Source organism: Phyllostomus hastatus, unplaced genomic scaffold, assembly GCF_019186645.2.
Source record: "Phyllostomus hastatus isolate PE091 unplaced genomic scaffold, TTU_PhHast_1.1 phas_contig_38, whole genome shotgun sequence".
NCBI classification, from domain to species: Eukaryota; Metazoa; Chordata; class Mammalia; order Chiroptera; family Phyllostomidae; genus Phyllostomus; species Phyllostomus hastatus.
Window position 1 is genome coordinate 26,592,984 of NW_025333869.1, and position 285,888 is coordinate 26,878,871.

A 285,888-nucleotide genomic window follows, 5' to 3' on the forward strand; every position below is an offset into this window, starting at 1 on the left:
GTGCCACACCACATTCTTTATCATATTCGTAAAATTTTAAAACATCAATAAACAAACTAGGTGTTCTTATTCTTCTTTTTTATTTTAAGTTCACTGCAGTTCCTTTGCTAATCTTTTGGATGCATGAGGCATTTTCCTGGGAAACCTACAAGGCTGATGATACTCTGTGTGGTTAATCTTACTTAACCCAACCCCAGTCGTTCGAAAACAGCAGATGTTCTTGGTGTATTTTTCACTTTCCTGCCGGCTCTGTGAGCAATTAGGTTCAGAGTGCGCTGTGCCTTTTTCAGGTCCTCGGATTTCTGGTGTTTTCTTTGTGTTGATTTTCCTGCCTCGGTGCACGGTGTTGCTGAGTTAGAGGCTTCTGGAGGTCTTCGTTTGGCTGGCTCTGGTTTTGGTACTGCTAATTAAGACATTAGGTTTTTGTCAGATGAAATTTAGAGGCACTTGATATTTCTGCTTGGAATACTGAAAACACAGGAGTCTTTTACAGAATTTATAAATGCAATACCTCAGCCTCCTTGTTTAAAAAATAATCACAAGAGTTTTTGGACAATGTCAAAGCCTCCTAAAGGCACTTCCAGGGGAGCTGGTTGCCAGCTCCGGCTTTGGAATAACTGTTCCTCATCCTCTAGCTCTCAGCTAAATATTATTATTAATTAGAACAACAGACTCATAAAATGGGATTTTAGGTGTCTTTTATTCAGTTCTGTACATAAAATTTTAATTATATTTTATTGATTATGCTATTACAGTTGTCCTGATTCTCCCCCTTTGCTCCCCTCTCCAGCCAGCAGCCCCCACTCCCTCAGGCAATCCCCCCAACCATTGTTCATGTCCACGGATCAAGCATATAAGTTCTTTGGCTTCTCCTTTTCCTATACTGTACTTTACATCCCCATGGCCATTCTGTAACTACCTATTTGTACTTCTTAATCCCCTCACCTCTTCACCCATCCCCCCACACACCCCCTTCCATCTGGCACCATCAGAACATTCTCCGTATACCTGATTCTGTCTCCGTTCTTCTCGTTTGCTTTGTTTGTTTTTCAGATTCAACTGTTGACAGGTATGTATTTATTCTCATTTTACTGTTCATAGTTTTGATCTTCTTTTTCTTAAATAAATCCCTTTAACATTTCATATAATAATGGTTTGGTGATGATGAACTCCTTTTGTTTTTTCTTGTTTGGGAAGCTCTTTATCTGCCCTTCCATTCTAAACCATAGCTTTGCTGCCAATCTTGGCTATAGGTCCTTGCTTTCCATGACTTTGAATATTTCTTGCCAGTGTCTCCTAGCCTGCAAAATTTCTTTTGAGAAATAAGCTGACAGTCTTATGGGAACTCTCCTGTAGGTAACTAACTTATTTTCTCTTGCTGCTTTTAAGATTCTCTCTTTATCTTTAAACTTTATCATTTTAATTACGACGTGTCTTAGAGTGGGCTTCTTTGTGTCCATCTAATTTGGGACTTTCTGATATTCCTGGACTTGCATGTCTATTTCCTTCACCAGATTAGGGAAGTTTGGTAAAGGAAGTTCACTGAGGCAAGCTGCTTGTCTGATAGGATTTAGAAAGTTGTGAAGCATGAGCCAAGACCAGCCTATCATATGGGAAAGCAGCTTGGGTGGGCCTGTAGATTGTGTGGGGCAGAGTCACTGGGGATCTCTAAGGCGGGTCCAACAGTGTTAGCCAGGTTGATGGAGTTACAGATATGGCACCAGCTTGCTGCCTCAATCTGAACGGATGTGGTTTCTTTAATTCCATAGTTGTCAGACTTCCATTCAACTTGATTTTTGATGGTTCTAGATGATGGTTGTTATGTATTTTAGCTGTAATTTTGATGTGGTTGTGCAAATAAGTGAGCCATGTCTACCTATGCTGCCATCTTGACCAGAAGTCTTGTCAGAAAATTTTTTGAATGCCTGCTTCTGCTTGTTAGCACATATCACAGAACGATTTAGATAATAATGGGCAGGACTAATGAAAACAAATCAAAGAATCAAAGATAGTGACATGGGTTCAAAGGTATGAAATTTTGTTCCCAAGGACCATATATATAATATGTAGATAAACTATTTACATTTTAAGCATTAGTTTTTTAAAATCCTTTCCTCGTTATAAAAGTAAATAATATTCATGGTAGGCATTTGGGAAAAAAAAAAAACAGAAAAGTAGACCTCATTCTTAATCTCAACACCAATAAAATAACATTCATTAATACTCTATTTCATATCACTCCTGTCTTTTTTGAAATTATTTCTGCATAGTTCACAGAAAGTTTGGACCTAGGGGGTATTGTGCTAAGTGAAATAATCAGACAAAGAATGACAAATTTTATATTACTTCCCTTATATGTGGAATCTAAACCCCTCAAACAAACAAACAAACAAAACAAAAAGACACATAGATAGAGAAAGCAAGCCGATGGTCACCAAAGGGGAGGGGAGCAGGGGAATGGACATGAAAATGTCCCCTTTATATTGTTTTTAAAACCTTTATGTTATAAAGTGAAGCATATATAGAAATCACACAAATGTATGGCTTCCTGTCCATCACAAGGTGAACACCCAGTATCCGAAGAAAGAAATAGAACTTGGCCAGCAGCACCAGGGGCCCTTCTGTCGGTCCTGTTGCCGTCTCACTTCCTTCACCTCCCATAGCTCACCCCTAGCCGTCCGTCATCATAATGTTTTGTCACTTACAACTTCTACATATAAGCCCCAGAATACATTGTTATTATTTTTGCATTAAACTATAATAACCTTTAAAACATTTTTAAAATAAGAAAAACTCTTTTGTATTTACCCAGGTAGTTACAATTTCTGGTGTTCCTCATTCTGTATAGATTCAGATTTCCATCTGTTATAATTTTCCTTCTGCTCACAGAACTTCCTTTAATGGTTCCTGAAGTTCAGGTCTGCAGTTAATAAATTCTGTCAGTTTTTCAAAATGTTGAAAAATATTCTCCTGCATATAAAATTACAGGATGGCTGTTGCTCTTGTTTAGTACTTAAAAAAATCGCTCCCATGTTCCTGGCTTGCACTGTTTCTATCCAGAAGTCAGCAGGGAAGAGGAGAAGTCAGTCTCTCCCCTTTTCTTATCTGCATTCTTCTAGCTGCATATAAGATTTTATCTACAGCATTTGCTTTAAGCAATTTGATTATGGTATGCCTTGGTAGAGTATTTTTTGTTGTTGTTGTTGCTCACTTAACTTCTTACATCTACGGTTTAATGATTTTGACACAACTTGGAAAAATTTCAGCCATTAGTTTTTCAATTATGTTTTGGCCCCCTCCTTCTTTTTCCTCCCCTCTGGGGACTCCAATTGCACATTTGTAGGATGCTGGAAGTAACCCACTGCCCACTGATGCTCTGTTTTTTTTTCTCCTTTTATTCAGTTTTTTTCCTCTGTGTATTTCATTTTGGACAATTTCTATTGCAGTGTCTTCAAGGTCATTCATCTTTTCTTCTGCAACATCTAATATGTTGTTCTTCCTGCCCAGTATGCTTTTAAAATCTCAGATGTTGCAGTTTTCATCTCTGGAAGTTCCTTTGGGTCTTTAAAAATATATCTTTCATATTTCTACATGCTCAATCTTTTCTCAACTTTATTGGATATATAGACTGTAATTATAATTGTTTTATGTCCTTATTGGCTAATTCTATTCATATTATTGCTGCATTTCCTTATTATGGATCATATTTTTTTCTGTTTTTTTTTTTTTCATGCCTGGTAAATTTTTTATTGGCTCCAGAGAGTGTGGGTGCTGGATGCTTTGCATTCCTACAAATATTCTTGAGCTCATTTCTGGAGTTCAGTATACTTGAAAAGAGTTGGGTTATTTTGAGAATTGCTCCAAAGGTCTGTCAGGTGGGATCAGAGCAGCTTTTGTTCTAGGGCTGATTTTTGCCTCACTACTTGATGCCTCATGAGTTACAAGCCTTTCCACTCTGGTTGGTGAAACCACAGACTTCTCCTGGTTCAGTGTGAACTCCAGAAATTGTTCACCTTACTCCTGTTGAGTGATTCATTCCCCAGATTTTGATAGTTTCCTTATACCCATGTGTCATCAGTACTCAAGGAATGCCCTCTGTGGATCTTTGGAGCTCTCTCCGCGTGCTCCTCTCCTCTTCTGTGCTTTGCCCTGTGGGTTCTAGCCACACGGCCTCCTTAAACTCCTACTTTTGTCTCCTCAACTCAGGAAGACTGATGGTTCCTCCTCTTTGTGTTTTGGCCTGGATATGCTCTCTAGGCTAGAGTGAGCTAGGACAACTTTAGAATTCACCTCATTAGTTTCCCTTCTCTCAGGGACCACTATTCTGTGTATTCAGATGGCAATGTCTAATACCAGGTGTTTTAAAACATATGTTGTCTTGCATTTTAGTTATTTCATGAAGGAGGGTAAGTCTGCTCTCTGTTATTCCAGCACAGTCAGAAGCAGCAATCCCTGCCCCTACTTCCATAGTGATCCCATAGTGATCGCTTCCTGATGTTACTTTGTAGTTTTATCACCCAAATGTATATCTCTAGAAACCATAGGTTGGTCTTGTCCATTAAAAAGTTAGTATACATCTTTCAAGTCTATTTAATATACAGAGTCCTTCTCCATGCCTATATTTTCATTTCACTTTATCTGTGGAAGAACTGGACTATTTGACTTGTGGTTTCTCACGCTGTAGGATTTGCTGGTGAATATTTGTGGTACAGTTCAACACATTGCTCTAGTGTTTTGTGTTTTCTGCAGTTGGGTGGCAGATCTGGAGGTCTGATTAGACTTGGGTTCAGTATCTTGGGCCAGATCACAGTGGTACTGTGCTCTTTCACCAGGAGGCACGTAATGTCTGGTTGTCTCTCTTTTTTGTGATGTTAGCATTAATGCTTAATGCCAAAATGTATCAATTGACTGAGGATTGTAAAATGGTGATATTCTAATTCTTTAATTTCTTTTTCATTTGTTAGATGGAGTACCTTTGTGGAGAGACACATTACCTCATTACTATTTGATTACCCATGATACAGTTTATATGGGAAGGCAGAATAAATGATTCATTTAAGATAATGAATTGGTTTCATATCATTCTCTCAGGATGACCCATTAGTTTTTTTTAAAAATCAGTTTTAATATTTTAACTCATAGATTGATGGATTTTAATCAATTGCAATTATTATCCTTTTTGAAGCTCAAATTGTCCCATTTTTGGCTTGGGGGAACCTTTTCAAGTTGGCTCTGAGTCCTTATTAACACCTTAGTAGCTTGTTAACTTCCTCTTTATCTAGTGTGATAAGAGGTTCCAGGCTCATTTTGTACAAATCCTGCCCCAAACCAGAAACAGCAACTTCCCCAAAAAGCCCTAATATTTTTTGTGTGTAAAATGGTATTTCAAGCAATCTGGGTGCTAAGGATGATCATTCCTATCAGGCTGTCATTGTTTTCAGGATTCTTTATGAACAGAGTTAAGATTTTATATGTGTGTTATGTGTTTTATTTTAGAAGATAAAATAGCTCATGAGTTCATATTGATGCTTCTAATTCATAACCAGAGTTATAAAATTCAATCTCTTCTATATGGCATCTGTATCTCCTCTCTTCTTGATACAGCAAGAATCTTGATTCTCAAGGACACGAGAGATGATGGAATTAGAATAACTCATAATTACTCATTTACTTTACCCCTCCTTCACACAAAACACCCTCAGAATAATAACTATAATATTACTACTGCCAATGTTTTCACTAAGAGCAGTGAAATGGTTTTTTGCATATTATCTCTCCATTCTGCCCTCATTAAAAGGTAATTAACTGTATCTACCTTGTTTGAACTTCACAATAAGCCATTGCATACTATAAATCTCTTCCTTTTAGGCCTCATTTAGTGTAATTTCTATATATAACTACATGTTCATTACTTATCACCAGTCCTTATGTTAAATATTTCTTTAGCCATTTCGTTTGACTGGAGCTCACTCATTGGTATATTTCTCAGGGAGGGCTTATGGGACCAAAATTCTCTATGTGTTTGTATGTTGATAAGATTTTTGCCCTTCATACTTAAATGTCACTTTTAGCGCTTATAAAATCCTTGGCTCATATTTTCTGTCTCTGAGTGTCTTAACAAATTCTCCATTTGCTTCTGGAGAAATATTAGTGCAGAAATATCTTATAATAATATTGTTCTTTCTCTTATAAGTCATCTACTGGTTTAACTTGAAGGTCAAATATTTTTTTCTTTTTTCTTTAAAGCTTGGTGAGTTCATTAGAATACTTTGTGATATGGGTCAAGCTGGATTGATAATCTTAGGTACATGGTGTGTTCTTCTAAAATATAGTTTCAAAACTTATTTTATTTCAAAAGTGCATTTTTGAATTACAGTTTTTGACACTCTGCTTTCCTGTTTTAGGGTTCCTCTTTGGAGATCCCTATTACTCATATATTGAAACGTTTTTTTTACCTATATTCAGTATTAATTACTTTTTTCCTCTAGTTTTTATCACTTTTGAAATTTATTTTTTCTTAATAAACCTTATTTTTCATTTATTATTTTTTTAATCCTCACCCGAAGATACGTTTATTGATGAGAGAGAGAGAAACATCAACGTGAGAGAGAAACATCCATCAGTTGCCTCTTGTATGTGCCCCAACCTGGGATCAAATCTGCAACCTGGGTATGTGCCTTGGTAAGGAATTGAAACTGCAGCCTTCTGGTGCCTGGGATGATGCCCCAACCAACTGAGCTACGAGGCTGGGGCAGTAAACCTTATATTTTTAGAATACTTTAAAGGTCACAGCAAAACTGGGTAGGAAGTACAGAGTGCTCTCGCATCTCTCGCCACCCTCCCACCCCCGTCTCCCAAAACACACACATCATCCCTCTGGCACTATCAGCGTTCAGTACTGGAATGGTGCATCTGTTTCAATTGATGAAACTACCTTGATATGTTGTTTTCCAAAGTCTGTAGTTTACACTGGGATTTACTCTTGGAGTTGTGCATTCTGTGGGTTTTGACAAATGTATAATGACATGTATCCACTGTTTAGTATCATGCAGAATAAAAATATTAATATATTTGGATTAATAGCTACCATATTTATTACTATTGTCTATTTGTTGTCTTTGCTCTTTCTTCCTATTTTTCTCTTTTTTGCCTTTTGTGGTTTTATTTTGTATTTTTTAATAAATTTTATTGATTATGCTATTACAGTTGTCCCATTTCCCCCCTTCATTCCCCTCCACTCTGCACACCCTCTCCCACCCACATTACCCCCCTTTAGTTCATGTCCATGTGTCATAAGTTCTTTAGTTTCTACATTTCCCATACTATTCTTGCCTTCCCCCTGTCTATTTTCTACCTACCATCTATGCTACTTATTCTCTGTACCTTTTCCCCCTCTCTCCTCCCACTCCCCTGTTGCTAACCTTCCATGTGATCTCCATTTCTGTGGTTCTGTTCCTGTTCTAGTTGTTTGCTTAGTTTCTTTTTGTTTTTGTTTTAGGTGTGGTTGTTAATAATTGTGGGTTTGCTGTTGTTTTACTATACATTTTTTATCTTCTTCTTCTTAGATAAGTCCCTTTAACATTCATAAAATAAGGACTTGGTGACGATGAACTCCTTTAGTTTGACCTTATCTGAAAAGCACTTTATCTGCCCTTCCATTCTAAGTGAAAGCTTTGCTGGATAGAGTAATCTAAGATGTAGGTCTTTGCCTTTCATGACTTGGAATACTTCTTTCCAGCCCTTTTTTGCCTGTAAGGTCTCTTTTGAGAAATCAGCTGACAGTCTGATGGGAACTCCTTTGTAGGTTACTGTCTCCTTGTCTCTTGCTGCTTCTAGGATTCTCTCCTTCATTTTTTTTAAAAAAATTTAGATTTCATTTATTTATTTTTAGAGAGGGAAGGGAGGGAGAAACAGAGAGAGAGATAAACATCGATGTGCGGTTGCTTGGGCCATGGCCTGCAAACCAGGCATGTGCCCTGACTGGGAATCGAACCTGCGATGCTTTGGTTCATAGCCCGCTTTCCTTCATTTTTACCTTGGGTAATGTAATGATGATGTGCCTTGGTTCCTTCTTGGGTCCAACTTCTTTGGGACTCTCTGAGCTTCCTGGACTTCCTGAAAGTCTATTTGCTTTGCCAGATTGGGGAAGCTCTCTTTCATTATTTATTCAAATAAGTTTTCAATTTGTTGCTCTTCCACTTCTCCTTCTGGTACCCCTATAATTCAGATGTTGGATCGTTTAAAGATGTCCTGGAGGTTCCTAAGCCTCTCTTCATTTTTTTTAATTCTTATGTCTTCATTCTTTTCTGGTTGTTTATTTTTTTCTTCCTTCTGGTCCACTCCATTGATGTGAGACCCAGCTTTCATTCCATCACTATTGGTTCCCTGTGCATTTTTCTTCATTTCGCTTATTGTAGCCTTCATTTGTTCACCTAATTTGTGACCAAAATCAACCAATTCTGTGAGCATCCTGATCACCAGTGCTTTGAACTGTGCATCTGATAGGTTGGCTATCTCTTGGTTGCTTAAAAAAACTGGTTGTGGGGCCTTCAATTCTGTTTGAGCCATCTTTTTTTCTTTTTTCTTTTTTGGTCTGGTTGCACCTGTTGTGTATGAGGGGCAGAGCCTTAGGTGTTCACCAGGGTGGAGCACTGCAGTCACTGGGTTGTGACATTGTTGTGGGGGCGGGGTCCGAGAGGGAACAATGGCGCTTGCTCGGCTCTCTGTGGGACCTCAGTCCCTTCCACTGCTTCCCTTGAGCAAACTGGGCCTCTCTGGTGCCAGTTCCCGTGTGGGTGGGCTTGTGCACACTGTGGGACCCTCCAAGGAACTCTCCTGTGAGGCTGGGAGTATCTCCCTGAGCCTCAAGCCCCACAGGTATCCTCAATCTGTGCCCCAAGGCTCTGTTTCCCAGCGCTGTGATCCTGGGTTGTGTGTCGTGCCTTGCTTCACAATCGCCGCCTTGCTGGCTCTGACATTTGCCACCCATCGGCCAGGGTCTGCCAGCTGCTGCTTGCATTCAGGGTCCACCCGCTGTGGTCCTGCATGCCCCATATGCCTCACGAACCTGCTCCCAATGCTCTTGGCTCTCTGTGCCATGACCCCCACTCGGCTGCCCAACTCCGCCCCTCTTACCGGTCTGGATGAACGCGTCTATTTTCTTGGTTGTCCGACTTCCATTCAGATCAACTTTCTGTCAGTTTTGGTTGTTATTCTATTTCTAAATTATTGTCATCTCTACCTTGGTTGTGCGAGGAGGCACAGTGTGTCTACTTATGCCTCTATCTTGGCCGGAAGTCCCTTTTGTGGTTTTAATTGAACATATTTTATATGATTTCATTTTTTCTCCTTTCTTAGCACTCTAATTATACTTAAAAAAACATTTTTAGTGGTTGCTCTGGACTTTGCAATATTCATTTAAAACTAATGCAAGTCCACTTTAAAATGGGGCTATACAGCTTCATGGATAGTGCAAAACCTTCTAACGACAATATAATTTTAATTCCTCCCTCCCATCTCTTATATCATTGCTGTCATTCATTTTACTTATATATAAGCAAATTTAAGCAGTTATGTGTGATTATATAATTAAATACATTGTGCTTTTATTATTTTGAACAAACTGTTAGCTGGTATGTCAAGAATAAGAAGAACAGAAGTTTTTATTTTAGTTTCACTTATTTGTTCTCTGATGTGCTTCCTTTCCGTTTGCAGATTTGAGTTCCTGACGTACATCCTATTCCTTCTCTCTGAAGAACGTTTACAAATTCTGGCAAGGCAGGTCTACTCTCAACAAATTTCCTCTTTTTTTTTGTCTGAGCAAGTATTTCTCCTTCACTTTTGAAAGATAATTTTTCAGGGCACAGACATCTAGGCTGGCATTTGTGTTTTAACACTTTAAATATTTCACTTCACTCTCAATTTGCCTATGCATAGTCTCTGAGAAGTCAGATGTAATTCTTATCTTTGCTCCTGTATAAGTTAAGGTGTTTTACCCCTCTGACTTTTTCAAGATTTTTTCTTTTCTGGGACTTTCTGAAATTTGGATATGACAGGCTTAGGTATGGTTATTCATTTATTTATTTCCACACTCCCCCTGCTTAGTGTTCTGTGTGCGTTCTGAGTCTGTGGTTGGAGTGTTGGGTAGAAGGAACTGCGGCAAACAGGCCTTCAGTAACGTGGTGGAGGGTGTCCGGGGAAGGGAAGTGTTCTAAAGTCCACGACTGTCTCAGTCCCTCAGTGTGCTGGTGAGCCTTTGTCCCTGGGCTGCAACCTGGACTGTGAACTTCACCAGGGCAGTGACCGTGCCCACCCCCGCCCTTCCCCCTCTGCCTGTGGGAAGTGTGAGGGCATTTTTCTCTGCTACTCACGCTGAGGACCTTCCAGGGCTCCTGGAGATAAAACTCACAAAAGTGTGAGGCTCACCCTGGGAGCGGGTCCCCCTGGAGTTAGTAACTCTCAGATGTGTCCCCATGGAGCCCCCAACAGCTCATCAGTCACAGTCCAGGTTTTCCAGTCCGTTAGGATTCTCTGTATCTGTCTGTCCGTGTCTTCACTCTTGGGGCTCCTTTCTTCCTTTTAGTCTTTCAGAGTCTCATTTAAAAGGTCTTTCCCCTTTCTGGGCTTTTCTTTATTCTACATTCTTGGCTCTGTAAGTGCTAACTACTTTGGTAGCTCTTCAACACTGTCAGATAAACGAAAAAGTATTTAGACTCGCTTTTGTAGCTGTTTTCAGTAGAACAAAACAAGCTAGCCTATCATTTTTAGAATAGAACCCACTTACATCACTGGGTTTTAACTTTGCTAAGTATTTAAATAATTTTTCTAGGATTTCTATTTGCTTATTTGAAAAAATAGTCTGATCTATTTCATACTGTCTTGTTCCTTCGATATAGTTTCTGCACTTAAAATATTTCTAAACATTTTAAGATTTTTTTATTGTCTTTCAGTGTTCTATTGTCTTTGGTTCTTAGGATATTATTTTTCCTCAATGGAGCTGGTGCCTCATGCGTTCTATAATTTTTTATTGTGAACTATTTTCACCAGGCCATTACATCATTACAGTTGGCGTTCTTATGTGGTTTGTAGAAATTTTTTAACAGAGAAGTTTGCATTTGCCTCTGGTAATACTTGAGGGTTTTCACTATTTCCAGCCAATTTCACTGTTAATTTTGGGTTTGTAGGTAGAGGGGGCATGGGAATTGCTACTAATAGTAACAGAGTTTCTTTGAGGGTCCAAAAAACGTTCTGAATGAGATGGTTGTGATGCTTGCGCAATTTTATGAATAAACTGAAAACCACTGAGGGGTACACTTTAAAGTGGTGTGAATTTTATTTTTTGTGAGCTATACAGTACCCACCCCCCCAAAAAAAGTCCTAGTTTATATGCGACTCAGATAACATAAATTCAGACTGCACATCTCCACAAAGGCGCAGGCGGACAACGGATTTCTTTGCTGCATTCCAGGGCCTGTGGATGGTGTTTTTCAGCTCTTATTTTAAAGACAAAGCAATTCAGGGGGTTTTTATTTTAGTTATTGCCTTATACAAGCCTTAGACCTTTGTTCTTGCCTTTAATGGGCATTAAAAGCCCAACCCCAAACTCTTATGTCTTAAGTCTAATACCACTTTATGCCACCATAATCTTTCTTCCTTCTTACCATCCCAGATTGAATTTTCTTTTTATTTTTGGCTCTGGGCATTCCCCCTCCCCCTGCTCTAGAGATGTTGCTCTGAGTTAGCTAATTATTTTAAAAAGTTGGTTAATATAGCATACCATTATTATAGTACATGAATTTATTTAACACTTTTTTTTGCCATTACATGTTACAGTGCAAGGAACTTGTTTGCATGTATGTTCTCATGGGCTGACTCTTCCTTTGCTTGCAAGGTAGAGCCACATATGGGGGCTGTTGTGCCAACTGTATGTGCGTTTGAGTGTCCATAGCTACTGCCAGACAACTTTTCAAAACTGTTGTGGAATTCCCCACTGCTGCCAGCACATGTGAGACAGCACTGGCCAGTATCTCAGAAGTGGTAGCAGCCTTCTCTCAGCCTGGCACTAGGAGGAGGGCTGAAGCACCTTGCCTTGAATCAGCTTCCATTGAGTTTACCCGAGGTGGAGGACAGAGAGAGGACCCCTCAAGAGGGGCATACTGGACACTTATAATCGGGCAGGTGGTGATGTGGACACCGGCCCACAGTGTCCGCTGCCCTGTGGATGAGACACGAGACAAATTCACATGGACTACCGAGTCCTGTGGGAAAAAGGGATGGCATGGCCACTCTCTCAAGGGGAGAATACCCCAACCCTTGCCTTGACAAGCCTTTATTGGGTTCAATTTGCACAGGAATATAGGGTGTATATGTAAAGCTCATCAATCATTGTCAGGCAGAAATGATTAAACAATAGATAACATTCAAAGAACTCAGAAGGCTTATTCTGAGTCAGGGTTAGATAGTTAAAGGGCCATAAAACTTTGGGGAAATAAACTCATTTCATGCTTGGACCCTTCTCATTTAAATTGAGGGTATTAGCAAAGTAGGTTTCATAGGATTTTATGCATTCTTTCTCAGGCCTGATTGCCCACCAGGGGAACTGCCCTTTCCAGCACAGGGCTGCACCCACCTCCTGCATTGTTTCAGGCTTAAGTAGGGTAGGGGAAGTAAGGCAGGCAAGAGATTAGGAGACTTCTTGCAGACAGAATGAGGACTCAGGCTATGTCAAAGCCGAGGGGCTAGGGTCCATCACCCCCTTTCTCCATAGCCCCCAATTCCTTCCTTGAGGGCCCCCTCATGATTGTGCCTGTCTTAGGTCATCCCTCCTTTGAGGAATCTTACCCATCATTGGCTAACCAGTCATGCACTGGAGGCCAGGTGGGGTGAAGTAAAGTGGGCAGAGGTGGTGCTCCTGCCAGGGAGATAAGCTTTGTCTCCTTAGTAGCTTCTCGTTCCACGTTCTTTTTACGCAGCCTTAGCCATAGGGGATTACAGCTTCTGAAATCAGGCAGGGTGGTTCCCAACAAGGTCATTGTTTGAATAATTAATTTTGAAAAAGAGAAAGAGAAGATGAAGTTTGTGAAGTAGGTCCTAGCAGTTATAGAAGGTATAATTCATCTTCTATATCATATGCTTTTAAGTCACACACCTGCTCCAATAAACCCATAAAGATCACCCCCAGGCCCCCATTGAGGGGGATCTACCATCTGTTCAGTTGTACTGGAATTGCTGGAGCTTCTCTTCAGTTTTGTGTAGTCTTCCTCTTTGGGTCCACCTTACAATTTTCGTCCCCAAAGAGATTGACTTTGGCAAGTGGTCTCTCTGGTTGAAGCTTAAGGCTTTGCCTCTCAAGGATGCTGGTTTTAGTCTTCTTTCCCAGCTTTTGATTGTTTTGGGATGTGACTTTTGCATACACTCACTTGGTCACTCCTAAATTCCACATCTGGCCCACCTGTGATGGATTGGAGCTGGAAAAGCAGAGCCCTCTAGTCACTGAGACTTCCGAGTGTTTCTTTTGCTGTTGTGAGAGATACATGGGAGTTAATGAGAAAGGTGAGTTATAAAGATGAGTGTCATTTTGAGAATGTTCATATTTAAAACTAACACTGATATTTTTGAATACATGGTAAGGAAATGGAGAGAACTGACTAATGACCAGTAAAGGAATGAGGCTGTGAGTTTTAAGCACAGAGGATTTATTAAGAAAAAAAGTTATATTGGGCAGCATTTTGTGGCTTATTTTGATAGTGTTTAAATTAGAGGAGATGCAGTAGATGTAATATGCATAAGTGTTAGCAACACATTTCAGTGTTTGAAAATTTTACTAGTAAAATTTAAGATGCCTTGGAATTAGAAACAGTCACATGGTTTGCAATCTGTTTGAAAGACTGTAAATTACAAATGATATTGTTTAGCAATTGGCTGAGAACTTTAATGAGGTTGTAAAGTGAAAATTATTGCTGAATCTATAATGTTTAAGAAAGAATGTCTAAGAATTTCAGGAGTTTCTGAGCAGGATATTTGTGGAAGAAGAAATAATTTCACTTCTGTCCTCTTGGAAATCTTGAAGCGCTGGGTGAGCTAACCCTTCAGAAAGGGGGCAGAGGTGGACAGCACTTTCTGGAAACAAGCCCTTTATTCGGCTGTGGCCGTCAGCGTGGCCCAAGACCTGCCCCCAGGAGTTCACTCTGTGGTGGTTGGTGGTCCTATTCTAAGGTGTTGTAAGGGCTTAGAATTTTTTTTTTTTGTAAATTGTGGTTATTTGTATTCCAAAGCCTTATGGTTTATTTGACATAAATTATTATATTCATTTTCTTGAATAACTTTTGGGATCCTTTGCCTATTGTACTGATGTTATTTTCAGTGATAACCTCCCCCTCTCCCCACTCAATTTTGTTACTCAGGAAGAAACTACACTCAGTTTTTTAATTTCCCCAGACGTGTTAATGTTTGATTGACTTTCTCTGTAATGCAGTTATCTGGTTAATCTAGGCATGTTATAGAAGAAGTTCATGAAGCTTTTTTAGATCTCTTCTTGTTCTGCTTGGGCTGCTACAGCAAAATATCTTGGACTGGGACCCTTAAATAGCAGATGTTTATTTCTCACAGTTCTGAGGGTTGGAAGTCCAAGGTCAAGGTGCTGGCAAATTTGGTTTCTGGTGAGGGCCCTCTTCCTGGCTTATAGTCAGCTGCCTTCTTGCTTTCTGCTCATATGGTGGAGAGAGAGCTGTGATTTCTCTTCTTCCTTCGCAGATGCTCCAGTCACCAGGGGCCCCACCCTCAGGAACTCACTTAAACCTAATTTCCTCCCAAGGCCTCATCTCCAGTTACCATCCTGCTCGGACATAAAGCCTTAACATACAAATTTTGAGAGCACACAGACATTCAGTCCATAACAGACCTCATGACTCTAAATTTGATTCTAATGGATAACACTTATTTACACATATTATCTCTATATTTTTATCTATATCTATATTTACATCTGTCTGTAGAATATATAAATATATAGCTATATATAATGGATATCACATGTAGAGGATATGAAAAATACTTTGAAGTTGTAAAAAGGGCAGTGTCTGGAACCAGACAAATTCACCAGTGAAGTCATCTGGTTCCGGGCTTTTCCTTTGGGGAAATTTTTAAATTACTAATTTAATCTGTTTAATTGTTATAGTTATATCCAGATTTTTTAAAACATATATAAATCTAGTTTTGACTGTTTATTTATTTATTTTTAGAGAGGGGAAGGGAAGGAGAAAGAGAGGGAGAGAAACATCAATGTGTGTTTGCCTCTCATGTGGCCCCACTGGGGACCTAGCTTGCAACCCAGGAATGTGCCCTGACTGGGAATCGAACCTGCGACACTTCAGTTCACAGCCCATGCTCAATCCACTGAGCTACGCCAGCCAGGCTTATATCCAGATTTTCTATTTCTTCTTCAGTCATTTTTGATGGTTTGTGCCTCTAGGTTTGTCCATTTAATTTAGGTTATCTAAGTTGTTTGCAATGATAACTCATACTATTCCTTTATAATTAAAAAAAAACTTTGTAAGGTCAGTAATAAAGTCCCTCTTTCATTTTGAATTTAGTAATTTGGGTTATCTCTTTTTTTCTACGTCAGTCTAGCTAAATCAGCTTTTTTCTCTTTTAGAGGAACAAACATTTGTTCGTAATGATGTTTCTCTATTGTTTTTTAGTTCTCTATTTTATTAACTGATGATCGAGTCTTTATTGTTTCTTTCCTTGTGCTGTCTTTAGAATTAGTTTGCCTTCCTTTTCTGTTCTCTTCAGACCAAAAATAAGTTCTTAATTTGAGGTTTTTTCCTTTTTTTTTTTTTTTAAGTATAGGAATTTGCAGCTATACGTGTTTCTCCAAGCACTGCTTTAGCTGCATCCTATATATTTTGGAAAATTGTATTTTCATTTTTATTCACACAAAGTATTTTCTAATTTGCTTCTGATTCTTTTTGACCCAGTGGTTATATAGGAGTATGTTGCTTAATTCCCTCACATTTGTCAATTTTCCAAATTGCCTTGTTATTAATTTCTTAATTTAATTGCATTGTAGTCAGAAAACATAGTTTGTATTATATCAATCTTTTAAAATTTAATGATACTTGTTTTCTGGCCTAACATATATAATCTATCCTTAAGAATGTTCCTTGCTCACTTCAGAAGACTGTTCATTCTGCTGTTTCTAGGGGGAATGTTCCATAGATGTCTGTTAGTTCTGGTTTGTTTATACTATGTTCAAGAGTTCTATTTTCTTGCTAACCTATTACTTTAATTTTTTATGCATTATTGAAAGTGGGGTATTGATGTTTCTAACTGTTATTTTGTAAGTCTGTTTTTCATTTCAATTTTTTCAGTTTTCACTTTATGAACTTGGGGATCTATTGTTAGGGGCATACATATTTGTAATTTTTATATGTTTTTGATGGAGTTATCCTCTTATCATTGTAAAATGCCCTTTTCTCTCTAGTAATAATTTTTGTCTTAAAATTTATTTTGTCTGATAGTAACATAGCCATTCTAGTTCTCTTTTGATTACTATTTGGATAGTATAATTTTTTCCCATTCTTTTCTTTTAAACTTGTTTATGTCTTTGAATTAAAAATATGTCTCTTGTAGATAGCATATATTTAGATTACATTTTTTACCTGTGCTAACAATCTCTGTGTTTTGATTGGCAAGTTTAATTTCTTTACATTTAATGTAATTATTAATAAGGTCCTATTTACATCTTCCTTTTTGCACATGTTTCTTTAAATAATTTTTCTGTCCCTCTCTGTCTTCTCTCTCTGAGATTCTGCTATGCACATGTTGACATGCTTGATGATGTTGCACGTGTCCCTGAGGCTTGTTTAGTTCTATTCATTGTTTTTTTCTTTCTTTTCCTGAGTCTGGATAATCTCAATTGACCTGTCTTCACTTTTTTTGACTCTGTCTTCTATATGCTCAAATCTGCTCTTGGATGTCTCTACTAAATTTTTAATTTCAGTTGTATTTTTAATCCCAGAATATCTATTTATTCTGTTTTATAATTTCTATTATTTTTTCATATTTTTAAGATTAAGATACTGTTTCATATTTTCATTTAGTTCTTTAGCTGTGTTTTGCTTTAATTCTTTAAACATATCTAATATGGTGACTTTAACGTCTTTGTCTAATAAGTCCAATGTCAGAGTTTCCACAAGGATGGTTTCTATTGCCCACTTATATTCATGTGTGGGTTTCTTTTCTTCTCTTCTCTTTTCTTTCTCTTTCCTTCTTTCTTTTCTTTCATCTTTTAATTTTTTATTGAAACAGAACATGTTAATATTATATATCATCTTTAGAAATCCGATTCTCCCTCCTCCCTGGAATTTGCTATTGTTGCTCTTCCCTATTGCTATTTTGCTTTTTTAATTAACTTTTATGAATAACTCTGTAAAATCTGTATTCTTTGTCATGTGTGTCCACTGAAGTCTCTGCTCAGTTAGTTTAGACAACTGATGATTGGACAGAAATTTCCTCAAATGGCTAGAACTGATGAGTTCTTCATTCTTTGCCAAATGCCTCTGTGTATGTGTTGGGACATGTCTTTACCACTCAGCCAGGTAGGTGACAACTCTGCCTTATCCCTAACTTGCTGTACAGGGCCTCAAGGTCAGCCAGAGGTGATATCCTAGGGCCTTATCAGCTTTTTCCTGAGCATTTGAACAGCCTTATGCATGTGTGTGGCCTTCTGCATTACCAGGAATATGTTAAAGCTTTTAAGTCTCCTATGGATGTCTCATTTCCCAGTTTTACTCTTTAGAACGTTTTGGTTAGACAGTTGTTTGTTTCAACTGTTATCCACCCAGGTAGCCACTATGTTAAACAACCAGTGCGGAAGGTTTTTCACAAATGCTCCTGTAGAAGAAGCTGTTTATATTGGGATAGTTCTGAGTCAGATCAAATAAAGATGTATCTGTGAATCGGGCATTCCAGGGAATGGCCAGACAGGTCAGGTAATAACCATTCTCTGCAAATGTGGACTCAAATGAGTTGCAATCTGGCCCTGCCTCCCACTCTCTCCAACCCCCTCCCAAATGGTTACTAGGCTGCTGATTTTCGTTATGAGTCTAGGCTGTTCATTTTCAAGGCCACCTCTGAACTGGGGAGGAATGTATGGAAACAGAACAAGCCAAGTGTCATTCAGTTTTCTTTAATTAATGCTGTAAACTTGTAATTAATTTCTAGAGTTCTGAATAAGTTGATTCTGACCATGTTTGCCATTGTTCACCATTGTTCTAATTGCTTTTATAGGGGAGAGGATTTTAGAACTTCTTAGTCCACCATTCTTAACTGATGATACTGTGGATGCCTCTAAATTTTTGGCACACAGCATCTCCTGTGTATGTCCACAGTTAATCAGTAAGTTTATCTTCCTCCTATTCAGAAAGGAATAACCTGAGAATGGTTTTACTTTCTCTTTCCCTAGGTCTCTGCCACTTCCTTTGTTGAGAAAAAAAATGTCAAAATTGGTAATTCTGTTTCTTTGATTGCTATCAATAAGACAACAACAATTATTTACATATCCTTCACCCAGATTTACCAAATTTGCATGTTTTCCCACACTTATTATTTTAGTTTTGTCTTTATTTCTTCTTTTTTAAAAAAGCTATTTGAGAACTGGCTGTAGATACTCATATCCTTTACTTTTAAATTCTTCAGTGTGCATTTTTATTGATTATGCTATTACAGTTGTAATATATTCCTCCCAATTTTTCCCCCTTGCTTCCTACCCAGCACCCACAAACTCCTTCTAGCAATCCCCCCTCCTTTGTTCATGTCCATGGGTCATGCATATAAGTTCTTTGGCAACTCTGTTTCCTATACTTGCTCTTAACAGTCCCCTGCCTATTCTGTAACTACCAATTTGTACCTCTTAATCCCTGCACCTTTTCACCCATTCACCCAGATTCCCCTCCCCGCTGGCCACCATCCCAGTGATCTCCACATCTATGATTCTGCTTCTATTGTTTGCTTAGTTTGTTTTTAGATTCAATTTTTGGTAGATTCAATTTTTGGTAGTTATGCTTGTTTGGTGATATGCTATTTTAATGTTCATATTTTTTAATCTTCTTTTTCTTAATTAAGATCCTTTAACATTTCATGTAATAAGGGTTTGGTGATGATGAGGTCCTTTAGCTTTATCTTGTCTGGGAAGTACTTTATCTGACCTTCCATTCTAAATGATGGCTTTGCTGGATAGAGTAACCTAGGTTGTAGGTCCTTGCTTTTCCTCACTTTGAATACTTCTTACCAGTCCCTTTTAGCCTGCAAATTTTCTTTTGAGAATTCAGCTGACAGTCTTATGGGAACTCCTTTGTAGGTAACTCCCTGCTTATCTCTTGCTGCTTCTAAGATTCTCTCTTTCTCTTTAAACTTTGGCATTTTAATTATGATGTGCCTTGGAGTGGGCCTCTTGGCATCCATCTTGTTTGGAACTCTTGTGCTTCCTGGGCATGTATGTCTATTTCCTTCATCAAATTAGGGAAGTTTACTTTCATTATTTTTTTTCAAATAAGTTTTCATTTTTTTTCTCTTTCTCTTCTCTTTCTGGCATCCCTGTGATTCAAATGTTAGCACATTTGTAGTTGTCCCAGAGGTTCCTTATCCTATCCTTGTTTTATTTGGATTCTTTTTTCTTCTTGCTGTTCTGATTGAATTTTTTTTCTTCCTTGTGTTCCAAATCATTTATCTGATTCTTGGTTTTATTCACTCTTCTACTGATTCCCTGTAAATTTTTCTTTATTTCACTTAGTATAGTCTTCATTTTTGCCTGGGTCTTTTTTATGCTGTTGAAATACCCACTGAGGTCCTTGAGCATCCTTATAACCAGTGTTTTGAACTCTGTATCTGATAGATTGCTTATCTACATTTTGTTTAGTTCTTTTTCTGGAGTTTTATTCTGTTCTTTCATTTGGGCTGTATTTCTTTGTCTCTTCATTTTGGCAGCCTCCCTGTGTTTGTTTCTATGTATTAGGTAGAGCTGCTTTGATTTTGTGTCTTGGTAGCATGGCTTAATATAGTAGGTGTCCTGTAGGGTCCAGTGGCACAGCCTCCCCTATCTTCCAAGCTATATACTTGAGGTGTACCCTCCATGTAGGCTGAGTACTCCCTCCTCTTGTAGGAGAGTCTTGAGCTCTGTTAGCAGATCAATGGGAGGGATTTAGCAAGTCCAGACAGCTGATAGTACTGGCTGTGACCCCTGGCCAGCAGCCACCTCCCTCTATGGCTTGTGGAAGTGGTTGGGTGGTGCTCTGATGAGGTCTGTAACTGTCTGCTGGGCTTGAAGGCTCTGGGGTTTCAAGGGTGGTATAGGCCAAGGTCAGCCTCCACCTGTGTTGTGTCTGGGGTCCTTTGGGGTAGGCTATATAAAGTGAAGTGCAGATGGCCGCTGCTAATGCCAGGCCTGGGGCCACTTAGGGAGAGGTAAAGGGGCTAAGCTCAGCTGTTGCTTGTTTGAGTGGATATAGGAAGGTCTGAGGCCTGGCCTAGCCCAACCCTTCCCTTCACAAGGTAAACATCTGCTACCAGGTTTGGGTGGGCTTGTAAGGGGGATGTGGCTCTTATGTAATCCTCAAGGCAGGCTTACCATGTGAGCCAGGGTGATGGAGATTCAGGTGTGGTGCTGCTGCTGCACTTTGGTTCTGTGTGGGGGAGGGCTCAGAAAAGGTACAACGGCTGGTGTCTGCAGTTCTCTCTGGGAGGAAGCTGTCCTCCAGCTCTCACCCTGATGCCAGACACTTCAGTTACTCCCCATATGTCACTGGTGCCCTTCAAGGTGCTGCCGTGGTGCTGGAGCCCAGAGGAAATGAGTCTGAATAAATCCACATGTGGTGCGAGGCCCTTTAGGAGGAGAGGACTGAGAATCCCGCTGTTTCTTCTGCTGACCCAACCCCCACTGGACTTTACAACCAGAAGTGGTGGGTACTTATCTTCCTGGCACTGGAACCCTAGGCTGGGTGGTCTGGTGTGGAGCTGGGATCACTCGATCCTGAGATAACCCCGTTTTATATCTACCACACATAGGTTTGGGGCCTGCTGGTTCCACATCTCTGTGTCTCCGCCCCTTCGTCCCTCCTGTCTGTCTAGATGAATGTGGTTTCTTTAATTCGTTAGTTGTTGGACTTGCATACAGCTCAATTTCCTGACAGTTTTGAGTGCTATTTGTTCTGTAGTTTAGCTGTAATTTTGCTGTGGTTGTGTGAGGAGGCAAGCTGTATTCACCTGACTAGGTGAATGCTTCCATCCTGACCAGAATTCCTTCAGCATGTATTTTCTAAGGGCAAGAATATTCTTTATATAACCACAATCTTATTACAAAATTAGGAAATTTAACATTGATACAATATTACTATCTAATGCTCAGACCATTTTCAAGTGTTTCCAATTGCCCTATAGGAAAATTTATGGCATTTTTCTTTCTGGACCAAAATTCATTTTATTCTTATATCTCTTTAATCTTTATTCTTCATTAATCTGAATCAGGTCCTCAGTCTTTCTTTGGCTTACATGACATTGATGTTTTTGAAGAGTACAGGCCAGTGTTTTGATTGAATCTCCCTCCATAACATTGTAGTCTTACATCCAGTGTTGCTGGTCAGACTCTGGAGCTAGAGGGACCGAACAGGGTGCATCTAACTCAGCATAACCCAACCTCACTCTCAAAAAGCCAGGGAGACAAACAATCTATTTTTGGAGTAACCAGTACCCAAACTCTTCAAGGTCTGTTCAAACTCAGAATCCTGGGAGATACCACTTAACAGCTCATTTTACTGCTCTTTCAAATGGAACATGAGCTGGGAAAGTGATCTCTGTGCGTTGGTGCTATCTCAGCCAATCTCTGCGCGGTTCTCTGAGAGGCTGTACACTGACTTTTTCTGACCACACTTAGAGCTGTCAACAGCAACTATGGGCATGTCATACAGAGAATATCGGTGGGCACAATGTATCTCCAGTTATCACTGTAGGCCACAATAGTCTCAGAGGAGATTTAGAGTTCAATGACTTCATTTCATGAAAAAGTAGAAGCCCTGGGAGATGAGGAGCTAATGAAGGCCCCAGCACTTGTTAGTGCCACAGCCACATCTTGAATTGATACTCGGGTTTATTATTTCAACTTGAAATGGTCCAGCAATCCTAAGAAAACCACTGTTCAGCAGTGGCAAGAATACAGTGGCCACATTAATTAAATTAATACTGGAAAAGGGGGGAGGGGCATAGTTCATGTCTCCATGACTAAGATCCTGTGAATTTTTCAGCATTAAAAAGGCCAGGTAGGTGATATGCATTAAGTATTATTGAAGGGGGGCTCTATGAGGTCAAAGAAAGAGAGACTGCAATTCATTATTCTAAGAGCATCTTAACTGTCAGCACATTAAATTAAGGGGCCAGTAGCAAAGAGGTCTTTCCCAGTTAACAGTCACAAATGTGAAGGGTCAGGGGTCTTTAATTCAGAGGAAAGACTCTAGCCATATAATTGTAGAGATTTATTGCTCATCTAGCGATGAGTGTTATGAGATCCAGGGTCAACATCCTTCACTACATCTGCTTTTGATAAGCTCTGCAGAGTTAGTTATTTATGCCAAGAGTTCTTCGCCCCCAGCACAGTGGGGGCAGGGTGGGGTGGAGAGGCAGTGAGCAGAGAGAGGGAAGGGCACAGAGCTCCCCGGGGTCACAAGGTTAATACTCAGATACAGGGCTCCATCAGTATCTGCTCAAGGGTTTCCTGATTACACACTTACTAGAATAATGTATGAGTTGAAAATGATGATGGGCTTTAATGTCTGTGTGATAGGTCTGGGAATTAAATAAAGCAGAGCATTGCTTTACGATCATAGAAAATATTCTTGTGTTTTAATGGAAAACTGTACCTCATCTATAGCATATCCTTCTGGGTTGTCAGATTCCGGATCTGTTCATTGTCTCTGAGCAGTTTTACAACAGTTTGTAAGTTGTAGGTAAGTGACAGATATGTAAATTCTGTCCTGTGTGATAGTTATTGCTGACTTTGTTCTATCTGCAATTCTCTAAACATTCCTTTACTCCACATAAATTTTGCTTTCTTGACATTTTCCCTGGACTGGTTAAAACATCTGTCTGGTTCCCTCATCATATGAGTCAAATAAAATATTTAAAATGTGTTCAGTTTTATATCTATATGAGAGTCATGATTTTACCTTTTTCTGACTATTACCTTTTAACACAAAATCCTTCTGCAGCTTGATTGCTTGTGAAAAGGCTGAGCCGCTCTCTGCCCTGCGTTTGTGAGGTTTGGTTCTGCAGATCATCTCTCTGGAGATTTCTCCACTGGAACTTTTACACATCAGTCATTTAAAGCAAAACACAGCTGAAAGCTTTATTTTTTCTTTTTTTGATGCTGTTTTTGGCACTGCTGGGTTTATTAAGTCAAAATCACAGGACTACGAATCTAAAGTACTTACCTGTTTAACCAATTTTGCATCAAGGAGATGATGGAAGTTGGTGGGCGGTGGGAGAGGACAGAGGGAAAGAAAATGTCAGGAATCAGAACACAGGAGCAGTACTTCATATGCTTTGCCCCAGCACTGGCATTTCAGAGCAGGAAGGGCTGGTGGCCACATTTCATGGCAGCCCCAGACCTGAAACCCACACTTCCTGGTGTGTAAGTCTGTCCTTTTCTTCAGAAAAGGAGGAGAGGTAGAAGCCTTAAATTTTAGAAGCCCCCCTGTTGTGAGCACAGGAATGTCCTGTAAAGGAGTCCCTCACATGGGTTTGCATCTTTCCACAATGCCAGGTTTATTAGGGGAGACCTCCTCAATAAGCCAGTAGAGTCACATGCAGGTCACACACACAGAGGAGGGGTTTGTGCGATAGAAATACGCGGAGCAAGCATGGGGCATGAAGTCCCGGTCACTGGTGGGTCTGCAGATGGAGAGGCAGGCATGGGTCTCAAGCCAGACGGCTGCCATGGTGGCATGCGTCTGGGGGGGTGGAAGTGTGGCAGGCCTTTGAGTGTGACCTGTGGAGCAGCCTAGCTCGAGCGCTGGGCAGTCAGAGCTCTGAGTTCTTATAGCTTAGGGCTGGAGGTCCCACTCACATTGGTTCTGATGGAGTCCTTATCCCAGTGTCCAGACCTGTGGTTTGGGGCATTCTGGGCCCCTCTTAAGGATGTTACCATTGTACCCCATGACCTCAGTCTCTTTTTAAAATTAAAAAAAATTTAAATCTTCACACAAAGATGTGTTTTTATTGATTTTAGAGAGGCAGGGGGTGGGTAGCGGGGGAGAGAGAGAGAGAGAGAGAGAGAGAGAGAGAGAGAGAGAGAGAAAGAGAGAGAAACATTGATGTGAGAGAGAAACATCCATCAATTGTCTCCCATTTGTGCCCTGACCGGGTTGGAATCAGCAACCTAGGTCTGTGCCCCAACCAGAAACGTTTTGGTGTATGGGATGACACTCCAACTGACTGAGCTACCTGGCAAGGGCCCATAACCTCAGTCTTGACCTAGCACTTGACATACACATCATGGCTAACAGCGACTCCATACCGATCATCAAAGGTATCCAGAAAGTCGGCTGTGCTCTTGCTCTATACACCCCTCCTCAGACCTCCAAACTGTACAGTGCAATGACTGTGGTTTTTTTAAATCCTCACCTGAGTACATGCTCACTGATCCTAGAGAGAGGGAAAGGGAGGGAGAGAGAAGCATCTGTGTAAGAGAGAAACATCAATCCTTTGCCTCCTGCATGCACCCCAACTGGAGACTCAACCTGCAACATAGGCATGTGCCCCAACTGGGAATCAAACCCATGACCTTTCAGTTTATGGGATGATGCTCCAACCAAACTGAGCCGCACTGGCCAAGGCACAATGACTGCATTTCTGATGCCTTAATCTGAAGACGGAGGCCATAGGTGGCTGAAAGATGAATGCAGCAAGTTCCCTTTCACCTGCCCTCCATATGCAACATCTTAAACAGCAGGAAGAGAGGGAGGGGCCACGGCTCCAAAGAAGGGCCTTGGGTAAAGGGCCCTCCCTTTATCCCTAGCTGTTTTTCTCTTGAGCTGGAGGAAATGTGATGTTGGGTGACGTTGAGTGAATCACAGAAGTTCTCAGCCTCTTCTGTACAAGATGAGAGGGGCACAGATGATTTAGACAAGCCAGGAAGAAGGTCAAGCTATTTGGTCTGTTGAAGTAGGGAGCAATTTGCTATTCATCATGGCTTTCTTTCAAGTTATAAAGCTTCAGTTTGGTCATCCACAAAGGGTACGCCGGCACTCCCCAGCGTGATGGAGTTGTATGCGGGATTCCCTTGCCTCCATGTGGGAGTGTGCCTGGGACCTTCCTTGTGGTTTCTGCCCACTTTAGAAAGTTTTTCAATTCCAGGTCAGTTGATTGTATTTCTGCCTTGATAAAAGTCTTCTTCACAGGATATTAGCCACCAATGAAGAAATGTTGGGGTCTAACCAAGAACAAATTCAATGTTTGAATATTTTGTTAAAAATTCTTGAAACTTAGTTCTTCCCTCAATGTCCTTAAAGCTAATAAAATAACTATGATTATTACCGACAGGAAAAGCTAACTTCACACCCAATTTCTTCAAGCAAAACACAATCTCCCTTATATAAAAATGCCTATCTTCCAACCAAATGACATAATGAAAATTAAGGTGCATTCCATGCTTTCGAGTATAGTTTTTTTACTTTCAAAGTATTTTGCATCTGTTATCTTTTGGATTTCAAAACAACTGTGACAGCTGTTTTCATTTTTAGAGAAGCTCCAAGAGGTTAAGTGACTTCGTCAGTCCCACATCTGCTCGTGAGAAGAAAGAGCCAGAACTAAACCCCACTCTCCTGACCCCTAATCTTTTCCTCTCTCTGTGGCACCATCTTACTTCCATTAGTGAGGAATGAAGGGTCCCTTTAATCATGAAACTCTCTTTCCCTTCTGAAAGATATTAAAGCAAAGGTATATAATTTCTTTAAAAAAAAAACAACACACTCCCCAAACCAAGATGTAGATGATTTGTAATTTATCATTTAGATCAACTTCCATTTTAGAAAAGACAGAAACAAAATATATAATTCATATTTACATTATTTACATCAGAAAGTATTTACACCATAGATATTAAGTACAAAATAGCATCTAAAACTCTAGGACGACGTGGACAGCAAGGGCCATGATTTCAGTGGAGTTTTTTGGTTACTTTCCCCTCACGAGTCAAAGTGCGTTAGGTGAACTGTTGCCTAACCATTTTGCTAATTGAACTAGCTACTCTTTCATCTTTTTAGCTTGATGGTCTCTCCCAAAGAGCCCTTGTTTAGTGTAATTAGTAATTAATCTTTCCACACCACTCTCTGGGGTTCACCTTTGATCCTTAGGATACTTATTCCATCACTGTGGTTCAGGCCCTTGGCCCTTGTGGGTTTCCAGACGGCAGGGCCTTCCACGGAAGGAGCAGCTCTACTCATTTGCTAAAATTCTCCCTACTTGGAACAGCAAAACTACGTTTTGAGGAATGGCTGATTTGTTCAGCTACATCGATACAGAATATTCCCATTGTGAAGAGTATCTAGCACTGCCCACATGTGCCAAGGCCCGGAATGTGCTGCCATTTAGTGCACCAGCAGCAGAGCTGACACTGGGACCTGGGTCTTCTGACCCCCTGGCCAGGCTCTTGCCTGGGTGCCACACTGGGTGGGATGGAGCTGTTCAGAGTTCCAGGGTGCAGCCTACCTAGATGCGTCGGGGTGGGAGGCAAGGAGGTTCAGACAGACGTCGGTGTGGCTACCTGGGGGCTCTGCTCTCTGCTTCAAAAACACCTGTCACTTGAGAAGCCATCTAGTCACAGGTCCTTAGCAAACCCCGACAACCTGGGATGTTTTCCCTGTGGTTCACTTTTAGTTTGGAAGTTATTGAAATGAAATAAGACCCTACTCATCAAGAGAAAAAAGCTGTCTTTGACCTGATATGTTCAGGCATAGGCAAATTGAATCATGGGTAATTAAAATCAAAGTCAGAAATGGGAAGACAGAATAATTCATCAGAGAAACAGGCTTTGTTGAAATAGCACCTGATAATATGAAGAAAAGCATATAAGTAGCATTTAAAAGAACCAATCTTTTAATATTAATATCTTTGTATCAAAGAGCTTGCTCACTACTTAAGCAAAGCACTTTCCTATGTTTACATAAGTTACTAACATACTTCCAAAATATTAAAGGTGAATAGAAAAATAAATTGAGTGCACACAAAATATTCACAATTAAGAATGATGATAGAATAATAGTGATAATGATCACAATAAAAAGAGACAGTACTTAAAACACCAACATTTGTCAAAGGCTCTTTACACATATAAAGTTAGCAACAGTACAACATACGTAAAATGGGTGTGTAAGATTTAAACATTCCTGAAATTATCTGAAGGCTATAAGAAACAAGAGAAACTTCCATCATCAAACTCATCACAGAAATAAAGTGCTGTGCAGTGTATACCAAATGCCCAAAATAACCAGAAAAGAAAGCTTCAATGAAAGTGTAAGGGTAGCAAATGCATAAAATCCAGTTGTTTCAATAAACTGTCCACAAAGATCAGCCTGGAATTGCCACGGAAGTTTGCAAAGTGCACCTGGGGAGAAAGGGAGCGCTGGGGATAAAGGAATCAGGTACCTTGCCCCCAGTATTGTTGTCTTTTTTTTTGGTAAAATGGCAATATTACTGAATCACTGAAATAGGATACGAAATTCTACAATCTGTCTTACGAAGGAAGCTCGGAAACTTCTGGAGTCATTGAAATGCCTTGAAGCCTGTCTTCAGACCATCGGTGGAAGAGGCTGCAGGAGTCTGGTGTAACAGGGTTGTTGGGGGGAAGCCATGGCATGAGGCAGAGGAGTTCTGCCTGGGAGGGGGCCCTTTGGTCAGTACTGAGAGACTGAGGTTGAGGGTGGGACCTTGGGAAGCCCTCAACAGCTCTCGTGACCTTGGTGGTAGAAGCCCAAGAGGCCCCAGGTCTGCAGGGGCCCCTGAAAGGTGTTTTCCTCCCAGGCCCCCAGTCTGGGGTGGGCAGGCTGAGAGGTGTGAGCTCTGCTGGGCAGAGCCACACCCGTTTTGAAGAACCCGATGTGAGTGCTTCAGGACTTGGTGAGGCACACTCGCTGGAGTGGCTACTTCAGAAAAGCAAGCTTCAGCTGGAGACACCAGACTTCCTCCAGGCCCCCTTTCAAAGTGGGGACATCTCAGTCTACGATTAGGTTAATGTTTGAACTGGGGGACAGAAGGCTGCGCCCCAACATGGCACCAGTCAGTTCCTTTGAGCTTGTGTGTCAGATAATAGCATATTTCTTGGCCAGCTGGTATAGTGGAATGCTGCTCTGTTCTGCCTCTACACTTAGGTGGCAAAGGTTTGTGTGATATATGTGTTTATACAGTTCACGCATAATTATATTCTTAGAGACAACGCTTCCTCCTGCATGAACCTGCGGTAATAGATGCCTTTCAGGAGCACATAAAACACAGGTGTTGATTTCCTCTTAAACACAGTTCCCATAAACCCTTCTGGCCATATGACAACGACAGAACCACTCAGATAATTACATTCTTACAACTGCTCATTGCAGAGCACACACATTGAACTCTAGTGGCTGTAGTGGCAGGAACCCTGCTCGCCTTTGCTCATTCATGGGAAATACTGGGCATCTTCCATGGGGGGTCTTGGATGGCCATGGAACTGGCTGGCTTGAATTCTGGCTAAGCTATAAATCAAACCATTGGTTATTTTTTAAATTTTTTTATCTTTATTTGAGAATATATTTATTAACTTGAGAGACAGAGGATGGCGGGGAGAGAGAGAGAGAGCAAGAGAAACATTGATGTGAGAAACATCAACTGGTTGCCTTCCATATGCGCCCCGACTGGGGATGGAACCTGTAGTCTAGGCATGTGCCCTGACCAGGAATTGAACCTGCAACCTTTTGATGTATGGGATGACGTTCCAACAAACTGAGCCACCTGGCCAGGGCCCAAGAGTTGGTTTTTGAGAAAAAGATTAGCTTCTCTATTTTATGCCACAAATATCTGGCACTGGGTTTCTCTGAAGGTCTCATCACATGTTCGGCATCTCATCCCAGATTCCAACAAGCCATGAACAGAATAAAACCAAGAGGATTTCCAAAGCAAAAGGAAAGAACTGCACAGGGAATTTCAGCTCTTCCTTGTTCACTGCGACTTTCTATCCAGATTCAGTGGGGAGGGGGCCTTTATCAACTCAGGCCCGTGCTAGAACATGTCTTTAAATTATATAAAAAATAGGTAACTGTGTGGTTAAAACCAAACCAAACAAACCCCTGATAGGCATAAGGAAAAATGCACCTGACTTACCAAAATCAATAAAAAGGTTATCAAATTCCAGAATCACAAAATATTATACCTAGTCTTACCCTTTCACTTTAAAGATACTCTTGGCTCTATAGCCTCTGCCTCATCTGCGATGCAGCTTTTCACAGGTCTGTGTTAAGAAGTTTGCTGCAACATATTGACCTTAAAACCAGTAGGAAACCCTCTAGTGAGACTTGCTTATGACCTTGAAACCAAAACACAAAGCAAACAAAGCATTTCTTCACCCGTAGGTCTTGACAACCATGTCTTATTAGACTTAGAATAGAAGCTAAAATAAAAGTGTGCAGTTCTCTTCTTACGGGGGACATAATAAGACACATGGCATGTCCAGGTTAAGGATATTTAAGAGGAAGTCACCAGGCGTGTTTGATAGGAACACAAAGCTCTCACATGAGCTGACGAGACTGCAGATCTTTCTCCCCAGGGGGCTCATCTGGGGGTGGCCGCTGTGAGCATGCTCGGTGGCCTGAACTGAGAGACAGGGAGGACAGAGGGGGAGCCACGAGGCCCGAGGGTGAGAAGTGAATGGAGAGAGAATTGAAAAATAAATAAAAAACAGAACAAGGGCAGATGCAAGACAAGGAGGTGAAAAATTCTCAGGGCTCACCAGAAGGAAAAGGGGACTGAGCTAGGACAAGTGAGGGCCAAGAAGACCATCTGAGCTGCTGGGCTGGGGGTCTTCCCTCCAGGGTCAGAGGTCGCTAAGGCAGCAAGAAGGTAGACACCTTTCAAAATCTTCCCATCTGTTCGATACAGTGGTGATGGAAAAGCGAGGCTCCCAGAGGCCAGTGACAGACCTGTAGCCCAGGAAAGGTCCTGTGTTGAAAAATGCCCTCCTTTCGGTAAGTGGCACCAGGGCGGAAGGGGCGTGGAGGAGATGGGATGGGACAGCAACGCAGGTTGCTGGGGACACCTGGGGGGGGGGGGCGGGGCGGGGCGGGGCTAGCACCAGGTTGCCTTCATGGGAGGCACTTTTGACCCAAAGGAGAGCTCAAGGGAAATAACTTTGTAAAAGTCACAGGGGAAATATAACAGTTAGTAAAAAGAAGACACCTTGCATAACATTAAAAGAAAAATGATAGAAAAACTTAAACCATTAGCAAACCATATGCAGGTAAATGTTTTCTTCCATATAAAAGACCCACTGCCGGCAGTATGAATAGGTCCTGACCAAACATAATTACCACAAGGAAAAAAGTAATTAATTAGTGCTTTTGTCACCTAAGGGTTACTCTGGAAAACCTTTTTCCTACCACCTAAACTATATAATCAGATGAACTGTTGGCCTTCCTTAGTCAGTTCTGAAAATTAGGTTCTGACTTAGAAAAATACATGTGAACCTCAACGATCTGCACCGAGGTTTCCTGCGTGACGCAATGAAATAGAACGTTTTCTGCTGAAGCACTAACGTAATGATTGTTAAACTGAAGGTGGAAGACTGACCCCGGAGGACTCCGGCCCACGTGCCCAGGAAGGCGCAGGTGGGCGCACGAGGAAGGCAGGGGGCTGCTGGGGAGAGGGCGGCAGGCCCAGGCTCAAGAGCAGAAAACCTCTCAGGTTGGAGCCAAAGAGGGAAAAGATCCTCGTTCAACCAGGAATATGGGTAACAGAATTTTTAAAGCAAGATTTAAAGAATTGCTGATTTTTCTCTTTTAGGGAAGAGGGGAGAAGCCCCCGTGAATGTTTGTGGAATTTAGTTTTAGAAAGCAGCTTCCCGGGGCAGCCCTCGTGCGTCCGCATGCCCCTCCCCCTGTCAGCCACGGCTCCTACTTCGTTATCCCGCGTCCACAGTGTTGGTCAGCTCGGCCCTCCATGTGGACATGAGGGAGCCTCCTTTGAACCTAATTTTGCCAGAAATTTTAATGAACCGTTTTCAAGTTACTCCAGTCAATTGAGGTTTGACTATGAAATGAAAGTTTTTTGTTTTTGTTTTTTCCGGGACAGTGAACACTAACCCTCACATTGTCCAACCTTTGTACAGCTCTGCGCTGTGCCAGGCATTTCACAGAGATGTTCTCCGTCCCCTGTGGGCCGGCGGACCTGCCCGGGGCGGAGCACGGAGGGGAGGCGCAGAGCGCGGAGGCCCTGCCCCAGGTGGCTCCGCGGGGTGGGGCGGCAGGGGCAGCACAGTCAGCGGTCAGCGCACAGGCCTCCTTCCTGCAGGCCAGAGAGCTTTCCCACTGGCTGTGGGCTTCGCAGGCGCTATTATTTTGGCCAACGTTTGCAATAAAACACTTTGTCTTTGGAATGAGTGGAGTGCAAGAAAAAATGTCCCTTAGGCGCTTTCACTGTGTTTCTCACAGTGAAGCGAGCTGGGGACCGGCAGTGTCCTCTCTTACAAGGTGGCCGTGACGGCTCTGACTTCCCCCATGGTGGCTCTGTCTTCCTCCATGGTTGTTGGTTCAGAGCGGGTGGCTGGCTGGCAGGTAGTGAAAACCATTCGACTGCATACAAATGTCCAGGATCCTGTGCGTCATCAGAAGTCCTCAAACCCATTCACTTGTGTGTCATGTCGGAGAAGGATGCTGTTTATTTCTCACATGCCCTGGGGATGGCAAGGAGAGCTGGGTGGCTGAAGGACTGGGCTGCAAAAGCCCAGTGGTGCCTACCCACTGAACCCCATGTCCTGTCTGGATCATCGTCTGGGTCCATTAGCTATGCCTTTTGTCACATTCAGTTACACACATGTGCCCTTCATCCCAAAGAGGGCTGCGAAGGATTCATGCCATTTGTCTGAAGCCTGGATGAGCCATTCCTACTCAGGTAAAGGAGGTCCTCCTGCTCAGGTGCATAGGCTGCTGTTCTAACTTACAACACACGTCCAAAGAGGCAAAAGAAGTGGAGTTGTCAGTGAGGGCGAGGCTGTGATTGACAAGCTTTCTGAACCAGACTCTATAAATGGGAAAAATAATAAACATGTTCTAATGCATTGTCTGTAACCTACAGGGCTGAGAAAGATGTTACGGATTTGAAGTCAGAGTGTGGGCCCTGGCGATCTAGCCTCTCCTACCTGGAACCGTCTTAGAGAGGAATTCCTCTGAGCTGTCAGTCTGTTCGAGGCCTGGCTTTCCTCTGCACACCCACCACCCTGTGTTTCTGCCTCCTCTGACCCACCTTCCCTTTCGATGCTGGTGCATTCGAGTTCTCATCTTGACAGGGGGTGTTTATCTTTGCCTCCCCCCACATTGTCCACCTGGCCTTGACTTCTCAGGCCCTGGTAAATGGCTGTAGCTCTAAGAAGGTGTTGAGTCACTGCCAGAGCATGACCTGGGGGCTGGGAGTGGTGGGGGTGTTAGGTAATGGTTAATGTGACCTCCCTCCCAGTTTGCCGGGTTGGCCTCTATTGTCAGGGCATAATTATCCACACAGCCCTCTTCACTTGCGAAGTGTCCTGGACCGAACAGGAGAATACAGCTGCCCTGTGGGCAAGCAGGCAGCAGGGTGGTCAGCCCACGGTGACCACAGGAGAGGGAAGGCCGTGGGTGGCTAATTTCCCAGCACTGTCCCTTTAACCATCTTGCTAAAGAAAGTCAGCTTATTCCAGATCCTCCTGAAAATACATAGACTACTGCCTGTCTCCATCCTGGCCAGCTCAGCCCTGGCTCGGGCATCTCAGGGCACCAGGCTGGATGCATGAGGCCCTTGGCTCTGTGGACCAGCCAGGGTCCAGCCTCATCTCCCAGGTGTGGGCTTCTGTCCTCTGTAACGTTGGTGTGTCCTCCTCTCACAGACAAATGTCCTCTGCTTCAGCAGCCTGGTACACATGTCAGCTTATGACACATGAAAACAGCCCAGGAAGCCAGAGGGCTGTTGGTGGCAGCACCAAAGGGGGTTGAAGGAAATCCTCTGGGAAGGAGTTAGGAAAGGTGGCAGACCCCTAGCCACAGCCTCCTAGGGACACTTTCCAAGGTCAGAACGTGATATGCTGGCAGCCCCTTCCGCAGAGGGTTTGCCCAAAGAAATGCAATTCTCCGAAAGGAAAGGGCGTCCCAGAGCCGTGGAAACTGCAGCAGCAGCAGGGGGCCAGCGGCGGGGCGCAGAACCCCTGCAGGGAACTGGAGGAGATGGGCGCATGGGCCTCGCTCTTCCGGCTGGGCTCTGGCTCTCAGAAGGGGCAGAAGGCTGTGCTCTCCTGTGGTCACCCTCTGATCGCCCCCTCAAGCCAGGCCCCCGGGAAAGGTTCGGCCAGCGACCCTCTGTCCAGGGTTAGCTCCATCTTCTCCCTTCTCCAGGACAAGGCACTTTCTCCAGGGCTTCGGGTTGTCTGGTTTCACTTCTTGGCGACTAACCACTGACTCTGGCCCTTGAGGAGGTACAAAGAAGGGGGTGTTTAAGATGGAGCCCCGTGGGTGCCCACTGGGCTGGGCGATCCCACAGACCCAGCTGACCTTGGCCGAAGTCCAGCACCCTCCCAGTTTGGACCTGTCCTCTCTGCCCCTTTTCTTTCAACACAATTCCATTCGTCATCCCCTGATTCAAGACACAAGTGTGGCCCAGAATCCTGCTCGTTGACTGTTCTATCAGGGAAAGGAGGATGAGGCAAGGCAGGGGACCCCCTGAGGGTGACAGCCAGCTCCTCCCTCTTTGTTTTGTAATCCCTCTGGCCAACTGGGCTGTCTCCTCATTCTGGTTTTGCTGGCCGCCAGTGTTCTCACTGAGCACACAGTCCGTGCCCTGCTGGGCATCCCTGTCAGCTCCTGTGCCTTACAGCCCTTCATAGCCCCCTCTCTCCCTTCGCACTGCCTGCACACAGTAGTTGCTCAGTAAGGTAGGCTGATAATTCAGCAGGCCATGGATGTTTATGAGCCTGGACCAGTGGGTTGGGGGAGACTTGAGCTGGGTCCATCGGAGGCCTTAATGAATAAGAAAGCTCTTCCGCTTTAAGAGTTCCCTATCTACCGTGGGAGACCGACTTTCTCACTCTAACGGACTGCGGAGGAAGCAAAGAGCACAGGGTTCCTGGTTGTTCCAAGGAGGGAACTCATCCAACAGAGGAGCCCAGAAAAGTCTTCCTGGGCCGTGGTGTCTAAGCGGGGCCTTGAAAGGAGGGTACAATTTGCAGTAAGAAGGGCATTCCAGGCCAAGGGCCCAGCATGGGCCAAGGTGTGGGGGTGGGAAAGCAGAGGAGGCATGTAGGAGTCAGTGAGTAGACCCTGGCAGCCTGCTCCCCCTTCCCCTGGAGAAGGCCTGGACGGTGCTGAAGCCTGTCCCCAGCTCCGTTCTGCCTCTGCCTATGTCAACAGACCTCTCCAGGGGCAGGGCTTTTCTAGAAACCAGAGGGCCCGTTTGCGTTAAGAATTCTGCCTTAGTGTACACAATCCAGCTTCCTTCCCTGTGCCCCCTGCGCCCCCCTCCACCAGTGCGAGGAGTCTGTCGCTTCAAGGCAGCTCCACACTGGAGAATTCTCCTCGGAGAAATGAGCAGCGGTTCCCCCAGTCCTGCCTGCCTTCCCTGCTCTCCGTCTCCTCCTCCTTCCTGATCCGCACACCAGTGGCTTGTCCTCCTTTTCCTTTTCAGAGGTTTGGAGTCTTATGTGCTTGATGTCTGAGGTTGCCTGAAACGGTGTCCAGGTGCTGGGCAGGGGCTGGGCCAAATGTGTGCAGTGTGAGGTGGTGATGGGAGGGGTGTAGAGAAGCCAAGATGAGGGAGGCTGGGCGAACCGGACCACAGCAGCACAGTGTCCCTGACATTTGTGGGGCTTTGGGGATCTCCCTGCAGGTCAAGCAGTTAGACCTGTACTGCTCAGTCCCCAGTGAATCCAGCAACTAGACACCGATGTGAGAAGCACCCTCTGCCACCACGCCTGCCCCGGGGGAGCTGGCCCGTTACCTCCTCCTGGGTGGCCAGGTCCCCTTGGACGGCTGTTATTCAGAGTTATGAAGCACATGCATGCCACAGTTTTGCAATGCCAACTCCATGCACAACACTGTCACAGCCAGTGGCCCCAGGTGGAGGGGCGTGGAAGGCACCAGCACCCCAGTGCTCCCAGGAGCTGACCAGTCAGTTCACAGAGAACAGTCACCTACAGGGAGGTGATGAGCCCCCTGGGCAGGGCTGGGTGCATCACTCTCCCCTGGGCCGGCAGTTCTCCGCAGGAGGGGCTGCCTTCCTTCCGGAGGGACTGAGTGTCTTCAGCCTCCGTGAGCCTTCTCTGGCCACCAGCCCCTTGTGTGGCCCTTCCCCAATCCTTTCCTCCTGCCGCGCACCTGTGCCTCTCCTCCTGGCATTTGGTCTGGTCTGCTGGCGTGAGTACAGATCCCCAGCTTCTCCACCAACTTCCCGATCATTTGGCCCTCTACTTCTAATCTCCCTGAACCACATTTGATGCAGAGTTGATTAAGGTCCACATGGAGGGGCCCGGGTGGGGGCCCTGGAGTCAGGAGTCCCAGGTGGGCGGGGCGTGGGGGTATGCAGCTTGCACCCGTGACAGGAGGAATTCCTAGTCGAGGATGCTCGAGGCACAGACTACTTGGGGAGACGACGTGCTCGCATAAACGAGGCCAAGCCTCTGTGGACTGTTCCGCACAGGGGAGGGCCGTGTGGGTGCGGACACCAGCCGAGCAGTGTCTGTTTTTCTCTGAGCACCGGACAGTTTACAGTGAGATGTGCCCAGGGCCTTCCCTCCCACCCCACATCTGGGTTCTCCTGCCACCTCCTCTGTACTTATTTTCCTTGACTCTGAATATTCTACTTTTCTTTGCACACATTTCTATTTTATTATTTACATTATTGGAGGGACGTCAGACCCTGGTAGTAGCAGCTTAGGTGTAATAAGCATATGAGTAACAGCAGACTGAAACATAGTAAGGGGGCCCCTGTGGGCCTGAAGTTGTCCAGGGCATCCAGCTAGCACAGAACCCCTGCCTCCAGGACCCTCTAGTGAATATCAGGCTCTATTTTCAGGTCATCAGTGGGTTGCGATGACTCCAACGACAGCCTGAAAGGGAATGAGGCTGTGGGTCCAGAAGAACCAGGTTGCACCTGACTGCTCAGGATCTTGGATGGGGGGAGGAAGCAAAGCGAAGGACGAGGAGGGTGCTGTGGAAGGTGGCCCCGTCAGTCCCCCGGCAGAGCCAGGGCAAGAGCAGGGCTCTCAGAGCAGAGGATGTGGGCGGGGCCTCCATGGGCTCCTTCCTCCATACAAGTGGTAAGAAATTATGTTTTATGACTGCTCTGGCAGAAAGGTGAATCTAACCCTGCATGGATCCATGATCATATATTCATTTTTTCTTCTGATTTAAAAGAAGTGAAATTTAAAATGTTTTCCCAGCCCCTGAAGGAACCGTGGGGCTGGGCCTTGCCCGGTGGAGAGGTCAGCCCTGGACAGGGCACTATTCGGAAAGCGCTGCCTCCCGGCCCTCTCCCCGGTAGGAAAAGCCACTGCTGCCAGTTGGCGGTTTGGGCCGGGGTCCCTCTGCTCCTGTCACGGGGAGAGTGGGCGGATGAGCTCCATCAAAGACCATGGGGGTCAGTGGTAGTTCAAGTGCTCCGCTTTTCAATGGGAAGCCAAGGCTCAGAGGAAGAAGCCGTCTATTTCCAAAATATCTGAGTGGACAGTTTGGAGTAAGCGGACTGCTGGCTCAGTCCCCCCGGGCCCCACAGCATTACCGCGAGAGTTTGAGTGAGACTTCACTCTGCAACGGGGCGGGGCCTCGGGGTGTGAAGCCCGCCGACTTAGCAAGCCGATGGCTGTGTGTGTGGGCGGAGCCTGAGTGTGAGCTGGCCTGGACACTGCTTGCAAAGAGAGGAGGCATAAAGAAAAATTAAAATGGAAGCAAAATGAGGACGGTGTTTAAACCACTGAAGTATGTAATTTGTTATCTTCAAGACCTTTAGAGGCACCAATTTGTGTTGTAAATCATCTAACAATAAATTTGTGTGCTACACCACAGTTACTTCTTTCATCTTTAAAGCAGGTTTCCCAAGACCTCTACTAAGCAGGGCACCATGAAGAGACAGCAGTAAAACTCTGTCTTAAACAATGAAAACAACTTTAGATTGACCCGATCCAGCCCAGATTTGCCACTGTTTTCTGACTGGTCTTTGTTGGGGTGCAGTGGCCGATTAGGCAAACCCTCCAACTGCGAGCTGTAAGTGGGCCTGGCCGAGGACAGCACTGACAGCTGACGTGGTGGCTGAAGCTCAAAGGAAGAATCCCAAAACACCACCAAGAACAAACGTAGTAGCAAGTGGCCCTCTGTAAGTATGGGGGCTGCAGGGGGCGGAGGGGGGGTGTCCAGCACAGCTGAACCCTAAGTGCTCAAATGACACCGTAATGAACCTGAAACATAGCACAGGAGAGATAGCTTAACAGAGTCCCCTCCCGCCTTCTGTTGGACTTCACATTTCAAAACATTGCTCTCTACTTCTGAGAAGCCTGCTTCTGGGACGTCCCGCTTTCACGAGAAATGATGTGTTCAATTTAATGATTAATCAAGATCATGAACGTCTATGTTTCATTTGTTTTTTAATAATGAAAATCCATAAGAGTTTAAAATATTCTTAGACACAGCTGGTTTGGTAAACACCACAGGCCTTCATGTTTTTGAGGATTCACACCGCAAAAGCCAGTACCTTAGTGCTGGCTGGCTCCCTTTGGCACCAGAAGACAATAATTTATTCAATTCAATACTTAATAAGTGTGCACAAATATCATGCAAACATATGACCACAGCAGAAACAGAAAGTGTACTAGAGTCGCAGACTTATACCAAACATCTTGTAAACGAAAGAGGAGAGGTTGGTATTTTCTGTACAAAATATGCAGGTTTTTACTTTTTTAATAATCTGTAAGACGCATCAGACTTCTGGCATTTTCAAAAAGTAAAAACTGTATAAAAATAAATATTCTATGTACAAACACACACACAGGCCAATCCCAAGTTAGAGGCATCACTGCAAAACAAAAACAAACACAAAACAACATAGAGTTAGTGTCAGTGGGTCTCTGGGTGTTTATTTCCCTCGTGTGAAAGGAGGCAGATCTTGTCCTGGGTTGAATGGGAATTCAGGGGGGGCAACTGGGGTGGAAGACCCTGGGAAAGACAGTCTGCACCCTGAGGGTGGGAAACCACTTTCACCTTCCAGTCACTCCCTTCTTGGCCACCAGAGGGCACTCTCTGTCTATGCTGCCTTTGGACACCAGGCAGTTGAATTATTGAGCATCCGACTGAACCAATAGACACATGAGGCTGTCTAGTTGCTTCTCCAAAACCTTGTAGCTCTAGAGAGTGGCTGTTCTTCCCCTGCAAAGTGCTATTACTGAGTTCTATCAGTTGTGGAACTCTATTCCCTAATCATCAGCAGCAATCTTGAAGAAGAAAATCTTGTTCTTAGGGGGTAAGGGGTGTCATTTCACACACCTCTCTGTGGAGCTTTAACTAGGTCTGGGGGAACTCGCCGGAGGACGAGGCATGGCCAGAGGGGCGGATGCTTGGGGAGGCATCTGCCTTGGGTGCTGAGCATTCCTTTCTCTGGAGAGGGGCACTTCAGGTGCCCGGGCGAGTAGCTGCTCTGCAGAGAGCCTGGGGTCCTGGTGGTTTCACTGCTTTCCCCCAGTCCTATGAACTGACGAGGCTCTGGGCCTCTAGTGCAGAGGAGTGCGTTCATCCGTTGTGGGCATGCCTCTGCTGCCAGTGGGGCAGGACCGGCTTAGCTGAGCGCGGACTCTGGTCAGGCTGGGGACCCTGTGCTTTGGGGGCTGTGGCCGAATGGGGTGGTCGTGTGCAAGGGTACAGTCCTTGGGGTCAGAGGGCTTTGACAATGACAAATACCATGGCAAGTGTGAATAAACGGAAATTAGTTGTTGGAAATTCGGGGCTGGAGGTCTCATGTGTGGAAGCAGGACGCTCCAGCAGCGCACATTCGGGGCGGGGGGGGTGTGGGCAGGCCTGTCTCTGTGGGGCGATAGAAGCCATGTGGGTCTATAGTTTAAGGATTTTAGATTTCTTACATCTGAATGAATGTCATCATATGGCTTACATGACCTCGGATGGACACTATGAGAATAACTGGTGATGACTAATTTTAAAACAAGGTCTAAAGCTCCTTGGAGGAAAGGTACTGTATATGTTAACCACACAAAGCCTACAGTGTCATCTGTGTGGCTATGTGAAAATTACATACACTGGGTTTGCTGATGCCTTAAAAAGCATTTTTACATGTTCTGCAAGTGTGTGCCATGTGTGGGATGTTGAATGGGCAACATGCCTTGGGGATCGTGCCTGTTTCGACCCATGTCTTGCTACCTCATCTGCAGAAAGGCCCAGGATGGAAATCGTGCATGCCTGTCACACTGTTGAGAACAGAACCCCAACTGCACCTGTGCCCTGAGGCACAGCACGCCGCTGGGAAGACTGACCTTGTTCCAGCAGCCCTGGACTGGTAAGCCGTCTTCGCCCTGCAGTGAGGGAGGAAAGCACAAGGCTCAGATTCGTCAGGATGACCCACCACGCAGGCAGGACAGGGCGACAAGGGCCACGAACACCGTGGCTTCTCATTAGGATGCGGCCCACCTGCCCTAGTCTGTTTCTTTTCTATTTCTCCCAGGTCAGGGCCTTGGGAGGACGCAGGAAGCAAGCCCATCTGCTTTCCCGTTAGCTTGGGTCACATGAAGTGACAGCACACAGCCTAGAGAGGCTGTCCTAGCCTCAGGGCAGCAGTGAGCCGAGGCCACGTGAGTACTGTGCAGAGGGCCGCCTGGTCTCTGCTCCAGCTGCACTGAGTGCTGTGTACTCATGGGCAAGTCACAGCACACCTGGCCACCTCTGTGTCCTCCTCTGCAAAACCTGGGGAGGGCGTGGATATACAAAACCACTGCTAAGGTGCACCCCAGTTCTCCCATTCTCTAATTTTTTTCTCTTCTTTAGCAGTAGAAGGAGGAGATCGAAGCAGTTCCCATTTGATGATCAATAAGAGGAAGCAGGGGGCACAAAGGGACATGGCCCTGAGGTGCCTTTGGCAATGTGACAGGGGCTTGCTGGGGATTTGGGAAGAAGATGCAGTGGCAGGATGGGAATTAACTCTGTGCCGCTGTCCACTTTGCTGTTGGCACCCACAGAGCCCATGCAGCCTCAGGATGTCCCATGTCCTCGGGACCCTGAGTCTTGCCTCTCTGGCGTGCCCCAGGGGAATTGAGGAGTCTCTGGGAGACAAGGTGGGAGGGGAAGGCTGAACCAGGGCCAAGGTCGGGTTCTCGGCCCACGTCTACTAGAATTGGAGCCCAGATTCTAGAATTCCAGGCTCCAGGGCAGAGGAAGAGATGGACACTGGGTTTCAGGGGGCCAGAGCAAGTAGTCAGCTCCAAGAAGGTGGGATGGGAGCCCTCTGGGGCCCAGAATGTTTCCATGCACCCGTGACAGGCACCTAACCCTCTCACCTGGCATCCGGCAGGTGGCCAGCCCCACAGAGAGGGCTGGAGAAGTCTGGTTATTTTGCACTAAAAATCATGATTAATAGCACCCCCGCCCCCATGCCCACAATCACAAAATGCAGGAGACGGGGAAAACAGCAACGAGAAGTAGAGGGAAGATAAGTGCACTTCCACAGCAAAATTAATGGACCGATGTCACACCAACGTGGGATGTTACTGGAGAATACACTAGTTTGCATTAAGGGTCAAGTATGCATGACCTTCATTGTCCCCCTGGGTGAGGGAGGGTCTGCAGGGAGAGGTGGTGCATTCCAGCTTCATGAAGACCTTATGCCCCCTCCCCAGCCCGCCATGGTGCACCATTTCACATGGGCTCTGGAAGGGAGAGGAGCCTCCGCTGGCCACAGTGGCATTCCCATCGGCACGTGGATGGTGGCAGGGGCGACAGAGGAGGACAGGGCAGGTGAGGATAATGCTGATGTGTGCGAGAGGAGCAGGGAGGCCAGGGCTGCTGCTGGCAGAACTCGAGGGGCTCAGATTGTGGAAGGGATGTGGCAGAGGGGACATGAGGCTCACGATGATTTCACCAAGGCGCACTGGAGGGATGGGGAACCACTCCGCTGGGAAAGGCACCAGTGCGGGCGGCAGGCGGGGGTTTCGGAAGCGGGGGACTGGAGGCACGCTACGCTGCCAGCTTGTTCTCTTCTCCTTTTGTTGTCCATCTGAAAAAGCCCCTGGAAATTCTTCTGAAGGGGCTCTATGGTCATCTTTTGGGGTCAAACAGCATATTTTTTAAAAATAGTGTTTTCTCTTCTGTTCAAAGATCATTCCCGTGTGAACCCAGGGTGGGGATGTGGGGCCTGGAACTCTCATCTAACTGTTGCTTGTATGAACATAGTTCCCTGAACTCCAGACCTCCCGGGGAAATTTAGGACAGGGAGCTTTTGAGCCCATTGCCTTGGAATGAAGTGGCGTCTTCTACTTCCTTTGCGGTAAGTTGAAAGGATCTCTGTGGAGGTCTCGCATGTCCCTGCCTAGACAGGGACTGGGCCAGGTGGGAACAGGCCTGCTGTCCTAGTCTGGGACGTGCTTGGGGGAGGGGTCCTAAGTGTCTCTCACCCTCCCTCCCTGCCTCCCCCGTCTCCTCTCTCCTCTTCCGTAAATGCATTCTCAGCCGAATGCATCCTGCTCTTCCAGACTTCTCAGGAGTGAGCCAGCTAAAGGCGAAAGAAAGGGAGACCCTAGGGAAGCTCTTATAATGTCTTTTGGGACTTAAGCAAAAAGGGCAAACCCTTTAGGGTCTAAAATCTCCAGTTCAGGCAGAATTACCAGGGCAGCAACCCCAGCCCCAGCCTGACAGAACGGCCAGGATGGCCTTCTTCTCTACCTTGGGTCTAGAACTTCTGTGTCCCCTGTGTTTATCAGAGTGCCCATCGGTCCTCCGCCAAATCATGAGATGCCGGAGCAGGCAGGGCTGTGGGGCTGACTAGGGCATCTGATTCACACGTGCCCGGTTCTCAGCCAGTGCTTTCCCAGCTAACTGCGATGTGTGAGGGGAGACAAGTCACAGTTCCTCAGCGCCTGTCCAGCGAATCCCCTTTCCTAGCTTTCTCTGTGGTGGCAGGTTGTCTAGAGGTACTTCTGAAAGGAGGATCAGGTGCAGCCAATGCTGGCCCCAGCTGGGCAGGGACGGCTCGCATTAAGGTGATGTGTTTTCTAAGCAGCTGCAGGAGAAAGCCAAGAAAACATCTGGCCAACTTTGCATGCAAGAGATAAGCGTGGTGGGAGCCCCTGAGGGCCAGCCAAGGCAGGTGACCCTGGCTGTCTGCAGAGGGAAGAGGCAGGAAGTGGAGACTGGATGGGTGGAGCAGGAGGCAGTGGAGGGTGGTCGGAGAGCACTCAGGCACAAGCCGCACACGTGGGGAAGCCCAGACTGGCCATGCAGGCAAGGAAGGGTGATGCCATACCAATGGGCACGGGGCATCCAGTCCGTCCAGCCCTGGTAACCCTGGCTCCCCTTTCTCTCCTTTAAAACCTCGGTGTCCCTGTTCACAAAACCAACCACGATGATTATTTAGGTCAAGGCTGGCCGGCTCCGACCATGGAGCAGAGCGGCCCCGTCCCAGCCCGGTCAGGATGCAGGACCTTTGAGGCATCTAGAGGTGGGGCCCTGCGCAGTTGTGTCCCATCTCCCAAATTCAGCCTTTACCCTTTCTTTGGCCTCTGGGAGAGTTTAGCTTTGAAACATGTACAGCCAGCCCCCTCTCCCTTGACAGCCCCCCTTGGAGTCAACGCAGATGAATTTCCATGTCAGTGCTTCATAATTTTCAGAACCTTCAAACGGACTGAGAAGGCACTTGAGAGGCCCAGAGGATGTGCCACGAAGCATTCCTTATTGGCTCGTCTGGGAAGGCTTCCTGGGGGATGTTTGTTTACTGATTTTGGTCTGCAAATTTTGGCTGGGGGCTAGTGGGCGTTGGAAAACTGTCTATTAAAAGCCTGCTTTCTGGCCTTGTTTTGCCCAGCTGGGGCAGAGGTGGCCCTCGGGGGACCCTGACCCGGGTGTCCTGCATCCTGACTGAGCGAGGGTGCCAACAGCTTGCACTGCTGGCTGCAGAGGTGGCCTCGAAACGAAGAAGGCAAACACACGGCTCACAAACGCTGCCCTGGCTTCCAGAGCCGTCCCGGAGCGAGGAGCCAAGACCTCCAGAATCCCTTTCCTCGGGGTCTCTCCACTTCCACACATCAATTGTTCTGCTTCAAAGGAAAGGGATTTAACCAGAATGACTTGCAGCTGTGGCTTTAAGGCAACACCAGCAGCAGGCGGCACTTCAGCGGCCAAGTGCCCGGAGAGGCTGGGTAGCATCCGAGCAGTCATTCGGTTCTCGTCTCAGTTCGTTTGCCTTCTTTGTTTCCAGCGTGCAAACCTCAAGGGAAAAACCAGAACGAGGCAAGTGGTAAATGAAAACATACCAACGGACAGGGGGCATCTAATCCAGGCGCTCCTTGGTCTCCCTTATCCCCTTTAGGCCCTCTAGAGCCTTTCTTCCCCCTCTCCCCCTGCAAATAATGGTTTAGTCCGAGAAAAAAAACAACATCAAAACTTTAGGATCACTCATGTGTGAAGGTTAGAGACAGAAAAATAGAGCAATTAAAGAGGGGAAAAATAGCTTCTTTCGATTAGGACAGTCTCTCTCCAGCAGGATTTGGGGTCGGCTCTCACTGCCGCCCCCCCAGGAACCCCGGGGGTTGGGCTGAGGTGGGCGGGGCAGGGCAGGGCAGGACAGGGTGCAGCGAGGCCTGGGAGCAGGGAGCTGCAGGGCTCCGAGGCAGGGCAGGTGGAGGGCACCGGTGCCAGTTTTGTTAACACTGAGCCCAGAGTGGGTCTGTGGTAAACGGACTCACTTCCTTTTACTTGAGGGTCCATTTTTGAGAGACTTCCGCTTGACAATTTTTGTTCCAATTGGTTTTCATCCCTTTGATGTTCTAGCAGGTGGCAAGGTGATTTTTGTTTAGAGCTCTAGGGTGTGTGTGTAACAATATGTATGAACATGTGCGCACACACAGTTGTGCATATGATATGTGCAAGAATGTGTGGGTACATGCTTGTGCGTGTGTGTGCACACATACATAAATGTGTGTGCTTGGGTGGGTGTGTATAAGAGAGAGCATGTTTGAGCATATACACATGTGTTCAAGTGCATGTCTGTACATGCGTGTCCAGGGCTCATGTGTGGCCCCAGTTCTCAGCCGGCTCCTTCCATTCCATGTGTCTCTGGTCTGTCTGGTCTGAAGCCACACACAGCTATTCATATATGGACAAGGTGTTTCAAGGAATTCACTTGTTTCTGAAAAGCTAGTCAACTTCATCTTTCTGAATTGAATGAACCCTGTTTTGCATGTGTCAAAGTTGCTGTCCGTGTAAAGACAGGCTGTGGGGAATTCTGTGCAATGAATCTGAGTTTGGATTTTCACAGGCTGGGATGCAGTATGAAGGGGCCAAGTGCACCCCTGGGGAGTCTTCCTGGGGACTCCTGCCCTCCGCTGCTGAAGGCCGATTGCCTGATGCTCCCCTGGCATTACTCCAGGGGCACGAGACCTCGGAGGCAGGCAGTCTGCTGATCACAGCAAAAGCTTAATGCCAAAGCAGTTTCTGCCTACATGAACTTCTCAGCAGCGTGACTTGGGGGAGTTACTTAACCTTTCTGAGCCTCAGTTTCTTCACTTGTAAAATGGGGATAATAACACTTGCCTCAAAACTTCGTTGTGAGGTCTTTGTGTTTATTGAGTGCTTAACATTGGCACATAGTATGTGCTCAGTATCGGATAGCTGCTTCAGACCGATAACAGCAATGTTTACTGTTTCTTTTTAGCTAGCATAAGGGTGCAGGCTGCCGCCAGAGGTATGGCCGTGCCGTGGCTGCTGTGTTCCCGTAGTGGGAGGCCAAGGGTTTGTTCAAGGGAGGCAAAGGGTAAGGGTGTTTTTGATGTTTCCCAGGATCTTTGGAAATTAATCAAATTTCTTAATTCCTGAGGTCCCTGTAATTGCCAATGCATTGTTCTGAGTTTTCTAAAATGCAAATGCCTACTTAGAAAATGATACGGGTTTAAGAGGAAACACACGCATGCCTGTCAGGCCTGGTGCATTGGCTCTGAGATGCTCCCACCGATGAGAGCATTGTGGCGCGGACATTCCTCAAATAGTGGGCCGGCAAAACCACTCGCCGCCTCGCTGTTGGGACGGGAAGCCCCACCAGGGTGGCCTTCCTCAGGAAGGTGGCCCCTCGTCCTCCCTGGGTCAGGCCAGGGTAACAGTGGGCGCAGTTTCCCGAGCTCAGAGGTGGGGAAAACTCCCGCAGACTGCGGCACTCCAGGTCCCAGGTGATCTGCCTGCGGGTGGCAGAGGGTCGGCCTGGTCCTGACTCTCAGGACAGGTAACTTGCATTGTGTGGCATCATATTCTAAGGGCACAGTAAATGGCTTTAAATTGGGTGCCCTCTGAATTGAGTGGCTTTACCTGCACCCTCCCTGCTCCCGGAGAGGCCCTGACGCAGAGAGAATTCTAGCCGGCACAGGGAAAGGGGCAGATAAAGTCAAGCTGCAGAAGTTTCTTTAAACCAAATAAATAAATGCATAAAAATTGGATTTAGAGGAAATAAATTGAAGCTGGGAGAGTGAAAGGGATAGGATGAGGGACATGGCATTGTTATAACATAGTGAACAACATAGGGGGAGAAATAAAGTTTGAAGAGGTAAAGGAAGGAAGAGGCAGGCCCAGGCCAGAAGAGATAGTGGGGGAAGGACTGGTAAGGAGGCAAGGGAACCTGGGGGGCAAGGCACTCATGTGTGTGCACAGGCATGTGCACGCGCACATACTAACACATGCACACACATGCACCCCCCCATGGCACTCCTCCAAGAGTGACATGCACTCAGACCTTTCAGTTGGCTGTGACTTGCGGGCAGCGCCACCTTAACACCAATTTTTTTGATGCCCAGAGTGCCAAATCCACACCCCTGTTTATCACCTGGATAGACTCTTTCATCAAAAGTGGCTCCTGGGCCAAATTCACATGGATAAGAAGTGTCCTTAGTGACAAGGACAGAACGTTCTTTTCGCTGGCTCGTGCGTCCCCTCAGAAAACTGCCTGTTTGGGGCTCCAAGCCTTTCCCCCCATAGCAAGGACGTTCCTCCTTCCGTGAGCAGGAAAGAGGCTACAAGACCGTCCTCTGGTGGGACACAGAGGAGCAGAGTTTTAAGATTGCGCCTTAGGCCACTGGTCAATGTAACTCCAGGCCCGTGGTGCCCCCGCTGGGGCCTCTCTGGCGGGCCCCGGCATGATGTGTGGTGAAGGTTGGGAGCTGCCCTGCAGGCAGCGCCCCCTCCCCCCAGTGGGGAGGGGGTTTCCAGCATCTTCAGCTTCACCATCACAAGCAACAGTGACACCTATAACCAGACTCTCATCTAAGCCCTCCCGGCCTCTCACCTGGACCAAAGTGTCAATATTCTGAGCTTCCAGGCACCAGAAAAAACATGCCCACGGCAAGGTGCTGACTCTTCCTGGACCTTTCTCTGTTTTGGAGGCTTTGTTTCCAAGCCCTCACATCTCCCCACAAAGTCCTAATAGGCCAGTGGTGTGGAGAGGTCTGAAGGAGGAGGTGAGGCATAGAGGAAACCCTTCCAGGACATTCTGGCTTCCTGTGAGTCAAGTCTCTTGGAAGGAGAGAATAAGCTCTTCCTTGGTTCGGAAACCTGCTCTGTGGAATAAGTCAGTTTGCTTCTTGGCCATACTCAAAAGAAGGTCAGTGCAACTTGACTGCTTTTGGGACTTTCCTGAGTGACATACTGGTAATTTATATATGAGGTGGGGGAAAGTGTGTAAAACCTTAGAAGAGGGGAGTGGAGAAGAACTATTTCCCCACTCAGTCCTGGGGCCATACTGGCTCGTTCATTGGCCTTAGTTCCTTCCCATCAGAGCCCCAGCCGCCCACATCCCCTCCATCTGTGACCAGGTCGCCTGCCTGCCCCACCTCCACCTCTAAAGCAACACATGCACCACTTGGGCTGGTTTTGCAGCCCTCAAATGGCTCAGTGCCTCAAGCCAACTGAAAATGTCTTACGAAATTAGTTTACAAAGTATTAACTGAATATAATAAAGAAAACCAGAACACTTTAGAAATAAATTAGAAAGGAGGTTAGTATGCCAACAGGAAGGTGGAATGATCAATTTTTTTAGTGGCCTGAATTCTTTGATGCCACAGGAATGGAAGTGGGCTTCCCAGCCTGCCCGAACAGGCTGGTGCGTTTCTGGAGGTGGGCTTGTTGATTCCAGTGGTTGCTAGACCTGGCCTCCCCATGGGCAGTCTGCTGTGGGCAGTACATGGGGCAGACTGAGGCTTCTGACCAGCTGCCAGAAAGAAGAACTTAGGGCTACAGATGTGCTCAGTAAATGCATCTCACTTAGAAGAGACTAGAATTGGTGCTGGGTGTAAGTGTACACATTCTGGCACTTTCTGCTCATGGACATGGCCATCAGTGTTCCGAGATCAGCTGGGAGATTTGGGTTCTAAAGCCCACCTGCTCTGCCTTTAGCTTGGTGCCAATCCAGTACCCTTCGTCATCATTCTGGGCCTGTTTCTCCCTCTGTTCTTCCACTCCATGTCTTCTGCCTCTAAGACTGCTGGATACATGACCCTCTAGAATGGGGGGGGGGGTGTGTGTGACACTCTGAGAATCACTGTGACTCAGCAGCAGCTGAGACCTTCTAGAAAGAAACCCATAGGCCATGTCTTGGTCAATGGAATGAGATGGCCCCTGCTGGGACCAAGTATGTCATGTGTCACATACATGGTGTGCGTCATACACCATGACGTGGCTGTGGGTGCAGTGGATATTTAATAACCGTGCCCTGGGGGAGATGGTAGAAACCGAGGGGATAGCAAGGGGCCTGGAAGGCACAGTCACCCCAGAGTCCCGCTGACTTCCCAAGAGAAGTGACAGCTGTGGCAGTGCTGGCCGCTTACAGTAGCAGTCTTCTCATTCTCGGACCTGGAACTCATTTTCTCTCGCGCCAGTGGCCTGGGATGCCTGGCAAAACTGAGTTTCAGAGGCTAGGACTAGGTAACGATGGCTTTCAAAGTATCATTTAGAGGCCCATGGTCAGGGCACCATAGACAGAGCCAGGCACATGACTCCCAGCTCTCACTGAATGGCAGTGCTAATCTGACGGCCACCATGGGATTCAGTCTCCCCTCGTCGGGCGGAAAAATACATGTTTCAATTTCAGAATCAGGCCCCAGGCTCCCTGCATGCCACAGATTAAGTCCCTCACTATAAAGCCTTTTAATTTGCAATGATTTATCAGGAAAAACTGTTTGCCGTGTTGGGTCAGGAATCCCCAGTTGGTCATTCCACCGCATCATGAAGACATTAGTAACCAGAGCCGAGTGTGCGGGGGTCAGACTCACCCGGTTTCCTTTGTCCCCGGGTGGTCCGTGCAAACCCTGCAGTAAATCAGAGAAATGGAAACACGTTAATGAGAATACACAGGATGGCTGTACAGCCCTTCCTTCCAGGCCCATAAAGTCCTTCCCCGATGCCTAATTTATCAAAGACAGAGCTAATTATCCCCATTTTACAGAAGAGGAAAAAAGGGGCTCAAGGAACTTAACCCAGGGACAAATCATGAATTATGGGCAAAGCCAAGAATGCAGCTCTGGTGTATTCGCTCTGCAGCCAGCATCCTGCCGTGGCCTCGAGACCACTCAAGCTGAGGGGTGCTGGGTGCTGAGGACACAGTCTGGGCAGAGAGCTTTCCTGGCAGAGGAGGGCTCTGCATGGCTCCTCGGCCAGGCTCTCACTAGAAAAATGGCTGCAAGGCTCCTCGGACCCTCGTTGTGAGGAGTACGCTGCTCTGCACGTCCTCTGCCAGGGGAAGGAGCAGAGGCCAAGGCCGGCGGAGACTGCCAGCTTAGCCAGAGCAAAGCCGCCCGGGCAGCCAAGCACGGAACCAGTGAACAGATATACAGCCTTCAAGTGGATGGCAAACAAAAGCCTGGTTCTCTTAGGCAATGGGGAAACCATCCCTCGGGAAAGCTTCCCCTCTCCTTCTTGCATGATAGTGATTTGGATTTGATTCTGCACGCCCCTCCCCCCGCCCCTTGAGGGCAGGGGCCATCTGTGAGACCCCGCCGCCTCGAACACAGAGGCTTGCGGTGGACGGGGCTCCTGATGCGTTTGCTACATCCCGTCAGATCATCTCCACGGCTGAGGACCAGGTTCCCGACAGGGACAGCTGAGCAGTGCCCAGCAGCATTCTAACTTCCTCGGTCACGGAAATGAGGATTCTTGTCCGGCTCTAGATTTTTGTTGTAGGCTCTGGGTATTTAAAAAAATTCTTAACTTATTGATTTGAGAGAGAGACAGACAGACAGACATCAATTTATTGTTCCACTTATTTATGTGTTCATTGGTTGATTCTTGTATGTGCCCTGGCTGGGGATTGAACCCACAACCGTGGCACATTGGGACGATGCTCTAACCGGCTGAGCCACTGGTCTGGGCTGGGTGTTCGGTTTTGACAGTGTTTCTGGTGGTGGCTAGGGGTGGGTGAAGAGAACTGCTGACCCCATGGAACTTACAGGAAGCCCAGCTGCTCCCGTTGGTCCTGTCACCCCGGGGTCGCCTTTGCTGCCCTGCAACAGGAGAAAGAAGCCCGTGAGCCCTTCTGGACATAGTAACAACCTTCCCTCCACTATGTTCTGTTTTCAACTTGAGACTCCTCTCCAGTTCCCTCCAGCAGCCCTCTAGGAAGCAAGGTCTGAGCGGAGGGTTGGGGCGACTGGTGTGGACCCTGTCCTGGGAGGTGGCTTGGAGGCCCCGCCCCCTCCCCCAGCACAGCCTGCTCCCCAAAGGCCTCTGGGGGAATGGGGGAGTATGCTGGGGGCACTGGCCAGCCAGAGGCAGAAGCAGGAGAGGAGAATGAGGGAGCAAACAGGCGTGAGTGCAGAGGCAGGGGAAAGAAAAAAGGGAGAGAAAGGGCTGTGATTTCTTCTTTGAAGCTCTAGGTGTCGCCCCTCAGAGCAACCGGCTGAGGCTGAGGGACAGCACTTGGCCCGCCTAGGAGGGATGGGTAAGGCTGAGGGACGGGACTGATGTGGGGGGGGCTGACGTGGGCCGCAGGTGGCAGGGGAGGACCTGAGGCTGAGGCGGGTCGCTCAGGCTCCCGGCTCCCCAACACTCACCCTCTCACCCTTTGGTCCCGCGGGGCCTGGAACTCCGATTGGTCCTGGAGTGCCCTGGGGAGGTGAAAGGAAGCAGAGGTGAGGGTCCGGATGCTGCGGGAGCCCTGGGAGCCCCGCCCGAGCCTGGAGAGCAGCAAGGTCCAGTGGCCAGTTTTCAGGGTTGGCGAGGCCAGGCGCGGTCAGGGCGGTCATCGCTGAGCTGTGTCCCTCAGCCGTGACTGGGCGGTTCGGGTTTGGGGGCCTCGGGGAGGGACGGCCTCCCCTGCCTCAGAGCCAGATTGGAGGAGGAAACCCTTTCACTCCACAACCAAGCTTGCCAAGGCTGAAAACGGTAGGGAAATAGTTGCTTAGTTTGCTCCCAGAAGCGCTTGGGAGGGAGTTGGCACCATCCCAGGGGTGGGGGCCAGCACCCCTCTGCCGTCACAGCTCCACATGCAGCGGGAGGGTCTTCATGCCACAGAGACCGATGCAGACGCACACACAGAGGCAGGCGTGGGAGGGTCATCAGCCAACGCCCCCCCCCACCCACCCCCACTGCGGCCAAGGCCTGGCCTTCAGCCTCTGGCCAGACTGGACTGTCTGTCTCCACTCCCAGGCCCAGTGGCACAGGGTGGGTTGGAGAGCGAATCAGCATTGCCTTGACGCCTGCTGGCACTGGCCTGGAAGGGAGGTGTGTCATCAGCCCTCCTCACTCAGGGTGGGGGAGGAGTGGGGTGGGGTAGGAGTTGGGGCAGCCGCAGGTACCGGGGCCGTGTTGCTCACTAGCTATGGTGTAATTAAACATCTTCCCCCAGTTCCCAATTGCAGCTCGGCTAGACGGAGTCTATATTTCAGAGCTTCCTATTGCTCTGCCTCAGTGCTTGTGTTCCTGCTCAGACCCGGTGCATGGCTGGGCCTGTGTAGGGTTCTGGGTGCTGTGAAAGGCAGGGCAGGAACAGGTAGGGAAGTGCTGATTTACTGTACATGGGAGGAAAAGAGCAGAAAGACACTCTCGGCGCTTCCTCTGCAGCTACGAGGGCAGAAGGGAAGTTGTGGGCACATGTGGCAGGAACACGTCACACATGAGAGGGGCCAGATGAGAGCAATGGTCCAGACCAGGACTCCAGAGTCCCTGGCCGGCGTCAGGCCCCGCCTTGCAGGCCCCTCACTCGGTGATACCACATCCGTTTCCTGGCCTCTCTGGGGTCAGTTTTCCCACCTGGGAAATGGGGGTGATAACACGTGTCTGGCCCTCGAGCTGCATTTGACGCCTAATAACTGTTAGTGTTGGTGGGGTGGGATTACTTTTCCCATAAGAATTTTCCTTTAAGACTATGGTATTAGTTTTATGAAAAACTAGATGCCCAGGTCCAAGGGGACAGAACATATGAACCTGCGCTGCTCCCCTCTGTCCTACACGAATAGAGTCTCGGTTTCTCTGACTCCGGCTGCAGATCACCTCCTGGCTCTGGCTGCACAGGTGCGAGGAGGATGGAGATGGAGGGACAGTGGTGGAGCAAAGCCATAATAATGCTCACCAGACAGTGTGCTCTCCACTGATGAGAGCCTGTGACTTCAGCTCACTACACACGTGGTGGGAGAGGCCCCGGTAGGCCTGCTGCTGTGGTGATGACATCTCCCTCTACCCTGAGTGCATGTCCCCGCCCCAAGTGAACCCTGTGAGTTCTCTCTTCTCCCAAGTGTCACCCTAGCCAGCTCATCGGAGCCTTGTCTTCTGGGCAGGGCAAGCGCCTGTGGCCTCAGAAGCGTCCTGCAAGGCAGAGCTGAGCTTCACTGGCAGGAAGGGGCCGGCACACACACAGCTCTGGTTACAGCTGCGTCCGGCCTCCCGGCCTGTGGTGGCCAGTCAGCCCACCACCGTGGGACGGGACAGTCTTCACCTGGGAGCGCCGCTGCCCTGAGGGCTTCATGGGTGTTCTGGGAGGAGGACTGGAAAGTGGAGAGGAGGGACTTTTTTTCTGATACTTCAGTTGTTTATCAAAAAAAAAAAAAAAAAAAAAAAAGGAGCCCAGGCCTGTATGGCTCAGTTGAGAGGCTGCCAGTTCAATTCCCTGTCGGGGCACGTGCCTGGGCTACAGGTTTGGTCCCCAGTCGGAGCACGTATGGCAGGCAACCAGTTGATATTTTTCTCTCACATCGGTGTTTCTCTCCCTCTCTTTCTCCCCCAATTCCCCTTTCTCTAAAAATGGAAAAAAATAAAAAATAGTAAAAAAAAGAAAGCAAGCAAGCCCAGGTGGTTTCTAGTCATGAGTAGGTGAGGTGTGTTTTCTGGAATCCAGAAAAACAAAGAAAGAGGGGACCAAGCACCCATCAGTTAGCTCTGCGTAACCCCCGTGTTGGGATGGATGAGCATGGTGGACAGGAAGGGAAAGGTGTGGCAGTGACGTGCCCACAGGACACCAGGCTGGACCGGCACGTGCGCCCCTAAATTTTGCGTCTGCCCTCACGCTCCATGCCGTCCCCACCCCATTCACACCAGACTGGTGGCTGTGCAGGACTGGGAAGCCCTCTGGGCAGACAGGAGGTGGACAGAGCTCACAGGATGACAACGACACCACGGCATGATGGGCACACACAGACACTGTTTGTTTGGTGGGGGTGTGTCCCGGCCCAGACCCCCAGGGCTGGGCGCCCTGCATGCATTAGGAAGAGTCTGTGCTGCTGGACAGGGACCCCCACTGCACACCCAGTGGTCTGGAAATTCAGGCTACAGGGCCCTGGGTGCGTACCACGAGCAGCGAAACTTAGACGAAGGCCAGCCATCTTTAGTCAAGAGGCCAGAACAAGCACGTCTGAGGCGAGCACCCGGGGTGCCTTTCTGGTGTCAGCAGTGGGTAGGGCATGACTCACTGGGAAGGCGAGGCCAGAGTGGGACAGACGAGAGGGATCACAGGCCGGGGGTGGGGTGGAGTGGGGCAAAGGGTAAGGGGGAAGACACTCACCGGTGGCCCAGGCCTGCCGTCCAAACCTGAAGCTCCCTGGACAAAGGGAACAGTTTGACCGAAAGAAGGGTAAGGGAGGCATGGGAGGGAGAAAAAGGGACCAAGGAGGGAAGAGGTGAGTGAAGCAGCGACTCTGGACAGACATAAACACTGGTCATCAAACAAAACGGGACAGGTGAGCTTGGGAGGACAGGCGGTGGCATTCACATGGAAACCAACAAAACATGGAGGCGCCCAGTGCAGTGTGGCCGGCTGCCCAGCAGGCAGGGTGGCAACCAGTGCGGAAGACGGTTTTAACCCTCCCTTCTTGCCCCTGTGCCCCTCTCCTTACATCCCCTCTCAGAAACCCCTCCCCAAAGGGCAGTAGCATGGCAGGCAAAGGGATATAGAAACGGAATTCGTGGGGGGGTTGGTGCCTGGAACCTGAGCTAGTGCATCCTTCCCAGGACCAGTCTCCCTGGGGAGAGACAAGCCTGCTTAGAGGGTGCAGACCTGGTGAGGGTGCCCTGTTGAGACTAGGCTGTGCTGGGCACCCTGAGAGGCTGGGCACTGAGTTATAGGACCCAGTTTTAAAACCTGGTGGATGCTTCTCCTTCAGCCAGGTGGGAGTTGGCCCTTAAGTGATAGCATTAATGATGGCTGACACTTCTCCAGACCTTCACAGTTTGCAGATCTCAACATGAGCTCAAGCCATTCACCAAAATGGCTTTGGGGGCAGGTGACTGGGACAGAGGTCAAGGCCATGTATGCCTTGGAGTAAACTGGCTAGAAGGTGGGAAGCTGTTAAGATCCACTCCCTATCTGGTGCTATGTGCAGTGGGAGCGGGAGCTTTTCTCCATCCTCGGGCTGTAAAGCGCCCCCGAGACCCACCTTGGAGAAGCAGGCGCTATCTAATGCTTCCAATGTGAGAAGCCAGAGAAATGGGAACAGGACACTCAAACTTGGTAAGGCCTGAGTTCTTGAAAACTGCTTCCAAATGAGCCTCAGAAGTGAGCCTAGGCCTTAGGATTCTAGAGGTGAGGGAGTGCCCCCAGGAAAGAAGGGCAGGAAGCTGCTTCCCCCTGGGGCAGGGGTGTTGGCTGTAGGAGCCTGCAGGGCCTCCCTTCTCAGTGTGAGGACCTCCGTAACTCTGGACGGTCTGGACTCATGGAGATAGCCATGGTTTTCAGTCCCAGCGGCAGCAGCAGAATATTCTGGGTGTCATGTAAAGGAATACAAATGCCTGGTCCCCCCTCAGCCCAATTCAACCAGAGTCTGCCACAGTGAGGCCAGGGTAATGGTAAGTGAGAAAAGCTCCAGGTGACTCCAAGGTGCAGCCAGTGCTGAGAACCACTTCTGCGGGGCAGACAGGAAGGAGGCAGTGGGTGTGCCTGGGAACACGTGCTGCTGGTGTATGGAGCAGAACAGAGAGACGAGGCCCGAACACAGAACTAACTATCCACAAACTCTGCCTATTCATATTAACACTGAGTTCTCTCGAGAGGTCTGGAGCACAGGACGTGAACTGGAGGTTTTCAGGCCCTAGGTGGGCCACTGACATACTTTGTATGGTTGGTAGTGTTGTAAGTAATTTTGATCTACTGTAGGAAAATAGGGATATTTCATATAAAATGCCAGATGTCCAGCTTCCTTTGAAAAATTAGAAGATCCAAAAGCATTGGACCTTCACTTTCTTAAGGCAACATGGTCAGCTGAACTGAGGAGGGGCTGATCTCCTAAGAAGGGACACGTGGTCTCTGGGTGCCGCAGTCCCCACCACTCCCTGTTGTCTCTGAAGCCCATGTTAATGCATTCATGAATATGTTTGCTCTGTCGTTTTCTTAAGCTAGCAAAAGTATTTCTCTGTAACCATATCTCTTTTGAAAGTAGAACATTAAATGTGGACTGGATACTTTGTCTTTCCCCTGGCATTTTCTTTGTTAATATTACTTGCTCAGTCTCTGTGCCATTTACATTTTGACTGAATTCTCCATGTTCACGAGGGTTGTTGGGGCTATGATGGAGGATGAGGAGAGACTCCTGGTTGAGTAAGGAGTACTTAATCATCCCAGGCACAGCTGAAGACATGGGAAAACGCCTGCTAAACTCATCAGTTTTCTGTAGTCTGCCAAGCGAATCAGCTCCTTAAATGTTCCTACTTTTGATGCACTAATGAGGGTGTAGTTATATCTTTCCTCTTGCTTTTTGGTTGCTGTGATTATATTAACCAGACCTTCAAGCTCTGCCAAGCTGGGGTAATTGGGCTTCCCATTGTTCCCCCGCTCTTTACGGCTTCCTAGGGTGGGAACTGGCCTGGTGCCTGGGACAGAGGCAGCCCCAGTGGCTGGAAAGAGCCCCTAGCGAGGCTGTGGCCTCAGTGGAGGCACATCCTCTGGTGGCCACTGACAGAATATGTGGTCTTGAGTGACCCACTTTCTTCTCTGGGCATGTCAGTACAATTACTAGATGGATCACTGAAACCGCTTCCAGCTCTTGGAAAGCAAACCAAAAGGGGTGCCATCCTCACTGGAGCTTGAGGGAGGATGGAGTCCGGAGTGGTGGGATGTGCTCACCTGGACACAGTGAGCAGGCCATCGGCCCGCTGGGGCTTGGGGCTAGAGGGTTTGCCCAGCCCAGGCCCCGCATCTGGAAGGGCCTTCAGAGCAGCCCTTTACTTTGACTGGGGGCCTCCAGCCCTGGGCAGGCTGAGGTCGGAGATCTCAGGGAACCGGGACCCTACTGCCTTAGCCAGAAGGGACCAGAGAATCTGGATTTTTACCAGAGCTTCTCCTGCGGCCAGGGCTTAGGTGCAAAGATCGGGGTGTTCCTGGGGCCCCTCTGGGAAAACAGAGGAGTGATGGAGCAGATTCCATGGTCCCACCGCTACCAAGCTCTTCAAGCGTGGCCCTGGAAGGGGCGAACCTTCACTGCCTCTGAATCAGGCGCACATAGGGCCTGAGGCTGTCCTCAAGCCACCTCTGGCTCTCCAGCTAGGTACTGGTTGGGGTAGGGGATGCTGGCTTACTCAGCTTCACATGTCCCCACACCGAGGCCAGGGCCTGGCCCAGAGGCGGCCTCAGTACGAGAATCAGAGCCTGCAGTCTTGCCCAGGTGGGAGAGCAAAGCCACACCGAGCTCTGGAGTGCCCAGCGCCAGTCAGCGCCACCTGGCTGGGCTCCTGTGAGCAGGCTTGCTGGGCCCAAGATACTTACGGGCAATCCCAGAGGACCTCGGTCTCCTTTTTCTCCCTGGACACCCTTCTCTCCTTTTGCTCCATCCAGGCCTGCTTCTCCCTGAAGGAAACGGAGATGGGGGAGGTCACAGAAGGAAGTGTCTCAGACAAGTCATTCTTGCATTCTGAGGTCCTGGATATGGGAGTGGGTGCAGGGCAGGGGGCAGTAGAGGAGGGAGGAGGTGGGGGTGCCCGGCCGGGGGGTGGCAGGCTGGGCACTCCCAGGATCCCTGACTTACTCTGTCTCTGCCCAGCTAGAGTCCCCTGTATCCCTGTAGAAACTGGGAGGTCCCCCAAAAGAGATGGTGGAGGGGACACAAACCCATATGGCTTTGGCATGGGTGACGCTTTGCCTGGCAGGGAAACTTGGACCCTTCAGTCTGGCTGGCAGATGCCTGAAATCACCACTGGAGCTCCGAGGCTCCCACACTCATTGGGAGAAAGCTGCCCAATGGTCCCCTGAAAAACGTGAGGGCAGGAGGTGAGGGCTGTTGTCGTGCCAGCAGCTCCAGCTCCTCTTCTCTGTTTGAAATGTTTTCAGGGGGAGAGTGGGAGGGCCCCAGGCCGGGTGTAGCAGGCTGGGGTCCCAGGAGGGGTCCCCCACTATGCTGCTCTTTGTCTCCTCCCCAACCTGTACTCCGGGGGAGTGGAGGTTCTGGGGCATGGAAAAAGGCTTTTATCATTTGTTAAGAGTCGAACCTGTCATTCCATAGGGTCAATTGATGGGTGGGAGACTTAAATCTGAAGCCTGCCCAGTGTCAGTGGTGGATGTACAAAAGGCCACAGGACTTCATTCTGTCCTGATCATACCCCACGTACCCCAGTGTCACATGGTTCCACCTGGGAAGGGGTCGGCTAGGCTGCCCTGCCTGAAGCACTTGCCCTTTCTTCCACCCTCATTGATGAAGTCCTCCCCTCTCCCCCCCTCCACCACCACCCCGCCTCACCTGTACCTGCCCATGACCTCCTCTTACCTTTGGTCCAGGAATGCCTTGGAGCCCCTGCATTTGGAATGAAAACAAGGTGCCTCAGAATTGCATTTCTGATTAAGTAAAAAAAACCCCTTGTTCACAATTTGGACCACAAAAGTGCAGGGGCTTAGGGCGTAGAGCCTGGCCTGCGGTCCTGCCCAGGGGAGGCAGAGAGGAATGCTAAGTGGGGGTTGTGCTGGGGGCTCCCTGGGGTGGGGCCTGAGCCAGGCTTCCCCTGCAGGGACTGAAAGAGAATCTCTCAGTGCCCCCATGGCCCACCCAGAGTCTCGGAAAGGAAGACCCAGAGGACGCGCAGCAGCAGTTGACTAAATGGATGTACTTGAAGGGCTCAGAGCAGTGTCTGGCACACAGTGACTTAAGTTACAATGAATGTTGGCTACTGGCATTGTCACTGCTACTACTTCCACCTGTGGCCGCGGGTGACAGGGTGCCATGGGAACATAAACCCCCCAGGGGCAAGGGCTAGCACCTGTGGGGTTAGGGTGCTTGGGGGCCCTCTGGGTGCAATGCCGAGGGGGCTTTTTAAAGGCCTTGTCTTATCATCCATAACCATGGAAAAGACCATCCAGTGGGACTGGTTTTAAATGGGTCGCTTTCTATTTTAATCCTGGTCTTCTTGCTGGTTGGTGAGCGGGAGGAAGGAAGGAGAGGAGCAGATGTCTGATGGCAAAGATCAGGGCTTGGTGACAGAGCCACTCCCACAGGGCAGTGGGACTGGACCCCAGGGCTGCGTGCCAGTCAACTGCTTCCGAGAAGCCAGGTGATGCCCAAGCTCCTCAGTGTCGCCGAAATGGTGCCCGTTTAACATGGGAGGGAAAAGGCGTGTGGATGATAAAACACCCCCCTGGGAGGAGGAGGTGATAGTGACCTAGTGCTGAGGCTGAGCCCAGTGACTCCCATGGGGAGGGGACATGAGGGACCCAGTCACAGTAGACGGAAACACCGATGAGCCCCCAAGCTTACCGGAGGTCCGGACGGCCCCTCTGGCCCTGGTGGCCCAGGAACCTAGAAGTCAGAGGGAGACGGTTAGCCCGCCCCTGTGAGGCTCTCGGCAGTCCTGCCCGCTGACCTGGCCTGGGCCTGGCTGGGGACTGCACGGCTGGGGACTGCACTGCCAGACAGAACCGCCCAGCGCCCAGTCTCCCAAAAGAAGGCTTAGAACCTGTCACAAACTAATAGCAACTCATTAGCCTCTACAGTGTTTCAAAAACAAAACTGACCAACCAACCAAACAAATAAAACTATTGCTGGCAAATGCCCTGGAAACATCTATCCTCCCAGACTTAAAACAAAAACCAAAACAGCACAGAAAACCTGTTCATTGTTCATGCATGGCAACAAAGGCCTGGAGCGGAATGAGCATTTCCCCTCCAGGAGGGTCCTGAGGTCTCAGTTTGCCCCAGGCCCTGCCACTCCCTATTGTCTTTAACCTGCACCTTTGTGCTTGTTTGTTGCCTGCCCCACCATTGGAGGCATTTGAATTTGAGACCTTTAGCTTCGAAGAGTGAAGTTTGGTTATCTGAAATGGGGAGAGGCTGAGACATTGCTGAAGAATATTCCTCAATTGCCCTCACGTTTGTAACAGAGCCTGCTGGGCTCCATTTCCCTGGAGGGCAGGTTGGAGTAGGAGATTCGGATTGGACAGGGAAGACGGGGAACCCGGGGCAGTCTTCCTGTCGCTGGAGGGTGGTGTGCATCGCGGGTTCTGTCTCTGATGGAGATGGACACTGATGTGCCCACAGCAGCCTCCCTAGAGGTGGGGAGGGGACCTGCCTGCTCCTCTCTGGACTAGTCACTCCACTTCCGCTTTGGGGCTCCTCTCACCTTCCCTGGGATGGGGTCCCTTGGGTGTGACCTGGGTGGGGACCCTGTGCTCGGCCACCACAGGGCGAGCCCCTGCACTGGGCAGAAGGAGACCCCGAACATCCCTTGAACCTGTGGACTTTTCGGCTTCATAACACACAGTCTCCTTGCAGGGAATGCCATCTTTGGGAACTAAAAAAAAAATGGCTGCTCGTTTTTCTTGTTATAAATAATTCATGCACCCTGATGGTGGCAGTGCTGATATGAATCTACACATGTGTTAAAGTTCACAGATGCATATACACATTCCCTCAAAAGTCGACTTCTACTATATGATAATGAAAACAAAAAAATTTATAGTAATACAGGCCCATTAAAGTATTTTATAAATTAAAAAGAATTGAAAGGAGGAAAAGGAACGAATATCTGAGTGCTGCTAATACTTCCACTAGACTTCCGCTGCTTTATTTCCTTTCACTCTTTCGATGCATAAAAGGTATTTGAGTATACGTGCATCTTATGATGTTATGTAGATAATTTGATTCTCTGCTCTTTTTCATTTAACATGAAACCCATTTTTACATTTTTTTTTGTATGTTGCTCATAAGCTTCCTTTTAATGTCAATGTGCTATTGATTGAGTGCAAGGAAAATGAGTTACTACTTAGCCAGGGCTGGAGCAGCGCTTGGCACAAGGAACATTCTTCAACATGCGGACTATTGTTACCACCAGTATTATTACCATAAGTTATTCAATCATTTCCTTCTTGTTAGAAATGTAGGCTGTTTCCAATTGTTACTTTAAATACATCTGGAAGGAACATTTTTGGGTACAGCGCTCTTCCCGAATTTCGGAGTGTTTCCTTAGGAGGCTATCCATCTCCAAATCAGTAACATACATGTTGTATAATCAGGTCTGTTTCCCTAAATGCAGATAGGACTTGGTGACATTGAAGTCGACAGGAGCTGGAGGACTTCTTCGGGGACCGAGGAAGGCGTCTGGGTGGCCCAGGCCTTCCCACCAAACCTCCTCATCCTCACGTTTCCTTGACCTCTTGCTTTCTGGACTCTTTCTCTTGAACCTGCATGTTCGCCGATTCCTGCCTATTGTATGTGAACACGGCTTCTCTACTGACTACTTCTTCCTGCACAGTTCTCTCCTCTTGCCTTCACCACCATGCCTCTCAGAGAATAATGCCTCTCTCTCTGGGAAGCCTGCTTCTGGAGCTTCTAGGCAAACTCCTACAGAGTCTTCAAGGCTCTGCTCAGATGACCCGTCTTTGGGGGTGCTCACCTGAGTCCCCGAGACACTGCCACACTCGTACCCGCTGCGGGGACTGTCTGCCGCACAGAGACGGCTCTGTTCCCTGCCTCATCTCCTGGCTCAGCCCCAGCAGGGAAATGCCCCTGAGGGACTCAGTCCACGCGGAGACTGAGGGCTCCATGGCCGACCCACTGGGGTGCTCAGCGAATGCCCTTGCACCCTCCCTGAATCAGGCAGTTGTGGGTTTCATTCTAGATGCAGAAATTCTGTGCACACTGGATAGGCTGTGGTGTGCCACGGTCCCTGTCATTGCCCCCGTGACACGGAAGGCAGAGCAGGCGCCACCTACCTCTACTCCTGGATCACCCTTTTCCCCAGGCTCTCCTTTCTCTCCCTGTGGGCACAAAACACCACGGCGTGGATGGCAGCACGCAGAGGGCCCGGGGCAGACACACCCTCAAATCTGTGACAAACCAGACCGGCAAGACGCCAGGCCTGGGTGTTGGCAAGGAACACCTCCGAGGCTACGGGGGTGGTCAGCCTGAGGGACAAAGGTGGGGTGGGGGGCCTGGGGGGCCTGTGATCACTGCCTGTGAGAATCTGGGTTTCCAGCATGTGGGAGGACAGGCTGTTGTTCTGTACGGGTCCCACAGGGCGCAGGCACTAGGGCGGACCAACAGGATATGACATATGGCGAAGTTGATGGAATATCACCCTGTGATTCTGTGACAAGATTATGTTACAAATTATAACGTACTTATACAACAGTATACAAACACATGTTAAAATTGTTACAAATATGTTATACACACACACACACACACACACACACACAACTCTGTCTTGCTAGCAAACACGGAGAGACTCCTGTTGGCTTGGCCTTGGAGAAGCAAGCTGCTACAGTGTGAACTGCCTGCTCTGGGGAAGGCTGTGTGGCCCAGAACTGCAGGCAGCCCGTTGGAGCTGAGGGCTCAGGCCCACCATAGGAAGGAACTGAATTGCACCAACAGCGGCGAGCTTGGAAGAGGGGCCCAGCTCTGGAGGAGAATGCGGCTGGCCGACACCCTGGCTACAGCTTTGTGTGGCCCTGGGCAGGGGCCCAGCGGAGATGTGCCTGGACTCCTTACCCACAGAAGCTGCGATAGCCTCAGTGTGTGTTGTTTGAAACTGCTAAACTTGTGGTGGTTTCTCAGGCAGTGACAGAAATGAGTAAGGCTCCAGAGGGGGGATGTTGATGAGGGAGCTGGCACACCACACCCAGGAGCACTCCCTCCAGCTTGGGGCTGCCCCATGAGGAAGGGGACAGGCCAGGAGGTGGTGAGCTACCTCCTGTCCTAGCTGAGCCAGGCAGCCACAACCAGTCACAGGTGGGACTCGTTGACCTCTGAGGTTCTCCTCACTCGTAAGAGGAGAATTCTGAGTCTAAGCTCCAAACACCTTTGAACTACGTTGGCGCCTGAAGTCGGAGGCCACCATGCTGTGCGCCGAGGGAGCTGGGACCCTTGTCCACACTCAACTGCCCCTCAGACGGTGTCTGCTCATGAAGGGGGCACCCCTGCCCACGGGCCCCTGCCTGCCACTGCCTTCGGACAGCCTGCACACCCAGCCCTCTCGCCTTACTGTAAATCCCGGGAGCCCGATGGGGCCAGGCAATCCTGTCGCTCCGGGTCTCCCTTGGCCACCTGGTTCTCCTTTCTCCCCAGTTGGGCCATCTAGACCCTAAGGACCGATAAAGATCTCTGTTAGTCAAGCGCAAGGTCGCCATGCTGAGCATCTGTGACCAGAAGTGGCATGCACACACGGCTCCCTTCCTCCAAGGGCAGGTGTCTAGGATGGTGACCATTCACAGATGAAAACCGCCGACGCTCTGAGCAGGCTCCCAAGTCAAGGCAGTGGCCTCGCTGGAGCGGGCTAAGACCCCTTTTTCTGTACAAGCAAGCTCTGCTGGGTAGAGGGCTTCTGCATGCTCTCCCAAGAGGCAGTTTTAGACCTGTGACTTTATGTCTTTCCCAACAGCCTAGCATGGCATCCCGGGAAAGCATTATGATCCCCGTTCGAGAGAAGAGGGAACTGAGGCTCTGCCAGCTTCAGTGACTTCCATGAGGACACACACAGGAGATGACAGAACAGGACCTAGGTCTCTTGAGGTGGGACACAGGCCTTTATAAAGTGGCTTAAGGGGAAACCAGGCGAAGCCCCTCCCCAACCCCTGCCTCCGGGTTGGCAGCCCGGGCCGCGGGGCCAGAGTCATGCTGAGGGTGGCGCATGCAGACGGGTGAGGTCGGGGCCACCCGGTCCTGGCACTCACCGGTGGGCCGGCCTGCCCCGTCTCCCCTTTCTCCCCCTTCTCTCCTGGGCTCCCCGGGTGTCCGTCGTCTCCCTTTATTCCTGCAGGCCCTGGCTTTCCTGGGGGGCCTTGGGGACCGGGAGGGCCCATGTCTCCTGGTTTGCCTCGAGGTCCCTTTAGAAAAGATCAACAATGCTCATTAGACACACGAGTGGAGAAGACAGGAGAGGGAACGCGAAAGAGTGGGTGGCCTGGAGGCCTTGGCTCCTCGGCGTTCGGCTGGACCGGGCAGAGAGCCTGTCCAGCTCCTGGAGGGGATCCGAGGGGGCCTCAGCTGCCAGCCCCAGCCCAGCCCAGCGTGGGTCTCCTGGCTTCTCCGAGGCCAGCGGTGTGGGGCTCGGCGGGGCTTCTGCTGCATGGGCCTCCCTCCCGTCCTCTTCTCCCTGCCCCCCAAGGCCCACACTCGGGCTTCTTCTACAGCCTCTGCCCCATCACCCCCCAGGGCAAGGACCATCTTTCAAGGTTTGTCTGGGAGTGTCTGTCCTTACCTTTTCTCCATCGTGTCCTGGAGGGCCTGGCAGTCCAATCTCCCCCTGCAGCCAGAATAACTAGAGGTTACTCCAGAGCAGAGAAGAATGACACCTGTCATTCATGCAGCACGTCCCATGTGCCTTGAGTCCTTGGGAGGCAGGGACTTGCACTGAGGACTTGTGATACGAGAAAAATCACAGGGGTTGGGGGCAGAGTGTAAAAGGGATTGTGGGGGGCGGTGAGATTGGAGTTGGGCTCAAGGCCCACGTAACCTGTTGGTGGTTTGGGGTCGCCACTGGGGGTGTGGCTGGGGCAGGGTCTGGTGGGGCAGGATCGCCACATCAGTAGGGCTTGTGGGCTATAGGTGCCCAGGACAGGCAGCCAGGGAAGAGTGGCAGAGCCGAGGGCGGGAGGAGCTAAGACAGCTAGATGAGGGTGGTGCCTCATGCACTGAATTAGAGGCTAGAGTGAGGCGGTGGCTCTGGGAAGACGAGAGTCACGGGATGAGGGGTGGATGCGGGGGCTGTGAACACAGACAGACACATGTGTTCCTGCTGCAGGGTCTGCATCCCGGTTGTCAAGACAAGTGTTACCTTCTGGCCTGGAGTCCCCGGAGTTCCAGGAGGGCCGATTTGTCCAGGAGGACCAGGGGGCCCCTAGGGAAGAAAAGCAAGACTCAAGGAAGAACTTCCTGATTGAGCAGTGGCCTGTCTCCAGAGGGGTGTGTACAGGGGCTGGTTTATAGAGATCAGTCATTTTTGAACATTTCATCAGTGGCGGGAACTCTTTCTTTGCAAAGGAAATAACATGGGGACCCGTCGGCATGAAGCAGATAAGCACTGAGTGTGTCTGGGTTACAGTGGCTGGTGGGGACGCTGGAGCCACACCCAACGGCCTCTCCCCACTCTTGCCTCTTGGGCACCGTGGGGTCTCCTGGGCTCTAGGAAGACAGACAAATCTGACCTTCCTGGCAGCGACTGCAAACTGTCCCCAGGGAACAACCCAACTGTCCACCCACAGGTGGAGGTCTGACACATCCGTACAATGAATGGAGTGCTGCTCAGCAGTGGAAGAGCAGCAAGGGCGGTACCTGCCCCGCCACGGCCGGAACCCAGACACACTGTGTGGAGCGAAGAAGCCAGATGCGGACACTGCTTCCCGTGTGATTCCACCTGTGGGAAACGCTAGGGGAGGCCTGTCTGATCCACGGCGACAGGAAGCAGATCAGTGGTGGCTCAGGGCTGGGGGTGGGTGGGGGACGGATCCTCAGGCGCAAGAGGGCACTCTCTCGAGTGACCGGGGTGGTGGGCCCATTTACAGATACATTTGTCAAAACTCAGCCAACTCAACGTCTAACATGGGTACATTTTATTGCATGTACATTATACTTCGAGGCTGATTTTAAAAGAAAAAAAAAGTGTTTCCAGGAAAATTTTCCTTCCAAAATCTACTTTAAATGGTGTATTTTAATGTTTCCAAATGAAGCCAATGGATTCCGGAATCATGGGGTTAATTAACACCAGTTTCCGGATTGGGGCATCCTACGATCGGTGCTTGATCCTGGGTTTGCGTCATCCCTAGGTGTGTTCTGTGGTGTGTGGCTGCTGAAAACACTCAGTGGAACAAAATGCCAGCAGCTCGAGGGCCTGGCGATCTCCCCTCTCCTCGGCCTGGTGCTAGCGCGTTAAGCACAAGCCTCCATGGAAGGCTGGCCGTGAGGCATGTGCGTGAAACCCGGGCTTGGAATTCCCTGGTTTCCCAGTTGTAGGCAATGAAATGGACTTAAATGCGAAGGGTCGCTAGTGATTTTTTAGGATTATGCACTTTATCAGCTGAAGGTTGAGAAAAGGGAGAAACATAAAAACTCCCTCCTCTATCCCTCTATGTCCTTGACAGAGCTGTGAGGAGAGCGCAGCATCTACCCTGTGACTAGTGTGCACCGCTGAATCGCGAAGAGCCACTCTGACGGACGGCCCTGACCACAGTGGGCGCGGCTCTGAGACCCCCCTGCGCAGACCCAGATCCCCCTGCCCCAGCGCTGCCATGTGAGCCCTAACCCAGAAACCCCAGTGGCTGCCTGCTTGAGGCAAGCCCTCCAGTCCTTGCTTCCAGGCTGCCCTCCCCCCGCCCCAGCCTGCTGCCCAGCCAAAGTGAGTGAAGAGGGAGACTTACGATCAAGGTCAGCGTCTGGATCTCCTAAAAAACCAACACCGTGCAATCAGGTGAAGAGCGAGTCAAGAGCCATCTGTTGGGCCCTCTTGGCCCAGTTGGAGCATGGGGGCTGGGCCCTCTGGGGACTGGGCTCCCTGCCTCCCGGCCCCCAGGCACCCCCACCGCTCCCAGAGGTGAGTAATCCCTGGGCAGGGGAGCGCCCCACATCTCGCAGAATGCTGCTCCGAGGTGGCCCTACAACGGACTCACACGAGCCCTCACATGGCCTGCGACCTTTCTTTCACTTTGCTGAAGAGGGAGGAAGCAACGTTCCTTATTCTTTCTAGTCGCTGCCTGGGGCCCTCCCGTGCTGCTCCCCATTGCCCAGTACCTAGAGTTCAAGGTCCTGATGCACTGCCCTTTAAACCAACGGATGCAGCATAGCAAAATATGGAATCACTCAAAAAATAATTAAATGGGTGATTGTTGGCATTAAACAAGAATTGTACACCTCGTAAATGGATCCACACAGTGAGAAAGTTTTCAGCCTGGGTCAGTTTTGCCCCCAGAGGATATCTGGCAATGTCTGGAGACACATTCTGATTGTCACAGCTGGAGGGGGTGCCTCTGGCATCTGGTGGGGGGGGCAGGCACGACCAGGGACAACCGCTGGACGTCCCTCCACAGCCCCACGGCAAAGATGACCAGCCCGAACATCAACAGAGCCAAGGCTGAGAAAATGCGTCCAAGTGTGGGTACCATATGAACCTGAAATATGGTAAAATTGATGCAAAGGGGAGATGTGTTCTGGGAAGACAGATGCCAACATGAGAGTGGGGAGTGTGTCCACAGAAGAAACGAGGCCCGCAAGCCTCAGATGGGCCGACACCCTGCAGGGTGCTCCAGTGACCGTTCTCAGTTCCTCGGGCCAGGGTCATGGGCCAGAGGGGCCCAGATGGACAGGCAGGCCACCTGAATGCCAAGCGAGGGGGCCGTTTGCCTGGAGGCTGCACAGTGGGAGGCCAAAGGGGAGAAAACAGGGGAGCGACTGTCCAGGAAGCCCCGAGCTGTGGCCTGGGCTCAGGGGCGTTACTCCAGGGCTTGCAGCACTCCCTTCTCTAGGCCTTGATGCGGAGCCCTGGGGCCTGTGAGCACTGGGGCCAGCCTGCACTCACCTGGAGGGCCTCGTTGATACTGGCATTGCAATCCACCATCTCTCCTTTCCCCGGTTCCCCCTTGAAGCCCTACAAGACAAACGAGGTCTCAACCCAGGGCCTGAGCCGGCAGGGACCTGCTGCCTATCAAACTGGAATGCAGTCGACACTGGCTGCGTCTGGCTACACGCAGGAGGATCCAGAGCAGCTATAGGGGGCGCCTACTGGGGGACTCCAAACGCTCTCAGAGGGTGCTCAGGACTCCGGGAGAACGCTGAGCTAGACTGACCTGGAGAAGGCCAAGTCCACTCATGGCTGCGATGCCAGACCTCCTATCAGGGGCCAGGAGGCCCCTGCTCTTGCCCTCTCTCCCCCTCAACACCCCAGAGACAAGCCACTTCCCTCTGTGACCCCAGGGAGGTGAGACATTGAGCTGTGTCTCTGGGTGAGAGGCGCACCTACCTGGGGGCCAGCTGGTCCCTGTTCTCCAGGTGCTCCAGGGTCCCCCTATTACATGACAAAATTGGAGTGAAATGGGGGCAAAGCTGGCATGAGAGAACCCGATGTCCCCAGATGGGCCATGCATTAGTGGCCACGGAGGGGCTGGAGGCTCCTTGAGCTCAGGCCACGAGGACGCAGTGCCCCCCCCCCCATTCACTATGTGCGGGCTCCGCTCCATCAGGGGGCACCTGCCCATCTGCTCTCTCCCTCCAGCTCCCCCCAGCTTTGCACTGAAGGATATTCTCTCCGTCCTGCGTTAGTTGTTAGTGACTCCACCCGTGTCCATCTGGCCACCTCTCCCCAGTCCCCTAATCGGCCGCCTCCTTGGGAGTGGAGACCAGGACCTGTGATTCTCTTCATCTCCATTCTACTCGGGTAGCGAGGGCTCAGAAATTGTTGCCAATTGCCTGGGTCAATATTACCCACACGGTTCTTTTAGGAGCCCTTCCGTTTGTGAAAGACCCAAACTACTGGGCAGAACATGGGAGGGGCTGGGGACTGGGAGGCACTGGGAACCCCAGGCTCCCTGAGCGGGTGAAGTGAGGGGGTTTCTTCTGGTGGGACACAGGACAGACGATGGGGCATAGACGGAGCAGAGGTATAACTGCAGTTCAGTTCTGCGATGATGTTAACACTGATGACAATTTTAAGACTAAGATTGAAAGTACAAATAAAGGAGAAAGCGAACCCTTTAAGGTAACTCCACTCCTGAGGACACTGCAGCTGGCCAACTCGTGGCGCATCTAGCCACTGCCGCCTCCAGGCCACCTGCCGCTTCTTCCCCACTCGCAGCACTGCTGTCAGCATGCACCTGTGAGGCGCACGGCAGCACCCCCAGCCCTTCCACAGCATGCAGCTGGGGGCGGGGGAGCGGGAGTCCATCTCTCCCAGTGGCTTCAAAGCTAGCAGAGCAGAGGATCTGGGTCGCCCTGAAGCCCAAGAGTGCTGTCCCTGGGCCAGCCTTTGCATGACGGTTGTCTCAGTGGACAGGCAGCAGGCAGGAGTCATGGCCAGTCACCCTTGTGCCCCGGAGGTCCAGCTGCAGGGATGGCCAGACTCCTAATCTCTGAGCTGGGGCTTGCACTCCCGAGCTGACCCTCATCCTACAGCTTTCAGGGCTGGGGGCCTCTGTACCTTGTCTCCCTGCTGTCCAGGGGGGCCAGCCCGGCCATCAACACCAGCTTCTCCCTGGGGAAGGAGAGGGATGGGATGAGGGTGCGTGGGGCAGCTGGGGTAGTTGTTCAGGGAGCAAGAGATGGTCTTGGTGTTAATGTTCTCGGTATTAAGGGTCTAGACCTCCATCTCCTATCTGGTCCTACCCATGCTTGGGCCCAGCCTGAGTTTCCCCTCCCCCAGCAGCCCTTTTATCTACTCCCTTCCTTCTCTGAGTTCTGCTCCACACCCGCCTCCCCTCCCCCAGCCAGGCCCTCCTCAGTTGTGTTAGCACGCACAAGCCCAGTTCTGTCCTGGCCCCAACCTTGGGCTGCCAGCAGCCCCTGGAGGGTTGTCTCAGAGCTGAGACCCTTGTGAGGCACACTGGCCCTGCCTGGGTGTGTGGTTGGGGGGCATTGTGTGTGTGTGTGTGTGTGTGTGTGGTGTGTGGGTCCAGGGGAGGTAAGAGGAGACCCATTCCAAATCTGTCACTCATTAAACATTTGCCTGGTCTTGGAAAGGGGACGTGATTTTGGGAGCAGTCTTCTAGCTTCCCTTTCTCTTGTCCCAGGGTGCAGGGATGGCAGTGACCAGGTTTCTCCAACCCCAAGTCAAGACCTCAAGTGCGCCAGGCATGCATGCCCTGTGGGGTCAGTGGGACGGACTCCAACACTGGGAATGTCTGGGAGCCTGGGGAGCAGTGCCACCTTTGGCAAGGTTGGTGCTTGTGCCGGGGGTTCTGTGCCTGCCACAGTCAGAGGAGCGCAGGCACGGGTATGGGGGAGGGAAGCCATTTCCGCTCGCCTGTCTGCGGGGTTCCCCGTGGCTCCCTGTACTGTATTCCTGTGAGCTGTGGGCTTGTCTGTCCTTCTAGACTGTGGGCCAGCTGAGGGCAGTTCTCTGCTGCCCCATGGCCTGTACAGGGCCCCCCACAGCAGGCCATCGACAACTGTCAGAGCGTGTGGGAACAGCCAATCATGAGGGCGATTAATCTTTTCCTTCTAAGTTAAGAAAGAGACCCACCCCCTCATTTTCCTGTGCTGCTGAAATAAAGCAAGCATCACAGGGAGCGTCTGCTTTGGAAAACCCAAATCTTACCACTGCAGGGGCCTCTGTGGCTGCCCCAGGGCTCTGCGGTCAGTCCCTGATTCAGTTATGTCATAGCCATTTGAATCAACGGGACCATCCATCTGTCCTGCCTGGACATCTCTCCTGGATGGTCAGACCATCACTGCTTGGGAGTGGGAGCTCAGACCAAACGACCTTTCAGAATTCACTGGGAAAACCGCACTTCCAGAGCAGAAGGCCAGAGGAGGCCCAGGACACAGAGCCGCCCAGGAAGGGGCCGAGGGTAAAGGCCTCAGCCCGACATCACCCTCGAGGGAGGACTCACCTTTGGCCCTGGGGGCCCGGGGAGCCCTGGGGGGCCGGGCTCCCCTCTGCCTCCTCCAATGGAGTTGCCGGCATCGCCTTTCTCTCCCTGGGGATGGAAAGCAAAGAGTTACCATCACGGGGCCCACCTAGCTCTGGAGGGAGTTGGTTGAAGCCAGTCTGTCCCCCCTCACAGCTCAAAAGCCCAGAGGCACCCAACTGCCCCACAGTCTAGGCTAAAATCAGTGTGTGGGGGTGGGGAGCATGAGGGGTCTGTGGGCTCCAGGATGGCCGGGAGCCAGAGGCGTTTGGAAGCCTGGCCTGGTATGATCCAGCCATGGGTTTTCGGGGAGAATGGGGCTGGCTGCTGAGAGGGAAGGGGCTTAGAGCTGAAACAACAGGCCCATCAGAACCTGGGTCTGGAGCAGTGTTTCTCAAAGTGTGTTCCATGGAATGCTTTCTTCAGGGGGTTGACACTATTTGAAATGTGACAAAAAGGGGGGGTCTGGTGGCCAGTGTCAGGAAAGGAGGGATGAAATGAAGCTTTGCAGGCTGCTTTACACAGGAAGCTCGGAGCTCCGACAGGCTAAGGAGTCCCGTGACTGTCCAGGGGGGCCCGCCTGAGACAGCTCTCCCCAAACTCACTGCACCTCGGGTCTTTTCTCAAATGGAATAGCTTACAGAGCTCATGTACAATTGAGCACATTTTCAGAGCTGGTGCAGAGAAATCTGACCAGGTCATAGCTGTTGAATTCTTTGAATGTGGGCAATTTTTACCAATCAGGGCCTCCTGTGTGGTATCTCATACCCCACTCCTCTGAAACACAATTGGACTATGTTCCAGCTGCTTACCCCCAAAGCCGGGAGGGGCACCTCGAATGCGGGGCCCATGTGAACGTACAGGGCCGGGGACGCTGGAGGGGATGAACATTAAGGCCTCTACACAGAACTCACCATCCAGAGACCCTCAACACCCACCTTCTGCCCCAGGAGGCCGAGCAGCCCCGGGGAGCCCGTCGCCCCCTTCTCACCCTGCAGGGGAAATGTAGACAGTGCGGGGTTAGAAGCCCTTTCTCTGGGTGTTGGCGCAGGCATCGCCCTGCCAGCACCGGCCTCGGCTCTCCTCTCTCCTATCTCCCGGCCCCTCTGCGGGCTGTTTTCTGAAGGACTCCACTCTTGAAGGGCCCCATCTGGGCCCAGCTCCTTCCGTGGGCCCCTTCACACCGTGACAGCTCGAGTCAGTGTTCTCCTGGCCCTGTGTGGGCGGGGCCCTCATCACTCACATGGGGAGAGGAGCCGAGGGCATTCAGGCCCTTTTGGGGTCTCCTGGGGAGCCATGAGCAGCTTGGAATGCCAGTAGTTGGGGAAACTCTTCCTTCAACCCTTTTGCTCTTTTCATGGTTCTAATGCCCAGCCGTTTGGGGCCCCTGGTCCCCCGGGGAGCTTTCTGCCCGCCTCCTCCCTGCCTCTAGAGAAGACAAGAACCATCTAACCAGAACTTCTCTTTGGAGGAATATTTTGAGAAGCTTGCCTCCTGTTATGGGTTGAGTTATTTCTCCGCCCCCCAAATTCGTATGTTGAAGTCCTAACTCCCAACCCCTCAGCATGTGAGCTTATTTGGAAACAGGGACATTAAAGGAATAATTAGCTATGTCATACTCGAGTAGGGTGGGCCCCTAACCCAATGTGACTGGTGCCCTCACACAAGGGAGAAGCTTGGCCACAGACGTGTATTTGGGGAGAAGGCCATGTGAGGGGGAAGGCAGAGTTGGGGGTGATGCTGCTACCGGCCGAGGAACAGCAGGATGGCGGGAAACCGCCAGAACCTGGGAGACGGGCCCGGAATAGATCGTCCGCCGCAGCCCGCAGAGGGAGCCAGCCCTGCTCACAGCTTCACCCCAGACTTTTGGCTTCCAGACTGTGGGACAATAAATGTCTGTCATTTTAGCCATGTAGTTTGTGGTCCTTTGTTGGGCAGCAAAACGAACACTGCTCCCCAACCAGCGTCTTCCTCCCCTGAAGAACTCTTGCCCCTGTATGAGGCCAGGGACGCCTCAGGCAGGTGAAGAGGCTCGTGACTGCGAGCAGCCCTCCCTGTGCCACTGGCACAGCTGGTCTGGCTCCTGTGTTGCCTCCTGATGCACCACCTCCTCTGCCACCAAGACCGCACTGTTCATTCACAGAGCGTCTCATATCAAAAGACCCCCCTTACCCCAAAAGCACCCCACCAGGTCGGCATGAGAAGCTCCACTCTCCGTAGCCTGGCGGCTGGTGGTTCACTTGTGTAATAATATAAATTGAGGCCCCTGGGTCATAATTTGCTCAGATGTCTCAATGACCTTTCCAGCTGGAACCATAAAAGGAGCCATACCAAGTCATTGCGGGTCATCCCCTTGTTACCTGTCCTTGGGTAGAAGCTGAATGGCAAAGTGGCCTGAAGCTGGCCAGGGAAGGGGAGGAGGCGGGGTGAGGGCCCAGGTGACGGAAGGACAGGAAGTCTTGGGGCCCCAGCAGGCTCTGCTTTGCCTGGGCTGTGCCTTAGTCGGGCATGCCCTGGAACAGGTCAACACAGGAGGCGGTGCTGCCTACCACGGCCCCGGGGGAGTGGGGACAGAAGGAGGAAGGGCCTTCGTTCTGCCAGGCTTTCTCCTGGGTAACCAAAATGGCTTTCAGGGAGGGAGGGTTGCTCTGAACCTTTGCAGCCTGTCCCAGCGCCCCCTCCTCCTGGGGACACATGTGCCCATAGCACGCTGCAGGCAGCATGCCAGCCATGGGCGGGGCAGGGAGCGGGACTGGCGGAGGTCCTGATGCAGGCTCAAAGACACAATGTTCTACTCTCTGCCCCCTCTTTCCTGGCAAGCCTGGGGGCCCTGGCTTCCCTGCCGCTCCTGCACCTTTGGGGTAAGAAGAGAAAGTCACTCCTAAGAGGATGGAGTGAGGGGGTGGTTGTAAGGGGTGTAAGGGGCAAGGATCACAGAGCTGTGTTTCCAGAATACTAGTCCCATAAGACGTGCCTCTGAAAAAAAGATGCCCCAGTCAAAAAAGTTTGAAAATTCTTCACAAGATATTACCTTTTAGAGCTTTCCAAACCATTTAGCAAATTAAAGGCTCTGAGAAGGTCTGCAATGAAGAAACCTGTGTGGTATTTTTAATCCCACATTTAATCCCACGCTGGTTGGGGAGCAGTGTTCGTTTTGCTGCCCAAAATGTCTTTGACCATGGAAACTCTTTTCACACTACATCTTTAATGTACCAGATGAGAAAGACCGAGCCCTGCAGGCACAGGGACCACAGTTCCTGCCTCCTGGAGCAGGTGTGCAGGCTACGGGCAGGCTGGCAGAGCTGTCCCGCCTGCTCAGGCAGCAGGGAGGCTCTCCTGGTGCACCCCCGACCAGCAGGCTCCTCCCTGGAGGGCCTCCCTCTGCTCCGTCAGGTCCCAGCCCCAGGCCAGCCTCGGGGAGAGGGGACCGAGAGTGAACCAGCAGCAGCCCCTCCCCACTCCACCGGAAGCCCGATGCTCCCTGCAGCCCCCAGGATTGCCCCTGTATCCGTACCTTGGGTCCTGGGGTCCCTGGTTCACCCTGTGTGAGAAAAAAAAGAAGCTCAGGTAAACAATTGAGAGGTAGGGAGAGGGTGAGAGCAGGAGAGCGAGAGCCAGAGAGCAAGCAGGAACAAGTGAGCTCAGGGCTGTCCTGTGCTGAGACCTCAAGCCCCAGGCCAAAGAGACCGCCGGGACCCTTCCTTATTCTCCCAGGCGGTGGGTGTGGCGGGTGTGGCTGGTGGGGCTGGTGGGGCTGGTGGGGGTGTCAGTGAGGCACCCCAGGTGGAGGAAGAGGATGAAATGGGCTTTTGCTTTGCACACAACGCCCCCTGTAAGTGGCCCTGCAGGTCGGCCGCGCTGAGTGCCTGTGTTCCTGGGTGTTCCCACGTCTCTGCCTGTCAGCCAGCGGGGCGGTTAGGGTGGGGTGCAGGAGGGGAACCCTCTTCTCCCAGAAACTCTGCAAGCATGTAGCTGCTAAATTTCAGAGTGTGAAGGAAAGCTCTGGCCCCATTGCACATCGCAGGAGGGTGGGACCAGCAACTGAGGCTGGGAACCCTTTGCTACTTTCTCGAGAAGCTTAGGTAAATCCAAACATCAGTTGTTCAAGTTACGCATGCATCTGGCAAAACAGCTGCTTTTGGAGAAATGTTTCCCAATCCTGTCTGCCCCTTCCTTGGTTCAGAGCCCCCAGAGACCCAGCTCCGTCTTCCTCTCTTCACTTCTCCCGTCCAGCCCCTCTGTGGAGTTACAGCATTCCACTGACCTTCATCCCAGCCACGGCGATGCCAGGAGCCCCCTGGCAGGGAGAGGAAAAGACACGGAGACTTCTTTAGGCAGGGGAAGCACGGAGGAGGTGGCTAGCCTCCAGCCTCCCCTTGGGGAGATGTGAAGGCGGACTGCTCACTCCTGCCTGCTGCCCAACCCACAGGAAAAGGAGGGGGGGTGCTGAGCTTGGCATGGGGAGAGCGCCCCGAGGAGGAGGCTCTGCAGCACAGCTGGGTTCCCAGGCTTCCCAACCACCTGCTCGGCACCCAAGCTGTTCTGGCAGACACGGTGGGGACCATGTCAGGATACCCGCAGGTGAGCTAGATGGGTCTTCCGTTGGGGGAAGACGGGGGAGGGACACATCGGGATGGGAGAGAGGAGGAGGAGATGGGAGAGGAGAGGGAAAGAAGAAGAGCGGAGGGGAAGGGGAGAGGAGTGGGTGGTGACATCCCACATACAGCCCACCCCAGGGTGTGTCAGCGGGATTGTCCTCACAGGAGGCTATCTGACCTTCACCCTCATGGACTGGGGAGCAGCTGGCAGTGCACCCCATTTCCACGCCAGGCCAAGACCACCTGTCTACTTTGGGAGTGAACAGGCTTCCAAGTGCGGTGCTCAGACACTCCAAAGTGAAGGTGATTTGTAGGGGGTGCCCACTCCCCACATGGGTCTCGGGACTGCAGCCAGTGCTGGGGTCACTGGAAAGATTTTTATGACCCCAAAATGCCCAGAAGGAGACTTGGCTGTGTCAGAAAGACGCTGGTGAGTGAGGGCTCATGGGCCAACCAGGGGCAGCCCTGCCTGGAAGGACAGGCTAGTGCAGTGAGGGGAGGGGCCTGGGAGGAAATGTGTGCCCTGTCCTCATAGAGGGACGTGAGAAGGGGGGCATGGGAGAGAGGTGAGGGCAGGCGGGGCTGCTGGGGTGTGGCGAGGGGCAGGTACCTTTGCTCCGTGTTTGCCTGGCATCCCCGGCATGCCCCGTTCTCCCTGAAGGAAGAAACAGAAACCATTAGAAGATGACTCAGGGCCCAGAGGCCTCGGCCCTTGAAGCATGGCAGGCTAGGTCGTCACTGAGAATAGCTGATCTAGAAGCTGGGGACAGGTGTCCTGCTCAGGATGAGCTTTGAGGACCTGCCATCTCTTGCAGCCACCACGGACCACTCCTCTCAGCTATGCGAACACATAGAGGGGTCCAAGTCACGGAGCACAGTGCGGGACAGACCCCCAGAGAGAGGCCCACCAGAGGAGCCTGAGCACTGTGGGGCGGGGACAGAGGGAGTGTTCAAGATCTGCTGTCGGCCATGGGCCCTCGGGGCCTGGAACTCGGTGCTGCGGGGGTGGGGTGGGGGGTGGAAGTGGCCCACTTGGCCACTTACCTACTGCACACCCGCCCTCCCATCCCCGCCTAGTACTTCTTGCCCTGTTTGCATCCCAGGGGGCTCCCTCTGGCAGAACCTGTTGTCTGAGCCAGAGGGGCTCCTGCATTTCACTTTCCTCTGGGGCTCCTTTTTCTCCCAGGTTCCTGGGTCTCAGTCTTCCCAAGGGCCCATGCGGCAGAGGGTCTGCCGTACTGTGGGTGGTGGGGGACTGGAGACGAATCAGGGCGCTGCCTGGAACCTGTCTGGAGGCACCAGGACAGCTGTCACTTCTCCAAGATGCTGTGAAGTGTGCTCCACCATCTCAGCAGGGCCCCGTCTTTTTTGTCAACCTCTCTGATCTCCCCCTGAAAATGCCAAATCTATGGGTGGGGGCTGAGCTCAGGAAGAAGGACAGGGACTGTACTCTTCTGTCCTTGGAAGGACACACCAGGAGGAGATGGAGCGGAGATGACAGCCAGTGACGAATGGGGGCAGAGAGTAGGTGAATCAAGACCAACCTGCTGTGTTGGGGGAGGGGTGAACAGGAGGAAGGACAGTTTCTGTCTCCATGAGCTGAACCCCGAATGCAGTTCCGGCCAGGGCCCCGAATGCTGTGCAGCTACAGGTGACAAATGCCAGCCTGCTGTAGCCTCCTGCGTGTGGAGGTCAGCGCTGTGCAGGGCGATACAGAACACTGACAGATCCTGGCCCTGGCCAGGGTCTCAGGCCATGCTGCAATTCCCATAGGCCTATAGGCAGAGGGGGACCTGGTCCCACCTCATCCCCATCCCTTCAGCTGTCCTCACCCCTTCTCTGCCCTCTCACAGGCAGTCCTGGTCCATGCACATGCTCACCAAGAATGGAGCTGCTTTTAACTCTCTCTTCTGTGATCGGCCTTCATGCTCCTCAGTGCACTCACTGGACAACGGCACTCCTGCTGCCATCCTTGCTTCCTTCCCAGACTCATCCCCTCACACCCTGACGCCTGTTACGTTTCCCTGAAATCACCACCCATTTTCATGGCTCTCTGCTATTTCCTCAACACCCTGCTCCTCGTCAGGGGCCCTGGTCAGATGCTGTCTCCTCGGTGAAGCCTTTTGCTGTGCCGCAAGCCCAGTGCTGGTTGCTCAGTGCAGCAAGGACCCTGCGCATTTGTAAGCTGTACCCACAAATTCACATCGGCCTGGGATGGTTCATCTCCATTCTCTTTGAGCCAAGTCTCTGAACTCTGCAAAAGGCTCAGCATCTTTAGCTCCAAACCCAGGACCCTTCCTCATCCTGACCCACCAAAACCCCTGAGCCACAGGCAGAGGTGTGGACTCAGGAAGTGACCACAGTAGACAAGCCAGTGCCCAGGTCTGCCCTAGCTGCTAAATTCTGAGAAACTTCTCTAGGAGAAAGAGCAGCAAAAGGGCATTTCCTACATCTGCCATGCATCTGGCACTGCGGTAAAGGGCTTTACATCTTCTATTCAGTCTCCAAGAATCCATTCCAACAGGGGAGTGGATAGTATTCTAGCTTCACAGGTGAATAAATTGTAGAGGTCAGGCATAAGTGTCAAGGTCATGCAGAGCAGGGATTGGAACATAGGTCTTTTGTATGCTAAAGCCCAGGTACCCATTTCTCTAGGCCAAGCCCAGCATGCAATGGGCTGATGTTCCACTTGCCCTCATTCAGTACCCAAATACCTCATTCTGTAAGCTGAAAGGAAGGGAAAGCCCTTCTCTGCTGGAGGGCCCTCAAGTCTGTGTCCCATAGGCATGAAGGGGTCAGCCTGTGAGGGCAGCTCAGTCCAGAGTCCCACCGCCTCTCCCCGCCCCAGAGCTGGGTCTTTAACCACAGGCACCCAGAGAAAAGAGCTGGGCAGGGCCCTGCCTGCCAGCACAGGTCCACCATTGGCCAGCAGAGGGCACCATAGGACCTTGCCAGAAGCCTGGCAACTGAAGCCAAGCAGCCCTCAAGCCCTTCCTCAGGAGAACCAGCTGAAGGCCCCTGTCACTATTTCCTCTAAAGGACCAGGATGGCCCACTAACATGTCAAGCAGCCCAACTGGGTTGATTTAGCTCCGAGGACACCAGGCATAGAGTCCCCTGCGCTGCAGGTGGGAGGTCAGCTTGGGGGTCCCTGACTATTTAAGGATTTCCCATTTGTCCTGCCCTTTCCTTTCTCGTCTTTCCCTCAGTGCCCCTGCCTCCCCTTCCCACCTCCATTCTGGGGAGCTGACTGGGAGTCAGAAAGCTGGCTGGCTGTGCGACTCCAGATAGTCCACTTTTCCTCTCTGGGTCCAGGATCCCCGCCTGCAAAGTGAAGTCAGACTAGGTACCTTCTACCTACCCCTGCTCCTCTGTCTTTCTCCATCCATCCCGGCCCTGCCTACGTGAGACCATTTGGAGGGGGAGAGGCCATGGCTGGGGAGGAGGATGGGTCTGTTGGCAGCTCCAGAACAAGGCCCGCTGGTGCAGAGTTTAGCTTTGGGTAAAACTGTGGCTCTAGGAGGCGTCTCTGCTTTCTCCTCCTCCTGCCCCCAAGAGACACAGAGCTTCCTGTGCTTCAGCAGGGAGGAGGGTGGGGTCTGCTCATCTTTGCCTCTGAGCCTCTGTCTCCATTCCCACAGGAGCCACGCAGAGCAGAACCTGGGAGTGAGGGTTTCCGGCTAATTGGGCTTGTCTTCAGCCCACATTGGTTTGTGTGTAAAGACACAACCATGCCCTCCAGGGAAATCTGGGCCCCTTGGAGCCTCCTAAGGAGGAAGCCTTCCTCATTAGCGTCACTGACCTTTGCCCCTTCCCTCCCCCTGGGTCAGGTCTCTTAATTCTGCAAATGACTCAGGCTCCCTTGATCTGCACCTCGGGGCCTCCCTCACTTCCAGCCCTTTGCTGGGCAGGAAGCAGGGGTGCCCTCCGCTGACCCCACCCTGCAGGCTCAGTCCATTCTCATCAGTCTCCTTTCTCCAGGGCTTGTCTCCCCGGGCTTTCCCCAGCCTGACCTCTGAACCAGGGACTGTGCTGGTCCTGGCCAGAAAACATTGATTCCTGGGCAGTGGGTGAGGTGGAAGAGGGGTGAAAGTCATTGCCAAGGACTCCACGGTGGGCGTCTGTAGGGAGCGAGGGGTGGTGTTCGGCAGCTAGTGCCAGAAGGAGGCTGGCGGCTGTTCCTGGGGCTTTTCCTCATGGCTCGTCTCTGTGAGAGCTTGTCTAGAGGCTCCTTCTGTCCCATTTTGCTTCTTAAAAGTGTCCCTGTGTAAACGGTTTAAATTTGGAATTGTGCTGACTTCAGATCCACTAATCACTAACGTCTTCATCTTAGGTGGGGGAGGAGCTCTCATTTTCTCTCCTGGACATCTGTGGTCCCCTGTCCTCCTGGTGGGGCCCCAGAGGTTCCCCCAGGGGCTCTCAGCCACCCAAGCTGGGCCGTCCCGCAGCCGGGGAGGCGGGTGCCTGAGATTACAAAGCGTCGTGCCCCAGGTGCACAGAGCGTGGGCTGCACAAGCTTCCATGGAAGCAGGCTTTCGACCCCCAGGCTGGAATGACCCACCTCCTGGAAGCCTGGCTCTTTAACCATGGTGCCGGGAACCAATGCCTGGGTGCCGGCCTGGAAGGGGTGGGTTCCATTCACTGTGGCTAGGAAAGCTCTGGGTGACAGGTGGGTAGGGAGGGGCTGCCCTGAACGACCCCGAGGGCCTGCCCCAGCCAGGACTTGTACAGTGGCCCTGACTCTCCTTCGGGCCCCTGCGAGTGCTCAGGCTGCAGCATCAGTAGGTCCTCTATGCCAGTCCGCACTTCCAGGTGGAGGACCATCCTTTACTGAGATGACAGGATGGAAGCGAGCTCCTTGGTGCACAAGCTGGCCACGTTCCCGTTGGGTGGGAGTGGCCTCTAATTGGCGATTTACTGCTTGTGGAACAAGTGGAGCAGGGACTTGGCAGGAAGACATAGTCTGGAAGGTGGGGGGGCTTCAGGGTCAGCTCCCCAGACAAGCAAAGGTCAGGCCAGAGAATCATGGGGAGATGAATGGATCCCCCTAATGTGGGGGTCCAGCTGCAGCCTACCACTGGGTCGGGGGGCCTGGGCCGAAGCAACTCCACACACAGACCCTTTGTTCCCTGCAGGGAGCGGGAAGGCCTATCTGAGTGTGGGCAGTGGAGGACTGGGGATTAGGCCAGCAGGCGGCTCAGGCCTGGACCGGAGTCCTTTCCTGGGCTGGAAAATCCGGGCGAAGAGGCCAATGTCTTTCCCTCACCTAAAGAGTTCCCAGGACTCCCTTCTGGGAAAACGCAGCTCCCTGCTCTCCCTCTAGCCAGCTCCAAAGCAGAGAGGCCAGGGACCACGGAAGTGCCAGGTCCTCCAGTAATTGGGGCTGGCAGGAAGCGATCTGGGGAATGACCGGGTCAGGCACCCCATTGAAGGCCAGGGCTTTGGAAGGGTGGCTGGCTTGTAATCTCAATTTGAGATCGGCTGATTTTGTAGTTGGCTCCAAAAAGAAAAGTCGGTTCTAATTAATCTGTGGACTTTGGAGCACAGGAGAAATGGGGCCCAGGGAGCAGAGACCAGGGGCTAGAAATCATCAGAGTGGGAGCCCCGTGAACCCCAGCGAGGCCTCAGATTTGCAGCCCATGTCTCAGCCCCCTGATCTGCTTCAGTTGAAACAGTCTGGCTGTCCCCGCTGGGATTTCGTGGCTTCAAAAGAGTGCTGTCCCCATATCAGGCTCCTGATCTATGGCTTCCATCTGTGCGAAGCTCTCTGCCGGTGAGCCCGAGAGAAGCCTGGGGTTGCTGGGCCCTCTGGGAGCCTGAGGGGTGCAGGAGCGTTTCAGGAAGAGCTGCAGTGTTGGGCTGAGATAAGCTGCCTTCTCCTGGCTTTACTGGAAGTCCCGGGACCATGCCGACTCCCCGCAGGGACCATTCAGGTGAAATCAGTGCTGACGGGAAAACACCACACTTCCTTGGTTCTCTGAGTAAAATGCACTCAGCACCGCGTGTCCTCCGCCTCAGGTGCTCCAGGCGCTGCCCACAGAGAGCCTGGGAGGCTCCGAGAAAGGCCCAAATCCAGTCACAATCTTTTTCTCACAAGGAGGGAAACCCACCTTTCCTACCTACCTCCTTTCCTTCTAGTGGAGGGGGTGCTGCTTACTGGAAATCACGGGGAACCCCAAGGCTCCTAAGACCCAGATAGTAGTCATTTGGAGCAAGGCTTTAGGGTCAGGCAGACCTGACTTCACTACTTACTAGCTGTGCACCTTCGGGGGTTCACCTCTGTGAACCTCACTTTGCTCATCTGTCTGTCCATCAGGGACAAGAACAAAATCTACCTCACAGGGTTGTTATAAAGATCTAGTAAGGGGATGCATGCAAAGTGCCACATAATCAAACTGGCATGTTGAAGAGGCCCCATAAGTTAGCTATAATAATACTAATTATCATTCTGCAGAAGTGTGTCCATCCACGTGGCCCCCAGACCTGACTGGCAGGTCAGAATGAACGTGCCCGCATGCAGAAGGGCTGAGGAGCGGTGAGGAGGGGGGCTGGCGTGGCCAGAAAAGGAGGATCCAGAGGGGCTGGCCGGGCGAGCTTCTGCTCCTTACACCCTCACCCCTGTACCCCACCCATCCAAGCACAGGGCCCATCGGACCTTCTCTCTTGCGTCTGGGGAGCCCTGCAGCCTCCAGGAGGGGTCACTGCAGCTCTTGCTGCTCTAGCATGAAGTTCTCACATCCTGCCTCCTCTGGTCTGTAAAAGCCCAGCCCTGAGCAGGAAGGGAATGTGTGCTGAACCACAGTCCTCCATGCAAACCTGGAGGCTTAACACCCAGACCGCCACAAGCATCGAAGCACCCCTACCGCTGAGACCCACGGACCAGCTCTGCTGTGCTTAGAGATAAGCTCTCACCAGATTTGTGTTCACATGTAGTCTGACAGTGCTCGTCAATCCTCTTGAAAGAAAGCCAAGGTTGCAATGTTTTAAACACATTTTGCGCCTTGCAACATATTTAAAGTGGATTGGTGTCATAAATTTGGATCAAATAGGTACCACATGGGTACACAACCATGCTCACAGTGTCCAGGCAGCGGGGCTGGCCCTGAGTGGGGCTGGGGCAGCACGGGGCCTGCGGCCACACTGGGCTTCGATTCTGAGGAGCTGGTGGAGAAGCCCGCCCTGCCGGCCGGGCTGGCCTCTGGGAGGCTGCCAGGTTGGGTCCAGTTGCTGAGGTGGTGGTGGGTCGGTGGAGAAAATCATTAGCAGAATTCAAGGGCTGAGAAACATCTTTGCTGAGAGTTAAATTCCAACCCACGCTGAAAAAAGGCTCCCAGCACGTGTGTCGCGTCACTGGTGCTCAGCAGTTGAAGCAGATGTGGAGGTCCCTTGGTCACTCCCCAGGTCCCCCTCACAGCCTGACCCCTGTCCCAGCGCTGTGTTCCCACCTGCCAGTGCTGCTCCTCCCTGGGGTGGGGAGCAAACTCATCTCAGCTCCTGTCAGCAGGCCACCCTTCCTGTCGCAGCCTCTTTGCCATGCCTCACTCCAAGCAGAGACAGAAAGGAAAGGAGAGAGAAAGAGAAATGATGGACCAAGGAAGGGTGCTTGCGGGAAGAACCCTCTGCATCCCAGAGAACACAGAGGGCAGCGGTCTCTGCACAGTGAGCTCAGCCTGGGCGAGAGCCCCTGAGGAGACATGTGCTTCTGCACCGGGGCGAGCAGGCTGGCCTCTGGGCTTGGGCTCATGTGACCTAGCTTCCCATTCTGGAGGATTATTCACCAGCTGTGCAGCCTAGGACAAAGTATCAACCTCTCTGAGCTCATCTAGGCAGTGAAGATAATGAGCTGGGCCACAGTGAGGACTGAGTGAGGTAGGAAACGAATGATTTTTGGCTAAAACGGAGACGTAAAGCATTGCTGCACTTGTCCTCGGGCGCTAGTCTCTTCCTCTCAGAGTTCTGATGAGAAGCAGACTTCTGCCTGGGCGTGGTGACCACTGAAGCCAAGGCCCACGGGCCCGGTGGGCCTGGGGCCATGGTACGGGCACGTGGAGCCTTCTGAGAGTTGCCTGACCTGGAGGAATGACCCCAGGTCAGTAGGGGCCAGCCCTCTGCTGCCGGCCACCAGTGCCCAGTGCATACCTTCTGGGCTTGGTTGGATGAGGAGGCTGTGTCTGAGGTGATGACAGACAAGTGTCCCAGCAGAGTGAGGGCCAGCACAGAGGTGAGGGCACCTACTGACAAGACTCAAGGACAGGCTGGGAGCAGTGGAGGCAGTGGGAGCCTTCCAGAAACCCCGAGAGGCAGCTAGAGAGCACTGGTGGCTGCACCGCCCCTGCAGACCCCCCCGAGGGGCTGCGGTGGAAGGGCAGCGCTGGTGGTCCAGTAGAGAAACGAAAGGGTGGGGGGGAGCAAGAGCCGAGTGCAAAGAAGAAGGGCCTTCTCAGTCCTCATGAGACCTGGAAGTGGTGACGCTTGTGACAAGACTGGCTGTGGGTGAAGGAAGCCTGGATGAGACTCAAGGAGACCAACTCCTTACAAAGCCAGAGCTGCTCTTCCCTAGGGGGTGTGGAGCCAACTCTGTCTGCGGGAAGCTGGAGCGTCCCTGCACTGGAAGGGATTTTCATCCAGTCTTCCATCATCAGATACAGACGCTTCTCAACACGTGCCAGACCCACAGTTATCCAGCCTTTATGGGAACACCCCCGGTGACAGGGAGCTCCCTTCCTCCAAAGGTACCCATCAGCACTTGCTCTGCCCCTTGCCATGCAGAAGAAGCACACTGGTGCTTCCTGCTGGAGCCTTCTCTGGCAGCCCACGGCCTTTTCTCCCCAGAGCAGGCTTCCTGGGGGTCGGGAGCTGCCCCCCTGTCAGCAAGACCACACTGGTTTTCTCTGCAAATTCAATGCAGTCAGGGTTGAACGATTTGTCCCAAGTCTGAGCCCGGGATTGCCACACTCATGGCATCAGGGCTTCTGTCATCCTGACACCGGCCCCAAGCTGAGCCCTCTGAGGACAACAGAGCCCAAGCTCTTTCCGGATGAACCAGACCCCCCGATGGCAGGAGAACTCAGACACCGCCATGGTGTGGATGCTGGTTTTGGGCATCGCCACGATCCCAGGGATACCTCAGCCGGCCCTGCAGTTGTTTCACAGCTTGGAAGAGCTGGTGTGGCTGCTAATGGGAAAACCGACCCTGCTCCGCACCAGGAGGCAGTAAATTCTGTGAGTCTGTGTGAGTGGATGGAGGCAGCCGTGGGGGCTATAATTTCCACTTCCTGACACAATACAAACTTCTCAGTTTATGCAGAACTAATTACAGAACTCTCAGGTCTCACCATTTCACCCACCAAGCACCCATAAAACAATGCAGTCATGGCAGCCGCTGGATTAGGGTACGCAGAGTAATGTGCTTCTCAGAAGTGATTCTTCCCTCTCCAAACCCCTCCCCCTCCATGTCCTTCTTTCCTTCCTGCCCCCTGTCCTCTCCTGGCAGCAAGACTCCAGGGGCTTCCCCGCCTGCAGCAGGCGGTACCCTGTAGGGAAGGGCCCAGGCCTGGCCGTGCGTTCCTGCCCTGTCACTTAGGAGCCCAGGGACAGTGGGCATGCCTCATGTTCCTCATGTGTGAATAGAAGAATAGTACCAGCCTGTTAAGATGGTCCTGGGATCAGAAATAATGCAGGTCACTTTGAAGGACTCATCGAGTGGTGACTTTTATTAAGATTGTATTGATGTTATTGTAGTTACTGTAACAGCCACCCCTGGGCCTTGGGGCGCGTTGTTTCCCTGTCTAAAATGCCATCTCCCTTGATATCGCTGACCGAAGGACCACTGTGGTGATTAAAAATGGCCACAAGTGCTTTGCCACCCCTTCCACAAAAACAAGTGGAAGCTGAATCTCCTCCCCTACCCAACATGACTTGGCCATGTGACTTGCTTTGACCAGTGGGGCATCAGAAAATGTGACTCAAAGTGCACCGAGACTTGCCCAGTTTGAATGCTGCCCTGGGCCTGCCATCCTGTAAGAAGCTCTATCTAGTCCACTGGGGGCTTGGAGGCCGAGGGGAGGGGAACAGAGGCACCCAGCCTGCAGCCAGCACCCATCACCAGACATGTGGATGCAGCTGCCTTGGCCCCACTGGCCTTTCCATCCATCGCCCAACGTGACTACGCGAGTGAGCCCAGGGGAGACCTGTGGTGCTCCTAGATGGCCAATCCACAGAACTGTGAGAAACAAACTGTCACTTCAAGTCAGTAAGCTTGGGATGGTTTGTTACACAGCAATAGATAGCTGATACACCTACCCATTCACCAGACCTGAGCTCATAGGCTCTCACCTCCCAGAAGATTTCCCAAACTCCTGCCAGTCTGGAATTAATCTCTCCACCTCCCATAGTCACATAGCACTTTGTGATGGTAGCAGCAAGCACAGCCTGCCTTCACCAGGGCTATTTGCACAGGAATTCCATCTCTCTGGTCTGGGAGCTGCCAGAGAGAAGGGCTGGGACCCTACCCCCATTTTCCCAACCATGCTCAGTCCAGAGCTCTGTCTGGCAGACCTGAGGTGCCTCGCTACAGACACAGCCGCAGCAGTCCAGCTGGACCCCTGATTTGCCCAAGGCCCTGCCCCCCTCAGCCTCCTGCTCCCTCAAGTGGAGACATGACCCCTGCCCATCCACCTTCACAAGCATTATGAGGCTCGTGCTGGGCGAGTGTGTATGCAAAATATTGTGCGCATGACCAAGTCTGGATCTGTGTGCACCCTGGGGAGACCCACTTGGGTTACCGCGGGTGGAAGGTCTTCCCCTCCCCGCTTCTTACCTTCCGGCCGTGGTGGCCCTGGATGCCCGGGTCTCCCTGCGGGAACAAAGAGAGGACACTGAGAGGGGTTTCCCTGACACCAAGCCCCAGCTCCCGCCATCCTCTTCACGTTCCCATCTCGCTTCCTCCCCATGTCTAAGTCCTCCTGACCCCCACCCCCAGCCACCGGCACGGTGACAGGGGCTGCTCTGCTGCCCAGAACAGGCCCCTGCCTCGCGGAGGCAGAGCGATGGTGGGGAGAGTCACCTCGGGGCTGGAGGCCCGAGTTTCCGTTTCGGTTGTACCACTGACTTTCCGCAGAGCACTTCGCCCCAGGACCCTCAGTGTCCACATTTGTAAAACGGGCGGGCTTTGCAACTTATCCTCAGAGCCCGGGGGTCCCTCCGCTTCAAAGGGAGCATCGGTTTGCCATCAAGAGCTTCCAGATGAGACCAGATGACCCCGAAGGTCCCTTCCAGTTCTGACCCCTCATGAAACACCCCTTTATTGGGAGGTTATAACAGCACCCTGAGCATCAGCCTTCAGTTTCAAGGGGACTGTGAGGTCCCTGCCCAGACCCCCCCTTGGAGGTGGGACCTCACCTTCCACCAGCCAGAGTACTTGGACGACTGAGCACACAAAAGTTCAATCCTTGTGAGGCCCAGTCAGTGCCCAAGAGGGTGGCATTTTGGGAACGAGTCGAGCATGACCCATCTCTCAGCTGAGCTCCCTCTTAGCTCCTCCGCAGTGCCCTTCAGCGCCGCCTGCCCGTCCCCGCAGGGAACTCTCCCACCCGCTCAGCGTGTCACCCAGGGGCCCTCACCTTCGGTCCTGGAGGCCCAGGAAAGCCCTGCAGAAGCAAGAGAAAGGTGGGTGGAGGTGAATTCCATGGGTAAACAGTTGAGATGAGTCATGCTCACAGCAGAGGCAGGCTGGGGGCAAAGCAGGGCATGGAGAGCTGTACTGGGTTTGGATGTGAACAGACTAGAGGATCCTGGGAGGGCGTCTGAGACCTGCTGAGGGCACTTGGGGACAACATGTCCCTCTCTGGAGCCATGTGGGCACCGTGGGCATCGCCTCTGTGCTTGCCCACTGGAAAATAGGTCAGTGGCATCATATGAAATCAAGAGTGTGGTTTGGTCCAGATCCCTACCCGCCCACCTACTAATTGGGACCCCTCCCTGGAAAGCCAACCTTGCCCAGAAGAGTTATGATTTTGCCTTTGGCCTTGCCAGCCTGCGGGGGAGCCCTCTGCCTCCTACCCCTGGGCGCTGAGGCCATGGCAGCCAGCAGCGGGAGGGGCGTGGGCCCAGGGCCTGTGGGGCCCGAGGGAGAGGAAGAGGCTGTCCTGGCCGTGGGGCGGGGGGCGTGGGGTGGCAGGCGGTTGGGGGTGGGTCTGGTTGGCAGACACAGGCTGCGGGAAACCGTGCTGCCTCGGTCTGGTCTGTTTCAGTGGGTTTAAAAACACACTTTCTGTATTTTTTCTTTATAAAAAACCTAACAAAGAAAACCATCTGGCTCAGGCTCAGTGAGTGGGAGCCCAGTGTGTCTGGGGAAGGGCAGTCATCAAAGAGGTGGACATCGAGCACTTTTTTGGTTGTCTCAGCTTGGTTTAGTGCAATTCCCTAAATTTCAGTTCCTTTCAGATTTTCCATTTTCCCATCTAGCAACCAATGAAAGTGAGACTAACCTCCCTTGCTGGGGTCCTGGGGAGAAATCATGGAAATATGAACATTTGTTGTGGGGGGTCAAGCTGCGCAGGGCAGCCAAGCCCCCAGCAAGCTAGGTTTTCGCACTGCTGTGCCACCTTCCGGCCCAGCTGAGTGCTGGTCAGCTGAGGCCATCGCCTAGCCTGGAGGGACCCCGTACGGAGCCTTAGCATGGGCGGCTGCGGCAGCTGAGGGGCCCAGATGTGGGGCCCAGTGACCTGGAATGTGACTGTCCTTGCTGAGGGCTATTTGGCAGGGACAGCGTGACCCAGCAATTTCGCCTCTGGGGCTCTGTCCCAGGGGCACGGTCAGAGAGGTGCAGGCTTTTTACATCCAAGGACACAGATCGCAGAAGGGAACTCTTTCACTGCTTTCTCAACAGGCCCAGCAGCCGTAAAGATCCAGCTGTAGGAGACTCCCGATGTGGAAAAGGGCGTGGCTTAGGATGGCAAATGAAAAAGAAACAGAATACAAACTGGTCTATAGATTTCGGAACCTGGAAAGGTTTAAGTGCTGCTATATCTAAGGAGAAAAATGGAAGGACTCTCCAAAATGTGAATGATGGTGAACGATGGATACGGGAAAATTGACAATTTAAAGCTCCGTCTGTATTTCAGATTTTTCATAATGAATGTATGATGTTTCAGTCATGAGAAAGAAAACCAGGTTGTTTGTTTTTTGGCCACGTGGGGAAAATATTATTAAACAATTTTTGTCCTTCACCCCCTCCCTCCTAACGTCACCAAGGGTGATGTTAGTCTCGGCTCCCGGTGGGGAACCCGTGTTCTCCAAAGCAGCCCAGGGGCCTGCTGCACTGCGCTCCTGCCCTGGTGCTTCCTTGCACAAAGCCGGGCTGAGAAACGGCTGGGTCTCGGCCAGGGCTTGGAAGCAGGTGACTTGGTGGCCCCAACTGCCTGCGGTCTTGCCTGGAGGCGGGGTGCCTGCTGGCCTCTCTGGGTCCTCTGCCAATCCTCAGGCTCAATGCAGGCCCTCACCTCCGGCCAACCGGGCATCCGCCTGGTGGCCTAGGAGTATGGAACCTGCACACCCCAGAAAAGGCATGTTTGTCAGGGGTGCCAGCTGGGGGGACAACCCTCTGCTACCTCTGTCAGAGCTCACTGCCCCCCACTCAGGTTCTCCTAAGCCCAGTGGTTCGGGGCGGCCATCAAAGGTGGCCCTGGAAACTCTCTTCCCTCTTGTCGAGGTTGCAGCCAGCCTGTTAGTGATCTTCTCCTGAGAAGGCAATGATTGGAGCTGAGGGCATGCCCCCACGAGGTATATTTTCAGAACCAGGGGGCAGCAGGCAAGTGTGGCTGGGGTAGGCAGCTCCTTGCATGGGCCACCCACGTTCAATGGCTTTGCCAAGGTGCTTTTGCCATTTAGCTGGGACACCGGTTCCTATTGGTTATGCACAGTTTGGATGTTTCCAGAGAATTCTTAGGACAAGTCTCAGAAGAGGTGGCAGCGGAGAGAGGAAGGGAGTACTTACACGTGGCCCCATAGGCCCCGGCAGTCCTGGATGCCCCAGAGGTCCACTCGGTCCAGGGGGACCCGGTGGCCCTGGTGGGCCTTGGGTACCGGCCTGGCCCTGTTCACCCTGAGGATCATGGAAACAAGCGTTAAAGAGACCCCCAGGGCTGTAGAGCGGTTCCCGCCCTAGTGCCATGCACCCGGTGAGGGCCCTGCGTGGGCTCTGGTGGGAAGGCGGTGGTGGTGTGATGGTGATGATGCTGCAGTGGTGACTACATGCAGGGACTGGTGGCAGCAAGGTGATGGCCAAGACACTAGGCCCCCAAAAGGAGGTTCTTCCAGGGAGGACTCGCTGCTGGAGCAGCTGGTCCCGGGGTGAGAGCCCTGCTGTGGGTGGCAGAGGCAGAGGCGTGAGTGAGGCGACCCCCAGCTCAGAAGGTCTGTTCCCAGCCAGGGCCAGCCCACGTGGTCTGAGACCAGGGCCTGCCATTGCTCCCTGCCTGTGGCGAGTCACACCCTCCCTCCACGCCCTGGCCTCTCTGTCAGACACTAAATGAGAACAGTAGTTCTCCTTTCCTAACGCACCTCTTTACGGTTTTTGGTGATCTGGTCCAAAAGATCAAATTGGATCCTTAGGTCAGAGGTTATAGAATTTTGTTTGGCTCGCTAAACAATTCAGCAAGAGATTTTAAGTAAAAAATTTGCACTGCTGGCTCCTGATGAAAAACTGGGGGCCCTGGCAGCTAGGCCCACATTTCTGGGGGCAATTATGGACTGGGCTGGGGAGTGGTGCCCCCTTCAGGTGGGGCATGAGTTCTCCAGATGCATCAGGGTGGACGGAGGGCTTGGGAGGCACGGTTAGCAACCTGTTCCCTCAGGATGGGGAGAGAGCCTGGTTCTTGTGACCCAGATCTTGGGCTGGGGGCCAGTCAGAGTTGTCCTAGATCTACCCCCAATGCCATTATGTTAGTTTCAAAGTGAACTTCCCAGGGATGATCTGGGCTCAGATCCTGTGACAAGGGGCCCATCCCTACAGACAGACTGACACAGAACAGCCTGGCTGCTGTGAGAGCTCCAGGCTGGGATTTGGGGGGATGCAGGCAGCCTGAGGTCCAGGCCAGCCTGCCCTGCTCAGGGTTATCTCGGCAGGCCTCTGGGACTCCTGCTTCCCTGTGTAAAAGAGGGAGCTAAGGCTGCTTCCTGCAAATTGCAGAGGGAAACGATGGTTATAAACAGGAGTGCACAGCTTCAGAACGAGGACGGTAAGCGCTTAGCAGCACCTGCGTGAACCATCTCTTGCCTGGGACCTCGGAGGACAGATGGCGCGCAGCAGTGCCCCTCTGGGCCCCGGGTTTCGTCCTGCCGCCTCCTCTGAGGGGCTGCTGAGGGCCAGGAGCGTTCATGGTGCAGGGGGCAGGTGTAGAAGTGGGTCCCAAGTCCCATTTTACAGAAGAGAAAACAGGCTCAGGGAAGGTGAGTTCCCTGACCAAGGTCACATGGAGAATTCGGCGGTGGGGAGCCAGGACCCCAACTCGGACCCCCAGAGTATTCCTACTCGTTCCACCCGAGCCCCCGGCAAAAACTGCTCATGGTGCAACTCCCTGTACTTTGGAAGTGACGTCCAACACCACCTGCTAAGCACATCATGTCACTTACAAAGTTTCCCGTTTCAACTAATATGAGACCCAGTGTTTAAGTATCTTACAGAGACTGTAAAATCAATACTGGTTTATTGATAGGAAATGGGTAAACCGTTTATGTCCCATGATGGCCAACAGCACAGAAACCTCGTTCTCCAGGCAGAAGCTGCGGCTGGCAGAACAGGGGCCCCTGCACTTCCATCTCCGCCTTGCAAACCAGGTCAGGGCAGCACAGAAAGTTCCGGCTCACCCACCCCTCAATTTCTTCATCTGTAAGGTGGGGATGATGATGGCGGCAGTGGCACTGCCACTGCCGGTGGCCGGTGAGGGGTTACGTGGGATAACCCAGGTGGAATTCTCACAACAGTGCCTGGGGCCAGGGGCGCTCACCAAACAGCGGCGGATGCAGCTGAGAGCAAGGACTCCGCCCTCTGGGCATGGGGTCTGGCTTGGGGAGGAGTGGGTGACTGTGGGCACACTTGGTGCCTCTCTGAGCGGCTGGCAGGCCCGACGGACAGCCCTGCTCGGGGCAAGCGCTTAGAGCGCATGGAGGCTCTCGAGGATTTGTCTGGTGTAATGGGATAGGCAGGCTCGGGTGACACGCGTATCACGTGTCCCTCTGTATTTTTAGCTGTTAATTGGAGTGATTTTTTTTCAGCCTTGTACACCCAGGTGCCTGACATGCAGGCCCCGGGACTCTTGAGTCAGGCCAGATGGTGGCTCCAGGCCACACTTTCAGGCTTTCAGAGAGCATCCCGTGGCCTTGGGGGCACTCCCTGCGCAGTGTAAGGGAGCCTAGGGGCGTGCGTGGCAGCCGCGGGCTGCCTGGCCTGGAGTCAGTGCCTCAGCCTGATCTCTGGGTCTGAGGTCTCTTGTTCTTTGTGATCTGGTCCTATCCCGGCCTCCGAGGGCTGGAACGGCAGGAAGAAGGAAGCAGGTGCGCACAGTGATTACTCCTGTCGCCTGTGGGCTACATTCCCTCTGCAAACTTCCTCACCCCACAGACTCAGGTTACAAGTGATTGGATGCTAAGCAACCTGCATGTCTCCATGTAGAGGGTATAGGGCCAGCTGGGAGAGCCCTGGGTGGGGGCGTCTGGCAGCCTGGTTGCAGGTGCCCATTCTGCCTCTTGCAGTCTGTGCAAGCTCGGGCACAACTCACCTCTCTCTGAGCCTCAGTTTAACGATGGCACTCTAACTGTCCAGGGGCTGTTCTAAGTGCTTTGCGTGCACAATGGCCCCAGGCAGTAGGAACTGTTATATCCTTATGTCACAAAAGGGAAAGCTGAGGTACACAGAGGTTAAGTAACTTGCCCCAAATCACACAGCTAGTAAGAGGCAGAGAACCTGGGTGCCCTGCAATTTACTGTGTAACCCTGGGCAGCTTAACATCTCTGAGCCTTGATTTCCCCATCTGTGAAGTAAGGATGACATGCCTAATTCATGAAACTGTTGAGAGAATTGAATGGGATCAGGCCTGGGAAATGTGTAACATGGTGGGTCACACTGCAAAACGGGTAAGCCAGCGATGGCTGTTGTCGGTGGCTCTCATGAGTAGTAATGGGTGCTGGAAGCTGGGGATCTCCTAGGCTCGGGTATTGTGTATTTCCAGGTCTATGGGTACTGTTTCTGTCTAACTTAATCTAATCAAAGTAGGGTGAGGGTACGTCTTTGTCGACAGCCCCAGCGGGCCTGTCAGGGTGCAAAGACTTGCTGAACCCCTGGGGACGCCACACAAGGTCTGGGCAAAGGGTAGGGTCTACCTGGAAGGTCCGCCTTTTTATGACTGGGGGTGGAGCCAGTCGCACTGAATTGAGGAGAGGCAGCAGCTGAGGAGAAAGATGAGTTGGAAGGCCAGAGGGCAAAGGCCAAAGGTCGCAGGTGTTCAGGAGGATGCCCGAAGTCGCCAGGAAGGCAGGGTGGCCAAGAGGGAATAGAAGAGAGATAGAGAGAAGAAAGATTAGCGAGCATGAGGCATGGGGCGGGGGAGGCCTGGATGGGGCATTCTCAAGGCTTGTGGGGCTCAGCGCTGAGCTTGCCCTTGGATGGTGCACCGTCCCTGGAAGGAGGAGTGGCCCTTGGGGTGCTGGCCAGCAGCAGCCCCCAACTGGGAGAGTGGTTATCTTTGGCTGGGCCTGCCCTCTGTGACCACCCTGGGTTGAAAAGGCCGCCTGACATGTGGCCCAACATTGCACTGTGGGCCCCACCCACTCCTGGTCATGGACAGAGGCTGCCGGGCTGGGGCAGAAGATTCAGAGGTACTGGCTAGGTAGGGAGCCACAGGACCAGCTAAATTGGTACTGGAAGCCGGGCTAGTGTGTGGCGACCTCTGGGTTCTTTTTTTGGTTGAGCGAGAAAGGCCGATGTCAGCGAATCTGGGAGGTGGTCAGGGACTGCGCCAAGCCGGGCTCCCGAGGCTGAGCCGACTGAGGGTGTGGCCAGTGTGGGCATGAGATAAGTGCTGCTGAGGTCTCACCCTGGGGCTGCAGGGCTCAGAAAATAGAGGCTGGGCGAGGATGTCTCTGGCGTGTTCAACCACTTGTTTGGGAGAGGCAACTTGCAATCACATTATTGAATGTGATTTTCATTTCTGGAAATTCTTGCCGTTTTCAAGCATAGCTCTAGGAAGTGGTTAGAACTCATGTCAAAACAAAGATGGCATATGATCAACCTCTTGTTTTTGAAAGCATTTTAACTCACAGGAGGCCCCTGGGATGAGTGTTAAGGACCAGGGGCCACCTGGGCTGAGAATGGGCCCAGCTGGGGACATGGGGGCCCAATCATATCTTTTCTAGGCCACTGCTGCCTTCGCGTGCAGTTGTTGCTCGGAAAGCCCCGCCCTCCCGCTAGGGGCCCAAGGATGTGCAATGTTGGGCTCTGTGTCCAGGGAGCCTCTCCGCAGAGCAGCTCGAGGCCTTCCAGAACAGGGCCTACAAACCTTCAGGGTAATGATCTGGTTGGAGTGCAGGGCTGCTAGCGTGCTGCTGTTTAGGCACTCCTGGTTCGGGAGGGGGAATGGAGGTGGGGAGACAGGGCAACGGGGGAAAGTGAGTACCAGAGCCACAGGCACCAGCTCCCCTGCCAGCCGCCCCCCCAGGGGACTCCATCCCACCCCTTCCTCCCTCCCTGGAGTTGCTACAGGCTGCAACAGACCCAGGGACCAGCCTGGCTCTCTTGGCATCTTGTAAACCTTAGGGGCCTGCCACCCCACCTTGCCTGCAACCCCCCACAGAAAGCCAATAGATCACTTGCACTAGAAGTCCCCTGCTTCCCTACTCACTTCCAAATAAACAGCAAGTGCCAGCTGCCTTGTCCTGCCCACCGGCTGGGTCCCCAAACCCGCTTTCACCCCTGCCTGACCCACACTGCCATGGTCACAATGCTGTGTTTTGCTGCACCCTGTGGCAAAGGTGCTTCTGAAGCCTTCTGTCCCCTCCCTCTCCCTCTTCTTATGTTGGGCTTGGGGGCAGAGAGCCCTCTCCTCCCCTCGTCCCCCTCCGTTCGCTCAGGACTGATGACACTGCCAGAGCGTCTGCGGTTGTGTTGTTTTTTGTGCTGGGGGAAGCTGTCTTTCTTTCGGGCAACATAACAATCCTGTGAGCCCATCATTTCAAATAAACACAGCTGACCTTCTATTATTGCATCAGGATCAGGCTGGCCGGAACACCAGGGCCCCTACGTCCCTGGAGCACATGCCACTGGCAGGCTGGCTCTGTCTGTGCTGCTGCCGGCCTGTGCCCCCTGCCCGGGCCCAGCCCAGCCTTGGCCTCAATGCCAATCCAGCTACTCATGTTCAAGGCTCCCTGAGGCCTCTCCCTGACCCAGGAGCCCAGGGATCAGAGTCTGATTGGTAGGACCCTGCAGCAAGGCCCCCCTGGCGGCCTTCCAGAGCCTGGTGGACTCTGAGCCTGGTTTCTCTCCATTCCCTCATCCCCCTGCCTGGCAGGGTTGGGCGGCCAGTGGGCCACACCAGGGGTGTATTTCTGGGCACAATGAGGTCCATGAAAGGGGGAGGGGCATCTTTAGATGCCCAGGTCTGAGAGTGGCAAGGCCGATCCACAAAACGAGGGGCATTTTTCAGGTTCTGGCTCGCTGCGCCTCTCACTGGAGGGAGCAGTGTGCACCACAGCCCTCCCCGTCTCAACGGCTCTGCTGTTGGGGCACCGGCTCTGCTGTTGGGGCACCGTTTGCAGGCTCCTCACAGGGTGCCAGCAGGCTGTGGGCTTGCGCCCGGGGGTGGAGCCAGAGAAAGGAAGCAGCTGGGAGGGCGGCTGGAAGGAGTGGGAGACCATCTTAGCCCTGTCTGAAAACTGTCCTCTATCCTTCAAGAAACAAAGCAGAGACTTCACCCTTCAATTGATACTATCTGCCCCCCGTTAACCCCTACCATCGAGGTTGGGTCATCTGAAATAATGACTAACCCAAAAGTCCCTCTGAATCAGCCAGGGAAGGCAGCCAAACATGCACACACAGCCACACACACACACTAGGTAGGTATTCTGACACATACACTCGCACAAGCCACCCGGCCTTGCAGAGAAGGCGATGTGCAGAGGAGAAGCGGCCGGCTCTCGAAGTCGCACAGACACACGTGCTGGGAGACTCGCAGCCCAGACGGCACAGGGCAGAGACACGGACAGGAACGGCGGGTGAACACGAGTGCCGGACGCTGGCTCTGCACAAACACACAGACTGACCACAAGGCACGCTCTGGGGCCCGGCACACACGCCGCCACCCCACAGCCCCTGCTCTGGCTGCTGAGTGCAGCGGGGGCTGTGTGCTCCTGCTCCCAAGCTCTGTAGGTGCTGGGAGCTCCAGGGAGATGAGGCTGAGATGGGGGCTGTGCCCCAGGATGGCTCAGTTTTAGAGGTTCACTTACCCGGTGTGGGTACTCTCCACACTGACCCTGGACAAGAAAGGGAAAGAAAGGGGGTGTTAGGTGCTTGTTGGTGGCTGTCCATCAGGGGAACCCTCAGGACCTGGGGACACACTGTGCACATTCGTCACCCCACCAGCCCCCCTCTGGTCCTGGACTGAGCTATCTGAGGCAGGAGAACTAATTTCCTCCCCCATCCCTGGCTGGCAGCATGGAAGAAGCTCCCAAGGCCTGCCTTGAGGTGGCGTCGCGGAGCCTGGGAAGGGCTCTGTGCTGTGCCCCGCTTGCCATGACCACGCAGCCAGGAGTTACGCTCCATGCCTGGTGTGGAAAGACTGAGGCTCCACCCAGCATTCCTGAACAGGAGCCCCTGGGTGGCAACGGTAGACAGAGGGGCAGGCGTGGGCACGAGGTCCCCAGAGACGCCCTCTCTGAGCTGGCGGTGCCAGGTCCCTGTACCATTCACCTGGGGCAAGCCCAGCGCAGAATCTCCATTAGAAACTCAGAGAGGCAGAGAATGGAGGCCAGGAAGGGGGCCAGGCTAGTGGTTTACACAGTGACCCCTCAAAATCCTAGAGGCTCATAGAGGGGGTTCAGGAAAGACTGGGGGGGTGGCAGGTGGGAGGGGCTGAGAAAGAGGCTTGGGAGGGCCCGACTTCAGGGCCCTCACCCCGCCCCTGACCCGTCTGCCCCCAGAACAGAACGTGAGCCAGAGCAGCCTCCCCTTTCGCTCTCCCACACCCGGGCACCACGAGGGCTCCGTGGCTCAGCTGATAAGAACTAAAGTTTGGAAAATAACAGTTCTGGACCCCTTTCCTGTTTTGTTTTTTTTTTAAATGTGCTCTACCTGAGATGAAAATTCTAGAAAACTGCTATCAGGCCTACCTTTTCTCCTTTTTCTCCTTGAGGTCCCTATGAAGAGATGGAAATGAGAGTGTTAGAAACTAAAGCTAAAAACACAGCGGCCCAAAACCTCTCTGCTGTGGAGCATTAGGGGAAGTACCCACCGGCTGTCCTCGGGGACCCATCAGGCCCTGTGGGGAGGAAACGCACACTGGTCAGTGGGGGCACAGAAGGCGGCAGACCAGAGGCGTCGGCCTGGGTGGGGGCTGCGCTGGAAGCCAGGCCCCCGGGCGTTTTCAGAATGCCCGGAGCTGCGAAGGCGGGCCTCCGCCACCCACGCCCGGTCTTCCTGTGCCTGAGACGTTCCGGGGGTGTGGTCTGTACACCCCGTCTCGGCTTCTTCACGTCAGGGGGCATCACTAGCTGTGCCCTGTCCCCACGTGCATGGCTGCGATGAGGAACAGATGCCATCCTTTGTTCACTCCCCCACCCGCCATCCTCTCACGGGCCCCAGCTAGGAAGGGGCTGCGTGTATGCGTCAGGCGGGGCCCCGCCTCTGTGGACGGCCTGCCTCACTCACACCGGTCTATCTCCTCCTGGCTTTGGAGACACCTTTGGCGAAAGAGAGGAAGCAGGAAGTTAATGACTTAAGCCACGTCTTGGGCTCCTTGGAGGAACATAAGAGATCTTGGGATTTCCTTCCAGGATGTCTTGTCAAGTTTACAAGGCTGAGAAAGGAGCCTGAGTTCAGGGTGGACTCGTGTTCTCGGAGGAGCACACGGCGTCCAGCTGGCTCTCGGGAGCCTGAGTGGAGGCCCCGTCAGGGAGGCCTCCTGGCCGGTGCAGAGTAAAGTGGGGGAGGACAAGAACTTCCTGTTTGGAGGACCCACTCTGAGGCTGGCATTCAGTAGTGCTGAGCTCGCACCTGCCCTGGCCGGTGAGAAAGGTGCTCATGTCAGCTTTATCTTGCAGATGGAGAGTGAGGGAGAAAGGTGAGGGAGAAAGACTCAGCAAGCGGTGGCATTGGGACATGAGCCCAAGTTTGTCTGACCATAAGGTCCAGCTGTTTCCACTCTGCCACGTTCTCTGCATTGGGAGACAGGGTTTGGGCTTCTAGACTTGGCTAGAGCCACAGGCAGTGCTCTAACCACTGGGGCCTGAGGTCCCCTCCAGCCACTGTACTGAAGGCCTGTGAGGATCTACCCACTGGACCCATCTTTTGGGGGCTTGGAGAACTCAGGATCCCCAGGATAATCCTTCTGAGTGGGAGACGAGCCTTCTCTTGACCATGACTGGCCAACTGGACAAACCATCCAACTGGGAAAGTCCCAGGAGGTTCATAAGAGGAGACAAGGGACCTTTGGGACAATCCATGTGGTACCACCGTCCACGTGGAGGGCCTGGGGCCAAGAAATCAACAAAGGCCCGGGATTACGCAGACTTGTAGGAGTGAGTCCGAGCATCCCGAATGGTGGCGGGTGGGACGGTCGTGGTCCCCAGAGGTATTTGGCACAGCATACACAGTTTTATTTCATTTAATTGCCAACATTTAAGAGCAAGGAGAGCACAACAAAAACCTAGATTTCAAGTCCCTTTTCAATATTTCAAGGCCCAATAACACATGGCAACAATTATCGCTAGCTGAAAAGCAGTTGCTCCTTTATTAAGGCAGGTCATGGGTGACGTGCTGGCTAAGGAGCTTGTCTTGCTTCTGGTGTGCCAGGCACGGTTCTAAGCACTTGGTGTGAATTAACTCTTCCCACCTTTAGGGCAGCCCTGTAAGTAGTGGGCTAAATTGTGGGTGAAGAGTTCCCACTCTCCTTTACAGCACTGGGGTCCGGATCTTGTCTGCATCTTACATCAAGTTCTTGGGGCTCCTGCGAGGTGGGTGGGACAGAGACAACCCCCTTCTGACAGGTGAGGACACGGGTTTAGCACATGAGGGTGAGTCCTAGCCCCCCCATGTTGGATGCCCAGCAGAGGGAAAACCATCTGGGGAGAGAAGAGAGCGGGAGACAGACAGATGATAAGCAGGCCAAGATAATTACGCCAGACAGAGTGTTGAATTAATAGCTCGGGGCCCCTGTGCCAAGCCAAACAGGAGTCTAATAGCTCTGTAGCCTGTCGGGTTTTGATGGATGACCGTGAGGCAGATAGGGGATCTATCACACTGAGTGGGCTCCTGAGAGATGGGATGGTCCCACCCTTCCCCTGAATTAGCTCTGACCCCTAACAGATGGGAGACTCACGGGTGGTTAAGTAGGGTGGGGCAGAGGGGCTACAGGAAGAGGAGCCCCATAGAAGAAGGGTCCTTTCTTTCAAGACAAAAGGCCCTGGCAGCAGAAAGGAAGTGTGGTGAGGGGTAAGATCTCAGCACGTGGGTCCCAGTCCCAGCTCTGTCTGTTGCTTAGGAGCTGTGTGTGCAGCCTTGGCCAATACGCTCGCTCAAACACTCTGTGCCTCACTCCTACCTTCTGTGCGGGGGGAATAACAAGTCATTATGAGGATTACAGAACAGCGCTAATTGATAACCATCATCACTACCTGTGAAGTGCCAAGACTAAATGTGGTAGCATCAAGCCACCAGGAAGGGGATGCCCCAAACTCCTGGCATCCAAACCCCTTATGCCTCTATCACGATGATAACATGGAATTTTATTCCTGCCTTGGTCTACATGACTTCAAGCACAGGCACAACAGGCTTAGGAACAGTGTAGGGGCAACAAAAATCACATTTGCAATCTATTCGTTGTGATGCAGAAGAAAGCTGGGGACCTGGATTCTAACACCAGCCCTTCCACCCACTGCCTCCAGTGCCTCACTGCCTTTCTTCCAGTTCTGTGGTTATTTCAAGGACTTTCCTGCCTTGGGACCTTTGCACGAGCTGTTCTCCCATGTCCCTCCCATCCCATTTTCTCTTAGTTAAATCCTCATCCCTCAGACCCTAGTTCAAGTTTCATTTCAGGAATGCATCTCTGACCCTCAGCCTGGGTGAGGTGCTGTTATACCGAGGTTTCTCAGGGCAACAAGCACTGCCTTTTCATAGCACTGATTATGAAGGCGATTTGTTAATTATATGCGTGATTATTTAAATGTATGTCTCCCCCACTACACTGAGAACTACAGGATGGCAAGGATGGTGTCTTCCTTTTCCTGCCCATATCCCAGCACCTGGCACAGTGCCAATATATTATAGCTACCCTACAAAAGTGTGTTAAAGGAAGGAAAGAAAAGAAGGGAAGGAGAGAGGGAATTCAGGAGAGAGAAAGGCAATAAAATGTGGAGGGGAGGAATTCGAGAATAGTTTGGATCCTGTTTTGGATGTCCCCTACCTGACTTCAGTCACCCCTAGGTGACTTTAGGCAAATCAGTCTCTCTGAGCTTCAGTCTCCACAACTGTCAAAGGGGACACCAATGGGACCTGGCGCATGGGGCTGTGCTGAGGACACGGCGAGCTCAGCTATGCACAGTGCTTAGCTCCATGCCCACCAGACAGAAACCTTCATAAGTGCTGGCTGAGTCTGTGTCAAGTGGCCAGGCTAAGGTCCAGAGGGAGCTGAGTCACCAAGGGTCCCTGGCAAGCGGTCATCTGCCTCCCTCAGCGGGCAGGGCTCTGGTCCTCCATGCCCTAGCAGTGTCTCAGTTGTCTCAGTGTCTCACCTAGCACTTTGAGCCTGCCTGGACAGGGAGACAGGAGCCTGCCATGTTCCTGTCACACCCGGCACTAGCCAGGCCTGCCGGCGGAGGGTGGCTGCTCACATTGTGGATGTGACGGGCCTGGGAGGCAGGACAGCGTCCCAGCCAGGGCTGGCCTGTCTGCTCTTAACAGCCCGCAGACCCTCTGAGAAGGGCCCCTCCCCTAAAGAGGCTAGCCCCTGACGAAGGCAGACTTTCCCTTCTGGAATAAGTGGCCTGGGGCAGACTGCAGAGAGGAAATTCCTTTAAAAGGCTCTGCAGAGGCAGAAGGGGCTGGAGGAAGATGGAGGCTGGTTTGCTTCCCCAAGGCTGCTCCGTGCCTGGTGGGACAGCATCACCTGGAGTCCTGGGACAGCCCAGGGGAGGGTGAGCATGAGGAAACCGGGCCAAGGACGGAGTGCTGGACAGGCTCCCTATGCCCCCAGCGTGAGTGCTAGATGTGAGTGTATCCCTGAGGGAGTGCTAGCCTCTGACTCTGTGTGACACTGGCCAAGCATGGATTCTCTCTGGACCCCCCTTGCCTTGTTTTTCACGTGGAGAAGCCCCCCTGCTCAGCTCCCCTCCCTTGTCAGTGTGAGGACTAGGGGCATGCATTGTGCACAGCTGGGGAGTGTTTGTGGGGCAGCTACTTCCGCTGCCCCTGCTGAGCCCGTTTGCCACAGTGCTTGGCTGTGGCCCAAGTGGTCCAAGTTTATCCCCCACCCGCTGAGGGAAGACAGGAAAGCTGGGGTGGGGTCTTACCATCTCCCCTTTTGGTCCGGGGTAGCCCTGGAAGGAAAAGAGCGTGAGTGCCAGGTACACTGTGTGCAAGCTGGGGGTCCCCTGCCCTGCCACGTGTGGCCCCTCCCTCCTCCACCAGGTCCTGTGAGAGGAGTGGATGTGATCACCACAGCCGACTGGCTGTGCTTACTCTGGCCTGCAGAGAGGGGTGACCAGGTGGTGGCTGGACCCCTCATCTGAGAGGACATCGCCTGCTCACGGGAGAAGAGAAGGGATGGGACTGGACTCAGCACTCACTGCCTTCCAGTGAGGGGGGCAGCTCTGAGCGCACTGGAAGGTTGAGCTCTCCCTCAGCTCACTCTTTCCTAAGAGCGGGGAAGGGTCTCCTCTCCCCCATGAACATTTGCGTCTCGGGCCAAGTCAGAAGAATTGAAATGAACAAAGAGAGAAGTCCGGGGTGGGGAAGCAGCCTCCATACAGACTGGGACATGTGCGTGGGGTCTCAGCCAGGATGGGAGACCCCGGGAGAATGGGAGGCGCAGGAGCGACAGCGGGGGAGAGTGCCCAGGCTCCTTTTAGAATTGGCTGTCGAGCCCTCCCTTCCCACCGCCTTCCACGAGCACCCAGCATCACCCACTTCTAGGATGGCTCTTGTTCCAGACGTCGAAGGCCCATCTTGGAGGCTGTGGGCGTGTGCCCTGTGGAGGCGTGTGCCCTGTGCAGGCCCACTGGGGCCAGGACAACCCGGCCTAATGGCCCTTCCTCCCTTCCCACTGGCAACGACTTTCTGCCCCCAAAACGGTCATTGTACCTAAAGCTTCTTCCAAGGACATGAGGTCTTGCAAAAGGACTGAGAGACCCCAGGTTAGTGACCTGGACCAAGTGAGAGGGTGGAGTCCCAGCCCAAGAGGGTGTACTCACCGGTTTCCCGTCGAGCCCAATGGGACCCTGAAAGCAGAAAGAAGAGAGATATGAAGGCCGAGCCTCCCAGATCTCCGGCCGAGGAGGGCAGCCTGGGGCCGTGGGTGGGTGTCCAGCAGCTGGGGTTCAAGTATCTGCTGGCTGTGTGACCATGATAAGCCAGTTTCCCACCCTAAAATGGGGATGAGAATCATAGACCTTCCTTAAAGGGTCTTTGTGAGGATGGAGGGAGATGTCATCTGCGAGACGCCCCACATGAGGGGCACCTGATGGGGGCTGTTGCCATTGCCATCACAGGCCTCTGTCCCACCCTGGGTGGAGAGTGAACAGTGTGTTCCTAGAAATCAGGGCTGGCCAGTGCCGAGGTCTGTGGGAAAAGCCCAGCTGCTCCTGTGCCCTCCCTCTTAGGACCTGTCTTGGGCGCCCACACAGGGGTCCCAGGACATCCAGACAGCCACCTCCTGGCCACCTCCCTGCCTCCTCCAGGCAGAGCTCCTCTGAAGGCCAGGCCGGAGGCCACTTCCCTGCGGTGAGTCATCTGTTCTGCATTCCAGGGTCCTACCAAATTTCACCAGCCTGTGACGTCACTCACCTGTCCATGTCCTGCTGTCCCTTTGTTTCCACACTGATTTCCCCGTGCACTGAACTCCTCTCCTCCCCACGAAAGGTTGTGGGAGAGGGTCCTTACTGACCGAGCTTTGGAAAGGCAAGGGCAGCCTCAGGACTGGCCCCGCATGAAGTTTAACCCCACCAGGCCCAGGGGTCAAGACAGCCACAGCGAACCTCAGCTCCCCCACTTACCGGAAATCCAGGGAAGCCTCGAGTGCCCGGCTGACCCTGAAAACAACAGAGAGGAGTGAGGAGAGTGCAGAGGAGCTGACACTAATCCTTAGTGCCCTGGTTCACCTTTGTTCCCAGAGAGGCCTGGTCTCCCCCCCCCCCATGCCCCCTCCCCCATCAGCCAACACCGACTCCTCTGTGATCATCCAGGGAAGACACTCCCCAGTGTGAGCTGGTTGTGAGGGAGCATGAAGACGGAAGTGGAGCACCGGACATCTCCTCCCCGTACTGGGGGTGGGGTGGGGCAGGGGAAAGGAGATGGCCAGAATCCTTTGGGTCTTGCTGGGAAGTAGCCCCTCAGAGCTCCTTGCTTCTGTGGACACTCCGAACCTCGGCGTGTAAACAGGTGATGGAGAACGAGGACATCGGGGACCCAGCCCGCAGCGCACTGAACTCCTGAACTGCGGTTTTTATTTACACAGCCATTACTCACGGCCACTTATATAGCAATAGTTTGGGTATCAGTGGCTATCAAAATTCGACCTTCGAGATGTGCATTTTCGGGTTAGAATGAGGTTGCTCACTTTCCTCTCATCAGGCCTCTCCAAGTTGGGGAATTTTTGGATCCCCCCATCTTTTTGGGAGACAGATCAATTCATGCCCACTTTCCTGGGTACACAAAGGGCCACATATAAGGTATTCAGGTTGTGGATTACAAGCAGGTTCACTGATTTATGGTCAATATTTAGGGCAGAAGAGACGCGCTCAGGCTGGAAGCAGCAGGAAGCTGTGCAGATCCGGGACTGGGGAGGGCTGAGCAGGAGGTCAAAGGTGATGGAGAGCTGAGAAGCGCGAGTCTTGTTACTCTCCTTCTCGAGAACCAGTATTGGCTCTCTCCTGCTCACAAGCATGCACAGTCATCCTTGTCCCAGTCTGCCGTTTCAGGTCCGTTCCTGCCTCATCGTCCCACGTACTCTTTGCTCAGGCACACTGGCTCAGCTGCCTTTCCCCAGACACACTACATCTTTCACATGTTTAGCTCTCAGCTTGGAGTCCCCCTGGCTGGAGATGGCCTGGTCTCTTCCCAACTTGGGCTTTTCAATCTGGCTGCCTCTACTAACAATGGCTCTGTGACTCAGAAAGTTGTCTAACCGTCTAAACTCCCTCTGCCTCAACTACCTCATCTAGAAGATGGGGATAACTGTATAACCTCATAGGTCATTGGATTACACTCCATTATGCTTGTAAAACCCTTTGAAATGGTAGCTGCCATCGTCAGATGTTTGTTGGGTTGAACAGAACCTAGGAGCATCAGGATAAAGCAAGATTGCTTTTGAGCCCAACATCTCTTAGGACCCAAGGAGGCTTGTCCTTGCTGAGCAAGTTTTGGAATCAGACCCTAACCAGAGGAAGATTTCTCTGGATCCATCTGCTGTGAACCTCAAATGTCTCCAGGCTGCTTTGGTCCTTCTTAAAGCTGCGGACACAAGTGCTCAGGGGACATGACTGGCTGAGATGTGGACCCTGCTGTCAGAGTGGGTGCACTGGCCAGGCGGGGAGTATGCTGCAGGCTCAGGATGGGCGTGTGGCAGGCATCCAAGAGGGCCAGAGAGAAGAGATGCCACTCATATATCAGAAGGGCCCCCGGCTTCTCCCCTATCAAGGATAAGTGATGCTAAGAATAGCACCAAGGAGAAAACCCGGAAACGGTACAATGTAACCTCTGCAACCTGCCACTGTAAACTTTTGACTTCTCTGAATGCTGAGATGCCTGAAGGAAAGGTCAGGAGGAGAGGATTCCAAGAAGCGTCTTCAAGTCCCACTCGGGCTAATGTTTACATGGTAGAGATAATCGCATGGTTTGCTAAATACAGAGCCTGTCCTGGTAGCAGGAGGCATCTCTCCAACCCAAAGCCAAATGCAGGGCTAACCAAGGTTTTTCAGGGATCTTGGGAAGAATGTTGTCATTGACCACATGGAAACTCGGACTCTACTTCCTGGGGAGTTTGGGCCTGGGTAAGGCTCTCGGAGAGGCTTGGAAGTGGGTTTTAATATACAACAAATTCTATGCTGAGGTCGGACATCCTTTCCAATGTTTATTGCCGGTCCTATTTATTTGTGAACAGCCTGTTTGTATTCTTTAGCAATATTTTCTACTCAGTTGTTTGTCTTTTTCCTATTGACTTGAGTAAAGCTCTTTGTCGAGCACAGTAAGTCTTGGGTACTCATGTGTGTTGCAAACATTCTGTCCAGCTGGCTGTCTTGTTTGTGACATATTTTGTGCCATGTGGAAGTTTTACATTTATGTTGACAAACTTATCAATCTTCCTCCATGGCTTCTGGGTTTAATGCTGTGTTTTAAGGTCCTTCCCAAGTTAAAAAATATAAAATGTTTGCTCATGCTTTGTTCTTATATTTTAGAGTTTTATGTTTTACATCTAAGTATTTTATTTACTTGATATTTATTCTGATATAACAACTGAGGTAGATATTCATCAATCTACTTTTCTCTTTTTATTGTGAAATCGAGTCTTTATCACAGACCAGCTTCCAAGACGCATTTGGCTTTATTTCTGGCCTCCCCATTCTGTTTCATGCGCTGTTATAATTGCTCTGTTTTTATGACACATAATGATAAATAGTAGACCAACTAGTCCCCTCCTCACTATTCCCCTTACACTACTTTTAAGAATTTTCCCGACATCCTCACAAACATTTTTTCCAAGTTCACTTGAATTAAGATCATATCAAAATTATGGATTATAGATTTGTAGATTAATATTATATCCTTCTAAAGCAGAATGAAGGAAATAAGCTTTACATTGCTCTCTGAAATCTCTTCCCTTCACTCAAAGCTAGGCTGGAGGGGGAGCCTCATGGATCCCTGCTGTTAGTAAGTGAACCCTGTATCTGTCTCCTCTTCCCTACCTTCTTCCTGCCTACAACTGGGGCAGGATAATGCAACACGGACGCACAGAGTGTTCTGGTTGGAGCGAGCCTCCTGGAAATCCCCCCTTCTCTTCTGTCTGACTCCAGAGAGAGGCTCAGTCACGTGTCTGTCCAGAGCCTGCCTCATTTTACCTCCCCCTCTCCAAGTCAGTGCTATCTGCCACATAAGACTCCATGCTGCTAAGTGTTCAATCACTGGCTGGGGTAGCGGTGAGTGGGAAGGAGAGTCCTGCTTTGTATAGCATTTGCCAATTTCTGTGGTGGAAATACTTCCACCATGGCTGATTTCAAGCTACAACTGTGATATCATTAAACACAAAGTTGGGAGGGGTCTGAGCGACTGGCTCCTGAGAGCCAGGGCGACCAACTCAGTACACACCCTCTGAACTCTGGCAGCAAACGGAGGGCTACGCCCTTTGGACGTTACAAGGACATCTTAAACATTCATCGTGTTCAGATTGAACTCACCTCCCCTAGAAAAATCTGCTCTTCCCTCTGGGGAAGGCACCCCCATCCACTCTGTTACCATATCAGAAATATGGGATTGTCTTGGACTCCTCCTTCAACCCCCACTTTTATTGCCACTACCCTCTGTCAATTCCACCTTCAGATTGGCTCGCCAGCCCCACAGTCCCTGAGGCTGTGCTTCAGGCCACATCTTGATTTTGCAGGTGCCTTCCAGCCAGGCGCAGACCTGCAGCCTCTTCTATACATTCTCCATGCTGGAGCAGGGCAATCAGGAGACCCTTTTAAACTGCCAATCTGATCTTTTCCCTGCTCCACTGAACACAACCCAAGGGCTCTCCACTGCCCTCAGGAGAAAGTCCGGACTCCTGAACATTGTGTCCAGGTCCTTCATGATCAGATCCTTGCTACCTCGCCAGTCTCACCTCTGCTTGGCTCTGTAAAGAACTTCCCCATTTCTCTAGTAGTTTATAGGAAGACTTCCTGCCTCGGAGAATCAGTGATCCCCGCCCCCCGGCCCCCAGTCTGGTACCTGAGTAACCTCTGCTCATCCTGCTCATCCTTGATCACAATTTAGTTATGCCTTCCTCCCAGAAGCCTTCCGTGCCTGCCTCCGCCCCAGGTCCGGTGCCTCCTCCTGTCCCCACAGCTCCCTCACCACCCCAGGCTGAGCACTGACTGCTGCCATTGTAACCATTGCAGCATTGCTGGTCTCTTTGCCAAGAGCAAGCAGGCTGCAGCCAGGTTTTCCTCGTCTCCCAGTACCTAGCATGCAGGAAGTGCCTAACAAATATTAATGAAATAAGTAAACCGAGAAACACTTAACATGTGTATTGACCTGATGGAAGTGTTTCCTTGTGAACAAGGGCTGCAAGCTCAGGGAGCTCCTCCTGGCCCCTGAAGAGAAGCTGGGGGCTCCAGGGAGGGATTGAGCTCCCTTGGAGATGGGGGGCATTTCCTAGCCTGGTAGGTGGCTTTTCCAGTGCCTGTTGGGTCAGCCAGCCTCCCCCTCAGTTTAATGGGACAACTGCTCCAGCATTTTGCTTCATGACAATGTGAACCATCCTTCTCAGAAGTGCCTGGATGGTTCATCTTTTGGTCAGACCACTTGTGAAACTCTAAGAGAGGAGCAGGTGGCCCCTAAGAGCAGCAAGGCTGGTTCTTGTCGGCAACATGTATGTGGGGCCCTTCTGGGCTGAGTGGAAAGCCACAAGGTCCCATCATCCCCTGCCAGAGGGCTTGCCCACTTGACCTCTACCTTTTCATGACAAATGACCCCTTTGTCTTCCCCTGCCCTGTTCTCACCAACTCCAGGTGGCTTCTGGGAAGGAGCTGATGGGGTTGCCCTGGTGTCTAGTGAGTACTCAGCAGGGATGGCCCCTGCCATCTGGGTGATGGTCACCCACACAGGCCAAAATTGGAGGGTGCCAGGCTTGGTCAAGCTTCCTTGTGCCTTGCCTAGCAACACATAGCACCAATAAGGAGAACCTTTTTTTCTCCTTAAGGTAAAAATCTGTTAAACAGGAGAGCTTAAAACATGGAAGGCAGTGTTGGGAAAGAATGCTTGTTGTGGAATGCAACTGATGTGGCACAACCCAAGCTCCAGCACTGACCAGCGAGGCGACCACAGGAAAGTTACAAAACTGTTTCCATCTCTGTGAAATGGACTGGCAGGCCTGCCTCCCAGCTTTGTTGGGAGGGATGGAGGAGACTGGTATGTGGGAAAACTCCATGAGGGGGCTAGGTGCCCAGGAGACAGAAGTCATCGCTGTTACCCGAACAAAGGTACTTTCACCATTGCAATCAAATCCAAAATGGGAGTTGTGTTCTTGATTAGGCTTATGACAGGGGGCCGGAAGCCAGAGAAGCGGGGCAGACCACTGCCCCGAGCATGTTCTCCAGAAGTGAGGCCTTTTCTACAACTTTCAGGTGGCCTGTTGACAAGATGCTGCTGAAAGATGCTGCTCGGAGAGTTAGAGCAACAGCTCTGTCGACCCAGGGGGATGTCTGTGGTCAGGCCAGGAGGCAGACAGACGGTGGCCATCCTTGTCTTCCTGATAGGCCCACCCCGACACTGTCCTTGCTGTTATATCCTGGAGGTTTGTCCTTCTCTGTAACCTTCCCATATCCTGGTCATCCCCTGACTGGACACCACCTCTGTCAGGGACAGATGGGTGCAAGGCATCCATGCTGTGGCTCCTCCAATACACAAAGAGGCTTCCAGCCCTGTGCAGGCTGTGGTCATGTGAGCCTAGAGTCACAGGGACCCTACCCCCGCTATCTGGTGGGCTGCTATAGCAGCAGGGTTCTGAGCACAGACTCTGAGCCACACATCCTGGCTAAAAGATCAAATCCCAGCGTGACTACATTCCAGTGTTTGACCTTGGGCCAGTTACTGAACTTCTCTGTGCCTTGCTTTTCTCCTCTATAAAATAGAGATGGAAATAGTAGTTGCCTGCAGGGCTCCTGTGAAGATTGAGTTACTATGTGGAATGGTCTTAGGAGACTGCCTGCCCCAAAGTAAGTGCCGAGTGTCAGCCCTTAGCATCATCGTTGTGGTCTGGGCTGGAGGAAGCCTCACAGAGAAGGTGTGTCTCCATGGCCCAGGACCCTTCAAGTCCTGACTCCAGCCCAGAACCTGACCTGCCTGCAAGCCTTTCGCTCCCCATCTAACCTTCCCCAGTCCTCGAGCAGGAGATTGGCTGCACCCCTCCGCTCTCACCATAGGCCCTCCCTGGCTAGCTCATCACGACTCTCTCCATTGGACTTAGCAATTTGCTCTCTGATCCCTCCCTTAGAGTGTGGGCAGTCTAAGACTGTGGCTTCCCATTGGCTCTCTCCACAGAAGGAGAAGAATGGCAGGCAGAGCTTTATCCATCCATTGGGCTAGCCTCAGCCTCCCGGAAGCTGTTACCTGAAGGGAAGGCACAGCTCCCTCACTCTCTTGTTGTAAATAGGTCAGGAAAAGCACATAGCAAACCACTGCGATGGTGGTCTGTTGCTGTCGTGGGAGCCCTGAATCCCAGGGGCCCTGGGTTCTGATCCTGCCCTAACCTCTGTGTGTGGGACCCTGGCCAAATCCTTTCCCCTCTCTGGACCTCAGTTTCCCCTTCTCAGAGAGCTACGCTAGACCATTGCTGAGGTCCTTTCCACGCTGACATTTGGTGATTTTATTGAAGCCCCATGGTTCAGGCGCTCTTTGAGAAAAACAGCCAGTCCTCCTTCCCATAGTCACAGTATCTTTCCCCATCATCACCCACGTCACCCTTCCGGTGCCTAAGAAGCATATCTGAATGGAATCATCTCTGATTTTCCCAAGCCCCCAGCCATGGGGAGGAGGAACTGAGACATAGGAACCAGGCTGAGCACAAAAGGAGCTTTTGAGGGTGAGTGGTGGATTGGCGTCTGCCAGAACCAGGAGTGGGTGTCGGATCAGGGAGTCTGGACCTCATGGGTATTTGCTCCATGGGCTTCCAGAAACACGGCTCGCCCCTGGAAAGCTGGAGCACCCCCTCCAGGCGGGAGTGGGCCCTGGCTCCCCTCTGCCTGTAGACAGCAGGGCCACCTGGCAGCTGCTGCAGCTTCGTGGCTGGAGGGTAGGCCCTCGCACGCCCTCCCAGCAGGCTGTAATTAGGCATATTTAGTCAGGCCACTCTCCTTAACATCAACGCAGCACTGAGGCCTGGCCTGGCCACCACATCGCATGTGGTGTCTGCCACACCCAGAGGCAGAGCTTCTGCCCCAAGCCCTTTTCAGTAACTCGCCCATCCTGCCCACCCCCAAGAAAAGCAAAAATCACTTACAGGGGGGCCACGGGGACCAATGATGGACATCCCGGCATCTCCTGGGGCCCCCTATAGGACAGAGAGAGAAGAGAGGGATAGGGAGCAAGGGAAGGGGCAGGAGGCGAGGGTGGGGAAAGAAGAGTCAAAGGGAGGGGCTGGCAAGGGGGGAAGGAGAGGCATGCGAAGGCGGGGTGCCAGCGGAGGTGGAGGGCAGGGGGGCCAGGGGACACAGAGGAGGAAGGAAGATCGGGGGACGGGAGACACACAGGGGATGAATGAGACATCCAGAAAAGATTGAGAAGGGCAGCAGGAAGAGTAAAGCAAGAAGAGATGTAGCAAGAGCAGAAGATGCGGGGACCAGGGAAAGAGGGTGGTGGGACCTCAGACGGGGAAGCGGGAAGAAGAGGATTCAGTGCAGTGATGGAAAAGAGGGTGGCACAGGGTGGGGGAGGGAAGGAGGAAGCGGGGGGACACAGCTCAGCCATGGCTGCTCAGGCCCCAGAGGCCTCTCCCCACAGCCCTGCCCAGGACACTCTCCAACCTGCCCCAGCCCCAGCCCCAGCCCCAGCCAAGTTTCAGCCCCCTGGGTCTTCTTCCCCACTCCCACCCCCAGCTACCCATGTGGCTGCACTCCCTGCAACTGGTGAATGGCGAGTGGCCTGCCCCATGCATGGAGCTACTGGAAACAGAGGGTGGGGACGAGACACACACGTGCTGTGTGGGCCCAGCAGCCCTGAGCCTGAAGGCTGGAGATGCTGGGAGCTTCCTCACCCTAGTTTCAGAGTGACACCGAGGGGGTACGTTTGGGCAGAATTTGGTGGGGAGGGGCAACAGAAGGAGGATGAAGGTGCGTAGAACAGAGATGGAGGTGAGAGGTGATGCTCTGACAGGATGACCCAGCCTGTGCCCTGCTGGGAGGAGGGCAGGGTGCCGTGTCCCACAGAAAACGGCGACTGGTGCGCTCCTTGCCTCTGGGAAGGGTGACTGCCTAAGTCTCAGAATCAGAGCTCCGAGGCCACAGGCAGCCTCAGCAGGTAGGGGAGACCCACTCGGCCAGCGAGTAGGAGCCTTAGCCCAGGAACCCCAAGACCCTGCCCGATGGTGTGGAAGCTGTTAGGAAACTGGGCCATGAGAGGCTGACAGCACAGCAGGCCTGACTGGCAGCTCTGCTTAGCCTGCACGCCAGCAGGAGGGCTGAGCTGGGGGCCTCGGGAAGGCCCCCAGGAGTCCACGGGGGTGGAAGCGAAGGCTGGGGCAGAAGGGCAGAAGGGAAAGTGTGGACTCACCTTCTCACCTGGTTGGCCCTTTATTCCCTGGGGCAGCCACATGCAACACGGGGTGCAGGGAAGTGAGAGAGGGAGAGAAAAAAGAAAGGATGAGAGAGAGGCACACACACAAGAATCTGTGTTGATGGCACAACAACCAAACAAAAGAAATCACCGTGAAATAAGAAACAAAACAAAACACAGATGCTGACACATGGCAGGTCCCGCATCCAGCAAGCACAGGGTGTGGGTGGCTATTTTGACTCACCCCTGGTCTGGCCCCAGCCAGCCACTCCAGACAATGGACAAAACAGTAGCAGGGGCCTTAGGAGGCCTTCTCCAGGTATGTGTGTGTCTGTGTGTGCATGTGTGTGTGTGTGAAAGAGAAAGAGAGACAGAGACAGAGAGAGAGGGAGAACCCACCCAGGTCAGAAAGTCTGCCTGAAAACCATGGCCCCAGAGAGGGGCCGTACAAGGTGGGGGTGGGCATGGGGAGACTTTCCCAAGGACTGCATTGTAAGGCGGGATCTAGCTGGTACAAGGGTCCAGCTGAGCACCAAGCACAAAGCTTTGCCAAGCTAGACACACCAGGAGTCCTTAGGGCTGGCCAGGCGGGAGAGGGGTTGGAGGAGCATAGAGGGACAGATAGTAGGACACACACATCTGAGAGGATGGAGGACGGAGGATGGAGGATGGATCTGGGATGCAGAGGAAAATGGGTAATTGCCCAGGGTCCCTATAACCATAGTGACCAGTGGACAAACAGCCCCCATCAACCATGATCCACAGAAGCCAGTGGTGCCACCCCCAGTGAACCACAGGCACAACTCAGGCATCTCACAGCCACTGGCCACCCCAGTTATCATCAGGTGGCTTACATCAGGCCTACCACTGGGTGGCCAAACGGGTCTCTTGCCACATTTAAAATAGCACAAGCAGCATGGAACCCCCAGCTTGAAAACAGCTTTGTGTGGAAGGAAACGGGAGCCCTCCTGTGCTCCCGTCTCACCGCTGTGGGCCTGAGCTGGGCTCTGATGGATACCTGCTGGGCAAGAAACAGTCCACAGGGCCCCAGAAGGAGGGTGGGGGGGGCAGCAGTGGGGGGCAGGCCTGGAGGGGCTGCTCTGCATTTTTCAACCTGCCTTGCAGCCTGGTAGCTGCACTCAGAGTAGAGTGTCCTGAAGCTTACCTGTTAGGGGCAGAGAGTTTGGAGTCTGACTGTCAGCTTGGGTGCAAAACCCAACTCCGCCCCAGATCTGGGCTGACTGAGTTTCAACACGCCCATCCACACGGCGGGATCGGGGAGGGCGACAGTGGAGAACGAGCAGGGCTCAGGCCCACCCACCGCCAGCCCCCAAGAACGGCTGGCTGGACATCGTTTCCCTGCTCTGCACAGAGAGGGACCCAGTGACAGTTTGGGGGGCTCTGTGTTTGGAGTCGGAGAACTGAAGGACAGAGACAGGGTCGGGCAGGAGTTCCACGGCGCTGTGGCCTGGGACATGGTGGGACAGCCTCACGTGGAGCGGCACAGCGCTTCCAGCCTCCGTGTCTTGACAGAGAGCCCTTGGGTGGGCCTGGGGACCTCAGAGCTCTGTGACATGGAACACTTGTTCTGAGCCTCTGAAATGTCCCAGGTCCTGGACCTGGGCACTGTGGCTTCACCTTAAGGATCAGACCCTCTATAGAGCCCCGAGGCCAATGTCGGGGAGGGAAAGCAGCTTTGCCAGGGTCAAGGGCACAGGTCTGGAGTCAGGCTGCCTGGGTTCAAGTCCTTGATCAGCCATTCCCGGGCCATGTGACCGTGGGAAAGACACTTAACATATGAGCCCCCATTGTCTCATCTGAAAGATGGGGGTGGGAACTGTGCCCACCTCCTGCAGTTCCTGTGAAGCCAAATGAGCTGATGTGTGTAAGGCTCTTAGCACAACGCCAGCACGCAGTTAGCACTCTCAAGTGTTAGCTATGGTCTGGATGCCTTTTCTCTGACACCAGGCTCACACGCGCAAGCAAACTCACACGCGCAAGCAAACTCACACATGGATGCCGTACCCAGGCCTAAAGCCAAGCAGCCCAGGAGGTGAGGTTATGAGGAAAAGCACGTGAGTGACATGAAAAGATGGCATAGGGGTCACCGGGGGGCACCTGGGAGGCAGGGTAAAGGTTGAGGCTGATGGCAGGTGGGGAGTTAGGGCTCAGACAGGGTGGTGGTGAGGCTGGCATACGGCTATCACGGCCTTAGGCTGCCAGCCTGTGTCTCCCCTGCCCTTCCTAGCCCCTCGGAGGCTGAGAGTCATCAGGACAGTCCCTAGCACTCAGACCTCCAGGCCTGGCGTCGGCCTTCCCATTCCTGAGACATCCTCGCCCTGCCCACCATTCTCGCTCCGCTTTCGCCATCTTAATTTTTCAGTAGGAGACGTTAAACGTTTGAGCTCCCAGCCTCTTGCTGAGGATCTGAAAGCACTAGCTGGGGCAAGCCCCGTCTTCACCACCTTCGGTTTCTGTCTAGGGAAGGTGCCCCCATAGCTGGCTCCCCCAGTCTCCACAGAGCGTTGGAGGCTGCAGTTCTCACCATCTTTTGCTGCTCTTGCTGGGGCAGCAGGGAGAGGGGAGGTCTGGGTGGGGGAGTGGGGTGGCTGCAGGGGCAGCTATAAACCTGACGGTGGGCAGCCAGCCAGCCTCAGGGTTGGAGTGGATGCAAGTCCCCTCAATGTTGAGAGGAATTCAGGCCTCACCCTGTCTTCCCAGTAGGTGATTGGCAAAGAGCTTTATTTATGCTTTTTCTTGGATTTTTCCTTTGCCATGGCAGCTCTCTGGAGGGTAAAGCCATATGGCAAGATCTGAAGGGTTGAAATAAAACATGTCTTCTCCTGGCCTGTGCCTCTCTGAAGCTGACTTCAGCGAGGGAAGAGGGAAGGCCAAGTACCCCCTTTCCCCCTTTCCCAGGAGGGCAACACCTTGCTATGGTTTGGAGGGCAGGCTAGCGTGGAGAAGCAAGCAATGGCCACCCAAGCAGGGGAAAATGCGCCAACTCACCACACGTCCAGGCATCCCAATGGCACCTTTGTCCCCCTGATGAAGGAGGCAGAGACAATTAGATGTGGCTGGAGCGGGGCCAGCACGGGAAGGGTCCCATGGGCTGGCTGTGCACTCAAGACCTGCTCTGCACGGGCAGTTGGGCCGATGCCCAGGCATCGTGTGAGTGAACTTGCCCATTCAGCCCCACAGACCGTCTGGCAGGCAGCCACCCCTACTGCTATCTACAGGGGGCATGGTGCTGCGGTAAGGGCACTAATGTGGGAGTCTGGACCCCCAGCCGGGGCCTCAGTTTCCCTATGGGTTCCATAATGGGTCCAAGGCTCTTCCTCCCTCAGACTTCTGTTGTTGCGATCTGTTCCAGCTACAGCCAGAACGTACCACATCCTTGTCACACTCAACTTCAAGGCACAGAGCAGGGTGAGGGGCAGCTCCCACGTGACAGGTGAATCACTTCCCTAGGTCTGTCTTTGCCGAAGCTGGGGAGCAGTGCCCCCACTCCCTGGCTGAGGAGGCTACAGACAGAGCCCTTCCACACCCCCTTCCTCACGGCCACCCCCAGTACCAGCAGGGAGGACCGTGAGCCATGTGGATGCAGCCGCATCATGAGTTTCAGCTGCTCAGAGGGAAAGCTTTGTTTTGTAGCCAGGGGTTACATCTTCTCACTCTGGAAATCCGCTTATTAAGTTTTGTTCCTCCCCTTTTGGTAGAAAATATTTTTTTGCAATTATACATGTGCAGACATCATAAATTCTGGGGTGGGCCTGGGGTTTGCTGGGAGCCTGGAAGGCTGGAAAGCAGTGGGGGCTGAAAATGAGACGGTGTTTGTCCCGCTGGGCAGGTGAGAGCTGGGCTTGTGGATTCCCCTGAAGGGTGTGGGCATTTCTGGGGTGATTCCGTGCCTGCTGACCCCACTGAGGCAAAATGTCTTGAGGGGCAATCAGCGTCCCAAGATGTATGTGGATGTACTGGCAAGTCGCGACTGGCTCTGAAATTAGGCTCTTGTGACATGTACCTTGTCAAGACCAAGGGTATCTTTAGTAACACGTTCTTGGCTGCGTGGCAGGGTAGCCACATTGGTTATAAGCCTGGATCTGTTTCCTTCACTTCCCTGAGCGTCTGCACCTCCGTCGTGGGGCTGTTGGGGGGCTGCTGTGAGGCGACATCTCCGGAGCGCTTACTCCCAGCGCCTGCCTCCCGAGGAGTGTTGTCTAAATGGCACCTATGGGTGGCAAGCCCGGTGGGCAAGTGAATTCTATAAGTGTGTTCGTCCCTCACACACTTCGCATTTCACAACAAGGGGCCGGCACCAGTGACTCCTTCGCGGATCCCTCCCAGGTCCCTTCACGCAGGAGCATGGTGAGCAGGGACCGGGGCCTGTGGATCCGCGGCCCTCACTGCTGTGGACACCAGGCCCGCTGAACGTCGAGTGCGACATCCCCACGGCCCACTCACTCCTGGGCTTTTGAATGATATTGCAGGATGTGTGTTTGGGTTGCTTCTCATTTCATTTTAAAAACTAATGTTCTTTGCAGTCCTGGCCATAAAACGCTCAGGTTCGGGACGGGCGGGGAGTGGCCAGCGACTGGAAACTATGTGCAGCGGCCCCTGCTCTGCGACTTGCCCCCAAATGCTTTTTAAAGATGGATGTCATCAGAAAAAAACAAAGTCTGCCCACGTTCCCCCCAAGTCATCTGATTTTTTTCCCTCCTTGGGTTTCATGGGACCCACTCACCCTTCCTCCTCTGCTTCGGGGCTTGGACTTACTGGGAGTATTTCCATTTTCAAGGCTAAATATTCTCCCACATGCATTTCATTAAGAAAGTCACTGCTGGACATGAATTCTAGAAGCTGTTGGATTAGTCACGAGGTTATAGTATAATGCATGTCAAAAGGGGTATCTGGGTAAGAGGGATGCACAAAGGGTGTGTGATTCAGAGGATGCGGTCCCTGGCGCAGGGAGAGAAGACCCCCTGGTGCCAGCCCTGGATCGCACGCCGCACCTCACCTCGGCCCTCTGGCAGGCTACGGCATTCCTGCCCGAGTCTCTCCCCATCCATGGGCCCACAGCATCCAGCACTCAGTACGTATTTGCCCCAGGCTGTACCTCACAGAGCAACCGATGTCTTCAAAGACTTTAAAGATGGTTCTCAGACTTGGAGCACGGACCACAGGAAACAGCAGTATGGAATGGGGTATGATAACATGAGCTTCCAAGAGCTTTACAACGGAAGCTTGCACAATTGGACAAGGTATTTTACCTCTCTGGGTCTCAGTTTTCTCACCTATAAAATGGGCATAATGATACCCATTTCACTGAGTCATTGAACAAATCAAATGGATGAAGAGTGATTTGCATAGTGCCTGGCATGGATTAAGGTCTCGATGAGAGGTGGCTATTACTATTATTTCTACTTCTATTCCAAAGCCCTCGTGGTTCCTTGGCATGGCCTCTCTAGCTTTCAGAAATGGTAACTGGGGTGAAAACAAAGTTTTTGAGTTTGTTCTCACCAGAGGGCAGAGGGTAAAGCAGAGAGAGTGGTCTTAACCTAAGCCCGTAGGCAGGCGGATCCTCCCCCTTCCAGGCCTCCATTATAGGGCCGTCTGTCTGAAGCCAGGTCCAGCGCTGAAGGGGCCTGAATGCTGTATCTGCCTGCCTGGGCCCCGGGAAGGTACGAAGGAGCCTGCCCCTCAGCTGTGGGCAAGAGAAGCTGGAGAGAGGCCTCTTGCCCAGGTATGTTTGGAGGAAAGCAGCCACCCAAACTCGCCAGTCCCTGGACTGAGAACGAGCACGTGAGAGAGATTCGAAAGGAGGAAGAAATAAAAGCTACTTACCGGGAGGCCAGGTCTTCCCATAGGACCCTGAAGTGAAGGGGGAGAGGGAAGTTTACAAAGGTACGAGCACTGTGGTACCCGATGCTGCCACACCACCCAGCCAGCGGTGCGCCCTGTGTGTGCTCTATGGGCCTGTTATTTTACGGACACAGCAAAGGGAGGGCCTTGATCACATCCAAGGGTCACATTCAACCAGGGCTGACAGCTGGTCATCATGTATTTCTTTATATTCCTCCAGAGAAAGAGACGTCCCCACTTCCCTTAGTCATCTGTTCCAGTATCACAGTTTCCATAATTAAGAAATGCTCTCTTAAATCTAGCGCAGGCATGGCCAACAGATGTCAGTGTGAGCGTGGGTCCCAGTGGACTACCTAAAGCACTATGTTAAAAAGCCTCTGAATCGATTAGCAATGTCTGCCATGGGCAAGAGGAGTTGGGCAGTGGTGGCCACACGTTTCATACCACTTAAGTGATTCCTGCTGCTACTTAAAGCCACCCTCCATGGCTGTGTTTTCTAGGTACCAGCAGTCCTTGTGCTCACAGGGGCCTGAGTCTTCCAACTGGAGGACAGAGCCACCCTAGAAGAGGCTCCTGCGATATAACCAAAGGGCCACAGACAGGCATTTTGACAAGCTGCCATCTCCGTATCCCTCACCTCTGGCCAACGGTATTCTTTCTTTGCAGAAGCAGAGAGAATAGGGCTAGGGGGTGATTCCCAACGTGGTCCCATTTCCTCCTCCTCCTGCCTTGTGGTCTCAGGCACAGTTAAAAGGTTCAGGACTCTTCTGTGTCATACTGAGAATATGGGAAAGCTACTTGGGCTCCTCCCCATCACTCAGTGACTATGGTGGTGGCCAGGTGGGTAGGGATTATAAGGAGAGAATCAGATGCAACCCCTGTCATCTGCTCCTGCACTGCAGAGCCCATGGGAGTGGCAGCACCAGCTCTGGCTGGCAACAGTCCCCAGGAAGCTCTCAGGATGCTGCAGGGACCCAGAGCTGAGCTGCCGGGGTGGCCCAGCAGCCTGGCTGTGGAGAGACATGTGTAGGGGGGTCCCAGGAGTGGGGGAGGTGAGGACTTTTTCTGGCTTTGTCAAAAAAGAAGGAAAAGCCAGCCCATTTCCAGCAGGTGGTCTGTCGAAGTTTCCTATGGAGGAGTTTATTTTGGAAGATTGATGACAGGAATTGAGATCTGACATCCAAGACATGCCATGATAAATCATCCTCCTCCTTTCAGGGAGTTTCCTCCCTCTCTGTAACTCAGCAGGCAGGGAGCTGGGCAGCACCATCAGCCCAGCCGGCTCAATGTGCGGCTCAGGACACAGGGGGAAGAGTAAATAACATCTAATCACAGGCTGAGCTGACTGCTCTTGCAGGCACGGAGCAAGAGGGAGAAAGCTACAGAACTGCCTTCTCGGGGCAGGGATGAAACCCGCTGCTTTCAGCAACCTTGAGAAAGATCTGATGCCGAGGGCTGGGCCCTTTCAACTTCAGTCTGCAGCTGCCCCTGTGACCTCTGGGTCTTTTGTTGGGATATCAAATGCTGTCCTCAAGAAGACACGCTCCTGTTCTCTGGATCTATTACTGCGGGGGCCAGTTTCCCTGAATGCTTCTCAGGTTCTCTGGCAATGACTGGGCTCTCCGCCCCGGGCCTTAGGGCGAGGCCAGGGGAAGGAACCCCGGAGTGCCGCCTGTAATTTGTGTTGTCTTCTAATCGAACAGGCCAACACGGTTGTCTTAATGACAACAGCAACAGCAACAACAACAACAACAATCACCACCACCATCACCTGCCCAAAGTGACTTGGCTAGAATGGAGCTACCCTCACAGCCACACGGGCGTCGCGTCCTTAGGGCCGGTCCACACTTACAGCTGCTCACTGACCCATTCGCTGAACGGGCAGGAGGCTTTCCAAGGACCAAACCTGAGTCGAGATGATCTCTTTCTTCTTTTTAATACCTGGTGCTTCTTTGACTCCAGTTCTTTGGGGGACAAAGGAGCGGGACTAACAATGGGGCATGCCAGCCTTTCAGATTGAAATTGGGACCTGCTTTGGGGGCAGCTGCTGTCTGGCCCTGGAGGGGTGCAGAGGTGTGCGGAAAGCAAAATGGCAGTCTGCTTCCCCGCACCAACAATCTGGAGGGACCCTGCAGGCTCTGGAGGGCATAGGGGCTCCCCGGGAAGATAGCGGTCAGTCCCCCCTCCCAGGGCCCGGTTACCAGCAGGGAGTAAGGCCTTTCAGATGGGTGAGACCCGGCTGCAGCTGGAGTTACTTACAGGAGGTCCTGGAAAAGAGAGAAAATGCCAGGGTCAGTGTCGCTGGTGAAAGTATGGGGAAGACTGCCTTAGAAGCAGCGTCCAAGAATTCTTCAGCGGAGGGGTTTCCATCTGGTCTTCAAAGTTTGTATTTTCCTGGCCCACTTTCACCAATGTAATCTCTTCTCCCTTTATTTCATCTCCAAATTTTCATTATTGGATGAGAAATCCAGAGGTCTGGGCCCCAGGTGCAACCCTGCTGGGACCCTGACTTCCCGAAGAGCTCCTTCCACGCCTCAGTTTTCCACCCCATAAAATGGGCTCCTTGGGATGCTCCCGAGCTCGGGTACATAGCTGCTTGGCAGGACACGGGGTGGTGGGCACCAAGGCCCATTCATTGCAAAAGGTCAAAAGCAGAAGGGAACCTAAAGCGATTACAGTTATGAGCTCACTTGTCGCCCTCTCCACGCTCCCACGAAACGCAACGCAAAACAAGCGGCAAGCAGCAGGGGTGGAAGGAGGCTTCCCATTCGGTTCCCTGCCTGATGTCTATCGGCCTGTCCTAGTTTCTGTTAAGATGTGAGTCAGATGTTGCTTTTCTGCCCTCCTGGCTCCACTGCCCACTACCTTTCTCTCACCGCCTACCTCTGAGCTCCGGCCCCACCCACCCTCCGCACCCCTCTCTTTCCTTTCCTTTTCCCTCCCCTTCCCTCCCTTCCTTTCCCCTTCCCTTTCCTTCTCTTCTCTTTTCTCCTAGTTGTGCCCACTTGCCTCCCTCCTTCCCACGGCCTCAGCAATAGCCCTATCTCATTACTGACAATGGCCAAGAATTACAAATTCAAATCCTCGGCAAAAGGGGGCAGGAGGATGGGTGGGGAGGGAAGGTAGAGAAAAGCATCCATGGAAAGATAGTGAACTTGAAGGTATTTCTGCAGAACATGAGTCATGAACCCCCGGGGCCTATGGGATTCCCAGCTGGGCCCGGTGAGTCTGCTCAACCCCTGGCGACCTGGCTGCGTTAACACAGCTGCTACTTCAGTTGCTTCTTTTATGCTCGGCCAATAAAGACTCCTTATGTTTCCCCTCGCTCCTCACATTCTCAAAGCTGGCTTCCTTCTCTCCACCTTTATGTGCCAGCTTCTCTGTCCTGGTCCCCACCCAGGAGGAAACAGCCTCCTCAATGCCGGTCTCGTCAAGCCATTAGGTTGAGGGGGAACAAAAAAAAGTCAAGAGGTGTGTTGACTGGGCGAGGGGGCCCCAGCAGCCCTGCAGGCCAGCTTGCAGGCTCACAGAACAGCGGCAGGGGTGAGGTGGAGGGGAGCGCCTGGGACCTATTAGGCTGAGGGGCAGGGGAATGTCACCCAGAATCTGAAAATATCCCCCACGAGTACAGCTTGCCAGAGGGGCCCAGCCCTGCTGGGAAGCCTGCTCCTCCTGGCAGGGGGAAATGTCCTTATGAGAAGCAGGCTGGTGAAGTTCAGCCCACGGCAATTTTTGGATGGTTTAGCCACATGGAGGGCAGATGCCCCTCACCCTCCGGCCCTGACAGCTCTGGCGCTCAGTGCTGCAGGCTCTGGGGGAGTCCCTGGTGATGCAGCGGAGCTCTGGGGGCAGCCCTGCCTGCTGTGCGCAGTCTCAGCTGCACGGATATTACCAGATGTAGCGTTACCAGATGGAGCGGGGCGACCGATAGGGGATTTGGCCCTCCGTCGGGTCCCAGGAGAGCCACTTGCTCAGTCCACCGCTGAGTGATCTAAATTCTCCTGAAGATTTCAAGGGTTTTTATCATCACTGTACACAACTCTGTGGTCCTTACTACATGCCAGGTGTGATTCTAAGTGCTTTCCTTTAGGGAGAAGGTTCTATTGTCCCGACCTTTCAGATAAAGAAACTCAGGCACAGAAATGCTGAGTTGCTCCTTCAAGGCCCTTCACTGTGCTACTTCTCTCCATGCCTCTTAGTCAAAAAGTAACTCACCTCACCCCAAATTGTGCACAGAGCCATTCCCTCTCCAAACCTCGCAATGGCTCCTCTCTCTAGACCCAGCCCTTTCATCTCCCTTTCTGGGCTCCTTTTTCTGATGCATGGGAATTTGGCCCTGTGGAGCTCTTCCAGGCTAGCATTCCCTCACCTGTCCTTACAGCAAAGTATACTTCAGCAAACAGAACACACCTGTTTGTCAGTAATTCTGTACCTTAGGAATGGGAAGAGAGACAGGGAGTTATGAACAAGACTTGCTATCACAAACATTCCCCCTTCCCCCCCGTCAGTGATGATCCTGAAAGTTCCCCTAGGAAATCTTCAGCCCCCTTGGGAAAATCTAGCTGCTGCCCTGCCCCCACCAGCTTTCATCGGACGCCTAGATTTCAGAGCAGACGCTTCACCCAATGCTGTGTTCAGCACGTGAAGCATGAGATGGCTTTGTGCAATCCAGCAGTGCCTAGATGTCACTGGTTGATCTCCCACGTGAGCCACTTGCTCAGTAACGTGGCTGTTGACTGATCTGTCTCTCTAGCCAGTCACCAAAGGATATAATTGTCCTAAGCATCGCCAAGTCCCCATTGTACAGATGGGAAAACAGAGGTCCAGGAAGGGTAGTGACCTGGATGGGAGCATCCAGGTCTCCTGACTCCCTAGCCATGGGTCTTCCTAATGAACTGTACTATCTCTTATGCCTGTGTAGTTGACCCTGCTGAGGTACAGCCAACACTGCCACATTCCAAGGGAGGAGGACCCCACCCTGTGCCTGCAGCCCCAGGGAGAATCAAGAAATCTGTCCCAGTCCCCTGGGCGGGTGGGGGAGCAGAGCGGCCTGCAGCAGGTCCCCAGGGAAAGGTGCAAAGTGCTGCCTGAGATCTTCTGTCACCCACTGCCTTGGTGAGGACACTGCTGTCCATCCCAGGGGTTGGCTGTCCTCCTCCTAGTAAGCAGCAATGTCCCTTCTAAATGGACACATAGGAATGGATTCCTAGGGAGAATCCTGGGGTGGGTAGCGTTCTGGGTCATGACTTTCTTTAATCATTTTTTATATATTCATTCATTCAAAAAACATTTAATGATCACTTACCGTGTCAGTTTGTGGGCTGGGCTATGACTACATAGAGATGAATAAGGCACAGTTATTGCCCTTTGAGGAAAGAAAACTTCATTTTCTAAGTACCTAATACCTTCCAGGCCCGCTGCTAAACTCTAGTGATGTAGAGATGAATAACTCATTTCCTCCTGTTGAGAAGTCAACAGTTCCCTATATTAGAAAGCTGGAGAAAATCCAGCCAAGAGACCTAAACCAATGGAAGGATTTAAGGGAAAAGGTTTTCTGCAAAAGTATTCATTCATTCAATTAACAATATTTACTGAGTACTCATTATGTGGCAGGTACAATGCTTAGTACAGTTATTAGAACAAAACACTTAATCCTCACAACAACCAGGTGAGGCTGGCATTATCATCTTCATATCACAGATGAGGAACCTGAGGCTTAGAGGGTTGGCAACCTGCCTAAGGTGGTGCCCTTGTTTTAAGTGGCGATATCTGGGGTTTTTCTTTTCTTCCCTTCTCTTTTCTTTGTTCATTCCCTCCCCTCCCCTCCCCCCTCCCCTGCCCTTCCCTTTCCCCCTCCCCAGCCCTTCCCCTTCCTATTCTTTCCTTTCTGGTTTACTACAATTTCCCTATAGCAGAGCCTGCATTTGAACCAGGTCTCTCTTACTCAGAAGCCTGTGCTCTCCATGGAGGTCATGAAGCTCATCAGAGATGGGATGACCCTCCAGGTAAACTCTCACTCTCTTCCCAAAGGCTTGGGCCCGCCCAGACCCTGGATCCAGTCCTGGTTCTGGATAAGAAAGTAAAGAGTGGCAGGGTGTGCCCAAGTTCAGCGTCATATGAGCTGTGATCTCACCCTGCTTGACTGCCGGGCTCCCACCAGCTGGGGTCCCAGCCCTGACCCACGCCTCCTGGTGCTCGCTGCCAGGCTGCCTGCAGCTGACCACTTCCCGCTTGGCTCTGCCACGTGCCGACCCACCCGTTCTGCCAGGACAAATGCTCTGCATCCAGGGCTCCCCTTTGAGCTGGATGACTAACAGTGCCTGTCACACTCTATCTGCTGGAGCAGGTGTTCTCAGCCGGAGGTGATTTTGCCCCCCAGGGGATAATTGGCAAGATCTGGAGTCATTTTTTATTGTTACAACTGACAGGCTGCTTCTGGTCTCCAGTGGGCAGAGGGCAGGCATGCTGCTAAACATCCTACGGTGTGCAGCAACTTCTTATCACAGCGTTGTCTGGCCCCAGTGTCAACCATGCTGAGGATGAGAAGCCCTGCACTGGGCTAATGGCACCAGTTGTGCCTCCAGGCTCCCCTCGTGCCTGTGGTGCCCCTGGGTTGAGGCCCCAGCCCTCACTCAATGCTGGGGTCTGCCAACTTTTAGGATCCCATTCTTCTGTGGTTTGGGCTTTTCTAGCTCTACACGAGACTTTGTTAGGACAAATAGTAATTCATTTATTGAGCATTTATTCTGTGTCTGACAATATGCAAAGGACTTTATGTACCGTACTTCATTCACTCTGCCCAGCAAGCCAAGGAAACAGCTATTATTATTATTATTATTCCCAACGCACAGATGAAAAAGCCGAGGCCCAGGGTTAAAGCACATGTTCACGGTCGCAGAGCTGATGCGTGGTGCTAGAACCCAGATCTGTCTGACACCACCGCAGCATAGACGCAGCTTGACACACCTCCCAGGACCACAGTGTCCTGAAGCTTAAAGGAGGGACATGTTGGAAAAATAAAGGAGGAGCCTCTGCCTTAAGGAGGGCTGCAGGAGGGAAGTTTGAAGGAGGCTTCAAAACCTTCCAGATAAATTCGTCAGTGACAAGGCATGATGGCCAGTTAAGGGAAACCGAATGAGCTCTGCCCTTTGAGGCTGCCATCAAAGAGAGCGAGCCCTTCTCTCCCACAGCCCCGTGGCAGGAATACCGACTTTCCAGAAAGGACCAAGGACGGTTTCTGGGGCAGACGGTCTGGATCTGGTGCCCTGGGAGCAGGTCTGACAAATCATGCTGTTGACTGACAGAGCAGTTCCTCATATCATAGCTCACTGGGCTTCAGAACAACCCCACTCCCATTGTACGGATGAGGGCACTGAGGCTCAGAAGGGACAGGGCTGGCCTGTGGTTTATCACTGATAAGTGATCCCGAATCTTAATCGAGTGCTCTTCCGAGAGCTTTGAAGGGAGGCGGAAGGCTTTCCATTGTTTGGAAGAAACACATGACTACTCAGAGGTGGTGTGCTAGAGCCATCTCATCCTACTGTCTGTGTTCAGTGACTTCACTTTGGCAGCTGGAATTGGCCATGGTGGGAATATTCACACCATAGAAATTGGCCAAAGCTACAAAGCAGCCCTGCCCCACTCCAAGAGCCGATTTTTAACCATTTCCCAGCACACTAAAGCTCAGATCTGTCCCATGATGATATCTCTCAGCCACAAGATATCCCCAGAGCTTGGGCTGGTGGACAGTAACAGGTCCTGAGAGGAACGAACAGCAGTTAAAATCACACACACCACACTCTCTGCTGCTGCACTCATGGCAGACATTACTAATCAATCATAGCTAGTCTACCTCAAATGAATCCTGACAAGGCTTCACAATTCTTTTAAATACAGCCACTATCAATCAGCAGGAACTGGCACATAAGATGGAACCTATTAGTCATCTAAGAACTGGAACTATCTTGGGGGTAAGATACAGGAAGTCAAATAGGCAAAGCGTGAGGGTCCTTTATCTGATTTAACAGGCAGGGCTTGAGTCTAGCCTTGGGGGGCAGTAGAGATGGAAGTGGGGAGGCTGGGAATGCAGGACCTCCCGGACGTACCTCAGACTGGGGGTGGAGACTATTGTTAATTGCAGTGCTCTCTCCTGTCTCCCACCCACTATTAAGACTGGCGCAGGGACTGGGAAGTGCGCATGTGGAAGGGGCAGTAGCCAGCTAGATCCCCTCCAGTTTAGTTCAATCCCTGGCCCTGAGAGGTCCCCAGATGACCTACTGCCGCCACATCTGGAGCCAGCAGAGAGCAACTCCAGTGGCCACCATCCTGCAGATACCATGGAGCTGCTCTCCAGGCTGATGGGGCCAGCTCAAGGGGTTCCTGGACCACTCTGCCCTTTGCAAGCCCCTCCCTTCAACCTAAGGGCTGTCCCCTTCATGCCCTTGCCCTCCATCTTATTTGGCGATTGCTTGGGGACAGTTGGGAGTGGCATGATGGGGAGACGCTCCGATGCCTTGCCTTCACTTCTGGACAGGGAGGGCAGGGTGTGTCTGGGTAGCAGACTGTCTTGGTTGCCTCCCCAGCACCCCTTCCCCTTCCTCCTTCCTAACAGAACCCTGATTTTATTGTGGTCCCTACCCAATCTCCATTCAGCCCCATGTCTCCAGGAAAGGAGATTGCAGGCCTAGTTAGGATGGGGTGAGGGGAAGCGCCTGGGGCCCGGAACCCTTGTGAAGATGGCTCTGGTGTGGTTGGTTAGAAGCAAAGGGGAATGCCCACAGCCACGGACACTGAAGGACAGGAGATCCCATTCCAATGACTACAGTTCCCAGTAACCTGGATTCTCACACATCCTGTTATGGTGGAAGCAGCCCTGAGGCTCCGGGAAGTAGCTGTGAGGGCTACTGGACCGGTGGGCTGGAGACCACAGGCAGGAGGAGGAGGCTGGGTCCGGGGACCTGGCCATGATGGCACCTGGCTCCAGGGGCCCTGTCCAGGGGACAGAAGGCAATGCTCAGCCCCTGGCAGGATGAACCTCAGACTAAAGAGGCCACAGGCCACACTGTGTCTGCTCCCCAACACCACGACGGCTGGAGGATAAGAGAGAAGGGAAGGCTGTTCTGAACCGACCAAGCAGTCACTCTGAAGGGCCAAGGATTAAACAGGAAGCGGCTGAGTTACAGCAGAGGCAGGGGCTTGAAAGCAAAGCTGAGCGCCTATTAGGAGGGTGAAGAAAATTGCTTCTTTGCACACGAGCGGTGTCCCCTTCGTGTTCATTTCACAATAGTTATTATCACGAACGTCTGCTCAATGCCAGCCAAGTGTGGGCTGTGCTGGAGGCTGTCAAAGTCAGATACTGTCCTGTTCCTGGGGCTTCTTCCTGAGATCAGGAGACGCCTCCCAGCCCCTCTACATGTTACTCCCCGAGTGACCGGCCTCTATCCACAGGCTTGAGCTTCTGGCCAACTTCTCCCTCGAGCAAGCTTCATCTGCTGGTCACTTTGCCTACTGCTTCCCCCAGACCTCCACACTGAGGCCAGGAGACCCTAGGGTTGGGCTCTGGCCCCCAGGTTACAGGGTCAAGTATTAAACAGGAAGTTGCCGAGTTGCTCTGGGTTATTTTTCTTACCCTTTGGGAATCCACATTAGAGCTGTGAGTTTGCTGCGGGTCTTAGAGTGATGCCCGTCTCCTCCCTCACGGCCTCCAGCCACCTGCGTCCCCATTCCCCAGGGAGCTCCTGCTGGGGGCTGCTGTGTGGCTGGATGGGCCCATCGCATTGACATCCGGCCTTCTCAAGGCTCTTATTTTACCTTTCCTCGTTTGATCCCCCAAAACCCCTGAAGGATGGGAGCTGGTATCAGCAGCCTAATTTCACAGTTGGGAGGAGGAGATACAGGCAGGGGTAGTGGTATCCAGAATCTTCCAGGGAACACCCAGCCAACTCCAGGCTCCTCCTCCCACTCTGCTCTTTTTCAGGCTCCCTGCCACAGGACCTGGTCCCAGCGACAGTGACGACACTGCAAGTGGTCTTAGCAAGACCTTTGGCTGCCACCCCCAGCACTCAAGCCCTAAGCCGTGTTTGCTTTCTTCCCTTGGCTGTCCCCTGGGCTCCTGCAGGAGGACGAGCCTCTGAGGCACCACACCTGAGACCCTGGACCTTCTTCCTGACACCAGATCTTGCCACCGTACCTGGTGTTCCTGTGGAAGGCCATACTTGGGGCAGCCCAGATGTCACAGCTCTGGGGGCAGGGCCCTGCCAGGCAGCCGCTGGGAGCGGAGGAGTGGCCAGGGCCATGGCCCTGGTCAGACCCGCACGGGATGTTACCTATCAGAGGCCCGACCGAGGCCGCAGGCTTCACAGGTAGATCTTGTCATTACAACCAGGCCTGTACCTCCCAAGGAGGGGCTTTTAATTTTAAAATCAGGGTTTTGGACAACCCATTGCATGGCTGGCATGCCGAATCTTTTGTCTCATCATTGTTATAAACGCTAATATTTACTGAGCACTCTCCAACCACCAAGAGCCAAGCTTGTTACACATCAATTCTTTTACTCTTTTTTTTAATTCTCACCCAAGGATATATTTATTGATTTTAGAGAGAGAGAGAAAGGGGGAAAGAGAGAAAGAGAAACACTGATATGAGAAAGAAATATCGACTGTTTTCCTCCTGTGACCAGGGATCAAACACGAAACCTGTTGTGCAGGGGGTGACGCTCCAACCAACTGAGCCACCCGGCCAGGGCTCAACTCATTTACTCTTCGCAGTAGTCCTAGAAGGTAACACCAACGTCATTCACACCCAAGAGGTGAGAAAACTGAGGCAGAGCAGTCAAGTTCCCGGCCCATGGTTGTACAGCCAGAACCCAGGCATACCCTTGGCCCTAAAACTATGCATTATCTCACTAAATAGCCACAACAACCCTGACAGGCAGGTTCGATGGTATTATTGCTCCATTTTACAGATGGGGCTCTTGAGGCACAGGGAAGTTAAGTAACTTGCCTAAGGTCGCACAGCTGGTAGGTGGCAGAGCCGCCATTTGGAACCAGATGCACTCTGCAGCTTTTCGTTTCTCCCCTTACATTGATTGCCTCAGCTGTGAAAGCAAAGAAGAGCCAACGAGACTTAGGTGGTGGGGCAAGAGGGTTGGTCAGACTGCCGAGAAGGAGAGCCTGCAATGAGTCCTTTTTAGTTCCTTTGAGGACCGCAAGGCATTATTCATGGGCTACCTTCAGACCACTCCTGTTTCTTTCTTTCTTTTTTAAAAAATGTCTTATTAATTTATTTTTAAAGAGAGGAAGGGAGGGAGTGAGGGAAACATCAATGTGTGGCTGCCTCTCGCGCGCCCCCTACTGGGGGCCTGGCCTGCAACCCAGGCATGTGCTCTAGACTGGGAATCGAACCAGCGACTGTTTGGTTCGCAGGTCAGTGCCCAGCTACAGAGCCACACCAGCCAGGGCCTATCTCTTTCTTAAAGAGGGCTCCCCGAGCTCCCCCAAAGAGGGCTAATTGCTAATGCCATCCAGACGCTGCCTGGCTAAGCAAGAACTGTGAGTCAGCACATGTAAGCATGGTCTCGTTGTTCCTCTTGTACTTGGAAGTAATGGAATAGAAACCTGACTTGACAGCGTGGGCCTTTTGCTTATCAAATTGGGCTCCTGCCCAGAATCGTAAGTAAGAGCACAGGCTTTGGAGCCAAACAGCCACAGTGAAATCCTGACTTTGCTACTTACTAGCTCTGTGACCTTGGGCAAGTTGTTTAACCTCTCTGAGTTCCAGCGCCCTTTTCTGTAAAATGGGGGCAATGGTATATCTACCTCATTGGATTTTGAGGAATAAATGAGAGAACACAGGTAAAGGGTTTGATACCCCGTAGCTGGCTTCAGTAAGCACTCAATAAATGACTGCTGAAGTTGGTTCTGAAGTTGGAAATAATGATGTCCTACCCCAGAAGGGCACACTACCTTCCTCTGTGTTCTAACAGAAGAATGGTTAACGCACAGGGAGCTCTTTCCATGTGCCAAGCACCATTCTTAATGTTTTACAGATACGACCAAATTCGATCCGTGCAAACCTGATAAGATGTTACCTTCTTCCTACAGAGGAGGAAAGTGAGACACAGACAGCTGGTGTCTCCTGCTTGGGGTGTTGCAGGCTGGTGAGGGACAGGCTGACTCCAGGGCCCAGGCCATTTGCTCCTCTCCTGTGCTGCATCCAGATGAGTCCCTGAAAGCCTGGATTCCAGGGAAAACGCACAGGCAGGGGCTGGGGGAGCTGAGATAAGCAGAGCGGGATGGATGGGCTGTGTGGCCACTGGACAAAACAGTACAAATGGAAGTCACAAGCTTTGGACTGGTGGGACAAATTACGTACTTTCTTGCTTCCTTGGGCCCCTGACATTTCCAGGAGGGGCCAGAGTCAGGAGTCCCGAGGAGGAAATCTCAGGGGCAGGTCTTGCTGGTGGAGATTACAGGCCTAGTCCGGCAGACTCAGGCCAAGGGCAGGCATTGTTCTCTGGCCTCCAGCTTCCTGGAATAGCCCCCGGCACAGGGGAGAGGGGCAGGGCTGCTCGCACAGATGGGAAAAGTGGGTCTGGGGAACATGGAGAGGTTTTCTGTTGAGTTGCCCCCTGTGCAGTCAAGGTGGAAATCGATCAGGACCTCCACTCTTTTCCAATAAGGATCCCGAGTCTCACTAAAGCTTGTCACCTTTGACCAAATCTTGAAGAAGCAGTGAGATTCTCCCGTATGTCCTGGACATATCTCCTGTGGAGAGGTACTTCCTGCCCCACCTCCACCCCTCTCTGGGTCCTTCCCAGGAAGGCAGCGGTTGAGCAAGTGACATTTCCTTGTCACATCCAAAAGGCACAAATAGTTCTCCGGCAAAAGTCTCAGCATGTACTCTGCCACTCCATGCCACCTCCGCCAGGCACTTGGCTTTGATTTATCACAACCCTATGGTACCCTGCCGAATTGTCGCCCATGCTCTCCAAGTATTCAGTTAGTTATCACTCTCATTCCTATGTGCAGATAGATGCCAATTCTGTGTTTTTTGACCTGTCTTTTCTGTTAGACTGTAAGATTTCTATTGGGTGGGGTCATTTCTTCTTTAGTCACTACTCCGAGAGGAGTTAAAGGAAGTTAGATGCTACAAATTCCGGTGCTTACAAAGAGCCAGGCAAGTAACATAAGCAAATGAAGCAGGCCAGGAATGGTGTAATAGGGAGTGGTAGAGACTGTGGCAAAGTGCTAAGGGCTTGTTCATGTTTCTAAAATAAAGTTAACCATCCATCAGCTCTAACCAAGTACTGCCAGGTGGGGATAAAGACTCATGATTGCCAGACCTTGACAATATTCAAGAAAAGACCCATCTGCATATTTTATGTAAAATCTGACTTTTAAATGTTGATCCTAATTTAAGAAAACTTGAAAAACAAGCCAAACAAAGCTGCATTTGGTCCTCCAGCCACTAATTCACAATGGCTCGGGACCTTCCAGGCCTGGTCCGTTCCAATTCCACAGCCCAGAACTGCCGGCCCAGGATGTGTGCTCCGAAAACCCTTGCTGAGCACACGAGCAAGTGTACAGGGGGGTCTGCTGGCTATCACCTAAATTAGGGATCTGTGAAGAAACAGTATCACAACAGTGTTTGAAACGGAACCTGTGTTTGAGAGTTAGCTTTCGTTAAGTGTGGAATTGTTTGGTTATGGCATCTTTTTTTAAAATGGTTTTTTATCTCTAAAATTTATCTCTAAATTTAATCTCTAAAATTAATTTTTAGAGAAAGAGAGAGAGAGAGAGAGACAAAGGTCGGGGGAGAGAGAGAGAGACAGACAGAGAAACATTGACTTGTTGTTCTACTTCCTAATGCATTCCTTGGTTGATTCTTGTATGTGACCTGACTGGGGATCCAACCCACAGCTTTGCGGTGTTGGGACGGCACTCTAACCGACTGAGCTACCCAGCCAGGACCTGGTTATACCATCATCAAGCATGTTCACACCCTTCTGTTTCTGCCTCCCTCTTCCCACCGGACATAGAAGCCCAGAGGTGAAGATGTGCACTGAGTAAGGCCCATGCCTTAGGATGACAAGTGAGTTGGAAAAATGAACTTTACTCGGGCCTGGAGGTAAGGAGGGTTGTGTTGAGCAGTGATTGGGATTAATTAATAATTTGTGAGGTGCTTATTATCCCTGGGTATATCTGTTTTTCTTAAATCTTAAAGTATACACAATTAAAAATAGATACCATAATTAGTAATAAAGTGCTAATTCTTGGTCACAACATAGCATAATCAAGTAAAAATTTTGCCTATCTCTGTCTCTCAATTAATCATGTTGCAAGCAGCTGTGTTATTTGCCCACAAGGCCAAGGTTAAGGTGTGCACATGTAACTGTGGGCCAGGGAGCCGTAAGGAAATACATAGCCTCACGGACAGCAGCCGAGCAACTCCTCATGGGCCCTCTTCCACGCCACCTGCCTGAATGGCGCCACCAAACCTCACTGTGGCCAGGATAACAGCTGCCCTGTGCAGGCGGCAGACTGGGCACTTTTTAGTCACTATTTCTGATCTTCATAACACACATTATCTGCAAGTATTCTAATTTACAGATGAAAACTCTAAGGCTCAATGAGGTTAAATACATTGTCCAAGGTCAAATAGCTGATAAATGATGGAGCTGGGATTCTCACCTGGGTCCACCAGCTGCAAAGCCCACCCTCTTTCCACACCAGCAGCACGCTGCCTGGAGAGCTGGGCACATCCACACTTCCTTACAAAAAGCGAAGTTGCACCGTACCTGAGATTCTCCAGGGAAGCACTGGCAGGGTGGAGATGAAAGCCCAGACGTCTGAGCCCTACTTTTAGAACCAGACTACGCTGGGATGGCAAATACCCGAAAACCAGACCACTACTCCTCTCTCCAGGGCCCTTGACAGACATAACTAATCTATTTCAGTGCTGCTTCCTATACTTTTGGCAGGCACAACAAATCAGTCAGAGCTGGCACCTCTGAGGAAACACATTTGCCTTCCATGGCCAGGGTCTTAGCTCAACTGCAAGTGAAAGAACTTTCAAAGTGAGAATGTGGAAATTCTAACCAGAGTCTGGTGGCAAGCCGAGAGCAGGGTGAAAACCACTGTCTTTTGACCTGAGAGGGCCTGAAGCATGTGACAAGAGAAAGAGCAGAAGGACAAGGAAAGGATACAGTTAGGCTCTGTGGTTTAAGCGCCAGCCCAGGGAGGCGGGGGCGGGGCCCGACTTGCATGGCTGGTGTGTGACCTCATGCGTACGTGTTGGGCTGCGGGGTCCTGGGGTGAGCAAGGAGCCAAGGAACTGGATACATCTGAGCTGAGAACAGTGAAAACACTCTGGATCTTATATTTGGCTTTGCTTTCTAAAAAGAGTTTGTTTTTCTGACATTTATTTATTGTTAAAACAGCTCTTTAAGAACATTAAAGAACATTTTGTGAAAGAAAATCATCATCCCTCGCCCCCCAGCCCCCTGCTCTCATACAACTGTTTCCATTTCTCTCCTTCCCTCTGATCCTGGGCCACAGGCATCATGCGTACCTGCGTCTGCAGAGCTGACATTAGCATGTATTTGTGCAGACTTCCAAATGACGTTTTCTAAATGGCTGCACAATGGACCATGATTTACCTATTTGTTGGTGACTAGATCTGGAAGTGTCCGTGATTTTTATCTTTTACGCTACAATGAGTATCTCTGTGCCTTTAGCACTTTTCTTTTGATAAATTATTTTCTTAGGTGAAAGAAGTGGACTATTGAGTCAGCCTGAAACTTTTGAAGATAGTTATGACTTTTTGCACTTGTTTTTGGCCTCACATGAATAAATTCTTGAGCGTTTTCAGAGCACTGTACTTGAGCTTGGAGGTTAAGAAGGTTGCTCCAGATCACCCAGGCAGAAGAGGCCTCTGTGGAAATGGCATGTGTGTTTCAGGCTGCTTGTCCAAAGCTCCCTTGTACCCGTTAGCCCGGGGTTTCAGGGCTGAGGGTCTGGGGACTGCGCACTGGGAGTGGGTGGGTGCCGAGCCCACAGGAAATGGGGCAGCAGCACCAAGAGGAGAGTAAAGCATCTGCTAGCTACACCTCCTCGTGGGATGTCCCTTCCTGACAGGAGGTCGGGCTTGGCTTTTTAATTAACAGAAGATGCTGTTTAGAGGGGCGGAGCACCCTGGGGAGACTAGACTGTGTTATCAGGTGCTGATTCGCCTGATGGAGCTCACAGCAGAGAAGCCTCTCGCACTGCAACTCTGCTCAGGGCCCCTCCACCCCACCCGCCTCCAGCTGGACAGCCCCAGGCAGTGCAGGGGTGGCAGGGGGTGTGAGAGCTCTCCACAGAGGAAAAGGCTGGGTGGTCTCCAAAACTCTGGTGCCTTTCTGCTTGAGGCACCAGGAAAGCACAATAAACATAGGCCTAGCAGCCCCAGCTACTCTTCAGCCCCAGCCTCAACCTGAGCCCAGGCTCAGTCTAGCCTCAGTCTTGGCTGTGGAGAATCTGCCTTGGCCTAGAATATCACTTCACTGTCAGTTAGCCCAGTCAGGCCCACTTCTCTCCCTCACTCACCCACTGAGGGATCCTGGGATCGGGTGGGTGTTACTGCAGGCCACACTCTGTGTCATCACAGCCCTGCTCCTAGCCCACCTTTCCAGCCTAGGCTTCCGTGGAGCAGCAAGGCCAGTGCTCATACCCAGGGCTGGAGGCCTCCCTGGGCCCACACCAGCTCAGCCTCTGCAGCTGGCCCCACAAAGCCAAGTCCTAGATAGTCAATGGTTGCTTATGGAGCCCTAGCTTCCTGCGTCTGGCACTGTCCTAAGCTGGGGATGCAGAGGTAAAAAAGGCAGAGTGCGTGCTGACCTCTGAGCTTCAGTGTCCTTACCTGTGAAAGGAGGAGAAGACAGTGTCTACCCATGTGAAGTGCTTAAATGGGTACCTGATGATAGTGAGTGCTGTGTCAGTATTAGCTCTTACATTGCTATTATTCTTTCTAGTTGCAGGCAGTAGACAATAAATGGAAATAAATGAGAAAAATTCAGGCATTGATAACTGCTATGAAGAGGTTCAAATATAGTGTAAAAATGGAAAGAAGGAAGCTGAGATTTAGGGAAATGCAAAAATGCTTTAGCTTGGGTGGCAGAGGAAGGCCATTTTTGAGGGGATGATGTTGGAGTCAGAACTCAGAGAATGAGAAAGAGCAGTGTGAGAGGATCCCAGGGACCATGATTCTCCACCGGAAACAGCAAGTGCAAAGGCCCCGAGGTAGGAGCAAGCTTGGGTGTCTGGGAAACAGGAAGTAAGGCCTATGTGGCCGGAGCTGTGATGTCTCCTGCAGTGGCCACTAGCTACTAAGCCACTTAAATTTAAATATCAGTTAAATAAGAAGTTCAGTCCCTCAGTCTCACTATCTACCTTTCAATCCACTAGAACCATATATGGTCGGTGGCTTCTGTATTGTATGGCACAGGTATAAAATATTCTCATAACTGGAGAAAGTTCTCTTAAGAAGCTGTGCCCTAAAGCTTTGGGAGAAAAGGAGGGGCTGACATAAGACAAGGTAGGAAAGGCGGGCAGGGACCAGACCTCAAAGGGTCTTGAAGGCCAGAACCGGGAGCTTGGCATCTGTCCCAGGTACACCGGTAAAACTTTGGGGTGTCCAGACTTGGCAAAATCATTTGGCTCAGAGGTGGAAGAGAAACTCCTTTGGTTGTCCCGCCCTCTGAGCCTGAGGACTCGTCAGAAGCTGGAGCTGAAGGAGAACAGATGTATTCCCTGAGTCTGACAAACCTGCAAGTTCTGAAGAGTATACAGGAAGGTCTCAGAAACCCCTCCGGGCCCTGGAATTTCCCCGAGAAACACGTGGTTCCCTTGAGTGAAGGCAGAGGAGGACCTCCTGGCCCGGAGGCCATCGGCCCCATCCTGGTCCCTGTAGAAAGACGCGGTGGGTGCTGAGTGCGGTGCTCTGCCCGCCAGATTCCCCTTTCAAGGGATGAAGGATGTGATCCCCAGATGCTGAAAGTGCCGCTGAAACACAGCCCTCATTCTCGGTTCTTGTGAAAGATTGCGGTGAAGACAACCACCCTGCCCAAGGCCCCCTTAGTGGTCTGGCCCCTAGCCCGACTCGAGACAGGTCTGCAGGGCCGCTGCAGCACCAGAGCTACCTATAGGTGTGGCTGACGCTTTCTTTGAAACTGCAGCACAGCTTAGCTCCTCCCTTTGCCCAAACCTGCTTCCTTCCCTTCCCACCTTTCAAAGTTGTCTTTCCAGGGCCCCCAGTCTGCCTCCGCCCCTCAGCGTCTCAGAGCAGCTTGTCCTTTTGGCCACAGGCAGGAGATGGCCAAGGAGTCAGGGATCAAGTAGTGGCCATGATGACAGCACTAAGGCAAGCGGCTGCCCCGACCAGAGGCAGCTTCCTCTGAGTGGGAGTGGCCACCAGGAGGTCCCCAGAGGGCCCTCCCATGGACACACCCCACAGGGTAAGAAATCATATTTACCGAGCGTGCCCCTTCTGACACACAGTTTATACAGGTGGTCCTGGTCCCCTCACCAGGCCTTTGAAAGCAGGATTATAAATTACACTTCTCATTCCACTGGAAGCAAAGCCCAAGCTTTGAGAAAATCCAACTTCTCAGAGCTCCCAGAGGCGGAAACTGAGATTTAAACCCAGATCTTGTTGATTCTAGAGCACAGTCCTCTCGCCTGGACTGTGCTGGCAGCCTAAACACGCAGGGTTCCAAACCCTGTGATTTTAGGAGTTACCGCACAAATTCATTCTAAGGAAAGTGGATATTTGGATCTCATCTTGCCCTTGCTGTAGTCAAGAACCAAAACGGACACTTTCCTCCCGCCACCTCACTCCCTCACCCAGTGAGGCCTTCACGCTGTAGCTGCGGCCATCCATCGGAATGCCTGTCATAGCCACTCCTCTTCCCTGCTCCACAAATACCGCGCTGATGTGCGAACAGCCCCTAAGGAGATGGGTGGGGGTGGGGCATGGGGGGGGGCTAGCAAGTCATTCTGCGGAGTCCAGAATAGTAAACCCAGCTACTGCCCTGACCTATGACTTACTTGGTAGCTGGCTGGCGGACCACTGTGTCTCCCAGGCACTGCAATGGGACAATTCAGGGAATCTGAAATCCCCCAGGCAGCTCACAGAGGGTAAGGCCTGGAAAGAGGCCAGAAACATTGTGACTTCAGCAGATGGGACCAAGCACCCATAAAAGAGTCATTGGGGATGACAACGGTGAACTGTCCTTGGGACAGGTTGAAGCAGCCTGTGAAGATGTCAGGAGATACCATCCCCACTGCCAGCCCCTGGATGCTACATAAGACTACACAGTGGGCTTCTGAAGAAACAGGTACCCCAGGCTACGAGGGTCAGAAAGTCTTGCAGAATTGGGGCTAGGGGAGGGCTTGGGGTCAAGATCAAAAAGAGATGTGAAAAAAAAAACACCACCTCTCCTCTTATTAAAAATAAAGTAACAATAGAAACTTGCCTTCATGAGATGATAACCCTGTGACCCTCCCCAGCGACAGAGCGCAGGGCTGCGGAGCTGGGTGCTGGCCGTGGACCTCTGTGGAGGGTGTAGGGAGATGAGGAGTGAGGCGCTGCTGCCTGAGGGGACCAGGAGCAAAGTCTAGCCAGGGCAGCAGGCCTCCTTCTGCACCTCTGGCCCCGGCTGCCCCGCTGGAAGAAGTGGGGAAGGGATTTGAGGAAAGGCCAGCAAGAGCAGAGAGTGTGGCAGAGGCTTGGAAATGACTTTCCATTGGTTTAGGATCAAAAGCCTGTTCTCTGTAAGCACTGTACTTTAAGAATCTTTAAAAAGTTTAAGACATCTTTAAAAATTGTTTTGATAGTTTTCTTTGTTTTTGGTAAGATTGTTAAGGCAATTCCAGTCCATCTGATCTGGAGGGAAACAAGGAGATAAGTGATTTGAATAGCTTAGGCAGAGAAGGGGGTCAAGGTACCTTCAGTGATGAGAGACAGTGGCGATAGCAGAAAATCCCTTGGGGACAGAGTCACAAGAGCACGTGCCAGTTGGGCGCAGCAGCCCCTGGTTGTACGAATGTGCACACTGCCCGTGGCAGGTATGGAGAAGGTGAGCTGTTGGAGATGGATGGTCAGGGTGACGGTAGCCTTGCTTGTCCAAAAGCCCCATTCTGGTGCCAGTGTTTCTTTTCTGCAAAATGCTTCATCTATTTGCATAATGGGGAGGGGATCCCTTTCTTGTCCAATGAAATGTCCTGTCCATCTGTCTCCAGAAAGACACAACAGAAGTCTAGGGCAAGGAAGACTCACGAATCAGATGCCATCCAAGAGAGACAGAAAAATCTGTCTACCCCCAGAGGGCTGTTCTCTTCTTTCCTAAGTGGGGTTTGTTTACACTCCCAGCATTCCTTATAATACTGAATCAGAGGTTTTCTCAAAAGTACTGCTGTGCATGAATTTTGGAGCCACACAGACGTGGGTTCAAATCCCAGTGACTCTCAGTAGCTATGGACCCCCCAGCAAGTTTGTTTTAATTTCTCTGAGCCTCAGCCTCCTTCTTTACATGATGGAATTAATGAGACCAGCTTGCAAAATTGCTGTGAAGTAGGAAATACTGATGTAAGAGTCTTACACTGAAAAAGCACTCAGGAAATGGCAGTTTTGTTTCTTGTTACTGAGCCTGGTACCATGGGGGTTTAGGATATTGGCTACAGGGTGATTTAATTCATTTCAGGCCAGTGTGCTCACTTTGTCAGCAGCCTCAGCTGTCTGGTTTTGTGACACTGATGTGGCCATCTGATCCGTCTTACTGACAACCTCTTCCTTTGTCCTGCCCCCTCCCCCAGAGAGTCTTGGCTGGTCCCATTGGCTTCCCCACCCCCGTGACTTAGAAGACTTGAGCAAATGACTTAGAATCCACTGGGGCCAGACTCGGAACCCAGAGAAGCGGGAAAGGGCAGGAGAGTGGAAGAAACCTGGTGCGGGAAAGGCTGTGCTTCCTGCCCCTTCCAAGCACCTTGGTCTTGGAGGTGCTTTCATTCATTCCTTCAGGGTAGGAGCCAACCCTCTTCAGGGAGAGGGCTCCCTCTCTTTCTCCCACTAGCCCACTGAGGAACTTGATGGGAAGAACCTATTGAACTTTCTTTAAGTTTCTTGGCTCATTTTGTGGGGCCTGCCTGATTGCTTTTTGGGGCCACAGATGGGGAGGGTAAAGAGAGAGGGATTAAGAGCCCTGCCCTCACTTTGGCGGGAGGGCCTGCCCCTCCCTCCTGGAGCTCTTAATCCTTCTGCCTGCAAACGCCTGGCCTGTCGTCACAGGCTGAGATGCCGCAGAGCCAGAGGTTTATACACAGACCCGTTATTTATTGGGAGGCTTAGGGCCAGGATGAGCCTGGGCCACATTCTCTTCTGTCCTGGCTCTTCTCACCTGGGTGTGAGCAGGGAGGGAGGAAGAAAGGGGAGACAGAGATGAGGGGATGGGATGGAGGAAGGGCACTCCTGTGTAGAGGCCACTCTGTGCCTGGTCCTGTATGAGGGGTTTCCAGGGCGACCTCACTGACTAGACTGTAATAGGTCACTCGTATCTAATGTGCGTACATTGTGAGCAGTGCAGACATGCACAGCCTTAGTCTCTCATCTGTCAACTGGGAATAAGAACGTCTACTTCCTGGGGTTCTAGAGGAGCTGAAGTGAAGCCCCAAACACTGTGCCTGGCACACCGTAAAGCATTCAATGGATGGTGGCTATCATGGGGGCGGGGAGGGGGAGCAAGAGGGAGAAAATAAGAAAAGGCGGGGCATGGAAAAGATGGTAAAATAGGAGAGGAGTTAGGAGGAGTGGGCAAGAGAACTCATCTACTTGCCTCCAGCTGGGGTTTGACCATTTCCGTTTTCTAGCAGCACCCTGGGGGTGGTCCCTAGGGGACCTGGGCCCCTAGGGGACCCCAGCTAAGAACGATGGAGAGAAAAGCAGAGGGTTCCAAGGAGCAGAGCAGAGCAGAGCAGAAATACGGCCAGTACCGGTCCCTGAAGGCCTGCATGCAGGCTTTCACCAGCAGCCACTGCATGGAGGACGGACCTCTGGGGGGTGGGGATTTGGACCCTCCTGTGGCTCCTTGCTGAGAATCAAAAAAGCGCCATGTGTCTTTAAGGAGGCGCCTGTTGGGAGCCCAGGAGGGAGGAAGGTTAAGATGATTAGCTGGTGCTAACAAATTTAGGATGTGGAAGAAGTCTTTTCTTGGCTGTCCATCAAAGGAAGGATTGAATGTCCCTGAGCTTGGAAAGAGCAGAAGGAGGGAGGGAAGGGTTGGGAGAGGGGAGCAGGAGGGTGTTATGTGCTCACCAGCTGAGCCTTCTCCCTGGACAGGCCTGCCCCGGGCACTTGGGGTGTGCAGGAGTCAGGCAGGCTTGCAGGGCCTGTGGCTGTCTGTCCTGACTCTGGCCTCTGAAGCAGCCTGTCTGTCTATCGTTGCCCCTCCCCCACTCCCTCAACCCCAGCTCAGGTTATGTCCAAGCAGCTGGGCTGAAAAGTGATCCTGGAGGAAGAAGGCCCTTCCTGTTGATTAGGAACCAGGACACTCTCCCCCAGTCCCCTCCAGCCCCACCAGACCCCCACCTCATCCAAGCTCCCATGTCCTGGGGCCACCTCCTGCCCCTTGTCACCAAGAGCTGGGCTACTCTTCATCTAGGTTTCCCCTGTAACCAAGGGAAACATCCATGGCCTCCCAGAGAGATCACAAACCACTGGCAGGAGCCTTCATAAAAGGTTATTTCCGGCACAGGCTGGGAGGAGGGGGGCATGGGAGCTGCGCCACGTCCAGGAATGGTTCATTCAGAACTGCCTGGGCACCGGCTCTGTGCCAGGCCCTGTGCCGGGCACTGCGCTCAGTGGACAGACAGCAAGACACTGCTCCTGTCCCTGACCCAGGACCAGCCCTCAGAAATGCGCCGTCCAGTGGCGGAAAGAGAAAAGAACAAATGATGCGCTGTGGCATATAGCAGTGGCTTTCAGAACTCAATGGGTAAGGGATGAGTTGGAAGGCTTATCTAAATGCATATTTCAAGGTCACGTCCTTGGAGATTCTAACGCTGTGGGTCTGGTGAGGGGACCAGCGGTCTGCATTTTTAAGTGGAGAGGATGATTCTGATGCTGGTGGAAGTCGGAGTTGGTTTGGAGGAAGGGTGAACTGTAAGGAGCAGGGGGTGCCCAGAAGGGGTACAGGGGCGGGTGCAGGAGGCAGAGGGTTTCTGGTGGAGGTGATATGGAGCTGATTCCTGCTCAGGAGAGGAGAGGAAGGGGTGAAGCGGGCTAGTGGTGGGGGAATGCCTTTGTTGGTGTGGCTGGGACATAGAAGACCAGAGTGAGCAAGAAGTGAGATCTTAGGGAAGAATCCAGGGGGTTTTAATGTCTTTAGGAAGAATCCAGGGGAGGTGTTGACTGGGCTGGCAGCTTTAAGAGACCTAGCTGCGCAGTGCAGGATGGGTGGAGGGGACCACACTGGAGGAGAGGGCAGTCGTGAAGAGGCTGTGGTGAGAGGGGGCTGATGGTGGGAGTAAGACAGTGGCAGGAGCTGGGGAGGAGGGGACAGCCATGGGGTCCGCCAGGGAGGCGGAGCCTGCAGGACAGTTGCCTGGTGGATTGAGGAGCGAGGGAGGCAAGCCATGATGACTGTCAGGCTTCTAGTCTTGGCAGAGCTTGGCGAGGGCTGCTTCTCCCTGAGGCTGGGATGCAGAGAAAGGAGCTGGTTGGAGAGGAAAGTGGAGCATTGAGCCCTGGACCCAGCCACTCGGAGCCCTTGTCATGGGCCATCCTAGTAGAGATGGGCATCGGGCAACTGAACTGGAGGATCCCTGGAGCACAGGGAAGAGAAATAAGCTAAAGATGTAGATTCGGGAGATGGCAGGACCCTAGTCTGTGGTTCTCAAATTCTTGGCTGACCTGGTGTTAGAAATCACAGTCAGAAACACACAGAAACAAAAACTTCATGAAACGACAGTTCCCTTACTACGTGTAATGCACTTGATATTTTCTGCTTCGTTTTCCTTTACTTGATTTTGTTTAATTTTAAAAAAGTGCTGGCCACAGCTCACTAAATTGATTTCACCACCACATTGTGACCTGCAGTTTGAAAACTACAGATCTCCATGGAAATGCAAGTCATCGAGCTGAATGAGATTCCCGCCTGTGACTTCTCCGCCCTCTGAGTACCCGTACACCACCGGGCACAAAGGTCGCGGGAGGCTGGAGAGAGCCCGTGGCCTGCCCCAGCCTGCACCTGCCCGGAGGGGACCCCCAGAGAAGCCCTAAGCCTTCCATGAACAAACCAGAGTTGCTCCTCAGAGAGGACCTTGGGCATCATCTAACCAAATGCCCCGTTTTGCAAATAAGGAAAATGTAGGATAGATAAGCATATAACTAATTAGGCATTTGACCTTAACACAGCATAGTTCTTGCAGGCCTCTCTGGTGAACTCCTACGCATCTCTCTAGATCCCTGTGAATCCACCTCCCTTGGAATTCCCAGAATGGAGCCCAGGCCCTCTGGAGCCAAGCCACTACTGACAGTCCATCAGCTCAGAAGCTGAGGCTCGATTCCATGGACCTCCCCAGCGCTGCTGTCATTGACAGCCGGACACCCCTCCCTCCAGTTTGTGATCACGCAGCAGATATGCTTTGTGGTTTCAAACATCCTTTACAGTAGGTAAGGCTTGGTTGGCCATGACCTCCATGACCATCAGTTGAAACCTCTGGCATTTTGTGCAGTGGGAGACCCCGGGGCCCCCTCTCCTGCTGTGATAGTGGGCAGTGCGGGGAGATGACCATCAGTCACGATTTCTTTGCAGGAGGCCTTAGGTCCCAGGCTCTGCAGCTGGAGAACATAAACAGTTTACTCTTGCTGCATTGCTGCAGCCCGAGCAAGGGGGAAGTTTTAACCTTGCTGCGTCCTGGCACCAGCTCATGTGTGTGCAGACCCCGGGACCGTGAGGGCCACTGCTCCGGTGTGCACGATGCCGTCCAGCTGCTGCTGGGCTTCTGTCTGAAACCCTCATGCAGGAGGGCCCAGCGGCTTTTTGGGAGCTGGGCTCTTTTTTCCCCACAGGAGTAAACCCTGAGGGAGGCAGACACCGGTCCCCTGGTATCGCTCCCACTGGGGGCGATATCTGGGCTCCCACAGCCTGTATTGACTGCAGGAGACAGGTGTAAAAAAGACTACGGTCTGGTGGAAAGCCAGCATTCAGAGTGGGGACAATGTTAGTGCCCGAATAAGCACAGGCAGATGAGCGTTTGAGGCAGGGAGTGGGAGGGGGAGGGATGCGGCAACCTGACGGGGCAGCTACAGAATAAGGACGGGCATCACGTGGTGACTGAGTGTGAGGGCTGGTTCTGGGCCCTGGTACTGATGGAGCTTTTCATGACACCAGTCTGATCAGATCATGGCTCTGCTCAATACCTTGAGTGGCTCCCCATTGCTTTTGAGATAAAGGATAAAACTTTAACATGGTCTGCAAAGCCCCACTTGTTCCAGTTCCCAGTGACCTTCTGAACCCCGTCCCGCACCACTCTCTCCCCCAGGCTCCCTGCTCTGGCCACACTGTTCCGCCTTCTGTTCCTCATTCTCGCCACGTGCCTTCCCACCTCAGAGTCCTTGCACGTGCTGTTCCCTTTGCCTGAAACGCTCTCCCTCCCTAAACTATGCTGGTCAATTTCCACTCCTCATGGACCACTCCTCAGGGGAGCCTTCCTGGACCGCCCTGACCCTTATGATTTTTCTAGTTTTTTAGTGGGACTCTGTATCTATTTCTCTTTGGTAGTGCTGGTCCCTGTTGCAATTTTACATTTGCTGGTGAGATGGATGGCAGTCCCCTCCCTCACTAAACTGTAAGCTCTGTGAGAGCGAGGGTTGTGATTTGCCCGCCCTTAGTCCCCAGCACCTAGTGACGGCCTGGCTGAGAGTGGGCGTCCATTGACACAAGCTGAATGTGGGCGTACATACATGAGTAAACAGAAGGATGCTATTGTGATTTCGTGCAAGGAAATCCTGTCCCCTGGGACTGGTACCTCAAATGACGATTTGTAGAGCATCGCTCCACGCCACGTGCTGGGGAGAGGGCACAGAGCTGATGACAGGAGGGGAGACAGGCGTGTGGGGGAGCCACGATAACACAGCAGGACGACGTTGTGCTCGGGGACAGGCTGGCTCTCAGGAAGCTTTTAGCAGAGGCATTTGGTGAGGGTGGGGCTGGGCTGGGGAGGACTTTCCTGAGACCACAACTAAAGCCCAGTCTGAAGGGTGAGTGAGAGCTAATAGGCAAAGATGGAGGCAGGGTGTCCCGGGAGAGGGCGGAGCTGGGGCAACGTGCAGCAGGGAGGGAGCCCCAGAAAGGCTGCTCTGTAGCCAGGCTGAGGGCTGTGCAGCGGGAGTGGGAAGAGATGGGCCAGACGGGCCCAGTTGGGCTTTACTGGGAAGGCACTGGCGCCACTGAGGGGCTCTAGGCGGCGGGGCGGCAGAAGACTGTTCTCCTGGGTAAAAGGAGAGTCTGGGGCCCCTCCAGCTCAGGCGCCTGGGGGTGTGAAACCCACGGGGCAGAAGAGCGTGGGCTAGGTTAGGAAGGTTCCAGACTTTGTTGCCAGCTGAAGCCTCGAGGGACTGGTTTCCTCCCTGACGTCAACTTAAAGGTCACACGGATCCCAGGTTTGCTTTTAGGAGCCACTGAGGGCTCTGCATTTTATGCTTGTACTCAGATCCCTTTGGGATCCAGTGACATTCCCAGGCTGGACCGCCTCGTGGGGTAACCAGTCCCCTGAGCCCCAGAGATGCCGTAAGAAGCAGGACTGCCTTTAATTTGTCCTAAACTTACCTTGCTCAAGTTTCAAAGGTGGAGGGGGCATTATCCTAGAATTTCGGGAGTGAGTGGCGAAGGAAATGCAGCAGGCGCTGCCGCAGTGGGAAGGGGAACTCAGGACATCTTTGACTCCGGGCCTCCGAGTCACATCAGCTCTCGAGCTGTCTTCCCACCACAGCCTCACCGACAGGCTGTCCTCCCTCCCTCCCTCACACCCAGGTCCCTCCCTGTACCCGCCTAGGACAGGCCTGAGCTGATGAACGAGAAGTGAAGTTAGGCCATCCGACTGACTTCTCACCCGAGCAAACAGAGGCCACAGATGCTGGGTGGGGGGGTGGGGGGGGTGGGGTGTGTGTGTAAATTACAGGACTCCTAAGTAACCAGGCTCCCTAAGTGCCACTGGCTGTCCCTCCGGCCTCTCCTTCCAGCCCTGGCTCCATTCCACCAGGAAACCTGCCCCAGCAGACCTGGGGCTGAAGTCATTCTCCAGCTCCAGCCCTTTCAGAGCCCACACCAGGCCAGGGCTCCAGTTAAGAAGCTCTAAGTCCTAGCTGGCTTCTGGCCGTCTCTCGCCCCCACAAGCAGTCTGTCGGGGAGGCCTGCCAGCTTCACTTCCAAAACACATCCCCAGTCTGCCAGCATCGCCTCTCACCTGGGCACTCACCACAGGCTCGTTTCTCCCTGCCCCTCTGCCCCCCACCCCCATCCCGGCCATCTGTCCTCAACCAGCAGCAAGAGGAAAGTAAAATGTAATCTGAGCATGTGGCTTTCCTTCTTAAAGCCCTCCAGCGGCTCTTGGTTCACTGAGGGCAAAATTTACAAACCCCACAGGCCAGCGTCACGCGAGGCAGCACTGAGCTGGCCACGTGACTTCCCTCCTTGCTCCCTTCCCTCACCCCCTCAGGCCGCTCCGGCCTTCCTTCTCCGCTGCCGGCACAGCAGGCTTGTCCCCACCACAGGGCCTTTGCACCCTCTTGCTGACTGGAACGCTCTTTCTCCATCCTCTGTTTTAGTTATTATTTTTTAACTTTTTTTTATCCTTACCCAAGGACAATTTTTTCATTGCTCTTAGAGAGGGACACAGAGAGAGAAATGTCGATGTAAGAGAGAGAGACGTCAATCAGTTGGCTTCTCGTACACACCTCGACCAGGTAGCCAACCTACAACCTAGGTCTGTGCCCCAACTGGGAATCGAACCCTCAAACTTTTGTTGTATATGCTCCAACCAACTGAGCCACCTGGTCTGGGCTTAATTATTTAGTTAATTTATTTAACAGACAATTTATAGTGCTTTATTTTATGCCAGGCTTAACTTTTCAAGTTCTAAATAATTTCTTAACTCTTTGCAAGTTCGGCTTCTCTTGCTAGTTCAAATGCTTCCTTCCCATGGATGTTCCCTCACCACCATCAGTGACAGGGGTGCCGCTGCTCCCCCATCAGGCCCTACAGCAAATGTGCCTTGGTTCATTTTGACGTAGCCCTCCCCTGGGCTGGATGCTCTGGGTGGGCAAGGCCTGTCTGTCAGGTTGACTCACATTCCTAGAGCCCAGCACGATGCCTGCCCATGAGAGTGAATGAGATGGGTCACCTGGCCGGAGAGGCTTCTAAGACCTCCGTGCTCTCTGCCCCCACAGCTGGCCATACAAATTACAGGGTGTGCGGTGAGGTGAGTCCTGTGGACACTGTTCAGGGGCCCAGTGAGGGGATGGGCTTTTAGAGAAGGCGGGGTCAGGTCTTGTCCATAAATATGAAACAAAAATTGGCATGTTTGTAGTAAACTGCAATCTACTTGAGAGCTTTCGAAGGAGCTTCACACGTATGAACTCACTGGTCTCTCCCAGACCCTCAGGGAGGCTGTTGTAGCCCCATTTGACAGATGTGGGAGCTGAGGCCCAGAAACCAGGGCCACACCGTGTGCACCAGAGCTGGGGCTCACGTCACCTTCCGGTACAGTTCTGAAGCCTTTACAAAGACCCGTGTCCAGCAGAGTCCCTGTGCTCTGTATAACAGCATCACTTCATTGACAGGTTCTTAGGACTGTGGTGAAATGACATATTACAAAACTCAGGCTCAGAGAGGTTAAGCCACTTGCCCATTGTAACACAGTGGGATCCCAAAATTCAGCCAGCAGACAATCCTGCCACTTGTTAGTAGAGACGCTTCCAGATGTGGCCAGGTGACCCTGAAAGACACCCTTGTCTCTGCGTCTTAGACTGTCTGTAAAGCTCAGGTTCTGGCCAGACCCTGTCTGGCTCTGACATGAGTAGGGGAAGGAAGAGAACAGAGGTGTGGCTTCTGCTCCCTCCTGTGGCCCCTTGAAATGTGGGGAAGAGGCTGCCTGGATGCCTTGGAGCAAGGGTGGGCCCCACGCTGCCCAGGGCACCATGGATGGAGTGTCACCAGCCTGGGGGTACCCAGCCCACAAGGGCGCTGGCCTCCTGTGCTGGCTGGGTGACCAAAACCAGGCTACATGGGACTAAAGACAGGCAGGGCTGCCCTGGAGTTTCCCAAGGCCAAGAAAATGACTCCTAACCACAGGGGGAGCCAAAGGTGGGCACCTGCTCTGAGGGTCAACCAGCCCCACTGCAGAGCTGCCAAAATGAACATCAGAAATGCATCTCTAGCCTGAGCTTCCTTTGGATAAAAAAATTTGGTCCCTTCTCTGTATATCTATTTCTTTGTCTTTCTTCTTTTCTTTTTCAGCAGAATCTTTGAGACTGATGATCTACAGAAACATGATCCTACTGTGTAGGTGTCCATTCCACAAGGGCGGGCATGGAGGATGAAGTCAGGGTCAAGGCTGACTTCTAACTCTCAAGGGAAGCCCCGCCCTCCACAGACGTGAGGAGGGGGAGAGGAAGAAACTCTCGGGGCGGGAGTGAAGAGAAGATCAGGTCTGACTTCATCCCTAGAGGTAGCTGTGTGGTGGGTGGCGGCTTCAGGATCCAAACAGTTTTAGGGATGTGGCAGTATCTCTTGTTCTGTTTGGAAGGACGGGCTGTCTCCTAAACAGATGAATCCAGAACCAGTCACCCAGCCTGGTCTGAGCTCTTGGCCTCAGGAGGTGGCAGGGCCGCGGTGTTGGCTGACACTGGCCCCTGGGCTATTTTACGTCCCTCTGCCTTACTTCAGTTGCCATAAAACTCCTGTCCCCCTGTGACCACAGCAGTGACTCGTGAACCCATTTTGGGGACAAGACATGGTGGAAAGGACCCATCTTGTTCCTATCTGGCTGTGCGGGTTGGAGAAGGTTCCTTTTTTTCCTCTTAGGGCACAGGTGGCAACCACAAGGCCCACCGGCCAAATCTGGCCCTCTGCCTTGTTTTATCTGCCCAGCACCTTGTTTCTACCCGGTGGCAGCACCAAGCTCTCACTTAGCTGTTAAGGAGTAGTTACACTTATACAGTCTTAAAATTACATTCGGCCCTTTAAAATTACATTCGGCCCTTTGAAGGCAAGGCTGATGTGGCCCCTGGTGAAAATGAGTTTGACACCCCTGGCTTAGGGCCTCGTTTTCCCCAAAAGCAAAACCAACAGATTGGATAACACCAGAGGATTTTACATCTTGCTCCTGGAGTTCTGAGGTGCCTGGAGGGGGACACCACAGGGATACAGCCTGAGCACTGAGTCCCCCCCAGTTCCCCTTGGGGGCTCTGCTCTTGCACTTGCATGGGGTATTTGTTGGGCTGCATGAAAGAGTCCTTTCCCAGAAAGGGTTTGCTGCTGCCGCGCCCCCACCCACCCTGCCTAAGGCGGCATCTGACCTCCCTTTGGTGCTGCGGTCTGGACCTGGCAGCTGTGAGGAGGGAACATGTGCCTCCTTCTGTCCCTGCAGGACTGGGTTTGGGGAGGCAGAAACTACCTCCTCATTTCTGGTCAGGATCCAGAGTTAAGCCAACATCCCCCCGCAGCTTAAAGGCCTCTCTCTGCTCCTTCCCATGCCTAGCTTGCTCCTTTTTCTCCTTCCTCTGCTAAGTAGGGGACGCTTGGCAGATGCCAGCATTGTGATTGTAAGGAATGGGAGCTGGATTCTTCCAGCGCTGAAGGGACTTTCCGAAGCCCAGTCCGCTCTCAGGAGTGGTGGAGAAGAAACAAAGGGCTGAGTTAGGAAGGAGGAATGAATGATCCGTGTGTGCAAAATACTGGGCACGATGAGCACCAGAGATACACACAACCTCAATCAAGCAAAAGGAGCCTCTTTTATCCAGAATACCACATTTTTAGGAGGAAGGCGCATGTGACTCCAAAGAGTAACGTAACAGATTTAAAACAATCTCCGTGCGCCTCCATCGTCGTTTCTCGTTCGGCCCAATGACTGCGCTGCCCCTTGGTCACGCTCGTTCTGCAGGTGAAAACAGAACAGCCCACACCAGTCAGTGCCCCCGAGGGCTAACCAGCAACAAACGACCCAGCCAGCGTGATGGTGTCGAGTATCTGGAACTAGAACAACGTGCAGACCCACCAGCCAGAACCAAGGGCAGCTGTGATTGATGGGTCAGGTTGCCATGGAATGTGGATGCGGCCACCACGTCCAGACTCAGGAGCACCATGAGGGGCAGGCAAGTCTTCATTAGAGAAGGACTGGTACTGGGTCCTTAGCTCAAAGGGAACTAACTGAAGAGGACACTCAGGCTGCCAAAGCCCTTGGGGCCTGGGCATTCCAGAACTGGAGGCGCAGCTTGGAGATCCCTCTGGCACACGGCCTTTCTGCTCTGTCCACACTGCTCTCAGGAGGTCTGGGACCTGCAGCCCTCCTTACTGGCCTGTCACGGTGTGCTGGGCCCCCTGTGACAACTTGAATAACTACATGGGGAGCTGGCGTCCACTTAACACCAGCCACCTGTGGGGCATGTCCTCCTGCTCCATGTCTGGCTGGCTCATGGCACTTCCTCCCCACTTGGGTGAGGGGAAGGCTGCTGGAGCCCTCTGTCCAGGCTCGACCCTCAGTCCAGCCTCTAGGAGCCTCCCTGGGTCTCCAGTGGATGGAAGAGCCAGCCTGCTCAGCCACTTCCTGCTCCTTTTGCCGCACCCCTGCCCTGGCGGAGGCATTCCTGCAATGCCTTGCCTGCCATACCTGCCACACACAGACAGATGGCAAAGGCTGGAGGGGGGTGGGAGGAAGCAACAGACTGAAAATGAGTTTGTGAAGTGAGCTGAAAAGAATGATAGGAAGGTCCTGAGCCAGCCCTGCTGCCACTCAGCTAGCGGAGCGTCTGACCCTTCTGTGCCGCTCTGGCCCTCCCCTGCCTGCCCTGCCTGCCCTGCCTGCCCTGCCCCAGTAGTCTCTGACAGCCCACTCCCTGCCAGCTATGCAGAGCTGCTGTCTCTGTGCTGGGGGTCTCTGCCCCCTGGAGCTGGTGCCTTAGGTACAGACGCCAGTTGTGTGGGCCACCATCTCTAGTGTGGTCCTCAATTGCTGTCCCCATCTTGGTCCCTGCCTTAATTGTACCCCACCTCACAGGAGCTGGGACCCCAGGGGTAGGGGCATCAGCACTGCTGCTGGACTGTCCCATGTGAAACACCCACCTGCCACCACCTGTAGGCCTGCCGCGCCTGAGTCTTTGGTCTCTGCTGCAGCCACAACTTCACCTGTGTATCCCTTTACTGGGACTGTGCACTCCTCCCAGTTTCCTGAGCATGTGGCAGAGTCAGTAAGTTAGTGACAGAGACAGAGACAGAGATGGAGAGGGAGAGCGAGTCTGCATTCCAACACGGCTCTGGCCTATTCCGAGTCAGACTACTTGGATTTAAATACTTCTGGCTCCAGCACCCACCAGCTCTGTGACCTTGGCCACATTTCATAACCTCCTTGGGCCTCAGTTTTCTGAGTGTGTAAAATGAAGATAATAATAGTACCTGCCACATAAAGTAATTATGAGGATTAAATGAGATAATTCAATTAAGTGCTTATAACAGTGTCTGGCACTGAGTAAGCCTTCAAAACACGCTGTTGCTATTGTCGCTATTAATGAGTGTCCTCCAGGCTTACTGGACACCACCTCCCCAGACAAGCATGAGGGCCATTGCCAAGTCCTTCCCCTGGGAGCTGCAGGACGCTACTCCGGTCACTGTAGGATGTGCATCAGAAGAATATCTTTCTAATGTATCTGATGAAGTTTTGGAGCTGGCTTTCAGTGCCAACCCTGCCACTTCCTAACCCTATGCCCTTGAGTGAAGTACTCTGCGTTTCAGGCTCCTCATCTGGAAAATGTGGTAATGTGGGCCTTAACCTCAGAGCGATGCTGGAGGGTGAAGTGAGGTCTGCACAGTGCAAAGCAGGCAGTCACGCTAGCGGCTGTTGGAGACCATCCAGGCCGCCTTGATGGTGGAACGGGAATCTACCAGGGAGTAACTGAGGTGAGAGGCTGGCGTGGTAGTGACAAGGAGTGGGGCAGTCAGCAAGGGGGTGGGTGTCTGGGTGACCCAAGGAGGAACTGAGAGTTGTGTCCATGTACCTAGCATACCCCACTTTCTAGTCCCTCATAAAGGTCATGGGCTCTTCCTGTTTACTGCACCCTTCTTTCAAGTAGCACCCGACATTTCTTTAACATTAAGGTGATAGAACTTTCTTCTGGGACCCTTCAGGATAGAGTGGGTAGAGACTAGGCCAGAGGATTCTCCACCCTCAGCAGCCTGGGTCAAGCCTTGAGCTCTTCAGCCCACTTGGGACTGGGGCTTGCCCTGGGAGAGGCAGGAACTCTTGGGAACATGAGTCCTCAGCCTGGGTGCCTACAGCAGGCTTTCTAGCAGGATGCGCCCCTGCCCTCCCTCTGCCCTGAGCAGTGAGTCTGGCAGCCAGCCAGCTCCAGGTACGGTCTTTCTTTTCTAGGGCCGTAGCATCACACTTCCCTTTCCCTACTCTCCCTTTCAGGGCCTTCAGCACTTCCACAGGAACATCCTGCAACCCCACCCCCCCCCCCCGACCCCTAGCTTGTCTTTCTCCACCTTACTCTCATCTGCGCTGTCCTTGGGGGCACAGGTGCCGGTACTCAAAGCCTTGGGCTTGAGACTTCTGGCCAAGATGGAGGCATAGGTAGATACACTTGGCTTCCTCACACAACCAGAAGAAGGACAACAACAAATTTAAAGACAAAAAGTAACCAGAACTGCCAGAAAATCAAAATATATAGAAGTCCGACAACCAAGGAGTTACAGAAGAAACATTCATTCAGAGTGGTGGGGGGCGAGGGATGGGCAGCAGGGTGGAGAGGACTCTCAGCCAGGTAGCAGCTGGAGGACCAGGCGAGGTGGTGGCTGGAGGAGTGGGCAGTCCCACATTTGTGTGAGGATAAACCGGGAGGAACAACTGGGGAGTGAGACAGACTGCACAACCCAGGGTTCCAGTGTGGGGAAACAAAACCTCAGAACCTCTGATTGAAAACACCTGTGGGGGTTGAGGTGGTAGGAGAAACTTCCAGCGTTACAGGAGAGTTCATTAGAGAGACCCACAGGGTCCTAGAATGTATACAAGCCCACCCATCTGGGAATTAGCACCATAAGGGTCCAATTTGCTTGTGAGTAGCAAGGAAGTGAATGAAAGTCAGCAGAGAGCTGAGCAAGCAGCATTGTTCCCTCTCAGAACACTCATCCATATACAGTGCCACAACCCAGCAATGTGGGTTGCCACACCCTGGTGAATGCCTAAGGTTCTGCCCCTTACTACTTAACAGGCACATGGAGACTAGAAAAATATGACCCAAATGAAAGAACAGTTCAAAGCTCCAGAAAAAATGCAACTAAGCAATGAAGAGATAGTCAACCTATCAGATGCACAATTCAAAACAGTGGTAATCAGTAGTAAACAGTGCTCACAGAAATGGTGAAGTATGGTCATGAAATAGAGGAAAGAGTGAAGGCTATAAAAAGTGAAAAAAAGGAAAATGTACAGGGAACCAACAGTGAAGGGAAAGAAACTGGGGCTCAAATTAATGCTTTGGAGCAGAAGGAAGAAATAAACATTCAATCGGAACAGAATGAAGAAACAAGAATTCAAAAATATGAGGAGAGGCTTAGGAACCTCCGGAACAACTTTAAACATTTCAACATCTGAATCATAAGGGTGCCAGAAGGAGAAGAGGAAGAGCAAGAAATGGAAAACTTATTTGAAAACATAATGAAGGAGAACTTCCCCAATCTGGCAAAGGAAATAGGCTTCCAGGAAGTCCAGGAAGCTCAGAGAGTCCCAAAGAAGTTGAACCCAAGGAAGCACACACCAAGGCACATCACAATTACATTACCCAAGGTCAAAGATAAGAAGAAATCTTAAAAGCGGTAAAAGAAAAGAAGACAGTTACTTACAAAGGAGTACCCATATGACTGTCAGCTGATTTCTCAAAAGAAATATTGTAGGCAAGAAAGGGCTGGAAAGAAGTATTTGAAGTCATGAAAAGCAAGGCCCTACATCCAAGATTACTCTATCCAGCAAAGCTATCATTTAGAATGGAAGAGCATATCAGGTGCTTCCCAGATAAGGTCAAGTTAAAGGAGTTCATCATCGCCAAGCCCTTATTACATGAAATACTAAAGGGATTTCTCTAAGAAAAAGAAGATAAAAAATATGAACAGTAAAATGACAACAAAGTCACAACTATCAACAATCAAACCTAAAAAAACAAAAACAAAAATGAACTAAGCAAACAACTAGAACAGGAATGGAATCACAGAAATAGAGATCACGTGAAGGGTTATCAGTGAGGACGGGGAGAAGGGAGAATGGGGAACAAGGTACAGAGAATAAGAAGCATAAGTGGTAGGTACAAAATAGACAGGAGGAGGTTAAGAACAGTATGGGAAATGGAGAAGCCAAAGAACTTATATGTATGACCCATGGACATGAACTAAGGGGAGGACGGGTGCAGGGTGGAGGGGAGTAAAAGGGAGAAAAAATGGGACAACTGTAATAGCATACTCAATAAATATAAATAAATAAATTTTCTATGACCAAAAAATAATAAAAAGCCTTGGGCTTGAGCACTGGCTCTATCTCTTGCCATGGACGTTGGGTGATCCCTGAACAGCCGTGGTCCTCAGTTTCCTCATCTTTGCAATGGGGACAACTATAGTCCTGCATCACAGAATGGTGGATGGGAGTATAAGCAATAGTGTATGTAAAGCATGAGGATGACGCCATCTCTTTATATAAACAAAAGCCATGATCGCCCATTTCTGTCCAGCCACAGCCTTACCTTGGCAGGTAAGCCAAGATGGGCACTTACAACTACATCCAGGAGCTACAGAGGAAGAAGCAGTCTGATATTGCTTCCTTCTCAGGGTGCTTTGCTGGCAGTACTGTCAGCTCTCTGCACTCCACATGTCCCCCACCCCCACCGTGCCCAATGAAGAACACAGGCTGGGATACAAGGCCAGGCACGGCATTGGCTTTGTGTGCATTGTAGTGGTGGTGGCAAACGCCCAGTTCCTAAGGGTGCAACCTACAGCAAGCCTGTGCATCATGGTATCCACCAGCTACAGTTTGTAGAAGCCTTCAGTCTGCTGCTGAGGAGCAAGTCAGATGCCACCACGGGGCTCAGAGAGTCCTGAATTCTTACTGGGTTGGTGAAGATTCAATGGACAAACTCTTTCAGGTTACCCTCGTTGACCCATTCCATAGGCCATCAGATGGCACCCTGGCACCCAGTGGGTCACCAAGCTGGTCCACAAGCATGGGGAGATGTGAGGGCTGACATCTGCACGCAGCAAGAGCCACGGCCTTGGAAAGGGCCACGAGTCCCACCACACCGTTGGTGGCTCTCACCCTTCAGCATGGAGAAGGTGTAACAAATGCTCTTCGGCTCCACTGCCACCGCTAACATAGTATTTGTAAAGTTCTTATCTAGTAAACAGTTTAGAATAGTCTTGGCCTAAAAAGATACATGCCATGATCATGGTCACTTCCCCGGGTGCACAGGCTCACCACTGCCTGACTCCTCCCTGGCCCCCACCTACCTACTGGGTGGCCAACGCCTGCCTGTTTTACCTCTGTGATTATCCCTCTCCCTCATCCCCTTCCTCATGCTATTCTGTGCCTCCTCTTAGCAGAACTGCTGCAGCTTCTTTCTTAGTGCTCTCCTTGACTGGAATTTTCGTCCTCTACACTGCAGTACGCACAGCTGGATGCTGTCACACCCTTTCTGAGGAACCTTCAGGGTGGTGTTACACTCTCTCCCTGGTCTGTTTGCCCCACCCCCAGCTTTTCATTCCAGACTTATCTCTGACAACATCCTTCCCTGTGAGCTTGCTATAGCCATTCTAGATTATTTCTCCTTTTCCAGAACGGAGAGTAAAAAAAGCACATTCCTTAGATCTCTATACTGTTTCCTTTGCTTACAATATCCTTACATACATACTCAATTCCTGGAGTCTTACTTGTCTTTCAAGGCCTGCTTCAAATGCCACTTCTTCCAGGAAGCCTTTCCTGATTTCTCCCTTCTAAAGTAATCACTTCTTCTCTTGCATTTTCCAAATGTGATGCTACTGGTTAGTCATTACCTAGCCCTGGTTGGAGAGACTGCTCTGCTTCACCTTGTACCCTCACGGCACTGAGCATGGGCCTGGAGCTGCTGTTAACCCATGGAGGGCCCAAGTCCCATGTCAACATAGCATCTAGGCAGCCTGGAGCCCTGAAGAACACACAGGCAGCCCAGAGTCTGGCCATTGGTCCCTGGCCTGCCTCTGCTGGGTGGGGATCAAGCAGGTGGGAAGTGGGGGTTCACTCTGGCCATAGTTTCTGCCCTCATAAGGCAGGCTCTAAGGAAAAGGCTCTGGCAGGTAAGCATGTGAGTATGTGTGTGGTATTGTCACAAGAGTGATGATCCTCCTGGGACTTGGGGCGTCTCCTATTTCCCCTGATCTCTGCTGGCCTCTCTGAGGCTGGCAGCTGGACTGACGGGGAAAAATGAACACACAGCTAGTGTGGCCATCTACCATGAGTCCACCCAGACAGACGGCTGTCCCTTGTCGTTTGGAGTTCCTGCAAAATTCAGTCACTCCCAACCCCACCAACAGCTGTTACGAGCATGGCCCCTTCCCCTCTCAGGGCAGAGAAAGGCCGGTTGCCTGTCTCCATATGGATACAGGGCTCAAACACCTTTAAGAAAAGTCCCACTGTCCAGAGGTTCCTGCTACTGGTTGTGGCTGGAGAAAGTGAAGTGCAAGGGTGAGTCTTTCTTCACAAGCCAGGGTGCCAAGCCCTCGGACCCTAAGGATCAGCAGCGATCTCAAACATCCCCTCCAAGGAGTCAACCATCACCCCTCTTGTAATGAACACTCCCTTTGCCATGGTCCACGGCCCTTTATTTATATCACATGGCCCTCAACACAGCCTACCTTCTCTTGTATAATTGGACTGTGGGCAGGTCTCAGTCCTCTCCCTCTGATAGCTTTCATGTGTATAATACCCCACAGTTGACCAAGAACTTTCGCAATAACCCTGTAAGATATTTATTTATACGTAAGAGATGAGCTCATGGAGATTCAGAGAGGTTAAGTGGCTTTTCCAACATTGAAAGCCATGCAGAGAGGGCTGGGTGTCCCATGGAGGTCTCCCACCACTCAGCAAATGCTTTGAGGGCAGGCATGCTTCTTACTCATTTTGCATCTTTTGCAATGCATTGCGTAGTGCCCTATAAATAGAAGCATCCGGAATTTTTCATTGAGTTGGAATGACTTAGGCTCCAACGGGGCGGAGAAGGAGGAGAGAGGAAGCCAACAGCCTCTGCAGCCTAAGCTGCATTTCCCTGTTGCATTTGGTAGCATGACGGGCATCTCTTCGGGATCCCACATGGCTGGATGCACCTGGGTGAAGGCTACAACTTCTACTGCACCAGAGGCCCCTTTCCACTCAACATCATTATCACCATTATGGCAACTAACAAATCGTTTTGAGCCAAGTATGTGTCAGGTCCAATGAGGTGGGTACGGTCATTATCCCTCATTTCACATGAGGTCAGGAGAACAATGTATCCATAGTCCCACAATTAATGAGGAATAGAATGGGATTCCCTGGATTTGACCCGAGATTGTTAGGAGTCAAACTTGTAGCTACTGGCTTAGCCACCCCTCCCTGGGCAGGTTGAGTGGGTACTGCTGCCACATACCTCGCTACAGACAGCTCAGCCCTGCCCAGGACCACCTCCCTGTAGCGGGGAAGTCAGAGACATAAAATTCGATCCTGAACAAGATGAGACTATGGACAACAGACATGTAACTTATCTCATTGAATCCTCACCTCCAGCTCCTTCAGTTCACAGTGGCAGAGACAGGTACTCAGAAAAGTTTAGGACCCTACCGGGCTGTCAGCCCTCGGTGTCTGGTGGCTGCTCTCTCACCGTGGGGCCACACGGCCCTTGGAGCCCAACTCTGGAGGTGCTCAGAAGAAAGGGCTGCCAGCCATACCGGAGAGTCATGGGAGACATCACAGAGTTGGGGACACTGAGAAGGGCAGAGGAGGACAAAGGAGGCAGCACAGCGTGGGGAGGAGGTTGGGCGTCCGAGTCCAGCTGAACAGGGCGGGGCCCCTGGGTCCTGGTGGGGCTGGCACTGTTGCTGGCAGCCCGCAGGCGGCTGCAGGCCCCATTCGTGGGATCTAAGCTCCAAGCAATGACACATCCTTGTTGGTGGGGATTGCCAATTAGGTACGATAGCATCAGTCCTGAAGGGTTGTTTCAACGTGCTCTGATCCAACAGCACCATCTAATCAACTTCGTAATTGAAAAATGTTTTATCTTGAAATATTTTAGACACTGAAAGAGCTACAAAGTATATATATAAGAATACAATCTATTATTTGGCAATAAAAAAGAATGAAGTACTAGGACGTGCTCCAACACGATGACCCTGAGAACTAAATCCATAGGCACAGACAGGTGAACGGTTGCGGGGGGCTGGGGCTGGGGACGTGGCAGAGGAGTGCTGAAGGGTGTGGATTCCTTTCTGGGGTGGTGAAAATGCTCTGATTTTGATGATGGTTGGACAACTCTCTGAATATACTAGGAATCATCAAATTGTGTACTTTAATTGTGTACTTTGTATATGGAATTATACCTTAATGACGTTGTTACAAAATATAATGAATCTGGCACACTGGTCACCCAGCTTAACAGTTAGCAATATAGCTAGACCTCAGGGACCCCAATCTCTGCCTCACCCTTGCTTTTCACTGAATCTGACATCTATCACTCCCATGCATTTATGTGCTTATTGCTTATATTGGGTACACATATTCCCTGAACTTGTATCATGTTGTTCAATATGTTTCTAACTTTACATAAACAAATTGTATGTAAAAATTCTTTGTAATCTGCTTTTTTTCTCTCTCCATAGGATGAGATTCACCTGTAGTTTAGCTTAGTCTGGAGGTCAAGTTCATCTGTGCTGAGGGTGTCTGGTATTTCATTGATGGAAGTACCTCAGTTTAATATCCATACATCTCCCTTCTTCTGCTGACAAATATTTGGGTTTTCTTTTCCTTTTTTCAGAAATGCGCACAGTGCCACAGCGAACACCCCTTCCTCTCTCATGCATGTGTGACTGTTTCTCTGCGATGTGCCCGGGCGGGGGTGGCTCTGCTGGGGGCCATTCCACTCTCTACCAGATAGGTCCACATTGTTCTTGAAAGCCATTTCCCTTTCCCAGTGAGACAACAGGGGCCCAGAGGGAGAATGGTGACCTGCTGAGCCCCTCAGTGTCTGGGACTGATTCCCAGTCCAGGGCTTCTGGCCCCAGCACACTGCCTTTCCGGAACCCTCCATTTCCTTATTTTTATTTCTCTACAAATCCCAGTGACCACCCGGGCGGGTGTTATCAGAGCTGATCTAGGAGAAACACATTATCAGCAACGTCCAGGAGCGCTGAGGATCTGGAAGTGCTTTAAAGAGGAAATGGGGAAGAAATGATTAGCTTCAGCGGGTGCTCGGGGAGGCTCTAAAGTGCAGCGCGGAGGGCCTGCAGCGAAGAGGCACGTCCAGGGCCAGCCGTGGGCCTCTGCAGGCCTCCTCGCACTGGGCGCTGCCTCACGACCAGGGCCCTCTCCAGGGCCACAGCCCAGCCCTTCTTCTGGGGCGAGCAGTTGCCTGAAATAGGGCCACAGAGGCCACAGGATGTGCTTTCACATCGAGCCCAGGGTCCGAGCTTTACTGACTGGCTGTCTGACTTCTAAAGCACCCCACCCCCGCTCTGGGTCAGCTGCCGCTCCCTTCCCCTGCAGCCTCTCTGCTCCAACCACGTCACCAGCACACAGGCGTCATCAGGGCATCACAGGTGTCACTTTGCCGGCAGAGGGGAGGCCCGAAGGGGCAGCAGGCCACGTCAGGGATTCGACCCTTTGTCCTAAGTGTGATGGAAAGGGCTAAAGGGCTTTAACTAAGGTTATACATTACTTTTATTTCTTTTCTTTTTTGAAGATGTTATTTCTATTTTGAGAGAGGGGAACGAAGGGAGAAAGAGAGGGAGAGAAACATCAATGTGAGAAACATTGACCAGTCACCTCTCGCACACACCCCGACTGGGGACCAGGCCTGTGACCCAGGCGTGTGCCCTGACTGGGAACTGAACCAGTAACATTTTGCTTTGCCAGATGATGCCCAACAACCTGAGCCACGCTAGTCAGGGCTGTACATTAATCTTTTTTTTTTAGATTTTATTTATTTATTTTTAGAGAGGGAAGGGAGGGAGAGAGAGAGAGAGAGAGAGAGAGAGAGAGAGAGAGAGAGAGAGAGAAACATCAATGTGTGGTTGCTGGGGGCCATGGCCTGCAACCCAGGTATGTGGCCTGACTGGGAATCGAACTTGCGACACTTTGGTGCATTAATCTTAAAAAGACCACTTTGGCTTCTGGATGAAGGAGGGATTATAGGCCAGTTAGGGGTTACTGCAGGGACTAAGGTAAGAGATGGTGGCAGCCTGAACACAAGTGACAGTGGAGATGATGAAGGAGTCGGTGGAGTGGGGTCAGTGGGGCTCGGTGACTGATGGGATGTGAGGGCAAAGGTGGTGTCCAGGCTGACACCCAGGTTCCAGTCCAGGTGGGGGGCCTATGTGGTGATGGTGCTGGTCCCCAAGGTTGGGGATGTTGTAAAGGGGCCAGTTGTGGGACAAAAATGCTGGCTTCAGCCAGGTGCCATTTGAGGGTGGGTGGCCTGTGACACAACCATTGGAGACATCAAAGAGGCTGCCCAGTGTGTTTTGTAGGTGGTTTGTAGTTCTCCCTGGCCAGATACCCACAAAAGCTCCTCTCTGTGTAAGAGCCTCTTACAGAGCACTGCTGTTGGGTGCCTGTGGAATTGAAATCAAATGGTTTGTGATCGTGGCCAAGGAGAAACTTTGCAGGTGTATAGTTTGGTCTGTTTTCACTTCTTATTTGAAGACAAATGACTTGTCCCAGTAGGTGGCTTTGCTTGGATTATATGCTGAGCACATACCAGGCATTATGTTAACGTAGTAACCAAGCAGCAGAACTAAAGGAAAAGGCTCTAGTCAGAGCGAAGGGTGGGAGCAGCTGCAGGGATGCTGTAGGAGGCCGGGGGGTGGGGGGGTGGGAGGGGCGGGGCGTGGTGAAGAGTCCATCAGATAGAAACAGAACAAAGACATCAAATCTGCATGAATGAATGTGCACAGGCAAGACACCTGTGTACGGGCAGGGCAGGAGAGTAGCCCAATTTTACTGGAAAAAAAAAAAAAGAGTAGAGCATAGTGGGAGATTGGCCAGAGACTAGATGAGAGGGACAAAAGTGGGTTTCTTACTTCAGTGAGGGTGTGTACGAACACTAGGGAGCCATGGATGGTTTCTGAGCAGAAGAGTGGAATTGACAGGACCCAGCAACCGCCAGGGTGCAGGGGGTGAGGGAGAAGGAGGCACCAATGGTACCACTGCGGGCGGGTGCCTGGGCATCTGGGAGGTCAGATGGGCTCTGAGACTGCAAAGCCAGGAGGAAGAGGTGGGGGTGGGAAAGTGGGGAGATGAAGCTGACACAGAATGTGAAAGCCCCTCCCTCCGGCTGAAGCCAAACAACGGGGAAGTCTGAACTGAACAGGAGGGTCTCTTCCCAGGCTGGCCCTCGGGGATGCACTTGATGGAATCACCAGGAATGACTCAGAATTACCCCAATGATTGTTTGCACGTGGAGTTTCAGAGGTACCCGAAAACAGCATTTCTTTAGTTTAAATGTTCTCCGTGAAACATCCATTAGCTTTGTAATCCTTTTTCCTTTTTTTTAAATACTCACCTCAGGACATGATTCTATTGATTTTAGAGAGAGAGGAAAGGAGAGAGAGACAGAGTAGCATCAATGTGAGAGAGAAACACCAGTTGGCTGCCTCCCGTATGCGCCTCACCTGGGGACCAAACCTACAACCTAGACATATGCCCTGACCAGGAATCGAACCCTCACCCTTTCGCTGTGGGGATGATGCTCCAACTGAACCATGCGGGCAGGGCTGCAATCTTTTTCTTTATTAATGGCACCAAGGGACAATTTGTTCTGAATTCTCTCTTTTCTGGGTTAGCTGAGTCTGAAACAAGGAGAACCACAAAGAAAGGGGGAGGGGCTGGGGACTGTTCTGCGGCAGCCTGAGGGAGGAGACGGGGCTCTGGCCATAGGCCCTGCCCATGGAAACACAATGAGGCTGTCCTGGCAAAAGCTGGTGCCTAGGCAAACAGGGCAAGGCCAGACAAAGGAAGGACTTCAGGATGTGTGAACACCAGCGCTCACCACCTGTGGAAAATAACCAAGTCCCAAGAGGCACTTCCAAAGTGAACATAAATAGAAAAACATGAGAAAATAGAGCCTGTTCATAGAATCTCAGACTTTCGTTGCTGGAAGGGGTTTTCCCCTCTCTAAGCCATTGTCCGCATCACTGCTAATTATGGCTCTAGCATATGAATTGGATCAGATCCCATCCCCACTCCATGAACCTTCTCTGGTGCAACATCATCTCCTGTGGAATAAGAAAACCAGGGCCCAGGCATCACTGCCCATCACGAGGCACCCACGTCAGACAGCACTAGGTGGTCGCCACCTTTTTTGCTGCCCTGGGATGCAGTCTCAGAATGGAACTCAGTGCAGCCCATCGGGCCACCATTGCCAATCATTCATTCTCAGGGTGAAAACCCTCTGCTTCCCTTGGAATGGAGATTCTGGCCCTCTGCTGTCCTTTCCCACTTTTACTTCCCATCACTGCTTCTGTGCTCCAGCTTCCTCCAGCGGCCTGCCATTCCCCAGTAGACCTGCCCTTTTCTCACTCTTGGAGCCTTTGTCTGTGCAGGTGCCCAGCCTGGAACCCCGCTGTGCAAACTGCTCCCTGGCCCCTGCTCTCCCACTTTGCACAGTAATAAAGTTGCAACTGGGCATATGGCCACCCAGCCAAAAACACTGCCTGGCAGCCCTTGGACCTGGGCGGTAACCATGCGACTAAGTACTGGCCAATGGGATATGAGAAGTAATGTATGTCGGGTTATTTTTCTTCCAGTTTTGCTCTTAAGGGTTTAAGCAGGTACTTTCCTGGGCCCCTTCTTTTTCTCATGCTGGCCAGGGGACAGTGCAAGTGAGGAGCTAACAGGAGCCCAGAGATGAAAGCCACCAGATGACAATGGTAGAGCCACCCTCCTGTCCCTGGACCATCTGTCTGCAGCCTAAGGAAGAGACCGCCTGTCTCCCTTGTTGGAATCCCTGTATATGGAGCCTATTGTTATGGTGGCAGCTCTGTCTGTACCCTAACTCTATGCCCCTGCCTGCTTCCTCCTTCCTGACTGCCAGCCTCCAGTGCCACCTCCTCAGTGAAGTTTTCCCAGAGTCCCAAGTTCCTCTGGAACCCCTGGCACTTCATGTGCACCTCACATTAGCTCACCCTCAGCCAGGGGGTGGCCATGGCCTCTCCCACTAGCCTGGCTGGAGGCCACTTCTCTCCCCTCCTCCATCCTCTATGTCAGAGCTGGTAACGGTACTAATGCACAGACTGGGCCACCATGACCCTTACCCCGCTACTGTCATCCAGCCTCCTGGCCTGGTGGTCATTCTGTGACCCTGACCTACTCTCCCCCTTGGAGATGAAACCCAGAGTGTGAAGCACTCTGCTCTAGCAGCTCCGCCGGTCCTGGCTCCCTCCGTGTGCATAACCGTGGGCCATCCCTCACCCTGCCCAACCCACCCAGTCCCGGCGTGGCGGGCCTGAAGTAGCTATTTCCTTGCTGACCAGAGCCTATATTGTCCTGCTCCTCATTTGTTAGTAAGAACAGGGAAAGAGAATGGGAGAGTTTCCCTGATCTTTGTGTTCTTTTCAAGTGGCCTAGGAAGTCCCACGGTCTGTATATCTTTTCCCAGAGCCCTTCTCCTGTCCCTCCAGGCCATATGCTTTACAAACTGCCCACACCTATTCCTCTGAACTTCTGGCCACCGTGACCCTCCTAACAAGGCCCGACCTTTGGCATCCCGTCCCTGGCCTGCAGGCCCATCGCTCCTCTGGTGAACAGTGCATGCAGCTCAGAAGCAGGATACAGCCAGATTTCAGCCAGTACATGGCTATTTTGGGACAGGGAGGATCCTGGGAGGATGCTGGCAAGGTTAGAGAAGGAAGGGAAGGAGGTGGGTTTTCTGCCCACGATTATGTGTCCCAAGCCCTTTGGATGCTGCCCAGGGCCCAAGGCGGCCACAAGGAAGAACACACCCACCACAGGACTCCCACCTCGGCCCAGCCAGCCTCAGAGGCAAACTGGGGGCAGGCATGGGTTTGGGGCTCGAGGCTCCAATCTCAGCGGCCACAGTAGGCAGAAAGAGTGTATGTTATTTGTTGTGTCCTGACAGCTGTGCCTTCAGCATCAGGCAAGACTCAGAACAGTCGTGAAGTGGGGGGACATGCCAGAAACCAACCAGAGGGGTGAGGAAGAACACAAGAAAGAACCAATCACTCAGGAATGATTCTTGATGATCAACTATGGGACATTTCTTGAGCATCTACTATATAGGGGGCACAGTGTGAAACGCTGGAGAGACAAAAGAGAATAATGTTTTGACTCTGCATGGGGCACTCCATAATTGTCTAAATCCTTCTGCAAGTATCGGGAGCTTTAAAGTGCTTCATAAACTTTGACCCAGAGGAAATACCCAAAGATGCATGATGCAGGCGGAAGAGTGAGAGTGGTGTTTCACCCAGGAGTGTGGAGGTTCGCCAACATTTCAGGATGTCAGGACTCCACTCTGCCTGTTTGGAGAACGTATTCATCACTGTGCAGTGCTCAGAGCTATGCCTAGCACATAGTAGGTGCTCAATTAGGGGCAGCAGCAATAACTGCTATTATGCATAACAGGCGCACAGCCACATGGCCTACAGGCTTCAGTGCGAAGGTGGCAACTTCACTGCAGGCTGAGAAGCCTCTGGCTGGGCAGGACCCAGCCCATCCCCGCAGATGCATGTACTCCATGGTCTGTGGTCTGTGACGCCCCTGTGCAGCCCTTCCAGTCCTTCTCTGTCAGCTCCAGAAAGCTGGGAAGACATTTTCGTCTCCTTCCTATTTTGCCTCAATTTGGAGTCTCCTCTTTAAATTCTCTCAGTGTTAACTACCTGGCTCTGATCTATACTTCAGGCCAAACTGCCTTCTGGGGAATCCTCTAACACCCTGGACACCCTTTCCAGAAGCCCCTGCTCTCTCTCCTCCCATCTCGTGTGCAGCTCAGCCCCTGCTGGCAGCCGCTCCCACAGAGGACCTGCATCAGGCCCTTCTCTCTCCCGGCTGTGCCCCTTCACCCCAATGTGTCCCTCCTCCCCACCACCTCTGAGCTGCTCACGGCTTTCTGCTCCCCATCCAAGAGCCTTGAGTCCCACACAGACCCCCAGGAGGTAAGGAGAGATGACACACTCTTCCGAATCCTTCCTCCCTCCTGCCACACCCCGCCCTGTTGCCAGCCTCCCAGGACCTCCAGAGCCAGACTCTCCCAAGCACGAAGCTGCTGCCTATTGGTGGGGCACACCCTTGGACAGCGGGCGGTGCATGTGGAGCCCAAGTCAGGTAGGGACGAGAGAAGAGTAAGAGTCTGCTTTGCCACCGAGGTGCAGCCCACATTGTCCCCAGCATTCACACATGATGCTTGGTAAGGATTTCTGAGCACCTTCAAAGTGCAAGAGGATTTGAGGGGATAAAAATAATTGTGCTTACTGGGAATCAGGAAAGATGCTAAGTACTTCCCCAAATTATATCACTGAACCATCACCATATACCTGTAGGATAGGTGTTATCCCCTCGTTTCGCACGAGGCAGCAGAGGCAGAGAGAGGTTAGATAATTCTCTGGAGGTCACACAGCTGGCAAATGCCAGAGCTGAAACTCGAACCCCTGTCTTCCATGGCTCCACATCTCCTGCTCTCCAGCAGCACTGCACACTGCTGGCAAAAATCCAGTGGCCATCGACCAGAGTTACGGAGACAACAGACACGATGATCTGAAATGCGGGCTGCCCAGAAACCCTGACGCTCCCTGCGGTCGCTCTGCCCAGGCCCTGCCACCACCCTTGTCTTCATCTCATCTCATTAACCGGCATTCTTCTCCCCAAAGCTTTGCCCGATCCCAAGGCTCAATCTCTTGGGCCCCAAGTGAGGGAGGGGACTTCCCAGGGCTTCTGGACACCTTTTTAATTAACCCAGATGACCTTCCTCTGATGGGGGCCAGCTGAATCCCATCTCGATGTCACCATCTCCCATGGCAGCCCCCCTGAAGTGTGACTCCCACCTCAGTCCACTCATGCTCCAGCAGATGCAGCCTCTCCACTTCCCATCTGCTCAGCATCTGTTGGCTTCTCTTCCCCGTCTTGGGGACCACGGGCAAGGGCTACTAGGGCCCCTCGGCTCCCATGTCCACGGAGGGCCTGCCAGAGAGCCCACTTAGTGTCCTGCCAGTGCCACCTGCCCACAGCAGGTATTGAGGGGCCGCACTCTGAGCTGGCAGAGGTCCACAGCAGGGCAGAATCCTCTGTGATTACATGATTATTTTCTCCCCCAACCCTTTTTTGGGGGTGCTTCCTTCTTCATCTCCCAAAAGTATAGCCCATTCCAACTACCATGGTGACAATGAAACTTGCTCATCTGTTATTCTCATGCCTTAATATTAATGGTCAGAAACCTAGAAAAGTCCACTAACTTATCATTATTGTTAACTGTCGACAATGAAATTGAACCCAACATGCAGCACGGTGCCCAGCACAGAGCAGGCACTCAGCACACAGTGGCGACAAGGTGAACAGACCCGGCGAGGAGCAGCTCGTGCGACACAGAGGAAAGAGCACCACAAAGGTGCCCTCAGGGGGGACCCGGACCCGCCCACACAGGACTAGTTAACGGCAGAGGCAGAATCTGATTGGACTGGATAACTTGGTTACACCACATCACCTTTCAACCTTGAACTTGTGTGCAAGGGGCATTTGTGCAAATAGTCTAGATACCATACGCGCAAGCACCCTAAGCCACCTAGCAAGGGCGAGGAAGTTTTGCAGTTCATTCATTTTGGTGACAAACACCTTTGTACACTTACAATGTGTCAGAAGCTGGAGGCACAATAGTGATGGTGATGAACCTGGCCCCTGCCTCTTGGGCTTCTCTTCAATGCTGCATAATACATCAGAATTTGCAAAACATAGCCACACCCATTATCTTGTCTAATTCACAACTTGGTGCATATAGTGAAGGCCCATAAAAAAGTTTATGAATGAATGAATGAATGCTTGAATGAATGATGGATAGGGGACAAGTGGGTCAATCAGTGAGTAGATAAAAGGTAATATCACAGATATTGTCATTCCCATCTTTCAAGTGAAAGGTGATGCCCTGAGCAGGGTGCGGCCAGAGCACCACCATGGAGAGGGCCTCTGGTGGGTGTCCCCATCCTAGTCACCCATTCGCAGGGCTCCTTACCTGGTGGGCAATGACACCCTGGAGATGTCTTCAGGGCCTCCCGGCGTCTCCGAGAGTGGAGCTTCCATTTCTGCACAAGGAGACAGAGGAGAGGAGTCACTGGAAGGCCTAGGGCCGAGGCCTGGAAATCATCTATAGGCCGGTGGTGGTGGGGTGTGGGGCAGAGGGGCCATTTGAGGGCTGGCAGGTGGACTGTTCCTGCATCAAAGACTGGCCACTGGATGTCTGGGTAATAAGAAGCAGACAGAGAGGTCCCATCTAGGTAATCCCATTGTCTGATGTCTTCAGAGTGCTCTTAAAGAAATTACCCCCAATCACAGGACCCTTTAAACCAGTTGTGGCCTTCCTGCACTGCACGCTCATGGGCACAAAGACCTGATTTCTCCACTGTCTGCTCTTTGTTTTCTGACTAGGTCTGGGCTCCTGTTGGATCCCAGGGCAGGGACAGTGACTTCTGTTCTCCTGGAGTCCCTCACGGAGCCAGGTCTGAGAGGGGGTGGGGGTGGAGTTGGGCAGGTCCTCTGCCCCTTCATCAAACCTCTTCCTCAGCAGCTTGCATATCACTGAGCCAGTGCGGAAGGCCCCAAAGAGATGGTGACAAGTAGACTGGGACACCTCCTGCCCTCAAAGAGCTGCCATTTCCATGGTGGTAAATGGACAAGCACACGCCCAGGAGCAGCAGTGCCTGCCGAGGCTTACTCTGCCCAGCCGTGTGGTGCTGCTGGTGCCCCAGGCCTCAGAACCTCCGGGGCTGCGCCACACCCACTCGGAGGTTACAGGCCTGCCTCTGGGGCCAGAGAGCCCGGGTTCAAACACAGTTCTCAGACCTCGAGCTGATCAGTCTCTACCTCACTGAGTCACTGAGAGGGTCGAAAAGGCTGATGCATAGAAAGAAAAGGCGCTCAGTGTATGTTGGCTATAGTTGCACTCGTGTTACAGGTGAGGAACCTGGGGCACAGACAGGAGACTGTGCCCTGGCCAAGGTCAGGGGTGGAGGGAGGAGGGAGTGGAGGGAGGCTGGTTGGAGGGAGGCTGGGACTTAAACCCACATTCTCTGAAGCTAGTGCAGTGGTCAGAAGCCAGAAGCTGGTAGCCCCCAGGGCCAAACTGGCCCTTAGATGTACTTTAATTGGTTTCCACAGTTATCTTTTTCATTGAATTTGTGGCCAGTATTTTGAAGGGGCTGATTTTATATGCCCAACTGCACTTCTGATCTCTTGAAAAACTGGAAGATCTGGTCACATGGGGCCTGTACTACGGCTGGCCCTGGCTGACAATGTCTAGTGGTCTCTGACATGGAGGCTGGTTAGGATGCCACCTGTCCCCCATCAACATTTCTCCAGCACTTAACTGCCGTGTGGTTCTGCCACTCAGGGTGGGTCGTGAGAGAGGTGAAAAGAAGTCGAGTGGGAGGTGTGGTGGGATGTGGTGTCACCTCTGGCTTGGCGGTGGAGAGGACGGCAGGAAAGCTTCGTGATGGTTCTCAGCAGGCTCACGTCTGCTAAGCCCTGGTCTGTACTGGCTCTGAGCTGGGTGCTTTAATACAGGGACACACACCTATTGTTCACAAAACCTAACTCCAAGGCAAATTTAATTTGGTGGATCTGGGACAAGAACTCAGGCTTTTTGATGCAAAGTCCAACCCACCCTGCTGGAGAAATGGGTGCACAAGTGTCCCTGGGAGAGAGAGCGCAGTGACAGACAGGGTGAGGACTCTGAGGGCAGAAGGGGGCAGAGGGTCACAGCAGACAGGAAGGGGAGGGAGGGAGGAATGTCCCCAAGCAGAGCCCCTCACTCAGGAAGGAAGACTGGCACACAAACATTGTGGGTGGACATTGAGGTTCCGTCAGCGGTGCTCGCAGAATGGCCTCGGGGCACACAAGTGACCACCCAGGACAAAGTCTGGTGAGAGGCCCCGCGGTGCCCAGCTCACCAATGCCACTTTCTACTGGGGACTGTACCTGTTTACTTCCTTCCCACCGACAACCTTGGGCCCATAAGGGACTTATTTGTGGCTGTTCCTGGCACACAACAGGTGTGGGACAGAAGTCTGCTAAGCGACAAAGCCATTCAGTGACTGACAAGCCAAGGCCAGCTGAGTCTGCAGCGTTCTGGCTACAGGCTGCAGCCAGTAGGGTTGTCACTCACTCAACAACGACAGGACGCCAAGCACAGGTTGGGCCCCGGTGAGGAAGCCTGGGACCGAAGGCTGGAGTCTGTCAGTCCCTGAGCCAGCTGAGGGACACTGGTAGTCCGAGTCACGCATGGCAGCAGGGTGGAGAGGAGATAAGGGGAAGGATATGCGGGAGGAAGAATGGACAGGGCACAGGATGGACGTGGTAGGGGGAGAGGGTATGGTTCAGGCTCTGCTGTGGGCAGCCCAGATGGCCTCTGGGGACAGGACAGGGGCAAAAGCAGGCTTATTGGAAGACAGCAAGTTTGGCTTGGGACAAACTGAGTTTCAGGGTTGTCCCTGTGAAGCAGTCCAGGTGGGCAGGGCCACGTTTGGTTCTGGAGCTCAAGAAAGAAGCCAGGGGTAGAAAGGCAGATCTGGGAGCTAGAAGCACCTGTCAAAAGGGGAAGGAGGTGTCTGGCAGAGAGACAGGACACGGGCTTGATTCAGGGAGTGGGTGTGTTTTCTCGGTGTGCCCAGTGTATATTTATTAAACCCCAACATCACTGCACGCCTTCCAGAGCCTGGGCTTCACCCCCACCCACGAACCCTCTTCCGCAGCTCACTCATTCCAACACCTCGACCCCAGGGCTCCTTCCAGCCGGCAGGACTGGCCGTCTGCAGGTGGTTCTGCTGTCCCACTGTCCCTTGCCCACCACGTTTCATGTCCCCCCTTGCCCAGTCAGATTCTGTGGTCAGTGATTATAATCACTCTCCTGGCTACAGCCTGGGCTGCCACCCTTTCCCTTCAGCATGTTCTCCTGGCTAAGCCACAACACCAGCAGACTGAACGTCTCCACTGACCCCACGCAGGCACTCACGCAGCGAAATGAAGCTGGAGAGAGCACACAGCCTTGCTGACTGGCTTCGCTTTTTCTTTTTTTTAAAGATTTTATTTATTTACTTTTAGGAAGAGGGGAAGAGAGGGAGAAAGAGAAGGAGAGAAACATCAGTGTGAGAGAAACATCGCTTGGTTGCCTCTTCAACTAGGCACCTAACCCGCAACCCAGGCATGTGCCCTGACCAGGAATCGAACCAGAAACCTTTCAGTTCATAGGCCAGCACCCAACCCATGGAGCCGCACCGGGCAGGGCTGGCCTCACTTTAATATGTGGTCATTATCTCAGATGAAAGCACAGCAAGTGTGTTGTGATTCCCTAGCTCCTTCATCTTCCTGTCCTAGTAGTTCTTGCACCTGCTCTCCCCAAGCCCAACACTCGGTCTCCAACGTCACTGTCACCTGATGACCTTGAGAAAACAGAAGCAAGAAGAAGAGGCCCCCCAGAGGCTCCTGCCACCATGCGCACCCACCCACTGCACCTGTGCCCGCACTCTACCTTCTCCCCTCTTGCACGCCCATCTGTGTTCCCAGAGAAGGCCAACCTCTACCTGCTCGAGGGTCTTCCCCTCCGCCTGCTCCAGGGCACCTCGGCAGCAAGTCTCCCCCCACCTGCATCACCCATTTCCTCTTTGGGACTGGTCACTTACACACTCGTCAGTGAACGGTTTCTGGAGAGGGCCAGCTAGGAAATGTTTCAGGCCCCGAGAGCCATATGATCCCTGTCACAACCACTCACCTCCACGATGCCGGCGGAGAGCAGCTATAGACAGCTCCCAACGCCAGCGTGGCTGCGCTCCCACAGAACATGCAGCCTGAAAACCGGCTTCGAGTGGGGCCGAGCTGCCTGTGCCCACTTGGCTGTAAATCATCATGCAAGCACGCTCTCGCTCCTCCCATCGTAAAAAACAGGATAATGAAAGCCCTCTCTTGGCCGAGCAAATGTTGTTACTGTGGTTTGTGCAAATATAATTGGTGAAAATGTTGGTCTTTTTTAAAAAGCAGCAGCGATTGGATTTTGTTTGTTTGTTGGTCTTCATTTGTTTTTGGTTTTCAACCAAAATTTCTCTTATAATAGTCTGTTACAGAAAATTGCCACAGTAACTTAAAAGAAAGGGTGGGGAGATATATAACTTGCTAAAAAATTTAATAAAAATACTGAATGTGAAGAAAAACCCCTCCCTGATGAAGGGTGCGTCCCCCTGCTCTCTCCTGGACCACTTCTGTCGGCTCTTACCTTCCCTCCGCAGAGAGGTTCTCTGCGTGGTCACTGCTGACCTCCGTGTGGCCACCCGAGACCTTGGGGTAGCTGAGCCCAGTGGGTGGCCCTTACCTCATTTCAGCCCCTCACAGCAATTGCTCACTGGGGCTTCCGCTCGACACCCTGGCTTCCCTCACCCCAGGACACCTGTCTCCAGACCTGCCTGCCACCACTCGGTGCCCCTTCTTCGTGTCCCCTGCTGGTTCCCTCTCCCCGCCTGACTCCGCAATGGCGGGGACCCACAGGGCCTGGCCTCGCCTCCTTTCCTTCTGTGCTGGCCCCTGGGGCTCTCACCAGTCTCGGGGCTTTGACACACATATGTGTGGAGATGCCCCGCACTTTGTACCTCTCGCCCGGACCTTCCTCAGGAGCTCCAGATGAATCTACCCACTTGACATCTCCATCGATGGGCCTCCCTCGATTAGCTCTGCAAAACTGAGCTCCTCTTACTCTGTCCCCTCCCCCCAGGCCTGCCTGCCCTCATCACAGGTAATGGCACCTGCATCCTGCCCGTTGTTCAAAACCTTGACTTCATCGGCGATGTCTCTTTCTCTCGCACTCTGCACCCATCCAGTCAGCCACTCCTGTTCTCTACCTTCCAGACAGATCCAGGATTGGACCCCACTCCCACCGCTACTCCTGGGCCAAGCCTCATCATCTGTGGCTTGATGGCTGTGATCCCCTTCGAATGAATCCCCTGCCTCTGTCCTTGCCCTGCAGACCACTCAGTGTGGCAGCCAGGGTGACCTCACAGGTCCCCTTGATGTGCCTGCACGCGCCAGGGTCCCTCCTTGCCTCAGGGCCCCTGCTCGTGCTGCCCTCTCTGCCTGGGGTGTCCTCCTCCTAGGCCGCCAGGATCAGTCTCAGTGAGGCCTTCCCTGTCCCTGGTGCCCTCCTGCAATACACTTTCTGCCTCTCCTCCCCGTTTTATTTTCTCCTTAGGATTTTGCTGTTGCCTTAATTGTTTTGCTTAAGTCTGCCCCCACTACTCCAAAGTAAGCACCATAAGAGCATGGGTATTTTGGTCTGTTTCATTCACTGCCATATCCCCAAGTGCCGAGGACACGGCCTGGCATGTGGTAAATGCTCAATAAATATTGGTTGCTTACAAAACAAGAGATTTCACATAAAGGTCTAGATTTCCGATCTCTTGTACAATAGGAGGATCTGGCAACCCTGGGCCATGGTTACAGTCAGGTGGTACTGAGTGGGAGCTGCCCCTTTCGGATGGGCATGTGCTGTCCAGGTCACCACAGGGCACTCACCCTGGCCAGCTTCCCTACTTAGGTCACCACCTTGGCTCCCTTGGGCACCTGAATTTGAGTGTGAGACCCCCTGAAAGGAAATGCCCAGGCTGAGGCGCAGGGGCAGGTAGAAAACGTCTTGAGGTCCTGGGGTGGACCCCCAGCCGTCTGGGACAGAGAAATCTTCCTGCTCTGCCCCTATGGGCGGCCAGGGCCTCCTGGAATGCCCCACGTGGCCACAGCTGAAACATCACCCGCCTGGTCATCGCAGCTATTAAAATGCCTGTATCAGTATCAAAGGGAAAATGCCAAGTGGCTACTCACTCCCCCCAAAGAATGCAGCTCCCTCCAGGCCTTGGGTTTAGGGGCCACTCCCTCCCTATGCTCAGCCCTGGGTTCTTAAAGGGCTCAGGTTCAACCTGGACCTCTGTGACATGTGGGTGGGTCCAGGTTGTGATGTGGGTGCTGGGAGCCCAACACAGAGGCCAGGTGAGCTCTGCACTCCATAGGCGTGGCCTTGATCCTGGTACTTGCCCCTGGAGGAATCTGCAAAATGGGGTTATTAGTAATGTTGCTGTGGAAAGTACCTTGGAAACCATGAAGCACTTACCATGTGAAATTATTAAATGAGTAATACTACTAATAACAGCTACACATACTGAGTGGTATATACCAGGTACTGTGCTAAGTGCTTTAGATGAAATGGTCATTGAATAAAATTAATGTTTGATATTATTGGTGTATGACTCTTGTTAGAACCCGCCTGCTGGAGTCTGTGGTGGGATTCTATTCCGGGTTAGCACAGATGGCCCCCAAACCGATGAAGCATCCACCTCACGTGGGGCTTGGCAGTGTTGACATGGCTTGAGGTACCTTTGGGAGGGTCAGGTCCTCCGGGTCCAGCCCCCGCTCTCCCGCTAACTGCGTATTAAGCAAAAGATATAACTGCTCTGGACCTCAGTCTCCTCCTCCATAAACTGGGGTTAGTATTAGTTATCCGCCGGCTGACCCGGGGCAGTTGGAGGGGTAAAGTGGGATGAGCTCAGAAGAGAAAAAGAGGTGCCTGGACATGAAGAGGGGTGAGCACCTGCCGTGCCAGCTCGTTTTGCTCAGTGGCCAGGTGAGGCCGGCCTGGCCTCGGTGCTGCTGCGGGCGTGTGGGCATGTGGTCAAGTTTGCTGCCATGCCCCTCCCCTCTGGGGCAACTCAGACCCCCTCTGGCTGCGGAAAGGAAGGTGAGCGAGGCTTCCACCTGCAAGCCTGCCTCCTGGCCCTGAGAACTAGAAGTTGAAAGGAGAAGGTGCCCATTGAAATGACCACACTGGGCAAAGCTCCGGCCCCTGCTTCAGTGTCTGATTACATGGCCTGGCATAGAGTGGGTGCCTGATCCCATTTGCTAGAGCCCTTTCGTTGCCCTGCGCCAGACTGTTACTGGGCCAGCACCCCGCTGGAAGCTGAGCTGGCCTTTGAGGGCAGGTCCCGGTCTGGTGTGTCTGATCCACACTTGAACCAAATCACTTGCTTTGAGGTCTGCCTACCAGGACCTGTCCTTGTGATTCCAGGAGGACATGAGCTTTGGGCTTGGCTTCAGGAGAATCTGGATAGAAGGGGAGCAGGAGAGCATTCCAACTAGGAGCAAAGGCACAGAGACAGGATGGGGGCTGTTCTGTACTGGCTCCGCGGGCCTAATCCCAGGGACCGCAGGATATGACGGCCCACAGACCGGGTTTGTTAGGAAGTCAGCCCCAGTTCGGCTGCATGCCCTGGGGCACAGGCAGCTCAGCAGGGTGAAATCAAAGTGGAGGAAATCTAGACACTAGACACCCGACCCACACCCACCAGAACTGGACTTGCCTGGTCTGCCTGGGGCAGGGGGTGGCTGTGTGCTGGGGCACTGGAGGGGGTGGCATGGGGGTGTGTGCCTTAGGAACTGCCTTCTCCCTCCCTCCACAGCTCTCTTTGTGCAGTGGATTTGGCGCTTGATCACAGGCTCCCGGGGCCAAAAAACAGGGGCCCGAGGGTCCTCCGGATGCCCTCGCCTCTGCCTCTCTGCTTCACCAGAACCACAGGCAGATGTGCCCCAGGCACTGCAGATCAGAAAAAGTCAAGGGAAGGAAATGCATGGTCCTGTGGGAGTTTTTCAGCCTCTGCAGGAGGAAGTCCTTTCTTCCAGCTAACCTGAAGTTCTGTTACTACTTCAGGCAAGTCAAGGAACTGGGCTCTAGAACTATGTGGATATAGGTAGGAGCTAGGTTAGCATGGGGCCCAGGAGTTCGAGAGCTTCATGGGGGTTGGGGGTCATCTGTGGGCCGGCAGCAGGATGAAGCAGGGGTCCCCTGCGACAGAGTGGGAAGGGCCTGGGGTGAGAATGCTGGGATGGAAGCCAGGTGCCCTTTCTTTCCTCCCCTCCCTTTCACAAATGGGTACTGAGCATCGGTATGAGCCAGAGCCACGCAAAGGGCTGGGAACACAAGCCTGGCAGAGCACACCTTCCGGCTGCCCTCACGGAGCTCACCCTCTGGGGAGGGCACACGATGCACCCACTGCCATCAGAGTCACATCTGGAAGGGGCGAGGTGCTGAGTGCCTTCCTGTGACACGGACTAGGCAGGCTCATCCTGGGGATGTGACAGCTGGGCTGAGAGGGAGGATGAGCAGCACCGACCAGCTGAGGGGCGCGGGTACAGGGGGACCGCTGAGACCTGGCACAACAATGTGCTTCCTACAAAGCAGGCAGCGACTTGCATGTACGAATTCATTCAGCACTTACAACAACGCTGTCATGAACGAGGAAGCTGAGACAGAGAGAGGTGAACTGGCTGTGTGATGGCACACAGCCAAGAAGGGCGGAGGCAGGACTTGAACCAGGGAACCTAGCTCAGAGCCTGAGTCCCTCCATGGTGGTGCTGCAGGGAGGCTGGGCTCTTTCAGAGGATTGCAATATCACAACCCTATTACTGGCCTGCTGGGCACCACTCAGAACACTTCTTTTAACTTGTTTAATCCTAAAAACAACACATAAGAAGGAGGTCCTCTTATCATCACCCCCATCTTACAGAGGTATAACCCAAAGTACTGACCGGTTAAATAACTTGTCCAATGTCACACCACCAGTAATTAGCAGAGCTGGACTTGAACTCAGAACTCTGGCTCCAGAGCCTGTGCTCTTAGCCATGACAGGGTGCAGCCTAGTGGCCAGACTCTGAAAGTGAGGGGAGGTGAGTCACAAGGCTGGGGAGGGTGGCAAGGGCCAGGTGCTATGGCCTCGTGGACCACATTAATAAACTTTAGTTTCTTGCTCGAGAGCAACAGGAAGTCATTGAAGAGCTGTAATCAGGGAAATGTGGTGATTGTATTGAGAGTTTTTTAAGATCTCCCCCCGGCCCCGCCTTCCGGGTGGGTGATGAAAGGGCGGGCAGATCGAACGGGTACAGATAAGTTAGGAAGCTCCTGCTGCCCCCGGCAGAGCCCAGGGAAGCACAGTGGGGAAGGGTGGGCAGTGAGGAGAGAAGAGGACAGGTCTGCGGGAGGCTGAGGGGCTGGCTCCTGGGCTGGGCGCATGGGAAGCCAGTGCTGCAGTCACTGACGACGGGGTGTGGGGAGGGCTGGACTTCCTGTTCGGTTTAGACACATTGAGTTTGAGTCACTTTCAAGACATGCTGGTAGAGTGGGATGGCTGGTACGGAGATGGCTCTGGAGCGCTGATGAGACGAAGAACACACATGACATTAGAGCCAGGGCTGTCCAATAATAATGGAATAGTCACCTGCATATGGCAATGAGCTCCCCATCACTGAGAGTATGTGAGCCTGAGAACCAGAAATGTTGTGGGAGGTTCCTGGTATAGGGCATAGCCCCCTTCCTTCCAACGCTCTGATAATATGGAGTGAGGAGAGGCTGGAGGTGGCAGGACCACCCTCTGACCTCCCCTGTCACCGAGTCTCCTCCTACGCCCAGGAAACCTGAAGTGCCAACACAGAGAAGTGGACTGAGGCTGCTCCTGGAAAATCCCCAACTAATGCCCCTTCAATCAGCCCCTTATCCCTAGAGGTCACCCTTCATGTCCTGTTCTACAGGCCACCTTGTCAGAGCATGACCCGATACAGAAAACTCCCAGTGACAGCTGAAGAGGCACCTTCACAAGGCATCTACTGCGTACCGGGCGACTGCAGGCGCAAAGCTCCTTGGACGGCAGGATGCCAGGCCTGGGGGCAGCCAGGCCTTTCCAGTGCACCTTACACAACAGGTAGCAGTGAGCTCCCTGGAGGGAGACTGGGGTGGGCAGGGAGCCTTCCTCGGTAGGAAACGCCTGAGCAAAGGAAAGGCCGAGGAAGGAGTGCCTACGGGGGTCAGGGAGACCAGTGAGGCTGGGGGCAGGCAGGGGCGGTGCGGAGAGGAAGGGGCACTGAAGAGGTAGCAGAGGAGGCCCAGCCCATGTGGACTCTGGCCATGGGAGGAGGGCTGCTGGCACACCCACAGTGGCCTCCAGGAAGGGAGACAGGGCCCAGTGTCCCTCTGGAAGGCCGCACCCAGCCTCACAGGAGGGCAGTTCCGCCCCTTTGTGCTGGGCTTGCGCTCACCCTCTGAGGGTCCAGAGGAGCCCCTGCTGCCAGCAGCCCCATCCCTGTGCCCTTTGGTCATAGAGAGTTTTCTTCACGGAGGCCACCCCCCAGGGCACGCGGCAGGCCGCTGGGACAGCGGGAGTGTCGGCGTGGAACGGCTGCTGGGGTCTGTCTGCTGGCAGGCCAGATGACACCCTGAGAGCCTGGGACCCAGCCTGCACAGCCCTCCCAGATCTTCCCCAGACCCGGCCTCAGTTTCTCTGGGGAAGCCTGCTGACTTCCTTTACTTACTGAGGACTCAGCAAGTTGCTTCTGGGAGGGCAGAATCCAACCAAGAGATGTGGGAGAAGAATTCCTGAGGCTTCTCCTAAAACTTCCTTTCTTCTGGATGGCAAACCCTCAGTTGATTTTATTTTTTTAAAATAAAAACAACAAACCAAAAAATCAAAACCAACCCTCGCCGCCCCCCCAAAAATAACCTACTGTTCGAATCTCCCAGACTTTCATGCTGCATACAGCACGGTAGTGCTTTTATCGACATTTCATTGTGACCCTCATGTCAGTCACCATGAGGCCCTCGAGCACTGCCTGGGACCCAGGTGAGGGGTCTAGGTAGGATTTCGCAGAATACCCCAGGCACGGGGCACAGGGAGTTCTGTGCGTGTGTGTGTGTGTGTGTGTGTGTGTGTGTGTGTGTGTGTAGGGCATTGCCTGCCACAAAGCCGGTGATCACCCTATGCCCAGGGCCTCCCCATGGGGATTCACACCAAGGTTTTGGAAAGTGGGTCAGCTTGGTGTTCTTTAAAGCACCCAGGTGGCACTACATAGCTAGCCTGTCACCAGTTCAGAGCAGGCTTTGAGGATGTGTAAATATGATGAGAAGGAGGCAGGAATAACTTTAAAAAAGTGTAGTTACTATAGAACTTTCACCCTTATCTTGCACCAAAAAGGGGCATTCAGGCAGCTGCATAGACACACACACACACACACACACACACACACACACACACACACGTTATATAGTAAGGCAGCAGGTGGTAAGAGGGAAAAAGACTGGTGGGGCAGGGGGACCGCGCAGAACCGGGAGCCGGGCTACACAAAGACTGCTGCCCGGAGGATGGCGCCACACCATGCGGGGAGCCCAGGTTTGGCGCTAAGCTTCCCAGAGGACAATCCAGTGTCCAAGAGACGAGAGCCAGTCCATCCCTCCTGGGAAGTCCAAGCTTTCTGGAAACCAAGGCTGGCGACAACAAATGGCATCCTCCGTGTCATTCTCACAACAAAGGTGGTATTGTGTCGGTTCAGTAAATGCCACCTCTGTGGGAGCTGAACTGAAGGGAACAGGTCCCCAGCCCCTGGCCTGTGTGACCTGCCTTAGTGGGGTATGGTGCCTCATGCAGGTGGTGTGTGCCAGTGGCTCAGAACGCCGGCTTTGGGGTCAGACTGCCTGGACTCAAGGCTTGGCTCTGCTATTTACTAGCTGTGTGACCTTGAGAAAGTTACTTAACGTCTCTGGGCCTCCGTTTTCTCTGCTGTAAGAAGGGAATAGTAAAAATATAACCACTTCATAGACCATTGTGAGAATTAAATGAATGAATAGATGTATAGCTATTTATACAGTACTCAGTAGATATTAGCTATTAATAAAATCTGTGAGCCTGGGGGCACAACCCCATCTTATCTCTTCCGGCCGTGAGGGAGGTCGTGATGCTGCTATCCACTGAATGACTTTATTTAATCCTGCAACAGCCCTGGGAGGAGGATGCTGTCATCCCCATTTCTTTTGGATCAAGATGCTGAGGCTGGGTCACACAACTAGTTAGGTCCCCGTGGCATTGAATGCTGGGGCTTTGCCCACTTCACTGTTCTGCCCCCACCAAAACATGCCAGTCAGGCAGCCTGGGAGGGTGAGGAGAAGCTACAGACCCTCAAAAGTAGGTGATGGGAGGGGCTGGGTGCTCCCAGCTGGTCTGTCTGGATGGAAACACACTGCACTGACTAAACCATCCCCACTCTCCCAGCCAGGGCCAGGGGTGCAGCCCTGACTCAGGAGTTGAACATTCCACCCTCTGCTGGTGGCTGCGAGACACCCACCTCCAGGGCACTGTCTCCCCAGCAAGTGCTGAGCATGCAGGTGGGTCTAGGTGTGGGGCTGTGGGGAGGGCAGTGGACTGAGACAGCTTCAGCAGGGAGCCTGTGAGCCAGCAGCTGATTGGTAAGGGCTGCCTATTACATGCCAAGTCCCTGGCTAGACCCCATCAAAGACCCCAAGACTAGGGAGCCCTCTCCCTGCCACCGGGTTGGGCGTGATCGAATGGAGAGACAAGACATTTAAAGGCAGTAGAGAGGAGGGCAAACTGCACAATGTGTTTGAGGCCGAGCCACGGATGGCAAATAGATTTTACCTTGGCCTTTGACCAGAAGTGGCAGCCTGGTGTACCGTGTTGAGAAGGATTCTGAGGCCCATCTAGGTTCCCTGGGAGTGTACTGAGCGATGAGGCATGGCCGCTGAGGTTCTGGGGTAAGAGAAGTCCACACGTGCCGTGTCTCACCTATTTTCCTTCTCTGAGCTAGCTGTCTGGTGTGGCCAGGAAGGTCCACGGGAAGTCGAAGCAGGGAGGGAGCCCCGTTGGGCTGGGGTTCTTTGGTAAGGGTTTCCAGAGCGCATCGGGGCAAGTCGAGAGTAAGGGGAAGAGCCATCTTTCCAAGAGTGTCGAATGTGGAACTATGCTTAAGGCAGGTGGCATTTTGTTTCAGATACTTTGACTTTTTCCCACCACCTTCCCAGAGGGTTGGCTACTTAATGAGGTCCTCAGTCTGGCTTGGAGCTACCAGCTTGCTTTAAGGCCTTTGGAGAAGCTGTAAAACTTTAGAAATGCTCCCTGGCTTTATCTATAGTAACTACTGCTTTGCATTTACAAAATTTAGAGTGATAAAATAGCTCTTCTCTTGAACACCACCAGCTCACTAGTTAGCGGTAGCTTCCTGCAACAATGTTGGGAGGAATCTGGGGCAGCAAGTTCAGGGGGGAAGGGCACTACAATTGATGAGCCACGTCTGCTGAGGGCCAGGGACTGGTGAGTGAAGACAATTATCTGCGGGGCAAGGGCACTGGACTAGAGAGGCTTTGAGGACCATCCCTCTGTCAATACCCCGAGTCATTTGCTCCCTCCATGAAAGGAGGAGTAGGGTTAGGATGACATAGTGGGGTCCTTGCTGCATATGAGGGCACCGGGATCTAAGTTCTGTTCATTTCCCGAGGTGCAGGCAGCTATGATTGCCACAGGACACTACTGCACAGGCCACCCCCCTCATGTGTCACATGCACACTCCCTTTAAGGGCCTGCTCCTGCCCTCCTCCCAGCGTTTCAGTCCTAGGGGAACCCATGCAAAGCCCCAGCTTCTCAGCCACTGCTTTGATCTCCCCCCTAAAAGGTCCTCTGGAAAGGACCCAATAAAGGGCCCCTGCACACACCCTATAAATGTGAGGCATCGCTATTACAATGGTTGGTCTTATTATATTTAGGGGCGAGGGAGTCTGCCTGGGGTCCCTCAATATTCACCTTGAAGGTGGCTGCTGAACCTCTTGTCCCGCCTTGGCCTACAAATGAATTTGGTTATTCTAAATTCCTCTCCCTCCTCTTTCAGCACACACCCTCTGCCCAGCCATAGGTGACATCTGATTGCTTCCATTTGGGACATTCCGGTTTCTCTCTTCACAGCAAGCACATCAAGCAACAGCAGCTGGAGTGCTCATTAAGGGTCCCAGACCAGGAGAGACAGGGGGAAGAGCTGGGGCCTGAGGGCTGGAAGCCGCACTCCCAGCTCCCTCGAGCTGGCCCCCCACCCATCCCCCACCCTATCCTCCCCTCCCAGTGCCTTGGCCCTTCTGCTTACATCTGCCTGAGGCTGGGGCTCTCCTCATTCCAGGCTCCCTCCTGCTGGGTCCCCTCAGCCTTCCCTGGCAGTCCCCTCTTCGTCCTGCCTCACAGATCCTTTCCTGACTGGGGTGGGTGGAGTGAACTTGCCCCTAGATCCCTGCCCCCGGGGCATCGCACAGACTGTGTGCTTCACCAGGTGCTCTGACCGCTGCCTTTCTTCTATCCTTCAGGAGTGGCCAGGGCCCACCTGTGCCAGGACTACCTGCCTGCCCCATGTCCCTGGGAGCCCCCTGCAGGCACTCCTGTGGCCCTGAGCATGGCCTCTGGTGGTGGGGCCCTGCAGTGCAATCTTCCATTTGCCATCCCTGAAAATCTCACAGCATCCCCAGGAGGGAGGCAGGGCCTGGGTTTTACAGAGCAGGAAGCTGGAGCTCAGGGGGTGGCAAAGCCCAGCTGGAATCCTGTGTCTAGGCCCCCATATTCCCAGGGCATCTGTGTGCCCCTTGAGAGCAGGGGTCCTCTGCACACCATTTCTTAGGCTCATTCTTTAACAAAGCCATGTCCTCCTCTCTTCTCTGCATCTTCTTTTCTCCCAGGGGTTTCTGCCAGTTCCAGCTCTCCCTTCTCTGCCTCACCCTTTCCTCACCTGTGCCCTTTGCTCCAATTTGGGAGAACACCCCTCAAAAAGAAAAGGCCTAGGGTGGAGGAAGGGCCTTGAGTTGCTCGGGGACACCTTTGCTGGCCCAGAAGTGTCCTGCTTCTGGTGCAGCACTGCCCCGTAGAGCTTCCTGCCACCACACGTGCAATGACTCTGTACCTGTGCTGACTGGCCCGGTGGCCGCTAGCTCCAGGTGTCCACTGGACACTTGCTTGAAATGGGGCTGGTGTGACTGAGAAACTAAATTTTAAATTTTGTTTAATTTTAACTAATGTAAATGAGCTGCTTATGACTGGAGGTTACCATATTGGACAACGCACCCCTCAGAGTGTCCCTTCAGGAGCCATTGGACTGCATGTCACACCCGGGAGATGCACCCGAGGGCCAATTGCACACAGGCTAGGCCACACACAGGACAGCTCTCTCCCTCTGGTTCCAATGCCCTTTGCTACCGACTTCAGGTCCCACCACTGTTGCCACCACTTCCATGCACTCCTCCCTGACCCCACTTGTCCCCCTCATCTGAGTCACAGTCCTCTGTGGCCTGCACTAGCCTCTCTTTTGACCTCCCTGCTCTACCTTAAGTTCTCATTCTGGGGACATTACTGCTCCCCTCCAGACCCTCCCATGGCTCCCCACTGCTCTTACACAGATTGACTGTCTCCGAGGTCCCTCTTGACCGAGGCCCCTGTCTCTCTCCAGCCATGTTCTCCACCATGCCACCCTCCAGCCTTCCAGGGTCGTGGACTTTCTTCAGTTCCCCAAAGCACACCCCTCCCTTTGACTTCCAGCCTCCAGAAGCTGTTCCCTTTGCCCCTAAGAACAAGACATCCACACTCATCTTTTGCCTGGAAAAGTCCTATTTACTTTTTAAGACCTTGCTTGTAACCCACTTTCCCAGGTAGCCACCCCCATCAGGTGCGCCGCATGGCAGTGCATTCCCCAGGCCTCCTTTCCTTCCATTGTAGGTACCTTTTACATGACACAGCCCCTGCCCACTTCCTTTTTTGTGTCCTGTTCATCTGCACGTTTAGGAAGGCAGAAGCGTGTCCACACTGCCTGACCCACAGCTGAACCTCAGGAAGCATTTGCTGAATGATCGGATGACAATGGACAAAGAAGATGCAGGACGCAATGGGAAAAGCACAGGACGCAGGGTCAGAAGGCCTAGGTTGTAGTCCTGGATCTCACCATGTGACTCTGAGTAACCTACTGCCCCTCTCTGGGCCTGAGCTCCCCCGTCTGTTGAAACAGGGCCAGTTCAGCTGCTCTGCAGATGAGAGGTCTAGAAGTCAGTGGGGCAGACATGAAGCTGCAGTTTCGGAAAGAGGAGTCAGCATGTCAGATAACACTGCCAGTTCCAAGACTCTGAGAGCATGCGACATGGTGTGGCTGTCTCAAACAGAGGAAACAAGATCTGGGAAAGGGCTGGGGCATGTCCTAGCCCACAGGAGTGGCCAGGAAGGGGAAAGGAGGATGCGGGGAAAGGAGCAAAACTCCCAGGGTCTGACGCTTGTCTTTCAGTGAGCGGCACCCCACAGACGCCTGGGAGAGCCCTCAATGCCCTCACACCCGCCACTGCACAGCCAGGCCCATGTGCACTCGCAGGCGGACCACAGAGGCTGCCTGCTTGCATTGCTGAGCCTAAAGTCCCTCCCCCTCCCCCAGTCCAGGGAACTGTGGTGGCCTGACAGCCCTCTGGATTCCCTAGGACCTGGCAGAGCCTGGGAATGAGCTGACAGCAGCAGTAAACTTGCCCTGTGGCCACTCTCTCTGCTCTGGCCACATGGCCTCCCTCTCCTTGACCACTCTGGAGACCTGCTTTGCCAGCTACCAGGCTTTGCCAGGTAGGGACACCTGAGAGGGGCCAGGCTGTAGGGAACTGGCACATCATTCTGGAACGCTTACAACACCACTACAGTAAGAGATGGGCTCTTATGCTTGCCATCGCCACCACCATTTTTTGAGCCCAGCGAGAATAGGGCATTTGCCCCAGGTTGCACAGCCTCTAAGCAGCAGAGTAGGACTAAAACAGGCCTGCTGGACTCTGCCATCCTGTTCTTCACTATTCCACCCCACTTCTTACTAAGAGGCCCACCTGGTTTTTCTGATGGAAACCTTCCATGGCCAGCCTACTGCAGGACCTCTTCCCAGGCTGCTGCAGCCCTTACCTGTGGCTCCTCCCCTCTATCCTGGCCCTGGATACCCTGTGCTGTCCAGATTCCCGGAAGTTACTAACCAGGCCTCATGCCTGTTCTCTGAGGGCACCAGTAAGACAGTATGTCCCTCCTTCCTGGGGAGGGTGGGTCTTTTTATGTGCTCCCCGGGTTGCCATGGTTAAGAGACACTAGTGGCTTTTAATCCACTTGTGTTAATGAACATTTTGGAAATGGGAGAAAGCTCAGCATCCTTTCCCCAGAAAACCACACAAACACAAAATGTGGGGCAGGGGGCCATTCCAGAGGGCAGGAAAAAAGACACCCAGCTTAGGAACAAGAGGGTAGGCAGAGCCAGGGAGACCCACACCTGGGCCCCAGTGGTCTGGGGCAGTGGGCAGGGGCCAGGACGCCACCAGCTGCAAGACCTGCCCCCTCTGGCCCCCTCAGCCCCTTGGATGACTCACTCCCTCACTCTACCTTCCAAACGGAACTTTATCAATAAAAGGCAGTACTGATCCTCCAGGGAGAGATGGGGAGGGCCATGGAGTCCCAGCAAGCCTCGGCCTGGGGCCACGGGGCACACGTCCTGCAGCGTGGGCGCTGGGTGGCTCTCACACTACCCTGGCGGGGTGCCGGGTGGGAGAAGTGGGGTTTGGCCGCCTCTGAGCTTCTGGGCGCTCCATGCCTTCCTCCACCTGCCTCAAGCGCCCAGGGTGCTCCCAGCCCCGGACACAGGGGGCTCCTGCTGGAGCGGGGCATTGAGGGGGTCTCGCGCAAACAACTCGGGTCCTCGGGGTCTCTGGCAGGGCAGAGCCTTTCCCCGGCCCCACCCTTCCCTCAGATAACTCCGGCGAGTCCCGCGGCGCACCGCGCGGCGTGGATAGAAAGCTCCCGCGGGCACCGAGTGGTGGAGAGTTTGGAGGCTGCGCGAGGGGGCGCCGCGGGGAGGGATAAAAGCCAGCAACAAAGAGCACAGACCTCATCCAGCAGTTGGTTGACTCGTCCCAAAATAGCTGTCTCCATTTGCTGCTCCCCGCACTCCGCTTCCAGGCGCAGCACCCGGGCCTGCAGCTCCGTGGTCCGAAAGTGGGTGAGCAGGCTGAGCGCGAGCGAGCAAAGGGTCAGCGCCAGCAGCCCGAACGACCCCGGGCTCGGCAGCCGCGCGCAGCGCTCAGCCGACGCCACCGCCAGAGCCACCGTCCCAGGAGCGCCCAGCTCCCCAGGGCCTCGGGCACCCGCAGCTGCCGCTTTTCGAGCGCGCTCCGCTACCATCCCCTCGCGTCTTGAGAATCAATAAATAAATAAATAGAATAAATAAAGGAGAGAGCCACTGCCCAAAGGCTCGATCCAAGCTGCGGGGCACGGGGAAAGGGCTTGTGTTGCTGGAAAATGTCCCTTTCCTTTGCTCCCGGCAAAGAATATGGAAAAATTAGCAGCAAGGGAGGGAAAGCCGAGAAAACACAACCCGTGGTAATCCGGGTACGCCCAGGTGAGAAAAAGTTACTTCGAAGAGCGTTCCAGGTCCGGGAAAGTTAGGGGAATCTGGCCGGCACTCCTCTCCGCCCGTCTTTCCCTTCAAGTGTCTGCAGAGTCCTCGAGTTGATTCTGCACAGTCGGTGCTTCTTGGTGTCTCGCGTCTTCCCGGCCAGCCAGTTTCAGTCCCGGAGCAAAGGGGCGCAATTAGAGGGCCCCATGGGCAGAGGTGGGTCGTGGCCGCTGCGGAGGAGCGCTGGGGCCGATTCCGGCGTCTCTGTAACTTGACACACTAGCCGCCGCTGCACGGATCGGATGAGCAATCCGTGCTACTTCCCAAACTAATCTCTCCCGCCCCCCTCCCTCCCTCCTCCTCCTCTCCTTTCCTCCTCCACCTCCAGCCCGGCCGAGGGCTTGGATTTGTTTATTTATTCAAACTCGCCCGGGGTGGGGGGCGTGGTGTGCAGGGGCCGCTCCCCCGAGCCACTGGCCCCGGGAGCAGCCTCTCCCGCTATCTCTGTCCCCTTTGAAGTGACGAGGGGTTATTTATAGGCAGGAAGAGGGTGTGGAGTGGGGCTGAGGCTTCACCTCTCTCCCTTTCTCCGGATTCACACCGAGAGCCCTCCGCGCCTTCCACCGAAGTCATGGGGCCAGGCATCACTCTGTTCTCTGACGAGTTGGCAAAGCCAGCCTTTGGGGTCCTCCAAGGAGCCCGGCTGAGTCATCTAGATGGATCTCCAGGTTCTGAGCAGGAGGATCAGAATCCCTTCGGCTGCAATCCGCCCCCCCCCCCCCCCCCCGCCGTGTCTCATTTCTTCCCCGACTCGCCAAACTCACTCCACCTCGGGCTGTCTGCCTCCCGAGTCCTGCAGTTTCCCCAGTGCCTCTGGTGGCGCGCATTCCGCCAACCACACCTTTCTTGGGGTGGGGGCGGGGGAAGGCGGTAAGTCAGCCCTCCAGGGGGCAGCAGAACTGTGCCCTTTTCTCTTTCGGGACCCAGGCATAACAAAGGTACAGGAGAGCAAAAATTGAGCGCCGTGGGGGGGGGGGGCGCGGAGGTGGAAGAGGTACGAGAGTAAATGGTAATGGAAAAAATACAATAAAAATAATGTAAACAATAAATGAAATTTTTAAAAAAACCTCAGCCTAAGGGTTCATTCCAGGATTTCTGAGAGGCAGATCCCGGTGCCTTCCAGTCCTGATCCTCCGTGGTTCCTGCCGTCGGTCTGGGACTCATTCCGTCCCCCCCGCTCTCAGACCCGCCAGCGCCAAGGTCCCGGCCATCAAAGGTGAGCAGTCCTCACACTCTCGAACCCCGGCCCTGTGAGTCCTTCTAACTCCACTCCCTCCTGCGGTCATTTCCTATACCCCAGGCGAGAAAAGCCCACCGAAGGGCATTTCGTAGTTTCCTCTCTTCTCTTGTCACCTCTTCCACTTAAAGCACTATTTGTATCTCAAGAGACTTTATCTCCTTGGGCGTCTTGACCTTCCTGCAAATGAGGTGGTGGGAATGAGTTTATGCAGAAAGCCTGCTTCCCAACAACAGCGGGCAGGAGATAAAAGTCTGGTCCTTGACATGTGAAATGGTGGAACCTTGAAATCACTGGAGTGTTGTGATTCCAGTTTATAATAACAGGCTGTGCCACCTTTGCATTTTATATATTTACCTAATTGAGCTTAATCTACAATACAGTATCACGGTGCACCTAATAGTGTGGCACATTAGAAAGAGTAATATAATATTTATAAATAATAAGTGCTAATAGCATTGCCTGCTGCGTCAGTCAACCACTATGGAGAACTACAAGGATAGAAAGTGATGCTGCGGAAAGGGCTGGCAGCCCGGAGCTCTGGGTCTGCCCCAGCTCTAGCATTTCTAGCATCTCCTTTGGGTAAGTGCGCCTCTTTTTCCCTACTCTGTGATTGGGTGTCTCCACTGCGCTGTATGGAGTAATCCCTGAGAGCACGCGGGGATGTTGAAGACCACGAGGGGGCGCTAGAGAATTTCTGCACTGAGAGCTACCTGCCTGGGGATTCAGAGACCTTCATTCAGCTCTTCTGCAAAGGTAGTGGGAATGGAGGAACTGAACTGGGGAGTTAATTTCAGCCTTTTTTATTCCACAAGCTGATCTTTTCCCTTTCAGGACTTTAGGAGCCCTCAAGAATGCTAAGGCAGTGAAACCTTAAAGGTTTGGGGCTGCTGCATGCTCTGTGATGAGGATCTGAAGGAGAGGCTACAGGACTAACCTAACGCCAGCATCAGAAATGACATGTTTGGACCCTGGAGACTTCCAGGGCAACTCGAGTCAGAGACACCTGGTATAAATCACAGTTCTGTCAATATCAGAGTTACCTAACATCTCTGGGTTTTTTTCCTCACTTACAAAATGGGAAAACTTATTGAGTAGTGCATGTAAAGCCCTTAACAGTGCTTGGTGCAGAGTAGACACTCAGTAAGTGTCATGTGATTCATTCTTTAGGAACTCATGGCTACTAGTGCCAGCTAAGACACAGCCACTTTTGGGCTTTCAGTTGGGAAACGGGAAGAAATTTCAGCCCCAAGAGAAAGCAAATGAGTCATAGCCTCCCCCCACCCCATAACTGTTAGCTGTTGGTAGCCCCCTGTGGGAGAAAACCTGAGTGGGGGCCCTACCCCCACATGTCCTTTCCCTTCTTCACCCGCTGACTGAAATTCTTACTCTGGGGACTTCTCCCTTCTGGTTAAGCACTGCCCATCCCAGGCAACAGAGCTTATCTTGAAACCCTTTTCTGCACAAGTGGGACGTGGGACCTAGAGACACAGGAGGGTAAAGACCCTTTTCCCCAGGAGCTCAGAGTCCAATAAGGAAGATAAGATACATTCAGAAACAACTGCCACAAGAGGCAGAGAGCAAAAATCCACAGAACAGAGTAAAGGCCGCCAGAAGGTGCTTAGTGGGCTCCCAAGAAGAAGGGCGGGGATTCTGTGACTCAGGAATAGTCCCTAGGAAATAGGTTTTCTTGTTCCTAGCAAGAAGATGGAAGACTTCTGATGCTAACCCAAGAGTTTGACTTCAGTCTGTGGTCATGGTTATGCTCTTAGATAAAAACAAATATTCTGGATACCAGATCGGAAAGCTAAGAAGTGTCCCTATGCGTATGTACTGCTTCTCAAGCATTTTCTGTGTTTTTCTGCTTCCACATGTTTGTTTCTGCCAGACGCTCTACCAGGAAGTTTGTCCTTCACTCACCTGTTCTCTGTACCTTAAAGCCCTGCCCATTGCTCCCAGCTCAGTTTTATGGAGCAAGCCCCGCTTCTCTTCCTCTCTCTGCGGCTTTGCCCCCACTGACCGTCACCACCCAGCTCCTGAGGCCCCACCGCCCCATCCACGCCTGTCTCTCTGGCCTGGGTTTCGGTCTTCCCTGAAGGCTCCTCTTTCTGTCCCCATGTCAAAATGGTGGTCACATCTCCTCACAACTTTGTCACAGAGTCTGCTGGGCTGTTCTTCCCACAACTCTTAAACTGACTGCATATCATAATCACCTGTGGAGGCCACAGGAGCATGGACACCTGTTGTTTTATCTTCCCTGCACCTATTCCCCTTCTCCTTATAACTGTGGCTCAGTTTTGTGGGGGAACCCTCTTACTCTCCATCCATGTGGCTTTGGTGAGGTTGACCCCATACCCGGCTCTCGGAAATGAACTAATCTAACTATCTCCCCTGGCTACAGTCTTTGGGCCAGAGATGGGCATATGGTCCAGGTCAGATTCATGAGAATCAGGCTGGAATGATTACAGAAGGATAACTTCCTTTCCGAAGGGCTGTCTGAAAGAATAGCAATAGCTGCAGGAGGCCTCTTGCCACTGATCCCAAAGATCCTGCTTGAGAATGAAAGCAACACTGGAGGCAGGCCTAGGTGGAAACAGACTGAGTCCTGAGGACATTGTTTGGCATCTAGGATCAAACTCCTCCTGAAGCTCATCCATGCCTGCACTTTTCAATTACAGGAGTCATTTTTGCTTATGTCAGTTTGAGTTGGGTTTCTTGTCTTGCAAGCAAGAGAACCTGTAGTCACAGATAGTCACCCCGTCTTTCTGAGTCAGAATCTGTTTGTGATGAGCGTAGCGGCACAGGGAAGCCCAGGTTCCATCCTGTTTTTAGATGCTTCTGGAAGGACTGGAATGTACATCCAAGGTAGAAGGTCACTGCATTGTGCCCTCCCCCTGGGGGAACTTGTTCTCACAAGCTCCAGTATCTGTCTCTCTGATGAGGACACTGCCGTGCAAATCCGCAGCCCACATCCCCAGCCCTGGCACTTCTCACCCATGTCTGCAGCTGTGTCCTGGTGGCTTTGTTTTGAGCTCCCCAGCCCCTACCTTACCCCAGTCATCCTCCCTTTGCTCTGCCTCCCTTTTCTTGCCTTGGCCGGTGACATTGGCAACTTGGATGATTGCCTTCTCCTCACCCTTACCTCCTTCATTCAGTTGGGACCGAGTCCTGCAGATTCTACCTCTTTAGTTTCTCTCAGGTCCTTTCCACCTTTTGGGTTTCTCTGCTCCCTCCTACTGCCTGCCCCATGCCGAGGCTGTGAGCAGGCCCAACTCCCCCACATGGTAGCCAGGACTAGGAAACTAACCTGAGGAAGCCTGGCCCAAGGACCTGCCAGAATGTGCCCCAGGCACTGCAGACTCCCCATTCTTTTTTCTCCTTCAGGCTTTATAATCACTGGCATGATATTCCTGCCTCTCAGCTCTGCTTCTGACTCCTGCATATAATAAACAACAAAACAGGAGAGGCCTGGGCTCCTGGTGGCTTTGTGGAGTTCAGTTGCTAGGCAAGCCTGGATTTGCATGCGAATGAGAAGTTACCTATCTCATTTGAGCCACTATTATTCTGGTCTGTCTTGTGCAGCTTAAACCATGTCCTAACTATGACCTGTGTTTGTCCCCACCACTAAGCTGTGAGTTTCTAGAGGACAGGAGATGACTGTATTCATCTCTGTATCCTTAGCATTCAGCACAGCATAGATGCCCAAGAAATGGTGGTTTGAATGTATGAGTGAATGAATGAATGGTTGGGTGGATTCTAGTTCTGGCTCTTTCCTAATTAAACTAGTTAACCTGTGCATTTACTTTCACTTATGTAAAATTTGGAGACTGATGGGCAAGGAAGGAAAAGGAGAACTGGAATGTGTAAGGCCTTTCCAACTCAAAAATTCATCCATTCAACACATCTTTATGGAGCATTTTCTAATGCCAGGCCCTGGGCGGGGGCTGGGGGACACAACCGTGAACAAGGCAGGCTAGTGGTGGGGGCTGACAGGGGTAAGTGCTACAATGCAGGACAAAGAGGATGCTTGGGGACCACATAAGAGGAGCTCCTATAAGCTTGGGGGATGAGACCTGAAGGATGAGCAGAGGTAGTTAGAGAAAGGGCAGGGGAAGGCGTGCCAAATAGATGAACCTGCTTGTGCCAAGGCCTGGAGGTGGAAAAGAGCATGTGCTTTGGGAAAATTGTGAGTGGTTCACAGTGGCTGAAATATGGAAAACAAAGGGAAAGGGGTGGGGATTATGCTTAAGTGGTGGGTGGGGCCAGGCAGGATAAGGGATTTGGGTTTTTTCCAGAGGGCAAAGGTGGCCATTGAAGGGGCTGAGCTCCTGTGCTGGGTGTTGGGAGCTGCTGACCTGCACCAGATGGAAGTCCCAGAGAGCATGAATGAGGCCAGGCTCGGAGAAGAGATAAGATGAGCAAGGCAGGCATTCTCTTGGGCTCAAGCTCTCAATCTTGCCTTGGTACAGGCTCTAAAATTGGATGCATTTGCCCCAGGTCAAAGACAGTAGCATGCGGTATCTCTGGGGAGAGTTCTTTGGGGTGTTGTAGGCCAGCCCATGGCTCCTGCTTGGAGCTGCAGATCAGACATTTGGAAATGCTTTTCCTTGGGTCCCCATTTCCTTCCCACTCAGCCACGCCAATCAGTTCACTGGCTGTGACTCTGCAGAGTAGGGGGTGGGGGTCGAAGGGCAGGGGCTGCAGATGTGTGGGGGAGGGACAACCTGCCCAGGAGGCCCTGGGAGCATTATTAACTGGATCCAAAACAAACTCTCGTTAGAGAGCAGAGCCAAGTGTGGGGGTTGCACTTATGAAAATGCTGGGGATCCTCTTCAGCAGGCCAAAGGGTTGGGAGGAATCTCGGTGCTATGGTTTTGGGCCATGAGTGACTGTGCACGTGTGTGTGGGTGTGACAGCAGCTGCCATCCATCTAGTGTCTCACTGCATGCACTTGCCTTTATCTGCTTTTGTGTTTTGGTACATGTGGGATCATGCACATTTCTGCACACACACACAAACAGGCATGTGCAGGGGAGGGCAAATGCTGTGGTTGGCCAGGGCTGTTCCACAGTACAAGTGGGCTAGCTCCAAGCTACTCCCTATGTGTGTGTGTGTGTGCACACAAGTGTGGATATTTACCCATTCATGTGCCCAGGAAGGGGTGTGTCCTGGCCTCTATGTGTATCATCCGCTTTGGTCCAGATGTGTATACAACACAATGTACATGCTTCTGAACGGTCAGGGCTCCAACCATATTTAGAAGTAATTGTGGCAGTAACTAGAGACAGTATTTCAGTCATCTATAGCTGCCCTAAGACTTAGTGACTTAAACAGAATGGCATTATTTCTCAGAGTTCTGTGAGCTGACAGGGTTCAGCAAAGTGGTTCTTCTGCTCCAAGTAGTGTGGCTGAGGTCCCTCCTGTGACTGCATGGGGAGAGCTCAGGTGAGGATGGGACATTCAGGATGGCCTCTCACCCCTCAGGAGTCACCCTAGGTGGCCTCACATCATCCTATAGCCTATCCTGAGCTTCTTTACTGCAAAGGGAGAGTTCCAAGAGGGAGGGGTCCAAGAGGGAGAGTTCCAAGAGGAGAGTCCCAAGAGGAGAGTTCCAAGAGGACAAGTCCCACTGGGCAAATGTTTATTACATTTGCTAATGTCCCATTGGCCAAAACGAATCATGTGGCAAAACCCAGATTCAAGCCCAAGGAACTATCTAAGAACCTGATTCCAGGACGTATGCTCCATTGGAAGCCACAGATGTAACTGTCTACCCCAGATAGCAAGAATGCCTGGTAGGGTGGGCTAGTGGGCCTGTGCATAGAATCACTTGACCCTGAAAAGTAGAATTTGGGGAGTGTTATGGTTAGCAAAGCCCATGCCCAGTGCCCAGATCTTGCCCAGACCAGCTCTGTCCTGATGGCCTCTGCAGGAGCAGCTGGAGACCCCAAATAGTGCATAGCCCCTTGGTCTTGGGTAGTCCAAGAATAATTCAGCTGAAGTCTCCATCTTGGCCTCATTCTAAGGTAAAGCATTAGAAAGTTCTGGAGCCCACTTTCTGCTCCCTTAGAGGCTGTTCAGAGTGGTTTCATGGGCGGCTGCATTGTTTACTAGCTGTGTGGTCTTGGACAAATTATGCAGCATCTCTGAAGCTGTTTTTAGAGTCTGAATATGAGGAGAGCAATCCCTATTTCCTAGGGCCATTGTGAGGACTAGATGCAATGGTGCATGCTCATTGCCATGTCAGTACTTAACGTGAGACTGCCATTGCCATTATAATAACTGCAGATACTGGGGACATACAACAAAGACTAAATAGTTCTTGCCCTGTCTCAGGCCTTGTGTTCTTGCAGCTGGGAGGAGGGTTGGTATAGGTCATCAGTCCATCAATCAGTCCACACCTATTATTGAGCTTCTGGTGGGAGCAAAGCCCAGAGTCAGAGGCTCACAGAGCTTGTAGTCCCCTGGGGCCTCTGTAGGGACCTACCTGTGTAGGAAAGAGAAGAGCAGTGCCAGGCAGCATGAGCTGAGGGCCAAACAAACATGAGTAGTGGCTTAGGACTTGGAGAAGAAAAGATGGGTAGAGACTTGGAGTTGGGGTGAAGTGTAGGAAGACTTCCTGGAAGAGGTGAGTCCTGAGCTGAGCATGGACTACAACAAGATCCAGACAGAAGAGAGGACTGGGAGAATTAGAAATTATGAGTTTTGTGGTCTATCCTTGCAAAAGATGAATGTGACAGCCTTAACCCCCACAGCACCAACCATCTGTTCCTTTCATTCCTCTTTTAAGATGGCTTGATCTGGTCATGTTCAGCATACATACCAACACTTCCATTCCCATACCATTGGCAGACATCACTAATCGATTAAAGAACAGCACCTCCCCCTGGCTCCCCTCTCCCATACTCCTTGGCTTCTCAAAGCAGGATGCTATTACCAATCTTTTAAGGTTAGTACTTGGGGTGAAACCATTTTGCTAACTCAGGTTGAGTTGAAGCACCATCTTTGAAACCAAAACTCTGTGTGTTGGCCTCTCCATTTGAAAACCGTGTAAGTGCTTTAACTTTTCTGGATCTCAGCCTCCTGCCTGGGGCAGGGGAATATTAATCTCTACTCAAGGGAATGTTGAGCGACTCAAATAAGATCATGTGTTCAAGGCTCTAATAAAGTACAAAATCCAGAAGAGAGGATGGTGATGGTCCTGATGCAGCCAGACGTCAGACAGCTTGAGCAAATGCATCCATTAGGGCCCCACTTGCAGCTTTTTGGAGGAAGAACAGTCAGTTCAGGAGTGAGAGTGAGACGCAGACCCTCCGAGCTGTCAGCCTGTGGAAACAGGGCTTGGAATCTGGGCCTCAGCACTGCAATAGTGCAAGAGCGCCCCAAGACTTGAGCTCTCAGTGACAGGCAGGAAGAGCTATCGGAAAGGCAGGTGACTCAGGTTAAGACAGATGTTTTTGGCTGATGACAGACCGGAGCTGGAGAGCACAATTCGTTTACTAAAGCAGATCCCTGTTCACCAGCATCTGGGAACTACAAGTTATGGTGTGGTGTCTCTGTGTGTTCTCCTGTCCTCACCCCCACAACTGTGGAGCTTTTTGTCTTGACCATGGAGCTCAGTCTTTGAGCCTCATCTTAAGAGCAGCTCTCCTGGTATGAAGGAGGGAGAATCCTTAATCCTTGCCCAGAAGAACCTTTATAAATCCTCCAAGCCTCCACTGGTATATTCACCTTCAGGAACTGAGTACAGAGAGGTCAGAATGCAGTCCAAGGTCACATGGTATGCTGGTGGCAGACCCAGATCTGGGCAAGGTTTGCTCTCTGCCAGGCACCCAAGAGCCTCTGGTTTCAAGCTTAGCCCATTGTCTGGACTGTAGCCATGGCCAGCAAACCCAGAGGAGGCTCTGTCTTCCCAACAGTGCTTTATTCCCTCAAGTACTTTCACTAGCAATAGCTGTGAAAGCAGAACTGCCTGAAACATTCCTGTAAATCTCATTACAAAGACTTTCTTTCTTTCTTTTTTTCCTAAGGGTTCTTGTTTTGTTAAGGTCATTTCTAAAGTCGGGGCAGGGAATGCCCTGTTTGTCTTTCCTATACACCACACCCCCCCATCAGGAAATGAGGGTCTTGCTTTCCTTGATTGATTGGTTCCTGACATTAGCTCGCCACCAACAGTTGCGTCTGTTGTAGATATATTAACTTGAATCTTCCCTTGGCTTTGTAAGGCTCTGAGAGAACATCTGCAAACAGATGTTTGCTCAAAGATGGAGCAAGAGCAGGAGGCATGGGGCCAAAAACAAGCCCCAGCCCCCTGAGGGAGGGGGCAGATGTGCTGACGGCTTGGCTCGGGCAAACTGCAGGCCATAGGCTAGTGTGGGAGCTTTGTGGTTTTGAAGGAATGACTCCTCCTCTGGTCTGGGCACAGACCACTGTTACACTGGGCCTACCCAGGGATTAGGTCCAGTGCTCTAATGTGTTGGATTCTTTCTCCACAGCCTTCTCTTTGTTCCCATCTCATGGCCAAGGACTAGGAGTCTAGCTCCATGAACATGTCAACTTGTTTCCCAGAGACGGAAAGTTTCTGAAGGGCTGGAGACTTCATCAGACTCGAAGTTGTTGAGGTTCCAAATGTGCAGCTCAGGGCTGGGCACATTAAAGTTCTCAGGAAAAGAGTGATGATAGTGGGAGTGGTGGTGGCGACGGAGATGGTAGTTGTGAATAAAGGTGATGATGATAGAGATGGTAGTTGTGAAGATGGTGGTAGTAGCAATAGATGGGGTGGGTGAATGTGATTATAAACTAGGGTACCCACGTGCTCTCCAAGTTTCTCCTAAACACATGTCTGTGTTGGTACTTACCAAGCTGGGCCAATCAAAAGAACACACGTTTCTAGCTATTGTGATTGGCCCAAAGGATGACCAAGCTGAACCAATCAGGAACCTTTCTTGGAGTTTTTAATTTGAATTTGGGTGATGGAAATTTTTTTGCTTTTGGGTCACTATGCAACCTGGATGTAAATCTCTGAAGCTCACATGGACCAGGGTCTGTCTACAGAAGGAAAGAATCAAATGAACAGCAGAGAAAAACAGAGAAAGGAGATGAAAAGAAAGAAAGCATCCTCTTGGTGTTTGGGTGTTTGTCTCTTCCTGAGAATGGTCTTGCACTTTCCAGTTTGGGTGTGTGAACCATACACCCCCATCTCTCTTTTTGTCTTGCCCCTTAAGCTGGTCGACTTGGGTTTCTGTCTCTTGTTACCAAAAGTTTCTGACTGACCTTAGCAGGCACTCATGAAGGTGTAAAAATGATTATGTGAGAAGTTTCAAGATGATGACAGTAGAGATGAAAATGGTAAAGACAACACTGGTGATGGAGGTCGTTATGGTGATGTGATGATGCTGCCAAGATAGAGGTGATGGTGATTGTGGTTTAGACTAGATGGTGATACTGACCAGAATAATATTGGTGATGATGGTGGTGATCACGTGATTGACAATGGTGAAGATGTTGAATTTTCCAGCTTAATCTGTGTATATATCTTAGAAACAGGCCCAAAAGACCCAGAAAATGGGTCTTTAAAAAAAAGATAGTGCATGGACAAATAAATTCTTCAAGAATGTCAGGTTCTGTCCTTTTTCTTAGCTGGATAAATTCTAGCTAAATCTGGACATGGAGAGGAGGGTCACAAATGGTATCCCAATAGGACATGATAATTGTATTGGAACTTTCTGGAGCAGAAAGACCAGGGGCCCTCAATCCTATCAGGTCCTTTGGAGAACCCCAGGTGGCTCCAGGGATTCAAGCATCAAGCCAGGTGAACTTGGGGTAGGACAGCAAACATAAAAAAGCATTGCATCTTGTGTCTGATCATTTATACTTGGTGTATATTTGTGACTGTTCGTTAATCATGGCCTACTTGGTTAAAATGAGTTACTTCTGGGGAATAACAGCAGCAAATTTTTGCTAAGCATTTACTATGCACCAGGACTGTTTGTCTTGCATGATGAAATCCTCACGACTCTCGATTTTTCTAACCCCCATTTAACAAATAAGGAAACTGAGGTACAGTGAGGTTTTTGTAACTCACTCAAGTTTAAATGTGCTCCAAGGTCACACAGCATACTACTGGCAGAACCAGATCTCTTCCCTGCTAGGCACCCTACAACCTCCAGTTTCAAGCTTGGCCCAATGTCTGGACTCGAGCCAAGGGCCAGCAAGGTTTCAGTTCTGCTAAAAGGAGATCCTTACCCTGCAGGATGAAAGAATCAAGGGGCTAGAGAAATTGGGCCTGACTTTACGCCAGGTGGGTCAGTACTGACGCCTGTGCAGTCTTCTCCTCCAGAAGTTATAGATCCCTGTGGCTGGATTTTTAAAACTAAACACATGCCATTTCCACCATGGAAAATTTTCATAAAAAAAAGAAAGAAAGAAAGAAAAGCATTCTCCTGTCGTCTCCCTTAGCCAAAGAGAACTAAAAAAGATAAATGAAGCCTTTTACACAGACGCAGAAGGTTTCAGCTCTGGGCTCCACCCTGACATGGTTCTGGCTTTGATGGAGGCTCGTGCGGCCTCGGGAGCACCCATCCCAGGCTCCCCTAGGAGGCCTGCAGGGGCTCTGCAGTGGGATTGTGGTCCTTGGGAGTGGGGTGGGGGTCCCACTCCCGTCCTTTTAGCTTTTTCTTCTCAGTGGTGACTGCTGCAGGCAGGCAGTGCCACTGCACCCACTAACACTGTTCATTTGTCCCTAGCCTATGACCTGTTGGGTGTTGCACACTGAGGCCCCAGCAGGTGAAGATACTTGTCCAAGTTGACTCAGCAAGTAAATGGCAGAGCCTGGACCAGAGGGAAGGGTGTGGTTTCCTGACCTGGGAACTTTCTTCTGTACCCACCACTGTGCCCCATCAAAGCACATGTTCCAGAAGCACTGTCAGTCTGGGATGCGGTGAGAAAACCTCTGATTTTGGATTTTGAAGGCACCGGCTCTATCCAGCCCCACTCTCTGCTCTCCTTAATGCTGTAAGTCAGCCTGAGTTCCCCTGTGGTGCCCAGACGGCTGCCCACTGCTCCCAGGGCTACATGCTTTCTCACTCATACCTGGCCAAAGAGGAAGAGCATCACATCTTTGCATTACCAGCAGAAATCCTGAGATTCATTCTACTTGGGCTAGCTCAGGTCGCATGCTCACCTCTGGACCAATCCCGGTGGGCAAAGGAAAGAATGTGCTAACTGGCTTCACTCCTCAGGTGGCCTGAGGTGAGAGTTCACCTTCCTGAATCACTATCCTCACACAGAAAACAGGGCTCCTGGGAGGGGCTCCTGGGTGGCAACCAACAAACGTCCGCATGGTTCATGGTGCTGGGCCCCTCAACCTCTGTGTCAGTAAAAATGCATCTAAATTCTTTGACAGAATAAAACACTTTGTTAATTCCTCACAACTGCTCTATGGATGTGAAGGCTCCGAGGACTCTGTTTACCCGTGGGGCATGATTATGGGCGGCTGGCGATGGGGTGCTCTCTGTAGCTGTGTGGCGGATGCTTGTTTTTGTTACAACTCATGGTCTCTTCACTTTCCTCATGGGATCAGCACCCCGAATTTCCTCTGGGAAACAACCTGTCCCTCCCACTCTCTGTCCCTGTGATTCGAATAGGACCATGTGACCTAGGTTGGCCGTGGTACCATGTGACCTAGGATTAGGTTACCAGTGCCATCCCCCTCTCTTGGCTTCAGTGATCGGTTCAGGGACAGACACACGACCCCTTCTGGGCCGATGACAGCCAGGCCCAGGGGTTTGTTTCCCATAACAGTGGGAGGCAAGGCTCTTTTCTGTTGAGTTTGAACCTGGGAAGGTATAGCTTGGAGCTGCTGACAACCATCTGACCACAACTCAGAGCCTGAAAGTGAAGGCAACCAGAAGGGAAGACCGAGAAACGGAGCAACACTGCTCCTCGTGACAATTTGAAGCCCTGACACAAGTGACATCTGACGCTAGAGCTATCTTGGATTTTTCAGGAATATGTTCCAAGAATTCTTTTTGCTCAAGCCTGATGAGTTGGGTTTTCTATCACTTGTACCCCAAAGTGTCCTTACTGGTAGAGTGAGTGTTTTAGCTCCCCCCGCCTCACCCACCCTGGACTAAAAGCCCCTGATTCATCTTGTGCAGAGCCCAGGCTTTCAATGAGAAACCTGTTTCTCTGCCAAGTGATTCTGCTTGGGAGTGTCAAAACATGGGCCTGTTGAGAAGAAACAGTCGCCTATAATGGTTCAGAGACACACTGTCAAGGCACCATTACTTTAATCATGACTGTGAAATGTTGGAGGAAGAGGTGCTCCGAAGGGAGCAGAGGAGAGAGGCAGGCAAGGCCCAGCCCTCACAGAGGCGTCGCAGGGGGAGAACCGGGCCACTCCCTGGGGAAATTAAGTCTGGCTGTTGGGAATGTTTCCCAAGAGAACGTGCGTGGCTTTGCTGCAAATTCCCACTCAGGCCCTTCCTCAAATGGCTAAATAATCCGAAGAGCTTTGCTATGTATTTTTCATTCCACATACTATTCGTTCTGCCTGCCTGTCTTGGCCAGCTAAGTTTAACCCAATGGAGACATTCTTCTTGCGGAATTCAAGTTAATGGAATCCCATAACTCTTGGGACCATGTGTCAGCTGTCCCACTGTGTAGCTTTGATTGTGTCCAATTTCTCAGATGTCACCGAGCATCTTCTCCTGCCAGGCCTAGGTTCGGTGGGGCCCTTGTGAGCCCTGGTGTAAACCAGATGCAACCCCTGCTTCTTAAAGAGCTCAGGGGTGGGGGAGGTGGGATGTGAGAAAGACAAGCTGTTACACAAGGCCCGGAGAAATACGGGCAAGCGAGCTGGGCGACAGCCCTGTTCGGAGAACAACGTGGGGAAGGAGTGTCATGGGGAAGCAGGTGCGGCGGGTGTCACTGGGACTGCCTTGGCACTTCCCCTTCAATGGAGGGGGGACCCTCACTCTAAAAAAAGAGGAAGGCTTTCTGGGCCAAAAGAACAGTGGAGCAGAGACATAGAGAGATACAAGGCCTCGTGTTCATATTCCCTTCCATCTTTTTCGGCTGTTTTTGCATCCAAAGCTTAAGAGGGGCTTATGAAAACCACACTCAAAGGGTTAACTGTCAAAACTGAGACTTCACAGTCACATATGACCCTTATCCTTAATCAAGTTCTTGATTTTTTGGCCAGGACTCTCCTTTCTTTGAGCCAATCCGACAAGCTGCGCACAAAGCCAGTAACTATGTGTCTTGTAGAGTCATGGTGGTTTCTAAACCTGACTCCCACACGAGAACCCCTGGCTAATGCTACAGCCACAGACGTTATCTGTCACTGATTGCCCACATTGGACCAGGAGTGGGTGGTTGTTACCAGTCCCACATTGTAGGGGGTTGGGTTTTGAGCACAAAAGATTTGAGAAGAGGGGAGCAATGAGCCTGTTTCCAAAAGAGGTGATGGTGAGGTGGGGACGGGCTCAGTGAAGACATGGCCCGGAGGGGAGAGAGGAAGGTAAGGGGGTGGGGCAGACAGAGGAGCTGTCTGGGAGCAGAGACACTGACAGCATTCATTTGAAGCATAGTATCTGTGCTGTGTGGCTTGGGACCACCATTCAACCTCTCTGTGCTTCATTTAAGAAAGATAAAAAGAATTGAAGCCTCTGATAGTGGGTGATGATGTATTAGTGATCAAATGCTGCACAACAGATCATGCAAAACTTGGTGGCTTAAAACAACAATAATTGTCTATTATCTCCCACAGTTTCCCACAGGAATTCAGGAGTGGCTTGGTGAGGGAGGTCTGGTTGGGGTCTCACGGGAGGTGGCAGCCAGGTGTTGATTGGGGCTGTACCCCTCTGAGGGCTTGAATCCACTTCCAAGGTGGCTCAAAGGTTTTTGGCTGCAGCACTTGGTTTCTCTCCACATGGGTTTCCCCACAAGGCTGCCTGAGTATCTGCATCACATGGGTGCTGGCTTCCCCCCAGTGCAAGGGGTCCAATGGACCAGGGTGGAGGTAGCAATGCCTTATAGTATGATCTGCCCCAAGAGTCACATGCTATCACTTCTATTGTGTTCCATTTGCCACAGTCCTGATTTGATGTGGGAGAGGATTACCAAAGGCTTGAATATCGGGAGGCAAGAGGACTACCACAGGGCTCCCTCTGGACCTCAATGATGCGAGACCCTCTCACATACAAAAATACATTCATTCTTTCCCAGGGCCCCTGAAAGTCTATTCCATTATAACATCAGCTCAAAATCTGGAATCTCATCATCTAAAGCAAGTCCAGGTGTGGCTAAGGCTCCTCGGAGTAGTTTTGCACATACAGTTTAGATCATGATGGAGCTCGAGGAGCCAGGAGGCATCTGGAGCAGGATGGGTGGGGAGCAAAGGATAGGGGACTGTGTTCATTTAATGAGGCTGGGCAGAGGAGCTCCGTCTCCATGTGAGCCTGAAAGGGGAGACAGCTGACGTAGCCAGGGGGGAGGAAGCTGGAAGAACTGAGGGGAACAGAAAGATGGGGGGCCTCAGGCCTCAGTCATCACTGAACTACGGGAAGGCCTCACTTATGCCCCAAATGCATCTTTCAATGAGCTCTTGTTCATTTCGAGTCCTCTTTAGAAGACAGAGAAAAACAAAACAAGAGCTGGAAGTTGTTATTATGAAAGTATGGTAAAATCCTCCCCCATGCCCACCCCCCGAGTGGCCTGGGACTCCTGGGGTCAGACACATGGAGCAGGATGTCAGTACCCACAGGGCTAATTGCAGGTCCCCCAGTGATTCTCCAGCGTCAAAACAATTCGTGACACTTTGCTTATTAAGGTAGGAAAATGGGCTCAGCCATGTGAAAAAAAGCATTTCACAGTACAGGTGGGAGTAGGGCCTCTTACCTAGATACAAGTGGTTGGCTAGGAGCCAAAAAGCAGCAGTTTGGGGAATAGTCCCAGGGGCTGCTGCCTAGTGGCAGAGATGCGGTGGGAGGTAGAGAGGACCTGGTGAGCGTGGGTGCTCCCGTTTGCTGGCTGTGTGGCCCTGAACACATCTCGGCCACAGTGTTCTCCTCATCAAAATGGGGACAGCATCAGCCTGCCTGCCTCATGAGGCTGCCTGTGAGACGCAAACAAGGCCGTGTCTGTAGTCACGGCTGCTGTGTATGGCTGGGCAGACTGCTCTTGGAATCCGTGTGCCGGCCCAGGGGATGAGCAGAGCGTTGGTCAACTCGTGCTCCACTTAACAAGCTGTGGGGTCGGGGGGCTGCTCATCCCGCAGAGGCCTCTTTGTCAGACCCCTAAAGGGGCCAGTGGCTCTGTCTACAAGTGCCAGATCACAAGTCATGTGAGGTATGAATGGGGAGGTCCACTGGCACGCCCCTGGCTGGCTTTGCCTTTACTCAGAGGTCCTGGGTTGTCTCTGCAAGGCAAACACAGGGAAAGAAGAAGGGAGCTGGACCTGGAACTCAGAGTGTTGCTCTCCCACCCCTTTAAGTAGAGGAGGGAGAGTCAGGGCAGAAAACGAAAAAGGGCATTGGCCAGGGGCCTCTAGCAGACTCACAGGAGCAGCTTTGGGTGCTTTCTTGCCCCTTTGGGCCACAGCTCCCTTTTGCAGGGGATGAGGGCAGGGTAAGGCCAGACTGGTCAGTCATGCGGGAGGGCCCTGTGTAAGGAGGGGGATGATGGGCAGTGCCTTCTGTCCTGAGGGAAGGAGAGGCCTTCACTGATAGCAGCTTCCATGAAAACATCCCAGGTTCCCGTGGCCCCAACTGCTCCTGGGGGAAACGATCTGGGGTGGGGGAAGTGACTGCTGGGGAAGCAGAAGCCTGAGGATATAGAGGAAAAGAAGCTTGTCTCCCTCCTTCACACATCCCCTTTCTCTCCATCCCAGCAGCACCCCTGATCACTGAGCTCAGAGCTCTCTCCCTCCTTAACTCAGTGGTCCCATCCTGGGCCCCTTATCCTCAGCTCCTGGGAAGGGTGTGGCAGAACTCCCGCCACTCTGAAAGGCCTGGGCTCTCACCAGCCCTGTTCCCATCCTGCTCTGCTATGCTGGCCTGTGATTTCTGCTTCTCTCTCCATGCCTGGGATGTGACACACACATCTTACAGTGGTGGGAGGTCCCCACCTGGGTCTTTAGTCTCCCCTGCCCCCTCCTGCCCCAAGAAGGCTCTGCTAGCTGATGAGCTCATCTGTGCAGGCATGAGGAAACTGGAATGATGGGAACATCATGCAGTGAGGATGAACTCCGGTTCACTAACTCATGTAGGACGGACAGCTCTGTCTCCATGTTCATGCCAAGGCCTTATTCTGCCTCAGTAGTGGAGGTATCATCACAGCCGATTTGGGGTGCTCTCATTTTCCATGATGGCGTCTCTTTTCCCAGAAGCTTAAGTGGTGTCCATGCATCTGGTCTTCATTGTCATTGTGATGTCTATCACTGTGCCTGTCTTTGTTCGTTGCTCCCTGCAGGTTGCTGTGGAAATGGTCTTTGTCCCTTAACAGGGCCCTGATCTCTCTCATCCAGACCCCTACCATGCTTGGGAGTAGCAGATAAGTCTCGTTCTTCATGGCCATTCTGGTGTGTGGAAATCTCTACCTGGCTGGCTGCGACCTTGCTACTGGAACATGCCATAAAGGCACTTCCCTTCCTTGGGATCCTCCCACTTACCAGCACCCTCTGTACCAGGACCCAGGTCCCCTCTGCTCCCGAGTCCCCCAGAGCTCTCTGGGTGCCTCTCTGGAACCACCACTCTTTGTGCTCTTGTTGCTCCTATCTCTGCCTCACACCCCGCCGCACCCCTGAGACAGAGACTCCTTTTCGAGTCTGAGGGATGGAATTGTTGTTCAGGCTTGTGTTATCTTCCAAATTTTACTTTCTGCTGCTTCATGGCCCAAGAATTTTCAACTCAAAACCAGGAGACCTTCTCCCCTGCTTTCTGAGGTCACAGCCTGAGACAATAACAGGACAGAATATGGCTGGGGGTGAGAAGGAAAGAGCAAAGTGTGGGAAGGGGAATGCCAGAGGTAGGGAGCAACACTGGCTAATAGTTCAAAACACTAACTGAGGTATAGCCAAGACTCCCCTGAAACTCAGAGGTTTAAATGATCTGTAAAGGCAATCCCACTGGTCACCATTCCAAAATGATCTGTGGAGCTTCTTTTTGCATGTCACACTTAAGGATTAAAATAACTTCTTAAGAAAAGATTGAGGATGACGAGAAAACCTGTAAGACTGCCGGTCTGATCGAACCATCCCTGGAGAAGAACTAAAGAGGTTGCCTCTAATAGCTCACAGCACTGGGTGGCGGTGAGTTGCCTGCACTCCTCTGAGCACTGCAGGCACTGGGAAGAAAGCCACTTGGCCAGGTCACTGTGGAATCCTGAGAACCGTTGTCTCCCTGAAGGAAATCTGGAGGAGAAGGCAGTTCTGGCGAGGGGTCAGAAAACCCTGTTATGTGAGGAAGGATGAAGAAACAGGGAAGATTTACTTTAGAGGAGAAACTGGTGCAAAGGGGTGTCAGGTAGGAGGCCTTGTTCTGGGACCCCATGGAGACCCAAGGGACCCAGGGGACTGGACTTCAGCCCTGCTGAAGTGGAGACCTAAGGATTTGTCTGAAAATGGAAAGACTCTCAGAGAGGTAATGACTTCCCCATTGGTAGGTTGATGGCGCAGAGGGTGGAAGAAGCCCAGGTGGTGACACAGATCCTTGGATGGCAGGTCTGAAGTGACCTCGGAGGTTCCTGCCCCACTGAGATGTTGTAATTCTTCACACACACTGAGTTCTGGAGACTCCCACCCTCTTCACTTGAATCCCACTAATTCATACCTTGTGGTAACTTGGACAGGTGCTGTCTGAAGGCATCACCAGCCATGAAAAATGAGTTTGCTGGGAGATAGAAAGTGAAATTACATCACAAGGAAAGGGCTTGCTCTGCCCATTAGAACAGACTGTTTCCAAGCCTTCCTTCACACAGGTACAAATAATACAATTAACAAGTAATACAACAATGAAAAAGAATACAATAATTAATATATAAGTATACAAGAAGAAACTGTTTCACATGTTCACATCTGTAAACTTATTTTGCCTGCTGCCGCTGTATGCAATCAATCACTATGGTAATTGGCATCATTGTTCGTTCGCTCTCCATTCACTGCGACCTTGCCTCCTCCTCTTTCTGAGAAAATTGAGGCCATAAGGGATGAGTTCTTAATCCCCACATGTCCTCACCCTTAGGTCTCGTGCCAGCCACTCATCCTACTTCCCTCATTGCAGCCTTAGAGGATGAGGTGTCTTTCTGTTTAAAGCCAACTACCCCACCTGTGCCTTTGACCTCAATTCTCCTGCCTCCTCCAAGAGGCTGCCCCATCAGTCATCCTTCCCTCTCTTGGATCTACACCTTTCCCAGTCCACTGGCTGCTTCTCCTCTCCTGAAATACATGCTCGGGCCTCTCACATCCAAAACTGAAATCTTCCCACATCCTCCTCTAGCTCCTGTCCAAATCTCCTTTCTGTCCTTCTCATCTAACCTTCTCAAAAAAGTAGTCCACTCCTGCTGTTCTCCAATTTCTCACCACTCACTCAAACTTCAGCTCCCTGTAAACTGGTCACCTAAGCTGCTCTTAGTTGCTCTTAATGTCCTTAAGTCCCCCTATTGACAAATCCAATGGATGTTCCTCAACCCGTAGCTACTGGTTCTCACTGCTATATTGAAAACTATGAACACTTCTTTTCTGGAACTCTCTCTCTTTGCATTTGTGATATCACCTCTTATCTCTTGCTGCCTCCTTCTCAATCTCCTTCAAGGACTCTGTGATAGTCAGTCTCCAAGATGGTCCCCAAAAGTTCCCACTCCTTGGAATTTTCCTTGCATAGTTGCCTCCCACACTGTACTAGGGTCAGACAGTATGACTGATAGAATATGGCAGACACAGTTGTATGTCACTTCTGAGATTAGGTTACAAAACACAATGCAGCATCAAACAAGCGCTGGCGAGGACGTAGAGAGAAGGGAACCCTCGTGCACTGTTGGTGGGAACGCAGACTGGTGTAGCCTCTGTGGAAAACAGTATGGAGTTTCCTTGAAAAACTAAAAATGGAACTACCTTATGACCCAGTGATTCCACTTTTGGGAATTTATCCAAAGTAACCTGAAACACTGATTTGAAAGAATATATGCACCCCAATGTTCATTGTAGTGTTATTTACAATAGCCAAAATCTGGAAACAGCCCATATCCATCAGTAAATGAGTAGATGAAAAAGCTGTGGTACATTTACACAATGGAATACTACTTGACCATAAAAATGGAAATCTTACCTTTTGCAACAGCATGGATGGACTTGGAGATTATTATGCTAAGTGAAATAAGCCAGTGAGAGGAAGACAAGTGCCATATGATTTCATTTATATGTGGAATCTATTGAACAAAATAAACTGATGAACAAAATAGAAACAGAGGCATGGACACATGGAACAGATTGACAGCTGTCAGAGGGGAGGGGGATTGGGGACTGGATGAAAGGTGAAGGGATTAAGCAAAAAAACCCCATATATACGTAACACATAGACAGAGACAACAGTGTGGTGATAACTAGAGGGAAAGTGGGGTGAGGGTAGATAGAGGTGGGAAAGGGGAAAATAGGAATGGAAAGAGACTTTGCTTGGGGTAATAGGCACACAATGCAGTGTACAGACGATGTTTTGTTGAGTTGTACACTTGAAACCTGTATGGTTTTATGAACCAATGTCATCCCAATAAATTCAACTAAAAAAAAAGATAATTTGGCTTCCATTTTGGTCTTTTTCTCATTCTCTCTTTTGGATCATTTACTCTGGAAGAAGCCAGCTGCCATATATTGAAGACGCTCTGGTAGCCTATAGAGAGGCCCAATTGGTTGTCCCACTGATGCTTTTAGCCAATAGCCAGAGAGGAACTAAGGACTCTAACCAGGAGCCATGTGAGTGAGCATAATGTTGCCCGAGCCAACAGCTTGACTACAACTTCATGAGAGACCCTAAGCCAGAACCATCCAGCTAAGCTGTTCCCAGATTCCTGACTCTCAGAAACTGTGAGAAAATAAATGTTTGTTGCTTTAAGTTACTAAGTTTTGGGGCAACTTGTTACACAGAAACTAAGATCACCTTTTTTTGACCTTTTTATGGATCTCCATGAAATGTTTGTGTTTCCAGGGTTCCACTCTGGGTAACCTCATTTTTCACTCTCAGCACTCCTGGGGTGGTATCCAATAGTCATCCCACACCCCCTATTTATTTTCTGCTGGCAGAATCCACCTCCCATAACTTAGGCTAAAAATGCCAAAATTCCTGCTTATCAGCCTCCCTTGCAGCTAGGTTGTGGGCACGAGTCCAAGCCTGAATCATGGGACCTGAGGAGTGGTCTGCTGAGTGTTCTGACAAAGTTTTTCTCCTTGACAAAAGAGGGAAATTTCTGAGAGACTCTTTTTGCTGTCCAGTATTTAGATGTGATGTGAAGCATAATGTTGGAGCAATAGCTCTGCTGTTTTAGGAAGTACATTTTCTCCTCATTATCCTCCTTGACCAAATCTGCAGTGAGCCCTGGAGAATATGCCCTCCTTGGGGGCTGAGCAGTTTTCTCAGCCTGTTTCGTGTCTGGAGAATTTTTCAAGCCCAAGAGTTAAACCTTGAATAGTCACAGGCTTTTTAAGTCTAGGCTTGGGGGTTTTTGGCAGCACAACTCACTTAGAAACATAGCAGTCTTCTTATCTATTCTGGATAACTGCATGTACCAATAGCCGACATTCATAGTTTTTATTTTAGTCACACATTTTAAATTTGCTGAGTGTCTTTCCTGTTGTCTCCTTTGAGCACCACTTCCTTCAAGCCATGAAGATTTGGGGTAATTAATCACAGGTATTGGGGGCCTATCAGACTTAGATGGGAGAGCACTCATTCAGGTTTCTCCCTTGAGTTGGTCTGTACAGGTGACAAGATTCACCTTAGTCCGTTCAGAGTATTCAACAATGGCTATGACAGCCATACTATCAATTTGATCCTTGCCATGGGCTAAGGTTTTTCTCTGACATCATTTAAGTTTTTTTTTTCCTTTCATAGTTGGTTTTCAGCCATTTGATTGTGATGTTGTCTTGGTGTGGTTTTCTTTGTGTTTATCCTGATTGAAATTCATTGAGACTCTTGAATCTATCACTTTATATTTTTCATCGTATTTGGAAAATGTTTGGTCATTATCTTATTTTAGATTTTATTTTTTATTTATTTTTAGAGGGACGGAAAAGAAGGGAGAAAGAAAGGGAGAGAAACATCAAACGGGGATTGGTTGCCTCTCCCCTCACCCCACTCTGTCCCTTTAACTGGGGATCTGGCCTGCAACACAGACATGTGCCCTGACTGGGAATCGAACCAGCAACCTTTCATTTTGCAGGCTGATGTTCAATCCACTGAGCCACATCAGCAAGGGCAGTCATTATCTTTTTCAAATACCCACATGGCCCCTACTCTTTTTCTGACACTCTAATTACATGTATGTAAGACCGTTTGTCTAACAGGTCACTGAAGCTGTTGGTGTTTTCCTCAGATTTTTATTCTGTGCTTCAGTTTATCCCATCTTTAAGTTCACTTATCTTTTCCCACCATGTCTAGTGTGATATTTAGCCTACTCAATGATTTTTAAATTTCATATACTGTATGTATTAGGATTCTCCAGAGAAACAGAACCAACAGGAGATACACATCTGTCTATCTATCTGTCTATCATCTATGCAGAATGAGATTTACTACAAGAAACTGGCTCATGCTAGAATGGAGACTGAGAAGTCCCACGATCTGCCGTCTGCAAGCAGGGAACGCCAGTGGCCTGACCCAGGAGTGCTGATGGTGTAAGTTCCCAGTCTCAAGGCAGAAGACTAATGTGTCTGCTCAAACAGTAAGGCAGAGAAAGGGAGACAGAGAGAGAGAATTCAACTTTCTTTCTCTCCTGGCTCTCAGTGGGTTGGATGATGCCCACACACATCGGGGAGGGAAACCTCCTTTACTCAATTCACCAATTCAAATACTAATCTCTCCTGGAAGCATTTTCACAGACATACCCAGAAACCCAGAAATAATGTTTAACCACATATCTGGGCATCCTGTGGCCCAATCAAGTTGACAAATAAAATTAACTATCATACTGTATTCATTAGTTCTAAAGTTTCATTTAGTGCTTTTAAAAAATGTGTTCCATTTCTTTCCTCATTATAGTTATGTTTTCCTTTAAATACTTGAATCTACTTATAATTGCTGTTTAAAACTCCTGTCTGCTAATTCCATCACACCTGTCAAGGCTCAGTCAGTTTCTATTGATGGATATTTTTCTCTTGGCTATGAATGTCTTTGCCTCATATCTAGTGATTTTTTTATTGGAAGATTGCCATTTTGAATATTACATTATTGAGTGTTTTTTAAAAATTATTCTTTAAAGAGTGTTTAGTGTTGTCAGTTTACTCTGAGATCAGCTTGATCCTTTCAAGGACTACCTTTAAGCCTTGTTAGGATGGGTCTATAATAGCCTTTACTCTAGGGCTTGCTAGTTTAGTTCTGCTTTTAAGATATGGCCTTTCTGAAGTTTCCACTAAATACTCTGGGTACTTACTGAGGTCTCTCTACCTAGCTGGCCTAAACTTGAACATTTCAACTCTATTTGAACTCAGAGAGTTGTTCAGCTTACAACACCCCAATAAATATTCTATTTCCAATATTTGCTCTGTGTCTAAACTCACAGAGAGACTCACTGTACAAATGAGTGGCTTAGCATTTAGCTAAAGATTCCAAAAGACTCCTATGCAATTTTCTGAAACTCTTTCCCTGCTTATCTCCGTCCTCTCCAGTATTCTGCTCTGCAAATCCCGGCTGCATCAGTTCTCTGAATTCTGACCTCTGTCTCCTCAAAACAGCGAGACTTCTGTGCTCTGCTGGGTTCGCCCTCCCAAGGCTGTGGTCTGGTAAATACCTCTAGGCAGAAAGTCAGGTTGATCATATAGTTTATCTTATTTGTTTTCCTCTTTTCAGGGACCACGGTCTTGTTCTGCTGGTTATCCAGTGTCTAAAAACATATGTGTCATATATTTTATTCAATTTTCTACTTGTTTTCTGTGGGAGGGGGCTAGTCTAGTATCTGCTTCTCTATCATGGCCTAAAGCAGGAGTCCACATGGGATAAGGTTTCATTAGCCTTTCTGACTGGAAGCATTTTTCTTTTACCTTTTACCATTTAGGGCTAAGAAGCAGTTGCTTCTTCCCACCCTGCAAGTACTAAGAGTGAGCATTCAATACCCACTCATTCTCGCTTGCCAACCAGCCAGTTTTTCTGAGCCTATCCCTTTTTTTCCTCTTGCTTAATGCAGCCACAGGCATGCTTCACATCTACTAACCAACTGTTTTCTACCCTCTTTCCCTGGGGTGTAGGTACCTTGTCTGTCTTCCTGGTATCACAAGGCATTCATTTATGAATGACTGGAAGTGGCAGAGTTAAAATATATACAAATCTGGGTCTTTGATGACATACTGAGATGAAGAAGAAGCCCAGGACTACCCCCAAACTTATTAAAGGAAATAAGTAAGTGCCCTTGTTTGTTTTGGCTGTTTTTAAATGCGTGTTCTGTTCATTGCAGCTCAGAGCATCCTGATGAATATGGGCGATCCCACCCTCTTCCATGGTTCCTGATGCTCACAGCTCTCAGATCTTTGTCTCTAGACAGGTCTTCATCCACAGCCACACACTCAGATGTCCACCTGCTTGTGGCTCATCTCTACCGGGTGTCCCACCAACTTCCTCAAGCTCAACATCCAAAATTGATCCCATTCCTTCCCTCCTAAACTGCCTTCCTTCAGAATTCTCAATCTGAGTTGAAGGTACTACCATCTGTTTTGTAACCCAAGCTGTAAGCCTGGTTGCCATTCTGGAATTTTGCTTTGCCCTCTTCTGTGGAGATGCATAAATCACAAAGTCCTATAATTTTGTCTCCTAAGCCTTTCTTATATACATCCCCTTCTATCCATTCTTCCTATTGCTGCTGAGGACAGACCCCTGCCATCTGTCTTCCCGTTTACTCCCCACTGCCCCTCCACCTGCTTCAACTGCAGCTTCCATGCTGCTTCTTTCTTTCCGAGACAGATTCGTCTGAATCACTTACCTGCTTAGAACCTTCCTGCTGAAGTCCAAACCCTTAGCAGAGCTGACAGGCCTCCGGGGTCTGGCCCCTGCTGACTCCTGCCCCAACCCTGGCCACTCCTTGTTTCCACGTCACACCGCAGCAACACCTATCTGTGGTTGTTTTTCTCTAGTCACCCTGCTTCTTCTCCCTGCGGGCCTTTGTGCATGCTGTGTCCTGCCTGAGATATGTCCCCTGCCGACCATCCCATCCCTCAGCTTTTCTCCTGCAAGCATCTATTCATCCTACCTGAGTAGGGGTCCCCTTTCCTTCTTTCTAGAAAACTCCTTTGGTGACCCAACCTCCAATCTTGTACAGTTCCCCTTTTCTGTGCTCCAGTCATCTTCGTACACATTGCTCTAACCAATCCTACCACTTTGCTTTGTAAACATGGTTGTGTGTACCTGCCCCTCCAGACTGAGTTCCTTAAGGACTGACTGAGTTCCTTGAGGACAGACACTGGGACCTATTTAGCCATGAATCCTCAGCCTCCACCCCGTAGTGGCTGAGCAATAAATGTTTAATGACTGTACAAATCACCCAATATATCCCTTGTAACAGGTCCCCTACTATACTATGGAATGCTTAGTGGTTAGCTCGCTTGAGTAAGTGGATTAACTTAAAAATAATAAAACTCTGTTCCCTTAAAATCATTTTTCCACCAATGCTTTCCTTTTAATTAGTACAATCAGGGACCAGAGCGTATTTGTGGTAAGGTTTCCATAGCATCTCTCTCGGAAGGGGTATTGTGTTTCCAGAAGCAAGGAATCATGGTGTAGGGAGAAGAAACGTGGAAAGAGCATGGCGTGGATCTGAGGAGCTGCTGCGAAACTTTTCTAGGCCATGAAAATCAGGATGGGCCTAAGCATCCATGAGGAGGTGACTGTGGATGTGGGTGACTTGGTGGGTGTCTGACGGTCCCTTCTTCACTGCTACAGAGTCATTCCTACTGACTATCCATCACCCTCTCCCGTGAAACTCTTACAAGCCAAATTTCCTGTAGAAGGAAGTTCCTCTCTCCTTCCAGGGATTGATTTCTTCTGCCTGGAAAGCATCCACATCCTCCTCTGCCTACCCCAGTTTTTCCTATTCTTTAAAATGTGGGTGAAACCCCTTCCCTCCCATGAAGTCTCCACAGATATTCCTCTTAAGATTGTGAGTACCTAAAGAGAAGAAACCATGTCTCACTCAATGTTGTCTCCCAGGTGCCCGCTACAGAGCTCGGCACATGATGGATGTAGAGCAAACAAAGGGAGAACTGGCCTGAATTCACTCAACATAGTCATTTCTCCATCCTTGTACATTCTGGGTGTTTCTCTCAATGCTGGTTCTCTGGTATCCTGGTGATCATTCGTGCCTTGTGGAAGGTCTTCTGTCACTCAGTTGAAATGTTCTACGTGATGTGGCTTTTTTTTAAAAACGCTTCCTGAATGTAAGTTAGTTTCCCCATCTGAATGGTGACTGAGCAGGCAAGGGCTGTGTCTCTGCCTTCCTGAGCTCCCTCTGTTGGTAGGGTTTGGGGGGTCACCTTGAAGATATGTTTTTCAGCTTGGACCAGATGATGAGAAAGCTTCTGGCATATGGTATGTGAGGCACCACTTGTACTCTTATTTTAGACCCCAAAATGATGAGGCGACCTGTTCATGGGTCCCTCCTGAGCCTGTATGGTTGTTTTCTTTGGCCTGATGATTGTTCGTAAAGGGTGAGGTGGAGTCATGAGTTGCTGAGCGCTGGCCTGTGCACATGCGATGGGAATTTCCTGCTCTTCAGTGGGCAAGTGGCAGCTCGGAGCCCTATGCCTCCTGGGCCCTCAGACAGGGCTCTTCAATGAGGTCTCTTGCCAGGCCAGCTCACCTGACTCTTCTTGGATGTCCTTCCCTCATCCAGGTCCCAGACTTCTCCTTGTTTATACTTTTTCCCACCCTTACCTGAGACTCTGGCAGAGTCCCTGTCCCACCCCTTACCTGGCCTTAGACCCTAGTATTTTCAGGTTCTTTCACCTAATGACCCATTCAACCTCCCAGCAACTGAGAATGAGCTTTCTTTGCTTGATGATAGGGAGAGCTTAATACTTAAATCTCCTGTCCTTAAATGAGGAAGTGAGAAAAAATATTCATATTCAATCCTTTCCACTAGAATAGACAAAGGGTGGGAAAAAACAGCTTAACTTCCCTACTAAAAGAGGCTGAACCATTCCTGTTGTGGTGGACTGAATGATAGGCCCTAATTCCTCACCCTTCTTGGCAGCCATGCCCTGTCATGGCCTCTTCACGGTGGAGCTTGTTTCTCTGCCTCTTCATCCTGGGCAAGGCCATGTGACTTGTCCTAGCCAATGGCTTAGGGCAGAAGTGAGTATATACCAGCTTCTTAGGAGGCTTCATGTGTTTCTGCTCCCCTCTGTTACTATACCTCTGTTACTGACGTGAGAAGAGCATGCCCCTGCCACCCCTTGTCTTGGGAAGATGAGAGATACAAGGAGCAGAACCTCCCTAGCTGACTCACAGAACTGCAGTGAGAAGGACCACAGCCTAGATCACCTGAACCTCAGCCAACCTCTCTGAGAAGGAATAATAATTGAGTTTTGGGGCTGTTTGTTATGCAGCATTATTGTGGCAATAGCTAACTGACAGCTATCTTTCCAGAAGGCTAAGGTAAAGTACTAAGCACTAGTAGTTGCACAGTAATGATGGCTGCTTAGTATTTGGTTATTAATTAAGCCTTCCTGGTAGGCCTCATAAAGGAATATGAGAATATCAATGAGAATATCAGACCTAGAAGAGCCCTTAAAGGAGTTATGGATGGACAAACAATCCAGAAGGCAGCTGTGACTTGCCCAAGATCACATAGGGGATTATGGCCAGCACTCGGGTTTAGACTAGCACTCGGGACTGGTGGCTATACAACATAGTGAGATGACTTCCCTGTTTCCTGCGTGCCAGCTCAGTGATAACCACGGCTTCCTCCCACTACCTCCTTGGCCATGTGTGTGAGCTTCATGTCACTGTGCTGGACTTTTTAAAATGTGAAGTAGTGACCAGGGAGGAGAGGCAGGAAGTAGGTTCAGCCAGAGACAGGACTCCAGATACAAGCAGGGATGTTCCATCTGCACCCCTGTGTCCCTGTGGTGCTAAATGCCCTGTGAGGGGACCCTCAGTCCAGACCCTAGACTGTGGGCCATCTTCCTCAGCCTGGTCTTGGGAGGAGAGCTTGGTCTCAGATGCTGGAGGCCCAACAGCTCCCTCCCTTGTCATCATTAACATCTGGCTCCCCCAAGGCCCCCAGGAACCCAGCACAGAGAGAGTCTGGGGAAAGAGTGGGAACAGGATTCAAGGGGGAAGGGAGGCTAAAGTTTGCTGAAAGCCTTTGGTCTCCCCCAGAGGAGTGAGCTGGATGGCATGTGGGGCTCTGTTTTATCATGACCGTCAAAGCCTTGACTATATGCAGGGAGGTGTTGCCCCATCCTGAAGAATGAAGTCTGAGAATGCTCTCTCCAGCTCCTTCCCTCCCTTTTCTTGGTCTTTCCCCCCTGATGTGACTCCTAGTTCCCGTGGAAGCGATATCCTTTCTCTTTGAAACCAGCACTTTCATCCTTTTTCCCTTCTTGTATCTGAACCCTGTTCTGGGAAAAGGACCAGATGGCTTATTTATATTAAAGTGCGAATGACTAATATGCCTGGAGCCATCTTTTGGAAAGAAACAAAGCCGTCGGTGGGCTGAGTGATTAGAGGATCCTTCCAGCATCAAGGTACAAATGAAGGAGTTATTCGTGGTTGGAGGGGCCTTCCCAGTGGGGATCCAGGACTCAAGTGACACCAAGGCTTTTCCTGTTCCTTGAGACCCATCTTTGAGCACATCCGCTCCATCCCTGACTCTAGGTCACCTCAGGCCACCCCTCTAGCCTCTCTTGGACCCTCCTTCTGTTAGCACATCTGGACCCCAGGTGGCAGCTGTTTCAGAGGCTCCTGAGGAACCCCACAGGCCAGCCCTGCTTCCAAGCCCTGCTAGGGCTGCAGTTTCGAGCCACTGGACCCTACTGGCCTTTTGTCCCTCCAGCACATCCCAGCTTCTTCCTGGGGTTTGGGAACAAGATGGCCTGGTTCACACTAGGAGGTTTTTGTTCACATTCTCTGGGTCAGTTTACTCTTAAAAAAAGAAATAAAAGAAAAGAAGGAAAGAGGAAGGAAGGAAAGAAGGAAGGAAGGAAGGAAAGAAGGAAGGAAGGAAGGAAAGAAGGAAGGAAGGAAGGAAATTTGTGCTTTGGCCAAAAATGCTTAAAATGGAATTTCCCCTTTCTTTCCTCCTCTTCCCTTTTTCCCCAGGAGCAACAACCAGACTCTGAAATGAAAGGGTGGGGACCTCTCTGACTGTCGGAACAGACAGGTGCACCAGCCCTGCCTGGGGCAGCCGGGGTCCAGGGCTGCCCGGACCAAGGCCTTGGCCTCCTGCCCTCCATCCTGGGACGTCTGCTTGTGGGCACTGACAAGGCCCAGGACAGGTCAACACAGCCCTCTTTCACCCCCGCCCCGAGTTTCTTCATAACCTCCTTGCTCCCGCACCTCATTTTTCATTCCAACTGCCCCTTGAAAATCAGAGAGAAGACAGCTCAAACATTATCATTTTATTTTCTCCCCATCATGTGTTGCTCTCTGAGATCATTGTGTTGGTATACTTGTGTGTGCTGTCACCAGAACATGAATTTCACGAGAGAACACATGGGGTCTCTCATTCACATAGTTGCCGCACACCCAGAACAGTACCTGGCTCTGGGTTAGTGGAGGAAAGGAGCGGGGAGGAGGCCAGCTTACTCCACAGCCCTCAGCTTGGTGCTGGCACCACCAGCCCTCTGAAGTTCTGGTCTCCAGACCCCTCCCCACACATGCACACACACATGCTCATGTACGCATTCAGATGAGCACACATACAAGCAGGCATGTACACACACATCTGTGTGGCACACTCACATGAACACATACTGTGCACACACATGCCCATATTGAAAGAGGCTCCCTTCATCAGAGGTCCCACGTGGTGGGGCCGGTGCAGCAGGTTTCTCAGCACCTTAGGAAGGACGCCGAGGCCAGAATCTCCCGCTCAGGGCCTTGCCTGAAGAAGAGGAGGGTGACTTAGTTCTGCCTCCCTTGGGGTCCCTTAGCTCAAGAACAAAGGTGCATACACCTGAGTTGTTGCCGTGCCTCTCCTGAGAGTCTGACCAGACAGAGGCTGAGGAGGTGGCAGTGATGCGTGACTACCCTGGCTTCTCAGACGGCAAAGCTGCTGGCCGCCAGACGGAGGGATAGACCAAGGTCGGGCAGTCCAGCGGGAGCCAGGAAGTCTCCTCGGCACTGTTAGCTCCCTGGCCCGCCTTCTGCTGCCCTTGGCTGGGAGAAGAACATTGTTTTGGAGGAGAAAGCAGGGTCTCTGCCAGAGCCCATCTGGCCTGAGCTTGGCTGGCCGGGGCCCCCAGGCACACCTGGCCAAGAGGTGTCTGAGCAGCGCTAGCTCCTTTCACGGGGTGATTGGAAAAGCCTGCCACCTACCCACTCTTCCCAGCCACCCTCTGCACACCCTGAGCCAGCCACGCCCCACACTGTCCTTCGTGCAGGGGCTCCACCACAGCTCTGAGGTCACTGAATGTCCACTGAGTCAGTGAGTTATTTCAAGTCCTCCCAGTGTGGAAGTTGAACACATGTAGATTTACAGACAGGGAAACTGAGGCTTAGAGATGTTGTCACGTGTTCAGGGGTCAGACCTGAGTTGATGATGCACTTGGTCCATTCTCCTCCCCCTGAGTAAATGTCCCCTCCCGTGGGAGATGTCACACTGGCACTAATCTGAGACTTCGCCACCTTGATGGTTCTGCACCCCCGACCAAAGCTCAGAAGGGAGCGTGGGAGAAGTGCCCACCCCGTCCTGCCCCCATCCCAACCACGATGGGCTCCAAGGGTGGACGTGTCCTCGGGGCCCAGCAAATGTCTCCAGTATCGTCTCTCATCTAATGAACATCAAGGTCCCAAAAGATAATTTTTCCTTCTATGTCAGCAAAACACAGATTTCATCTCTAGTTTTCTGAGCTCAGAAAAAACTCCGGTTTAAGCAAATAGATCCTGGCACACCCAGCCCAGGTTCCAGTTTCACTCTGGCTGGATGCCTCTGACACTCACCTCATAACAATGAACAGACGCAGCCAGGTGAGGTCTGGCACCAAATGCTCCGTGTGCCCATCAGCAGAGATGGCAAGGTGGTGTAGTGGGAAGAAGCCAGCTTCCAGTCCCACCTTTCTCCATCACCGGCTGGGCCTCAGTGTCCCCACCTCAAAGTGAGGTAGGTTTGGCCCTGGCTGGTGTAGTTCAGTAGACTGAGCACTGGCCTGTAAACAAAAGGGTCACTGGTTCGATTCCTACTCGGGGCATATGTCTGGGGTGTGGGCTGAGTCCCTGGGGGGGTGGGCAAGACACAACTTCACACTGATGTTTCTCTCCCTCTCTTCCTCCCTCCCTTCCCTTCTCTCTACAAATAAATAAACAAGATCTTTTGAAAAAGTAAAGTGAGGTGGGTTCACTAAATGCCCCTGAATGCCCCTTCAGGTTTGTGCTCCACTGTACTCCAAGCTGACCAAGGCCTGATGAACCCCGTGCCCGGTAACATGTGCTCCAACCCTGGCGAGCATCTCTTTTTCCCACGTCAGTGTTTTCCAGACACACTTTCCTCATCTCCACAGAGTAGTGAGGAAGGAAGGGACCAAGAGTTCCTGCTGATAAAGAAAACAGAGGTGCCCAGAGAGGTTATGTGAGCTCTCCAAAGTCATACAGCAGACTCAGCACCAGAACCCAGCTCTTCTTACATTGCCTTCCAGGGGCTGCAGTGGCTTATTTAAATTGAGCGGTGGGAGAGGGAAGCATGGGAGAAGAGTGAAACCAATCTACAGAATGAAAGCAGTGTTGGGGGGCTAAGCAACATTCCTGTCCCCTCGTCTCACGAGGCCTGATGGCCATTTGGGGGAATGGGAGACAGGCAGCCAGCAGGAGAGGCTCTGGGTCTGAAACCCAGCTTTCACCGTGAGCAGTGAGCAGAGCGCCTAATGACTCCAAGCTGTCCTGGAATATTCTCTCGGCCCCGGGGAGCTGCTGGGGAGGCTGGCTGCCGTGCACAGCAGCTGTGTGAACTGCCTGCTGGCAGCTTGCCCAGCCACAAGGGACCACCAGCGACCACAGCCACAGGGCCACTGGCAGGTGGGGCCAGGGGTTGGAAGGCTTCCTCCTTCCTCAGCATGGGTCTCCAGAGTGAACCTGGTCAGCAAGGGGCAGGGCTATGGGGCCCAGAGCAGTTAGGCCCCAGGTCCCCCTCTCTCCCTGCCAGCAGATAGAACTGGGTCAGTAGGGCACTCAGGGCACTCCTCTCATCCCCGCTGGGAGGACCTCAGGACCCAAGCAGGCCATAATGAGAATGCTCCTCTCCCCACCCCTTCCTTCCATCAGCAGCTAAGTGCTCAGGCCTAGGTGCTGACCCAAGCTCTTCTGTGTTTGAGCTGTGTGACTTTAGGCAAGTTACTAAACTATTCTGGGCAAGTTACTTAACCTCTGAGACAAATACCTATCTCATAGGATTATTGTCAGGGTTAAATGAGTAAAGACTTAACCAAGTCCTGGCACAGGGCACTGGGTAAATAGTGGCTCTTATTGTTATCATTCCCATCGGTCACCCACCCCCCCGCTTCCCTCCGTGTCAGCCCACCTGCTCTGCTCTCTTTGTGAACCCACTCTCTCCTGGAATCACAGGCAGGAAAGGCCAAGGCCTGGCTGATTAGCCAGTGAAGAGACAAACAGGCTGTTTTGTTTTGTTTTTTTAATCCGACAGGTTATTACCTGCGTAGTCAACAAAAGGAAGAGGAGCCAAAGATGCCAGCTCCCAGGGTCCCAGGCACCAACGTGGACGACACCAAAATGAGCGGGGCAGAGAGTGGAGCGCACGCTGGTGGAGAGTGCGTCCCTCGGGAGCCGATCCTGGGCTGTAGCTGAGCTGTTCTGCAGTCCACACCTACTCCCCAGGGGGTAGGTGGAAGCCCATGCCTCATCAGAGCCCGAAGACTGTGAGAAACGGTCTCGTGACAGCCTTGCAGGGGGGACAGGCACACGCGAGTGTGAGGTGGCCTCCTGGCAGCTCCTCACAGCCTCTCAGTCTCTAGCGTTCTGAGGGGATCACCAGGTACTCTGCCAGAGTCAGGTAACTGCAGTGCAAGCCTTCCCTGAGCGCCTGTGTGGATGCGTGCAAGGCCACCAGGCTGCCTCGGCAGAGCGTTCCTCTGCTCTGGTCTCTGCAGTCTCCCTTTGCTCTGGGGCGGTGGGTCCCCAGGTTTGGCCACGCCCCTCTTTATCATCTAACGGCATCAATGATAATGATGATGATGATAGCAGCAAGCATTCAGTGAGAACTCTCAGTGTCAAGTCTTGTGCATTCATTTCAATGAACTCCAAACAACTCCAAAATGTTGCTACTTTCACGATTCCCATTTTATAGAGGAGAAAATTGTGCTGCAGAGAGACTGAGTAACTTGCTCAAAACTACTGGTAGATCTGGGATTTCAGTCTTGGCCACCTGACTCCAGAGTCTATGAGGACCTTGTTTTCTCCTTCACTGCTGTGTGGCAGTGAGCCTGGTCCATAGGTATTTGTAGCAGATGTTATCAGTACCCTGCCAATGGCTCCCATGCCTTCTAGCCCATGTGTCTCTTTGCTTGGGGGTCCCTTCTGGCCACTGGCCCTGGCCCTCTCTGTAGGTATCCCTCAACTATAACTTCTGGGAGTTGGCAGATAAACACTCCGGTCTTTGCCCTTTGGGGAGCTGAGTCTGTGTCACAGGTCCTACACTGGTTCCCAGAGTTCGTCAGCACGATGGAGCCCCATGGCCCACAGTGGTCACCTGCCGGAAACACACCCTTTCCCGCTGTCTTCCATGATCCATCTTCTGTCCCCATTTGACTACCAGTAAACTATTTCCAAATAAGCCTCATAAAAATGGGTTGGCCAAAAAGTCTGTATGATTTTTTTATAAAATAAAAGACATATTTTTCATTTTTACCAATAACTTTACTGATTTGGGTATTTTGAGTATGTTGGCTATCTCCCTTGAGGTGTAATGTGGATTGTTCTCAAGTAATGTCTTGATTTGATCGCTATCAAGTTCAGCTGGTCTACCTGACCGTGGAGCATCGTCCGGCAAGAAATCCCCAGCACGAAACTTCGCAAACCACTTTTGACACATTTGATCAGTTACTGCACCTTCTCCATACACTGCACAAATCTTTTTTTGCATTTCAGTTGTGTTTTTACTTTTCTTGTAATAATAAAGCATAGTATGCTGAAAATGTTGCTTATTTTCTTCCATCTTCAATATTAAAATGGCTGCACATTCACCAATTTTGGTAAGTTTTTTTAATGCACGCTGATATGACAGCTATCACAACAAAATTGTTTTGAATGAAGTTAAAGACAACTAAGCGTTACTACAGCCATCACATGGAAAAATATCAATGAACCTTTTGGCCAATCCAATAAACTACTCGTCCTTACATCCTCATCTCAGAGCCAGCCTCCAGGGGAGACCAAACTGAAACAGGGCTTCATGTCTGGGGGTGATTAGACCTGCCTTATGCTGCGAGGTCATAGAAAGGCAAACCCCCAGCCCAATAGTTCTCTACACTTTCATTGTTACAATAAACACATGTTTATTTTACCATACATTAGAATATAGTTATTTAGAAAAAGGTAAACCTCACATTGAAAAGACAAACTCTCACCACAGAGGAGGAGAACCTCCCTTCTTCCCAGTGGAGCCTGAGCAGGATCAGCTGGAAGACCCAGACAGAGAGACCACGGGTGTGTGCGGCGGAAAGAGAATAGCACAAATGCTTGGGCATGGCGGGGGTGGTCAGGGAGAGCTTCCTGGAGGAGATAGCAAGGAAGCTGGGCCCTGAGGATGATTCGGGACGAACTAGGTGATGAGTGGAGCTCTCAGATGTCAATGAGGGTGTGCTCCTCTTTGGGCAGGAGTGAAGAAGGAGAAAGGTTTGCTTGTGGGGTTTTGGGAAGCCCAGCTCTGCTGCTCACCAGCTGGGTAGTCTTGGGTAATAAATAACTCAGTATCTCTGAGCCTCCCCTGCCCCTGTATGCAGTGGGCCTCACCAGTACGTTGACCTCAGAGGGTTGCTGTGAGGACTAGACAAGGTGATGTGGGCAAAGAACCTGACACTAAGGGTGTGACCAGGGCCTGGCTGCTGCTGGTGGTACATGTGGGGATACTGAGTGGTCCAGGCTGACTTGCTGTCAGCTACAACTTTGACAGTTCAGGAGTTGCCAGGATGGTACCTGGAAGGCGAGATGCCAGCCCTACTCAATTCTGGCCACCTGTACATCATTTCACCTCAGCGAGCCCCGGGTCTCTCATGTAAACGCATGTAAAATGGCATTTGAATTTTAGCTCCACCTGCACCCAAAGCTACAGAGCAGAACTGGATGAAGAAACAGATGTGAACATAGTTTATAAATTGTTAAATGCCAGCACTTCAGAGAGATTCGAATGATGGCCACATTGACTCAAATTCAAGATTAGGCTGCTCATAGTAGAGATTTTATTATGGGCAGGAATTCCTAAACTTTCAAGCTGGAAATGACTCTAGTCAGAGCTATCTAGTTTCACAACCTCACATGTGCCATTTGAAGATACTTAAATCATGGCCCAGAAATGGAGAATAATTTACCCAAAGCCAGCTGCCTGGCACGAGGCAAGGTGGGGACGTGAACCAGGGACTCCGGCAGCCAGCTAGTCCAGGCACCTTCCTCTCCACAGTGGCTGTCAGGAGCAAAACTACCTTCCAGGCAACCCCACTGCAGCCCCACTTCCGTCCTCCATGTCACCTTTCCAGGCTGCGCCATCTGTCCGGCTTCCTTCTCTCCTGACACCTCCTGCTCCCCTTCAATCCACCCACACTTCACACCCGCCCCACCCACTCTGCTCCCACCTGGTGACTTGGCTCCCCCGTGTTTATCTCACAGTAACTGCACTGGCACAGGTCCGTGTTTGTAAGGCTCCCTACCTCTGTTTACTGGTGTTTATCTGGTTGTGTCCTGTCTGCCCTCTTAGCCTGGAAGCCACGACTGCTCATCTTGCATCCTGGTACCATCACCCACTCCTTGTGGGCTCTGACCTCTGCACACAGTGGTGCCCTGGGAAGCCGCCAGCCAGTCAACATTGTGCCCAGGCCCGGGAAGGGCTCAGTGGCTGACACGAGCAGGGATGCAAGGAGCCCCCTGCCAGAAAAAGGGGGCCCAGATATTAACAATCATAATCATAATTAAAATTTCAGTTCTTGTTTATTGTCATGGAGTCTACGTAGGGACTGTACTAAGTGCTTTACATGTATATAATATATCGTCTCGCTAAAGCCTTATGCCACCTCCCTGCCTGATATAATTATTGTTACTCCTATTTTTCAGACAAAAAAGTTCAGAGAAGTTATACAGGGTCTGGCAGAAGTAAGGCCTGCTTGAGTGTGGTTGGTAGGATAATAATATGGGTGTAACAATTTATAGGTTTAATTTGAACATTTCACCTAAAATGTCATATGATATGCTTGAGTATGATATTGTTATGTTACAGAATTACACGCTTATGATTTTGTAATAAAAGATTTTGGAATACAAAAGGGGCGTTATTTGTGCCAGACCCTGTATTTGCTAAAGATCACACAGCTCACGGGTGGTGGAGCCAGGATTCAAACCCAAGTCTTTTCTGCTCCAAATCCCCTGTTTACAATCACTCTATTATACTGATTGCCCTTGAGATGACTCATGCACAACCAGCATCCACCTTCCCACACTGCTCAAGACAAGGCAGTTCCTGCTGTCGCAGCTGACTTCTCAGGGGGAGGTGGGGGCGGGAAATGGGTTGTAGCCACCTCAGAGCCACCTGCCAGGAAACCCCATCCCAGTCAGCTTGGTGGAATGGCTGCATTGGACTCTTACATGTTATTAGTGAGAATCTAAATGGATTCAGCCTTTTGGAGGGTAATTTGGCAAAAGCTGGCAGAAATAAAATGTCACACTCTTTGACACAGCAATTCCTCTTCTAGAAAGTAATCACCCATGGGCACAAGGGTATCAACACACAGATAGTCACCGTGGATGACCTATGGGCATGAGGGGACGTGGGCAGAGATGTTCACTGCAGAGGACCCGTGTGGTCAGCAGCGAGGGTTGGTTATGCAAACTCTCGTGCATCCATAGGGTGGCTATGAGGCAGCAGTGAAGATGAATGAGGCGGGCTTGTCTGAACTGACGTGGGAAGATGTCCAAGACATATGGTAAGCAGAAAAAAAGCAAGCTGCAGAACACTATGTGAGGTGTGTATATAAAACGCCCAAAACAAATCCAAATGATATATATGTATAAATAAATGCCAAGAAAATGGACTGCAGTGATACATATTGAACTGTAAACTGCAGTTACCCCAGGGATAGGATAGGGTAGGTTTGAGGAGGTGGAGGTAGGTAGGACTGTTACTGTTTACTCTGCACACTTGTGTATTTTTTTCCTAATGGGAACATGTTCACGATCCATTTGTATAATTGAAAAACGAGCCAAACCCCAGGCCCAGGTGGCTCTCAGAGGGGCCTCCAGAAGAAGGAGGCAGCAAGCGTGGATTTTCCGGGCTGCTGGAGTCCCTAGGGAAAGGGTCCAGAAATCAGCCTGACCCTGTGGGGGCCCCTGCAGTGTCCCCAGGGAAACCTCCACCTGCTGCTCCACAGGGCAGCCGACTGAGACCCCTGCAGTGGTCCTCAGCACCTGTATCTGACGGGCCCACCAACTGTGCGGCCTGTCCAACTGCTCCAGGGACAGATGAGTGGACTTAGAGTCCCAACCAACAGCACAGGGCCAGGGGAATCTAGAAGCACAGAACCCCAGAGTGGGGAGAAGGAAGTGTCAGATACCAATGGGTGGCAAGCCCTGCTGGAGGAGGGAAGGAGACGGGAGTGCGTGGGAAGGACACGTCAGTCTGGGTGTGTGAAGAGTGTCCCTCTGCTGGAGAGGAGGAGCCCCCAGGGAAAGCCGCAGGCAAGCCTTCCCCTGCTATGTGGGCCGAGTGCCCTTCACACGCCCCAGGCCCCCGTCACTGTGGATCCCCCCAACCCACGTAAGAGATCCCCTTCCTCGGTCCACCATTTCAGGGCGCCATGGAGGCTGCCTCTGGAGTTGGTCAGACCAGGTTTGAAGCTGCCTCTACCCAGCGTCGCCAGCGTGAGTCGCTCACTCACCTTTCTGAACCTCCATTTCCTCGTCCGTAAAACAAGAAAATCTTAGAGACTTCGCACAGGCCTGTTGGAAGGTTACATACAATAGATAACACTCATTGAGCATCATTACATCTGCATAATAACTGCTTGATAAAGGTGCTGACTAGTTATTCCTGGGTCCCAGCTAATGCTTGGGCAAGGCAGGGGACTTTTTAAAAGGCCTCAGATCCAGCATAACTCCAGACAGCCGGCTTTTTATTTTTAATCTCCTAAAGCAACAAATAATTCCCCCTTGATTTCCAAAAACAGGTTCACAGTCCTCTACCTGAAACCCCTGTGGCGGGGGTGTGTTCAGAATTCAAAACTCCTGGAGCACAGAGATATCTGTAGACACATCGGACCTCTGGTGGGACCCGGGGAAGCACCCCATGGTCAAACAGAGTAATGTTTGTGCAGCAAAACGTATCGATACTCACACCAAAGGGAGTGAGCTAATTCAATAAATAGTCTTATATCAGGTCAGCTCAAATTTGCTGCCAAACGAGTTATGAAAACTTTGATTCTCAGAGTTTCTGGGGGTATGGAGTTTTGGATTGGAGAAGGTGTGCTTTATGAATGAATGCACTGTACTCTCAGACTGTTCTCCCACTCCCAAAAAGCCTTTTGTTGCGCTGCAACAGCTCCTAGAAAAAGGTATTTCTATCACTGCTCTACAGATGAGGGGATGGAGGCTCAGAGAAGGTGACGAGACTTGCCCGACATCACACCGCCAGCGAATGTCAGAGTTAAGCCTAGGATCTGGGACCTTAGATTTCCTGGGAAGGCAGTGAGAGACAGGGCTCAGCGGCTTCCTCTGCACCCGCAGGAGCCCCCATGCAGCCATCTTGGACTCCTGCTCAGAGCTGGGCAGCTGACAGAGCGCGTGTGCTGCTCACAGCTGGTCTGGGATGCCCTCCTGCACGCGGAGCACCAGACACTGGCCTCAGAGGTCCCCGTCTCCATCTGCGAGTTTCCGGGGATGATAGTAATGAAACTGTAATAGAGAGGAGTTTTTACCCTACCCATGTGTTTTCACTTCAGCCGTACAACTAAGATCCTTCCTGGCATCTGGGTTCAATTGCAGGCGGACTGGGGAGCTGGTGGCAGTGGAGGAGGAGGAGGAGAAGAAGAGGAAGCCAGACTGAGACTTCCCAGGCCCACTGCAGATGTGCCCGGAGCTACAGCATGCCCGCTCCCTGTTCAGGCACTGCAGCCAAGACTGGCCAGATGATGCAGATGAGTGGGGTGGCGGAGGTATTAAATAAGTAATTGAGCACACTTAGACGGGAGGTTCAGTGGCTCTGCTGGTCTGCGTGGGATGGTGTCTCCTGCAGAGAGGTGATTTCTCAGCAGAAGAAGCCGAATCTTGACCTAGAGTCTATTGGGTAGATGGAGCCCTCCCTGGGATGGACCCTCCCTGTGGACCTTTGAGCTGCAAGCGTGTGTTTGGGTCTCTCTCTGGGGGTTGGCTGGGCAGTGAGGCTCCACCAAACCTATACTCCCCCAGGAAGCTCCAGGAGGCTCAGGCACCACGTTTGGATTAAAAGCACTGACCTGGCCCTGAGGACAACTGAACCTGTGCCCAGTGCCTGTCCCTTCCCAGCACAGGGAGCAATAGCAGCCCCAGCTGCCCTCTGACCCCACAGGCTTTGGGATTAAGCCCAACTTGTTCTGGGAGGAGAAGCGTCTCTTGTTGTACTCTATGCTATGAGCTGGTGACCCTGGGCCAAAGACTAGTCCAAGTACAACCTGCCTTCCTCATCCTTGGGGCGGAGGTGTTTTCCCCATCCTGGGGGGTGCTTTCCCAGGTCAACTGAAATGTGCTCTCACGTTTGGTGGCAGATGGTGTGGTATGGTGGCTAAATACACAGGCGCTGAAGTCACACAAACCTAGTTCAGGTCCTGATTATATCAGGCGCTACTGTGTGACCTTGAAGCTCCAAACTTCTCTGTATCAGAGTCTCCTTGTCTATAAAATGGGGGTAGAGATAACACCTACTCATAGGCTTATAAGAGTTAAATAAGCTAATTTATGGTAAGTTTTCTATAACAGTAACTATTATCAGAGAAGCCAAAAGAGATTCTGGAAATTAATTGGACATTCCTTTCACCCTGAAGATGAGTCTCCTTGAGACCCAGACAGGGGAAGCAAGGGTAGGGATTGCATTTTATTCCCCTTCTGCACCCATCTGTGCTGGTGCTGGAGCTGGGACAAGCCTCCTGCCCAGGCCTACCTGCACTCCTTCCCGCTCACCCTGGGGCTTGAGTCCATACAGGCCTCATGGCACGCCTGCGTTTCACCATCCCATAAAGCAGTAGTTACCTGCCACTAAGTGAAAACAAACAATCAAATCTCTCTCTCTCTGAAAAAGTGGTACCATCTTTGAAAAAATATATACAGGTGTATAGATATTATAGTCGCACATGCTAAATGAAAGTCTAGAAGGAAATAAACCCAGCTCAACAGATAATGACCACTTGTGTCTATTCTTCTGACATGGTGAATCTCCCCTGCTTGTACCCAGCTTTGTAGGATGGATGGACAGATGGACGGGTGGGTGGATGGATGGACAGATAGATGAATAGATAGATAGGATAAAGTCCTTTAGAAAGCCTTCAGATTGTTGGTCACAGATGTCCCAGTCACCAGCACAGCCCAGGGGCTGCGGTCTAGGTGTGGGCTGTGGCTTCAGGCAGGCCCACACTGGGGATGACCAGGGTTAGAGAGGCAGGGAAGAGGGACAAGAGCTGTCAGAGATGAGCACGGAGAGGGGCAGTGACGCCTTCTGCCAAGCCTTTCCCATCTTGGGAAGAACACCCACCTTTGCTCTCCTGGGACCCTTAGGCGGCATGAACTGGTGCCCCAGTCTCTGGCTGCCAGCTGGCTGGGCATATTTGCAGGACTGACCTAACCAGAACCAGTCTGAAACTTGTCCATTTGGGGGCACACATGTCACATGTTCCCACAACAGGTTTGGAGGGTATAAATAGACCTGCAGGAGCTGGTGGGGGGGGGGGTGGTCTCTGTCCCTTGCCATTCTGCTTTTGACTTCCAAGTCCAATAGATAGCTTAGCTCCACTCTTATCTCTAAGACAGGGATGGAGTATATGTATGTGCATAGGTTGTTGGGGCTGAGAACTGAATCATTGTGGTGTCAGCAAGATGCATATCAGAAGAACATGCAGTTGTATTCCTAGAACCCACACTCAGAAGAGGGATTCAGACAGCAGCTAATGCAACTCTAAGATGCCATTGATGTGACTCAGCCCATGGCTGAATACCTCCTTTGGCCAGAATCTCACTTCTACCTGAGGTGGCCCATTCTGTGATGATTCACCTAAAGTCTTCCATTCCCCTAGGAATGATTCTCCCTAGATAAGTGAGCCCAAAGTCCTGGGCATCACCAGGAATACTAGACTTTTTTCAATATGGTGCAGTATGCCAATAGCACACGAGGAAAGGGGCCAGGCCTAGGTATGACCAGTGGTGTGGTTCAGAAGTCCTTCAAAGTCTTTTGTTCAGAAGTGTACCCCTACTAGATTGTCATGGGAAACTGGAAAGGGTCCCTTAGCTTGTGGTTTTTCTTTTTATTACCAAAAAAATATAGTGCCTTGGCCATGCGGGCAGTTGGGTGGAGCATTATTCTGTACACCAGAAGGTTGTGGGTTTAATTCCCCATCAGGACACATACCTAGGTTGCAGTTTTGATCCCCAGTTGGGGTACATACGGGAGGCAACCAATTAATGTTTCTCTCTCACATCAATGTTTCTCTCTCTTGTTTCCCCTTCCCCTCTCTTTAAAAATCAGTTAATATATATCCTTGGGTGAGAAAAAATAAATAAAAATAAAAACAGCTTTATTGAGTTATAATTTGCATAACATACATCTCACTCAAAGTGTACAATCCAATGGGACTTCCAGCAAGATGGAGGCATAGGTGGACGCACCGTACCTCTACGCACAACCAAGATTAGAACAACAACAATTTAGAGGCAGAATAACACCCAGAACTGATAGAGAACTTATCTGAATGGAAGTTAGACAACCAAGAAGTTGAAGTAGACCCGTTCATCCAGACTGGTAGGAGGGGCTGAGACAGGAAGCCAGGCGCGGGTCGTGGTGCAGAGAACAGGGAGAACTGGGCGCATAAGGCAACCAGGAGCACGTGAGGCATCCAGAGTGTGTAAGATCGCAGCGGGTGGACCCTGAGTACGCAAGCAGCAGCCGGCGGACCCAGTGAGGCGGTGATTGTGGACCAGGACAGAGCGTGAAACCCAGGATCCCAGAGAAGGGACTGAGATCCCAGGAGAATGGAGCTGCCATCATTGTTCCCTCCTGCCCCCGCCCTCACCCCCACATACAATGTCACAATCTAGTGACTGGGGTGCCCAGCCCCAGTGAACACCTAAGGTTCCTCCACTCACCGTAACAGGAGCAACTAGACCAAAAAAAAAAAAAAAAAAAAAGACAGAGAGAGATATGTTTCAAACAGAAAAACAGATCAATGCCCCAGGGCTCATTCTTTTGAGCAACCAAGAGACAGCCAATCTATCAGATGCACAGTTCAAAACACTGGTGATCAGGAAGCTCACAGAATTGGTTGATTTGGGGCACAAATTAGATGAAAAAATGCAGGTTACCATAAAAGAGATGAAGGAAGATGCACGGAGAACTAATAGTGATGGGAAGGAAACTGGGACTCAAAACAGTAGAGTGGACCAGAAAGAAGAAAAAAACAACCAAACAGGAAAGAATGGAGAAATAAGAATTCAAAAAAATGAGGAGAAGCTTAGGAACCTCCAGGACATCTTTAAACATTCCAACATCCGAATTATAGGGATACCAGAAGGGGAAGAGGAAAAGCAACAGATTGAACACAAATTTGAACAAATAATAAAGGAGAACTTCCCCATTCTGGCAAAGGAAATAGACTTCCAGGAAATCCAGGAAGCTCAGAGAGCCCCAAAGAAGTTGGACCCAAGAAGAAACACACCAAGGCACATCATAATTACATTAGCCAAAATAAAAATGAAGGGGAGAATCCTAGAAGCAGCAAGAGATAAGGGGACAGTAACCTACAAAGGAGTTCCTATCAGACTGTCAGCTGATTTCTCAAAAGAGACATTACAGGCAAGAAGGGGCTGGAAAGAAGTATTCCAAGTCATGAAAGACAAGGACCTATATCCCAGATTACTTTATCCAGAAAAGCTTTCATTTAGAATGGAAGGGCAGATAAAGTGCTTCTCAGATAAGGTCAAGTTAAAGGAGTTCATCATCACCAAGCCCTTATTTTATGAAATGTTAAAGGGACTTATCTAAGAAAAGAAGATACAGAAAAAAAAACATGTATAGTAAAAGGACAGCAAACTCACAATTATTAACAACCACACCTAAAGCAAAACCAAAAGAAACTAAGCAAACAACTAGAACAGGAACAGAACCACAGAAATGGAGATCACATGGAGGGTTAGCAACAGGGGAGTGGGAAGAGGAGAGAGGGGGAAAAGGTACAGAGAATAAGTAGCATAGATTATAGGTTGAAAATAGATAGGGGGAGGGTAAGAATAGTATGGGAAATGTAGAAGCTAAAGAACTTATAAGTATGACACATGGACATGACTAAAGGGGGGATATGGGTGGGAGAGGGTGTACAGGGTGGAGGGAAGTAAAGGGGGGAAAATGGGACAACTGTAATAGCATAATCAATAAAATATATTTTTTTAAAAAGAAAGCCAAGTATCTGTGGGACATTTCCAAAATGGAATGGAAATGTCCAAAACTGTAAGGATACAGAAATAACAATTCAGAGAATGAAACCAGTGATGGAGGGAGAAGAGGTGGGAGAAAGTTTGAGTGGGATGATTTCCTTATCTTTCAATAAAATTGCTGTTATCAATAAAAAAAAGTGTACAATCCAGTGGTATTCAGCATATTCACAGTTATGGAACTATCACTACAGTCAGCTTTAGAACAGTTTCATGAAAGGAAAAAGCCTTGTACCAATTACCAGTCACTCCCCAATCTCCCACTCTACCCCTCCCCACCCCCTCCAGCCCTAGGCAACCACTAATCAATCTATTTTCCAGCTCTATAGATTTGCCTATTCTGGACCCTTTGTATGAAAGGAATCCTACAATATGTGGTCCTTTGTGACTGGTTTCTTTCGCTTAGCATAATGTTTTCAAAATTTCATCCATGTTGTAGCATGTACCAGTACTTTGCTCTTCTGTATTGCCAAATAATGTTCCACTGTGTGGACACACCACATTTCATTTATCTACTCATCATTTGACAGGCATTTGAGCTATTTCTACTTTTTGGCTGTTATGAACAATGCTACTGTGCACATTCATGTACACGTTTTTGTAAGGACATGTGTTTTCATTTCTCTTGGGAATATCCTTGGGAGTGAAATTGCTGGGTTGTATGCAAATGCTATGTTTAATCTTTTGAGGTACTGACAGGACATTTTGTCATTTTACAAACCCACCAGTAATGTATGAGAGGGTTACAACGTCTCCATATCCTGACTAATACTTGTTACTATCTGTCTTTTGATTATAGACATTTTAGTGGGTATCAGATAGTAACTTACTGTGATTTTGATTTGCATTTTCTTGATGGATAATGATGTTGAGCATCTATCCATGTACTTTTTGGCCATTTGTATAGCTTTTTAGGGGAAATGTCTACTCATATCCTTTAATTAGGTTGTTTTTTATGGTGTTATAATAACTTTCTAAAAATATTCTAGAGAAGTCTCTTATCAGATATAATTCGCAAATAATTTCTCCTATTCTGTGATTTTTATTTCACTTTTTAAATAGATTTGTTTATTTATTTTATTATTTATTTATTTATCTGTAAGAAGGGAAGAGAGGGAGAAAGAGAGAGAGAGAAACATCAACATGAGAGAGAAACATTGATCAGTTGCCTCTCATACATGTCCCAACCAGAGACCGAAACTGCAACCCAGGCATGTGCCCTGACCAGGAATTAAACCAATGGCCTTTCACATTGGTGGCTTTTTGGGATGATATCCAACCAACTGAGCCACATCAGTCAAGGCTAGACATCAAATTTTATTTGTATGTCTTTTGATAAACAAGTATTCTTAAATTTAATGTATTTGACTTAATCTTTTGTTTTAAAATTAGTACCTTGGGGGTCTTAGTTTAAAAATATTTCTATACTCCCCAGAATCAGAAAGATATTCACTTTTATTTGCATTTAGAAATTTAAAGTTTTATTTTTGATATTCAAGTTTTTTAATCATTTGGAGTTGATTTTTCTTAATGGTGTGAGGTGGGGATTCCATTTTACCCCCTTCCTCACCCATCTATGCCCAATTATTCTGTACCTTTAGGGAAAACACCTACTTTCCCCACTGTTCTACCATGCCATCTGAATCATGTACCAGATGTGGTCTGGACGTGAGGTTCAAAAAAATCAGGTTCAAACCCTTCTCACTCTAGCTGTATGACTGTTGGAAGGTCTTCTAATGTCTTTGAACCTTGGCTATTCCCACCTGTAGATTGGGTTGTTTGAAACTAACATCATTAAGAAGAAGTCGTAACGTAAAAACAAAACACATGACAATGATGATGCTGATGATGCTGATGGCAATGACAAAGATGATTCAGAGTGGTCAGATGTGAAGGCTTCATCCATTCTCAGCACTCAGGGAGAATGGTTGTTTCAGATTAGCTTTGTCTCATAAACCAGAAAGAACCCCAGCAGTTACACTGAGTGAGGGAGGATCTGTAGGGAGGAAGCCCCAGAATAGAAACACCACAGTGAACAAAAAATAGGCTGGGGTGGGGAGTCCTGGGGGATCAGGGTCCAAGGGATCCTGGTATCTAGAATGGGGAAGAGGATGTGGGTAGGCGAGAAGACCCACCTTGAATGTCTGGGTGGGCCATAGAGGGGGAAAGTCAAGGTAAGCTCTCTTGAGCTGGGAGGAGCCCAGAGACTGACTGGGTAGCCTTCTCACCCTCCAAAGGCCTCACACAAAGCTGACATATACAACAGAAAGACCTACCCAGATTCTCTCCCCAGCATCTGAACTATGACTGCTTTACCTACTACTCTGTATTATGGGATGTTTCCATAGATGTCAGGCTGTCCCAGCAGCCTGGGAACTTCCAAAGGGCAAGAAGCCTAAAGCCCAGCACTCAGTAGGTGTTCAATAAACATCAGATGAGTGAAAGAAAGAATGAAAATGGGGTTTAAGCCACATGTATGGGGATTCTGTAAGGAGGCACCATTCGGCCTCAGAACGACCCATCATGGGTGTGATGGGAAGTTTGCTTCTCCCTTTAACCGTGTGCCTCCTCCAGGCTTCCTGCCCGGTGACACCCACAGCACCACCCTCCCAATGCCTCCTTTCTCCTAAAACCTTGGTGTCCACAGTCCCCTGAACTCTGTCTCCTAGAACCACTCTTTCTCTCTCCTCTCTGGAACAGTCCTTTCCCCCTCATCCTGCTCACCCTGGACCTCAGGTGATGTCTCCAGGAGCCTTCCAGCTCTCCCAGAATCTCCTCTCCCTCCTTTCCATAGCTGCTCTGGAGTTTCCCATGTAGTCATCATCTATATGCTCAGCTGGGAGTTTGGCCAAAAGCAGTTCCTTCTGACTCCCTCAGGGGAGGGGGTGCCATTTCTCACTGACCTTTTCTTCAGAGCTAGGAGAAAGCGTAAACATCTCCAGACCCCACCCAGACCCTGTGCTTGCACTATGGAGACCCCAGAGCTCTTCCCAGTACACTGTGTCTGGAAAAATCGGAGCAGCCCCCACACAAGGCCCGTGTTCCAATTTGAGAAAAATAATTTCCACTCTGATGAGCCACAAACCACCCCTGATGCACCCACCACACACCGGCACACGGAGGCCAGAGCCAAGGGCAAAGCCTGGCCCAGGACACACTCCCTCCTCAGCCCGGTGGAAACAGAGGAGGGCGAAGCGGAGAACATGGGGAAATTGGGGCTGACAGAGCCAGGTAGGGTGGAGCAAGAGAGAAATGGAGAAACACAATGTGGGCCAAACTTGCAAATATCAGAAAACACAGCCAACCTGCCTGTCTTCACTTCCTCTGCCTCCCACTCCCACTCTCGTACTAGACGGGCTCTATAATGCAGATTTCCCCACAGCATAGTGAGTCCTGGAGAAGTTCCCTTCTGCTCGAGCAACTGCCTCATGCAACATGCACCTGCCAGGTGCTGCCACGTTATTTTCCAGGGCATCTCCAGTGGGCACGGCTCCCTGTTCTGGGCTTCCTGTTTACAGATGTACTTCTCAAGGTGGAAACACAATGAACAGAAATGTGCTTTTGTTTTATTGTTAATGTAGGTCTAAACACAAAGCCTAGAATATTCCATGGGGCCGTTGTCCCTGATTCCTCCCTGTGACCACACATCCCATTAATTTCCTTGTCTGTACCAACCCCTACCCCTCCTGCTCACCTGTGCCACCTTTGGAACCGCCACTTGACTTTAAGTTGGCACCTCCACCTGCCTTTGAGGAACCTGCATGACACTTATTAATTCAGCAGCTACCAGTGCGCCCTGAAATGCAGCCAAGAAACGCAGTGATGTCTGCTGCAGTGGGAGACGGAGGAAAGAGGCTGATGAGCCCTATGTTCTGCTCAATTAAGCTGTCGCTGGGTGTTTTAAAACCATGGGCCAAACACGTAGAAACACTTGTAATCGCTTTGTGTTTATGCTTGGCAACTTACTTTCAATATTACCATTATTACACTGGAACATATTTTCCCTTTAAATGTACAATTTAGCGTTTTTAAAAAAATGTTATTTTATTATGTCTTGAAGTCAACACTTTTCTTCCAGAGAAATCTATCTCCAACTTAACAACTAAAGTCAATGAAAAAATAGGATTCATTGTGCAGAAACTAATTTTATTCCCCTTTGTTCTAACATATGTTGCAATCTCCCCTCCTCCCATTCACTCTCCAGGCCTTTGACACGCAGGGCAGGGCCGCTTGCTGTTGCTTTCTGGAGCTCTCACAGACAACCACGAAGTCCCGAGCTTAACCCCGGAGAGAAAGATGGTCTGGGGAGGAGATCGGAGTTCACAGTACTTTAAATACAGCCAGCTCCCCCCAACACAGACTCCTGAGAGCCTGCGGTTATCCACTCAGAGCCGGGGCGGAACTGGAAGCTCATCCACCTCCAAATAGACAGTGATCTGTTTTCCAGAACGGCCGTCTCTTCATGCTCCTCGTGAAGGACTCCAGAGGCAGCGACTCCGCAGGCACCTGTTCCAGGTTCTGGGGCAGAGGGCCCTCCTTCCACGGCCGCTGCAGTCTCACCCGCTGCAGCCACATGCTGGGTTTCCAGATTTTGTCAAGATAAAAACAAAGTCAAAGACACTAAGTAACTTTTGATTTCAGATAAACAATGTATGGTTTTTAATATAAATATTTATCATGCAATATTAGGGATATACTTCTACTAATAATTTGTTGTTTTATCTTGAAATTCAAGTTTAACTGGGTTTCTTGCATCTTATCCGGCAACCCTTGGCATGACCATGTCTCAGGCTGACGTGGACCACAGCCTGCAAGCGCATCGCTGACGCCAGCTGGGGACTGCCTTTGGAGCACTGACTTCAATCGTGACTTGGGGGGACCTGCCCTGTCCCACAGCAGAGGAGGTGCTTTGGATAACACGCCCAAGGCAGATAATAGTACACACTGAGGTCAGTGGGTTGAACTCAGTGTGAAATTCATGACGTTTGATGACTGATTGCCCTCACCTGTTAGGAGGGATGGCAGAAGGTGGTCGCACCAACTGGGCAGGTCCCAGCAGACAGAGGGAGACAGGAGGCATGGCCCTTCTTCTGCACCAGTGAGGAAACGCCACACAGAATGCATGGACAGGCCTGTGAAAGCCAGAGCACAGGCTGCCAAGGGGACCAGGCAGGACCTGGTAGCCAAGGAACAGATCCCAAATAGGGAGGAGGGAGAAGACTCGAGAGGAGAGAGGAGCCGTGGGGAGGAGCAGACAGAACTAGAGTAGAGCACACGCTTGAGCAACTTGGGGAGTGGAGGAGTTTCCCAAGCAGAGTTGAGATACTGAATAATTGAAAAGGTCTAGTGGACTGCAAAGCTGGAGAGCTTCTCAGAGAAGGGGGGGGGGGCGTCAGCTGCAGCAGGATGAGGCAGAGCTGGGTGGATTGGAGCCCTACACTTAGAAAAGCAATGTCCAAACCAAATATGGCTGGTCTTCCTTGGTCCTCTTCCCCTCTGGCCTGTCAGGATAGCCTACAGGACGGGTAAGGCTGGTCTTCCCCAGCCAGTGAGTATAGACGGTCTTAGGAGGCACTGAGTGTGCAGGGCACTGCTGGGAGAGGCAGGGAGGCTGCTGGCAGAGCAGGAAAGGCAGAGCAGAAGCAGCTTTCTGAGGCCTCAAAGAGAGAAAAAGTGTGTGCGTGCGCGAGTGTGTTTAAACACTTTAATGTTTTGGCCACTGAATTAGTCAGCATTCTCAGCTGCCAATGCCAGAAACTCAAGTCAAGCTGGCTTAAACCATAAGGAGAGTTCATTGGCTTTAAGAGGCTGGGAGCAGAGTTTGCTTTGTGTCTCTGTGGATCGAGAGGCCCACGCAATGTCAGCAAGCTGTCTCTCACTCTCTTGTCTCCCGGATCTCTTTTTCAGTGCGTTGGTCCATCAAATGATGGCTCCCTGCGGCTCTCAGCAACTCTATCAGCTCGGCAGCCCGAGCAGTGGTACTGGCAGCAGTGCCTGGGCTCAGCCCCTGTGTGCTGGCTTGGGTCACGTGCTCACTTCCCAACCATCACTGGGCCAGGAGCAGAGAACACATGAAATTGATAGGTCAAGGGTTCATGTCTGGGGCATGGTGGGGGTTCAGCCATGTTAATCTCAGGGACTATGAGAGAAGGGGCCCCTCAAAGGGAAATTGGATGCTGTTACAGGAAGCCTGAGGGGCAAGGAAGGGATGATGCTCAGGTAAAAGTCATTTATGTCCAAGACAGTCCAAAGCTGACTTGATCTTGGCAGCGAGGGGGCTGGATGGGGGTTATTAGCTTATTTTACAGAGAAGGAAACTGAGGCTCAGAGACCTTGAGACTTGTCCAACATTATGGAGCAAGGTGGAGGCGAAGCAGGATTCAAACTCAGGTTTCTTGGCCCTGACATGGCCACACCATAGAACCAGCCGTTCCCAGTGGAAACGGGCCTGGTCCTTCCCTCCAAGGGCCTCAGCAGCCAGCACTGGACCACGCTCAGCCACTGTGAAGAGACTGCTCCCAAATTCTGTGTAAAGGAACAAGAATTTCTTCAGAACAAGCCATCTGTGAGTGGAGAAGGGTCAGGAGAGCAAGCTATGGGCCTCGGAGAGAGATGGAGTGAGTGACTGCGGCTGAGTATTCTCGAGCAACAGGAGTGCTCCCCAGGAGCAGCGAAGGAGGCCTTCCAGTCGGGCGTCCAAGGAGCAGGGCTGGGCAAACAGGCAGCCCCGGTGTGGGTGCAGGTGGGAACAGCTTCCTGTAACCCTTGCAGCCCCAGGTAGAGGGCCTGTGTGGCCCGGAGCCCCTTAACCAAGGAGGCAGCTTGAGCTCCAGGCTCACCGCAAAGGCCCTGTCCATCCCCAGCTACAGTCCTGAGTGAAAATCAGCTTTGCCACTGACTCAGTAAAAACATCCAAATTTCCCAAAATAATATCGACCCTCATTACAAACAATACACTCAGATATTTTCATTTTTTAGAAGATGGTTTTTATCCTCCTGCTTTTGAAAAACCACCCTGGACCAGATGTCCAGGGAACTCCAAGGAGCTTCTCAGCGGCCAAGTCTCCCCAGCAGGGCTTTTGGCTTGAAATATCTGTTAGGTGCTGCGGGGCATGGGGGTCAGGAGGGTAGACAGAGGTGGGATTGGAGGAGTTGACGCTTGGGAGCTGCCCCCCAACCCAACCCTCTCATTCGCTTTCCCAGCTTTTCTGAGGGGTGCTTCACTGTGGGTCAGAGGTGAGTCTGAGACTTTATGGTCTATGAACTTGGGCAGTTCCCTTCCCTGGAGCTTCATTTCTTGACCTGCAAAATGGGTAATAGGAAGTTTAAGCCTGGACTGCAGCCCTGAGCACAGACTGCTTGCACCCTGTGACATCGGTTTGCTGTGTCCCCAGCTCCCTCCCGGCTCTGCTGGCCTGCGAAGCCGGCATTCGTCCATCTCACCCCCTGTGTGTGCTCCGGAGTGTCTTGTAAGTGGTTTTAAGGACACCAGCTGCATCTGTTGGTATTTGACAGGCGGTTTAATCGGAGACTGCAGTTTCTGTTTGAAGAGCGAGGGAGGGCTCCAGAGGGAGGCCCTGAACTTGCAAGGAAACACCGATGGGTCGACTTTCTGTCTGTCAAAGACAGCCCTGCTGAAAGGGCTTCGAAGCCTGAAGTGATCAGCTCCCAACATTTTGCTGGGAGCCACAGTCACTCAGGCAATTTCCTCCCTCCTCTCCCGGGGCCCACTCTGAACTTTGGGAGTATTGGGCCAGGTGAGCAACTGCCTTTGCTTCTGTAGCGTTGGGCTCACGGCAACTGGGCCACTTTTGGGGGTGTCCAAGCTGACTACTGATAGGGTTTTTTTTTAAAACTGACTTTTAATTGCATAAGAGATAGTCTCCTTTTTTTCAGCCTTCCTTTTAAAGATTAAGGAATTCAGGTAACATCAAAGACCCCTTGAAGCACCACGCCCTGGCCATTACTTACTCCCACACTCTTCCGTGTAACCCTGTGTGTGTTGGGTAAAGAAATAAAATAGGTCATGCTCTACATATGGGTGCGCCTTCTTTTCTGTATAAATTGTGTCTGCATCAGATGCTGTCCACTATCTGCCCACGAGCCAACTGCACCCATTTCTTCCCGGCTAACAGGACAGGAAATACTCAAGTAGTGGGCAGAAATCTCTTGATATCAGGGAGAACAGCTCCTTCCTTCCACCAACCCCTAGAGAATGAATCATGATTGTTTTAAATGATTTTTTATCATTGCATTCCTTTAACCAAAAAAGATATAAAGGTTTCTAATGAGATATAAAGGAAATTCTACTGTGGAAGGCTTCCCTTACCAAAGAAAAAGCCAAAACTGTGTGAAGAGAAAAGCATTTCACTTCTTCCTTCTTCCTGCCTTGAATATGATGTCTAGAGCTACAGCAGCCATTTCATTACCATGAATCAATGAGCAAAAAGGAGAGGCCAAGACCTAAGATGTATTGTTAAGCAGCTGACCCAACTTCAGCCATTGCTACTTCTGTACTCCTTGTTACTTAAGAAAAAATAAATTTCCCTTCCTTTAAGCTGTAGTAGGGCAGACGATTGGTTACTTAAAGCAAAAAGGAATTCTGACTCAGGATCACACTATATGTGTTAATCAATGACTTGCTTTCTTCCCCACTCAACAGTGATTCTGAGATCTGTCCAGGTAAGTATGCAGGGATCATCTTTTAACCAGTAAATTGCATTCCACTGTAGAATAAGCCTCATTTCAAGTTAATTATTCTCAATTGGGAATATTTAGTTTACTTTGCATTTCTCTTCCATCATCAATACTGGAATGAACGTCCTGTACACATGCTAGCATTTCTTCAGGTAGATTCCTGGAGCTGTAATGGCTGGGCCACAGGCGCTGCACATTTTCAGGTTTAATATATTATAGCTAATTGCTGTAGAAATGGTTGCAACCAATTTATACTTCCACCCTTGTGGGTATGGGTCCCTAGCCCCACATCCTCGTCTATGTTTCTCTGACCACAATCAAACTGGGGCTTTTGCCAATCTGATGATAAAATTGTTACTGTGTTGTACTTTCCCTGATGACTACCAAGGGGGAGCATGGCTGTAATGTATGCATTCATCATTAGTGTTTCTTTTGCAAATTGTTCAGAGTGTTTGCTCACTTTTTTGTTGTGTCCCTTATCATCATTCTGCTTATAACTTGTTACAACAAACATTTATTTGTAAATAAAACATTACTAATTTGTAAGCATTCCTGATGTATTATGTATGGAATGTGCACCTTTATGGGTGTGTCTGTTTCAAGACTTGTCTTCCAGTAAGTTGCTTGTGTTAACCCAGCCCCGCAGCCACCAGCCCTGTATACTTCTGCCGTGTGTCCGGGACACAGAGAGCGCAGTGGCGGAGCAAGGACTTGAGGCCAGGTCATCTAACATGGAGGGGAGTTTCATTCTCTTTCTGCTGTGTCCTGCTGCCCGCTTGGTGGTTAATAATAACAAGCTGCTTCTCCTCCTCCCCCAACTCCCTGGGTGTCCTCCTCTCCTCCTTCTTTGGCTGAGGGTTCTACCTTTTGGGTCACTGTTCTGGGTTAGGTGTCAAAGGAGAGGCATTGTTTCCAGAGGTGACTTGGGTTTCCCTGGGAGGAGGAAAGAACATGTAAAGGGCTCATATTTGGGGGCCTCCTCTCTCTCTAGGGTCACGAGGATCTGGGGGTGGCCTCCTTACCCATCTCCCGTGGTGCAGTAGAGGTGGCTGTGTAATTTGTTCCTAGGGTCCTTGGCTGCAGCTCCCAGGGACACAGTTCCTAATGTTCACTCCTCCCACCTCTCCCTCAGCAATCCTGAGGGTTTCTCAGGGGCCTGTCACTGGGTTGGCTCTGGTCTCCATAGCCTCATGTCCCACAGATATCCATCTCCTCCCAGCCCAGGGTGTCTCTCTGGATCCCTAGCTGGAAAAGTGCTCCCACTCTCCCTAAGTCATCCCCTCTGTTCTCCCCCTACTCACACCCACACAGGACAATCGTCACAAGGACCCATTTAGAGCCTGGGCTTTTCACACAAAAGCCCCCAAACTAGCTGCCACCCTGTGCTGCCTGGCCCCCCAAATGGCTTTTCTTCTTTGTCCCTGCTCCCAGTCCTCCCCCAAGATTAGGGCCAAAGCTCCAGTATTCCCAGCTCCAGGAGCTCTCCATTCAGTCTCCCCTTGGCCCCAGATCTGCTGTGTGCCTGTGGGTGGGCTGGTTGACCTCTCTGAGTTTCTGGGTTTCTCTCTGGAAAGTGAGGTTTCTGGTCCTCATTGCCCAGGAGCCTCCTTCCCCAGAATGACCAGATGCCTGGGAATGGAAACCAAGGACCAAGAGCACACAGGGTGGACTGTCCTCTACAGACGTCATGCTTCTCCTGTGCATTTGAGTTTTTCTAGATCAGCCAGACACCAGGGCCATCAGGGCCTGGGGTGTCTGCTCCTTTGCCTTCTGGGTCACACCCAGTTCACAGTTCTTCCTCTGCCCCATTCTCTCCTTGCTGCACCAAGAATGCTGGAGCCTCTCCAGCAGCCGCTGGCCTGAGCCTCGGTCCCAGAAGCAGCAGCCCAGAGCAGAGGCCACATACCCCTGAACTGCAGGAAGTCCCCTCAAAGTTCCCCATCGATTGCAGGGCCCAGCTGGCTGCACAGCTCCTGACGCTCTGGCACAATAACCCTTTTAGGCTCATCTCTGTGATGAATGCATGCCCTAGCCCATCAGACAACTCCTGCTGTCCAGAAACGCCATGTTCTATCACACTCCATGTCTTTGCAAGACTGTTTCCTCATCCTCCAATACCCGTCTGACTCATTGTGTCTACCCGGCAAACTCCTACTCACCCTTCAACACCTTGATTTCATATCTCCCCAACCCTAACAGTGGGACTCTCCTTCCTTGTGTGCAGAGCCGCAGCCCTAACCACACCGCAGTTTATTATTTACTAACCTACATGTTGACCTGAAGATCAAGGGCAGAGGTGGCAACTTGTGCATCTTTTTACCCCAGTGCTTTCAAAGTATGGGACAGAATAAATCTCAACACATATTTGGAAAGAGAAAGAGGGAAGGGGAGATAGAGAAATATATAATTCTTTAAAACCCACATGAGGTAGGTAAAATTTCCCCCCGTTTCCAAATGAGATAGTAAATCTTAGGAAGGTCAAGTCATGTGCCCAAGGTCCCACAGCTTGAGGGTAGTGGGAGCAAGGTTTGGGTCCAGATGGCCTGGCCTGACACCAGGACCCAGGCCTTGGCCTGGAGGGCTCTATGGCTCCTACAGGGCAGCCTTTTGTGGCCTTTGGACCCAGAGCATCTCCAGGCTTCACTGAAGGTGGGTAAAATGATGACACAGAATGAGTTTTGTAAAGCTGTGTGTCCTGGAGTGAGTTGCTTAACCTCTCTGGTCCAGCTTCCCCATAGGCAAAGCAGCAGTAAAGGTCTTATGGGGCATTTTTCCAAGGGTCTTCTTCAGTTCATACCAGATACAGGAAGGGATGGGGGCTTTGGAAAGTCTGTAGGACCAGACTTCTGTGTCAGATTCCCATTCATAAACTCACACAGCGGAGCCAGCCAAGCTCCCCTCAGGGGCCTCCACCGCCCCACTCCTCACCTGCCTGCTTTGGAAACAAGCAGGCCCGTGAACCCCAGCCAGGCCCAGCGGGGGCTGGGGGCTGGCGAGCAGCCTCCTTCCCCACCTCCCTTCCCTCCGTTAATGCACAAGTGTTGTCACATTCTGGGAACGGCCTCAGGCCCCAGACACCCCAGAGGTTTCCATAGTCGGCCTGAATACTGTGCTATTTAGCTGGTGAGTGGAGAGGAGCAAGGCGCCAGACAGGCCTCACCTTGCTAAGGCCAACTTGACCCCAGGAGGCTCTGGCCAAGAAAGAAAGGAAGACACTTGGCTATGGCCTAGGCAAGGTGTTTGACTGCAGTTCTCCACACCAGGAGCCTTGGTCTGCCTTCTGAGGAGCTGTCTCTCTTGAGTCCAGCCTCCCTTCTGCCCTCAGGCCTGGGCTGACTTCCTCCAGAAGGGAGGAGTGAGGAAGCTTGGTCACCTTCCCTGGTAGATGACTGCGTGCTGTGCTGAGAGACGTTCATTCATGCAAACAACATTTATGGAACAAGTGCTGTGTGCCAGGCTGCGTGTTGGGCACTGGGGGGCAGACGTGATCCCCACACACAAACTGCTCGTGGCTTTTTGGTTTCATTTTCAAGAATATTTAGGAAGGGAACCCTATCATGAGCTCCTCATGTTCACACAGCTGAACAATAGAGTCCGCACTTAGACTGGATTTTGGGGCACGTTCCCTTCTCCCAGCTACAATCTTGTTTTATTCTCTGGGTGATACAGTGGAGAAGGCAGGGCAAGGGGTAGTCCCACAAGATTGTTACTGCTGCTCTGCCTGTGAGGAAGCTGGACCAGAGAGGTCAAGGGGCTCACTCCAGGACACACAGCTTTTACTAGTTGACTGGCAACACCAGAGTACTATGTTCCAAGTGATCCCGAGGTTATGCCTGCTTGGTGCTTGAGAGTGCAGTGATGGATTAGCAATGTCTGAAGTGGATGTAATAAAAGGCATCGATAGTACAGGGGCAATGGACAAATCCCCCCCCCCCCTGCCTGCCACCAACCAAAGTGTGCCCTCCTCAAGGGCATAGGTCAAGTCTCGTTCACTAATGTTCTCTTGGCACCTGGCATGGTGCCTGGCGCAGGTAGATTCTTGACAACTATTGTCAGTGAAATAACGAAGAACAGCGACAGTTCTGAGATCTAGAGTGGGGAGCGGGACTGGTCCCAGGACAAGCGGCAAGCCTGTGTCTCCTGACTACACACGCTCCCCTATCCTGTCAAATGCGCGTTCTCCTCATCCCCAAAGTTCTCTGCATCCAGAACACCAGAGGCTGAGTGGGCCATTCTCCTGGGTCTGGGGGGGGGGGTGTGCTGGGGAACGGGAGGGGGGTCTGCCCCAGGACACACCGTCTACTTCTGGGCAGGAAAGGGACAGACCTTCTCTTCTTTGCACAGATTGCCAACAAGTATTTCAAGGAGTATGTAGGCCCAGATCCGGCTGAAACAACCCTAAAGCAGATACTGCAAGAATTGTTTTAAGTATTCTTCCCTGGCAGCCTAAGTGGGGAGCCCTTCCACGCCCCCACACTGTGCTAATGCACATCTCTTTATGGGGTCATCTTCATTCTTCTCAAAGGGCTCTCACAGCCACCCTCTGAGCTAAAGGAGAATCACAGAATGTTCATTTTTTTAAAAGATTTTATTTATTTATTTATTTATTTATTTATTTATTTTTAGAGAGAGGGAAAAGGAGAGAGAAAGAGAGGGAGAGAAACATCGACATATGAGAGAGACATCGATCGGTTGCCTCTTGCACAAACCCCAGCTAGGGACTGGGCCACAACCCAGACATGTGCCCTGACCGGGAATTGAACCGGTGACATTTTGCTATGCAGGACAACGCTCCACCAAATGAGCCTCCCCAATCAAGGCCAGAATGTTAATGCTTTAAGGATTCTTGGAGATCCTCAAAAACAAAAACCAATGCAGAGAGAGAAAGTGGCTTGCCCGGGGTCACACAGAGAGGTGGGCAGAGCCAGACCAGCTCCTAGTAGGGCTCCCTGGCTTTCTTCACGGCTGCGTCTGGTGACAGGCCCACCCCCACTCCAGTGTTTAACCCCCAGGGTAATGCCCAGGGCCTGTCCCCTCTGCCCCAATCCCTGTGTGTGCCACCCACAAACGACTTCTCATTCAATCATTGATTTTTAAACATTTTCTTGGGTTTGTTTTCCATCTTTTGCATTTGCAAAAAATGGACAAACAAAACAAAACAAAAAAACTACGTAAATAATCTGAGAAAAACACCACCAGCTTCAACCAGCTGTTTGACTTTAGGATCGAGGTCCTACTCTTGGGAGATGGGTCTTTCTTCCCTCTCCCCAGTTCCCCTCTGAGGGGAGTCCCTGTTGTTTAGCATAACTTGAGGGTGAGAGACAAGGGCAGGCACGAATGCTGAGTGCTGTGCGCTACGTGCAGTGAGCTACCCGGTCCCCAGAATCACCCACTTTGTTGATGGAGAGAGACACTAACATGCCCCAGGTCGTATGATTGGTTGGCATTTGGTAGATCCAGGATTGAAACCCAGGCAGTCTAGAGTTTAAATTCTTGCCTCTATGTGAAAGGGAGGGGCTGAAAGGAGGGAGAGGAAGAGCAGGGATGTGGAGAGAGATGCAGGCAAAGCTGATCTGCTGCCTCCTTCCAAGGAAGGGTCTACAGGGGGAAACCTACCCCATCATGTTCCCGGGGATACTGTGTGGCATGCACGTACAGTCATAAAAGCACACACATGCACACATGTAAATGCACACTCACTAACTCAGAGATCAGTGCAGCATTGCAGAGGTGCCCAACCAGGCCAAATCCCCAGGATGTGTTCCTCGCCCCAGGACCTGAAGCAGGACCAGCTGTCCCACAACCCCTAGACGCTGGCCCAGCCTTGGCCTGACTTCCTCTGCCCATCCCATGGCTGTGCGCAGGGAACAGGACTCACATTGTCATCGCTGGGGAAGCATCTCCCTTGCACTTCACTTTAGCAGTTCCTCCCTTTTCCTTATGCCACTACCCACTGGCCACATGCAGGTAAGGAAACTGAGGCCAGATGGGAAGTGACTTACCTAAGGCTACAGAATGAGGGCTTCCTGTAGTCACACTGCAAAACTTTACTAGCTTGAGGTCCTCCATGGCCTAGTTGAGAGGCTGACAGAGATTCTTCGGCAGTGGGGTGAGTCAGGGCCCCTGTGAATGTTGGCTGAGTGAGGGAGTAAATGGTTAGATGGATGGATGGACGGATGGATGGACAGATGGATGGAGTGAATGTGGAGTGAGTGAGTGAAGGAAGAGTGAATGAGTGATGAGCAACACCCCCAGGTCCTCTGGGCCTACCAGTTCATTCCACTGGCAATCACAGACACAAGACCGGACTCTGCTCTCATGGAACTTGCCTTTTCATGAGGAAATCTGATAATTTTTTAAAAATGTAAACAAGAAAAAAATGGACCATCTTTTGGGAAGATTTCCAGGTAGTCAACCCACCACCATTGTGCTAACCTCAGTGGGGCGTTGTCTCCATTTGGCATCTGACTGAGAATAGACTCACCATTCCCCTTTAATTTAACTGAGAGAAGGTTTATTTAAATAGGACTTTACTATGGACTTGAAGATAACAATAGGGAAATATACCCAGAAACTGCCATGCACCTTCCTTAGGGTTTCCAAGTTCCTGGCATTCATGTCCCACTTTGCTATTCTGGTACCTGTGCAGACATCACTAGTTGATCTTTATCACAGGATCTTCTCTGAACTGTGATCCAGGCAGCTGCTAACAGCCTGTGGATGCCGACATGTGAAAGAATGTCTATTTGCCCTCACCAGCCTTGGGGACATAGATGACATGTCTTTAGTGCAGGGAGTCCTTGGAGAGGCCTTGGGCTTGGGGAGGTTAGAGGTCATTTTGTTCAACTCTCGTTTTAATGAAGGGGCTCCAAGAGACCAAGTAACTTGCCCAAGACCACGTGGTGAGTGACAGAGCTGGGTCTAACCCAGGTCTCCCGTAGCACCTACCTTCAGGACCCTTCTATTTCTCCACCCTGCCTTCTTCCCTCTGGCATTTAGGGAGACAGAAGAGCTCTGTCCATCTCTCTGCAGCCCCCTGAACTTCATTTGCTGGAGACTTTCTTCAGCCCGCCTCCTACTTTTTGACCCTGACTGCCTTTTCAGCAAGATTTTGCAGCAGAAGATGTTCAGAGGGTGGAAAGCCATCTCATGGTCTCCCAGCAGGGCAGTCACTGAACCCTGAGGGGGGAGGAAGCAATTTTTTTCATGTGCCCCAGCCCCACCTGCCCTGCTCCTTTGAGACCTGAGTAGAAAATATCTCTGAATATCCCTAAAAAGATTCTTATACAGAGCTGGCAAGTGCATACTCACTAGAGCCTGGATGGAGTTAAATCTGGAAATAGTGGTTTATGACATTGGAGTATGGGTGGCTTGGGTCTTAGGGAAGTGGGCTGGTGGTTGGTTGATGTTATGGACAGGTAGCTGGGGCCTCTGGGTAGGCTGAAGCTGTGGTGTGAGATGAACAGGTGCTGAATGCGCTGGCCAACAACCGGTGGTTAGAAATGAATAAGCCAGGTGAAAAGGGGGTGGACACAGCCAGAGATGACCTAGATGGGGTGTTGGCTTGGGGTATGCCAGGTGAGGGGTGTATGTCTCAGGCTGTAGGTGAATAGGGTAAGCATTGCAGGTCCGGGTGGGGGTGGGGAGTGTGTTCTGAGTGTTGGGTGGGCTGGGCATGAGCTGGGTGGGATGACGGTGGCATGGAGGTAAGGGGTTGGCTGGTTACATGGGTGGGTTGGGTATAGGGATATAGCCTGCACCTGGCAAGGTAGTTTTAGGCTGAAGATCTGGATGCCCCACTCCATCTGCTCTTTGGCGTTCGACATTTGGCAGCTTCTGAGTCAAGCACCTGGCTCTCCTGTTGTCCTCCTCTTCAGCAGCAAACCAGCTTCCAGCCCACCACCACTCCACACCTGCCAGTTAGCCTTCCCTGGTGCTGAAGGAGCGGACTGTGGTGGGACGGTGGCTACTCAGAGCGGTGGTCAGGGCCAGCCCAGAGTGACCTCTGGATGCTTTCCGGGAACCTCTGGCAAGTATCCTCCCCTCTCACATTGCACAGGCTCAGCTGTTTGGGAGGACGTGGGGTGTAGCGGGGGAGGTTGCGGAGTCGCAGGGAGGACGCAGCGGGCGGCTTTCCGCAAGGAGAGTGTAATCGGGATTCCTGAAGAGGAACAGCAGAGCTGAGGGCATGGGAAGAGGGGTGCCAGGGATGGGTGGGAGCAGGGGCAGCCACAGGGGAGACCACCAAGAGCCTGAAAAGATCTGCTCATGTAGATCCTTTACTAAGAGTTTGGATGGGCACCTGGGCGGGCATGGGCTTGGTACTGTCCAGGAAGAAAGAGTGGGTGGAGCCAAACCAGGACTACACAGGATGGCAGAGGGGCCCGTTGGACGGCCCATGCAGAGGCAGTCTGTCTGAGTGCTTAAGGGCAGGAGCTGTGCAGCCAGGCCACCAACACCCAAACCGCACCTCTGCTACCTACTTCTTGGCTGTGTGACCTCAGGCAAGACATTGAACTTCTCTGTTTCTCACCCATGAAATGGGGCTAATATAATACCTGCCTCACAGGGGTGTGAAGATTAAGTGAATTAGCATGTTAGAGGTGCTAAAAAGAGCATCTGGCAAGTGGCAAGTGGTATATGATTAGCTAGCATTGTCATTGTATTGTGAGCATTATGAAGACAGATTTGCCAGCCGCTTCTCATTACCCAGCTGCCTACATGGGCTTGTCTCCAGTCTCTCATCTTTTCATTAAAGGGGATGCTTGGGGACGGCCAGGGGCAGCTTTGTTGGTATTGAGTCATGCCACTGCAAATCTTTGAAGGGCAATAAACATGCATTCATTAATTTAGATATTCCAGGTAAATGGTATTTCACCCAGCTGTCTTCCACATCAGGAATGACCCCTCCATTCCCAGTGTCCACCCCAAGTCAAGGAGCTTTAGGGGAAGGGACAGGAAAAGAATGAACGGGCTCCCACTGATTTAGAGGAGGCTAGGGAACAGAGGAGGCTCCTGCCAGGCCTCTGTCCTCAGCTGCGTGAGGGGACAGGTGTGGAGACCATGGGCTGCTGTGGACTGACTGCAGGGGAGATGTAAGAGCAATGGGTGGCCTCATTGCCGGGCCCTCTCAGCCTGCACAGGTCTAGGCATCAGCTGTCCAGCCGAAAGTGGCTTCTGTGGAGGGGGCTGGCTGCCAGAGAGGAAGCCCAGAGCATGCCAGCCTCCAAGAGGTCCAGGTCAGGGGCCAAGGCCAGCTCTCAGGCCACAGCTGCTCTGCTGGCTCATCCCCAGGAACTGTCAACTGCACAGTCACCCCATTAGGGGCCAGTTGCTCACCCTGAGCCCCACTCTGCTACCAGACAAGTCCTGCTCCTGGTCTCTGCCCCTTTTTTGGATCTCAGACATAGGGCAGCCCCTGGGTCCCAGTGAGCTGACCTCCAAGGCTTCTCAAAGGCCTGGGGAACAGAGCGGGTGGCGGGCAGGGGGTGGCCTGTGTGGGAGTGAGGCAGGGAGAGCTGAGAAGGGTAAGGGGAAGTAGGCAGCACTGTCCCATTCTTGTAACCACCCAGAGGACCCTGGACCCAGGTGAATTCACCTTTTCATGGTGCTTCTGTGCCCTTAGCGCTGAGGTATGAATGAGCTTCCTTCATTGGCAGGGGGGTTAGGGGGGTGAGTGGGGGGAGGGAGGTAGGGGGGCACGCCTGTAGCTTGGAAGGAGATATAAATAATGGCTGAAAAAACTGAAATCAGGACTCAAAATGAGCTGGTTGCTGGAGCTACAGGCCCTTAGCCGCCCCTCCCCCCCCCCCACTAACACAGGTGCACTATGGCCTCGACACAGGTCCGCCCACCCCGGGACTCAGCAGGACACCAATAACCTGGGGCCACTTCCTGGGTCTTGGGTATCAAAAAGTCTAACTGAATTGGCAGAATTGGAGGCGTCAAGGGAAGGCATGCCAGTGTGTGTGTGTGAGGGTTCGATCGTATCAGAGGGCTTTCTCTGGGTGTATCTGTCTGTCCCACACCGTTTGTGGCACCCAGCATTTATGTAAGGGGGTTGACTGTAACTGTCATCGTTTCTCCTTCCCTTCCAAGTGGGAGGATGAGGAAGAAGAAAAACAAGAATTTTTCTTGCCCTATTCTTATCTAAAGGCATCCGGTGAATCAGAACTAAACCCAGGCCTGGAAGGGAAATGTCTGAGTCCTTTGCTGCGCAGCTTCCCCCAGGAGGAGGGCTCCACAGGCACCTGGCAGCCGGCCTCCTGGCGGCTCCTCCTGCTCTGGGGCAGCTCAGGTGTGTCCTGCTCTGCCCCTCAGGGGCCCCGCAGGCTCTGAGCAGCTCCACGTCCCTGCAACAGGCCTGTCTGCAGACTCCAGGGGGCAGGAACACTCTGACGGCCGTGGCCTTCCTGGGCAGGTTGGAAAGGAAGCAATGAACTAGACCTACCCAGGACTTGCCCTGGTGGAACTTACCATCAGTTTTCACTCAAGGAGTCTTTCCTTGACTTTCTTGAACAGGATGAATGGAGGGGTGGTGTGAGGGGCAGGCAGCCCCCTGCGGGCTGGAGAGGCCTCGGTCCTGTCCTGCAACAGGCAGAGAGGCGGGAGGCAGTGACTTAGTGGGTCCCTGCTGCCCTGTGGCTGTGGCTGTGGCAGGCAGGTGGAGCTGTGTGGGTGGAGCAGTGTGGGAAAGTGGGCCCCCTCTGGTCACACTTGGCCAGGACTGACACCCACCTCCCCCTCACCTCAAGTGTCTCTCATGGCAGGCTGGGGCCTTCTGCAGGCCAGAACTTCCGGTCATGGGTTTACAAGCTGCAGAATAAGGGGCCCCTTGATGTGGTCTGGTGAATACCATTCCCCATTCAGAGGAGGAAACGGGACCCAGAGAGGGGAAGAGGCCTTCCCCGGATCACCCAGCGGGTTATGGGAGAGCCAGGCTTCCCAACGTCCACACTGGTGCCCTTTCTACTGCACGGCACAGCTTGTGTCTGACCTGGTCGCTTGAGAGGGACAGCTGGTGTCCCTGGGGGCCAGGCTGCCATCCCCAGAGCACCCAGTGGACCCTGTCTCCGTCCTTTCAGAAGAGATGAGGCCCCTACTGCCCAGTGTCATTGGAGGACGGACCCTGGACCCTGTTGGTCCACGTCTGTCCCAGGGTCTGTCCAGGAGAGCAGCCCACGAGGTGACATGCGCACTGGCCCACCCTGGCCCTGGGCTGGGTGGCCGAGGCGCACTTCCTCTCTGATGTGATGGTCGAGCAAAGGAAGGGAGGGAGGCGCCCTTCCTCCCAACACTGCCAGGCAGAAGAGAACATTTTTTAAACATTTTATTTATTTGTTTGTTTGTTTGTTTATTTTTGGAGAGAGGAAGGGGAGAAGAAAGAGAGAGGGAGAGAAACACTGATGTGGGGGAGAAACATCAATTGGGAACCAATCCCAAAACTCAGGCATGTGCCCCTACCTGGAACCGAACTGGTGACCTTTTTCTTTGTGGGACAGCGCCCAGCCAACAGAGCCACACCGGTCAGGGCAGGAGAACACTTTTAAAGTTGAACACACTCCAAGTCCCAGCTCTTTCATCCCTTTGCTGCTCTGTACATCCTTGCCAGGGGGGCGAGAGTGGTCGAGGGGAGGCCACAGCTTTGGCCAAGAGAGCCATGTGGACAGCCTCACGGGAGGCCCCTTCAGAGGCAGGAGAGCTGCGGGTGCCGGTGTCAGCCCAGGGCTGGCCACCCATCTGAGCACGGGCTCAGCACTGACCCCATTCGGCTTGGACAGCCCGGAACCTTCCTGCTTGTGGGAAGCTGTGGTGGGGTGGGTGGGGGTGTGCTGGGGTCCCAAGGCAGGTTAGTGGGAGGGTCTGCACAGACTCGGTCTCTTGATCCTCCCTTAGTTCCTCCTGACACACAAGGGGCGACAGAACTCAGAGTCCAGAGTTCACTGTCCCTCAACCCCCATCTGTGCCTCAGTTTCTCTTGAAACAGCCACTCTCAGACGTTCCCCTGGCTGAGAGGCTGTGTATTCTGAAAACAATTCATTACAGGGCCCTAGAGATCTCGGCCCTCCACAACCACGCCCCAGCAATGCTGTCTTCACTCAGTCTTTCGGCTCGCCAAGCTTGCACCCGCCTCCGGGTTTTGCCGCTGCTGTCCCTCCTGCCTGCAACACCCCCTGTGTTCTCCCAGCTGCCCCTGAAGGATGAGTGCAGCGGAGAATCAGGCCTCAGCTGAGTCCTGGGCTCCAGCACTAGACAGAGAGAGGGAGGAAGCAGCAAAGGAGAGCAAGAAGACGGAGACCCGGGGACAGTGGGTCCCAGGAGTCAAAAGCTCAGACGCAGTCAGTGGCAGACCGAGGCTTGAACCCAGAGGCCCTGGGTTAAGTCTACTGTCCCACTGCCCATGCCCACCACCCCGGGCTGGAAGATGATGCTGGTGGAGGGTCTTGAGAAAAAATAAGGACATAGATCCTCTCTGTACTCATCATCTCTCAGCCTTTGTTCAGCGGTTTCTCCCTAGAATGCCCTCTCTGTCTTCACTTGTCTTTACTTGTAAATCCTCCAGCTGTTAACTCAGGGCCAGACCTGAGTGCCCCTTCCCAGAATGCCTTCCTGGGGGCTGTCCTTGTTCATCTACCCCTGATCTCTCTGCTAAGCTGTTTCCCCCTGCCCCTGACCAGGTCCTCTGTCCCTGTCCTCTGTAGGATCCAGAGGAAGGAGGAGCCTGAAGCTCTATCTCCCAGACCTCTATCCACATTCCCTCCACAATCCGTTCTGAAATGAGGTAAATATGGCCAAAAATGTCTCCCAATCTGCTTGCCTCCCCATTCCTCTGCCCCCACCCTGGGTCTGGCTCACCTTATCTCGCGGGCTTCCGGCCTCTCACCTTCCTCTCCGGAGTCCTTTCTCAATCAGCACTGAGCTCCTGCCACTCCTTTGTTCGCAAGCCTCAGGGACTTCCCACTGCCGCTACCCCTTCGGGGCCACTCAAGGCCCATTCTTATCTACCCCCGGCCCACATGTCTGGCCTTGCCCTCCTAGTGGGCACACCAAACACTCTGTCTCCTCTTCCTCACGTTTGCTGAGTTTGGGGGTCTCCTTACTTTTGCACACACCGGAGTTCCCATTCTCCAACTGAGGAAACGACTCATTCCCTCAGATCCCCTTCCAATGTCCCCTCTCCCGCGAGGTCTCCCTCAGATACTTGCAGCCATTTCTACTGCGCACGGGGCAGACTCCTGCGAGGACATCCATGGAGCACCCAGGGACTTCTGGCTCCCCTACTCCTTCAGGCCAAGCCTCATCTTCCTCCCCTGCGTGTGTGCCCTGTCCCAGCTCGTGGCTGTCCTGCACCTCGAGACGTGTTTATGAAGTGGATGAGCCATGGCAGCCTTTAGGAGGCTGCCTCTCTGGTCCCCCCACTCCATTCCTGGCCTGTCGCCACTATGACACCTTCCCCTGGTGATCTGATGATCTCTCTCTCTCTTTAAAATCTTCACCCCAGGATATATTTATTGATGAGAGAGAGAGAGAGAGAGAGAGAGAGAGAGAGAGAGAGAGAGAGAGAGAGAGATTTGATCTGTTGCTTCTGTACATGCCCTGTTTGAACCTGGAACCTAGGTATGTGCCCTGACGCCTGACGGGGAATCAAACCCACAACCCCCTGGTGTATGGGAGGACTGAGACACTTGGCTAGGGCCCCCTGGTGATTTCTTATGATGGGACAAAATCTTCTGTGCAACAGGGAGAAGGGAGGCAGGACATTCTCACCAGGGTGTAAATGGCTGGTATCTGCTAGGATGCTGGGAGGAGGAAAAGGGAAAGCTCAGAGCTGGGTGCCTGTGAGGAAAGCACCATGGTGGAGAGGGTGGGTGAGGGGGTACAGGAAGGGCGGCTAGAGACTGACATGGTGGTCCCAGCGCTGTCCTACTTTCAGGCCCAGTTAGCCTTCCCCCGGGGACAGGAGGAAGGGAGGAGACCTTGGCTCAGGGATTCTCAGCATCCTGGCCAGAGCCCTGAGGGCCGTGTCCCCCAGTAGCTCATGATTCTACTCCAGAGCCCCCACCATCGCTGGCCGTCAAGGGCATCTCTGGCTCAGCCTGCAAGGCTCAGCTTCTGGGGGAGGGAGGGCACCGGGAAGTGATACGAACCCAGCTCCTTTCCTCACTGTGTAAACAGATGACTTAAGGGCTTACAGGCAGGGAAATAAATAGCCCTGCCGGCCACAGCTGGACTCTGCAGCAGGGAGCTCACTTTTCCTTTGGGAGGCAGAGGCTGCCTCAGAAGCCTTGGGACACTTGGCACCCCCTCCGGGCAGCCACCCACCAGCCTGGAAGGAGGGACCAGCTCCGCTTCCTACCCCTGCAGCTCGGGGCTGTCCCTCCCCAAGCTGCAACCTCAGGGAAAAGGGGCACCTCCCAGGTTCCCATATTCTCTGTGGAAACTCCCTCATGTGCACATGATGTTGGGGGGAAGGGCACACTGGGATTGGCCCCTAGAAACCACTGGGGCACTCATGGAGCAGGGCAGAGTGTGCAGTGGTGACCTGCACCCGACTCCTGGGAGCCCAGCTACTGGCTCGCCAGGTGAGCCTGGGCCGGGGACATGAGGTCCCTGTCTTGGCTGCCTAGAGAATAGAAACACTAATTGCTCCATGGGGCTGCTGTCAGTGTTAAATGAGATAATAATAGCAAAGCACAGAACAGCCTCTGGCACATAGTGAGTGCTTGACAAATGGTAGCTGTTATTGTTAATGCCGCCTCACTGCTGCCCTTGGGGTCTGAATCCTGCCCAAACAGGCCCATCTGCCCCACACCACTCGAAGGGTAGAGACCTGAAGTCTTCCCCCCCATCCCCAGCTTTGGGCCAACACTACCCTTAATCTCTGAACAAAATTCACCCTTTCCCCTTTGCCAAAAGCCTTAACATCTACCCAGGTGTCCCACTCTGCCGACACCCAGCATGGAGCTTCAAAAACATCTGGATGGTGCATATTGGCTCTCTGTCATGTCCAGATGTTTGGGAGCGTGTGGACTCCCCTTTCCGGCCTCCCCGAGGAGTGGGGCGGGGGGCTCAGCATGCTGTGTTGAACATCTGTGACAGCAGGGGGCCCAGCCTTTGCCTTCCCTAAGCTGGGCCTCCGACCAAGGGCCCTCACATGGGAAAGGGGAGATGGAGACAGTCCCCCGACCCAGGACACTGCCTGCTGTGGGCTGGCCCCCTTGCCAGAAGGCAGGCCAAGAGGGACAGGAAATGGCCCAAGGTCCCTGCTGGTCAGCAGTCTGGGCACTGCGACTGTGGAGACCGGGGACCTGGTCTTTGCTCTCCTACACAGTCGCTGTGCAACCTTGGGCAAGTCACTCCCCCTTGCTCAGCCTCGGTTCCAGCATTTGAACGGCAAAGAGACCGGGCTGGGTCAGTGGTTCCCAAGTCCGACCAGCATCAGAACCCCAGGAAGCCTGTTAGACCCCAGCCTTCTTCCCCGGTCACTATCATTACCAACAAGATTCTGATTCACCAGTTCTCGGGTGGAAACGGCCTGGGAATGTTTCACAAATGCCCCTAAGGTGGGCATGCAGGTATGGGAGCCACTTGCCCAGATGGTGTGTAAGACCTGCTGACCTTCTGTTGTCTGTGTGACGTCCCCTGGGCCTGGCTCTCAGTCACGCCGGAAGGCTGACGTCAGCCTGCTCCGGCCTCTGACCGGCACAGGAGTAAAGCTCTTCAGTCAGGTCAGGTGATGTCAGCAGGGGGTGCGTGTGTGTGTGTGTGTGTGTGTGTGTGTGTGTGTGTGTGAGGAGGCACGTAGGTCTGAATGACTGGTGTGTGCTTCTCTGTGAGTGTGTCTGCCTAGGACTGTATGCCTGGGTGTGCCTGTCAGCAGAGAAAGTGTGTGTGAGAGAGACAGACAGACAGACGGCAGGAGCACTTGGCACCTGAGGCTGGGTTTTTTACAGCTCACTGCCCTCCTGTCACCTCTTCGGTATTGGGGGGAAACAGGTGCTGAAGTGACCCAGAAAGGCCCTCCCAACTCCACCCTGTTCTCTGTGTGGCCGAGTGGACACTTGTACCCACACAGAGTCACATGGCTGGGCTCCAGCCTGGAATGCACTGCAGAGTGTGGCCAGGAAGGGGGCAGGGGCTGGGCCCTGCGAGGGCAGGCTGGACAGCCAGGCCCAGCTACTCAGCTTACCGCCCACCAATGCCTTGAAAAAGCTGAAGCCTTCAGGATGCAGCAGGTCTGCAGAGATCTCCCCTCCCACGAGACTCAGAATTTCTAGGTAAACCTGGGCAGAAGTGCTGTGGACCCTTCCATTCTACTGTATTCACTCATCTCATTCTCACAGCTAAGAGGCTGAGCGAACTCAGCAAAGAGGAGATGGCTGGAGTTGAGAATCTGATGGTCCTTCCCCAGAGCAACCCTCCCACCCACTATTCCGGTTGCATCACTCTCTTCCCCTCTTCTTCATCCTGCGCTGGTCTCAAAGCGAGTCAGTCTCACCCAGCTACACACACACACACACACACACACACACACACACACAGCTTTGCAGGTGGAGGCCAACTCAAGGGTTTTCTGTCTTCAGACCCCACCTCAAGCCATGGACTGTCGAGACCTCTGCTACTTCCTGTTGGGCTTGTCATGAAGCCCCACCCTGACAGGACCTGGTGGTTCTGAGTCAAGGCCAGGTCTCTGCCCTCAGCACAGCCTTGGCCTTGCTGGGAGACCCTGGGCTAGACCGGGCCAGGCTCAGTAACAGGCAGATCCCAACATCTTTCATGGAAATTAATAATCACAACATTTAGGGTCTAACTGAGCCATTCCTTTGAGCCCAGCACCCTTGAAAGCACTCTACATGTAATGTCTAATTTGACTGTTACAAGGGCCCTAAGAGGTAGATGCTATTCTTATTTTGCAGGAAGCCCTGTGGCCAGAAAGGTGAAGTGACTTGGCCAGAGTCACACGGGGAGAGAGTGACAGACCCAGGACACAGAAACACCACGTAGGGTGTGTCCTTAACTACTCAATCAGGTCACTTAAGGCACCTTTTCCTGTCCTGAGCATTAACAACATGCCAGGTGTCAGGTGCTGCTGAGTGCTTCCTGTGCATTTGCTGAGTTTGTGAGGGTCCTGCTTCTGCCCGGACCAGAGCTGGAGGAAGAGGAGGCAGGAAAGGACGTGATGAGGGGCTGGGGAAGAGACCCGCGGAAACTGAGGAGGGAAATCAGGGTGTGACAGCAGTTGGTAAACACGTTCTGTAAAGGGTGGGGTGGTGAGTAATTTAAGTAGCCTCTGTCACGACTGACCATGACAACTGTAAGTGAATGAGTGTGGCTGTAAATGTTATTTACGGATGATGTGATTTGAATGTCATAATTTTCACATGTCACAGAATGGTCTCCATTGGAGTTTTTCAGCCATTTAAGCACATAAAAAGCATTTCCTGCTCGGGAGCCGCACAAAAACGAGGTGCAGGCTGGATTTTGCCCGTGGACTGTGATCTGCCAACTCCCTGTGGGCTGAGCTCCCGAGCACGTGCTTGACAGTCACCCTCGTCCCTGCGATTCCTCAGCCATGTCGGAGCTCCTGTCCCAAATGCCGCATCCTGCCGTCAAGCCGACCCAGAGTTCTGAGAGTTGGGCAATGGTTAGTCCTGATCCTGAGCTGGGATCCAGATCTAAGCCAGGAACTCCTTTGAGGATTTGAGTTTGCAGCACCACTATTTCCTGGGTGAATGATGTTGGTCAAATTTCTTAACCTCTGAATTAAGTGGGACTCCCTTTAGGTGCAAAGGAGAGAATTTCAACTCAATTGTTTAAGCTGAAAAGTGGATTTATTGGCTCTTGTAATTGAAAAGTCTAGGAATGGATCTAATAGCTTCAAGTCCCGTTAGATCCACTTGCCTACATGACATTGTCTGTCATCCATCCCTCCCACCTCCTGGCTCAGTGTTTTGGATTGACTTCATGCTCCATTACGGCCATGACAAGGAGTGTTCGAAGTGGCAGCCATGGCTGAAGGCTCACATCCTGTCTGCCGTAACCCCAGTTGAAAGCAAACTCCACTTCCACAAACACTTAGCAGGTCTCCTGAAGATGTTCACAGGCTTTGGTTGGCTGGGTTTGGGCCAGGAAACTCCTGATGAATTAATCACTATGGCCAGGAGAAACAGAATGTCTGTCTGCACTGGATTGGTGCTCACTGAGAGTGGAGGAGGGGCGGCTCCCCAGGGGAACAGCCAGGAGGAGATGAATGGAGACAAGGCAAAAAGAACAGCTACCTGCCACAGAGTCTGAGGCTCAGCATCCTCTTCTGCAAACGGAGGCAACAATCTCACCTCCCTGTCAGGGTGGCAGTGGCAATGAGAGCATCATGATAACTTTAAGCCACTATAATGAGGAAGGAAGGAAACTAAGTTCATGTTGTGGGCCCCTCATCCGGGGGACCTCGGACATCACGCCACACCCTCCTGTTAGAGGAAAGACCCATTAAATGTACAATGGTGCCGCTGCTGCTGGAAACTGTATAGCAGTTCCTCAAAAGATTTAAAATACGATTATGACATGGCCCGACAATTTCACCTCTGGGTATATACCCAAAAGAATTGAAAGCAAGGACTCAAATAGATACTTGTGCACTTATTTTCATAACAGCATTAATCACAATAGCCAAAATGTGGAAGCAGCCCAAATGTCCAGTGATGAATGAACGAAAAAACAAATTGTAGTGTATGCATAAAATGGAATATTATTCAGCCTTAAAAAGGAGGAAAAATCTGACACATACTCCAATATGGATTAACCTTGAGGAAATTATGCTGTGTGAAATAAGCCAGACACAAAAAAAGATCAAATACTGTATGAATCCACTTATATGAGGTGAATAGAGTGGCCATATTCCTAGAGACAGAAAACAGAATGGTGGTTGCCAGGGGCTGAGGGAAGGGAACGAGAGTTGTTGTTTAATAGGCACAGATGTATCTACATCCTAGGCCCTTGTGATAGTCAAACTGGTCATGACACGGGTGGATGGTGCATGAGCAGATGGGTAGATGGGTGGGTGAGTAGATGGGTGAATAAGTAGATGGACAGGTAGGTGTGTGGGTGGGTGGATGAGTACATAGACAGATGGTTGGAATGAAAGTCTTCACTAGTAGAATGCAGTAAGAAACTTATTCTTAGAGATGAAAAGATAGATACCCACATACTCAAGTTAAAAATTTGGTGCACACAGCCAGGAAAACATTGCCCCACACATGCCCCCTCTAATCCCCTCCCCCATGCTAAGAGCACATACTCATACAATCCTGCTGACCCGTGGGTGGCTCTGTCTCTTCCAGATCAAGCCTCTCATGAGTGAACCAGGACTGTCTGTAGAGTTCAGAAAGAGGTCCCTGACACATGGAAGAAAACTCATCAAGGGATAAATAATCCTCTTGAAAAATAGTATCAGGGAGAATGCACATGCTCTCATATACCAGACGCTGCTGTATGCACTGTGTATATAAACTCACCGGATCCTCAAAGCAGCCCCCGAGGCAGATATCATTACTTCTTGTCCCTTATAACAAATTAGGTAACCGAGACACAGAGAGGTCAAGTACCTTCCCCAAGTCACCCAGCCAGTAAGAGGCTGAGACACAGTGGGAACGCATGGCTCTCCAGCTCTGACAGTTCCCACAGAGAGTGGAGACAACTCTATTCTTCTCCATCAACCTGATCTAGTGATCCTGGTTTGCCCATCATCCCAGCCAAGGCTGCCTTCCATGTTAACTGCACTCCCTCTCATTTTGTGAACAAGGAAAATGAAACTTTAAAAAGTGAAATAACTTTACATAAGCAAAATAACTTTGCAAAGCCAGTCAGAGTTACACAAAGTGCCAATAACATTGATATCATTGTGTCTCCGATTATATATTGCATCAGCTTGTAGTGGGTAAAGTAGAACTTTTACTCCATGGAGAGAAAGCTGCGCCCTGGTCTAAAGCTGCCTTTGAGAATTTCAAGTTCTCAGGGGCAACAAAATGGTCTTCAACAGAATAGCTGCAAAAGGTCACAAATTGTGTGTCTAGTTCACCACTGCAGCCCCAGCCCCAGCCCAAGATCAAGGGTGGTATGCACTCAAGTAATAACAGCTAATTCTTACTGAGCCCTTACTATCTGCTAATCTAACCTTACTACTGTCTTAATCATTTTACATATATTAACTCATCGAATCCCCTCCACACCCTTTTGAAGCAGGCTCTATTGTTATACTCATTTACAAATGGGGAAACTGAGGCACAGAGTGTTTCAGTAACTCACACACAGCACACGGCCAGTATGGAGTAAATGAGTGGACAAATGAACCTGATATTTCATTACGGAGTCTTCCTAAAATGTCCCACACAGGACCTCGGAGAGTGCAGAATCCACGCTCACATGGCTGGTGAGCTGCTCAGCACTGCAAGAGCAACACATTGGCCAAGGGAGCATGGAGCTTCTCTCCCCGCAGGAACCAGCATGTACAGTGGTCTGGGGAGGGACCGTGGGAGTGTCCCAGGATGAGCCAGAATTGGAAGGGCCAGTGGTCAGTGGGGCCAAGAACTGAGGGGAGTGCATCTTTGGAGGAAGTACGTTCTGTTTGCTATTCGGAGGTGCTAAGTGGGAAGTGGCAGGGGCCCTCACATACACACTCACACACACAGTGTCTCAGTTGACAGGAAGAGGAAATGCCTTGCATTTTCCAGCAGCTTGTCCCAAGGCCAAGCCTGAATGCCAGCCCTAAAAATACAGCCTGGAAGCAGAGCTATGCTAACAGCTCCCTCCTGTCTCTGTCACCCTCTTCCCTGCATCCCCTCAGGTTTATTTTTGAATGAGGACGCTGCGTGAAAGTAACCGGATGCTGGATGCTGGCAAAACCTGAGCCCCTTTCTTTCACATCTCCTTCCATTCAAGTTTCTGGAGGGGGAAGAGAAGAAAAGGAGGGAAGAATGACTGCCTTTGGTTTAGGAGGAAAGCAAAGGGGATGGGGCTGAAGGAACACACACAGACCCTTTCTGCATGATTTAGTGACCTGGCTGGCAGGAAGCATCTGGCAAGCTGAGCACCAGGCCATGGCATGGAAATTGGAGTCAAATACTCCATTTCTGCAATTGCAGTCTCCATGAGGCATGGACCAAACAAGAAAGAAGAACACACTGTCCAAGGCTAACTCCAGGAACCTCCAACCAGTACTAAAAGGTCAACCCTTTGAGCTTGTCTAGAACTTAGCAAGGTGAATAAAAGCCAAGGATGAATGTAGACTGAGTACCTCCCCTGTTACTATGATTGGAAGCAAGGCAAGCACACTCTTTCCATTCCTATTTAACATTGTACAGGGATGATGCCAGCGCAATAATACAAGAAAATGAAATCTAAAAATCATCTGGATTAAAAGGGAAGAAGCAAAACTATCTTTATTTGTTGATAATATGATTACCTACATAGAAAATCCTAAAGATCCTACAAAAAGCTATTTGAATTGATAAGTGAGTTAGAAGATTGTAGAATTCAAAATCAATATACAAAAATCAATTGTACGTATATAATAGCAATGAGCAATCAGAAATTGTCATTTAAAACACTGCCATTAACAATGCATGAAAAAGCTCAAAACACTTAGGGATAAATCTGACAAAGGTCTGTAAGACTCGTGCACTGCAAACTGCAAAACATTGCTGAGAAAAATGAACCAATAGAGCCAAATAAATTGAGGGATATACTGTGTTCATGGATGGGAAGATTCAATATTGTAAAAAGGTTGATTTTTCTGATAAATTGATCTGTAGATTCATTGTAATCAAAATCCCAGCAGAATTTTTGATAGAAATTGACAAACTAATTATAAAATTTTATGGAAATACAGAAACACCTAGAATAGTCAAAAAGAACAAAATTGAAAGGCTTACTCCATCTGATTTTATGACACTATAAAGTGATAGTAAACAAGACAGCATGATAGTGATATAAAGATCAATAAAAATAATAGTTCAAAAGTAGACCTTTACATGGTCAATTGATTTTTGACAGGGGTGCCAAGCAATGGGTAAAGAATAATTTTTTCAATGAGCAATTAGACACTTATATACAAAAAAAAAAACAAGAGGAGGACAAGGGGGAGGAGAAGAAAAAAACTTGGGTTCATAACTTGCACCATCTATAAAAATTAACTCACAGGATCATAAACCTAAATGTAAGAGCTCAACATAAAACTTCCAAAAAACCAGGAGAAATCTTACTGACTTTAGGTTTGTCCAAGACTTCATAGGTAGGATGAAAAAAGCATAATCTAGAAAATAAAAAATAAATAAATTGAGCTTCATCAAAATGTTTAAAGTTGGCTCTTTAAAAGAAGTGGTTATGAAAACGAAAAGGTGAGCCACAGATGGGGAAACCGTTTGCAGCACACTGACCCAATGCAGGCCTTGTGTCTGTATACTCAGATATGAGGAAGTGTCAGAGCTCATTCAGAAAACAACCAACAACCCAATTTTTTAAATGGACAAAAATTTGAGCAGACACTTCACCAAAGATGTGGATGACAAACAAGCACATGAAAACTTGCTCAACATCACTAGTCATTGGAGAAATGCAAACAAAAAGCACAATGAGATACCACTATTCGTCCACTGGCATGGCTACAGATGCCTTTTTTTTTTTCCCCTGCCCATGTCAAGTCTCCTTCCGTCACCATTTATTGCCCCTATGCCATCTTCTACCTCCCTCCGCTCTCCTTTCCCTCTGGTAATCACCATACTGTTTTCTGTCGATGAAGTATGTTTTTTCCTTAATCCCTTCACTTTTTTCATCCAACCCCTCAACCCCTCTTCCCTCTGACAGCTGTCAGTCTATTTTTCTGAATCTATGAGTCTGTTTCTATTTTGTTAGTTTATTCTGTTCACTGGATTCCACATATAAGTGAAATCTTATGGTACTTGCCTCTTTCTGACTGGCTTATTTCATTTTGCATAATGCTCTCCTGATCTATTTATGCTGTTGCAAAGGGTAAGATTTCCTTTTGTATGGCAGAGTAGCATTCCATTGTGTAAATTGTACCAAAACCTTTTTATCCACCACTATCTACTAACGGGCTTCTTCTAAATCTTGACTATTAAAAATAATGCTGCAATGAACATAGCAGTGCGTATATTCTTCTGAATTAGTGTTTCAGGTTTCTTTGGATATATGAGGTCTGTCCAGAAGGTATCCAGCCAAGTAATATGAAAAATAGAGACATTTATTGAAGAAGATACAAGATACAAGAAACATTGTACACAGGACAATGAGGCCTCAGTCCCCTTCAAAGTAGACACCTTGGGACCTCACACAGTTCTCCCAGTTGCCATCAGCTGCCCCATAGTATTTTCCTGAGTGTCATTGATGGTCTGATTTCTCTTTCCTTTCAAAGGTAATTTTAGTTTTGGGAAATCCAGAAGTCACAGAGCACCAAATCTGGGCTGTAGGGGTGCTGAGTCACCTGGGTGCTACGATGTTTTGCAAAAAAACTCTGCAGGAGACGTGATGCATGAGTGGGTGTGTTGTTGTGGTAAAGCTGCCAATCACCAGTTGCCCATAACTATGACCTTCTGAATCATCCAAATAGTTTCCATGGAGGTATGTTCAAGCTTAACATAAAATTTGATTCAGACTCATTGTCGTACTCGCTCAGTCATTTTGAATGCTTGGCCGCACAGTACACATGCTCACTCAACAGTGTGTACCACCTCCACTGACTAGTACAGTGAAGTCATCATTGTTCGTGCATGCTCATTCCAGTTTACGCTCCTTGTCAGTTTACATCGATGTTGTGCAAACCATTCTCATTATATTAACAATGGCTGGACTCCATCTGGACAGACCTCATATTCCCAGAAATGGAATCACTGGGTCATAATGCAGTTTCATTTTTAAGTTTTTGAGGCATCTCCATACTGTTTTCCACAGTGGCTGCACCGATCTGCATTCCCACTAACAGTGCAGAAGTGTTCCCCTTTCTCCACATCCTCACCAGCACTTGTTTGTTGATTTATTGATGATAGCCATTCTGACAGGTGTGAGGTAATATATCATTGTGGTTTAAATTTGCATTTCTTTGATGATTAGTGACGTTGCGCATCTTCTCACTTGTTTTTGGAGAAGTGTCTATTCAGGTATTTTGCCCATTTTTTAATTGAATTGTTCAGTGTATTTGGTGTTGAGTTGTATAAGATCTTCATAAATTTTTGATATTAACCCTTAGAAGATGTATCATTGGTGAATATGTTCTCCCATTCAATGGATTGTCTTTTCATTTTGTTGATGTTTTCTTTTTGCTGTGCAAAGTCTTTTAGTTTGATGTGGTCCCATTTGTTTATTTTGTTGTTGTTGTTTCCCTTGCCTGAGGAGAGATAGCAGAAAAAATATTGCTACAAGAAATGTCTGAGATTTTGCTGCTTACTTTTTCTTCTAGGATTTTTATTGTTTCCAGTCTAACTTTTAAGTCTTTAATCCTTTTTCAGTTTATTCTGGTATATGGTGTAATAAGGTGGTCTAGTTTCATTTTTTTCCATATATCTGTCCAATTTACCCCAAACCATTTATAGAATAGACTATCTTTACCCCATTGTATGTTTTCACCTCCTTTGTCAAAAGCCAATTGACCATAAAGGTATGGGTTTATTTTTGGGCTCTCTATTCTGTTCCATTGACCTATGTGTCTGTTTTAACGCCAGCACCAGGCTGTTCTAATTACTATGGGCTTGTACTATAATGTTGATATCAGGTAGCTTGATTCCTCCAACTTTGTTCTTCATTCTCAAGATTATTGTGGCTATTCAGGGTCTTTTGTGGTGCTATATAAATTTTGGAATATTTTTTCTAGTTCTGTAAAATACACTATTGTTATCTCTATAGGAATCTGGACAGACAGGTTAAAAGTGGCTTTGGAAGCCTAACCATCCCAGTGTTGTCCAGGTTAGAGAGCAACTGGAATTCTCATACACTGCTGGTGGGAGCACAAAATCGTGCAACCATTTGGGAAAACAATTCACAGTTTCATTCTACTCCTAGGTAGGATACCCAAGAGAAATGAAAGCATATGTACAGACAAATATGTACTCACGAGTGTTCATAGCATCTTTATTTGTAATGGCCCAAAACAGGAAACCGCTCAAATGTCCCTCCACAGATGAATGGGTATGGAAATTGTGGTACATCCATACAATGGAATACTACTCAGCAATAAACAGTAATGAGCTATTGATATACACGATACCATAGATGAATATCAAAAGAATTAGGCTGAGCAAAAGAAATTGGACCCCTCCCAAAAGTACACACTGTACTTTAATATAAAATTCTAGAAAACACAAACCAATCTTTAGTGACAGAAAGCAGATCAATTTGTGGTGATCATTTCACGGTACATACACATGTAAGAATATATCAAAGTAGACACTATAAATATATAATGTGTATTTTGTCAGTTATATTTCAATAAAGATATAAAAAATGTTTTTTTAAATAGCTGAGCATGGTCCTAAGAGGGATTCTTAACTATGTTTTAGTAATGGTCCTCTGAGGATCTGATGAAAACCAAAGACACTCACAGATCCCACACTTGACAGATCATCAGAGACCCGTGAGACCCACCCTTGGACCTCAGCTTTCATATTCCTGCCAAAAGCAGCATCAGTCCCCACACCTGTCAGTGTGCTGACTCTCCACACAGATGGGAGGCTAGGTGAACCCCTTCCCCTCATGTGGCCCACTGGCACCCAGTCTCTTTTCAGAGCAAAGCGTATGTCTACGACAAAGCCAGCAGAGATTACAATGAGGCACCAGGTCTTCTGGGGGTCATGCTCAGGAGGCTGGCTTCATGCACTGGGAATGGATGCCTGGACGCTTGGCGCCTCGGCGTTTCAAGGACTCAAAGGAGATGTCCTGGCGGGGCTAGAGAAATCCGGGACAGGCTGCATTTTTGCTGCTGCCTGGGTCTCCTAGACACAGGCCTCCCTCATCACGGGCAGATGCGTGGCCATCGCCTGTAACGACGAGGTGGACCTAGCTCCTGCTGCTTCCCTGGTTACTGAGCCTTGACCCTAGACACAAACTCACCCCTGACTCTGTGAGGATGGACCCAGACCCAGCTATGGACTGGCCCCTGGGCCTGTCCCAGACAGAACTCTAACGCCCCACAGCTGACCCTGACAGTGGTCCCACACTGAAACCACAGTGCAGTGCAGACGAGGAATTGTGGGGACTTGGAGCATAAGTCATGTGTTCAGTGCTGTTGCCTCTAAACATGAGCCATGTGTGTGGCCTGATGCTGATGACAATAAGGAAGAGGTGGAGGAGGTGGGAAGAGCTTCAGTGAGATTGGCTATGTGAGGAAATGTTTGCCACCCTGAATTGGGACACCAAGAAAGGACACAGATCAGCCTGACCTCCCCTGGTCTTCCCCCATGTTGAGGGGTTGGAGGAAGCGCGGCTCAGCACCCCTTCCCACCATAGCTCCTGAATCTCTGGCCTCCTCTTCTGCACCCTGGCATCACCCGGGAGAAACAGCTCAAACCTCCCAGCAGAGGGCGCCCCGTGCCTTCTAACTCAGCACAGTAGCCTATTTCCTGGGTGCCAGGACAGTAGTATGAGGCACACACGAATTCAGGTGGGCCACTGGGCAGGAGGAGGGAGCTCCTGGCAAATAGGCTCCCAGCAGCCAGTCCTTCCTGAGCTGTGCTCTGTCTGTGCTTTGGGTGGGTGGCATCAGGAGGCTTAGATGCCTTTGGGCTGGGGTTGACAAGCATGCATGCTCTCCCTTGATGCCCTCAAAGCCCCCAATCGTTAGAGGACAGCTACCACAAAATGCTGCAGTGCTTTGGCATCCCAAGCCTGTCCTTTGCCTCTGGAATCGGGTCCCTGCCTTCCAAGAGCTTCTAATCTACACACCCTTGACCAGGGTGCTGGCCAGTGGCTGTCAGCTCTGGCTAACTGCCCACCAGAAGCACCCAAGGAGCCTTTTTAAAATAGTAGTGCTTGGACATGCCCCTGGCCAATGAAAAGAGATTTTACCCCTACCTAGGGGTAGGGCCAGGCACTGTGTTTTGTTAAAAGCTCCCAGGTTGAGAAGCAAGGGGCTAGAGGCTCTGACCGGTGTCTAGATCTCCATGGCTCTAAGTGTGGTCTAGGACCAGCAGCATCCCCATCACTGCAGCTGGTCAGAAAGGCAGAGGCTCAGGCCCCACCTCTGCCTAATGAATCTGGATCCGCCTCTTTACAAGATCCCCAGGGGCAGCGAGTGTGCATTAACATCTGGGAAGTGCTGACCTAGAGGCAAAGCCATTGCTTGTGACATCAAGAGGTGGATTTTGTGGCCAGGCAGCTGTGAGGCGAGGGCACAGCCTGGTGGAGAAAGGCCTCCTTGGAGGAGAGGAGGGAAACCCACCTGGAGGGGGAGCTTGGAGCCACTCACAGAGAGTCCCGACCACAGAGGGAGGAGGTGGGGCATTTCCTGTAGGCAAAGGGGAGCCCTTGTAGGTTCTTAAGCAACAAACTAACTTGTAAATGAGAGCTTAGAAAACCTAGAACATAATGACTTGCTGTCTCCACAGTCCCAGGCAGACTAATTAATAATGAATATAATAACACCAGCTAAAATTTTTTGTCACTGACTGTCTTCTCAACATGATTCCAAGTACTGGTTTTGGTTACAAGTAGAATGGACATTCACCTGGGGCACAAAGCCTGAGAACTTGGCGCAGGAACTGGTGTGATGTGGGCAGGCAGTAATGTTGGACAATTGAATGAATGAACATTTTTTCTGGAGTCATTCCTCCATGCCTGGGTGACCCATCCAGGCCCCCGCCTTTGGAGGAAGGTGATATGATGTCATTAAGAGCAGCCAGGCAACCTGAGTTTGAATCCTGACTCTGTTATTTACTAGCTGTGTGACTTGAAGTAGCTACTCAGCCTCTCTGTGCTTCTGTTCCTTCATCTGTAAAATAGGCGAATAGGGTTGTGAGGAATAACTTAACTAAGACACACAAAGCACTTGGCACAGGGTCTGGCACTTAGAAATCTCTTAGTAAATGGTAACTGAAATCATTATTATGATAGTTAGGATTAACCCTTAGCTTCCTGGGCTAGAAAACAAACCTGATTCTTTAGAGTGCAGATATCTAAGGCGCAGACACCCCAGCACCCCATCCTTGGCATCTGTAGGAAGACTTCAGGATAGGCCTAGACTGCTGACTGGAAGGTGTCCCAGGAGGGGACCTGCTCCAAGGGAAGCCCTCTAACCCACCAACACAAACCCCTTCTGGGGGTGGATCAAGCTGCCTGGGGCTTCCCTTGCCTGAGGGAAGGGGCTTCCCTTCCCTTCCCTTGCCAGGCCCCTGACTTGGATACCCCCCCCCCATTCCAGGAAAAGTAAGACCAGGAGGATCACCAACCCCCCCACCCCCCCCCCACCACACACACACACACACACACACACACACACACACACACACACATATCATCATCATCCTTCTCTCACCTTTCGCACTGAGTCATAGACCCAGGCTCCCCAAAGTTCTCTGCAAGACACAGGCCTGACAGGGGTCCCGAGTCACACGCCCCATGCTCCGTTTCCGTCCCGCACCCCCAGTGCCTCTGCACACACACCCATTACTGAGGCCCTGACCAGCCCTGCGATACGGAAACTTGTGTCCCTCGGAGGCTGCGCTAGTTCCCTGAGTCTGCCATGACACATTCCCATGGACTTCATGGCCTAAAACAACAGAACTGTATTTGCTCACAGTTGTTGAAGCCGGAAACCGAAAATCAAGGCCACGCTCCCTCCGTCCCTCCCAGCTCCTGGTGGCTGCAGGCATTCCGTGGCTGGGGACTGCATGGCTCCAGCCTCAGCCTCTGCCTTCACGTGGTCTTTCCCCCTGCATGCCTGAGTCTCAAGTCTCCCACTGCCCTTCACAAACCACGGACTCAGGGCCCACCCTAAATCCAGGATGATCTCGTCTTGAGATCCTTGACTTAATTACATCTGCAAAGACCCTTTTTCCAAATGAGGTCCCATTCACAGGCTCTGGAGGTTTGGACTGGGACATTTCTTGGGAGGCCATTTCACCGTTCACACCTCTGCTACACCCAGAATTGCCCCAGCTGATTATGGAACTGGCTCCTCTCCCACCCTCTGCTTTTTTAATGAATGTCTGTTAATTTACAAAACAGTTTTGGGAGTCCTGGAGGCTAGTGTCTGGAAGGTTCTGTCCAGCCCCCATCCCGTGTTGCTGAGGAAGACACTGAGGTGTGGAAAGCTACTGCTTCTCATCCAGAGTCACCAGGGAGTCACCAGGAAGTCACCAGGCCGAGCCTCAGCTGGACACACAGGTCCTGAAGCCAACCCACTGCATCCTACCACAGTGCAAATTCTTGACAGGTCCCCCTGTTTCTGGGCCCACCCTAAATCCAGTCCAAAGAAGCCAGTCCAGACAAGCCACCTGTGACCCTTCTGACCTGACAGCCCCAAGGCCCCCTCGCAGCAGTCCTCACCGAGGAGAACGCCAGTGGGGCCGTCCACACACTGGGGCAGCTGCCGCTGGGCCTCAAGGAGACCTGGAGAATAAACGGGGAGGTTGGGCTGGGGGCTTGGCTCCCCAGGGCCAGAGATTGATGTGGCCATATCCAAAGCGACATAATGGGCCTTGCGGGGCAGCCATGCAGGAGATGAAAGGCAAGGGACATAAATAACAGGAAATAAAGGGTGGAAAGCTGGCCCCGAGGAATAAATCCCTGCTCCCCGACAGGCTCAGTGTGGGAGTTGGGGCGGCGTCGGTGGGCAGGGGAGGGGGCAGAGTGGTGAGCTGCCAGCTGGCCCCTGGAGCCGCTCAGTCACATTCAACCCCCCACCCCCACCCCACACCCACCACACTTGAAGAGGCGGTGAGGGAGGGGGAGTCCTGCCTGAACCACCAAGTCACACCACTTCTAAAGTCACCTCTCTGCCGCTGTCCTCCACACTCAAATGAGATGAGGTGTGAGGACAGTGTTTCCTGCGAAGGGTCTGAGGACCACCAACATCAGCATCAGCTGAAAATCCTGTTTCAAGTGCAGATTTCTGGGCCCCACCACAGACCTACACATTGGGAACTCCGGAGAAGGTCCTGGACCCGCACAACCAATCAGCTCCCAAGGCGTGAGACCCACTGGCCCCTTCCATCGTCTAGATGAGATACATGGGTGGGTGGGTGGGTGCTGGGTGGATGGGTATCAGATGGATGGATGGATGGATGGATGGATACTGTGGCTCAGGGGAGGCCTGCATGGTGGCCTTACAAACCTAAAGTAACCACATAGGATGGTCTGAACATAAAAATTCTCACTGAAAGAGAGTCATCTCAGGCAGTCCTATTTTAGGCCAGTTTCTTCCTGACAAAGGTCAGTCTTCACCTTAACTGAGTCTGTTTTTTGTCTTCCTGAGTCTGTGATAACATACTTTGTAATGTCAAGGTAATTTCCTTTTTTTTATCTGACCCCTCAGGATACAACCACCAACAGAGCCAATCCCCTCATTGTTATTGTTATCCTGCTAACTGTTGGCTGTTAACTACCCTCTGCCCACAAGAGTAAAGAAGTCGGTGTCTGTTGGTTTTACTTTTGATCCAGTCCCTGAGATTCTCCCGGCTTTGCTTTCTGTCACCTTCCTAATCTACCACCAATGCATTCATGCAGCCCGCTTTGTCTTCCGCTTTGATTCTGATGAATTCAATAACTGGTAAAATTGCCATTTTCCGGAGCGTTTCTCAATCCATGGAGAGTTTGCTTCCTGGCAATTGTCGTCAGTTTGGCTCATATAAACTCATAAAAGTTCTCTGCAGGTTTGAACATTTCTTGCATTGACAATGGACAGATGTGTAATAGATGTTCTTCCATTTGTTAACCTTTTTGCTAAATAGCAGGCTGTATACTTTGTGTTTATCCAATTCAGTTTTTACTTCGTTACCCCCACTGCACAGACGGAGACCAGCTCACAGAGGTGCCATGGCCCCTTGGGTGAATGCGGGCCAGCTCTGAGCCCAGGACTGTAAGAGCCCAGGGCTGTGCTCCAACCCCACCTGTGCTGTCCCATGACCAGGTTGGCGCTCACGCACGCGAGTGTGTGGTGGGGGGGTTCCTCCAGTCAGTGTGCATTACAAGTGTGTTGTTCTTATGATTCTGACATCTCTTAAAGTGGAACCTGATCCCAAGAGCCCCCACCCCCTGCACCCTCTGAGCTTGAGGGGCTGGGTGAGAGCTGGAGGGCCCAGGAGATGTGGCAGTGCCCCCTCTCACCAGCCCGCCCACCCACCCGCCCACCCTCGGTGCTGAGGATGAGGGTGAGAGCCGAGTCCTGAGAATGCCTGCTCCATGGGCGGTCACCACGTCACCACGCAGTAGAAGCAGACACTCACTTTCCCTGGTGCTTCTATGCCTCCCTCTTCTCTTTGTTTTATTTTAGTATTGTATTTGTTTATTGTTAGAAAGAAGGGAAAGGAAGGAGAAAGTGAGGGAGAGAAATATTGATGTGCCAGAGGAACATGGATTGGTTGCCTCTCTGCACCCCCAACCAGGGACCTGGCCCACAACCCAGGCGTGTGCCCTGACTGGGAATCAAACCAGTGACCTTTCAGTTTGCAGGAAGATGCCTAACCCCCTGAGCCACACCCGTCAGGGCCTCCCTCTTCTTTCTAAATAACCCCAAACCATCTCACTTCCTCAATTCATCAAGAAACCAGGATTCCTGCCAACTCCGCCCTTTTGCCCTCTCCTCTGGCACGAACCCACCTACTTCCCAGAGGCAGAGAGGGCCAGGGGTCTCTGAGGAAGGCTTCCCAGGGGATTGAGGGTGGACAGTGGGCTGAACCCGGCCTTCAGACCTGACTTTCCGAGATACAAATCAAAGGCACTACCCAGCTGAGCCTGCTGCAGAGGGAAATGGGAGCCAGATGTGTGGGCCTTGGGGGGAAATCAACTCTAGACTGGGGCATTAGTGCCTCATTCCCACTGTCCTCAGCCAGGGCTGGGGTCACTGGAGGGAGCACAGCCCTCGGTGGGGAGGGGCTCCCAGCTGCCTCCTTCACTCAGATGCCATGAGGGGGCCAGAGGACCCTCCTGAGCTGTGGAAAGCTGTAGGACCTTTGGGAATTCTGAGCCTAACAGACAGACTGAAACAGGAGTTCACTGGTCAGGGCCAGCATGCAGAGCCCCAAGGCATGAAATTGCTGGAACAGGATCACATAGCAGGGCCATTGGAGTGAGGTACGACCTGGTCATTTATTTATCCTCCTCCTGGAGTTCCGCCATTGTCATTCCTCTGTGGCAAAACAGGCCCCCTGTGGGAAGGAAGACACTGCTGGGAAGGGCGCCTGTTAAACCATTTCCAGCCACTCCTCCCTGAGTTCCACTTAATTGGTCACAACTTTAATTTAAAGTGGAGGTTAATGTTCAGTAATGTAAGCTAGTGATACTCAATCGTGGCTATACATTCAAACCTCCTGGAGGAGAAGGAAGGAAGGAAGGAAGGAAGGAAGGAAGGAAGGAAGGAAGGAAGGAAGGAAGAGAGGGAGGGAGGGAGGAAAACAGAGGTGCCCCCGCCCCTCCACAGAGATGCCGAGTCAGTGACTGGGTGGGACCAGGCACGTTATCTCTCCAGGTGATTCCAGATGTGGCAACAGGCAGCTTCCAACACAGTGACCCTTTTAGGCTAGTAAAACCCTCCAACTTCACTACACATGACCTCTGGACCAGCAAACATGGGCAGCACCCGAGAGCTTCTAGAAATGTAGACCCCTCCCCCCCAGGCCCTAACCTAACCCTCCAGAATCAGAATCTGGACCTGAGCAAGACCTGCAGGTAATTCACAGGCACATTAAAGTTTGGGAAGCATTGACTTACAGGACATGCGGACATTAGCACCCATGTTATGTCTGAGGCCACTGGGCAGAGCAGACTTCATATGACCTCTCTTCCCTTTACCATTCCCAGCAGCACCCCCTGACCCACCACCACCCCAAATACTTTTCAGCCACAGAGGCTGATGGTCTGCAGTGGGAAGGGGGAAGGGGCGTTTGTGTGGGGAGCCCTCCTTCTGTCCCTCTTCAGGAGGTCCCGAGACCTCTTCTTCCTCCGAGAGAGTATGTGGGTGATTTACTGCTTCAGACACTGGGACGAGGGGTGGGGGCGCCCGGAGACGGGTGGGGGCTGGCAGCCGGCCTGACCAAACACAGCAGCTGCCTGGGCTGTCGAGGAGCCACAAGCTTCAAAGACGCATGAACTTTATGCAGAGAGAGATGGGCTGTGTTGCTCTTTTTTAACAAGTGAGGCTTGTTCCAGGCACTGGAAGCATATGTTGCCCAGCCTGTTCTGACCCGGCTGCACCTGCTGGTTCTGTTCTCAACCTGCGAACGCCCCCCCCAATTTGTCCCCACCCCTGTGCTGCCTGCCCCTGCCTCTACCCTCCTTCTTCGCAGCACCATCAGCTTCTGGGGTTTCAGGAACACAAGCCTGGGCTGGAGCTGGGGCTGCAGGTGGGTGGATGACCATGTGGAAGAGCAGGGCCAGGCCAGAAGTTGAGAGACAGAGGCTCCAGGTCCAGAGCAGCCCTGGGGCCACTGACGCCCTGGTCATGGGATGAAGCCAGCAGGGAACTTTCCCCTCTTGGGGGCCACTGGAAACCAGGTTCTGTGGTGCTAGGGCAAAGCGTAGCCATGTGGGAAGGGAGAGCTGGCAGGTGAGAAAGGGGCCTTAAAATTTTTTTTAACTGTTAATTATATCTGACATTCAGTATTATATTGCAGTTGACATTTAATATTATGTTAATTTCAGGTGTGTAGCATAGTGGTTAGACATTTATATAACTTACAAGGTGATCCCCCCAATAACTCTAGTACCCACCTGACACCTACATAGTCATTACAGTATAACTGACTATATTCCCTATGCTATACTTTACATCCCTGTGACTATTTTGTAATGCCAATTTGTACTTCTTAATCAAAGGGGCATTTTTAATATATTTTATTGATTATGCTATTACAGCTGTCCCATTTTCACCCCTTTATTCCTCTCCACCCTGCACACCCTCTCCCACCCATATTCCCCCCCTTTAGTTCATGTCCATGGGTCATACATATAAGTTCTTTGGCTTCTACATTTCCCATACTATTCTTACCCTCCCCCTGTCTATTTTCTACCTATCATCTATGCTACTTATTCTCCATACCTTTTCCCTCTCTCTCCTCCTCCCACTCCCCTGTTGCTAACTCTCCATGTGATCTCCATTTCTGTGGTTCTGTTCCTGTTCTAGTTGTTTGTTTTGTTTGTTTTTGTTTTTGTTTTAGGTGTGGTTGTTAATAATTATGAGTTTGTTGTCATTTTACTGGTCATATTTTTCTTCTTCTTCTTCTTCTTAATAAGTCCCTTTAACATGTCATATAATAATGGCTTGGTGATGATGAGCTCCTTTACCTTGACCTTATCTGGGAAGCACTTTATCTGCCCTTCCATTCTAAATGAAAGCTTTGCTGGATAGAGTAATCTTGGATGTAGGTCCTTCCCTTTCATGACTTGGAATACTTCTTTCCAGTCAAAGGGGCATTTTCAAGGAGGGCCAATGGGTTAGAGACGTTTTCTCAACTCCATCACTCCTGAAAGGGAAGGGCCTCCTCTTGTTTTCTCTGAAGCATCTTGCAGGGGGCTGGGAATGGCACGGTAGTCCATGGAGAATGTGTCAGGAACAGAGAAAAGAGCGACGGCTGGACAGAGGAAAGGATGGGTGGGGAGTGAATGACGAGGAATTCTGATTCCAACATTATGGCAATCTAGAAATTTGGAAAGGCCCTGGTACTAAAGAACTAGATGCTGTAAATGACCATACAATTTTAAACACATTTCTGAGCTTGCAGGATGTCAGGGAAATGTTCAAAGGAGGGAAACAATTCACAAGGAGCTAAAACCCAAAGGTGATATTGACTTGAGGGTAAATGCATCTATTGGCAACACCACAGAGAGCCACCTGAAAGCTGGAGGAGCTGAAATTAAGCCTGGGGCCCTTGAAAGGGCTTACAGGAGCTCCAGGTCAGGAGCACATCCCTGCTCCCAGCCGAGCACAGGCCCGCCTGGAGGAAGACGTTCCCAGCAGTGGCCTTTGAGATGGCCAAAAATTAACAAACGTGAGCTCACAATCAAAAATTACCAAACAAGCATACTTGTCACCACAGATTTAAATTCCTAAGGACTACAAGTGTTGTAATCAGCAAATGGAGATTATTAAACAATTACTTTCAGACATTGGACAATAGGCCACTCAGGGCTGAGAGAAGCGAAATAAATAAGATCAAACCTTACCCCTATTTTCTGCATAGAAGGAATGTCTGGAATGCAAAGCTGGGTGGGGAACACAAACAGAGTTCCGAAGTCTCACCTCTCACCTAGCTGAAGAGGTAGACGTTAGAGTTTGGGGAGGCCAAGGTGCCCAGAATTTGCAGGACAGAATATATGGGAAAAGGAAGTTCTACAGAGAAAGGGCTCCTAAAATCTGCATGGAGTCCTCTTACATCTTTGGCTGAATCTCAGTCTGGGCAGCATAAAGCAAATACCCAGGGCTGAGCGAACGAAGAACAACGTCTGGGAGAAGAGCAGTCACCAGCGGGCTGTGAGCTGGAAAACTCCCAGAGCCCGCACAGGGCTGGGAATCGCTAGGGCGGATTGTTTTTCATACACCATTCAGTTGTTGTAGCATCTTTTATGGAAAAAGATGTCTCCTGTCATTATGTCTATTCAAGATTTCACTGGGGTTCCTCGCCACAGCTATACGTTAAGAAGACACAAACTTATCCAAATTGGAAAAGGAGTACAGCTGTCTTTATTTTTAGGCAATACAATCATATACACAAAAAATCATTAAAAATCTGTAAAGAAGTTTGTAGAATGGTAAGTGAACAATGCTGCAGGATATAAGGTCCATATATAAAATTCAGTTATATTTCTATATGCTAATATGAACAAGTATAAATTGAAGTGGAAAAATGCCATTTACAATAGTGTCCCCAAATACTCAGAAATAAATTTAATAAAATGCATTCAAGACATGTACACGGAAAACTACCAAACAAATGAAGACTATGTCATGCTCATGGGTTAGAAGACTCAATATTATAACTATGTTGATTATCCCACATTAATCTACAAATTTAATACAAACCTAATAAAAATCCCAAAAGGCTTTTGTTCTGGCAGGGGGAGGGGTTAGAAATTAACAAACTGATTCTAAAATTTATGTGGAACCGCAAAGAACTAGAGTAGCCAAAACAATGCTGAAAAGAAGATCGGAGCTAGAAACTTACACCACCTGATTTCCAAGACAGTATTAAGTCACAGCCATCACACCGTGTCATTGCTGGCATAAGGATAGACATATTTATGGATCAGTGGAACAGAACAGGGAGTCCAGAAGAAAATCCATACATATATGGTAGGAAATTGATTTGACAAAGATACTAAAAGTACTTTAGTGTTGAAAGACTAATCTACTCAACAAATCATTCTGAAACCATTGGAGAGCCAAATGAAAGAAAACCAAAACCCTCTTCCTAATACTAAATACAAAAGTACTTCAAATGGGCAGAGACCTAAACATAAAAACTAAAACTTCTAGAAGAATGTATAGGAAACAGGTGACCTGAGATAGGAAACAAAAAGCTTAAACAATAAAAACATTTCATAAATTGGGCTTAATTAAAATTGAAATTTTCTACTCTTGGGAAAACACCATTAAGAAAATGAAAAGACAAGCCACAGGCTGGGAGAAAATATTCATAGTACATACATCTGACAAAGGGTTTGTGTCCTGAATATATAAAGAACTATCAAAACTCACAAAAAGGCAAGTAATCCAATAAAATAGGTATTTCTAAAAAGTCAAGTAAACGTTTCATCAAAGAAACTGTGCAATGGCCAACTAGCACACAAAAAGATGTTGAACTTTGTTAGTCATCAGAGAAATGCAAACTTAAACCATGCATTACCTCTACAGATTTACTCTGCCGGCTAGAACTCAAAGTGTGACACTACTGAGCCCTGAGGAGGGGGTGACGCACCGGGAGCCCCCGAGGTCTGCACAGGAATGTCAGAAACAGCTCCACTCCCATCAGCCCCAAGCTGAAAACAGTTCATGTCTGCGGCACGAGAAAGGATAAACAAACTGTGCAATATCCACACCAGAACACTGTTCATTAAGGAGCACAATACTTACACACATGCCAGCATGGATGAATTTTATGTTGTTGTGGCTGAACATTTTAGGTTGAATTGATCCTCAAAAGGATACGTGGAAGTCCTAAGCACTTGTAGCTTTGAATGTGACCTTATTTAGAAATAGCATCTTTGCAGATGTAATCAAGGAAATATGAGGTCCTACTGGATCGTGTGATCTAATCCGACATGACTTGTCTTGATGAGCAGAGAGGAGACGCAGAAAAACAGAGACACAAGGGAGGCAATGCTTAGAGGTACTCTGCCACAAACCTAGGAACTCCAAGGACAGCTGGCAGCCACCAGGAACCAGGAGAGGCAGGGCTCGGCTTCTCACCCAGAGCCTCCAGAGGAAGCTGGCCTTGCCGACACCTTAATTTCATACTTGATCCTCCTGAACTGTAAGCGAGTACCTTTCTGTTGTTTGAAGGCACCCGGTTGGTAGTGCTTTGTTAGGGCAGCTCTTGGAAACGAATTCAGTGAGCAAAAGAAGCCAGGTACAAGGGCGTGTATATGGTACAACCCCTATTTTCATGGAACTCTGAAGAAGACCAATCTAATCTGTAGTGACAGAAAGCAGAGCAGTGGTTGTCTGGAGCTGGGGTTGGGGATCATTGGAAAAAACCATAAAGGAAACTTTTGGGGTGACAGGAATGTTCTCTGTCTTGATTATTGTGGTGGTTGCATGAGTGTGTACACATTCATTAAAACCCAACAAAAATGGTACCCTTAAAACAGGTAACAGATTTACAAATGAACCAGGCTGAAATTTTAGAAACCAAAAAACTATATGTAATTGTCCAAATCCAAAACTCAATGTGTGGACTGTGTTGTGCTGGGTTGGAGTATGAGATATTGGTATAAATATTTACTTTCAGATAGATTGATAGATAGATAAATAGATAGATAGACAGATATGTGTATACATGGGTTAATATACACACATACATTTCCCAGCTCTGTCCATTGAGAGGATCTAGAAGCAGTGACACCCAGGAGCAATGAGACACTTCATGCTCAGATCTTGATTTCTAAATACCATTGTCTAATAGAAGGAACCAGGCTCCTTGATGACATGCCTGATTCTGTGTTTGGGGCAGAGAAAATACAAGATGAGCCTAAAGCATTTTATATGTTGGAAAGGAAGGAAGTACTTTTTAAAAGAGTTAAAAAGCAGAAGAGCCCAGCTGAAAGAACTTCCAGTGGCCAAACTTGCAGCAATTTAAGCAATAAAACAAATCCTCATGAAGCCATAATGATATAAATAAATGATTTAATAACAAATAAATGGTGGGAAAGAGAGAACTCTTTCCTACAGGAGAATTCTAGTTAATAAATGAGGGAGGACTGAGGAAAATTGAAAACCACGATTAGAACATCACAGTAACAATTGCCACAGGCACGACCCACTGCTGGTTCTAAGATCAGGGAGCAGGACTCCGGGCAGAAACAGGGTATTTGCATAGCTTCAAAGCACCTCCCCCCAAATGCTTACCAATTACTATGGTGTTTTTAACACATACCCACGGATTCTCTGATATATTCTTCTCTCCAGGAGGTTAGCTGAATTCCCCTCTCTATGAAAGCGGGCTAAGTTTATATCTCACTTATCATAAATAATGAGGGAAAGGGAAACATAGTAGCATTTGTAATGGACAAAACTGTCAGATACCACCTTAACCAAGTTCATCAAAGTTAACATGATGAGTAATAAGAAATACTGATATCAACTGCATTCTGACATGATGCTCTCAGAAGGGCACATTACCTCTGTGATATTCTTCTCCTAAACCCACAAGCTCTGTCTAATCACACAAAAACAGACAAATCCAAACAAAGGGACATTTTACAAAATACCTAACTGGTGTTCTTCAAAAGGATCAAGACCATGAAAGACATAGAAGGACTGAAAAACAGCCATAGACTGAGGACCTAAGGAGATGTGATAACTAAATGTCATGGCCAGTAGCTCAGCTGGTCAAAGCATCGCCCTGTACACCAGAAGTCTGGATGGTGTGATCCACGGTCAGGGCACATACAAGAGGCAACTGATCAATGTTTCTCTCTCTCTCTCTCTCATTCTCTCTCTCTCTCTTTCTCAATTAATCAATAAACATATCCTTAAGTGAAGATTAAAAAAAAAGCCACATGGTATCTTGGACTGAATCCCAAAATAGAAAAAGGACATTAGTGGAAAAACTGAGCAGATACAAATAAAGTCTATCCTTTAGTGAGTCGCGTCACACTGAGGCTGAGTTCTTGGTTTGGGGAAGTGTGCCATGGCTCCGTGAGGTGTTAACATTAGTGGAAGTTGGAGAAAGGGTGCAGGGAACTCCGTACTGTCTTTGCAACTCTCCTCTGAGTCTAAAAAACATTTCAAAATAAAAGTTTTTATAAATTAGGTATAATTCTACCCTGGCTGATGTGGCTCAGTGGATTAAGCATGGGCTGTGAACCAAAGGGTCACTACTTTGATTCCCAGTCAGGGCACATGCCTGGATTGCAGGCCAGGTCCCCAATAGGGGGCATGTGAGAGGTAACCATACAATGATGTTTCTCTCCCTCTCTTTCTCTTTCCTTTCATCTATCTCTAAAAATAAATGAATAAAATCTAAAGAAAAGAAATTAGGTATAGTTCTTCAAATACACGTATAAATGAGATATGAGCATAAGATCATACACCAGGTAGTCCATACCCAGGCAAAGGTGGATGATCACATATGTTCCTAGAGTTCTCCATCAGCTCTCGGTGTAACAGGAGAGCAGATACATGGAGAGAAAGGCAGTAGCTTACACCTCAACTATATTAAGGAAGCTGCTGCCACCTCATCCTAAGCTAGAGAGCTCTGTGGCATTTACTCCACATGTATCTCCAAATGTCCTTTAATCTTTCACTTTCCAAAGTTTCAGATTTTTATATTGATTTCCCAAATAGATTTTAAACTCCTTGATGCCTGGAAATTGTTTTAACTTTGGTGCCTTCTCCTATGTATTTATCTAATTATTTTTAAGTGTAGCTCTAGGTCCATACTTTCTATACCACTGGGGATCTATAATCTTTCATGTGCCATGTACTGAAAATCTTATTTTGATTTGCATTGTTTTATGCAAATTGTGCTACCCCCAAATCTGATGTTGAGGCCCTAATCCCTAATGTGACTGTATTTAGAGACAGAGCTTTTAGAGGGCAAATGAGATTAAATGAGGTTATAAGAATGTGACCCTAATCCCACAGGACTCATCCCTTACAGCTAGAGTGAAATCGAGAGCGAGAGCGAGAGCGAGAGCGAGACAGAGGGAGAGATGGAAGGATGCAGGGGACCTGTCCCAACCTGGAAGGAAGCAAATGCAGGGAGGTGGCCTGGTGCTGAGATTGCAACCTTTCTTTGCATCTCCTTCACTCTGCCTCCACCTCAGCCTCCAGCATCGGCTGTCCAGTGCATAAGCTGGACTACCTGTGAGCATTCCCAGAGACCCTCTGAGCTACCATTTCTTCATGGGTAAAACAGGTTAGCACAAGATGCTACCCTTGGAAACCCAGCAAAGGAAGACGTGGTTCAGTTGCCTGGTTTTCTCAGAGGGATGGGTGTGCATGCACACCAACACACACAGAAGCACTGCCCCATCTTTCTGTACATTTACTGGGGCAGCGGGAGCGGCAGGCAACTCAATCCGTGTGGCTGCAAGGACAGGTATAGCATCAATAGGAGGGGCATGATGTTTGAGAGTCACCACCATCACTGTCAAGCAGGAGACTTAAAACCAGCTGCTGGCTTAAAATCTATCTGGCTGCTTAGCCCCAAGGAAATCTTCCTGAGTGTTATCTTCTAAGGGATTCCTGGAGCATGCTTCTCCCACCTCTGCCAACAAGGAAGCCAGCCAGCGGAGTGGAGAGTGGGAAAGGGGGGATGTGAGAGTGGTGAGGAGCCTCTGGTGCAAGGGTATTTCCCTGGGAAGCTGGCTGGGGGTGGGGGTGGAGGAGCGTGAGTGGTTGGGATCCTTGGCTGCTGTGATGTCTACAGCTTCCCAGCTTACAGATTCTTCCCTTCCATAGTTTCATTCAACTTCCCTGAGGGGCTTGGAATTTCTTTTTTTTTTAAAGATTTTATTTTTATTTATTTTTAGAGAGGGAAGGGAGGGAGAGAGAGAGAGAGAGAGAGAGAAACATCAATGTGCGGTTGCTGGGGGCCGTGGCCTGCAACCCAGGCATGTACCCTGGCTGAGAATTGAACCTGTGACACTTTGGTTCGCAGCCCGCGCTCAATCCACTGAGCTACACCAGCCAGGGTAGAATTTCTAAAAATATAAATCTTTTCTTTTCCTCTCTGACCTTTTTTTTTTAGGGATTTTTCTGGTTGTGAGATGCACACGATATAACTGTTGCCATTAGTAACATTTAGTATGTTCATGATGTTGGGCAACCACACCCTTGTCTGGTTCTGGTCTCTTTCAAGCGTTATACACTCATTCCTAAGGAAATTTAGAAAGAGTGTAAGGAAAGAAGTAAAAATTATCCCAAATTCCACTCCCTGGCAAAAACTATGATTAGTACTTAGGCAGTAGCTCCCGAGCAGAGCACTGCGGCCTCGGGCACCGGTCACGAGGGGCACGTCCACAGAGACAGTGCGAGATAGTTTAAGTTTTGAGGGGAGCACAGTGACATCTGTTGGGTGCTCTGCAAACTGCTAGCTAAGTCCATAGTTTCGCCATTAGATCATGTGACATTACTTTCGAGGGTGTCACATCTCAGAGAAGCTCTCTCTCGGGCGGTGCTGTGATGAAAAGCGAATACCATGTGAAGATCACGGTGGCACAGGGACCGTGTGACGGCATCCAGCATGCAGCCAAGGTCTCACGAGTCACACGATGCCCAGCCACATGTCCCAGGAGTAAACAACTGGTTATTCAAGAATGAAATATGAATGGTTTTTTTCTTCCAATTTTTGTGTATTTTTTAGATGGCTAAAAAGTGAGCTTTGTGTTATTTAGATCTAACTACTGAATCGAAGGACCCCTTTGGCGTTTCTTTGGGCTCAGGGGCACTGTAGAAATCCCTGACCCTGAGGAGGCAGCAAACAGAGAAAGTCTGGGAACCTCTGTTCCAGGGCATGTGCTTCTAGCTTCTTGGTGTATAAAAACATAGGTGATGGATGGTCTTCTCCATAGCTGAGCTTATGTGTATTGCAGCTTTACAATGGCTACTGTGATTCTTCCTTTTATAGTTGAAGTTCAGCTCCAAAGGGTATCACGCCACTAACCAGACCCTCTGGCCCATGCTCTGCAGCTTCCTTTTCAGACCCCAAGACGGTGGACCTCTGTACTTCTGACAAGCACCAGCCCCACCAGCCCGCATCTGCAGGGCCTTAAAAGATGACTATGCCTTACTCGAGGCCACTGGCACAGTGTGGTCCCTGATTCACCGATAAGTCAGAAATGCCCCAATTTTACCTCATTACCCACTTTGCTGATTCCTAGGAATTCATCTATCTTTCAACATAGGACTCATAAGTAGCCGATGACTCTTGGAAAGGAACCACACTGAGCTGTGATCAACCAGTGGCACCTCCACGTGAATGAGCTTGTCAGAGCCTTCCCTGAGAGCAGTTTTGAGGTCTCTGAGAGAAGCAGGTGAGGTGGGCGTCTCCGATGGAGCTGGCTGGAAACCCACTGACCCACAGAGCTGTGGGCAGAAGTGTGTACAGGCGTGCCTGCAGGAGGTACGGCAGTCCCCCTTGTCCTCCAGGGTTATGATCCAAGACCCCCAGTGGATGCCTGAAATCACAGATGGTCCCGAACGCTATGGACACTATGTTTTTCCTACACACACACACCTATGATAAAAGTCTAACTCGTAAATTAGACACAGTGAGAGATCAACAGCAATAACTGATAGTAAAATAGACTAATGATAACCACGTACTCTAATAAAAGTTATGTGAATACAGTCTCTCTCTCTCTCTCTCTGTGATAACCAACTGACAACATGGATGGCTACTGATGGGCAGGCAGCACACCCAGTGTGGATACGATGCGCAGAGGAGTCCCGAGTAGGATGGAGCACAGGACTGCGCAGGGTTTCATCACACTACTCAGAATGGTGTGCAATTTAAAACCTGTAAGTTGCTTACTGGTGGAATTTTCTACTTAGCATTTTCAGACTGTGGTTGGTTGCAGGTAACTGAAACTGCAGGTAGCAGAACGATGGATGAGAGGGGAAGTGACCGAGGAAGGCAGGACAGGGCAAGGAAGGGGCTGGGCTGCAGCGTGGTTGTAATTCAGTCCTCACTCATCTTACAGGATGCGCTAGAGCTGAGACAGCCCTTCAGAGTTGTCTCAAATTGAGGCAAGGGGCCAGGTCTTTGAACCCCAGCGTTAGCCAGTCACGGTCTGTGGGTCACCCACGGAAGGAGATGAGACCTGGAGTAAAGCAGCTCACTGCAGACCAGGCAGGGCACCCTGAGGGATACAGCTGTCAGTCATCAGCAGCTAAGAGTCCCAGCAGATGCACGCTGGAGAGAAAGTTTGTTCTGAGTGCCCTGAAGGAGAAACCTGAAGAGCTTGCATGCGTGTATTAAGGGGTAGAGCAAACATCCTAACCTAATCTGGCAAGGTGCTGGCGGGTAGGGAGCAGGGCACACAACTTCGAGGAAGCCTTCCCTGGAAAAGTGATATTCAGACTGAGGCTTTTACCTTGAGGAGGGCTTGCACAGGCAAAGAGCTGAGGAAAACAAGAGTGGCTAGCATGTGCAAAGGTACTGAGGCAGAAGGAGCTGCCTTTAGCTGAGCCTGGGGCATGAGGGACCATCACAAATTGAGGGTGGCATGCAGCCTGGGTCAACCAAGACAGGGATGCAGGGAGGGCTTGGGGACCTTATCCTCAGTGGGAGCCACTGAGCAGGGAGGTTAAGTAACAGGATCAAATCTCTCACTTCCTGTGTAAGGTCCTTTCCCTCCCCTCAGGCTGCCTCTGATGATCAGCCTAACCAATTTCACCTGGACGTAAATGTGATTTGCCCCAAATTCCCACTGTGCCTCTGCAGAGAGGTCCTGACTCCAGACAACCCAGGGTCTGTCTCCACAGCGACCAGCAGCCTCTCTCCTGGAACCACCCGAGGCCCTGGGTGACCCCCACACATCTGAGGGCTCTCAGAAAAAAAAAGCAGAGCCTGGAAAGAAATGGTTATTCTTGTCCTCCTCCCAATGCCCCTTCCTGCCCAGAGCAGACAGACCTGCCCCCTCTGTGAAGGTCCTAGTGCAGGGAATCAGGGAGGGAAGTAAATAATCTCTTTGTTGAGCTCCCCCAGAGGAAACAGGGTGGAATGAATTAGCAGAGCTCAAAGGTCCCATCTGGGAAACCACTCAAGATTTCCAGGATCTGACCCGATGGCAACTCTAAGGGCACCTGAGCAATCAGGGAAACGCTGGCGGCAAGTCCTCCGTCTGATGTCTGTCTACTTTCATGGGAACTTCACCCGGAAGCCTGGGGCGGAGGGGCGGGGGCGAGGAGGCTGAAGCTGACCTGCTCGCCTCCCCACCCCTGCCCTCCCCGGCCAGGCTACCCAGGCTACCGATGTCCGATGTCCGCAGGGGTGGGAGGTCTCCCCAAGCAAAACAACAGCGTCTTCCATAATCGGATGGGTATTTTTAAAAACACTCCCAACAGTTCAACTAAATCTACCAATTGCTTTGACTGCTTTTCTTTCTGATTTATTAGAATGATGTCATTTAATCGTTCCTTTAACCAAGGCAACCATTTAGATCAGGTAAGGCATGGTACGGGCCTCAGAAAATTGTCAGCTGAGACAGGGTGGCCCAGAGAATGACATTAATTTATTTAGCACTTCCACGTGCCAGGCATTGTTCTCTGTGCTTAGCAGACATTTGCCTGTTTCTGGAGGCAGGCAACGGTATTGTTCCCATTGTTCAGGTGAGGAAACTGAGGCACAAAGCAGTTAAGTAATGTTGTGGGTCTACAGTTGGTAAGTGGCAGGCCTGGGGTTTCTATGAGAATGTGGTTCATGGTTTTTCACTCAGGCCCGGAGGCACCCTTGGGCTCTGTGGGACTCCCACAGTGCGGCAGGGTGGTCTACTGCAATTCCTCTGATCAAATCAGAAGGTCTGTTTCATTGGTTTTTGTCTCCAGAATAAAGATGTTTAGAACAAAAGGTTTAAGGCTTCAAGCAAATTTGCAAATTACTGGCAAGAGAGCTTTGTCATAAGAGGCAGGAGACTTGCCCTCTCTCCTCCAAAATTCCAATTCAAAGTTCTAAATTAGAGCCCAGGAATCAGTAAACACGTCAGGTAATTCTCATCTTCAGGCAAATTTGGAGAAAAAGGAGGGATCTGCCTTTGGGTCCCAGCTCCTCCCCATCCTCTATACCAGGGCAGCCAGGGTCAAGCCCTGAGCCTCAGGTTTTCGCCGGTAAAATGAGCACAGTTCCCTCCCACCTCCCTCCTAGAGCTACAGTGAGCAGCAGTGAGGTTAGCACTGCGCTACAGCAGGTTAAGGGGCCATCATGACATCAACCAGAACGTGTTCCTTCCAAGATGTGGGTGGGCCTGCTCCTGAGCTTGTGATAAAGGCAAAACACAGAGGTAGATGGGGAGGGACGCCTGGGCTTGGGTCTCTGGAGCATCCGTGCATTGACATGGAGAAAACACAGGCTGGAGCAGAATTTTTTGACAAAAGCACAGGTAGATCTCTGGCTATATATCAACACCATGGCTAAGATGTTTAAACACACCTCTTATCCTCTGAGGTGGGGCTGTCTGAGGAGGGGAAGTGAGACACACACAGCGGAAGCCCTGCACTTACCAACTCTATGACCTTGGGCACATTGCCCTGGGCCTCTGCGGTTCATCTGTAAAGTAGGAGGAACTGTGTGCCCCATGGACCTGTGAGGATCAAAGACCCTGCCCTGGACCTGTGCAGGCACCACCAGGCTGCAGCTCCGCTGTGCAAGGCAAAACAATCTGTCTTCCCAGAGCAGTTTAATCTTGGGCTTGGACTCTCTACTCAGCTGTGCTGATAGATGCAATTTCAGTGAGTTTGGGGCAACCCTCCATTCTCCCCCAGGAGGAGTTGGAGTTAGGGGAGCTTATGCAACTCCAGGGGCTGTGGGGTTTGTGTATCCCTGAAGCTTTTGCCTCCCAGGGGTCCTATGGGACATCTCATGGAGGATCCCTCACGGTACATGCATTCCATGAAGCTCCTCACCAAGAGACCCTCCCTCCTGCCTTTTCTGCTTCTTGACTACAAGGTGCCAGAGCCCAGGGACCATTTCTCAGGTCTGGGCCTCCCCTGGGCATGGAGGCCAGGCAGTTCCAGCACTTGCCACCAGCCCTTCCCTCCTGGGGTCTTCACTGCTTCCCAAAGCTCTTCCCAGGGAAGCCCCCTCCCCAGTGACCAATGCCTGCTCTCATTCCAGACCTTGCTCCCGCATTTCCACCAGGCCCCTGCCTCCTCTCACTCCCTTGAAGGTCCTGAGCTTGCGGGTGTCCAAAGCCTGGCAGGCCCCTTTATTTCCACTCACCTCCACCCCAACCCTCTTCCTAATCACACAGGCTGGGTGTGTTTTGAATAGAGAGCACAGAGTGAACTCCCAGAAGAAAAATAAGGTCTCAGACAAGAGCATCCCACCTCACCCACTGGAACTACGCAAGGCTCAAGCAGAGGAATGTGAAGCAGTGGGAAAACGGCGTGTAGGTCAGTGAGGCTGGAGGGATGACCAAAGCCCCCAGCAGAGCTTGGGCAGGACTGGAAGGAGGGGGTGTCCTCGGGGGGGAAGACATCTCAGAAGAAGAAATAGCTGAGCAGGGCCCAGGTGCAGGACAACAGAATGAGAGCTGGGGGGACTCAGAGTTGCCCACTGTGATTATCTGGGACATCTGGGTATGGACTTGTGGAAAGGACTTCCAGACGCTTTGTTAGGGAGACTGGGTTGGACAGGGCAGGCAGTGGGAAGTCGGACCAGGTGCACAGCCCCCCTCACACACACACACACACTCAAAGGGCTCAGGCCTCTGGGGCTGGCTGGTCTTCCTCAGCCCCAGACTTCCGAACACCCCCAAAAAAGAAACAAAATAAGCTCACATTCTCTCTCTGTACATAGCAACAGCTTCAATGGCTATGGAGAGGGTGGGAGGAAGGGAATGAAGGGACGAGAAAGTGGGGTTGAGGGTACTTGGCCTCCTCTATCCAGGACCCCTTCCCTGCACCAGTGTTCCAAACTGGTTCACAGATCATGCTCCCATTCTGCCCTTGGAATTGCCCTGCCACCTCTTGTGGGTCTCCCTGAGACAGCACGATGTCCCAGTGCCCTGCAATGGATTAAGAAAGTGACAGAAGGTGTGGGTGAGAACAGGACCATAAGGCCATTAACCATCTGTCTCCAAGCTCGGACATAGCTTGTCCTGGAGAAGGGAAGCCTGGTTTGACTGAGTTTCTTCTACCACTCTCTCCCTTTGCCCGTGAGGATGCTGCTGAGGGGATTCCAGGGGCTGTGAAGCCCTGAGTTCTAGTCCCAGCTCAGCCACCAGCTCATGTCCCTTCCCCTCTCTGACTCTCCATGTGAAAAATGAGACCGCCAGGATGGAGCGCTGAGGCCCTTCCAGGGCTGAGATTCTAAATCACCACCTGCTACAGCCAGATGTCATCACTGCAAGCAGACAGGGAGCCTGCTTTGATCTTTCCAGGGGGCAGGATGGGCTCCCAGAACTAGGCCAAGGGTGTGGCTGGCTGGGGCAGGAGGACAGGCTGGTGAGAAGACCATTCAAATGGGCACTTTCCAAATGCTCTGTGCCCCAGACATTCAGGCCAAGCCCCAGGCATGGGTCTGACAGGATGGAGGGGGGATAAGGGTTCAGAAGCCCCAGGACGTGCTTCGGCCAGGGGCTCAGACGTGGATCAGCTACGCCTCTGTGCACGGATGAGCCTCTGGCCTGGAGCTGATGGGGCTGGACAAAGTGCAAGAGCAGGCCAAGGGCCAGGGTGGGCATGTGCTTGTGGATGTCCTGGGTGCCTACGGTGCTGGGTGTCCAGAAAGTTCACACAGACACACACGCATCCGTGCGTGTGCGTATCTTCAGGTTTCATGGTCAACAGAAGCCTTTCCAGGGAAGGAGGCAGAGCCAAAGTGGAGACAGGCTCCAACCCAAGGCAAAGGTTCAGCTGGGACCACAGGGATTACACAGCCGGCTGTTAAATTATTAAAATACTACACTCCCCGGGTAAACAGCTTTAGTCCGAAGCTCCTGGAGCAGCCCCCACTCCCACCCCAGTGCTCCAGGCCCAGGGCCCCAAGTCTTCCCCACAGGCCTACCTACAACCGAAGGCTGAGCCCCAGGCTCAGCAGGGGTGGGCGTGGGACCACTCCAGTGCCCCATCTCACCTCTCCACTGACTCGTGCGGCCCATGTGTCACTGGTAGTTACAGACACGGATGCCCTCCCTGCGCCCCCTGCTGCTCCCCTCCCATCTCAGCTGTCCCTTTCTTTGCTTTCATCACATTCCTCTTCACTGCAGAAGGAACTGTGGGTCCAGAAGAGAATCCAAGTGACCCAGATCGATGCACATCCCATTTTGAAATTTGGGGTCCCAGTGCCAAGACCAGACACTTGAGAACTGCTCCAGAGGCTGCAGCTGGGCGGAGGGGGCAGACAGAGCTCTCTCTCATGCTCACGTCAAGTGCCCCCCACACCCCCTCACCCAGCAGCACAGGAACTCAGTCCCCCTCCAGCCAGCCTTCTGATGAGTATTCCACACCCGCTCCATCCCCAAAACCAGTGAGGCAGCCCCTCCCCGTGGCTGTTTGCTGACAACCAGGAAAGGGTTTTAATCTCAGAAACAGTCAAGGTGGGGAAGGGGAACAAGGGGCAGCCGGGAGGGCCATATGGAACCTGTTTGAGGAGCTGGGTCAGAGCCCAGCTACACCTCCATGCGCTGGGGCACCCGGCCAGCCCTTGGCTCTGCTGGCTCGGCTCCGGCCAGGGAGGGGAAAGA

At 51.1% G+C, this 285,888-nt stretch overlaps 1 protein-coding gene across 2 annotated transcripts; it reads right to left on the reverse strand.

Annotated features, from left to right (window-relative positions):
• Window positions 1–37,931: 37,931 nt before the first annotated feature.
• On the reverse strand, window positions 37,932–183,614 carry COL13A1 (collagen type XIII alpha 1 chain). Of its 2 annotated transcripts, none has more exons than XM_045841982.1 (38): window positions 182,820–183,614; window positions 165,068–165,137; window positions 118,589–118,596; window positions 116,312–116,338; window positions 113,477–113,512; window positions 110,465–110,491; window positions 109,197–109,247; window positions 102,001–102,036; window positions 101,200–101,226; window positions 100,300–100,326; window positions 96,027–96,053; window positions 95,905–95,931; window positions 95,023–95,049; window positions 88,523–88,630; window positions 86,148–86,174; window positions 85,346–85,381; window positions 75,138–75,182; window positions 74,194–74,226; window positions 73,444–73,470; window positions 69,912–69,998; window positions 68,501–68,554; window positions 67,328–67,372; window positions 66,887–66,955; window positions 65,733–65,756; window positions 64,154–64,216; window positions 63,578–63,622; window positions 63,051–63,203; window positions 62,363–62,461; window positions 61,092–61,136; window positions 58,640–58,681; window positions 57,659–57,685; window positions 56,665–56,745; window positions 50,531–50,584; window positions 49,928–49,981; window positions 48,755–48,790; window positions 43,760–43,846; window positions 39,776–39,814; window positions 37,932–38,310 (listed from the first exon to the last, which is right to left on the reverse strand). In XM_045841982.1, exons 1-38 carry the CDS (start codon window positions 183,111–183,113, stop codon window positions 38,308–38,310), a joined length of 2,067 nt encoding a protein of 688 aa, XP_045697938.1. In that variant the 5' UTR covers window positions 183,114–183,614; the 3' UTR covers window positions 37,932–38,307. The 2 variants fall into 2 exon arrangements, with proteins under 2 accessions (XP_045697938.1, XP_045697939.1); XM_045841983.1 differs by lacking the exons at window positions 61,092–61,136; window positions 62,363–62,461 and adding exons at window positions 70,868–70,921; window positions 91,906–91,971.
• Between the last annotated feature and the right edge of the window lie 102,274 nt (window positions 183,615–285,888).

Bases quoted from the DNA above. Each gene is read 5' to 3' on its own strand.
- COL13A1 (XM_045841982.1), bottom strand. From the start codon at position 183,113: ATGGTAGCGGAGCGCGCTCGAAAAGCGGCAGCTGCGGGTGCCCGAGGC. The intron at 101,227-102,000 runs GTAAGTGGGGGA...TTCTGCTTTCAG, and splicing joins GAGGCTTCCCTGGATTTCCG to GGTCCCATTGGGCTCGACGG. The intron at 61,137-62,362 runs GTAAGGCGAGAG...TTGTGCCCACAG, and splicing joins TCGGGCTCCCGGGATTTACA to GGAGAGAAAGGAGAGCCTGG.